At 44.0% G+C, this 275,287-nt stretch overlaps 5 protein-coding genes, 1 long non-coding RNA gene and 1 pseudogene across 10 annotated transcripts in view; 4 read left to right on the top strand and 3 right to left on the bottom strand.

Annotated features, from left to right (window-relative positions):
• Window positions 1-2,212: 2,212 nt before the first annotated feature.
• LOC124002032 lies at window positions 2,213-3,865 on the top strand. Its single transcript, XR_006832903.1, has 2 exons — window positions 2,213-2,439; window positions 2,957-3,865. It is a non-coding gene; the product is annotated as an uncharacterized LOC124002032 (long non-coding RNA).
• Window positions 3,866-13,397: 9,532 nt separating this feature from the next.
• Window positions 13,398-22,839, top strand: LOC124002299. 2 transcript variants are annotated; one of them, XR_006832972.1, is made up of 3 exons: window positions 13,398-13,610; window positions 14,315-14,880; window positions 21,967-22,839. XR_006832972.1 is itself a non-coding variant. In XM_046309683.1 (2 exons), the coding sequence occupies exons 1-2, from the start codon at window positions 13,557-13,559 to the stop codon at window positions 14,594-14,596; spliced, it is 336 nt and encodes a 111-aa protein (XP_046165639.1). In that variant the 5' UTR covers window positions 13,407-13,556; the 3' UTR covers window positions 14,597-15,739. The 2 variants fall into 2 exon arrangements, 1 of the variants encoding a protein (XP_046165639.1); XM_046309683.1 differs by lacking the exon at window positions 21,967-22,839 and having other exon boundaries at window positions 13,407-13,610; window positions 14,315-15,739.
• Window positions 22,840-77,016: 54,177 nt separating this feature from the next.
• LOC124002304 lies at window positions 77,017-88,187 on the top strand (annotated as a pseudogene).
• Window positions 88,188-88,501: 314 nt separating this feature from the next.
• On the bottom strand, window positions 88,502-151,697 carry LOC124001222 (beta/gamma crystallin domain-containing protein 1-like). Of its 4 annotated transcripts, XR_006832753.1 has the most exons (23): window positions 151,155-151,697; window positions 130,025-130,148; window positions 122,522-124,050; window positions 120,409-121,565; window positions 117,501-120,133; window positions 116,637-116,675; window positions 116,217-116,335; window positions 115,481-115,795; window positions 114,058-114,184; window positions 113,891-113,926; window positions 111,553-111,743; window positions 105,876-106,002; window positions 105,558-105,703; window positions 104,501-104,627; window positions 104,276-104,305; window positions 104,037-104,149; window positions 103,748-103,880; window positions 99,664-99,803; window positions 99,281-99,404; window positions 93,775-93,933; window positions 93,330-93,495; window positions 93,044-93,196; window positions 88,502-92,396 (listed from the first exon to the last, which is right to left on the bottom strand). XR_006832753.1 is itself a non-coding variant. In XM_046307851.1 (22 exons), exons 1-22 carry the CDS (start codon window positions 151,499-151,501, stop codon window positions 92,308-92,310), a joined length of 7,971 nt encoding a protein of 2,656 aa, XP_046163807.1. In that variant the 5' UTR covers window positions 151,502-151,697; the 3' UTR covers window positions 88,502-92,307. The 4 variants fall into 4 exon arrangements, 2 of the variants coding, with proteins under 2 accessions (XP_046163807.1, XP_046163808.1); XM_046307851.1 differs by lacking the exon at window positions 93,044-93,196; XM_046307852.1 differs by lacking the exons at window positions 93,044-93,196; window positions 130,025-130,148; window positions 151,155-151,697 and adding an exon at window positions 126,499-126,738.
• A 3,195-nt stretch (window positions 151,698-154,892) lies between these two features.
• LOC124002091 (C-C chemokine receptor type 6-like) lies at window positions 154,893-173,455 on the top strand. Its single transcript, XM_046309358.1, has 4 exons — window positions 154,893-155,121; window positions 171,621-171,963; window positions 172,090-172,500; window positions 172,618-173,455. The coding sequence occupies exons 2-4, from the start codon at window positions 171,631-171,633 to the stop codon at window positions 172,996-172,998; spliced, it is 1,125 nt and encodes a 374-aa protein (XP_046165314.1). The 5' UTR covers window positions 154,893-155,121; window positions 171,621-171,630; the 3' UTR covers window positions 172,999-173,455.
• A 6,457-nt stretch (window positions 173,456-179,912) lies between these two features.
• Window positions 179,913-184,233, bottom strand: zgc:113142 (uncharacterized protein LOC503524 homolog). The gene is made up of 4 exons (XM_046307769.1): window positions 183,876-184,233; window positions 181,719-181,871; window positions 181,459-181,592; window positions 179,913-180,979 (listed from the first exon to the last, which is right to left on the bottom strand). The coding sequence occupies exons 1-4, from the start codon at window positions 184,153-184,155 to the stop codon at window positions 180,614-180,616; spliced, it is 933 nt and encodes a 310-aa protein (XP_046163725.1). The 5' UTR covers window positions 184,156-184,233; the 3' UTR covers window positions 179,913-180,613.
• Window positions 184,234-243,495: 59,262 nt separating this feature from the next.
• The window catches only part of LOC124001192 (peroxidasin-like), a 90,658-nt gene continuing 58,866 nt past the window's right edge, over window positions 243,496-275,287 (bottom strand). Inside the window, 12 exon segments of the mRNA XM_046307801.1 lie at window positions 243,496-245,770; window positions 248,693-248,806; window positions 250,591-250,723; window positions 250,870-250,987; window positions 263,132-263,340; window positions 263,560-263,694; window positions 263,803-264,299; window positions 264,643-265,649; window positions 269,652-269,809; window positions 271,572-271,680; window positions 272,416-272,526; window positions 272,529-272,571. Coding sequence (XP_046163757.1) covers window positions 245,597-245,770; window positions 248,693-248,806; window positions 250,591-250,723; window positions 250,870-250,987; window positions 263,132-263,340; window positions 263,560-263,694; window positions 263,803-264,299; window positions 264,643-265,649; window positions 269,652-269,809; window positions 271,572-271,680; window positions 272,416-272,526; window positions 272,529-272,571 — 2,808 coding nt within the window. The 3' untranslated portion in view covers window positions 243,496-245,596.

Here is a 275,287-nt window from a genome sequence, read left to right on the forward strand (position 1 = left end):
TCCAATCTTACTGAAACATATATCACTTGTTGGCCCATCCCTCTGTACTGGTACAGATCTACTACTCACACCACTCCTCTCAGGATCCGTCCCTCTGTACTGGTACAGATCTAGTACTCACACCACTCCTCTCAGGATCCCTCCCTCTGTACTGGTACAGATCTACTACTCACACCACTCCTCTCAGGATCCCTCCCTCTGTACTGGTACAGATCTATTACTCACACCACTCCTCTCAGAATCCCTCGCTCTGTACTGGTACAGATCTACTACTCACACCACTCCTCTCAGAATCCCTCGCTCTGTACTGGTACAGATCTACTACTCACACCACTCCTCTCAGGATCCCTCCCTCAGTACTGGTACAGATCTACTACTCACACCTCTCCTCTCAGGATCCCTCCCTCTGTATTGGTACAGATCTACTACTCACACCACTCCTCTCAGAATCCCTCCCTCTGTACTGGTACAGATCTACTACTCACACCACTCCTCTCAGGATCCCTCCCTCTGTACTGGTACAGATCTACTACTCACACCACTCCTCTCAGATCCCTCCCCCTTGACCAAATCTTTTTCTACTTTCTTCACTGCCTCAGCATATGACAACTTCTGTACTACTCTATCCCTGGAAACCTCAACCTGCCTCTCTCGCATGGGACATTTCTGATCCCTAGCCCCATGGGCACCCCTACAATTAACACATACCACTACTTTCCCCAATGTTACACATTCCTTTGTCTCATGCCCTTCTGCACTCTTCTCACACCTAGGAACCTCCCTCCTACAGACTGCTGCCACATGCCCCTAAGCTTGACACCTGTAACAACGTAATGTAGTCGGCATAAAAGCTCATACAGGATCATTTATATATCCTAACATCACTGTTGGGCAAAGACTCAACAAAACTCAAAAGAACAGACAATGATTTCTGTTTCTCCACACATGCCACCCTGTCTGCGTCGCACCAAACGACAAGCATCACAAACACCGGGAATCTTCCCCTTCAGTTGGTCAGCTTTCACATTTACCGCTACCCCAGTAATGACTCCTCTCAATGGCACCTTATTTTTGAGAGCAAAACCATTCACATCTCTTGCCCCCTTTCATTTAACACAGAGTGCCTGCTCCCTCTGACCAGCAGTAATACATACAAATGACGACAATACAACTTTGGTTGCCCTCACCAATTCCACAGCCACCAACTCTGTTTTCATTGACCCTGAAACCTCAAATGGATCAGTCAATAGGCAAGGGTCCACTTTTTCCAAAAACTTCACAGACTAATCTTTATCCTGACCCTCCGTGCAAGCCTCGGGCCCCGACAACTTCCTCACACCTACCACCTCCAATACTTCGCCCTCACTCACTTCTCCTCCTGTCCAACTCTCTCTGCTTAAACTTTCTACCATTCTTCTTTAACAAACCATCTTTTTTCCCATCATTTAACTGACCCAAGCTCACCCTCTTCCTCCCTCTCTCTCTCACTCTCTTTTTCCCTCCATTCCTCCTCCATATTCCAAGTATTACTCTCCTTGTGATAAGACTGCACTTCTCCTGACAAACATCTTGTTCTTGCATTGCCAAGGGACGCCATTTAACCGGCTGTCACAATCTCCATACAATCAGCACGAGCCCCTCAGGATGTAGCTCTCAACAGTGCATCGAACATGTAAAGGCCAAATTAGTTGTCATTGTGGTAGATAGTTCATATTTACCGCTAGACCTGTTTTTGTGTAAAACATTTGACATTTATCATCAGGATATAACATAATAGCCAATATTTTCAACATCATCAACTACCTATAGGCCTAGTGTAGAAAATGCCCCCATTATGTTCAGGGAGGACAACAGGTGATAAACTCTGAGGAGAGATCATAATAGTATCAAGCTCTTCAAATTAGAAACTTGTGAATTAATAGGCATATTCACTGACCGTGATATATAGGCCTAAAAAAGACAGTGATTAAAAACACAAAGGTTATTATTTTAATTGCTGACAGTAAATCAAAGACGCTGTAAAGCACGTGTCAACCTCATTTCGCACCTCCCTTGTATTTGATTGTTGAAATAGAGTCGCTACACTAATTAGCAAGGAACTCCCCTCACCTGGTTGTCTATGTCCTAATTGAAAGGCCAGGACCAAGTTTTAGAAACCATGTTTTATGGGAGGCTTGGGGTAAATTGTAGGTTTCCATTGGAGGGGCAAACTAGACAGGTGGTTATGGGGACGAACCCTGTTGACCTGAAGTCACAATCAGTGTGGGTATAAAATCACCTGGATTTACACTCTACTCATTTACCGTGAGTGGGGGAAATAGTCATAGACAGACAGGTTACGCTACTCACCTAATTGAGGCTAAGAAAGAACCTGACAACATGACTAAAATGGTGATCACTTACATTGGCTTCCTTCTCCTTGCCATACAGTTATCACAAGTAAGATTTTTTTTTCTGAAATGATTTGCAATGTTTGGTTTGTGAAATGTACACTTTATTTAATTACACTGACGTTAGGCCTATCCAACATTCTGGAGAGTAGGCTAGGCATTCTGATAGCATAGGCTATTCCATATAGTTTACAAATAGACGCGTTCTCAGTGACACGCTAATGATGACGTGGATAATTGGCCTCGGGTGTTTCCTGTCTGACTAGAATGTTTAATCTAACTTGCCTTTAATAATTTGAGACGAGCGCAATGTCAAACGGTAATGCTTTCAGATACCGAATTCAAGATATAAAGGCAATTTATGGGGAAAACTGCCTCTTTCATAAGGTGATGGCACGTAATTGTACATTCTCAAATAAACATATTGCCTGCCATAGGGTAACTTCACACTTTTTTTTGCGTTTTTAAATTGGTCGGACGAAAGTGAGATTTATATTGGGAAAATGATTTTTTTTTCTATACGTGAAATTTGTTGCCACTGACTCGTCCCTATGCTCATGTTTCAGGTCTTCTCACAAAACATTAGGCGTAGGCCTACAACAAGGTCCCCGGCGATGACTGTGAACACTACCAAAGTTAATGGCGGCGCACGTTCCAATATGACCAAGGTACCCGATGTTGTCACTACCACCAACATCACCATTCCCAAAGGAGCCTGCGTGTCCTTGCAGTCCAGTGCGTTTACCCTGCTCATTCTCATGTTGGCGGGCTCGCTCCTACAGGGCCGCTTATAGGGTTCATCTGCACTAAACACACTGCCGCAAATACAATCGGCGGAACAGAACACCTTTCTACTGATGGGAATTATTTGGATCACACCTCCCTGGCTATTTCAACCCAGTATAGGCAGGCATACACTCCCTGCTTACTGGCCCTATGGTATGGTCCCCTCAATGGTAGCAGGCCATGAGGATGTACTGAACTCTGCTTTTTGACTCTGTTGGTTCCAGTGTCCAGACAGCAGGCTGTCGTTTTGGACTGTTTTGTAACGTCTGAAGCTAAATGTTTGCTGTGCCCGGGGAAATCAACTGCATATGTTGGTTGAGATGCGTTCTGTAACTAATTTAACCTATTTTTGTCTTATCTCTGGCACTTGAGTCCAAGCTCCAACCTGGGTTTGAACCAGTGACCATCTGAACACAACTGCCTCTCACTGTTAACCAGCTAGTCACTTCACACTTGCTATTTCTACTCCTGAAACTGCAATGTATACTTTGTCAAAGGCTTGATGTACTCCTGTGATTTGTAGAATAGCTACATTTTATATGTTCTCGACTTTTGGTTTTAACTGTTAAGCGGTGATGTAATATGCTTAGCTTTATTTTGTATTGCCAGATTTAATAAAGCTAAGACATTTACAATTAATATTCAATGTTGTACAATAAAATTAATAAAACTACCTGTCAATTCTGAAACTTGTTTACTGTCAAATGGAAGTCCATACTTTAGCATGGTGTAGAAATAAGACTTGAGCACTTTTTCCCATCAACTAAAATGACTTTTGGTCTTTGGCTGGCTGTGAGACTCTTGTGGCTGATGGCTCAAGCTTTATTTTCGTGACACTGACTGTAGGTCTACATAAAGGCTGCTACGCAACATGGCCAGAAGTATGTAGACAAACCTTCAAATTGGTGGATTGGCTAGTTCAGCCACCATGCATGCAGTCTAAAAAAATCAACTTGGCAGCAGAATTACCTGTACTGAAGAGCTCAGTGACTTTGAATGTGTCACTGTCCTCGGATACCACCTTGCCGAGAAGTCTTCATTTTCTTTCCTACTATAGCTGCCCTGATTAAGTGTTATGGTGGCGCTGAAATGTCTAAAAGCAACAATGGCTCAGTGTTAGGCCACAGAATGGGCTTTCTACACGGCACACAGCGTGTTGCAATCATCTCAGTTTCACCAGGGTTCCAAAATTGAATTTTTAATTATTCGGGAAATGAGAAGTTGTAGTCTGTATAAAGGCAATTAATAAAGGATGACCCTTAACCTACTGGAGAACCATTTTGGCTTTAAGTATAATTTCTGCATGAGTGAAGCTTTTAGTGAGGTTTAAAGCATTCATATTTAATTTTAGCCCCCAACACACATTCATTATATAAATAGACACATAATTTTGTCTGGCTTAGGATTCCAAATAACTTTTATTGCTCATATGATTAAAAAAGGATTCTGGAGTAGGCAGCACCATTAAACTGTTATAGGACAAGAGTTCATAAATGTGATTCCCCCCATTAATAGACAAGTTGTACTTTATCGAACACCTCTGTTTGCAGAATCATTTCAATTTTTGCAAACTTTCTATTGAAATTGACTATGGTAAGTTCATTAATATTTTTTGAGATTTGAATACCAAGTATGTCTACTTCACCACCCATTTTATTAGTAAATGCTGTTTTAACAAACCAATACATATGTACTCTTCTCATTAGGTTTTCAGAAAAGTGATCAAGATCTTCCATGAGACTGTGCAGGGATCCCGTTTGCGGTCTTAAGAACTTGAGTCATCGGCATACATTGACATTTGTTTTTATCGCCTGGATTTCTAACCCCTTAATGTTCTTGTTGGATCAAATTTGAATGGCTAGCATTTCAATGGCCATAAATATATATAGAGACAACAGACAACCTTGTTTTACTCCTTTTAAAAGCTCAATACTTTCTGAGAAGTAACCATTATATACTATTTTACATCTGGGGTTGCTGTACATTACTTACACCCATTTGTATAAGAGATTCAACAAAATTAAAGTAATCCAGGCATATATATATATCAATTCTAGTCGTACTTTATCAAATGCGTTTTAAAAATCTCCTTTAAAGACCAGGCCTGGTATCTTTGTTTCATAATGTTCAATTGTTTCAAGTAATTGTTGAATATTTCAGTTCAAGTTGGAAGTTTACATACTCTTAGGATGGAGTCATTAAAACTTGTTTTTCAACCACTCCACAAATTTCTTGTTAACAAACTATAGTTTGTTTTGGCAAGTCGGTTAGGACATCTACATTGTGCATGACATAAGTAATTTTTCCAACGATGTTTACAGACAGATTATTTAACTAAATTCACTGTATCACAATTCCATTGGGTCAGAAGTTCACATATAATAAGTTGACTACGCCTTTAAACAGCTTGGAAAATTCCAGAAAATTATGTCATGGCTTTAGATGCTTCTGATAGGCTAATTGACATAATTTGAGTCAATTGGAGGTGTACCTGTGGATGTATTTCATTCATATTTTTGTAGGTGTAATTAAAACATGCCAATAATGCATCTTTGAGTACATAAAAAAAGGTCTGATATACCTATACTCATATACCATCAAGCCCTCGTGTTTTTCCATACTGAAAATATTTTATTGCCTCAAAGTTCCTCTTCTATGAGTTGGCCTTCATACAGGTCTTTCTGTAAAGTTGTTCATTTTACATTATTATTATTATTATTAGGTAAGAAATCCTTAAGTTATCATCATTCTGTCTATATAGAGGAAACTGAAAAGAGAACATGTTTAATATTTTGCTTCCTCTTTCAAAATATGATTTGAATCATGGATGACTATTTGCAACGCATTTCAGCATATTTTTGGAAGCATTTCTATGTTAAATTCAAGAAACATTTTGTGCATTTTTCCACCCTGTTGTAAGTCAGGTCCTCACCAGACATCTCCAGCAACAACGTCGCCTATGGGCACAAAGTCACCGTCCCTGGACCAGACAGGACTGGCAAAAAGTGCTCTTCACTGATGAGCGTTACACCGAGGCCTGTACTCTGGAGTGGGATCGATTTGGAGGTGGAGTGTCTGTCATGGTCTGAGGCGGTGTGTCACAGCATCACCGGACTGAGCTTGTTGTCATTGCAGGCAATCTCAATGCTGTGCGTTAAAGGGAAGATTCTCCTCCCTCATGTGGTACCCTTCCTGCAGGCTCATCCTGACATAACCCTCCAGCATGACAATGCCATGAGCCATACTGCTCGTTCTGTGCGTGATTTCCTGCAAGACAGGAATGTCAGTGTTCTGCCATGGCCAACGAAGAGCCCGGATGTTAATCCCATTGAGCACGTCTGGGACCTGTTGGATCGAGGGTGAGGGCAAGGGCCATTCCCCCCAGAAATGTCTGGGAACTTGCAGGTGCCTTGGTGGAAGAGTGGGGTAACATCTCACAGCAAGAACTGGCAAATCTGGTGCAGTCCATGAGAAGGAGATGCACTGCAGTACTTAATGCAGCTGGTGGCCACACCAGATACTGACTGTTACTTTTGATTTTGACCCCCCCTTTTCTTCCGGGACACATTATTCAATTTCTGTTAGTCATATGTCTGTGGAACTTGTTCAGTTTATGAATTTATCAGGCACTATTGACAAAAGTCAGTTGGAAAAAGTTGTGATGCACTACTTTCTGGAGGACGATCATGCCATGATGACTCTTACTCTGAAAATGAATCAGACGATGAGGAAATCCCTGATTTAGGTAAAAACGTTACATGCCTAAACAAAAGACACAAAGTTAAAGCTTGCTGTTAGCTAGCTAACGTTAGCTGAGGTTAGACGGCTGGCTTGCTAACGTTACTCTTATGAATTGGGATTTAGTTCATTTTTTAGCTAGCTAATGTTAAATGTCTAAACAAAAAGACCCCAGGTGAAAGCTTGCTGTTAGCTAGCTAACGTTAGCGGAGGTTAGATAGCTGGCTTGCTAACGTTACTCTATTGATTGGGATTTTATTTCATTTTTTTATTTAGGTAATGTTAAAATTACATGTCTAAATAAAAGACCCCAAGCTAAGGCTTGCTGGTTACACCAGAAGCATGAGGACTTGCTGTGAGTGGTGAATTTCATCAACAACTATGCAGAGGACAATGCAGTAATATTATGAGGATGCCACCCAGGACACAAACACCTAAAACAGGGAATTTTTACGAGGATTAAATGTCAGAAATTGTGAAAAACTGAGTTTAAATGTATTTGGCTAAGATGTTTACATACACATTAGCCAAATACAATTAAACTCAGTTTTTCACAATTTTTCACAAAATCCCTGTCTTAGGTCAGTTAGGATCACCACTTTATTTTAAGAATGTGAAATGTCAGAATAATAGTAGAGAGAATGAGTTATTTCAGTTTTTAATTCGAGCATCACATTCCCAGTGTTTCAGAAGTTTACATACACTCAATTAGTATTTGGTAGCATTGCCTTTAAATTGTTTAACTTAGGTCAAACGTTTCGGGTAGCCTTCCACAAACTTCCCACAATAAGTTGGGTGAATTTTGGCCCATTCCTCCTGACAGAGCTGGAGTAACTGAGTCAGGTTTGTAGGCCTCCTTCTTTTCAATTCTGCCCACAAATGTTCTATAGGTTTGAGGTCAGGGCTTTGTGATGGCCACTCCAATACCTTGACTTTGTTGTCCTTAAGCCATTTTGCCACAAATTTAGAAGTATGCTTGGGGTCATTATCCATTTGGAAGATCCATTTGCGACCAAGTTTTAACTTCCTGACTGATGTCTTGAGATGTTGCTTCAGTCTATCCACATAATTTTCCTACCTCATGAAGCAATCTATTTTGTGAAGTGCACCAGTCCCTCCTGCAGCAAAACACCTCCACAACATGATGCTGCCACCCCCGTGCTTCACGGTTGGGATGGTGTTCTTCGGCTTGCAAGTCTCCCCTTTTTTACTCCAAACATAACGATGATCATTATGGCCAAACAGTTCTATTTTACCTAAACTTTCAAAGGCCCTTTTCTCAAAAGTGAGTTTACAAGTTTATCAACTTTCAAAGCAGAATTACTTTCCCATTGTTCCTCAAAATGCAGTGTATAACATACAATTTCGTAGGTCCGAGTCTCTGCTTTTATCCAATGTAAAAAAAAAACATTTCAAATTTAGCTTCATAAGACTGATTTGAGCTGGTCATTCACATATGCTTTTTGCCCGTCTCTATAACAAGGGTTCGGCCTATATCCTCACATACCCCCTCAAATCGAACCCTGCTTTTCACCAAAATAAATCTCCACAGAAATGTACAGCCAAAGGATTGCATGGTGACTGATTGTGTCTGTTAATCCGGTGAAGTGGGGAAAAAACGAGGTCAAATCATGACATCAGGTATGAGAAAGATGCCAGAGTTTCTGAGTTGGAATTCCGAGTTGGATGAGCGTTCAAAACAAAAAATGAGACTGTTAACCACCTAACCCTCAAAGTTGCTTGGACAAGAGAGAAAATGCTCCCTCTCACAGCGACGCCATCTTGGCTCCCCCGAAAATGCCTTTATCAAGGTTATTTCCTTAACAGGTGATGTCAGTGGTCAGCATGTGGGAGAAGTCGGGGCTCAGGGATGATAGACGCGTTACCCACTGGTAATTATGAGTTGTAGGGGCATTCAAGTGATTGGGCTAAATTGAATTAGATCTACAAGGATAATTGATTGATCTGCCAGTATTTTTTATTTAGAGATTCTGGTAAACTCTGTTGTTTTTCATGTTTTACCAATTAGTATTGGATTATTCCCCATGGCAGCCAATTGGTAGATTAGAAACTGATTTTTTTTTTCTTAGTTTTCAGTTGGCTTTGGCCGAGACCACACCATTTTTCCTTTGCAGGGAGAAACATTGCTTTTGACCAAATATTTCACGTTTATAATATTCCTGTTGTTATTGTTATATGTAAATACAAGTAATTTGTTTGTAGAGTGTTAACATTATTCACCAGTTCTCTTACCATTTTTTACCATTATGTGATTAGCTTACCAGTTGGTGTATCGGTAGGCCTAATGTTAATTCTCCTGAGAGGAATTATGGTCTGTTGTTTTTCTCTTAATATAAATTGTTATTGTTAATTATTTAAAGTAATAGTAATGTCAGCATCCACGACGGCAGATACAGCGACTGGAGGGCTACATAGTCAACCACGCACGCACTCTAACAACCGCTTCAAGGGGACATGCCCAACGTGGTGAGGGTGAGCCCTCCCCAACAGGTCATCTTTAGGCAATCCACGCCCCCAAAGAAGAAGACCTGGAAGAGGATTCTGATGAAGAGGAAGGGGATCATCACCAACCTCAACAAAGTGAGCTGTTGCAAAATCAGCAAAATGCAGAGAGCGCTGAGTCTGAGAGCTCAGATGAGGATTCTTATCCAGTAGTCATCAACAGGCCACGTAGGGATGAAGAGAGCCGACAGAGTAGCACACAGCTAGTATCAGATAATATTGAGAAACGTGGTCAGACTGATAGAAACTTCACTGTGAAGGAGTGCCAACCAGTCCTCAGGGAGAGCCTGGAGAGGAGGGGGTAAATATGGAAACAGCTGAAGGCTCAGAGACTCAATCATCTCATGACGAAGTGGACACTGATTCATTGGGGTCACCCATGACCTTGCCCCGCCGTTCAGCCTGGCAAAGGAGGCCCAGAGACATTCTAACCTATAACACTTTAAGGCTGCCAAGCTCTTATCAGGATACAAACTAGAGATGCTCAGAGGTGTATATATTTTCTTGTTTACTTTTACTAATCCATGTGCGATAATATTTAGTGGGGGTTGCGTCTTTGCCCATAAAGGTAAGCTGGGCATGTCTATATAGTTATATGGCTGTTAGCCCAGTTTTCCCTGGTGTTCTCAAGACCAGAACATAGATCCTCTGTGTTTGTTTTGAGGCCAGTGAAATATTTGGGCCAACATTTCGTTTTTGCAGGGGGGGGGGTGTTTTAAGGGGCTTAATACAGTTGTATTCCAGCCACTAGGGGGTACACTGGTGAAACCCATGGGTAATAAAGAAATATAGTTTAAGTGAATTGGGGAGAGGAAGAAAAATGAATAAAAAGTGCTGTAAACGGCTGTTACTTGTGTTGACATGATTAAAAGTAGAGTAAACAGTACCTTTCGTGTTCTAGTTTATATTATAAGCTCATAGAAAGGGTAACACTAGCAAAACAGTCCTGTAGCGTAGCATTCACGTCATCTGACCATTCTTCAATTCACTACTGAAGGGACATATGAATGACATAGTATTGTGGTAAATAGTTTATATTTACCAGAAGAGGTCGATATATGAGAGTATTTTTTGTTGTTGCCATTTATCAGGCAAATTATATTTTATTTTGAACATAATAAGTTAGACTACCTATAGGCCTACTATTGTAGAAAATGTCCCCATCACATTCAGGGAGGACAACCGTGATAAACTCTGAGGAGGAGAGACCCTATCCCCTCCTCTCTTCTCCAGACCATTTCCGGAGACCTTCTCCCTTACCTCACCTCGCTCATCAACTCATCCCTGACCGTTGGCTACGTCCCTTCCGTCTTCAAGAGAGCGAGAGTTGCACCCCTTCTGAAAAAACCTACACTCGATCCCTCCGATGTCAACAATTACAGACCAGTATCCCTTCTTTCTTTTCTCTCCAAAACTCTTGAACGTGCTGTCCTTGGCCAGCTCTCCCGCTATCTCTCTCTGAATGACCTTCTTGATCCAAATCAGTCAGGTTTCAAGACTAGTCATTCAACTGAGACTGCTCTCCTCTGTATCACGGAGGCGCTCCGCACTGCTAAAGCTAACTCTCTCTCCTCTGCTCTCATCCTTCTAGATCTATCGGCTGCCTTCGATACTGTGAACCATCAGATCCTCCTCTCCACCCTCTCCGAGTTGGGCATCTCCGGCGCGGCCCACGCTTGGATTGCGTCCTACCTGACAGGTCGCTCCTACCAGGTGGCGTGGCGAGAATCTGTCTCCTCACCACGCGCTCTCACCACTGGTGTCCCCCAGGGCTCTGTTCTTGGCCCTCTCCTATTCTCGCTATACACCAAGTCACTTGGCTCTGTCATAACCTCACATGGTCTCTCTTATCATTGCTATGCAGACGACACACAATTAATCTTCTCCTTTCCCCCTTCTGATGACCAGGTGGCGAATCGCATCTCTGCATGTCTGGCAGACATATCAGTGTGGATGACGGATCACCACCTCAAGCTGAACCTCGGCAAGACGGAGCTGCTCTTCCTCCCGGGAAGGACTGCCCATTCCATGATCTCGCCATCACGGTTGACAACTCCATTGTGTCCTCCTCCCAGAGCGCCAAGAACCTTGGCGTGATCCTGGACAACACCCTGTCGTTCTCAACTAACATCAAGGCGGTGGCCCGTTCCTGTAGGTTCATGCTCTACAACATCCGCAGAGTACGACCCTGCCTCACACAGGAAGCGGCGCAGGTCCTAATCCAGGCACTTGTCATCTCCCGTCTGGATTACTGCAACTCACTGTTGGCTGGGCTCCCTGCCTGTGCCATTAAACCCCTTCAACTCATCCAGAACGCCGCAGCCCGTCTGGTGTTCAACCTTCCCAAGTTCTCTCACGTCACCCCGCTCCTCCGTTCTCTCCACTGGCTTCCAGTTGAAGCTCGCATCCGCTACAAGACCATGGTGCTTGCCTACGGAGCTGTGAGGGGAACGGCACCTCAGTACCTCCAGGCTCTGATCAGGCCCTACACCCAAACAAGGGCACTGCGTTCATCCACCTCTGGCCTGCTCGCCTCCCTACCACTGAGGAAGTACAGCTCCCGCTCAGCCCAGTCAAAACTGTTCGCTGCCCTGGCCCCCCAATGGTGGAACAAACTCCCTCACGACGCCAGGACAGCGGAGTCAATCACCACCTTCCGGAGACACCTGAAACCCCACCTCTTTAAGGAATACCTAGGATAGGTTAAGTAATCCCTCTCACCCCACCCCCCCTAAGTTTTAGATGCACTATTGTTAAGTGACTGTCCCACTGGATGTCATAAGGTGAATGCACCAATTTGTAAGTCGCTCTGGATAAGAGCGTCTGCTAAATGACTTAAATGTAAATGTAAATGTATAATGGTATCAAGCTTTTCAAATGATAAACCTGTTATAATATTCACTGACCGTTAAATAAAAAATGCAGGCCATTTGTGTTACTGATGTCACACCCTAAGATGTAAAGGAAGAGGCCTAATGCGGAATTCATAATCAAGTGTGAATGTGGTAATTACCAGTTGTGAAGTCGTAGTCACCAGTTGGATGCATTCACATGCTTTGAATTCGTTTGGCTAATGGCCAATAAACTGTGTCAACCATAAACTAAAGGTAGGCTGCCGCTATCATAATCGCAAACAAATTATAGTTACATTTATCAAGGTAATTTCCTAAGTACATGGCATCAGAGGTCTGCATGTGGAAGAAATTGGAGCTCAGGGAATTATAGACAAGTTTCCGCTTGTAATTACAAGTTGGAGGGGCGTTCATGTGGATTCCCACTTGGTTATGAATGCAGCATCCGTGGTGTGGTTTATGGGAGGTTTCAAATAAACTCATAAAGTTAAATAGACATCCCATCATTGTCCCATTATGGCATCTGTGAAAGCACAGGCAGCACCATTGAGGCCATCTCCATTTTGAAGTAGTCAATGTTCTTAAACTACTACTTCTGAGTTGGCAAGTAAACATAAAGGGTGCGTGCGTACTGCCACCAGGAGTGTGATGTTTGAACAAAAAGCCAAGGTTGGAGATATACTGCCACCTGCAGTTATGTAATGTTTGCTCATGAAATCAAATCAAATTTCATTGGTCACATACACATATTTAGCAGATGTGGTGTAGTGAAACACTTGTGATCCTAGCTCCAACAGTGCAGTAATATCTAACAATTCACAACAACACACACAAATCTAAAGAATTCACAACAACACACACAAATCAAAAGAATAGAGTTGAGAAATATATAAATATTAGGATGAGCAATGTTGGAATGGCGTGAACTGAAATACATTAATTTATTGGCTGATCCCGCCTGCCGACCTGTATAGAATTAAGTGATCCTTCCATAACCTATAGGATGTCCCTCCCAGTTGACTACTTAAAAATTGTGAAAGTCCTTAATAGCGCTTGGGGGACTAGAGTCCTCTATCTATCTCTATGAATAGGGGGACAGGGAGACTGGATAGGCAGTTGGTTTTGGGGATTCGCACTGTTGACCCGACGTCACAATCGGTGGGGGTTATAAAAATCCCCTGCATTTATACTGCAGTCATTCGCAGTGAGAAAAGCCATAGACAAAGCAGTCACACCGTACATAATTGGAACAGAGACAGCCAACAAAATGACGACCGTTTACATTGGATTCCTTCTCCTTGCCATGCTTTTTTCATCACAGGTAAGAGCGTTTCTTCTAACAAAACTCGTTGCATGTTTGATTTGAAGTTTACTCAGTTTTCATTAGGATAACGTTACCTACCTACCCATTCTGGAAAGTAAAGGCATTTCAACAGGTGCAACATTCAAAATGGCTATTCCGTTTTTTTTTTTACGGTTTCAATCTAAATGTTGTATTTTCTCATTGACAAACTAATGTTGGCGCGGTTAATTGGCCTCCAGATGTTTTCAGTTAGTCATTTAGAATATTTGGCGACCTAGTGCCATAATTTGAGTCAAGAGACATGACACCGTAATGCCTCCTTTCAGATAGTCTTGACGTGAAATGACTTCAGATAGGTTTATGTAATTTGAGAGCGACTATTTTCTCTCCCCTGCGAAATTCAACTGCAGGATATTGTCCGTCACCCTATAGGCCTAGACTAGGGAAACTCATTTCCCAAAAGGTGATGCCACTCAACACCAATAACATGCGTATTAATTTAAATACATTATGTTAAAACATATTGCCATAGGATTGTCTTATGCCACACCCATTTCTGTGTGCCTAAATCTAAACTTTACGCATGTGTTTTTGCTCTTTGAAATGAGTTGGACTGAAGTGATTAGATGTATTGTCCCTATTGTGAAATGTTTGAAACTTTTTATGTTTCTCCCATCTGGCCAATGCCCAGTCAGTGACGTGCCCCTCTGCTCTTGTTTTAGGTCCATGCGCAAAACACTACCACACAGTCCCTTCCTACGAATGTGACCAAAGCTGACTTCACGAGTTCCTCGACGCTCAACGTCAGTACCACGAACGTCAGTACCACGAACGTCAGTACCACGAACGTCAGTACCACGAACGTCAGTACCACGAACGTCAGTACCACGAACGTCAGTACCACGAACGTCTCCATTCCTCAAGGAGCCAGTGTGACCTTGCAGTCCAGTGTATTCACGCTCCTCATCCCTGTGGTGGGCTCGCTCCTACAGGGCTGCTTCTAGAGGGTTCATCTGCACTGAACAAAAACCAAGACTAACATCGGCAGTCTAGATGTGCAAATGTTTTACAAAGAGCACATTCCTTCTTGGAAGGCAGCCATTTGTGCACCTAAGCTGTGGGATTCGGTGGCACGGGCAAAAACACTTTTCTTTGTGCTCGCACCTCCTGGCTGCTTCAAACCGTAGGCCTACACTCTGCTCACTGGACAAGCCCATGGCTTGGCAACAAGCTGTCTCACTACAGAATGGGACATTTGTCCATATGCATTAATTCACAAATGGGTAAGGTTTGGGATAGGGTTAAGTCATTTAAAGTGCCTGGCACTGGGATTGAACACATGACTAATTCATGGTAATAGTGCTCACCGCTGCCCCTTGTGGCCAATTTTGAAGTAATTTCCTGACATTCTGTTTACCTGGAAAGATGTCTGATTTTGCAGTGTTTCTTTAGTGACCTGGCTGTTGCCTCCATGGAGGTAGGCCATGAGGCTCTATTAAACTCTATTCTTTGACTCAATATTGTGTAATTGCAGCCTGTAATTAATGGGGTTTCTGGATATCAGGAGAAGCACATTGGTGCCTGCTTTTCCTGGTAAAACACCCTGAATTTGTCTGTTAAGGTGTTGAGACCGTTTCTTGACATTTGTTTACATGGCAGGTAAGGATAATTAACGTGGCCGGGTAGGTGACTTGGTGTGCCAGGTTAGGAGAATGATGTAAAGGGTTAGTTTTAGATACTGTTGTCCCCAACGTGAACTACATGGCCACGGACCAGTGGTGCGCGTCAATGGGTGTGACTTGATATCAAGAAACGCCCCTACTCCTTTGCTTCACTTGGTCCCACTGTTCCTGATTTCAGACAGCAGAGTTTAACTTGTGTACATTTTGGCTGTGCCTGGGGAAATCAGCAACTGTTTGAGGTGCATTGGAAAATAACAGCCTATATTTGTCTGATCTGTGGCACTTATGTCCTTAACAGTGCTATTCTTAATCCTGCAACTGCAATGGATACTTTGTCAGAGGCTTGATGTAGCCTACACTTGTGATAAACTTATTGAATTTTATATTGTGAACATGTGACTTATGTAAGTCAGTGATGCTTTTAGATCTCTTTGTATGTCAGGTTCAATAAAGCTTTGAAATGTGTTTGTCATGATTAATATTTAATGTCCTTGTACAATAAAATATGACATTTAATATAACTGACTTATTCTGTCAATTCCAAAGCTTGGCATTCATTGGCTTTTCCGTCTGTCTTACAAATCCAATGCAGAAGGTCTTTCTCAAATGACTGGTTAACAATTGTGTGCCTTACAGAGTTTTCTATTGGCTGCTTAGCAAAGGGCAATTTTTGCTAGAACTGTTGGGCAAAATCTGTTAATGGGTCACCACAGAAATCCATGCAGTTTTCAAATGGCACTTATACCAACTTCTGTGGCAAGGCGTAACATTGGGAAGTATTCAGACCCCTTGACTTAAACAAGTTAGACTTATAAAATTAATTAAATATTTTGGATACTCTACACTTGGTTTGACTGTCAACGATGTGAAAATGGGTTTAGACATCTTCTTTGCAACAAATCCCTTGCAATAGTATTTGCAATTGAGCTCTGGTGCATCCTGTTTCTACAACTTGGAGTCCACCTGTGGTATTGATTGCACATTATTTGGAAAAGGCACACCTAAGTTCCCACAGTTCACTGCATGTCAGAGCAAAAACCAAGCCATGAGGTTAAAGGAAATGTCTAGAGCTTTGAGGAAAGGATTGGGTCTAGGCACAGATCTGGGGAAGGTTACCATAACATTCCTGCAGCATTGTAGTCCCACAGTGATCTCCATTAAATGATAATTTGGAACCAAGGCTCTTCCTAGAGCTGGCTGCCCGGCCAAACTGAGAAACCTGGGGGAAGAAGGGCCTTGGTCAGGGAGGTGATCAAGAACTTGACTATCACTCTGACAGCTCCAAGTGTTCCTCTGGAGCTGGGAGATTCTTCCAGAAGGACAACCATCTCTGCAGCACTTCACCAATCAGGCCTTTTATGATTGGGGCCTGACAGAAGCCACTCTTCAGTAGAAGGCACATGACAGCCCTCTTGGAGTTTGCCAAACGGCACCTAAAGACATCCAGACCATGGGAAGCAAGATTCTGTCTGAAACCAAGATTGAATGCAGTGTCACATCTGGAGAAACACTGGCTCCATCCATATAGTGAAGCTTGGTGGTGGCAGCATCAGGCTGTGGGGATGTTTTTCAGCAGCACTGACTGGGAGACTAGTGAGGATCGAGGGAAAGATGAACAGAGCAAAGTACAGAGATCCTTTATGAAAACCTGCTCAGGGCCTCAGACTGGGTCTGAGCGTGCCCCTGGCTATCCGTCAAGTAAAAAATATATATACAAAAAAAAAGAATACAATTGTGCCGTCTGGTTTAATATAAGGCATTTGAAAGGATTTATACTTTTACTCAAGTATGACCATTTAGTACTTTTTCCACCACTGGATGTGGCTGGGGGTTATAGCATTACTTTCACACAACCCATCAATTTAGACAAGTGTGTCTGGGTAAGTGTCATCTAACATTATTAACATATTTTTATCTGGACACTTTCTGTTTACCTGGAAGTGCTCCTTATTGTAGGCTACTACCACTTTTAGTCTTATTATTTACTACACTACTCACTGTTTAGCACATGACCTCACATGTGAACCCTTAACTAGTTTTTTTTAGGGGGGGGGGGCTGGCTTAAGAGGTTGTGAACAATGCTGAATGGGTGTAGACAAAGGAGAGCTCATCAGTAGATACCTAAACTTTCAAAGGCCCTTTTCTCAAAAGTGAGTTTACAAGTTTATCATCTTTCAAAGCAGAATTACTTTCCCATTGTTCCTCAAAATGCAGTGTATAACATACAATTTCGTAGGTTTGAGTCTCTGCTTTTATCCAATGTAAAAAAAATAATAATAATCAAATTTAGCTTCATAAGACTGATTTGAGCTGGTCAGTCATATATGCTTTTTGCCCATCTCTATCAAATCGAACCCTGCTTTTCACCAAAATAAATCTCCACAGAAATGTATAGCCAAAGGATTGCATGGTGACTGATTGTGTCTGTTAATCCGGTGAAATGGGGAAAAAACGAGGTCAAATCATGACATCAGGTATGAGAAAGATGCCAGAGTTTCTGAGTTGGAATTGCGAGTTGGATGAGCGTTCAAAACAAAAAATGAGACTGTTAACCACCTAACCCTCAAAGTTGCTTGGACAATAGAGAAAATGCTCCCTCTCACAGCGACGCCATCTTGGCTCCCCCGAAAATGCCTTTATCAGGGTTATTTCCTTAACAGGTGATGTCAGTGGTCAGCATGTGGGAGAAGTCGGGGCTCAGGGATGATAGACGTGTTACCCACTGGTAATTATGAGTTGTAGGGGCATTCAAGTGATTGGGCTAAATTTAATTAGATCTACAAGGATAATTGATTGAAAGAAAGAAGAAGACCTGGAAGAGGATTCTGATGAAGAGGAAGGGGATCATCACCAACCTCAACAAAGTGAGCTGTTGCAAAATCAGCAAAATGCAGAGAGCGCTGAGTCTGAGAGCTCAGATGAGGATTCTTATCCAGTAGTCATCAACAGGCCACGTAGGGATGAAGAGAGCCGACCGAGTAGCACACAGCTAGTATCAGATAATATTGAGAAACGTGGTCAGACTGATAGAAACTTCACTGTGAAGGAGTGCCAACCAGTCCTCAGGGAGAGCCCGGAGAGGAGGGGGTAAATATGGAAACAGCTGAAGGCTCAGAGACTCAATCATCTCATGACGTAGTGGACACTGATTCATTGGGATCACCCATGACCTTACCCCGCCATTCAGCCTGGCAGAGGAGGCCCAGAGACATTCTAACCTATAACACTTTAAGGCTGCCAAGCTCTTATTAGGATACAAACTAGAGATGCTCAGAGGTGTATATATTTTCTTGATTACCTTTACTAATCCATGTGTGATAATATTTAGTGGGGGTTGCGTCTTTGCCCATAAAGGTAAGCTGGGCATGTCTATATAGTTATATGGCTGTTAGCCCAGTTTTCCCTGGTGTTCTCAAGACCAGAACATAGATCCTCTGTGTTTTTTTTTTGAGGCCAGTGAAATATTTGGGCCAACATTTCGTTTTTGCAGGGGGGTGTTTTAAGGGGCTTAATACAGTTGTATTCCAGCCACTAGGGGGTACTCTGGTGAAACCCATGGGTAAAAAATAAATATAGTTTAAGTGAATTGGGGAGAGGAAGAAAAAATGAACAAAAAGTGCTGTAAACAGCTGTTACTTGTGGTGACATGATTAAAAGTAAAGTAAACAGTACCTTTCGTGTTGTAGTTTATATTAGAAGCTCATAAAAAGGGTAACACTAGCAAAACAGTCCTGTAGCGTAGCATTTACGTCATCTGACCATTCTTCAATTCACTACTGAAGGGACATATGAATGACATAGTATTGTGGTAAATAGTTTATATTTACCAGAAGAGGTCGATATATGAGAGTATTTTTTTGTTGTTGCCATTTATCAGGCAAATTATATTTTATTTTGAATATAATAAGTTAGACTACCTATAGGCCTACTATTGTAGAAAATGTCCCCATCACATTCAGGGAGGACAACCTTGATAAACTCTAAGGAGGAGAGACCATAATGGTATCAGCCCATTTGTGTTACTGATGTCACACCCTAAGATGTAAAGGAAGAGGCCTAATGCGGCATTCATAATCAAGTGTGAATGTGGTAATTACCAGTTGTGAAGTCGTAGACACCAGTTGGATGCATTCACATGCTTTGAATTCATTGGGCTAATGGCCAATAAACTGTGTCAACCATAAACTAAAAGTAGGCTGCCGCTATCATAATCACAAACAATTTATAGTTACATTTATCAAGGTAATTTCCTAAGTACATGGCATCAGAGGTCTGCATGTGGAAGAAATTGGAGCTCAGGGAATTATAGACAAGTTTCCACTTGTAATTACAAGTTGGAGGGGCGTTTATGTGGATTCCCACTTGGTTATGAATGCAGCATCCGTGGTGCGGTTTATGGGAGGTTTCAAATAAACTCATAAAGTTAAATAGACATCCCATCATTGTCCCATTATGGCATCTGTGAAAGCACAGGCAGCACCATTGAGGCCATCTCCATTTTGAAGTAGTCAATGTTCTTAAACTACTACTTCTGAGTTGGCAAGTAAACATAAAGAGTGCGTACTGCCACCAGGAGTGTGATGTTTGAACAAAAAGCCAAGGTTGGAGATATACTGCCACCTGCAGTTATGTAATGTTTGCTCATGAAATCAAATCAAATTTTATTGGTCACACACATATTTAGGCAGATGTTATTGTGGGTGTAGTGAAACACTTGTGTTCCTAGCTCCAACAGTGCAGTAATATCTAACAATTCACAACAACACACACAAATCTAAAGAATTCACAACAACACACACAAATCAAAAGAATAGAGTTGAGAAATATATAAATATTAGGATGAGCAATGTTGGAATGGCGTTAACTGAAATACAGTAGAATATAATAAATACACATGAAATTAGCAAACTAGTATGGAAACATTATTAAAGTGACTAGTGTTCCATTATTAAGTGACCAGTGATTCCATGTCTATAGGGCAGCAGCCTCTAAGGTGCAGGGTTGAGTAACCAGGTGGTAGCCGGTGAGTGATAAGTGTAATTTATTGCCTGATCCCGCCTGCCGACCTATATAGAATTATGTGATCCTTCCATAACCTATATGATGTCCTCCCAGTTGACTACTTAAAAATGGTGAAATTCCTCAATAGCGCTTGGGGGACTAGAGTCCTCTATCTATCTCTATGAATAGGGGGACAGGGAGACTGGATAGGCAGTTGGTTTTGGGGATTCGCACTGTTGACCCGACGTCACAATCGGTGGGGGTTATAAAAATCCCCTGCATTTATACTGCAGTCATTCGCAGTGAGAAAAGCCATAGACAAAGCAGTCACACCGTACATAATTGGAACAGAGACAGCCAACAAAATGACGACCGTTTACATTGGATTCCTTCTCATGCTTTTTTCATCACAGGTAAGAGCGTTTCTTCTAACAAAACTCGTTGCATGTTTGATTTGAAGTTTACTCAGTTTTCATTAGGATAACGTTACCTACCTACCCATTCTGGAAAGTAAAGGCATTTCAACAGGTGCAACATTCAAAATGACTATTCCGTTTTTTTTTTTACGGTTTCAATCTAAATGTTGTATTTTCTCATTGACAAACTAATGTTGGCGCGGTTAATTGGCCTCCAGATGTTTTCAGTTAGTCATTTAGAATATTTGTTCGACCTAGTGCCATAATTTGAGTCAAGAGATATGAGACCGTAATGCCTCCTTTCAGATAGTCTTGACGTGAAATGACTTCAGATAGGTTTATGTAATTTGAGAGCGACTATTTTTCTCTCCTGCGAAATTCAACTGCAGGATATTGTCCATCACCCTATAGGCCTAGACTAGGGAAACTCATTTCCCAAAAGGTGATGCCACTCAACACCAATAACATGCGTATTAATTTAAATACATTATGTTAAAACATATTGCCATAGGATTGTCTTATGCCACACCCATTTCTGTGTGCCTAAATCTAAACTTTACGCATGTGTTTTTGCTCTTTGAAATGAGTTGGATGGAAGTGATTAGATGTATTGTAAAATGTTTCAGGGTTAACTTATGTTTCTCCCATCTGGCCAATGCCCAGTCAGTGACGTGCCCCTCTGCTCTTGTTTTAGGTCCATGCGCAAAACACTACCACACAGTCCCTTCCTACGAATGTGACCAAAGCTGACTTCACGAGTTCCTCTATGCTCAACGTCAGTACCACGAACGTCAGTACCACGAACGTCAGTACCACGAACGTCAGTACCACGAACGTCAGTACCACGAACGTCAGTACCACGAACGTCAGTACCACGAACGTCAGTACCACGAACGTCTCCATTCCTCAAGGAGCCAGTGTGGCCTTGCAGTCCAGTGTATTCACGCTCCTCATCCCTGTGGTGGGCTCGCTCCTACAGGGCTGCTTCTAGAGGGTTCATCTGCACTGAACAAAAGCCAAGACTAACATCGGCAGCCTAAATGTGCAAAAGTTTTACAAAGAGCACATTAATTCTTGGAAAGCAGCCATTTGTGCACCTAAGCTGTGGGATTCGGTGGCACGGGCAAAAACGCTTTTCTTTGTGCTCGCACCTCCTGGCTGCTTCAAACCGTAGGCCTACACTCTGCTCACTGGACAAGCCCATGGCTTGGCAACAAGCTGTCTCACTACAGAATGGGACATTTGTCCATATGCATTAATTCACAAATGGGTAAGGTTTGGGATAGGGTTTGGGATAGGGTTAAGTCATTTAAAGTGCCTGGCACTGGGATTGAACACATGACTAATTCATGGTAATAGTGCTCACTGTTGCCCCTTGTGGCCAATTTTGAAGTAATCTCCTGACATCCTGCTTACCTGGAAAGATGTCTTATTTTGCAGTGGTTCTTTAGTGACCTGGCTGTTGCCTCCATGGAGGCAGGCCACGAGGCTCTATTTAACTCTATTCTTTGATTCAATATTGTGTATTTGCAGCCTGTAATTCATGGGGTTTCTGGATACCAGGAGAAGCACATTGGTGCCTGCTTTTCCTGGTAAAACACCCTGAATTTGTCCGTTATGGTGTTGAGACCGTTTCTTGACATTTGTTTACATGGCAGGTAAGGATAATTAACGTGGCCGGGTAGGTGACTTGGTGTGCCAGGTTAGGAGAATGATGTAAAGGGTTAGTTTTAGATACTGTTGTCCCCAACGTGAACTACATGGCCACGGACCAGTGGTGCGCGTCAATGGGTGTAACTTGATTTCAAGAAACGCCCCTACTCCTTTGCTTCACTTGGTCCCACTGTTCCTGATTTCAGACAGCAGAGTTTAACTTGTGTACATTTTGGCTGTGCCTGGGGAAATCAGCAGCTGTTTGAGGTGCATTGGAAAATAACAGCCTATATTTGTCTGATCTGTGGCACTTATGTCCTTAACAGTGCTATTCTTAATCCTGCAACTGCAATGGATACTTTGTCAGAGGCTTGATGTAGCCTACACTTGTGATAAACTTATTCAATTTTATATTGTGAACATGTGACTTATGTAAAAGTCAGTGATGCTTTTAGATCTCTTTGTATGTCAGGTTCAATAAAGCTTTGAAATGTGTTTGTCATGAGTAATATTTAATGTCCTTGTACAATAAAATATGACATTTAATATAACTGACTTATCCTGTCAATTCCAAAGCTTGGCATTCATTGGCTTTTCCGTCTGTCTTACAAATCCAATGAAGGTCTTTCTCAAATGACTGGTTAACAATTGTGTGCCTTACAGAGTTTTCTATGGGCTGCTTAGCAAAGGGCAATTTTTGCTAGAACTGTTGGGAAAAATCTGTTAATGGGTCGCCACAGAAATCCATGCAGTCTTCAAATGGCACTTATACCAACTTCCGTGGCAAGGCGTAACATTGGGAATTCCTGGAAGAATCTCCATCTCTGCAGCACTTCACCAATCAGGCCTTTTATGATGGGGGTCTGACAGAAGCCACTCTTCAGTAAAAGGCACATGACAGCCCTCTTGGAGTTTTCCAAACGGCACCTAAAGACATCCAGACCATGGGAAACAAGATTCTGTGGTCTGAAACCAAGATTGAATGCAGTGTCACATCTGGAGAAACACTGTCTCCATCCATATAGTGAAGCATGGTGGTGGCAGCGTCAGGCTGTGGGGATGTTTTTCAGCAGCACTGACTGGGAGACTAGTGAGGATCAAGGGAAAGATGAACAGAGCAAAGTACAGAGATCCTTTCTGAAAAACTGCTCAGGCCTCAGACTGGGTCGAAGGTTCACCTTCAACAGTTCAACGACCCTAAGCACACAGCCAAGACCACGCAGGAGTGGCTTCGGGACAAGTCTCAATGTCCTTGAGTGGCCCTGCCTGAGCCCGGACTTGAATCCGACCGAACATCTCTGGAGAGACCTGAAAATAGCTGTGCAGCGACGCTCTCCATCGTACCTGACAGAGCTTGAGAGGATCTTCAGAGAAGAATGGGGGAACTTCCCAAATACAGGTGTGCTAAACTTTAGCGTCATACCCAAGGAGACTTGAGGCTGTAATCACTGCCAAAAGTGTTTCAACAAAGTACAGAGTATAGGGTCTGAATACTTATGAAAATGTCATATAGTTTTTTTTATACATTTGCAAACATTTATAAAAACCTGTTTTTGCTTTGTCATTATCGGGGTATTGTGTGTAGATTGATGAGAAAACACCCACAATTTTTAGAATAAGGCTGTTGTCACGCCTTGGTCATAGTGTTTTGTGTTTCGTTATATATTTGGGTAGGCCAGGGTGTGACATGGGTTTATTTTGTGGTATTTCGTATTGGGGTTTTGTATTTATTGGGATTGCGGCTGAGTAGGGGTGTTGCATAGGCTTTTCAGTCCCTGAGGCGGTTCTCAATCAGAGTCAGGTGATTCTCGTTGTCTCTGATTGGGAACCGTATTTAGGTAGCCGGGGTTTCACTGTGTATTTCGTGGGTGATTGTTCCTGTCTCTGTGTAGTGTTCACCAGATAGGCTGTATTAAGTTTCACGTTCCGTTTGTTGTTTTGTATTTGTATCAGTTATTTCATGTATCGCGATTCATTCATTAAAGACATGAGTAACCACCACGCTGCATTTCGGTCCGACTCTCTTTCGACAAACGAAGAACGCCGTTACAGAATCACCCACCACACACGGACCGAGTGGCGTGGTAACAGGCAGCAGGAGCAGCGAAGGGAGGACGTTATGGACAGCAGAGGTATGGAGTATACTACGTGGGAAGAAATAGACAGGTGGGCGGTCGATCCAGAGAGAGTGCCGGAGCCCGCCTGGGATTCGCTGGAGCAGTGCGAAGAGGGCTATAGGAGAATGGAGTCGAAGAGAAAGACACGGCGGCGCAGAAAGAAACCCGAAAGTCACCCCCAAAAATGTATTGGGGGAGGGCTCAGGGAGAGAGTGGCAGAGTCAGGAGTCAGACCTGAGCCAACTCTCCCTGTTAATTGTGAGGAGCAGTGATCAAAGGACTTCTGGACTTGGGAGGAGATATTAGACGGAAAAGGACCCTGGGCTCAGCCTGGAGAATATCGCCGTCCCAAGGAAGAACTGGAGGCGGAAAAAAGCGGAGAGGCGCTGGTATGAGGAGGCAGCACGGCGACGCGGATGGAAGCCTGAGAGTCAGCCCCAAAAAATTATTGGGGGGGGGGGGGGGGGGCTTACAGGGAGTATGGCTATGCCAGGTAGGAGACCTGCGCAAACTCCCTGTGCTTACCGGGGGGCTAGAGAGACAAGGCAGGCACCGTGTTATGCTATGGAGCGCACTGTGTTTCCAGTGCGGGTGCATAGCCCGGTACGGTTCATACCAGCCCTTCGTATTGGCCGGGCTAGAGTGGGCATCGAGCCAGGTAAGGTTGGGCAGGCTCGGTGCTCAAGAGCTCCAGTGCGCCTGCACGGTCCGGTCTATCCAGAGCCACCTCCACACACCAGTCCTCCGGTAGCAGCTCCCCGCACCAGGCTTCCTGTGCGTGTCCTCGGCCCAGTACCACCAGTGCCAGCACCACACATCAGGCCTACAGTGTGCTTCGCCTCTCCTGTGCTGTCGGAGTCTCCCGCCTGTTCAGCGCTATCAGAGCCTTCCTCCTCTACAGCGCTGCTGGAGTCTCCTGTCTGTTCAGTGCTATCAGAGCCTTTCGCCTCTCCAGCGCTGCTGGAGTCTCCTGTCTGTTCAGCGCTATCAGAGCCTTCCTTCCCTCCTGCGCTGTCGGAGTCTCCCGCCTGTTCAGCGCTATCAGAGCCTTCCTCCTCTACAGCGCTGCCGGAGCCTCCTGCCTGTTCGGAGCAGCCTGAGCTGTCAGTCTGCATGAAGCAGCCAGAGCTGCCAGTCTGCAAGGTGCTGCCAGCCTGCATGGAGCAGTCAGAGCTGTCAGCCTGCATGGAGCAGTCAGAGCTGTCAGTCTGTATGAAGCAGCCAGAGCTGTCAGTCTGCATGAAGCAGCCAGAGAAGTCAGTCTGCATGAAGCAGCCAGAGATGTCAGTCTGCATGAAGCAGCCAGAGCTGTCAGTCTACAAGGAGCTGTCAGTCTGCAAGGAGCTGCCAGTCTGCAACGAGCTGCCAGTCTGCAAGGAGCTGCCAGTCTGCATGGAGCAGCCAGACCTGTCAGTCTGCATAGAGCAGCTAGATCTGCCAGTCAGCAATGATCTTCTAGATCTGCCAGTCAACCAGATTCTTCCAGATCTGCCAGTTAACCAGTCTCTTACAGATCTGCCAGTCAACCAGAATCTTCCAGATCTGCTAGTCAACCAGAATCTTCCAGATCCGCCAGCCAGCCAGGATCTACCGGAGCCTACTACCTGCCTGAGATTGATCTCAGTACTGGGCTTCCTCTCAGTACTGGGCTTCCTCTCAGTGCTGGGCTTTCTCTCAGTACTGGGCTTCCCCTCAGTCCCGGGCTGCCCCTCAGTTCCGGGCTGCCCCTCAGTCCCGAGCTGCCCCTCAGTCACGAGCTGCCCCTCAGTCCCGAGCTGCCCCTCAGTCCCGAGCTGCCCCTCAGTCCCGAGCTGCCCCTCAGTCCCGAGCTGCCCCTCAGTCACGAGCTGCTCCTCAGTTAAGTGGGGTTCTGGGTGAGGACTATTAGGCCATGGTCGGCGGAGAGGGTGGATTATCCCAGGACGCGAAGGGGAGGAACTATGACATTTATGGAGTGGGGTCCACGTCCCGAGCCGGAACCGCCACCATGGACAGACGCCCACCCGGACCCTCCCTATGGTTTTGAGGTGCGTCCGGGAGTCCGCACCTTAGGGGGGTTCTGTCACGCCTTGGTCATAGTGTTTTGTGTTTCGTTATATATTTGGGTAGGCCAGGGTGTGACATGGGTTTATTTTGTGGTATTTCGTATTGGGGTTTTGTAGTTATTGGGATTGCGGCTGAGTAGGGGTGTTGCATAGGCTTGGCTGCCTGAGGCGGTTCTCAATCAGAGTCAGGTGATTCTCGTTGTCTCTGATTGGGAACCGTATTTAGGTAGCTGGGGTTTCACTGTGTATTTCGTGGGTGATTGTTCCTGTCTCTGTGTAGTGTTCACCAGATAGGCTGTATTAGGTTTCACGTTCCGTTTGTTGTTTTGTATTTGTATCAGTTATTTCATGTATCGCGATTCATTCATTAAAGACATGAGTAACCACCACGCTGCATTTTGGTCCGACTCTCTTTCAACAAACGAAGAACGCCGTTACAGCTGTACCGTAAACAAATTTGGAAAAAATCAAGTAGTCTGAATACTCTCCCGAATGAACTGTATCTAAGCCACCCAGTGGTTTGAGTTAAAAACTGGTTTGACTGTCCACCTTATGTCCTTATTTTAGCATTTGCCATTCAAGGGCAGCCATTTTTCAACCATCTCAAACAATGTGACCAATTTAATTTGGTGACCTACTTGGCACCACTTTCATGACTCTTAACATGCTTACTGGCTGTCTGCATTTTGTATAGCAGGTTGTTTATTGTTATGAATCTTGCCTGGAGGCAGAATTGAGCGATTTTCGGCTGCAATGTCAAAATTGGCTACAGCGTAAAAATGTATGCAAACAAAAATGACCTTTTTGGTCTTAATTTAAGATGAGGGTTAGGTTTAAAATCAGATTTTTATGATTGTGTCTGTGCCAGTTATCGACCACTGCAGAGCTGCCTCCAGTGTGAGATTCATGACAAATGCCAACCTGCTTTTGTATATTTGATCTAAATCAAAGAAGTGTGATTCTGTATTTTTCGAATCCTTCCATTATCTTGATTTTGGGGTCTCGCTTTTTGGCTCTTGTCCAAAGGAAGGGTAAACTACATTATAAATCACATGAAAAGATTCATATTGTTTCTTCAGATTTAGAAGCGGAGCCTGAAGTTCTTTCCAATGGTTAATTTAAATGACAAGATTTTGATTGTGGTAATTTAAGATTTGTTTCAATCAAATAGTTGTGTCCCTCCACTCCCTGTAAGCAAAGCATCTTATCAGTCACTTAAACCACCCAACTCTAGGATTATATGCATCAACCAAACATGTTCATGTCCTTAGTTTCCAGTAATCCTGCTTTGGATCACAGTGAAGCTCTGTAAAGGTTGTGTACTGTATTGGTTGGCAACAAGACAAGTGCTGATGGTGCACCAGGGGAATTGTGTTTTGTATGAAGTGTTTGAGGTGGAGTTATTTAATTCAGAGTCAGAACATTCTTGCCGTTCATAGGGATGGGAAATGAAAGGGGGGATACCTAGTCAGTTGTACCACTGACTGCATTCAACTGAAATGTGTCTTCTGCATTTAACCCAACCCCTCTGAATCAGAGAAGTGCGGGGGCTGCCATAATCGACATCCACAACTTTGGTGCCCGGGAGACGGTGGGTTAACTGCCATGCTCAGGGGCAGAATGACACATTGTCAGCTCAGGGATTTGATCCAGGAACCTTTTGGTTACAGGCCCAATGGTATAAACACTAGGCTACCTGCCAGATGTGTGGTAGTGTTGCTCAAGAAACAAAAAGATCACGTGTCAAGATGAAACACTGACAATTCTACATGAGCCTTGCTAACAGGGCCTGGTAAGTAAGGATCATCAAGCATCAGTGTTCCCTCTCCAAATCACTTTCATAGGCAAGTCCTCATTGCTCCCATTTTCTACAGTCTGCGCTTTGCATGCAGTAATTTTCTGAGGAAGGAATTTGCATTGATTTACATCCATTTATCTTCATTTGCATCCCATCTCCTACCTGCATGCAGTAGTGGTGTTTTGGTAAAATCACTGGGGAAGCCAGTGACAACTAAAAGATACCAAAAACCATTTAGTCCAGTCAACATAAGCTAAATATGATGAGGCTGTCCATGGTTCTGATTTTTGTTTGCATGTGTGTGCGTGTTCATGCAAGTAGAAAAACATGTTGACTCACCCTACTTGTAGAGAAACGCCAATGCCATCTTCCCCTCTTTCATGTTGACAAAATGATCTATCTCTTACAGTACACGCTTTTATTTTTTGTTGTCCTGGGCTAACTGGTTAAAATGCTTGCTCGCTAAGCTAACATCCATTCATGGTAAACGTTAGCTAGTTAACATTAGCCTTCTACATCTAGCTACATATTGAACTACCATTCTCTCAGGCCGGGGGCACAACAATGTATGAATTAATAGTTGGATCAGAGTTGCCGTTATAATCATTGGCCAGTACAGATAATTAAGTAAACCCACAAGTCCCAATCCCTATCTCCATCTATGGCTAATTAAAGAAAGGGCCAATTTTAGCTAGCTGGCTGGCCACCGGAGGACAACAACACAACTAGTTGCAAAAATGCACATTTTTCTGTCAATGACATATGCTCTCAATGGGATTCGATAGGAGTGACGCCAAATCCAAACTGGCTTCCCTAAACACTTTTTTTTTGGTGCGCCAGGACCATTCACAGTTGAGCTCGCTCAGTTTAGCTCAATGCTGATTGGAAAATATTTTATACTTTTTTCGTCAAGGGAACCCAGATCCGCTGGCTTCCCTAAACACTTTTTTTTTGGTGCGCCAGGACCATTCACAGTTGAGCTCGCTCAGTTTAGCTCAATGCTGATTGGAAAATATTTTATACTTTTTTCGTCAAGGGAACCCAGATCCGCTGGCTTCCCTTGCTGTCAAAGCTATGGGCGTAAACAATGTCATACTCGTTTGGACCAGACAGCATCAGATAGATGGCTGAGACAGGGGCGCTGTTTCGCTCCCTCGGATGCTTTCTCCTGTGAGATACATTTAGCCTGAAGGAATATTATGAAACACAGAGAGACGAAATATAAATTCTACATACGTATTTTTTTTATTGGTGAATTTTGCGGGGAAGCCTGGCTTCCCTTGGCATCCATGACTGCATGCCACTGCCTGCATGGTGTTTACTGTTGTAGTTAGCATTGAGGCAAAGTAGGCTGTTTCTATAAACATCTATAACAGAACAGCAGGAAAGCTCTCATACCTCTTGGTCTTACATGATGATTATGGCATTAGCATTTTAGAAAGTCAACATGTGAAGTGAAACAAGTGTTAAGCACAGTGATGTTGGAGGCTAGAAAACACAGACGAGATGAACTGGCAGGTGATATGTATAAAGGTCCTGTAAGTTATTATGAGTCTTTAAAATCTAACTTGGTGGTCTCCAAGACAGATAAAACATTGAACTATGAAAATGTATGCACTCACTACTTTAAGTCGCTCTGGATAAGAGCGTCTGCTAAGTGTAAATATGTAACCCTTATCCATGCACGTCACAGACCTGAGTGGTATACTATGAAGCAAGGTACAGTAGATATATTCAGGCTTTTATAAAGCAAGCTAGCTTCAGTTAGCTTCACATTTCCGCTCAGGCTATATCCGTATTACGGAGGTGGATATTGATCGTGCACCCACCGCTTACTCGAGCCTGCTCGAGCTGGGTTCGTAACTGCACGTCATGTTGCACATGGCTATTCTAATGCTGAACACTTCATTGAGACAATGCTGAACCATCATTCCATGGGTGAGTCAGTGCCACATTTTCTTTTGTGCCAAAATCAAAAAGTTATCTTGCAAATTCAGCAGACTATGGTGTGAAATAGGGTGTTAGAAGTGCAGTCTTTCTTTTACTAGGTGTATCATTAATGCCATCTTTAATGCCATCAAATCAATGCTTTATCCAGCCAGGTCACCCGTGATACAAATCATTATTCGACGACCATCCATGTCTGAGGACGCCGGGAGATGATGTAGAAACCGGCCACTAGGGGCATCAGTGAGCACTGGTACCATCAAGTAGGTTTCAGTTTTGCTAGGGCATTGTGGACAGGGATGACAGATGGGCATATTCCTCTGATTCGAAAGGTTGCATGTTCAATTCCAGCAATACAACATTTTGTTTTAAGCATATCCCAAACCTTAACCATTTGGAGTTCATGCCTAACCTTAAGATTTCTGAATTAATGCCTAAACTTAACCTTAAACCCTTCGAAATTTGACATTTGCAACAAATTTTAAATTTGACTTTTGATAAACATGGATGAATGTCTAATTCTGACGTGAGACAGAGCCAGCGGGCTTTATCAATGCAGGAGCACCTTTCCCCCCCACTCCTATAGATCAAATAATTGTATTAGGTCATGCAAAAGTTTTACTCTGGTGAATTTTCAAATGCAAACTGTCATTACTAAATGTGTAATGTGATAGGTGTTTTAACATGACTATTTTAACACAAAAAACATTTGTTTAATACAATATTTCATAAGTAATCTTCCTCAAGTGAAGGGGATGATATCTTTGCGAGAGGAAGATAATCTGAATTAATGTGTCCTCAACTGGCAGCTCAGACACTTGAATCAATGGATCAATTACATTTACATTACATTTATCAATGAAGTTAGCCTGTCCCAGAGTAGGTTAGTTCTGATGGATTCATTGCCATAGAAATGTACCTGGCTTAAAGGTGAGCCACATTCGTGTGACCGGTTATCCCGAGTTGAACTCAGAGTTGACCAAAGTTACCTCAGTAAATCCTCAACCTAATTCATAGTACAGGGCTCAGTTCCACTCACTTGAACATGTGTTACTGTGCCTCAGTGGTGCAACATTATCACTTCTTTACCACTCTGTGGTGTGAAAACAAACAGCAATTGGAGGCTTGAACCAAACGCCTGACAACTTTTAATTATTTGAAAGGCTAGTATGGAGCATTAGAACCAGTGTGAACCAGATTTGCTTTTGTGGGCATGTTGGGGAGGTAAACCATTCTGAAAGGTCAACTGATAGGATCAGGGAGCAAACAACAACCATGATTCCCATGCAATTAAAATGCATGACCCAGTGAAATGCTTTAACATAAAAAGGCATCAATCACTTCCTATAGAATGCTACGTGCCTCTTCATTTTACTGAAGGTATGTCCACATAAGCATAAATCACGCATCATTTTATGGTTGTTATTAGAATCCCCATTCGCCAAAGCCAGTGGTGTCAGCTAGTCTTCCTGGGGTCCCATCACATAAAAAAAATACAGACAAAAAGACTACAATTTACATACATACACAGCTGAAGTCGAAAGTTTACATACACCTTAGCCAAATACATTTAAACTCTGTTTCACAATTCCTGACATTAAATCCTAGTAAACATTCCCTGTTTCAGGTCAGTTAGGATCACCACTTTATTGTAAGAATGTGAAGTGTCTATAATAGTAGAGAATTATTTATTTCAGCTTTTATTTCTTTCATCACATTCCCAGTGGGTCAGAAGTTTACATACACTCAATTAGTAAATCAAATCAAATTTATTTATATAGCCCTTCGTACATCAGCTGATATCTCAAAGTGCTGTACAGAAACCCAGCCTAAAACCCCAAACAGCAAACAATGCAGGTGTAAAAGCACGGTGGCTAGGAAAAACTCCCTAGAAAGGCCAAAACCTAGGAAGAAACCTAGAGAGGAACCGGGCTCTTCTGGCTGTGCCGGGTAGAGATTATAACAGAACATGACCAAGATGTTCAAATGTTCATAAATGACCAGCATGGTCAAATAATAATAAGGCAGAACAGTTGAAACTGGAGCAGCAGCACAGTCAGGTGGACTGGGGACAGCAAGGAGCCATCATGTCAGGTAGTCCTGGGGCACGGTCCTAGGGCTCAGGTCCTCCGAGAGAGAGAAAGAAAGAGAGAATTAGAGAGAGCATATGTAGGGTGGCCAGTCCTCTTCTGGCTGTGCCGGGTGGAGATTATAACAGAACGTGGCCAAGATGTTCAAATGTTCATAAATGACCAGCATGGTTGAATAATAGTAAGGCAGAACAGTTGAAACTGGAGCAGGAGCATGGCCAGGTGGACTGGGGACAGCAAGGAGTCCTCATGTCAGGTAGTCCTGGGACATGGTCCTAGGGCCCAGGCCAGTTGAAACTGGAGCAGCAGCATGGCCAGGTGGACTGGGGACAGCAAGGAGTCATCATGTCAGGTAGTCCTGGGGCATGGTCCTAGGGCTCATGTCCTCCGAGAGAGAAAAAGAAAGAGAGAAGGAGAGAATTAGAGAACGCACACTTAGATTCACACAGGACACCGAATAGGACAGGAGAAGTACTCCAGATAAACAAACTGACCCTAGCCCCCCGACACATAAACTACTGCAGCATAGTATTTGGTAGTGTTGCCTTTAAATTGTTTAACTTGGGTCAAATGTTTCAGGTAGCCTTCCACAACCTTCCCACAATAAGTTGGGTGAATTTACTTGTTTCCTCCAGTATCTTCACAAGGTCCTTTGCTGTTCTGGGATTGATTTGCACTTTTCGCACCAAATTACGTTCATCTCTAGGAGACAGAACGCATCTCCTTCCTGAGCAGTATGGCAGCTGCGTGGTCCCATCGTGTTTATACTGGTGTACTATTGTTTGTACAGATGAACGTGGTAACTTCAGGGATTTGGAAATTGCTCCCAAGGATGAACCAGACTTGTGGAGGTCTACAAATTTTCTTCTGAGGTCTTGGCTGATTTTCCCATGATGTCAAGCAAAGAGGCACTGAGTTTGAAGGTGAGCCTTGAAATACATCCACAGGTACACCTCCAATGGACTCAAATGATGTCAATTAGCCTATTAGAAGCTTCTAAAGCCATGACATCATTTTCTGGAATTATCTAAGCTGTTTAAAGGCACAGTCAACTTAGTGTATGTAAACTTCTGACCCACTGGAATTGTGATACTGTGAATTATAAGTGAAATAATCTGTCTGTAAACAATTGTTGGAAAAATGACTTGTTTGATTGCACAAAGTAGATGTCCTAACCGACTTGCCAAAACTTTAGTTTGTTAACAAGAAATTTGTGGAGTGGTTGAAAAAAACGAGTTTCAATGACTCCAACCCAAGTGTATGCAAACCTCCGACTTTAACTGTGTATGTGTATGTGTATCTATATGTGTATCTGTATATATATGTGTATGTGTATATATATGTGTATATATATATATATGTGTATCTGTATATATATGTGTATGTGTATATATATGTGTATGTGTATATATATGTGTATATATATATATGTGTATCTGTATATATATGTGTATGTGTATATATATGTGTATCTGTATATGTATCTGTATCTGTATATATATATGTATCTATCTGTATCTGTATCTGTATCTATATATATATATGTATCTATCTGTATATATATGTGTATGTGTATATATATGTGTATCTGTATCTGTATCTATATATATATGTATCTATCTGTATCTGTATCTATATATATATATGTATCTATCTGTATCTGTATCTATATCTATATATATCTGTATCTGTATCTGTATCTGTATATATATATGTATCTATCTGTATATATATGTGTATGTGTATATATATATGTATCTATCTGTATATATATGTGTATGTGTATATATATGTGTATCTGTATCTCTATATATATATGTATCTATCTGTATCTGTATCTATATATATGTATCTATCTGTATCTGTATCTATATATATATATGTATCTGTATCTGTATCTATCTCTATATATATGTGTATGTGTATATATATGTGTATCTGTATATGTATCTGTATCTGTATCTGTATCTATATATATATATGTGTATCTGTATCTGTATCTATATATATATGTGTATATATATGTGTATCTGTATCTATATATATATGTGTATCTGTATCTATATATATATGTATCTATCTGTATCTATATATATATGTATCTATCTGTATCTATATATATATGTATCTATCTGTATCTATACATACATACATACACACACACACACACACACACACACACACACACACACACACACACACACACACACACACACACACACACACACACACACACACACACACACACACACACACACACACACACACACACACACACACACACACATAAAGAATATCAATATATGTGTGTGTCAGGGTTTCCACTCATGGTGATTAGAATGCCAGAAATCACATTTAGATTATGGTAATTCATATTAACAGAACATGCAAGTCAAGGATGCAACGATGTGCGGTCCTTCTTACCTAATTCTGATGTGCACTTTGAAGATGCCAACAAGACGAGTAACAAACAGGAAAAATCACTAGCCTATGTTAATCTTCTATCCTCCATAGTAGAAAAGTTGATCTATTCTATTGTAAAAATAAATAAAAGACGTGGCTGAGGGATTGGCATATAGTATTTTAATCAGATTAATGAAATTGTAGCCCCACCCCATATGTTCCAAAACTGGACAAGCTTTTTTCTGCATCGAGAGACAGAACTGCCCAAGGAGTTTTGGTTTCTGATGAAGCGTGTAAGATATGTAATATATTATGAGGATAATCGTTTAACAAACTCTTTGGTTCGGATGTACCAATTTGGGTATGCATGTTTTGAGACGGGAGGACAGAAGTTTTGAAAATAGTTTAATATCTGTGTTCATCAAAGTGAGAGCACTGGGTGGGATCCTTTTTTTAACAAAAGCCAAATTAGTAGTGTTTACATCCCTTTCAAATGAACCTTTATGAACGGCTGTGTTGATCATTTTAAGTAACAGTGTAACGGTTTTCTAGGTGTGGTGAAGGAGAGTCGGACCAAAATGCAGCGTGTAGATTGCGATCCATGTTTAATCAAACAAACGTAACACGAATCAATACAAAACACTACAAAAACAATAAACGTAACGAAAACCGCCTATACTTGTGTCAACTAACACAGAACAAGGACATCAGGACACTAAGGACAATCACCCACAAAACAACCAAAGAATATGGCTGCCTAAATATGGTTCCCAATCAGAGACAACGATAACCATCTGACTCTGATTGAGAACCACTCCAAACAGCCATAGACTCTGCTATATCACCCCACTAGCTACAATCCCACTATATACCAAAACCCCAAGACAAAACACACCACAATACAAAAACCCCATGCCACACCCTGGCCTGACCCAATACATAAAGATGAACACAAAATACTTCGACCAGGGCGCGACAGACCCCCCCCCTAAGGTGCGGACTCCCGAACGCACCTCAAAACAACAGGAAGGGTCCGGGTGGGCGTCTGTCCATGGTGGCGGCTCCGGCGCGGGATGCGGACCCCACTCAGTCAATGTCCCAGTCCCCTCCTCGCGTCCCTGAATAGTCCACCCTCGCCGCCGACCATGGCCTAGTAGTCCTCAACCAGAACCCCACTGGACTGAGGAGCAGATCGGGACTGAAGAATAGCTCGGGACTGAGGGGAGGCGCACTGTAGGCCTGATGAGTGGTGCTGGCACTGGTGGTACTGGGCCGAGGACACGCACAGGAAGCCTGGTGCGGGGAGCTGCCACAGGAGACCGTGAAGGCGTACTGGAGATCTTGAGAGCAGGGGTGGCACAGGACGTACAAGGCTAGGGATGTGCACAGGAGGCCTGGTGCGTGAGGCTGGCACCAACTTCACCAGCCGACTACCACGCACCTCAGGACGAGTATGGAGCGCTGACCCAGGTGCCATCAAATCTCTGACACGTTCCGTTGGGCGAATTCCATGCAAAAAGCACCAACACAGCAACTCCCTCATTTCTCTCTCCTCCAATTTCCCCATTAACTCCTTCACAGTCTCTGCTTCGCTCACCTCCAACACGGGCTCTGGTCTCCTCCTTGGCTCCTCACGATAAACAGGGAGAGTTGGCTCAGGTCTGACTCCTGACTCTGCCACTCTCTCCCTGAGCCCCCCCAAGAAATGTTTGGGGCTGACTCTCAGGCTTCCTTGCCAACCGTGTTCCCTCATATCGCCGGCTCCTCTCTCCGGCTGACTCTGTTCTCCTCGCTGCCTCCACCGGTTCCACCTTTGGGCGGCTACACTCCCCTGGTTTAGCCCAGGGTCCTCGCCCATCGTGGATTTCCTCCCATGTCCAGAAATCCTTATTACGAATCTCCTCTTTGGGCTGCTCCTGCCTGTTGACACGCTGCTTGGTCCGTTTACGGTGGGTGATTCTGTAACGGTTTTCTAGGTGTGGTGAAGGAGAGTTGGACCAAAATGCAGCGTGTAGATTGCGATCCATGTTTAATCAAACAAACGTAACACGAATCAATACAAAACACTACAAAACCGTAACGAAAACCGCCTACACTTGTGTCAACTAACACAGACCAAGGACATCAGGACACTAAGGACAATCACCCACAAAACAACCAAAGAATATGGCTGCCTAAATATGGTTCCCAATCAGAGACAACGATAAACACCTGACTCTGATTGAGAACCAAACAGCTATAGACTCTGCTAGATCACCCCACTAGCTACAATCCCACTATATACCAAAAATATACCAAAACCCCAAGACAAAACACACCACAATACAAAAACCCCATGCCACACCCTGGCCTGACCCAATACATAAAGATAAACACAAAATACTTCGACCAGGGCGTGACAAACCGTGGACCTACATTTTTTAAATACATAGTACCTCATGTATTCCTGTTATCCAATGACCTTTTGAGTTCACAAAGAGACATTTGGGCTCCTAGCAAGCCAGCTTCCTCAGTAGAGAGAAGAGGATATCTCATATCTTTTAAAAAGGATTCATTTTACATTTACTGTACATTTGACATTTTTGTCATTTTTATCCAGAGAGACTTACAGTTAGTGCATTCATCTTAAGATAGCTAGGTGGGGAAACCACATATCACAGGCATAGTAAGTACACATTTCCTCAAAGTAGTTACAATAATTACAATGTTTTTCTTTAATTATTAGGTATTTTATGCATGAATGATGGCTCACAGTTTTTTGTTGGTATTTCATGTTTGAGTTTGCTCACTTTGCCATTGAAATAGTCATTCAAATAATTGGTCATATCGAAAGGTTTTGTGATGAATGAGCCTTGAAAGATGAAGTTGAATTAGCATTTCTGCCCATAATTTCATGTAAAGTACTCCAAAGTGTTTTTCCAACATACAATTATATGATTTATCATAGTTCATAGACACAGTAAATATGAATGATGTCAATGTGAATATTACACATTGGCTTGAAGTTAGAATTCAGGTCTCAGTGAATAATAATATTTGTTTAACCCGGCGCCCAATATAAACTCAGCAAAAAACATCCTTTTACTGTCAACTGTGTTTATTTTCAGCAAACTTAACGTGTAAGTATTTGTATGATCACAACAAGATTCAACAACTGAGACATAAACTGAACAAGTTCCACAGACATGTTGTCATGTTTTGTCTTATATTGTCTTGTCATTTTGCTTTCCCTTCTGTTCGTTTCCCCCTGCTGGTCTTATTAGGTTCGTTCCCTTTTTCTATCCCTCTCTCTCTCCCTCCCTCTCTCTCCTCTCTCTATCGTTCCGTTCCTGCTTCCAGCTGTTCCTCATTCTCCTACTCACTCATTTAGTCTTTCCACACCTGTTCCCTATCTTGTCCTCTGATTAGAGTCCCTATTTCTCCCCTTGTCTTCCGTTTCTGTCCTGTCGGATCCTTGTATATTGTTCGCCGTGCTGTGTCTTTGTTTCGCCCTGTCGTGTCTTGTTTCCCGCAGATGCTGCGTGTGAGCAGGTGTCTGAGTCTGCTACGGTCGGTGCCTTCCCGAGGCAACCTACAGTTTATGGTCGAGTCTCCAGTCTGTCCTCGTCACTACGAGTGGAATTAGTTCTTTATGTTTTGTTTTCTGCTCTGATTTGTCTAGGAGTATTGCCTATTTCCTTTACTGGAATAAAGACTCTGTTTTCGCCAAGTCGCTTTTGGGTCCTCATTCACCTGCATAACAGAAGGATCCGACCAAGAATGGACCCAGCGACTATGGATTCTCTCTACTCTACTCTCGAGTTCCAGGGAGCGATGCTCGGCAGACACGAGCAGGAATTGTCTGCTGCTCGGCATGCCGTTGAGACCCTGGCCGCTCAGGTCTCCGACCTCTCAGGACAGTATCAGAGTCTTCGTCTCGTGCCACCAGCTACTTCCGGGTCTTCCGAGCCTCCGGAACCTAGGGTTAATAACCCACCATGTTATTCTGGGCAGCCCACTGAGTGCCGCTCCTTTCTCACCCAGTGTGATATAGTGTTCTCTCTCCAACCCAACACATACTCAAGAGAGAGAGCTCGGATTGCCTACGTCATATCACTCCTTACTGGTCGGGCTCGGCAGTGGGGCACAGCTATCTGGGAGGCAAGCGCTGAGTGTACTAACAATTATCTGAACTTTAAAGAGGAGATGATAAGGGTTTTTGATCGTTCAGTTTTTGGGAAAGAAGCTTCCTGGTCCCTGTCTTCCCTATGTCAAGGTAATCGATCCATAACGGATTACTCTATAGAGTTTCGCACTCTTGCTGCCTCCAGTAACTGGAACGAGCAGGCGTTGCTCGCTCGTTTTCTGGAGGGACTCCACGCTAAGGTTAAGGATGAGATTCTCTCTCGGGAGGTTCCATCCAGCGTGGATTCTTTGATTGAACTCGCTATTCGCATTGAACGACGGGTAGATCTTCGTCACCGAGCTCATAGAAGAGAGCTCGCGTTAACTGTGTCTCCCTCTCTCCGACACTACCATCTTTCCCCACTGACTCAGGTGTTGAGCCCATGCAGCTGGGGGTATTCGCATTTCGACTAAGGAGAGGGAACGGAGAATCACCAACCGCCTCTGTCTCTATTGCGGTTCCGCTGGTCATTTTGTCATTTCATGTCCAGTTAAAGGCCAGAGCTCATCAGTAAGCGGAGGGCGACTGATAAGCGCTACTAGACGGTCCTCTCCGTCAAGTACCTGTACTACCTTACCGGTCCATCTACGCTGGACCGAATCGGCAGCTTCCTGCAGTGCATTAATAGACTCTGGGGCGGAGGGCTGTTTTATGGACGAAGCCTGGGCTCGGGAACATTACATTCCTCTCAGACAGTTAGGGGAGCCCACGGTCATGTTTGCCTTGGATGGTAGTCCTCTCCCCAGTATATTATGTGAAACACTACCTTTAACCCTCACTGTATCTGGTAACCATAGTGAGACCATTTCTTTTTTGATTTTTTGTTCACCTTTTACACCTGTTGTTTTGGGTCATCCCTGGCTTGTGTGTCATAATCCTTCTTTTGATTGGTCTAGTAATTCTATCCTTTCCTGGAACGTTTCTTGTCATGTGAAGTGTTTAATGTCTGCTATTTCTCCTGTTTGTTCTGCTCCCTCTTCACAGGAGGAACCTGGTGATTTGACAGGAGTGCCGGAGGAATATCATGGTCTGCGCACAGTCTTCAGTCGGTCCAGAACCAACTCCCTTCCTCCTCACCGGTCGTATGATTGTTGTTCTGATCTCCTCAAGAAGCGTTTTGCATCCGCTCCTATCCTTGTTGCACCTGACGTCACTAAACAGTTTATTGTCGAGGTTGACGCGTCGGGGTGGGCGTGGGAGCCATTCTGTCCCAGCGCTCCGATACTGACGATGGGGTCCACCCTTGCGCGTATTTTCTCATCGCCTGTCACCGTCGGAACGTAACTATGATGTGGCTAACCGTGAACTGCTCGCCATCCGTTTAGCCCTAGGCAAATGGCGACAGTGGTTGGAGGGGGCGACCGTTCCTTTTGTCGTTTGGACTGACCAAAGGAACCTTGAGTACATCCGTTCTGCCAAACGACTGAATGCGCGTCATGCTCGTTGGGCGTTGTTTTTCGCTCGTTTCGAGTTCGTTATTTCTTATTGCCCGGGTACTAAGAACACCAAGCCTCATGCTTTATCCCGTCTCTTTAGTTCTTCTGTGGCTTCTACTGTTCCCGAGGGGATCCTTCCTGTTGGGCGTGTTGTCGGGTTGACTGTCTGGGGAATTGAGAGACAGGTTAAGCAAGCACTCACGCACACTGCGTCGCCGCGCGCTTGTCCTAGTAACCTTCTTTTCGTTCCTGTTTCTACTCGTCTGGCTGTTCTTCAGTGGGCTCACTCTGCCAAGTTAGCTGGCCATCCCGGCGTTCGAGGTACTCTTGCTTCTATTCGCCAGCGCTTTTGGTGGCCTACTCAGGAGCGTGACACGCGCCGTTTCGTGGCTGCGTGTTCGGACTGCGCGCAGAATAAGTCTGGTAATTTTTTTCTGCTTCTGCTCCTGGTCTTGCTGGGTCCCAGTCTGTTCCCTGCCACCGCATCTCTCCTGTTCTTGTTCCTGCCCTTGCTGTGTCTCAGTCTGTCCCTAGTTGTTACTCTCCTGGCCTGTTTGGTCCTGTTTGCTCTAAAGCTTTCAGTTCTCTACCTGTGTCTCATTTTTTTTTTTAGAGTAGTACCCTAGTTTCCCTTTTTATCGTTTTCCGTTACGGTCCTGAGGAGAGGAGTTGGGTTCTTTCTCGGGACGTGCTGGACCGTTTGTGATCTATGATTTCCTCCGTTGCCGCCAGTGTTCCTCCTCGAGAGCGCCAGGAGGCGCTCGGTGAGTGGGGGGGTACTGTCATGTTTTGTCTTATATTGTCTTGTCATTTTGCTTTCCCTTCTGTTCGTTTCCCCTGCTGGTCTTATTAGGTTCGTGTTCCCTTTTTCTATCCCTCTCTCTCTCCCTCCCTCTCTCTCCTCTCTCTATCGTTCCGTTCCTGCTTCCAGCTGTTCCTCATTCTCCTACTCACTCATTTAGTCTTTCCACACCTGTTCCCTATCTTGTCCTCTGATTAGAGTCCCTATTTCTCCCCTTGTCTTCCGTTTCTGTCCTGTCGGATCCTTGTATATTGTTCGCCGTGCTGTGTCTTTGTCTCGCCCTGTCGTGTCTTGTTTCCCGCAGATGCCGCGTGTGAGCAGGTGTCTGAGTCTGCTACGGTCGGTGCCTTCCCGAGGCAACCTACAGTTTATGGTCGAGTCTCCAGTCTGTCCTCGTCACTACGAGTGGAATTAGTTCTTTATGTTTTGTTTTCTGCTCTGATTTGTCTAGGAGTATTGCCTATTTCCTTTACTGGAATAAAGACTCTGTTTTCGCCAAGTCGCTTTTGGATCCTCATTCACCTGCATAACACATGTGACTAACAGAAATTGAATAATGTGTCCCTGAACAAATGGGGGGTCAAAATCAAAAGTAATAGTCAGTATCTGGCGTGGCCACCAGCTGCATTAACTACTGCAGTGCATCTCCTCCTCATGGACTGCACCAGATTTGCCAGTTCATGCTGTGAGATGTTACCCCACTCTTCCACCAAGGCACCTGCAAGTTCCCGGACATTTCTGGTTGGAATGGCCCTAACTCTCACCCGCCGATCCAACAGGTTCCAGACATGCTCAATGGGATTGACATCCGGGCTCTTCACTGGCCACGTCAGAACCCTGACATTCCTGTCTTGCAGGAAATTATGCACAGAACGAGCAGTATGGCTGGTGGCATTGTCATGCTGGAGGGTCATGTCAGAATGAGCCTACAGGAAGGGTACCACATGAGGGAGGAGGATGTCTTCCCTGTAACGCACAGCGTTGAGATTGCCTGCAATGACAACAAGCTTAGTCCGATGATGTTGTGATACACCGCCTCAGACCGTGACGGACCCTCCACCTCCAAATCGACCCCGCTCCACAGTACAGGCCTTGCTGTAATGCTCATTCCTTCGACGATAAACGCGAATCCGACCATCACCCCTGGTGAGACAAAACTATGAATTGTCAGTGAAGAGCACTTTTTGCCAGTCCTGTCTGTTCCAGCGACGGTGGGTTTGTGCCCATAGGCGACATTGTTACCGGTGATGTCTAGTGAGGTCCTGCCTTACAACAGGCCTACAAGTCCTCAGTCCAGCCTCTCTCAGCCTATTGCGGACAGTCTGAGCACTGATGGAGGGATTGTGTGTTCCTGGTGTAACTCGGGCAGTTGTTGTTGCCATCCTGTACCTGTCCAGCAGGTGTGAAGTTTGGATATACCAATCATGTGCAGGTGTTGTTACACATGGTCTGCCACTGCGAGGACTTTCAGCTGTCTGTCCTGTCGCCCTGTAGCGCTCTCTTAGGCATCTCACAGTACGGACATTGCAATGTATTGCTCTGGCCACATCTGTAGTCCTCGTGTCTCCTTGCAGCATGCCTAAGGCACATTCACGCAGATGACCAGGGACCCTGGGGATCTTTCTTTTGGTGTTTTTCAAAGTCAATCAAAAGGCCTCTTTAGTGTCCTACGTTTTCATAACTGTGACCTTAATTGCCTACCGTCTGTAAGCTGTTAGTGTCTTAACGACCGTTCCACAGGTGCATGTTCATTAATTGTTTATGGTTCATTGAACAAACATGGAAACAGTGTTTAAACCCTTTACAATGAAGATCTGGGAAGTCATTTGGATTTTTATGAATTATCTTTGAAAGACATGGTCCTGAAAAAGGGACGTTTCTTTTTTTGCTGAGTTTATAAGCCATGTATTAATCAACATGCTAAGGGTCTTGGTAAGGAAACTCTCCAAAAAGAGGCTTCTTTTTTTTCCGTTCTTCAAATCCCCTGTCTGCAAAACTTTGAGAGGAGATGAGGTCTGATCTGGATTTTGTGTCAGTAATCCGTTCTTACCCTCAATCACATTTAGATGCTCAAGTTATGGTCACTGGGAGAGCTCACTGTAAGATGCACAGTCAGCAAGTGGGGCTCACATGTTAGTGTTTTCCTGTTGCTCTTGGTGACATATGATAAACAAAAACACCTCTATAATTTACATAGGCCGGTGTCGTGTCTTTGGCTATGCCTGATTATGTGATATGACATGCTATTCTATACATTCCTTTCTCTGTAATTAATATTACTGGATTGAGATAATCAGTTAAATGTAATTAACTAGAGAGTCGGGCACCACAAAATAATATTTATAGAGCTGTTATCTTCCGAATAAACTCTTAAAGACCTAGTAATATTTTACATCAATAGCAGTCAATATTAATCGTCATCTTAATTCAGTCTCATCTGAAAGTTGTAAATTCTTGGTTATCTGCACGAACCCTGGCTAACAAGTTGAATCAGCAATACAAAATTGGGTCTAATTATTTATTTACTAAATACCAAACTAATTACACAGAATTACACATACACATATTTAAGTCATAACTTGATTACAAATTACGTCATAAAGGAAAACGTTCATAGCAGGTGGAACAGATATGACAGCTGATTACACAAAATAAATGGGGCTGGGGTTGAGTGAAAGAGCGGGAAGACTGAGGAACAAAGGATGAAGCTGTGCTATCGTAAATACAGTATCTTATGCATTCTAAATTACCGCCCATTTGGAAAAGGAAAATGCAATAAATATTTACTCTGAGCTGCGCTTCGGCAGGTTGGTGGTAGATGGAAGGCCGTGTTGCCCAACCTGAGTCCTTTGTCCCTTGAAGAATGTCTCTGCTGGTAAATTGAATAAGTTGTAGTAATGTCGTTGTGTGGTAGACAGGATACTCTGTCTGTTCCTTCCTAACCCTCGTTTGCAGCGGCTGTTGCTAACTCAACGGCTAGGAGGTATCACTTCTGTAGTGAATAAGAGTTCAAAGTTCATACCATTCGCAACCAAAGCTCACACTGATGTTGGCTTCGTTCTGTAGTTATTATCTGAACCATTCTGATATAGGACCGTCATCTTCACATCCTCGGAACAGGAGGTTACATTGTCGTCAAGGGCTTATATAGGAAGGGAGAGGAGGGCGTGTTTGAAAAGTTTTATAGCTCATGTCCCTTCACAGGGGCGGGCCACTGATTGAGCAGAGCTCTATCTTATGAAAACCCAAATCTCACATTTTCGAAGCTAAAATCACATTTCATCCCATCACGAATCATTTAATATTCAAACATTTAAATTGAACAAAAATTCCATGTGAATCCGATAACTCTGATGTGTAGACTTTCCACTGTAGAGTTTATGTCATCTTATCATTGATGAAAATGTCTCAGATGACAACCGAACTGACATCATATTCATTAAGTACCACCACATATGTTCAATTGGTCTGATTACCAGAATATAGTTAATTTCTCTCCACCTTCTGATGTTCCCAGAATCTCTATGTTAACCAAGGGCTTTGCAAATGTAACATCAGTAGGGTAGAGAGAGGAAAAAGGGGGGAAGAGGTATTTATGACTGTCATAAACCTGCCCCCCAGGACAACGTCATGACACCGGTTAATAATTGAATGTGAGGAGACCCGTGTTTCCCCCAGTCACTACTTCCCTGGTTTGCCCCTCTGGACAGAACAAGGTCCCTTTTGGACCTGACCTGTACCCCCAGATACAGAAACAGCTACCCCATTTACAAATAAACACACATAAACACAGACACACAAGCACCATGCATTCTGACCCCCAGTTTTCATCACTGTGGGAACTTCATCCCTCCCTGATTGCATAACAAAAGCCCCATTGTCCCTCCAAGGCTCCCATCTTATGTTTCAGAGGTAAACTCATTCGGGAGACGTGAAGAGAGGGTTTGGCCACTCTTTCACTATAGGCACCACTGCATGACCCCTTCAATCCAGTGTGTGTTCCACTCTCCTTAACCCGCATACCCCCCAACCCCCCACCTGCAACCTATAGAGAAACATAAGTGGTGGTGTGGGGGGTTGTGGTTGGAAGGTGGAGAGTGGGGAAAGAGTAAAGGTTGGGGATTAAAAGCAAGTGAATGGAAGAGAGAGAAAAAGGGGAGGGGAAGGGGAATGGGGGATGGGGGCAGAGGAAGGGTGGAGGGGGTTCGAGAGGTATGTTATCAGAGTGGGTAGAGGGCAGGTGAGGGCATATGGCCTGAGGGACCCTATGTACTCTCACCACTTGACGAGAGATACGAGGATACAGGGTCCTTGAGCCAGAAATCCGCATTCCAGAAATCACCAGCGTCATCAAAAAGCTACAGTACTATATGTTTGTCATGCACATTCTGTGATGATTTTGTCTATGTTGCTACAGTGCCTAGGGCTGTTATAGTGACCCTATTACTGGCACACTGGCGGTCACGAGTCATGACGGCAGTCAAAAGCCTACCTGGCTGGCATGAAAATGAACCACAGGAAAAGCTTAATCTATTCACAATTTAAGTTAATAGATTTAAAAAAATCCCCCCATGCCCCTGTCCCGAGACAGGTTCATGATAATTGTCCAGTCTGAATCAAAACTAATTTCACACATATTAATTAGTATACTGTATATCTATATAAGGTCCCACAGTTGACAGTGCATGTCAGAGCAAAAACCAAGCCATGAGGTCGAAGGAATTGTCCGTAGAGTACTATAGACAGGATTGTATTGAGGCACAGATCTGGGGAAGGGTACCAAAACATTTCTGCAGCATTGTAGGTCCTCAAGAACACAGGGAGGTGACCAAGAATCCAATGATCACTCTAACCTAGCTCCAGAGTTCCTCTGTGGAGATGGGAGAATATTCCAGAAGAACAACCATCTTTGCAGCACACCAACAATCAGGCCTTTATGGTAGAGTGGCCAGATGGATGCCACTCTTTAGTAAAAGGCACATGACAGCCCACTTGGAGTTTGCCAAAAGGCACCTATAGACAACTCAGACCATGAGAAACAAGATTCTGTGGTCTGATGAAACCAAGATTGAACTCTTTGGCCTGAATGCCAAGCATCACATCTGGAGGAAACCTGACACCATCCCTACGGTGAAGCCTGGTGGTGGCAGCATCATCCTGTGGGAATCATTTTCACCTTCAGAGAATGGGTGAAACTCTCCACAGGTGTGCCAAGCTTGTAGTGTCATACTCAAGAAGACTCAATGATGTAATTGCTGCTAAAGGTGCTTCAACAAAGTACTGAGTGAATGGTCTGAAAACTTTTTTACATTTTTAAAATTTGAATTTAAATATCCATTTGCAAAAAAAAGTTACAACTCGTTTTTGCTTTGTTGTTGTGGGGTATTGTGTATAGATTGATGAGTGTAAAACACTATTTAATCCATTTTAGAATAAGGATGTAATGTAACAAAATGTGGAAAAAGTCAAGAGGTCTGAATACTTTTCAAATGCACTTTAGGAGGACCTGTTTGTTTGTTAACCTCTCAACACAGAATAGCCACAGGTGCGCACTTCCTTTTAAATAGTTTGGAGAAAATATCCTTTCTATTTTATTCAGCAATGTTCAATTGTATTCTTCATACTATAATATAATAAAAAAGCAATGTCACGGAATTTTAAGTAAATTTTGTCGTCTAAATGAATTAGTATATCCCACAGCCATATGGAATAGGCATATCACGGCCATTCATTATGATGGTATAATCTAGTAAATGGATTTACTAGACTTTTAAAAAATGTAGATGCTCCAAAGGCCTGCAACAGTGGCTTGTATGCAATGCGTGGAAGCCAGGAGATGCCAAATGTGTTTATTATCAAGGATATCTCCAGAGTGTGGTGTGGTCAGCCCAACGCATCGGGGGCACACTGCCTGCCCTCCAGGACATTTACAGCACTCAGTGTCAAAGGAAGGCCAAGAAGATACTTTAGGACCTCAGCCACGGTCTGTTCACTCTGCTTCCATTTAGCAGACAGACTGTATAGGAGCATCAGAACCAGGACCGAGAGACTGAGAAACAGCTTCTATCACCAGGGCATCAGACTGTTGAACAGCCATCACTAGCCAGCTACCTTTACAGTACTCAGACCTGCACCTTGATACTAATGCTCCATGTACTGAACAGTCGTGGCCAAAAGTTTTGAGAATGACACAATTAAGAATTTCCACTAAGTTAGACTCACTTCTAGACTCACTTCAATTCGCTGACAGCCCCAATGATCCACACCCTCACAGACAATGTGGTGAAGAAGCCACAACAGAGCCTTTGGCTTGAGTTTTGGCTTGTCACCTAAAACCCTCACTAACTTTGACATATACACAATTGAAAGTATCCTGTCGGGCTATATCACCGCCTGGTACAGCAACTGCACCACCTGCAACCGCAAGGCTCTCCAGAGGGTGGTGCGGTCTGACTAAAACATTACCGGGGGCAAGCTACCTGCCCTCCAGGACACCTACAGCACCCTATGTCACAGGAAGGCCAAAAAGATTATCAAGGACATCACTGCCTGTTCACCCCGCTATAGATCAGCTCTGAAAGAGATCTTATGTGAAAAGATCTAATGTGATTGGTCAAAATACCAATTAGTGGAACACATATCAGCATTGAGCTGCCTGTGTAAACACTGAGTTTACAAAACATTAAGGACACCTGTTCTTTCCATGCCATAGACTGACCAGGTGAATCCAGGTGAAAACTATGATCCCTTATTGATGTCACTTGTTAAATCCACTTCAATCAGTGTTGATGAAAAGGAGGAGACAGGTTAAAGGATGTTTAAGCCTTGAGACATACATTGTCTATGTGTGTCATTCAGAGGGTGAATGGGAACGAGGTATTGTAGTAGGTGCCAGGTGCACCGATTTTTGTCAAAAACTGCAAAGCTGCTTGGATTTTCACTCTCAATAGTAGAGTTCATGCCCCGAGATACTCAGTGTATCTGCTTTGGATTGTTATTTCTTGATTTCTTGTTTACATTTTAAAATATTATTTGTGTATTTATATTGTATTTGCAAGACATTCTACTGCACTGTTGGAGTTAGTAAAATAAGCATTTTGCTGCACCTGTTGTAACACCTGCAGATCTGTGTACGTGACCAATAAACATTGATTTGGTTCATACAGTACATTTAGTAGAAAAACAGTGGGCTTGCTTTGTAAGTCATACATATCCCAGCATAAAGGATATTGAATTTCAAGGACCTTCCAAAAATCACAAACCGTATCCTTGGAAAAGGATTACGCTGACGTTATGTCACTATTCAATCAGGCTAAAAGCACTCTAGATCTTTTAAACACATACTTTAGGCATAATGTCAATGAGTTGCTGTGTAACAGTGACTGGTCAGAGTCGATATATCAGCAGTTTTCCCCTGATGTTCTCCTGTTCTTATTCAGTAGCTTCTACGGAGACATCATTATGAAACGTTTTTAAATAATTACTGATTGTTCAGGCAAATAACATGAAGGACAGTGACTTACAACAACAGTCAGGCAAAAGGGAGAGGTCATTTGACTATTAAATGTACATGATATAGGGGTGTGGATATTCCTTTCTCAAGAACAGAACAATACAAAAACAGAATGATACACAGTAGGTCTCTACACTACATGACCAGGAGTATGTGGTCACCTGCTTGTTGAACATCTCATTCCAAAATAATGTGCATTAATATGGAGTTGGTCCCCCCTTTCCTGTCCACTCTTCTGGGATGGCTTTCCACTAGATTGGAACATTGCTGCGGGGAATTGCTTCAATTCATCCACAACAGCATTAGTGAGGTCGGGCCCTGATGTTGAAGTGATTAGGCCTTGCTGACAGTCAGCATTCCAATTCATCCCAAAGGTGTTCGATGGAGTTGAGTTCAGGGCTCTGTGCAGGCCAGTCAAGTTCTTCCACCATTTCTGTATGGACCTCGCTTTGTGCACAGGGGCATTGTAATGCTGAAACAGGAAAGGGCTTACAAAGTTGTAAGCACAGAATCGTCTAGAATGTCATTGTAGTCTGTAGTGTTGAGATTTCACTAGAACTATAAGGGGCTTAGACCGAACCATGAAAAACAGCCCCAGAACATTATTTTTCCTCCACTAAACTTTACAGTTGGCACTGTGCATTGGGGCAGGTAGCGTTCTCCTGGCATCCTCCAAACCCAGATTCATCCATTGGACTGTCAGATGATGAAGCGTGATTCATCACTCCAGAGTCCAATGGCGGTGAGCTTTACACCACTCCAGTCGACGCTTGGCATTGTGCATGATGAACTTAGGCTTGTGTGTGGCTGCTCGGCCATGGCAATCAATTTCATGAAGCTCCAGACAAACAGTTACTGTACTGACATTGCTTCCAGAGTGCTGCTAGTGAGTGCTGCTACCAAGGACAGACGAGTTTACGTGCTTCAGCACTCAGCGGTCCTGTTCTGTGAGCTGATATAGCCGATTCCACTAATTTGAAGGGGTGTCCCCATACTTTGTTAGGAACATGTGGGCTATGTCATGCATGTGAGATTTCCTATTCTTCTTCTTCTTAACACAGTGGTGATTCTATTTAACACTCAGGACACAAAGTGCACCAGGGGTCTAATCAAGTCCACTTTTGATTGGGTTCCCTGCTAGTAATGACAGGGCAATCATCCAATCATCTGTACCCAAGCCAGATTGTCATCGGCAACCTTCTTGTCACCATTGTGATCTAATGACACCAGACATACGCACTAGCCCTTTCTGTAATCCATCTGTCTGATACCATAGTGCTACAGTGGGCCTAATGTAACTCAGCATGAGGGTGGAAGGAGATAGGAGAATGTTATTGGAATATGATATGGAAATGTTACGTGTAGCATGACCATCAGGCACAGTTTTATAAGGGTGTGTATGTGTGGCTTTGTCTTCCAAATCTGTATTGAAACCATTGGAAGGGATGGCACCCAAACTAAGCTTTCGCCACGTCCTGTTCCCAATCTCAGACAGAGACAGAATCCATGTCTACATGGGAAACCAGACCAGCCCTAACCATACGATAGTAATGCAGATACACAGCAAATTCCTCAGGACAGTGGAGAGATCAAATCTCTGTACAGCTATTGGCTGTTTGCAGAAAGATAACCCAGCCTGCACCTTTGCCATTACCCTGTGACATTTTGCAATGTGCTACAGACTATCATGCTGCTGGCCTCCATTGCATTGCAGGGCTGTGACCTGTGGCGGAAGGGAGGAGAACTTACCGCCACTGCCCAGTCCATGGAGGTTTGGAAATGAGATGGTGTTGACGTTTAAGTGGCTGATTGTGGATGGCAGCTCTCGTCACAAACAGTAGGTTTCTCTATCGTTTCATCACCACCACTATAATAGCACACAGTGTTGGTTTGTAGGCTGTATTTACATGGCTTAAAAATACAACTGACTTTATTGGTCTTTGGGGAATGTCAGTTGTTTTCTTTAGAGATAGGCCTGACTGTTTATCTTTTGAGTGAGGATAGGACAACCACATTCAACATCCCATCACCTGGACGGTGCCCAGCGCACGCACGCACACAGTCCCCAGCTCTAACAGGGCTTAGACACACACAGATACATACACACACCCACACACACATGCATACGTGCACGCACACACACAGTCCCCAGCTATAACAGGGCCTAAACACACTTCACAAATTTGGTTATTATCCTCACCTGCTTGTCACTTGAATGAGCAGGAAGAAGACATCCTGAGCATGGGTTATTTTTGCAATGCAAAGTCCCTAACTCTGTCCGTGCAGACAGAAATATGATTTAATAATGGGCTCACATGGTCATTGCTTTTCATCGCTTTCTTGTCTTCTTGCTGTAAAACAGGTGCTGGCATCCACCTCCGAGAACACTGAGATGTTTATCATTTTCCCATGCAATAAGGAATGCTCAACTGTCAAGAATGTTTCCTTGATAATGTATATTTTTGATATAGGGGTTTGTTGTAAATGACTATAACGTTAACAGTCAAGCAACTAGTATGTGTGAGACTGAACAGGATTCGATTGTCTAACATGGGGGGCTGTGAACCATGAGTGTGAGTGGTGGCATGACTGACCACACACACTGTGGGCATCTGTCAATCAAAATACCACATAAGAGAAATGTGAATGCATGTCACATGTCCACCATGTGGATAGGAAGCATTGTAGAGATCATAATGTTTGGAATTCTGTGTTGAGCACATGGACACCCACTCTAGTCTTTGGGCAAGTACACTCAGAGTGGAGACTGCTCAGTCGTAGCAGTTGTTGTAGGAGGCCCCTTGTTTGTTTTTCTCTCTCCCACGATGTGTCTAGCTGGCAGACTTTTCACCAATTGTACGTCCATTCTGCTCTTTTACCTAAAATCCTCCCACCTTTTGGAAATGACAAGACTGATCGTCTACATGACATATGAGAATTCAAGACTTGCTTTTGTTGCAGGCTATAAAGTGAAAGCAGTTTTGTGCCATATACTGTATGTTATAGTATGCAAATCACATGGGCAGATGACTATAACGTTAAATGTAGGTAGTTCATTTGCACATGATCTTGATAAATCAATATAGTGTGGAAACAAGCCATACCACAGTATCTACTGTTACAGGACAAAGATTTTATTAACATGTCCCTCTCTCTCCCGTCCGTCCCTGCGGCAGAGCGCGGGTGACATTTGCATAATGAGTGGCGATGGGGTCAGGACTAAATGGGGAGTGCTGGAAAGAGCACAGTGGGGTGGAGGAAGGGGTACGGAAGAAAGAGGTGAGAGGGGGATACAACACAAATCCACATGTCCAACAGAGAGAATGTCAAAGGTAACAAGAGGAAAGGCAGGACTCTGAGTTATCCACTGTGTCAGTGTATGTATGGTATGTGCCTGTGTGTGTCCTTCAGTGCAAACATACTGCATTCATGTCGCTAGTGAGTTTTCACTACAGCTCTGTAACTGCAATGAAAATTACTGTTCATCTGATATTTAGACTACTACAGTTTGGGTTGTGAATACGGGCCCAGATTATCCTACACCTAATCCTAAACGTAACCTTTACGGGGATTAAATTCGCCCCCCTATACGGGGTTAAAATTAGACAGAATCTCTATATCAGACTCCGTGTTTATGTTGTGCCCTGTTACTCCACCATGCCTCAGGGTATGGTAACCTAGCTGAAGGCAAACAAATATTCTCACAACCGTCTCCTGTGCACTGTTTGGAACTGCACACATGAACAACCCTTCTCAAAGTTACAAAAACACCTTCTGAAACATTTGTTACGCTAATCTTATCAGGTCAAATGAGGTAGACATTAGTATATCAGATTAATATAGCCTGTGAAAGGTTACCTAGCGGAACTGTGTATGGAAGGTTAGGACAAAAAAAATCAGCCCCAGCATTTCTAACACACCGGCCCATTTTGTGTTTTTTTCCAAGGCCCCAACTATTAACCAGAAAATTGTAATTTTGCACAAAAAAACTGTTAAACAGGATAAAGGCTCATTTATTTAATGGCCATTATGACCAGACAAATGTGTAAACATGTCCCTAATGCAACTCATAAAAGGGTTCTCTCTGTACAAATCAAAAACTACTTATGTTTATCTTCAGACATGGGAGCAGGTTTATTTGGAACAACATCTCTTAGCCAAGGCCAACTTCCACATTTCATGGTCACGTTACACCTGAAATATAGCAGTTGTATTACTGTATGTAATGAATGGATTTCCCTCAGCTCAGCTCAGGCTGCCTGTCCAATGTTATAGACTAATGGGATGTGAGATTTTCTCCACCCCGCAAGGTCTGATCAAGCCCCCCATTTTTTATGGGGCAGAGCGAAAAATGTGCAGTATTATAGCTAATCTCATGCTCTTTTACACATTTTGCCAAGAGTCGGAGAGAAATGTTGCCATTTTAGAGCTCAGGGATTCGTGAAAGATGGGACAATCTCAACTTAACATTAATATGAACAAAATTTGAAATATATATTTTGAGAGACCAAAGTATCAGCTATCACACCATAAACAACCTAATTTATGTTTTTTCCTAAATTGCAACTAACTGGATTTATGTCAACTCTGTCAGACACCATAAAAGGCATTTAACAATTATTGACAAACAACTGTTTAAAAGGCTTTGGCTTGTTTAATTTTAACATTAGATTATTGAAATATGTAGCACAAATCTCCAAAATTGTTTTATAGCACTATATAATGCTCCAGGGCTAATTTAGTTAGCATTTTGGCATGTTTTTCTACATTTAGAACACAAAACATTTAAAGCAAACATTATCCCTTAGGTTTAGCATAGCAAATATCTCAATAATTTAAGCATATGGTGCAGAACACTGATTCAATTTTTACTGAATATTTACCCAAAAATATTGACTCAATCAGTGACAGAGTTGATAAGCCCCAGACAGAGTTGACAGATCCTCAAAACAGACATATTTTTGCCTCTAAAAATAACAGTTTAATACAAACATCTGTATATAAAATGCTTTATTTGAAAATCCCCAATAAAAACAACCATTCTATCAACACTGACGGAGTTGACGTTAGACAAAGATCTGACAGTTTCTTTACCTAGTTGACAAAAATGTATTTTTTCTTATTCAAGCCTCTCTCAAAATACCACACTGCCTCTTTAATGAAGACAAACAAGCTTTTTACCCAACTAGCTTTTCAAAGACAGCTTGAAATGTAGCCTACACGTTTTGTGCTAGGAAGCAGTAAATTCCTGTTGCTGACCAATATTTAAAACTGGGCTAATAGCTTGCTAACTAACAAAGAATATCAACAAACGTGCACACGCTATGCTCGCTGAGCTGAACAGCACATTCACTTATAGGTGATTGAAAGACCGGTTCACTGGCTACCTGTCAATAGAATTCTATTCTGATGCACTCTGGCTCTGCCTACAACAAAATCACAGACTCTTGCAAAGTTAGATTTGTTTTGTTGCATTGAAAAGGGGCATATATGTTTATTCGATCACATTAAATGGTGCAATCTAATGGGGCGAACTCAGTGAAGTTTAATCTCGTGTCTCTGCGCGGCCTGGCATTTCTTCTGCGCAACAGTCCTGGAAGAGGTCCACGCCGCATGCGGTTTAGAGGGGAAATTGTTGTGACCATTGTGATTCAAATATTGTTTGTTGAAATCTTGCTTTTACACTTTTTTGGATAGTTTGAAAATCGGGATCTATGCATAGAGTCGACATGGAAATAAATAATATTGAAAGCATTTTAGAAAAGTTCCAAAAACAAATATTTTCACTTATAAAATTCCTCTAAAATGTACATTTTAAGCTCAAATAATGCAACAAAATGAAAAAAAAGAGTAAGTTTCCCCGCCGGACAAGGATTGCCGGACAAGGATCGACCCAACTTTCAAGAATCTATGAGCTATGAGCTAATTTCCTGCTATTTTACACATTTTGCCACGAGGCTGAGGGAACATTTTGCAGTTTTAAAGGTAAAATGTCCTGTAATTCTAAACATTTCCTTCATGGCTTATGATGTGTTCATATGCTTTCTGGGGGGGGGGGGGGGGGGGGGGAAGAGCATTGCGGGAGCTGCATGCTACTCCAGTGCTTACCACTGATGTTCAACGCCCAGGTTCACAATACTTGTCTACTGGATACATGACCTAATCTTTAAGTCATTCATTCAAACTCATACTTGGAACCGCCAGACAAACAGCAAGTAATAAAGTGTCTTTAATGGAAGTCAGTAACTTCAGAACAAATCCAGAAAAGGCCATACATCTTTGAGTATGTCCTTTACATGACCATGATAATGTCACTCATCTGAGTAGCTCTGTATTCATTAGTTTCACCTCATACAACGGAGGTCTGCTCTCGCTTATGGACCTCCGCACCTCGCTCCCCCTGTACAGCATCTCCATGGTAATTGATAGGGGTAAAGCCCACCTTTTGCTCTATCCACTGGGCTACTGTCAGCAGTGTCATGTCCTGGAGGGTGGGGCCTATTAGCTGCAGGCCAATGGGAAGGTATGCTCGATAACGCTGTTGTCACAGAAACAGCAAGGAGTCCTGGAGCAGAAAATAAGAGAGTAGGAGGGGTAAATGTGAGAAAGTCGAGAGGGAGAGGGGTTGGCAGGGTAAGGTTGTTTCAAGGCCAGACTGTGAGGGGGATAAAAGATGGGTTAAACTTTAACTGTCCGCAAAGTTATCAGCTTCCCTGATGGAGATGATTTGTTATCAAAGGGTTGACCGAAATAGGAATTCCAACCCAATTCCTTTGAAAAGGGAGAGTTAAATGATGAACATATTATTTCCTGCCATGTGAAAGAGCTAGAGCTATGTTTGTCAGACCATGAGACATCCCAAAACGTATCTTCTTCCATATGTGTTATTTCACAGTTTTGATGTCTTCACTATTATTCTACATGTAGAAATAGTAAAAATAAAGACCAACATTTTCGGGATGTCTCATGGTCTGACAAACATCGCTCGAGCTCTGTCACTTTTCACCGCAGATGCAGAAGTGAGACATTGGTGGATGTGGTGGATTGAGACAGGCGAATTCGTGAGAAGAGCGGGTTGACCTACTATTATGACCCCTCTATGGAAAGATGAGACTTTTACAAACACTATGGTATACTCCGTTTTGCTCTATGACCCCCCACAAGCATCTGAAGTTGGTATAGCCGATCTGCCAACTTCTATCTGTAGCGTTAGTACAGCTTGAACTACACACTAATATTACCCCTCTGTGGAAAGGTGAGACTCTCACCAACACGTACAGTGACAGTCAAAAGTTTGGTGGAGGGCATACAGAAGATATCCCTATTTGGTCAAATACGAATTCCATGTTATGGCATGAACAGCTCAAATAAGCAAAGAGAAACGACAGTCCATCATTACTTTAAGACATGAAGGTCAGTCAATCTAGAAAATGTCAAGTTTCTTCAAGTACAGTCGCAAAAACCATTAAGCTCTATGATGGAACTGGCGCTCATGAGGACCTACTCAGGAAAGGAAGACCCAGAGTTACCTCTGTTGCAGATGATAAGTTCATTAGAGTTAACTGCATCTCAGATTGCAGGCCAAATAAATGCTTCACAGAGTTCAATGATCAGACACATATCAACATCAACTGTTCAAATGAGACTGCGTGAATCAGGCCTTCATGGTCGAATCGGACACCAATAAGAAGAAGAGACTTGGGCCAAAAAACACCATCAATGGACATTTTACCAATGAAAATCTGTCCTTTGGTATGATGAGTCCAAATTTTAGATTTTTGGTTCCAACCGCTGTGTATTTGTGAGACACAGAGTAGGTGAACAGATGATCTCCGCATGTGTGGTTCCCACCGTGAAGCATGGAGGAGGAGGTGTTATAGTGTGGGGGTGCTTTGCAGGTGACACTGTCAGTGATTTATTTAGAATTCAAGGCACACTTAACCAGCATGGCTACCACAGCATTCTGCAGTGATACGTCATCACATTTGGTTTGCGCTTAGTGGGAATGTCATTTGTTTTTAAACAGCACAATGACCCCAAAACATACCTCCAGGCTGTGTAAGGGCTATTTGACCAAGAAGGAGAGTCATGGAGTGCTGCATCAGATGACCTGGCCTCCACAATTTCCCAACCTCAACCCAATTGAGATGGTTTGTGATGAATTGGACTGCAGAGTGAAGGAAAAGCAGCCAACAAGTGCTCAGCATATATGGGAACTCCTTCAAGACTGTTGGAAAAGCATTCCTCATGAAGCTAGTTGAGAGAATGCCAAGACTGGGCAAAGCTGCCATCAAGGCAAAGGGTGGCTACTTTGAAGAATCTCAAATATAAAATCTTTTTTGATTTGTTTAACACTTTTTGGTTACTCCATATGTGGTATTTCATAGTGTTGATGTCTTTACTATTATTATACAATGTAGAAAATAGTACAAATAAAGAAAAATCCTTGAATGAGTAGGTGTGTCCAAACTTTTGACTGGTGCTGTACATGTTGTATTTTTCTAGGATGCTGTCATGTTTGTCATTTATTGTCATGTCTTGTCCCTGTGCTCCCCATGCTATTCGTTTCCCTCTGCTGGTCCTGTTTGGTTCTTTCCCCTCCTTCTATCCCTCTCTCTCCCCCCTCCCTCTCTCACTCTCTCGCTCTCTCTTCTCTCTGTCGTTCCGTTCCTGCTCCCAGCTGTTCCTATTCCCCTAATCATCATTTAGTCTTCCCACACCTGTTCCCGATCCTTTCCCCTGATTAGAGTCCCTATTTATTCCTTTGTGATCCGTTCCTGTTCCGTCGGTTCCTTGTATTGTATTCACCATGCTGTGATTGCGTTTCGCCCTGTCCTGTCGTGTTTTTGCCGTGATTGTGTATCACCCTGTCCTGTCGTGTTTTGTGCCTTCATCAGACGCTGCGTGTGAGCAGGTGTCTCAGTCGACTACGGCCTGCGCCTACCCGAATCGACCTGCAGTCTGTGGCCGCTTCTCCAGTTGTTTTCCCCTCTACAAATCTAGAGGATTTCTGTTATTCCGTTTTGAACATTAATAAACTCTGTTTCTGTTAAGTCGCGTTTGGGTCCTCTTTCACCTGCATGACAGAAGGAACCGACCAAGGAATGGACCCAGCGACTTCAGACGCTCGTTACACTGCCGTCGAGATCCAAGGAGCCATGCTCGGCAGACACGAGCAGGAATTGTCTGCTGCTCGCCAGGCCGTGGAAAACCTGGCTGCTCAGGTTTCCGACCTCTCTGGACAGTTCCAGAGTCTACGTCTCGTGCCGCCTGTTACTTCCTGGCCTGCCGAGCCTCCAGAACCTAGGGTTAATAACCCACCTTGCTACTCCGGGCAGCCCACTGAGTGCCGCTCCTTTCTCACGCAGTGTGAGATTGTGTTCTCTCTCCAACCCAACACATACTCTAGAGAGAGAGCTCGGGTTGCTTACGTCATTTCACTCCTTACTGTCCGGGCTCGAGAATGGGGCACAGCTATCTGGGAGGCAAGGGCTGTTTGCTCTAACGATTTCCAGAACTTTAAAGAGGAGATGATTCGGGTTTTTGACCGTTCAGTTTTTGGTGGGGAGGCTTCTAGGGCCCTGGCTTCCTTATGCCAAGGTGAACGGTCCATAACGGATTATTCCATTGAGTTTCGCACTCTTGCTGCCTCTAGTGAGTGGAACGAGCCGGCGCTGCTCGCTCGTTTTCTGGAGGGACTCCACGCTGTGGTTAAGGATGAGATTCTCTCCCGGGAGGTTCCTTCAGATGTGGACTCTTTGATTGCTCTCGCCATCCGCATAGAACGACGGGTAGATCTTCGTCACCGGGCTCGTGGAAGAGAGCTCGCATCAACGGTGTTTCCCTGCTCCGCATCGCAACCATCTCCCCCTCTGGCTTTGAGACTGAGCCCATGCAGCTGGGAGGGATTCGCATCTCGAATAAGGAGAGGGAACGGAGGATCACCAACCGCCTGTGCCTCTATTGTGGAGTTGCTGGACATTTTGTTAATTCATGTCCAGTAAAAGCCAGAGCTCATCTGTAAGCGGAGGGCTACAGGTGAGCGCAACTACTCAAGTCTCTCCATCAAAGTCCTGTACTACTTTGTCGGTCCACCTACGCTGGACCGGTTCGGGTGCTACATGTAGTGCCTTGATAGACTCTGGGGCTGAGGGTTGTTTCATGGACGAAGCATGGGTTCGGAAACATGACATTCCTTTCAGAGAGTTAGATAAGCCTACGCCCATGTTCGCCTTAGATGGTAGTCATCTTCCCAGTATCAGATTTGAGACACTACCTTTAACCCTCACAGTATCTGGTAACCACAGTGAGACTATTTCTTTTTGATTTTCCGTTCACCGTTTACACCTGTTGTTTTGGGTCATCCCTGGCTAGTATGTCATAATCCTTCTATTAATTGGTCTAGTAATTCTATCCTATCCTGGAACGTTTCTTGTCATGTGAAGTGTTTAATGTCTGCCATCCCTCCCGTTTCTTCTGTCCCTACTTCTCAGGAGGAACCTGGCGATTTGACAGGAGTGCCGGAGGAATATCATGATCTGCGCACGGTCTTCAGTCGGTCCCGAGCCAACTCCCTTCCTCCTCACCGGTCGTATGATTGTAGTATTGATCTCCTTCCGGGGACCACTCCTCCTCGAGGTAGACTATACTCTCTGTCGGCTCCCGAACGTAAGGCTCTCGAGGATTATTTGTCTGTGTCTCTTGACGCCGGTACCATAGTGCCTTCTTCCTCTCCGGCCGGGGCGGGGTTCTTTTTTGTTAAGAAGAAGGACGGTACTCTGCGCCCCTGCGTGGATTATCGAGGGCTGAATGACATAACGGTTAAGAATCGTTATCCGCTTCCCCTTATGTCATCAGCCTTCGAGATTCTGCAGGGAGCCAGGTGCTTTACTAAGTTGGACCTTCGTAACGCTTACCATCTCGTGCGCATCAGAGAGGGGGACGAGTGGAAAACGGCGTTTAATACTCCGTTAGGGCATTTTGAGTACCGGGTTCTGCCGTTCGGTCTCGCCAATGCGCCAGCTGTTTTTCAGGCATTAGTTAATGATGTTCTGAGAGACATGCTGAACATTTTTGTTTTTGTCTATCTTGACGATATCCTGATTTTTTCTCCGTCACTCGAGATTCATGTTCAGCACGTTCGACGTGTTCTACAGCGCCTTTTAGAGAATTGTCTCTACGTAAAGGCTGAGAAGTGCTCTTTTCATGTCTCCTCCGTTACTTTTCTCGGTTCCGTTATTTCCGCTGAAGGCATTCAGATGGATTCCGCTAAGGTCCAAGCTGTCAGTGATTGGCCCGTTCCAAGGTCACGTGTCGAGTTGCAGCGCTTTTTAGGTTTCGCTAATTTCTATCGGCGTTTCATTCGTAATTTCGGTCAAGTTGCTGCCCCTCTCACAGCTCTTACTTCTGTCAAGACGTGTTTTAAGTGGTCCGGTTCCGCCCAGGAGCTTTTGATCTTCTAAAAGAACGTTTTACGTCCGCTCCTATCCTCGTTACTCCTGACGTCACTAGACAATTCATTGTCGAGGTTGACGCTTCAGAGGTAGGCGTGGGAGCCATTCTATCCCAGCGCTTCCAGTCTGACGATAAGGTTCATCCTTGCGCTTATTTTTCTCATCGCCTGTCGCCATCTGAGCGCAACTATGATGTGGGTAACCGTGAACTGCTCGCCATCCGCTTAGCCCTAGGCGAATGGCGACAGTGGTTGGAGGGGGCGACCGTTCCTTTTGTCGTTTGGACAGACCATAAGAACCTTGAGTACATCCGTTCTGCCAAACGACTTAATGCCCGTCAAGCTCGTTGGGCGTTGTTTTTCGCTCGTTTCGAGTTTGTGATTTCTTACCGTCCGGGTAGCAAGAACACCAAGCCTGATGCCTTATCCCGTCTGTTTAGTTCTTCTGTGGCTTCTACTGATCCCGAGGGGATTCTTCCTTATGGGCGTGTTGTCGGGTTAACAGTCTGGGGAATTGAAAGACAGGTTAAGCAAGCACTCACACACACTGCGTCGCCGCGCGCTTGTCCTAGTAACCTCCTTTTCGTTCCTGTTTCCACTCGTCTGGCTGTTCTTCAGTGGGCTCACTCTGCCAAGTTAGCGGGTCATCCCGGTGTTCGAGGCACTCTTGCGTCTATTCGCCAGCGCTTTTGGTGGCCGACTCAGGAGCGTGACACGCGCCGTTCGTGGCTGCTTGTTCGGACTGCGCGCAGACTAAGTCGGGTAACTCTCCTCCTGCCGGTCGTCTCAGACCGCTCCCCATTCCTTCTCGACCATGGTCTCACATTGCCTTAGACTTCATTACCGGTCTGCCTTTGTCTGCGGGGAAGACTGTAATTCTGACGGTTGTCGATAGGTTCTCTAAGGCGGCACATTTCATTCCCCTCGCTAAACTTCCTTCCGCTAAGGAGACGGCACAAATCATTATTGAGAATGTATTCAGAATTCATGGCCTCCCGTTAGACGCCGTTTCAGACAGAGGCCCGCAATTCACGTCACAGTTTTGGAGGGAGTTCTGTCGTTTGATTGGTGCGTCCGTCAGTCTCTCTTCCGGGTTTCATCCCCAGTCTAACGGTCAAGCAGAGAGGGCCAATCAGACGATTGGTCGCATACTACGCAGCCTTTCTTTCAGAAACCCTGCGTCTTGGGCAGAACAGCTCCCCTGGGCAGAATACGCTCACAATTCGCTTCCTTCGTCTGCTACCGGGTTATCTCCGTTTCAGAGTAGTCTGGGTTACCAGCCTCCTCTGTTCTCATCCCAGCTTGCCGAGTCCAGCGTTCCTCCGCTCAAGCGTTCGTCCAACGTTGTGAGCGCACCTGGAGGAGGGTGAGGTCTGCACTTTGCCGTTACAGGGCACAGACGGTGAGAGCCGCCAATAAACGCAGGATTAAGAGTCCAAGGTATTGTTGCGGCCAGAGAGTGTGGCTTTCCACTCGCAACCTTCCTCTTACGACAGCTTCTCGTAAGTTGACTCCGCGGTTCATTGGTCCGTTCCGTGTCTCCCAGGTCGTCAATCCTGTCGCTGTGCGACTGCTTCTTCCGCGACATCTTCGTCGCGTCCATCCTGTCTTCCATGTCTCCTGTGTTAAGCCCTTTCTTCGCACCCCGTTCGTCTTCCCTCCCCTCCCGTCCTTGTCGAGAGCGCACCTATTTACAAGGTACATAAGATTATGGACATGCGTTCTCGGGGACGGGGTCACCAATACCTAGTGGATTGGGAGGGTTACGGTCCTGAGGAGAGGAGTTGGGTTCCGTCTCGGGACGTGCTGGACCGTTCGCTCATCGATGATTTCCTCCGTTGCCGCCAGGATTCCTCCTCGAGTGCGCCAGGAGGCGCTCGGTGAGTGGGGGTACTGTCATGTTTGTCATTTATTGTCATGTCTTGTCCCTGTGCTCCCCATGCTATTCGTTTCCTCTGCTGGTCCTGTTTGGTTCTTTCCCTCCTTCTATCCCTCTCTCTCCCCTCCCTCTCTCACTCTCTCGCTCTCTCTTCTCTCTGTCGTTCCGTTCCTGCTCCCAGCTGTTCCTATTCCCCTAATCATCATTTAGTCTTCCCACACCTGTTCCCGATCCTTTCCCCTGATTAGAGTCCCTATTTATTCCTTTGTGATCCGTTCCTGTTCCGTCGGTTCCTTGTATTGTATTCACCATGCTGTGATTGCGTTTCGCCCTGTCCTGTCGTGTTTTTGCCGTGATTGTGTATCACCCTGTCCTGTCGTGTTTTGTGCCTTCATCAGACGCTGCGTGTGAGCAGGTGTCTCAGTCGACTACGGCCTGCGCCTACCCGAATCGACCTGCAGTCTGTGGCCGCTTCTCCAGTTGTTTTCCCCTCTACAAATCTAGAGGATTTCTGTTATTCCGTTTTTGAACATTAATAAACTCTGTTTCTGTTAAGTCGCGTTTGGGTCCTCTTTCACCTGCATGACAGATGCACACAGGCCTCACAAGACTTGTCTGAAGGTCCCCTGGTACCAGTTAATTTTTTTTATAGAAGTACACTCTGGACACTGTTTAGTGCCAAAAATAAGTGTTTAAATACATGTTAAAAAAATCCTGATCAGTCTTATATCTCTCAGATATAGGACAGATACTTCAGAACAAACTTACTTTAGATTTTGGTGGACTATCTGTTGTGAATCTGTTATTTCCTTTTACTTTCTGTTCCAGACGTTCTAGACGACCAATTCTTATTGCTTTTAGCCGCACCCTTGTTCTAATCCTCCTATGTTCCTCTGGCGATGTAGAGGAGAATCCAGGCCCTGCAGTGCCTAGCTCCACTCCTATTCCCCAGGCGCTCTCTTTTGACGACTTCTGTAACCGTAATAGCCTTTGTTTTCATGCATGTTAACATTAGAAGCCTCCTCCCTAAGTTTGTTCTATTCACTGCTTTAGCACACTCTGCCAACCCGGATGTTCGAGCTGTGTCTGAATCCTGTCTTAGGAAGTTCAGAAATTTTAATTCCAAACTACAAAATTTTCAGACAAGATAGAACTGCCAAAGGGGGCGGTGTTGCAATCTACTGCAAAGATAGCCTGCAGAGTTCTGTCCTACTATCCAGGTCTGTACCCAAACAATTTGAACTTCTACTTTTAAAAATCCACCTCTCTAAGAACAAGTATCTCACCGTTGCCGCCTGCTATAGACCACCCTCTGCCCCCAGCTGTGCTCTGGACACCATATGTGAACTGATTGCACCCCATCTATCTTCAGAGCTCGTGTGTTATGCAGGTGAATGAGGACCCAAAAGCGACTTGGCGAAAACAGAGTTTTTAATCCAGTAAAGATACTTTACAAAACAAAAGGCATAATACTACTCGTAAAGACGAGAACAGACTGGAGACTTGATCAAGAACTGCAGGTTGCCTCGGGAAGGCACTTGAACCTAGCAGACTCAGACACCTGCTCACCACGCAGCATCTGAGGGAAACACGACACGACAGGGCAATACATAGACACAGCACGGTGAATTATAGACAAGGATCCGACAGGGCAGGAACGGAAAACAAGGAGAGAAATAGGGACTCTAATCAGGGAAAAGGATCGGGAACAGGTGTGGGAAGACTAAATGATTGATTAGGGGAATAGGAACAGCTGGGAGCAGGAACGGAACGATAGAGAGAAGAGAGAGCGAGAGAGTGAGAGAGGGAGGGGGAGAGAGAGGGATAGAAAGAGGGAAAGAACCTAATAAGACCAGCAGAGGGAAACGAATAGAAGGGGAAGCACAGGGACAAGACATGATAATCAATGACAAAACATGACAGTACCCCCACTCACCGAGCGCCTCCTGGCGCACTCGAGGAGGAACCCTGGCGGCAACGGAGGAAATCATCAATAAGCGAACGGTCCAGCACGTCCCGAGACGGAACCCAACTCCTCTCCTCAGGACCGTAACCCTCCCAATCCACTAAGTATTGGTGACCCCGTCCCCGAGAACGCATGTCCATGATCTTACGTACCTTGTAAATAGGTGCGCTCTCGACAAGGACGGGAGGGGGAGGGAAGACGAACGGGGGTGCGAAGAAAGGGCTTGACACAGGAGACATGGAAGACAGGATGGACGCGACGAAGATGTCGCGGAAGAAGCAGTCGCACAGCGACAGGATTGACGACCTGGGAGACACGGAACGGACCAATGAACCGCGGAGTCAACTTACGAGAAGCTGTCGTAAGAGGAAGGTTGCGAGTGGAAAGCCACACTCTCTGGCCGCAACAATACCTTGGACTCTTAATCCTGCGTTTATTGGCGGCTCTCACAGTCTGTGCCCTGTAACGGCAAAGTGCAGACCTCACCCTCCTCCAGGTGCGCTCACAACGTTGGACAAACGCTTGAGCGGAGGGAACGCTGGACTCGGCAAGCTGGGATGAGAACAGAGGAGGCTGGTAACCCAGACTACTCTGAAACGGAGATAACCCGGTAGCAGACGAAGGAAGCGAGTTGTGAGCGTATTCTGCCCAGGGGAGCTGTTCTGCCCAAGACGCAGGGTTTCTGAAAGAAAGGCTGCGTAGTATGCGACCAATCGTCTGATTGGCCCTCTCTGCTTGACCGTTAGACTGGGGATGAAACCCGGAAGAGAGACTGACGGACGCACCAATCAAACGACAGAACTCCCTCCAAAACTGTGACGTGAATTGCGGACCTCTGTCTGAAACGGCGTCTAACGGAGGCCATGAATTCTGAACACATTCTCGATGATGATTTGTGCCGTCTCCTTAGCGGAAGGAAGTTTAGCGAGGGAATGAAATGTGCCGCCTTAGAGAACCTATCGACAACCGTAAGAATCACAGTCTTCCCCGCAGACAAAGGCAGACCGGTAATGAAGTCTAGGGCGATGTGAGACCATGGTCGAGAAGGAATGGGGAGCGGTCTGAGACGACCGGCAGGAGGAGAGTTACCCGACTTAGTCTGCGCGCAGTCCGAACAAGCAGCCACGAAACGGCGCGTGTCACGCTCCTGAGTCGGCCACCAAAAGCGCTGGCGAATAGACGCAAGAGTGCCTCGAACACCGGGATGACCAGCTAACTTGGCAGAGTGAGCCCACTGAAGAACAGCCAGACGAGTGGAAACAGGAACGAAAAGGAGGTTACTAGGACAAGCGCGCGACGCAGTGTGCGTGAGTGCTTGCTTAACCTGTCTTTCAATTCCCCAGACTGTTAACCCGACAACACGCCCATAAGGAAGAATCCCCTCGGGATCAGTAGAAGCCACAGAAGAACTAAACAGACGGGATAAGGCATCAGGCTTGGTGTTTTTGCTACCCGGACGGTAAGAAATCACAAACTCGAAACGAGCGAAAACAACGCCCAACGAGCTTGACGGGCATTAAGTCGTTTGGCAGAACGGATGTACTCAAGGTTCTTATGGTCTGTCCAAACGACAAAAGGAACGGTCGCCCCTCCAACCACTGTCGCCATTCGCCTAGGGCTAAGCGGATGGCGAGCAGTTCACGGTTACCCACATCATAGTTGCGCTCAGATGGCGACAGGCGATGAGAAAAATAAGCGCAAGGATGAACCTTATCGTCAGACTGGAAGCGCTGGGATAGAATGGCTCCCACGCCTACCTCTGAAGGTCAACCTCGACAATGAATTGTCTAGTGACGTCAGGAGTAACGAGGATAGGAGCGGACGTAAAACGTTCTTTTAGAAGATCAAAAGCTCCCTGGGCGGAACCGGACCACTTAAAACACGTCTTGACAGAAGTAAGAGCTGTGAGAGGGGCAGCAACTTGACCGAAATTACGAATGAAACGCCGATAGAAATTAGCGAAACCTAAAAAGCGCTGCAACTCGACACGTGACCTTGGAACGGGCCAATCACTGACAGCTTGGACCTTAGCGGAATCCATCTGAATGCCTTCAGCGGAAATAACGGAACCGAGAAAAGTAACGGAGGAGACATGAAAAGAGCACTTCTCAGCCTTTACGTAGAGACAATTCTCTAAAAGGCGCTGTAGAACACGTCGAACGTGCTGAACATGAATCTCGAGTGACGGAGAAAAAATCAGGATATCGTCAAGATAGACAAAAACAAAAATGTTCAGCATGTCTCTCAGAACATCATTAACTAATGCCTGAAAAACAGCTGGCGCATTGGCGAGACCGAACGGCAGAACCCGGTACTCAAAATGCCCTAACGGAGTGTTAAACGCCGTTTTCCACTCGTCCCCCTCTCTGATGCGCACGAGATGGTAAGCGTTACGAAGGTCCAACTTAGTAAAGCACCTGGCTCCCTGCAGAATCTCGAAGGCTGATGACATAAGGGGAAGCGGATAACGATTCTTAACCGTTATGTCATTCAGCCCTCGATAATCCACGCAGGGGCGCAGAGTACCGTCCTTCTTCTTAACAAAAAAGAACCCCGCCCGGCCGGAGAGGAAGAAGGCACTATGGTACCGGCGTCAAGAGACACAGATAAATAATCCTCGAGAGCCTTACGTTCGGGAGCCGACAGAGAGTATAGTCTACCCCGAGGAGGAGTGGTCCCCGGAAGGAGATCAATACTACAATCATACGACCGGTGAGGAGGAAGGGAGTTGGCTCGGGACCGACTGAAGACCGTGCGCAGATCATGATATTCCTCCGGCACTCCTGTCAAATCGCCAGGTTCCTCCGGAGAAGTGGGGACAGAAGAAATGGGAGGGATGGCAGACATTAAACACTTCACATGACAAGAAACGTTCCAGGATAGGATAGAATTACTAGACCAATTAATAGAAGGATTATGACATACTAGCCAGGGATGACCCAAAACAACAGGTGTAAAAGGTGAACGAAAAATCAAAAAAGAAATAGTCTCACTGTGGTTACCAGATACTGTGAGAGTTAAAGGTAGTGTCTCAAATCTGATACTGGGAAGATGACTACCATCTAAGGCAAACATGGGCGTAGGCTTGTCTAACTGTCTGAAAGGAATGTCATGTTTCCGAGCCCATGCTTCGTCCATGAAACAACCCTCAGCCCCAGAGTCAATCAAGGCACTGCATGTAGCACCCGAACCGGTCCAGCGTAGATGGACCGACATAGTAGTACAGGATCTAGATGAAGAGACCTGAGTAGTAGCGCTCACCAGTAGCCCTCCGCTTACTGATGAGCTCTGGCCTTTACTGGACATGAATTGACAAAATGTCCATCAAATCCGCAATAGAGGCACAGGCGGTTGGTGATCCTCCGTTCCCTCTCCTTGGTCGAGATGCGAATACCTCCCAGCTGCATGGGCTCAGTCTCTGAGCCAGAGGAGGGAGATGGTTGCGATGCGGAGCAGGGAAACACCGTTGACGCGAGCTCTCTTCCACGAGCTTGGTGACGAAGATCTACCCGTCGTTCTATGCGGATGGCGAGAGCAATCAAAGAGTCCACACTGGAAGGAACCTCCCGAGAGAGAATCTCATCTTTGACCACTGCGTGGAGTCCCTCCAGAAAACGAGCGAGCAGCGCCGGCTCGTTCCAGTCACTAGAGGCAGCAAGAGTGCGAAACTCTATAGAGTAATCCGTTATGGATCGATCACCTTGGCATAGGGAAGCCAGGGCCCTAGAAGCCTCCCCACCAAAAACTGAACGGTCAAAAACCCGAATCATCTCCTCTTTAAAGTTCTGGTAATTGTTAGAACAATCAGCCCTTGCCTCCCAGATAGCTGTGCCCCACTCTCGAGCCCGGCCAGTAAGGAGTGAAATGACGTAAGCAACCCGAGCTCTCTCGCTAGAGTATGTGTTGGGTTGGAGAGAGAACACAATATCACACTGGGTGAGAAAGGAGCGGCACTCCGTGGGCTGCCCGGAGTAGCAAGGTGGGTTATTAACCCTAGGTTCCGGAGGCTCGGCAGGCCAGGAAGTAACAGGTGGCACGAGACGAAGACTCTGGAACTGTCCAGAGAGGTCGGAAACCTGAGCGGCCAGGTTCTCCACGGCATGGCGAGCAGCAGACAATTCCTGCTCGTGTCTGCCGAGCATGGCTCCTTGGATCTCGACGGCAGTGTTACGAGCATCTGTAGTCGCTGGGTCTATTCCTTGGTCGGATCCTTCTGTTATGCAGGTGAATGAGGACCCAAAAGCGACTTGGCGAAAACAGAGTTTTTAATCCAGTAAAGATACTTTACAAAACAAAAGGCATAATACTACTCGTAAAGACGAGAACAGACTGGAGACTTGATCAAGAACTGCAGGTTGCCTCGGGAAGGCACTTGAACCTAGCAGACTCAGACACCTGCTCACCACGCAGCATCTGAGGGAAACACGACACGACAGGGCAATACATAGACACAGCACGGTGAATTATAGACAAGGATCCGACAGGGCAGGAACGGAAAACAAGGAGAGAAATAGGGACTCTAATCAGGGAAAAGGATCGGGAACAGGTGTGGGAAGACTAAATGATTGATTAGGGGAATAGGAACAGCTGGGAGCAGGAACGGAACGATAGAGAGAAGAGAGAGCGAGAGAGTGAGAGAGGGAGGGGGAGAGAGAGGGATAGAAAGAGGGAAAGAACCTAATAAGACCAGCAGAGGGAAACGAATAGAAGGGGAAGCACAGGGACAAGACATGATAATCAATGACAAAACATGACATCGTGCTGCTAGGCGACCTAAACTGGAACATGCTTAACACCCCATCCATCCTACAATCTAAACTTGATGCCCTCAATCTCACACAAATTATCAATGAACCTACCAGGTACCTCCCCAAAGCCTTAAACACGGGCACCCTCATAGATATCATCCTAACCAACTTCCCCTCTAAATACACCTCTGCTGTCTTCAACCAAGATCTCAGCGATCACTGCCTCATTGCCTGCATCCGTAATGGGTCAGCGGTCAAACGACCTCCACTCATCACTGTAAAACGCTCCCTGAAACACTTCAGCGAGCAGGCCTTTCTAATCGACCTGGCTGGGGTATCCTGGAAGGATATTAATCTCATCCCGTCAGTAGAGGATGCCTGGATTTTAAAAAAATACCTTCCTAACCATCTTAAATAAACATGCCCCATTCAAGAAATTCAGAACCAGGAACAGATATAGCCCTGGGTTCTCCCCAGACTGACTGCCCTTAACCAACACAAAAACATCCTGCATTAGCATCGAACAGCCCCCGTGATATGCAGCTGTTCAGGGAAGCTAGAAACCATTATACACAGGCAGCTAGAAAAGCCAAGGCTAGCTTTTTCAAGCAGAAATTTGCTTCCTGCAACACGAACTCAAAAAGTTCTGGGACACTGTAAAGTCCATGGAGAATAAGAACACCTCCTCCCAGCTGCCCACTGCACTGAAGATAGGAAACACTGTCACCACTGATAAATCCACCATAATTGAGAATTTCAATAAGCATTTTTCAACGGCTGGCCATGCTTTCCACCTGGCTACTCCTACCCCGGTCAACAGCACTGCACCCCCAACAGCAACTCGCCCAAGCCTTACCCATTTCTCCTTCTCCCAAATCCATTCAGCTGATGTTCTGAAAGAGCTGCAAAATCTGGACCCCTACAAATCAGCCGGGCTAGACAATCTGGACCCTTTCTTTCTAAAATGATCTGCCGAAATGGTTGCCACCCCTATTACTAGCCTGTTCAACCTCTCTTTCGTGTCGTCTGAGATTCCCAAAGATTGGAAAGCAGCTGCGGTCATCCCCCTCTTCAAAGGGGGGGGACACTCTTGACCCAAACTGCTACAGACCTATATCTATCCTACCATGCCTTTCTAAGGTTTTCGAATGCCAAGTCAACAAACAGATTACCGACCATTTCGAATCTCACCATACCTTCTCTGCTATGCAATCTGGTTTCAGACCTGGTCATGGGTGCACCTCAGCCACGCTCAAGGTCCTAAACGATATCTTAACCGCCATCGATAAGAAACATTACTGTGCAGCCGTATTCATTGATCTGGCCAAGGCTTTCGACTCTGTCAATCACCACATCCTCATCGGCAGACTCGACAGCCTTGGTTTCTCAAATGATTGCCTCGCCTGGTTCATCAACTACTTGTCATGTTTGTCATTTATTATCATGTCTTGTCCCTGTGCTCCCCATTCTATTCGTTTCCCTCTGCTGGTCTTATTAGGTTCTTTCCCTCTTTCTATCCCTCTCTCTCCCCCTCCCTCTCTCACTCTCTCGCTCTCTCTTCTCTCTATCGTTCCGTTCCTGCTCCCTGCTGTTCCTATTCCCCTAATCATCATTTAGTCTTCCCACACCTGTTCCCGATCCTTTCCCCTGATTAGAGTCCCTATTTCTTCCTTTGTGTTCCGTTCCTGTCCTGTCGGTTCCTTGTTTAGAATTCACCGTGCTGTGATTGTGTATCGCCCTGTCCTGTCGTGTTTTTGCCTTCATCAGATGCTGCGTGTGAGCAGGTGTCTCTGTCAGCTACGGCCTGCGCCTACCCGAAGCGACCTGCAGTCTGTGGCCGCTTCTCCTGTTATTCCCCTCTACAGACTAGAGGATTTCTGTTATTCCCTGTTTGGACATTTCCTGTTAAGGATTCAGGATTTGTCGTTTTCTGTTTGGACTTGAATAAACTCTGTTTCTGTTAAGTCGCTTTTGGGTCCTCTTTCACCTGCATGACAGAAGGAACCGACCAGTAATGGACCCAGCGACTTCAGACGCTCGTTACACTGCCGTCGAGATCCAAGGAGCCATGCTCGGCAGACACGAGCAGGAATTGTCTGCTGCTCGCCATGCCGTGGAGAACCTGGCCGCTCAGGTTTCCGACCTCTCTGGACAGTTCCAGAGTCTACGTCTCGTGCCACCTGTTACTTCCTGGCCTGCCGAGCCTCCAGAACCTAGGGTTAATAACCCACCTTGCTACTCCGGGCAGCCCACTGAGTGCCGCTCCTTTCTCACGCAGTGTGAGATTGTGTTCTCTCTCCAACCCAACACATACTCTAGAGAGCTCGGGTTGCTTACGTCATTTCACTCCTTACTGGCCGGGCTCGAGAATGGGGCACAGCTATCTGGGAGGCAAGGGCTGATTGCTCTAACAAGTTCCAGAACTTTAAAGAGGAGATGATTCGGGTTTTTGACCGTTCAGTTTTTGGTGGGGAGGCTTCTAGGGCCCTGGCTTCCTTATGCCAAGGTGAACGGTCCATAACGGATTATTCTATTGAGTTTCGCACTCTTGCTGCCTCTAGTGAGTGGAACGAGCCGGCGCTGCTCGCTCGTTTTCTGGAGGGACTCCACGCAGTGGTTAAGGATGAGATTCTCTCCCGGGAGGTTCCTTCAGATGTGGACTCTTTGATTGCTCTCGCCATCCGCATAGAACGACGGGTAGATCTTCGTCACCGGGCTCGTGGAAGAGAGCTCGCATCAACGGTGTTTCCCTGCTCCGCATCGCAACCATCTCCCTCCTCTGGCTTTGAGACTGAGCCCATGCAGCTGGGAGGGATTCGCATCTCGACTAAGGAGAGGGAACGGAGGATCACCAACCGCCTGTGCCTCTATTGCGGAGTTGCTGGACATTTTGTTAATTCATGTCCAGTAAAAGCCAGAGCTCATCTGTAAGCGGAGGGCTACAGGTGAGCGCAACTACTCAAGTCTCTCCATCAAAATCCTGTACTACTTTGTCGGTCCATCTACGCTGGACCGGTTCGGGTGCTACATGTAGTGCCTTGATAGACTCTGGGGCTGAGGGTTGTTTCATGGACGAAGCATGGGTTCGAAACATGACATTCCTTTCAGAGAGTTAGAGAAGCCTACGCCCATGTTCGCCTTAGATGGTAGTCATCTTCCCAGTATCAGATTTGAGACACTACCTTTAACCCTCACAGTATCTGGTAACCACAGTGAGACTATTTCTTTTTTGATTTTCCGTTCACCGTTTACACCTGTTGTTTTGGGTCATCCCTGGCTAGTATGTCATAATCCTTCTATTAATTGGTCTAGTAATTCTATCCTATCCTGGAACGTTTCTTGTCATGTGAAGTGTTTAATGTCTGCCATCCCTCCCGTTTCTTCTGTCCCTACTTCTCAGGAGGAACCTGGCGATTTGACAGGAGTGCCGGAGGAATATCATGATCTGCGCACGGTCTTCAGTCGGCTCCCGAACGTAAGGCTCTCGAGGATTATTTGTCTGTGTCTCTTGACGCCGGTACCATAGTGCCTTCTTCCTCTCCGGCCGGGGCGGGGTTCTTTTTTGTTAAGAAGAAGGACGGTACTCTGCGCCCTGCGTGGATTATCGAGGGCTGAATGACATAACGGTTAAGAATCGTTATCCGCTTCCCCTTATGTCATCAGCCTTCGAGATTCTGCAGGGAGCCAGGTGCTTTACTAAGTTGGACCTTCGTAACGCTTACCATCTCGTGCGCATCAGAGAGGGGGACGAGTGGAAAACGGCGTTTAACACTCCGTTAGGGCATTTTGAGTACCGGGTTCTGCCGTTCGGTCTCGCCAATGCGCCAGCTGTTTTTCAGGCATTAGTTAATGATGTTCTGAGAGACATGCTGAACATCTTTGTTTTTGTCTATCTTGACGATATCCTGATTTTTTCTCCGTCACTCGAGATTCATGTTCAGCACGTTCGACGTGTTCTACAGCGCCTTTTAGAGAATTGTCTCTACGTAAAGGCTGAGAAGTGCTCTTTTCATGTCTCCTCCGTTACTTTTCTCGGTTCCGTTATTTCCGCTGAAGGCATTCAGATGGATTCCGCTAAGGTCCAAGCTGTCAGTGATTGGCCCGTTCAAGGTCACGTGTCGAGTTGCAGCGCTTTTTAGGTTTCGCTAATTTCTATCGGCGTTTCATTCGTAATTTCGGTCAAGTTGCTGCCCCTCTCACAGCTCTTACTTCTGTCAAGACGTGTTTTAAGTGGTCCGGTTCCGCCCAGGGAGCTTTTGATCTTCTAAAAGAACGTTTTACGTCCGCTCCTATCCTCGTTACTCCTGACGTCACTAGACAATTCATTGTCGAGGTTGACGCTTCAGAGGTAGGCGTGGGAGCCATTCTATCCCAGCGCTTCCAGTCTGACGATAAGGTTCATCCTTGCGCTTATTTTTCTCATCGCCTGTCGCCATCTGAGCGCAACTATGATGTGGGTAACCGTGAACTGCTCGCCATCCGCTTAGCCCTAGGCGAATGGCGACAGTGGTTGGAGGGGGCGACCGTTCCTTTTGTCGTTTGGACAGACCATAAGAACCTTGAGTACATCCGTTCTGCCAAACGACTTAATGCCCGTCAAGCTCGTTGGGCGTTGTTTTTCGCTCGTTTCGAGTTTGTGATTTCTTACCGTCCGGGTAGCAAGAACACCAAGCCTGATGCCTTATCCCGTCTGTTTAGTTCTTCTGTGGCTTCTACTGATCCCGAGGGATTCTTCCTTATGGGCGTGTTGTCGGGTTAACAGTCTGGGGAATTGAAAGACAGGTTAAGCAAGCACTCACGCACACTGCGTCGCCGCGCGCTTGTCGTAGTAACCTCCTTTTCGTTCCTGTTTCCACTCGTCTGGCTGTTCTTCAGTGGGCTCACTCTGCCAAGTTAGCTGGTCATCCCGGTGTTCGAGGCACTCTTGCGTCTATTCGCCAGCGCTTTTGGTGGCCGACTCAGGAGCGTGACACGCGCCGTTTCGTGGCTGCTTGTTCGGACTGCGCGCAGACTAAGTCGGGTAACTCTCCTCCTGCCGGTCGTCTCAGACCGCTCCCCATTCCTTCTCGACCATGGTCTCACATCGCCTTAGACTTCATTACCGGTCTGCCTTTGTCTGCGGGAAGACTGTGATTCTTACGGTTGTCGATAGGTTCTCTAAGGCGGCACATTTCATTCCCCTCGCTAAACTTCCTTCCGCTAAGGAGACGGCACAAATCATTATTGAGAATGTATTCAGAATTCATGGCCTCCCGTTAGACGCCGTTTCAGACAGAGGCCCGCAATTCACGTCACAGTTTTGGAGGGAGTTCTGTCGTTTGATTGGTGCGTCCGTCAGTCTCTCTTCCGGGTTTCATCCCCAGTCTAACGGTCAAGCAGAGAGGGCCAATCAGACGATTGGTCGCATACTACGCAGCCTTTCTTTCAGAAACCCTGCGTCTTGGGCAGAACAGCTCCCCTGGGCAGAATACGCTCACAATTCGCTTCCTTCGTCTGCTACCGGGTTATCTCCGTTTCAGAGTAGTCTGGGTTACCAGCCTCCTCTGTTCTCATCCCAGCTTGCCGAGTCCAGCGTTCCCTCCGCTCAAGCGTTTGTCCAACGTTGTGAGCGCACCTGGAGGAGGGTGAGGTCTGCACTTTGCCGTTACAGGGCACAGACGGTGAGAGCCGCCAATAAACGCAGGATTAAGAGTCCAAGGTATTGTTGCGGCCAGAGAGTGTGGCTTTCCACTCGCAACCTTCCTCTTACGACAGCTTCTCGTAAGTTGACTCCGCGGTTCATTGGTCCGTTCCGTGTCTCCCAGGTCGTCAATCCTGTCGCTGTGCGACTGCTTCTTCCGCGACATCTTCGTCGCGTCCATCCTGTCTTCCATGTCTCCTGTGTTAAGCCCTTTCTTCGCACCCCCGTTCGTCTTCCCTCCCCCTCCCGTCCTTGTCGAGAGCGCACCTATTTACAAGGTACATAAGATCATGGACATGCGTTCTCGGGGACGGGGTCACCAATACTTAGTGGATTGGGAGGGTTACGGTCCTGAGGAGAGGAGTTGGGTTCCGTCTCGGGACGTGCTGGACCGTTCACTCATCGATGATTTCCTCCGTTGCCGCCAGGATTCCTCCTCGAGTGCGCCAGGAGGCGCTCGGTGAGTGGGGGGGTACTGTCATGTTTGTCATTTATTATCATGTCTTGTCCCTGTGCTCCCCATTCTATTCGTTTCCCTCTGCTGGTCTTATTAGGTTCTTTCCCTCTTTCTATCCCTCTCTCTCCCCCTCCCTCTCTCACTCTCTCGCTCTCTCTCCTGCTCCCTGCTGTTCCTATTCCCCTAATCATCATTTAGTCTTCCCACACCTGTTCCCGATCCTTTCCCCTGATTAGAGTCCCTATTTCTTCCTTTGTGTTCCGTTCCTGTCCTGTCGGTTCCTTGTTTAGAATTCACCGTGCTGTGATTGTGTATCGCCCTGTCCTGTCGTGTTTTTGCCTTCATCAGATGCTGCGTGTGAGCAGGTGTCTCTGTCAGCTACGGCCTGCGCCTACCCGAAGCGACCTGCAGTCTGTGGCCGCTTCTCCTGTTATTCCCCTCTACAGACTAGAGGATTTCTGTTATTCCCTGTTTGGACATTTCCTGTTAAGGATTCAGGATTTGTCGTTTTCTGTTTGGACTTGAATAAACTCTGTTTCTGTTAAGTCGCTTTTGGGTCCTCTTTCACCTGCATGACACTACTTCTCTGATAGAGTTCAGTGTGTCAAATCGGAGGGTCTGCTGTCCGGACCTCTGGCAATCTCTATGGGGGTGCCACAGGGTTCAATTCTTGGACCGAATCTCTTCTCTGTATACATCAATGAGGTCGCTCTTGCTGCTGGCGAGTCTCTGATCCACCTCTACGCAGACGACACCATTCTGTATACTTCCGGCCCTTCTTTGGACACTGTGTTAACAACCCTCCAGGCAAGCTTCAATGCCACACAACTCTCCTTCCGTGGCCTCCAATTGCTCTTAAATACAAGTAAAACTAAATGCATGCTCTTCAACCGATCGCTACCTGCACCTACCCGCCTGTCCAACATCACTACTCTGTACGGCTCTGACAACTACAAATACTTAGGTGTCTGGTTAGACTGTAAACTCTCCTTCCAGACCCATATCAAACATCTCCAATCCAAAGTTAAATCTAGAATTGGCTTCCTATTTCGCAACAAAGCATCCTTCACTCATGCTGCCAAAACATACAATTGTAAAACCATCCTACCAATCCTCGACTTTGGCGATGTCATTTACAAAATAGCATCCAGTACCCTACTCAACAAATTGGATGCAGTCTATCACAGTGCAATCCGTTTTGTCACCAAAGCCCCATATACTACCCACCATTGCGACCTGTACGCTCTCGTTGGCTGGCCCTCGCTTCATACTCGTCGCCAAACCCACTGGCTCCATGTCATCTACAAGACCCTGCTAGGTAAAGTCCCCCCTTATCTCAGCTCGCTGGTCACCATAGCATCTCCCACCTGTAGTACACGCTCCAGCAGGTATATCTCTCCAGTCACCCCCAAAACCAATTATTTCTTTGGCCGCCTCTCCTTCCAGTTCTCTGCTGCCAATGACTGGAACGAACTACAAAAATCTCTGAAACTGGAAACACTTATCTCCCTCACTAGCTTTAAGCACCAACTGTCAGAGCAGCTCACAGATTACTGCACCTGTACATAGCCCACCTATAATTTAGCCCAAACAACTACTTCTTTCCCAACTGTATTTAATTAATTTATTTATTTTGCTCCTTTGCACCCCATTATTTTTATTTCTACTTTGCACATTCTTCCATTGCAAAACTACCATTCCAGTGTTTTACTTGCTATATTGTATTTACTTTGCCACCATGGCCTTTTTTGCCTTTACCTCCCTTCTCACCTCATTTGCTCACATTGTATATAGACTTGTTTATACTGTATTATTGACTTTATGTTTGTTTTACTCCATGTGTAACTCTGAGTCGTTGTATCTGTCGAACTGCTTTGCTTTATCTTGGCCAGGTCGTAATTGTAAATGAGAACTTGTTCTCAACTTGCCTACCTGGTTAAATAAAGCCCCCGGGCTTTGACAGAGCTTAGACTGTAATGGGATTATACAAGACTGAAGAACAAGTGTATTGACATATTATAGCTAGTTGATGAACATAATCATGCATTTTTGAGACAGTTGTCATGCGGTCAGGGGTCTTGTCTCCTAATCAGGAGAGCACCATGTGTGAAAACATTCCTGCAGGAGGTCAGAAGAAACTGTTCAACACCACCTCCAACAGCCGTATGACAATCATGCCGGCTTGGGAGATCAATAGATAAGGCAGCAATGATGTCTTTTGGTTCACTAAAAACGCTGTGTTATGGACTAAGGAAGTCCATGCTGCAGGTCTTAACCACATTGACGTCAGCATGAGAGGTTGTTGTGATATTCTAGCTTGATAGATTCCTTCTTCTTCTTCTATGAAGTTTAACGGCTGTTGACATCCAATAAATGTTGCATTAACGCCACCAACTAGACTTGAGTACAGTTCCATTTTACTTTGCTTTATAAAAGGTAAATTAATCAACAAATAATTTACCTTCTAACCCTACATTCATTAAAACCCCACCACCTTACTCCACTATTTAAATCTATCTAGTCCTACCTCAGGCCAACAGCCTGAAAGGAGGGGACACCACCACTCAACACAACCTGTAACACAACCTGACGTCAAATCTCTTACACCCAAATACTTTTCTGCAGCTGCCACCACAACCTCTATTTTCTGCAATTTGCATTCCATCCCTGCAGTACAGTTGATAGCCATTGTTATGAACACTAAAAAGCCAATTTTACTGAAGCATATATCATTTATTGGCCTATCTCTCTGTACTGATACATATCTACTACTCACACGAATACTCTCAGGATCCTTCCCCCTTGACCCGTCTTCCTCAACTTTCCTCACTGCCTCAGTATGCGACACCCTTCCCTCTACTCTAACCCTGGTAACCTCAACCTGCCTCTCTCACACTGGACATTTCTGATCCCCAGCCCCATGGGCACCCTTACAATTAACACGTACCGCTTATTTCCCCAATGCTACACATTCCTTTGTCTCGTGCCCTTCTGCACACTTCTCACACCTAGGAACCTCCCTCCTACACACTGCTGCCACACGCCCATAAGATTGACACCTGTAACAACGTAATGTATTCAGCGCATAAGCTCATACGGGATAACTGAAATAACCTAACAACACATTGTCGGCCAGAGACTCAACATCAAAACTCAAAAGAACAGACAATGACTCTTCTGCTTCACCACTCACCCGATTACTTCCCTTGAAGTGACCTTATTTTTATAGGCTAACTCTTCATTTCAAGCCAGTGGTTTTCCTATGACCTTCTCAGAGTTCTTAAAGAAGATAGACTATCAGATCTTTTATAGATAGCTTATATGAAGACAGTTGTGAGGCATCTTCACAATAGCCTTTTTGTGCACCCACCACAGTCTCGTGAAAAGGAAACTGCCCTCATTCAGAGCTGACTGAGCATCTGTTGTTTTGCTATTCACATTTGGTCTGTGTATGAGAGAGAGATCTGAGTGGGCAAAATAGATCACCCCTGGAGACGAGGAGAGCTCTTCTGACACAAAGGGAAAGTTGACTGCTATGGCACATGGTTTGGGTGTTAAATTCAAACTGTGAATGTTAGGCTAAACCTCACACTTAGGCCTAGATGTGTTCTTTGAAGAGGTGGGGGCCTGCTGTTTCTTATGGTTACCTCTCAGTCTAATCAGTGATGATCTTGTGGCCTCTGTTCGTATCTGAATTCACTTGTCTCAACGTCTACTTGAACTGATTGTGTTTTGCCTTATTTCTGTGTTGTTTCTGCCCTCTCAGGTGGGTATGGGGCTGCCAACAAGGCTATGAAGAGAGACCTCCTAAACATCAACCAATTCGGCAGTGAGTTTCCCCTGATCCTGGGCCGTGACGTGTCCGGAGTCATCATTGAGTGTTTTCTGGATGTGGCACCAGACTACTTCAAATAGGTGGATGAGGTAACACACACACAAACAAATTGGCCCCAGGATGCAGTACAATAGGGTGGTACTCTCCGTGGGAAGGGTTGGGGTTGTGTGTGTTTGTTTGTTTGTTTGTTTGTTTGTTTGTTTTTGTGTTACCGCTTTGTTTACTTAATCCAAGTGCAGCTGAAATGTGAAGCACCTCATTGCGTCATTGTTAATGTCAGTGGTTTTCCAATTATGTTTCTCATAGCTTTCAGAGAACATAGACTATCAGATCTTTTACACAATAGCCTATAAGAAGTCAGATGCGAGACATGTTCACAATAGCATGTTCACAATAGCATGTTCACAATAGCATGTTCACAATAGCATGTTCACAATAGCATGTTCACAATAGCCTGCATTCCCCTTTCACCTAGTGAAAAGGATATTCAGCAACCCTTGGAGGACAGTGATAAAAGAGCTTCTTTATGGTTAAAAAGTAAAACCAACGCGTTTTCTACCTTGGCCTTCGGGAATTACAGATGGTGATGAGCATTTTATAAATGTTTGTATAATGTTACATCATCACACCACCTTTGGGCCAACTGGTCAACTCGTCGTCAGTGTGTCAGTGAAACACGATCTCATCATATGGATGTGAAGATATACACAAACAGAGAATTCAAAATGTCACAGTCTTGGTATCTGTGCCATCCATGCAGGGTGTTACCAGTGCTTGGTTGGTTAAGCCAGTGTTTTTTTTCCTTCTCATGTGTGGGCGGCCATTCCCCCTTGGAAACATGGAAGCCTGGCTGAGATTGTGGTGTTGAGTGCAAATGTGGTACTGTTTTGTTTATGATCCCTTTATGTTTTTGTGTTGTAGTTTGTTTTCCAAACCATTGTTTGCTTGTGGGTATTTCTACAATATACATGAACATATGTGTAGTTGAATATTACTACTGCCAGGGATGCTTTCTTTAGCATGTTCAAGAGAGAATGCATTTGGATACATTAGTATAGGCAATATTAGGTGTCTCCTGTGGGCTAAATGCTATTGCTAGGCTGGAAAGGAATTGTGGGATGGTGTCAGATTTGAGAATAAAAGCGACCGGCAGAGTTAGACTCCATGGTGCTGCTCAGTGAGGCATGGTCCTTAATGACAGGCTCATTAAATAGGCTTTCTGTGTGATGAGGAGCCAAATGAGGAGCAAGCAGGACTGCAGACAGACTAGCCAGCTCTGAGTTGGCATCGTTACGCAGGGATTTTAATGGATGATGATGACTCAACATTTTCAGATAGTGACATGTTTGGTCGGAGGTTTGTGAGGCTTCCCCCTTATCCTACCTCACCTTTTGGAGGATGAACCTATATCTTTGACCTACTCTTGAGTCCTGAGTGTGACTGGGTCCGGTGTCCAAAAAGCCCAAATTTCTGAGTCGCACGGAGGCGGCCGCTCCTTACGTGTCTGTCAGAGCCTGGTCTGCCCTGGTCAACACAGGAGGTCTTAACAAGGACAACTGTGCCAAGAAACAGCAAACACACACACGCACATGCACATCTCCTGCCAATTTGAGGTCAACTTGTCTCTTTCCCCCTCTAACCCCTGCTGGTGTCCCTATTCATCCCATATAATCCTCATGTCTTTGATCTTGTTGATTATTCCACTTGGTTATTTCATAAAAAGCCTGTCTGTATGAAACCAGTGGTTTATGAGCATGGGGAGGGAATTGTACTAGATACCTAGAGAGGTTAATGGGATTCTGAGAGATTCTGGCGTTTAAGCCCTTGTTCTACTTACCCAAAGCAATACTACTATACAGTTGTGGCCAAAAGTTTTGAGAATTACACAAATATACATTTTCACAAAGTTTTCTGCTTCATCTGATAACTCTTCATAACATTCTGGAGTATATGCAAATTGCCACCATACAAACAGAGGCAGCAGACGTTGTGAAAATTAATAATTGTGTCATTCTCAAAACTTTTGGCCACTTGTAGACTTCCAGTCATTGCGTTAATGCTAGTTAGCGTTGGCTCGCAAAACGACTCGGTAAGTAGAACACAGAATCTCGCAGCATCCCTTAAAAACCTCCATGGTGGCATTTATCTGAATAGGATGAGGATTGTTCCCCTTGGGCCAGTTAACTGTAATCAAGGATTGGGCACCTCTCTCTCACTGCCACAGTAAACTCTCATTAGTGTGTGGGAAAATAAGTCTCTCCAGTTAATAAAATAAACTCTCCATCTCTCCCTCTCTTTCTCTCTCCTCCACCATCCTAGTTTTGATCTGGTTCTGGATAATGTGGGCGCGGACACAGAGAGCTGGGCTCTGGGCCTTCTGAATCCGTGGTGTGGCACCAAGCACGTAACCCTGGTAATGCCCTTCCTCCGGAACACCGACCTGCTGGACATCGCTGACAGAACGCTCCATACCGGGGTCTCCGTGTTATCCAAAGCACTCAAGGCAACCATGGCAGCATTTCTGTATTTAATATAATGCATCCTTTATTTACACAGATTGCCTACAGAACCATATACAACGCCTACCATGATCATGTACAGCAAAGCACTTACTAGACTTTTGAAATGTCCCCTTATAAGGCAACACCCAATCTCACTCCCCTCGCTTGTCATCCCGCCCTCACATAGTAACACCGACATCCTGTCGGCATTTGTGGTGCACAGACTGCAAAATGTGCAGTGCATTTGAGGTTTTGTGCATCTCCTTGTCATAGTCCCACCCACCACGTCACCACATGATCCATAAGATGTACTGATAGCTGTATGTTTAAGTGGGTCTCATCACGGAGAACCAGAGCAGTGCTGATTACATTTATCACTGCTCAAATACTGTAGCAGGAATAGGTAGGACTTGAACACAACATTTGTTCCTCAACTGCAGTGTATGATATTCCATTTTCTAGCTCTGAGTCTCTACTTTTATCCAATGTAAAGTAAAACATTTCACATTTTACTACATAGGATGGAATCCAGGTCGTAAGTCACAAATGGTACTCCAGTGCCATAAGATAATCACTTTATCAGTAATGTAGTAATTTCTAGTAACGGAAATGGAAATACAAACTTAAGACGAGGGGGATGTGTGTGTGAAGACATGGTTTGTCTTGGGGGAGCCCCATAGAAACATGCTCTGTCCCTGTCCCCCGCTATAGGTGGAATGGCACGGTGGATCTGAACCAAGGGGTTTGTCCCGTAGCAGTGTTGACAGTAGAAAGAGACAGACCTTGGTTAGAATATAGAAGAGGTGGGGGGAGTAAAGTGTAAACACACCGTATCTATTTCAGTCCCATACTGTCGATCACTTTTTGAACACCCACTTGTCTCCCCCTATTTCTCCCCTCTATCCCTCAACCTGTCTCTCTCCACTCACTCATATGATCTCTCATTTTCAAGACAAAGTGCAACCAGACCTGTAAACCATGTGTCTTTTGCGGCATCTCCTCTCCCTAGCTTCTCCTTACCAGTAATGGAGCCCCCTCGGCCCTCTGTGCTGGGCCAACACTGCGATAAATAATCAAAGGTTCTGGATTTTCACCACTCAATGGCCTACATCCTGCTCTTGGTAAAAACATTCCCCCCAGGCTTTAGATAAACATAGCTGGCTCCATCGGTGTGGGAGCGTCGAGCTGATCTGTCAACTAGCCCAGTATTAGTGGGCCTTGGGTAGTTTGGATAGAGAGAAGGCCTCTGTACCCAGAGAGAGAGCATGTTACAACAGGGTACAGTTAACTTATCAACCCCAACCCCTGGCCTAGCATATCCATGGAAACATCCCTCAGTCAGGACTGACAGAGGCAGACTTTACAGATTTGGTTAATCTTTACATTTTTACCTTTAGTTTGGTGATTGGACACTTTGGAGGCATCTTTTGTTTTAATATAAATAACAGTGGTGGAAAAAGTACCCAATTTCCTACTTGAGTAAAAGTAAAGATACTGAAAGTCCTCCAGTAAAATACTACTTGAGTAAAAGTCTACAAGTATTTGGTTTTAAATATACTTAAGTATCACAAGTAAATGTAATTGTCACGACTTGGTCATTGTATGTTGTGTTTTCGTTATATATTTGGTCAGGCCAGGGTGTGACATGGGGTTTTGTTGTTGTAGTTTGTTTTGGGGTTTTTGTATTATTGGGATTGTGAATGATTAGGGGTGTGTCTAGTTAGGCTTGGCTGCCTGAGGCGATTCTCAATCAGAGTCAGGTGATTCTCGTTGTCTCGGATTGGGAACCGTATTTAGGTAGCCTGAGTTTCACTTTGTATTTTGTGGGTGATTGTTCCTGTCTCTGTGTAGTGTTCACCAGATAGGCTGTAATAGGTTTCTCGTTCCGTTTGTTGTTTTTGTGTTGAGTTATTTCATGTATCGGTCCGTTTTCATTCATTAAAGATCATGAGTAACAAACTCGCTGCATTTCGGTCCGACTCTCTTCCTTCAACAGACGAACGCCGTTACAGTAATTGCTAAAATATACTTAAGTATCAAAAGTACAAGTACACCCATTTCAAATTCCTTATATTAAACAAACCAGATGGCACCATTTTCTTGTTATTTGAATGTACAGATAGCCAGTGGTCGTAGGATGACCAGGGATGTTCTCTTGATAAGTGTGTGAATTGGACCATTTTCATGTCCTGCTAAGAATTCAAAATGTAACCAATTATTTTGGGTGTCAGGGAAAATGTATGGAGTAAAAAGTACATTATTTTCTTTAGGAACGTAGTAAAGTAAAAGTTGTCAAAAATAGAAATAGTAAAGTAAAGTACAGACACCCCGGTAAAACTACTTAAGTAGTACTTTAAAGTATTTTTACTTAAGTACTTTACACCACTGACTAATACAGCTACGGTATGTTGACCTTGAGTGACAGGTGTCCAAATGAGGTCCAAAGGAACAGAGGCAATCCTATTCACACACTGTGTGCGTCATAGGTATGTATGTATCATTGATCAGCAGTGGAAGCAGGAGATCAAACTGGAAAAGAATGGATGGTGGATGTATTGTGTGGGTACAGACAGGAAATTACCCATCCTATCAGTTCCAACCTTTGCTTCTTCCCAAACTCTTAGTGTTCATAGTGCACACAGTGTACACAGATGTCTGAAAGTTAGAAAATGACATAACAATAACGAGGCTATATACAGGGGGTACAGGTATCTCCCCCAAGGCATTATGTTGAGTAACGTTCACCTGGAACACGCCCTCCAGGGACACGTTCCACAAACCTTAGCAATCAGCCGTCTACTTTTTCCTTTTGGAATGGAGCTGGGAATCTCATCTTGATGCTGGGAAACAAAATAAATAGGGATTGGCTTCCTGAAAGAGGGATGCTTCACTTTGGCGCTTAGACTTAGGAAGTCCTCTTTGGGTTAGAATGTCACCTCATTAAAAAAATGTACGTGTGTGTCTGTGTGTGTGCATACTTGTTTGTGTCTCTGGTGTCTGTGACTGAAGGTAGGAGGTACAGCCACGGAGACCATTGTGTCTGTGACAGAAAGTAGGAGGTACAGCCACGGAGACCATTGTGTCTGTGACAGAAGGTAGGAGGTACAGCCACAGAGGCCATTGTGTCTGTGACAGAAGGTAGGAGGGACAGCCACGGAGGCCATTGTGTCTGTGACAGAAGGTAGGAGGTACAGCCACGGAGACCATTGTGTCTGTGACAGAAGGTAGGAGGTACAGCCACGGAGGCCATTGTGTCTGCGACAGAAGGTAGGAGGGACAGCCACAGAGGCCATTGTGTCTGTGACAGAGGGTAGGAGGTACAGCCACGGAGACCATTGTGTCTGTGACAGAAGGTAGGAGGTACAGCCACAGAGGCCATTGTGTCTGTGACAGAAGGTAGGAGGTACAGCCACGGAGACCATTGTGTCTGTGACAGAAGGTAGGAGGTACAGCCACGGAGGCCATTGTGTCTGTGACAGAAGGTAGGAGGTACAGCCACGGAGGCCATTGTGTCTGTGACAGAAGGTAGGAGGTACAGCCACGGAGACCATTGTGTCTGTGACAGAAGGTAGGAGGTACAGCCACGGAGGCCATTGTGTCTGTGTGGGTCTTGACTTGTGTGTGCCAACACTGGCTCACAATAGTATAGTGAGTGATCAACTGCAAAAATAAAACCATTGCATTTGTAATGAGATTAATTATTAAACATGTGTACCACATGCAACGAAGGAAAATGTAATCAGATATTCAGACTGAGGTGGCCATCTACATACAAATGCTTCTATATATTATTTCAGTTTATAACTCACTCCTAGTTAGGAGTGAGTTATAAACTGGTAATAAACTCTGATTATGGACAGTTTGAACGAGATATGGTGTACAGTACATCTTAGACACAGATCTTTACTTATGCATCTGTACTTTAGTCTGTGTAAGGGCGGATAACAACACCAACATAAATGTCTTTATTTTATTTGAGTGTAACAAAACACTAGTCTGGCACGTATACTGCATGTGGTTTCCTGTTTAACCTTGTTCCTATGTCTTTTTCGCCTTGTGCACTATCGCTGGGGGAAGTTTGCACCCAATGGACCCACACTTGATGACATCAGCGAGATGGTGGTTAACATGCATCTCTGTTGAACCACCAGCTGTAATCCCTTTTATAACAGCAACCAAGCTGAATAACAAAAGCTTAAAGCTTCCTGACTGAATGGTTAGTGGTACAATATTAAACTATACAACCATCTAAGAAATGATGAATACTTCATTAATAGCAATGGCTAACAGAGCCACAAGCATGAAGATCATCAGACAGTGACGGTTCAAGGTTCTGTTCGACTCGACTTGGAACCTAACTTTTTAATCTGAATCGAACAAAGATACATTTTTAGTGCTTCTCTCCTGTCTAATTTGTTGTGTATTTTATAGACTTGTTTTAGTACTGGTGAATCATGATTCAGGATTTGACGTAAATAGGGAAGTAAATTAAATCAGCTAAATTTGACCCGTTTCTCAATCCCTATGGGTGTTCTGGCTCGGAAAAGGCTTGCTTACTACTTATCCTACTTCACAATCTCTTAAACCTAACTTGTTCGCTTTTTGGCTTTGATTTTACTGTTACTTTAAAGCTGAACAAAGACTGTTTTCTCACTGCCATTTTATCCTGCAACATGAAAGCACATCAAGAGTAGAGGTTCAAACAGAGATAGTAGAAGCACACGAGGTGGACAAGTTGGCCATGATAGTATGAATTGCCAAGTTAGGAATCTAGCCAAGACACAGGGATTAACATCCCTACTCTTGGAGAATGTACCATGGGATGCTCAGTGACCAGCGTCAAGACCAGGTTGTCTATCATCTGAAAGAGAAAACCAATAAATGTGATTTGAACAAATATGTAACATTCATAACTGTATAGAAAACTTAACATGGAATAATTGTAGCGGTTTTCTTCCTGGGAAGGATCGGAGGACCAAAATGCAGCGTGGTTATTTATAAACATCTTTAATGAAAGATGAAAACGTGAACACTATACAAAATCAGAAAACGTGGAAAAACTGAAACAGTCCTAACTGATGCAAAACACAGAGACTGGAACAATCACCCACAAGATACCTAAAGAATATGGCTGCCTAAATATGGTTCCCAATCAGAGACAACGATAAACACCTGCCTCTGATAGAGAACCACTCCAGGCAACCATAGACTTACCTAGAACACTAAACTGAACACAACCCCATAGACTACAAAACCCCTAGACAAAACAAGACACATAAATCACCCATGTCACACCCTGGCCTAACCAAAAATAGAGAATAAAAAGGCTCTCTATGGTCAGGGCATGACACGCGCATACAGTGACACACACACGCACGCACACACACGCACACACACACACATAGAGTCGTGCACACACGCACAGAGACACACAGACACACGCACACAGTCACACACTCACACAGACACACACACAGATTTGCACACAGACACACACACACAGACACACACACACAGAGACATACACATCTGGATGGGTTTTTGCCCAAGGATGGATGTGACACACCATCAATGAGCACCCACTGTATTTGTAAAGCTGGAGACATGATATTATTACAGTTCATATGCTTGGCAAAATATGTCATATTGCGGCATACTGCATCTAGGATGGAATGACATTGGTCAATAGGGGCACATTATTTTGGTCAATAGTGGGATTTTTATGACCCTCTTGTCCAAGTGGAGGAAGTTAATCAGTGAGCTTCAGCCATTTCAATTGTCTGAAGCCACACACACACACCTATTCTGCTCTCTCTGTCAGACAGACAGTGAGGCAGGCTAGGTTTGATTTGGTATGATCAGCCAGTGACGGTCAGACCAGATGAAGAACCGCTGTCTAGGGCTGTGCTGACCAGCCAGGCTGCAATGCTAGTGTAATCCTGGTGCTAGGCCCCTAATCCAGTTCCATTATTCAGGCCCTTTGTCTGTGGCCCTGTCGGGGCTCCCGGGTTCGCTCCCCAGCTTGGAAGCAGAACAGATTCCTGTCTGCCTGGGCATTATGGAAGCGTTCCACCATGACATCATGGCTCCATTTTATTCTGATGAAACAGCAACAGCTAGCCTGGTCACCAGAAACTCTGTTGGTTGCAATACCATACTGTTTGTAAGTTTGCAAATGCAAATGTATATGTTGAGTGGAAGGACATAGGCCTTCCTATGGTTAGAGAAATACTAAGCAGTATACTGTATCAATTATGTAATTTTCTCTTTAGTGATCTCTTTCCTTTCCATGTTTTCTACTCTTTCATATACCCAATACCCGATACCACGTACGATGAGAGCAGCTGTGTACAGGTCAGGTGAGGCTGAACAGGGTGTTGTTGTGTATGGCGTTGGTGTGCATCATAGGTTGTTGTCTGATAAGGATGTCAGAGCATCCTCACCAGTTCAATACAGTTTATTCAATCCACACCGACGTACACATCAGGTCATTCTGTGTAGAAGAGGAACTAGATACCCATAGACTGGTCTAATCATCACCACAGCCATCCTCTCCATCTGATCTATTTCTATGATCTATTATTCATTTATTATTTGGAAGATGGCCGGTATTCATTCAACGGCGTGTTGCAGGGCTGCACACTGCACTACCGCCAATTTTGCATTTACAAGGCAATTTCCCCGACATTTTCACCCTGCGGATGTCAGCTCAAGCATAAATTATCTTTAAATGTCAAGTGCAATGCACTTATTGAGAACAAGCCTTTTATTGAATTCCGACCGTTGCCCCGTCACACAGCTCTAAAGTCAGTTTAAAAAAGATATGTTTTACTCCTTGTGACCTCTCTTCCTGTTCCTGGAGGAGGAGTTTACCATCTCCCAGGTGCCTCAGGCCATGCTGAATGTGGAGAAGGATCACGCTCAGGGAAAGACGTCAAAATCAGCAGCGGAGAGGACTCATCCGACAAACCACTGGATGACTCCACTGGATGACTCCACTGCCGCCTAGCGTTTCCTAAAAACGCAGGGGAACAACACCTACCACTGTCACTCCAAAAAATTATATGGTTTTCCTTAAGCCTACACCGTGAGGCATTTCTGAGTGACAAACGGACTTGTGGGCATAGAGCGTAGCCTGATATGGAAATGCTGGGTGTGGTTCAGTCAGAGAATTTGTGTGACTGCCTTTAGGATTGTCTGTGCTAAGCTTGTGAGTGTGTGTCTGTTTGAGTAGAGCTGTTGTAGTGGAAGTTGACGATAATTCAAGTCCTTGACTTTGGAAGTGTTATTGAGATGCCTCAACAAACAACATAACACAAATCATGAAAAGGAAAAAAACATTTATTTTTTTGTAGATCGTAACAGCATTTTGATGACATTACATTTAAGACAAAGTGGTTAGCATGATATTGTAGCACAGTGTTGAAACGGATCTTTAATCATTTGACATATGAAATACATGCACCTGTTGCAGCTAATGTTCTGTGAATAATGTGTGAAGTAAAGTATAAATCCAGACAAGAAAATTACTTATAAAACATGAAAAAACATATCAGTAACACTTTACTTGATGGTCATAACCATGTCATAATATATCATAACTGACAAAACTTGTCATAACCTGTCATAATATGGTCATAACACAGTCATGGCCCATATAGTGCCACCTATTCTGACATATTGCATTATTTTTTTGTCTGGTTATGACACTTAGTGTCAAAACCCAAATGTATTCAAATGTGTTTTTTCCCTGCCAAGAAATGTCCTTTTGTTTGAAAGTTTGTTTCTTAAGTCCTTTGTTGTTGTTATGAATACTTTACATACATTTTTTTTCATTATATTTGAAATAACTTTTCATAAAGCATTATGACCATCCTATGTCACTTTACTTGGACTAAGAAAATACACTTTATGAAACAGTCCAAATGCATTATGACCATCCTATGTCACTTTACTTGGACTAAGAAAATACACTTTATGAAACAGTCCAAATGCATTATGACCATCCTATGTCACTTTACTTGTACTCTGAAAATGCACTTTATGAAACAGTCCAAATGCATTATGACCATCCTATGTCACTTTACTTGGACTAAGAAAATACACTTTATGAAACAGTCCAAATGCATTATGACCATCCTATGTCACTTTACTTGGACTAAGAAAATACACTTTATGAAACAGTCCAAATGCATTATGACCATCCTATGTCACTTTACTTGTACTCTGAAAATGCACTTTATGAAACAGTCCAAATGCATTATGACCATCCTATGTCACTTTACTTGTACTCTGAAAATGCACTTTATGAAACAGTCCAAATGCATTACACCATCCTATGTCACTTTACTTGGACTAAGAAAATACACTTTATGAAACAGTCCAAATGCATTATGACCATCCTATGTCACTTTACTTGTACTCTGAAAATGCACTTTATGAAACAGTCCAAATGCATTATGACCATCCTATGTCACTTTACTTGGACTAAGAACATACACTTTATGAAACAGTCCAAATGCATTATGACCATCCTATGTCACTTTACTTGGACTAAGAAAATACACTTTATGACACTGTTAAGAAGCATTATTACCATCATAATCATCTAAGCCATATAGTCCTATCACGCACATGCCCTTATCTCAGTCATCAGTCACAAAGAGGGTGTCTTGTCCTGCTCCTAAAATCTGCTCCTGCATTTATCCCAGTCATCAGAAACAGAGCATTGGGGTAGGCGCATGTCTGACATCAATGTGTGTGCAATTACAATGATAATTGTATATGGTCAATTTAAAAATGAATAACAAACATACTGTTGACAAGAAGGCTATGGTGTAATGGAATGTTTTGCCTTGTGTGGTCATTCTTGGGTTATTTGACACTCTTATATACATGTCATAATCTTCCATAAAATACCTACCATGGTAGGTTTTATGTGTTTTGACACTCTTATGTAGGTGTCATAACCAGCCATAAAATACCTACCATGGTAGGTTTTATGTGTTTTGACACTCTTATGTAGGTGTCATAACCAGCCATAAAATACCTACCATGGTAGGTTTTATGTGTTTTGACACTCTTATGTAGGTGTCATAACCAGCCATAAAATACCTACCATGGTAGGTTTTATGTGTTTTGACACTCTTATGTAGGTGTCATAATCTTCCATAAAATACCTACCATGGTAGGTTTTATGTGTTTTGACACTCTTATGTAGGTGTCATAACCAGCCATAAAATACCTACCATGGTAGGTTTTATGTGTTTTGACACTCTTATGTAGGTGTCATAACCAGCCATAAAATACCTACCATGGTAGGTTTTATGTGTTTTGACACTCTTATGTAGGTGTCATAACCAGCCATAAAATACCTACCATGGTAGGTTTTATGTGTTTTGACACTCTTATGTAGGTGTCATAATCTTCCATAAAATACCTACCATGGTAGGTTTTATGTGTTTTGACACTCTTATGTAGGTGTCATAATCTTCCATAAAATACCTACCATGGTAGGTTTTATGTGTTTTGACACTCTTATGTAGGTGTCATAACCAGCCATAAAATACCTACCATGGTAGGTTTTATGTGTTTTGACACTCTTATGTAGGTGTCATAACCAGCCATAAAATACCTACCATGGTAGGTTTTATGTGTTTTGACACTCTTATGTAGGTGTCATAACCAGCCATAAAATACCTAACATGGTAGGTTTTATGTGTTTTGACACTCTTATGTAGGTGTCATAATCTTCCATAAAATACCTACCATGGTAGGTTTTATGTGTTTTGACACTCTTATGTAGGTGTCATAATCTTCCATAAAATACCTACCATGGTAGGTTTTATGTGTTTTGACACTCTTATGTAGGTGTCATAACCAGCCATAAAATACCTACCATGGTAGGTTTTATGTGTTTTGACACTCTTATGTAGGTGTCATAACCAGCCATAAAATACCTACCATGGTAGGTTTTATGTGTTTTGACACTCTTATGTAGGTGTCATAACCAGCCATAAAATACCTACCATGGTAGGTTTTATGTGTTTTGACACTCTTATGTAGGTGTCATAACCAGCAATAAAATAACTACCATGGTATGTTTTATGGGGTCATAATGTGTCATGACGCTGGGTGTCAAGTGTTACCAACATATCTACTCAAAACGTACCTTTGGAGATTTCAAGGAGTGTTCATCTATGACATTAAGAATGTGTGACTTCATAGACTAACCCTTGTGTGAAAACATATACATTTCAGTGATTGACTGGTGAAGCACACTTAACTCATTGTAAATGCTATGAATATAGTAGAGACACACACATATTCCACTACCGTTTTTCTTTGGTATGGTCAATGAAATAATTAATTGTGGAATTTGTAAAGCATCATTCAAGTCCTGACCGTATATTGTAGTGCTCCTTAAATGTACTTTTAAGTTATTTATCAGATGCTCTTATCCAGAGCAATTAGTGTTAAGTGCCTTACTCAAGGGCACCTCAACATTTTTCACCTAGTCGGCTTGGGAATTCGAACCAGCGACTTTTTAGTTACAGGCCCAATGTTCTTAACCGCTAGGCTACCTGCCACCCTTGTTCTATAGATAGTACTGTAGCCACATGTTGTTTGTTTTCTTTCTCGTTGCAGTGACATGAAAATGTGTAGTTTACTAGTTTATAGTTGTGTTTTACAAAGACAACCTAGTATGGATGCGCACAAGCTCAACACATGTTTCAGAATATAATATAATAATAATAATATATGCCATTTAGCAGACGCTTCTATCCAAAGCGACTTACAGTCATGTGTGCAAACATTCTACGTATGGGTGGTCCCGGGGATCGAACCCACTACCCTGGCGTTACAAGCGCCATGCTCTCTACCAACTGAGCTACAGAAGGAATATCTTGAGGCCCACTGCAGACTAGAATCACAGAGTGCTAAGGCCCTTGTAGGAACTGCATAAAGAAACAAGAGTATGGGTCCCACGGTGGAACTGCATCACAGAGCTTTGAGTCCCATGGCCTTCTAATGCAAGAAAGCTCTTAAACCCTTGGCTTAGCTGCACCAGAGAGTTCTGAAGCCCAGGGCAGAGCTGCTGTAGAAGGGCCAGGTCTATTGACACTATATTACAGGATCTCCAAAGACCATCTTTGGTTGTGTTTTCTCTCATCAAATGTGTTGAGAATCACTTGAGTTTTGTCATAACTTTGTCCACCTGTGAGTAGAAGATATTATACAGTTTAGTGTAGGCTACATATTCAATGGCATTGCAACAGATGGGTAATGAAAATAACTAACTAAACACTTCCTAAACTTACCACCAGATAGAGCCAGATAACTGAGGACAGAGCTCCTATACTCTTTGTATGCTGAACGAAAATATAAATTCAACATGTAGTGTTGGTCCCATGTTTCATGAGCTGACATAAAACATCCCATAAAATGTTCCATATGCAGAAAAAGCTTATTTCTCTCAAATTTTGTGCACAAATTTGTTTATATCCCTGTTAGTGAGTATTCTCCTTTGCCAAGATAATTAATCCACCTGACAGGTACGGCATATCAAGAAGCTGATTAAACAGCATGATCATTACACAGGTGCACATTGGTCTGGGGACAATAAAAGGCCACTCTAAAATGTGCAGTTTTCTCACAGATGTCTCAAGTTTTAAGGGAGCATGCAAATGGCACGTTGACTGCAGGATTGTCCACCAGAGCTGTTGCCAGATAATTGAATGTTAATTTCTCTACCATAATCCACCTCCAATGTATTTTTGGCAGTACATACAACCAGCCTCACAACCGCAGACCACGTGTAACCCCCCCCCCCCAGTCCAGGACCTTCACATACGGCTTCTTTACCTGTGGGATCGTGACAGACCAGCCACACGGACTGCTGATGAATGTGAGGAGTATTTCTGTCTGTAATAAAGCCCTTTTGAAGGGGCTCATTCAGATTGGCTGGCTCTCAAGTGGGTGGGCCTATGTCCTCCCAGGCCCACTCATGGCTGCGCCCTGCCCAGTCATGTGAAATCCATAGATTAGGGCCTAATGCATTTATTTCAATTGTTGCATGTTGCATTTATATTTTTGTTCAGTATAGATGCTACTGTAGCTGAGAGAGCAAGAGCAGGAGAGCGGATCTGACCTTTAACCTCAAGCACCAGATCAGGTTTGAGGTGGCATCGGACCAGGCCGTCTGGGGTAATGTTCCACAGCTGGTTGTCTTTCCCTGGCTCCGGAGGAGACACACTCAGCCTGCTGCCCGCCATGACAATGCTCCCCGTGATCTGCAGGCAACAGTCCTCCACCAGCTGTAGAGACAGGGAATAGAGGTTCAGATGTGGGTGGATTCTGTATTGAATACATACTTATAAGCATGATACAGATACAGTTTTGCAACGTTATATGAGAGACAAATGACAATTGTACTGGGATATGCTCAACACATGTGACATGAAACTATATTGAAATAATGAGGAAGCCAGTTCTGTAACACTTGAAGGTGGTGATGATGGGAATGAATAAGGATGTCTGTGGAGTTAATGAGAGGAAAAGATGATCCATTGCAAAATCTTGAGCCCATGCGGTACCTTGCAGCGTAGGACTCCGTCATGGAAGAGCCAGACCTGGTCCACTCCCCCAGTCTCCTCCAGGGCCTGGACCCGCAACAGCTTGATGTCATCCAGAGGCCCTGACAGGGACATCACGTAGCCCGTCTCCCTGCTTCGCAGACGGAAGTACACCTGCTTCTGTAGGGGGCAACAACACAGATAATATGATCTTGTCTTGACTAGGCTAGAAAAGTTATTTTCACCCGATAGTGGTCATTATGAGTTATAGGGCTTGCTGTGGCTCCGTATAATTTCGATTGTGTAATCATTTGCATTGATGACTAAATGAGATTAGTGCAGAAGTTGAGTTGTAGTCAAGAAGTTTGAACATTAGTCATGAAGATTAGGCTATTTTGTATGTGGCCGATATGGGCCGATTCCAACCCGAGTTAAGCGAGCGTAAGTGGAACGCATTTCCCTTTTCATGCACTTTTCACTATATGCGTATTCTATATTTTTGTATTTAAAAAAAACGTTTTACCTCTTATTCTCCCCAATTTCGTGATATCCAAATTAGTTAAAGTCTTGTCCCATTGCTGCAACTCTGCACTTGCTTCTTGACACACTGCTCACTTAACCCGGGAGCCAGTTGCACCAATATGTCAGAGGAAACATTGTACAACTGGCAACTTAAGTCAGCCAGCATGCGCCTGGCCCACCACAGGAGTCGCTAGAGCGTAATGGGACAAAGACATCCCGGCCGGCCAAACCCTCCCTTAAACCGGACGATGTTGGGCCAATTGAGCACAGCCTCATGGATCTCCCAGTCGCGGCCCGCTGCGACTCAGCCTGGTATGGAACCTCGGTCTGTAGTGATGCCCCTAGCACTGTGATGTAGTGCCTTAGACTGCTGCGCCATTCGGGAGGCCCCTATATGTGCATTCTGACCTTGAACTTAAGCATGACAATAGCATGCTATTCGTCCAGGGTGGAGATCAAATAAATGAAGGTGCGGCGGAGCTGTGTCTACAGATGCTGCATATTCCGACCTTGACTGTCACGCCTTGGTCATTGTATTTTGTGTTTTCGTTATATATTTGTTCAGAGCCTTCCTCCTCTACAGCGCTTTCGGAGTCTCCCGCCTGTTCAGCGCTTCTAGAGCCTTCCTGCTCTACAGCGCTGCCGGAGCCTCCTGCATGTTCGGAGCAGCCAGAGCTGTCAGTTTGCATGAAGCAGCCAGAGCTGCCAGTCTGCAAAGAGCTGCCAGTCTGCAAGGAGCTGCCAGTCTGCAAGGAGCTGTCAGTCTGCAAGGAGCTGTCAGCCTGCATGGAGCAGCCAGAGCTGTCAGTCTGCAAGGAGCTGTCAGTCTGCAAGGAGCTGCCAGTCTGTAAGGAGCTGCCAGTCTGCAAGGTGCTGCCAGCCTGCATGGAGCAGCCAGAGCTGTCAGTTTGTATGAAGCAGCCAGAGCTGTCAGTCTGCATGAAGCAGCCAGAGCTGTCAGTTTGTATGAAGCAGCCAGAGCTGTCAGTCTGTATGAAGCAGCCAGAGCTGTCAGTCTGTATGAAGCAGCCAGAGCTGTCAGTCTGCATGAAGCAGCCAGAGATGTCAGTCTGCAAGGAGCTGACAGTCTGCAAGGAGCTGTCAGTCTGCAAGGAGCTGTCAGCCTGCATGGAGCAGCCAGAGCTGCCAGTCTGCACGGAGCAGCCAGAGCTGCCAGTCTGCATAGAGCAGCTAGATCCGCCAGTCAGCCATGATCTTCTAGATCTGCCAGTCAACCAGATTCTTCCAGATCTGCCAGTCAACCAGTCTCTTCCAGATCTGCCAGTCAACCAGTCTCTTCCAGATCTGCCAGTCAACCAGTCTCTTCCAGATCTGCCAGTCAACCAGAATCTTCCAGATCCGCCAGCCAGCCAGGATCTACCGGAGCCCACTACATGCCTGAGCTTCATCTCAGTACTGGGCTTCCTCTCAGTACTGAGCTTCCCCTCAGTACTGGGCTTCCCCTCAGTACCGGGCCTCCCCTCAGTCCCGGGCTGTCCCTCAGTCCCGAGCTACCCCTCAGTCCCGAGCTTCCCCTCAGTCCCGAGCTTCCCCTCAGTCCCGAGCTTCCCCTCAGTCCCGAGCTGCCCCTCAGTCCCGAGCTGCCCCTCAGTCCCGAGCTGCCCCTCAGTCCCGTGCTGCCCCTCAGTTCAGTGGGATTCTGGGTCAGGACTATTAGGCCATGGTCGGCGGCGAGGGTGGATTATCCCAGGACGCGAAGGGGAGGAACTATGACATTAATGGAGTGGGGTCCACGTCCCGAGCCGGAACCGCCACCATGGACAGACGTCCACCCGGACCCTCCCTATGGTTGTGAGGTGCGTCCGGGAGTCCGCACCTTAGGTTGGGGGGGGGTTCTGTCACGCCTTGGTCATTGTATTTTGTGTTTTCGTTATATATTTGTTCAGGCCAGGGTGGGACATGGGTTTATTGTGTTGTCGTATTGGGGTTTTTGTAGGCATTGTGATTCAAATCAAGTCAAATCAAATTTTATTTGTCACATACACATGGTTAGCAGATGTTAATGCGAGTGTAGCGAAATGCTTGTGCTTCTAGTTCCGACAATGCAGTGATAACCAACAAGTAATCTAACTAACAATTCCAAAACTACTGTCTCTATGCAGTCTTATACACAGTGTAAGGGGATAAGAAATATGTACATAAGGATATATGAATGAGTGATGGTACAGAGCAGCATACAGTAGATGGTATCGAGTACAGTATATACATATGAGATGAGTGTGTAGACAAAGTAAACAAAGTGGCATAGTTAAAGTGGCTAGTGATACATGTATTACATAAGGATGCAGTCGATGATGTAGAGTACAGTATATACATATGCATATGAGATGAATAATGTAGGGTAAGTAACATTATATAAGGTAGCATTGTTTAAAGTGGCTAGTGATATATTTACATAATTTCCCATCAATTCCCATTATTAAAGTGGCTGGAGTTGGGTCAGTGTCAATGACAGTGTGTTGGCAGCAGCCACTCAATGTTAGTGGTGGCTGTTTAACAGTCTGACAGGCCTTGAGATAGAAGCTGTTTTTCAGTCTCTCGGTCCCAGCTTTGATGCACCTGTACTGACCTCGCCTTCTGGATGATAGCGGGGTGAACAGGCAGTGGTTCGGGTGGTTGATGTCCTTGATGATCTTTATGGCCTTCCTGTAACATCGGGTGGTGTAGGTGTCCTGGAGGGCAGGTAGTTTGCCCCCGGTGATGCGTTGTGCAGTCCTCACTACCCTCTGGAGAGCCTTACGGTTGAGGGCGGAGCAGTTGCCGTACCAGGCGGTGCCGTATACAGCCCGCCAGGATGCTCTCGATTGTGCATCTGTAGAAGTTTGTGAGTGCTTTTGGTGACAAGCCGAATTTCTTCAGCCTCCTGAGGTTGAAGAGGCACTGCTGCGCCTTCTTCACGACGCTGTCAGTGTGAGTGGACCAATTCAGTTTGTCTGTGATGTGTATGCCGAGGAACTTAAAACTTGCTACCCTCTCCACTACTGTTCCATCGATGTGGATAGGGGGGTGTTCCCTCTGCTGTTTCCTGAAGTCCACAATCATCTCCTAAGTTTTGTTGACTTTGAGTGTGAGGTTATTTTCCTGACACCACACTCCGAGGGCCCTCACCTCCTCCCTGTAGGCCGTCTCGTCGTTGTTGGTAATCAAGCCTACCACTGTTGTGTCGTCCGCAAACTTGATGATTGAGTTGGAGGCGTGCGTGGCCACGCAGTCGTGGGTGAACAGGGAGTACAGGAGAGGGCTCAGAACGCACCCTTGTGGGGCCCCCGTGTTGAGGATCAGCGGGGAGGAGATGTTGTTGCCTACCCTCACCACCTGGGGGCGGCCCGTCAGGAAGTCCAGTACCCAGTTGCACAGGGCGGGGTCGAGACCCAGGGTCTCGAGCTTGATGACGAGCTTGGAGGGTACTATGGTGTTGAATGCCGAGCTGTAGTCGATGAACAGCATTCTCACATAGGTATTCCTATGGATTGTGGTTGATTAGGGGTGTGTCTAGTTTAGGCTTGGATGCCAGAGGCGGTTCTCAATCAGAGTCAGGTGATTCTTGTTGTCTCTGACAGGGAACCGTATTTAGGTAGCCTGGGTTTCACTGTGTATTTCGTGGGTGATTGTTCCTGTCTCTGTGTAGTGTTTACCAGATAGGCTGTAATTAGGTTTCACGTTCCGTTTGTTGTTTTGTATTTGTATAAGTTATTTCATGTATCGCGATTCATTTATTAAAGACATGAGTAACCACCACGCTGCATTTCGGTCCGACTCTCTTTCGACAAACGAAGAACGCCGTTACATTGACTTAATTCCCCAACAAATCTACCAGCTTTATGTGTGAATGAAACCTTGAATAAGTTCAAACGAAGCTACCAGTTCCAAGTTGAAAAAGCATCCATTTTATATTTTCCAATACAAATAACACCATTCTCTATACACTGTAATTTACAACTTGATAAGAGCTATTGATAAGAGCTAGGTATATGATTAATCCGTTTGGATAAGGGAATTGTAAATATAAATTACACCTGTTTTAGATATATTTTACCTTATAATCCCTTGAGACAAATGTGAAACCAGTCAAATCATATGTATTTGTAAAGCCCTTTGTACATCAGCTGATATCTAAAAGTGCTGTACAGAAACCCAGCCTAAAACCCCAAACAGCAAGCAATGCAGGTGTAGAAGCACGGTGGCTAGGAAAAACTCCCTAGAAAGGCCAGAACCTAGGAAGAAACCTGGAGACGAACCAGGCTATGTGGGGTGGCCAGTCCTCTTCTGGCTGTTTGGGGTTTTCGGCTGGGTTTCTGTACAGCACTTTGAGATATCAGCTGATGTACAAAGGGCTATTTAAATAAATTTGATTTGATTTGATGTGATTCTGCATAATGCAATTCCAAACATTGTAATTGTACGGCCTTTTAACTTAAAGGGATGAGCACTCTCTAATGTCGACTTTCTCTCTTTCCTATTTCTATCACGTTAAATATTAGCCACTATCAGTATCGACCGTCAGTAGGCGAAATAACCACACAGATTCAACTCCCAATTTACGGTTAGTTCCCTTCACTTGGTATACATTATCACTACATTTAATTACATTATTTTGATGACCTTCATTTGCTTGCTCTGAAAACGTTGTCACAGCCGTGTGGTTGTTGCTGTCGATCATTAGTGAGAGTTGATAATATAAAAAAGAGGCTAAATAAATCATTATGTAGCGGAGCGCAGAGACCAAGCAGTAACAGTTTGAACTCGGCGTGTTAAATCGAACAATTGGTGCTGAAATGGAGACGAACATGCATATATTTAGATGTATTTATTTAATTTACCCTAATATTCGTTCTCTCAATATATTGTAGTGAGCCTGTTGACAAAATTCTAACTAAAAGATACACCATATTTAAAGGGATGTCTTAAGATGAATGTACTGAAAACTCTACTGAATGAAAACTCCCAGAGAAAATCTGTTGGCCCACATGCCCCGCCTCCAAACCTGCAATAGTGGTCTCAGGGATCCGATTCGCGGCCAGCTGCTGAACTTGAACCAATCACCCAGTTTGCTGGGCGGTAGCAGGATCTGACGGCCACGGTGATGACACCCCTCATACAGCACCCACCTGTAGAGCAGGAATTATCAATCACACACAGTCAGTTGCTCTACTTACACAAACCTCAAACACACCTTAAATGTAAACAATCCACATTCCTACAGCACTCCTCTTTACAATTAGCTAGCAAATCTAGTTGATGGATTAATAGGTGCTTAGACAGTGCTTCATCAACTAACTTCAATAGTTGGTGCAACTCTTGCTTTTAATGTTCTGTTTTGTTTTATTGCCTAATAAAAACTGTCAAATCTATTCAGGTGTGACTTACATTCCTCCGTCGATAACCAGGGAGCGTATGCGTCCGTCCACCCCAGCCAGCTGCAGGTTCACCAACCCTTCCGTCAGCACCACCCTACGGCCTCTACAGCCAACCTTACTGAACAACGTTATGGACGGGAGGGAGAACTCCTGGAAAGATAAGGGGGAAGGGATGCGTGAAGCGTGTGATTATACATCATTATGGTATTGTAGGTACAGGACACATCCAAGATATGCAGTCACTTCACACAGACAGGACATAGGTTTACAAATACGGTACACATTCATGCCATGCCAAATGAGTTGGGTAAATTACCTGTCCCAACTTTTGGATTACCCAAACTCAGTAACCTAATCTGATTACATTCCATTACTTTTAGATTACTTTCCCCTTAATTAAGAGACATTAGAAGAAAGCAAAAATGTGTGTTACCAATTGAATGACATCCATTGCAGGATAAATACATGTTAAAGTTTACATAGCTGGCCATATATGGATGTTAAATTTTACTTTATGGGTTGGTTATCTAGGCTTTTTCCATTGCTTTCTACTACATATAATATAACGATTAAATTATTTATTGACATTAAAAACCTTAAGTCTATCAGAATTCCAGTCATTCCAATAAATGTTATACCCCTTGATCTTCAAGAACAGGACTTGGAAGTATGGAAGTATAGATTAGCCAAATTGTTTTACCTGAGGATGACGCCAAAAACGAAGGACTTATTAGCCAGCCCTACTCTGCTGTTTATGATGTTGTTGTCATGAAGGACTGATTGGGCTTATTGAGTTGAGTTGAAAAATAAATGCTGCGCTCATGGAATGGCGTGCTTTGAGCACTACTGAAAAGTGCTATTTACATGTTAAAAATGAATGCCATATCCTGCATCTGCTATAGACCTATATATAGAGAGAGAGATGAAGTCGGAAGTTTACATACACCTTAGCCAAATACATTTAAACTCCTGACATTTAATCCTAGTACAAATTCCCTGTCTTAGGTCAGTTAGGATCACCACTTTATTTTAAGAACTTGAAATGTCAGAATAATAGTAGAGAGAATTATCATCTCATTCCCAGTTGGTCCGAAGTGTACATACACTCAATTAATATTTGGTAGCATTGCCTTGAAATTGTTTAACTTGGGTCAAACATTTTGGGGAGCCTTCCACAAGCTTCCCACAATATGTTGGGTGAATTCTGGCCCATTCCTCCTGACAGAGCTGGTGTAACTGAGTCAGGTTTGTAGGCATCCTTGCTTGCACACGCTTCTCCAGTTCTGCCCACAAATGTTCTATAGGATTGAGGTCAGGGCTTTGTGATGGGCACTCCAATACATTGACTTTGTTGTCCTTAAGCCATGCTGCCACAACTTTGGAAGTATGCTTGGGGTCATTGTCCATTTGGAAGACCCATTTGCGACCAAGCTTTCACTTCCTGAATGATGTCTTGAGATGTTGCTTCAATATATCCACATAATTTTCCTACCTCATGATGCCATCTATTTCGTGAAGTGCACCAGTCCCCCCTGCAGCAAAGCAGCCCTATAACATGATGCTGCCACCCCCGTGCTCCAGGCTTGGGATGGTGTTCTTGGCTTGAAGCCTCCTCTTTTTCCTCCAAACATAACAATGGCCAAACAGTTCTATTTGGTTTCATCAGACCAGAGGAGATTTCTCCAAAAAGTATGATCTTTGTCCCCATGTGCAGTTGCAAACCGTAGTCTGGCTTTTATATGACGTTTTTGGAACAGTGGCTTCTTCCTTGCTGAGCGGTCTTTCAGGTTATGTCAATATAGGACTCGTTTTACTGTGGATATAGATACTTTTGTACCTGAATCAGAATCAGAATCAGCACAAGGTCCTTTGCTGTTGTCCTGGGATTGATTTGCACTTTTCACACCAAAGTACACACCAAAGGATTAAATGTCAGGAATTGTGAAAAACTGAGTTTAAATGTATTTGGCTGTATACTGTATATATATATATATACTGTATATATATATATATACATACATACATATACATATACATATACATATACATATACATATATATATATATATATATGTATATGTATAAGTCCAATAATGGATGTAGTAACTACAGATTGCCCCTTTAAGTCAATCAAAAGTGTGCAAGTTTGAGCATATGTCCATTCGGCCTATGGATATTTTTTTTTTACCAGCATGAAGTAGATTGGACAATAAAAGCCCCACTTTTATTCCATAGGTTGAAATCACACTATGCAGCTGTTGCAAGAGTGCATTTTTCACTGGCTGTCCACTAGTTTCAAAAACAGTGAATGATATGCAGCTTAAACTTTTTAAACCGCGATCCATTAAACACATTTAGTGTGTCATCATAGTGGTCTCTGACTTGTGGTCAGACTCGCTCAGGTGGAAGAAATGTAAACTTGTGCCTTTTTTCAATGCTGATTTGAATGTCATTGAGAAAACAGAGAACTGTCAAAAATATTTTTTCCGCAAACATTCTTTCTGAATTTAACTTCTCGGTGACAGGGGGCAGTATTGAGTAGCTTGCATGAATAAGGTGCCCAGAGTAAACTGCCTGCAACTCTGTCCCAGATGCTAATATATGCACATTATTAGTAGTACTGGATAGACAACAATCTGAAGGTTCTGAAACTGTTTGAATGATGTCTGTGAGTATAACTGATCTCATATGGCAGGCGAAAACCTGAGACAAATCCAACCAGGAAGTGGAAATCTGAGGTTTGTAGTTTAATTTAAGTGATTGCCTATCCAATATGCTGTGTCTATGGGACCAGATTGCACTTCCCAAGGCTTCCAGCAGATGTCAACAGTCTTTAGAAAGTTGTTTGAGGCTTTGAATAAGAGCTGTTTCAACAAGTGGACTAGGCTGAGGCCAATCAGTTGTTTACTGCGTGGTCATGCGGGCACGCCGTGCCTTCTTTTTCCTCTGTAATGAATACGCTATTGTCCGGTTGGAATATGATTGAAGATTTATTATAAAAAGATCCTAAGGATTGATTGTAAACATCGTTTGACATGTTTCTACAAACTGTAATGGAACTCTTTTGACTTTTCGTCTGGATTTTGTGCTTTTGGAATAGTGAACTAAACGTGCAAACAAAACGTAGGTATTTGGATATAAATATGGACGTAATCGAACAAAACAAACATTTCTTGTGGAAGTGGGAGTCCTGGGAGTGCATTCCGACAAAGATCAGCAACGGTAAGTGAAGATTTATAATGCTATTTCTGACTTTTGTTGACTTCACATCTTGGCGGGTAACTGTATGGCTTGCTTTTGTGGCTGAACGCTGTTCTCAGATAATTGAACAATGTGCTTTTGCCGTAAAGAGTTTTTGAAATCTGACACAGCGGTTGCATTAAGAACATGTTTATCTTTATTTCTATGTAAAACATGTACTGTATCTTTCATCAAAGTTTATGATGAGTATTTCTGTTATTTGATGTGGCTCTCTGCAATTTCTCCGGATGTTTTGGAGGCATTCTGAACATGGCGCCAATGTAAACGGAGGGTTTTGGACATAAGTATGAACTTGATCGAACAAAACATACATGTATTGTGTAACATTGAGTCCTGGGAGTGTCATCTGATGAAGATCGTCAAAGGTTAGTGATGAATTGTATCTATATATCTGCTTTTTGTGACACCTCTCTTTGGTTGGAAAATGGCTGAATGCTTTCTGTGACTAGTTGCATAATGATATGTTCTGCTTTCGCCAAAAAGCCATTTTGAAATCGGACACAGTGGTTGGATTAATGAGATGTGTATCTTTAAAATGGTGTAAAATACTTGTATGTTTGAGGAATTTTAATTATGAGATTTCTGTTGTTTTGAATTTGGTGCCCTGCACTTTCACTGGCTGTTGGCGAGGTGGGACGCTAGCGTCCCGAACGATCCCAGAGAGGTTAAAAGTAATCCTCAAAGTAATCATCTAGTTTTTCAATAGTATCTGTAATCTGATTACAATATTTTGGCTGGAAATGTAAGGGATTATAGTTACTGTTTTTTTGTAAGGGATTACAAAAAAGCCTGTATGTCAACACACATAACTCCAGGATCTCCTCTGTACTCACATGGCTGATGGTCTGTATGGAACGGATGGGAGAGTCAGGACCCAGACAGCCCATGGACTTGGTATTGGGGTAGTCTCCCTCCTCCAGGACATACATGTGCTCTGTGAACTGGGATCCTTCATACGCCACCCAGCTGGAACACAGCACAGAGTCATGCAGTCAACTACAGCTCTCTCCAGTACTCAAGTCCTCTTTGAGTGTAATATACAACTAACATTTCTGTATACTAAATGTCACTCTATAACAAGTAGAATGAACATGCTGTGTTTAAAGTTGATGTTCTGCTCACCTCCCAGCCAGTACTCTACAGGAGCCAGGGAAGAAGTCTTCCTCCAGGGCTACCACACTGTCCTCCAGTACCACCACTCTGCCCTGGAACCAAGGCTTTGAGAACAGCTGGAGCTAAGGTGCATACACAGGAGATAAACATGACCTACAACTACAGTGGATTACATTATAATCACATCCATAGACTATTGACTATGTTAAGATAGTTAATATTATTTGTTTATCACAATCCGAACATACCCTGAACTTGCTTGATCCACCCAGGTTATCCTGAAAGTAATAAAGGAATTATGGGTAAACCAGTTCAAAGCTTCCTCACCAACCTCATAGTTTATCAGAATCATTAAAGTACACTGTAAGTATGATCAAGTATGATGCTACAAAGGTGGTACTGCTGTGATTATTATGGTATCATAGTCTTGCCCTAGTCCACCCATTGACTGTGCTTAAATATGTTATGTTTACCTGGAAGACTGGCTGCAGTGAGGATATCTTGAGGTTCGGTCCTCCCCAGTCTTCTGGGTTTCCGTAGAGGCCTTTCTCTAGAATGTAAAGTTCTCCGGAGAACCCAGGGTTCTCAAAGGCAACCCACCTGTTTAGAACACATTCACAACAGGTAAACTGGTACATTTATAGGACACTCCATAATAACATTTCACAATACAACATGTTGTAAATAGCATCATTCCGTATGTCATAACCTTTAAACAGGAGGTCTGAATATGATTGTTATCATTTTACTGTAGTTTCTAATCCTGTAATATTAGATGTTTATAACTTGAAATCACAAGCTCTAACTCCATTTTATCACTAACCAAACACTGAGCTACGGCATTTTAAAAGGCCATAAAACAATTAGCCAGGTAAACTACACAGGAAACAGTAGAAGGTTATAAAGAGATTATGTGAAGGCTATCCCTATTCAGTGCAGTTCATTTTCAACTATATAAACTTTAGGCGTATGCTCTACATAACCAGTTTGGAAAATTATATTAAAATGAAAGCTGTTCATTCTAACAGAGAGACGTTTGTGATAGCTTATGAACCACTGAGACAACTGACTTAATCTATTAAAGAGATAGCCAATGAACTAATAGCCAATGAACTAATAGCCAATGAACTTCTAAGTGATTAAATTCAGATATGTCTGGAACATGGCCACTCCCTTTCTTTACTGAAATATGTACAAAGCTTATACAGTTTGAATTGTGACTCCGGGACTGGACCTTTACAATCTATTCTCCTCTCTAAGAATATATAACCCCAGAGATTGATCTCATTTTCCCAACTATTGTCTAACCTTCAGTATCACTGTACTAAGCGTGACATTCACACCAGTCTTTCACGTTTGTGCATGTGTGTGTGTTAAATAAAAGCTTGCAATCAGAGGAAAGAGAATAGGAGTGATCCACCTATATTTCTCTAGCACAGCCAGCCAAAGCCCTTGGCTTTTGTGACACACCGAGTTATTTGAATAGATGCAGGAGACTGCTACATAGGACTGTCAGAGAAGTTGACTTACACTCCACCCTGGACATTGATGGACTGTGTCTTCGAGCCGAAGCCTGTGTCCTCCATGTTAATGACAGGCCCTAGCAGGTCCATGTTGACCCCTCTCTCCCCAAAGTCCCTCTCACTGAACAACTTCACATGGGGAGACAGGACATCCTACAACCCAGGGAATGTAAACACAAACACCCAAACGATCTCTATTTACAAAGACCAAACTGACTTTATTTTGACTAGGTACTTTCAATCATCACAAACATTACATATATTCTTTGTAGAAGCAAACAGACTTAAACCATGGCTCTGAATAGATGAGAGTTCCAGTACTTACAGTGCGTACAGGGCGAAGTGACAGGAACTGGTCTCCGTAGCCTCCCCACTCCCTCCAGTCAGGATACTCCCCCTCCTCCAAGAGATACTGGTGACCTTCAAACTCTGGTTCATCATAGCCAACCCAGCTACAGGGACAATTAGGAACACACATGGTGATAGAGTAGATCTGACCCAGCTACAGGGACAATCAGGAACACACAGGGTGATAGAGTAGATCTGACCCAGCTACAGGGACAATCAGGAACACACAGGCTGATAGAGTAGATCTGACCCAGCTACAGGGACAATCAGGAACACACAGGGTGATAGAGTAGATCTGACCCAGCTACAGGGACAATCAGGAACATACAGGGTAATAGAGTAGATCTGACCCAGCTACAGGGACAATCAGGAACACACAGGGTGATAGAGTAGATCTGACCCAGCAACAGGGACAATCAGGAACACACAGGGTGATAGAGTAGATCTGACCCAGCTACAGGGACAATCAGGAACACACAGGGTGATAGAGTAGATCTGACCCAGCTACAGGGACAATCAGGAACACACAGGGTGATAGAGTAGATCTGACCCAGCTACAGGGACAATCAGGAACACACAGGGTGATAGAGTAGATCTGACCCAGCTACAGGGACAATCAGGAACACACAGGGTGATAGAGTAGATCTGACCCAGCTACAGGGACAATCAGGAACACACAGGGTGATAGAGTAGATCTGACCCAGCTACAGGGACAATCAGGAACACACAGGGTGATAGAGTAGATCTGACCCAGCTACAGGGACAATCAGGAACACACAGGGTGATAGAGTAGATCTGACCCAGCTACAGGGACAATCAGGAACACACAGGGTGATAGAGTAGATCTGACCCAGCTACAGGGACAATCAGGAACACACAGGGTGATAGAGTAGATCTGACCCAGCTACAGGGACAATCAGGAACACACAGGGTGATAGAGTAGATCTGACCCAGCTACAGGGACAATCAGGAACACACAGGGTGATAGAGTAGATCTGACCCAGCTACAGGGACAATCAGGAACACACAGGGTGATAGAGTAGATCTGACCCAGCTACAGGGACAATCAGGAACACACAGGGTGATAGAGTAGATCTGACCCAGCTACAGGGACAATCAGGAACACACAGGATGATAGAGTAGATCTGACCCAGCTACAGGGACAATCAGGAACACACAGGGTGATAGAGTAGATCTGACCCAGCTACAGGGACAAACAGGAACACACAGGGTGATAGAGTAGATCTGACCCAGCTACAGGGACAATCAGGAACACACAGGGTGATAGAGTAGATCTGACCCAGCTACAGGGACAATCAGGAACACACAGGGTGATAGAGTAGATCTGACCCAGCTACAGGGACAATCATGAACACACAGGGTGATAGAGTAGATCTGACCCAGCTACAGGGACAATCAGGAACACACAGGGTGATAGAGTAGATCTGACCCAGCTACAGGGACAATCAGGAACACACAGGGTGATAGAGTAGATCTGACCCAGCTACAGGGACAATCAGGAACACACAGGGCGATAGAGTAGATCTGACCCAGCTACAGGGACAATCAGGAACACACAGGGCGATAGAGTAGATCTGACCCAGCTACAGGGACAATCAGGAACACACAGGGCGATAGAGTAGATCTGCCCCAGCTACAGGGACAATCAGGAACACACAGGGCGATAGAGTAGATCTGACCCAGCTACAGGGACAATCAGGAACACACAGGATGATAGAGTAGATCTGACCCAGCTACAGGGACAATCAGGAACACACAGGGTGATAGAGTAGATCTGACCCAGCTACAGGGACAAACAGGAACACACAGGGTGATAGAGTAGATCTGACCCAGCTACAGGGACAATCAGGAACACACAGGGTGATAGAGTAGATCTGACCCAGCTACAGGGACAATCAGGAACACACAGGGTGATAGAGTAGATCTGACCCAGCTACAGGGACAATCATGAACACACAGGGTGATAGAGTAGATCTGACCCAGCTACAGGGACAATCAGGAACACACAGGGTGATAGAGTAGATCTGACCCAGCTACAGGGACAATCAGGAACACACAGGGTGATAGAGTAGATCTGACCCAGCTACAGGGACAATCAGGAACACACAGGGCGATAGAGTAGATCTGACCCAGCTACAGGGACAATCAGGAACACACAGGGCGATAGAGTAGATCTGACCCAGCTACAGGGACAATCAGGAACACACAGGGCGATAGAGTAGATCTGACCCAGCTACAGGGACAATCAGGAACACACAGGGCGATAGAGTAGATCTGCCCCAGCTACAGGGACAATCAGGAACACACAGGGCGATAGAGTAGATCTGACCCAGCTACAGGGACAATCAGGAACACACAGGGTGATAGAGTAGATCTGACCCAGCAACAGGGACAATCAGGAACACACAGGGTGATAGAGTAGATCTGACCCAGCTACAGGGACAATCAGGAACACACAGGGTGATAGAGTAGATCTGACCCAGCTACAGGGACAATCAGGAACACACAGGGTGATAGAGTAGATCTGACCCAGCTACAGGGACAATCAGGAACACACAGGGTGATAGAGTAGATCTGACCCAGCTCCATTTTCAGTGATCAGATTTTCCTGCACTTTTCGATGAAACGCACGTTCTGTTATAGTCACAGCCGTGATTTAACCAGTTTTATAAACGTCTGAGTGTTTTCTATCCACACATACTAATCATATGCATATACTATATTCCTGGCATGAGTAGCAGGGCGCTGAAATGTTGCGCGATTTTTAACAGAATGTTCGAAAAAGTAGGGGGTACTATTAACAAGTTAACCTTTTTGTGATAGGGGGCAAAATTTTCACTTTTGGATGAATAGCGTGCCCAGAGTGAACTGCGTCCTACTCTGTCCCAGATGCTAATATATGCATAGTATTATTGTTATTGGATAGAAAACACTCTGAAGTTTCTAAAACTGTTTGAATGATGTCTGTGAGAATAACAGAACTCGTATGGCAGGTGAAAACCTGAGAAAAATCCAATCAGGAAGTGGGACATCTGAAGTTTGTAGTTTTTCAAAGCTTGGCCTACCAAATTCACATTGAGATATGGATAAAGTTGCACTTCCTACGGCTTCCACTAGATGTCAACCGTCTTTAGAAACTTGAATGAGGATTCTACTATAAAGGAGGGGCTCATGAGACCTCTTTGAGTTAGTGGTCTGGCAGAGTACCTTGGTCTCATGACGCGCGCTCCTTACAGAGTTACCTCTTGTTCCAGTGCATTTCGTCAGACAAAGGAATTCTCAGGTTGGAACAGTATTGATGTTTTATGTTAAAAACATCCTAAAGATTGATTCCATATATCGTTTGACATGTTTCTAAAGGACTGTAACGGAACTTTTCGAGTTTTTGTCTGGACGAAGTGCCTGCGCCTCATGAAGAGGGATTACTGGGCTGAACACGCTAACAACAAGTGGCTATTTGCACAGAAATGATGGACTTTATGGAACAAATCAGTCATTTATTGTCGAACTGGGACTCCTGGGAGTGCCTTTTGATGAAGATCATCAAAGGTTAGTGAATATTTATGGTGTTATTTATAACTTTGTTGACTCCAAAATGACGGATATTCCTCTGGCTGTTTGGGTTCTGAGTGCCGTTCTCAGATTATGCTTTTTCCTTAAAGTTTTTTAAAAATCTGACACAGCGGTTGCATTAACCTCTTGAAGCTATGGGGGCGCTATTTCATTATTGGATAAAAAAAACGTGTCCGTTTTAAGCGCAATATTTTGTCACAAAAAGATGCTCGACTATGCATATAATTGACAGCTTTGGAAAGAAAACACTCTGACGTTTCCAAAACTGCAAAGATATTATCTGTGAGTGCCCCAGAACTGATGCTACAGGCAAAACCAAGATGAAACTTCAAACAGGAAATGAGCAGGATTTTTGACGCTCTGTGTTCAAATGTCTCCTTATATGGCTGTGAATGCGCCAGGAATGAATGAGCCTGCCCTTTCTATAATTTCCCAAAGGTGTCTGCATCATTGTGACGTATTTGTAGGCATATCATTGGAAGATTGGCCATAAGAGACTACATTTACCCGGTGTCCTTTGTTGAAATGGCTGCGTAACCTACAAGCTGGATGCATACATCCATGTGATTCTGGGGAGAGAGGAGACTTCCACGAACTATATATCATGAAGAGATATGTGAAAAACACCTTGAGGATTGATTCTAAACAACGTTTACCAAGTTTCAGTCGATATTATGGAGTTAATTTGGAAAAAAGTTTGATGTTTGATGACTGATTTTTCTTTTTTTTTGGTAGCCAAACATGACGCAGAAAACGGAGCGATTTCTCCTGCACAAATTATCTTTCAGGAAAAACTGAACATTTGCTATCTAACTGAGAGTCTCCTCATTGAAAACATCCAAAGTTCTTCAAAGGTAAATTATTTTATTTGAATGCTTTTCTGGTTTTTGTGAAAATGTTGCCTGCTCAATGCTAACGCTAAATGCTACGCTAGCTATCAATAGCTATCAATACTGTTACACAAATGCTTGTTTTGCTATGGTTGAGAAGCATATTTTTAAAAATCTGAGATGACAGTGTTGTTAACAAAAGGCTAAGCTTGAGAGCTAGCATATTGATTTCATTTCATTTGCGATTTACATGAATAGTTAACGTTGTGTTATGCTAATGAGCTTGCGGATAGATTTACACAATCCTGGATACAGGTTTTTTTAGTAGCGATTTCTCCTAAACAAATAATCTTTCAGGAAAAACTGAACATTTGCTATCTAACTGAGAGTCTCCTCATTGAAAACATCCGAAGTTCTTCAAAGGTAAATGATTTTATTTGAATGCTTTTCTGGTTTTTGTGAAAATGTTGCCTGCTGAATGCTAACGCTAAATGCTATGCTAACTATCAATGCTGTTACACAAATGCTTGTTTTGCTATGGTTGAGAAGCATATTTTTGAAAATCTGAGATGACAGTGTTGTTAACAAAAGGCTAAGCTTGAGAGCTAGCATATTGATTTAATTTCATTGGCGATTTTCATGAATAGTTAACGTTGCGTTATGGTAATGGACTTGAGGCTGTAGTCACGATCCGGGCTGGCTCGACGCAAGAAGTTAAGGAGAAGTCTATCTTTAATTCTGTGAATAACAGTTGTATCTTTTATCAATGTTTATTATGAGTATTATGTTTATTATGAGTATTTCTGCAACATCACCGGATGTTTTGGAATCAAAACATTACTGCACGTAATGCGCCAATGTAAACTGAGATTTTTGGATATAAATATGCACATTATCGAACAAAACATACATGTATTGTGTAACATGATGTCCTATGAGTGTCATCTGATGAAGATCAAAGGTTAGTGATTAATTTTATCTATATTTCTGCTTTTTGCTTTTTTATTTATTATTTCTGCTATACTCCTATCTTTGGCTGGAAAAATAGCTGTGTGTTTTTTTACTTGGCTATGACCTAACATAATTATATGTTGTGCTTCCGCTAGCGGAACCCCTGCCCTAGAAAGGTTAATCTGTGTTATGGCAGGTCAATATGGGCAGAGGAGGGGTCATTTCATTATAATACTATTCCCTGCTGCATGTCAGCTGAGATCAATCACAAGTACTTACAGTCCACGAATGATCTTGATGGATCCCACAGAACACAAAGTCTTCCTTCTGACTGGATTACCTTCTGCCTCCTCCTCCACCACCTCCTCCACACGCCCCTCTTTCTCCTCTCCTCCCTCTCTGAAGTCATACACATCATCGTCAATCTCCACACACTCGCCCTCGAAGCACGGCCTCTCGTACACCAGAGCCTGAAGGAGAGAGAAGGGGTTAAAGATGAGGCTGATGTGCTGAGGTGGGCAAAGTGATCTTGTCCATACCTGTCAACATCCCAGGGATGCATGCTCTTCATACCACAGATTCCACCCCCCTAGGCCCTGTACCTCTGGACAGAACATTTCACAACTGCCCGTCTGACAGTGCAATATTGAGCCCAGAGGGCTAGGTGGTACTTTTCCTAAACCATCAATTAATTGTTTATTTTAATGGTTGAACAAATTTTCAGCAGATATTGAGCCAAACTGCTACATTATTAGCCCCTTGAAACCTATGAAATGCGCTTGCATATTTCTACATTTTAGACCTCATCTGGTCTGCCAGAATGTCCTAAACAAACAGCTCTACTGGCAACCACAGCCCAGCATGCAGAGACAACACACTTTTGTGCTATGTGCCCATAGAGCTGCCGGGGCACACATAGTTTTCTCACTAGTCACTAGTCAATCCACGTGAATCAACAGGCCTGTTGGTCTGTTTCACAATTAACAGATTTTATAAGACAGAGAACATAGGTTGACAGCTGTGCTAATAATAATAATATGTGGTCCCATCATATCACAGCTAGTCTTCAGCCATGTCACCAGAAAAAAGCCAAGCATTTGGATATTATGAGGTTTTGTGGTAAGAGGCGATTGCAGTTGTTAAAAGTTCCCACTGTCATTCACAGACTGTTTAAAAAAAATTATCCTTAAAACTTCTTGTGGCTAGGGGTTCCGCTAGCTGAATCTTTTTTTAAAAATAGAAATATAGAACTTTCATACATTCACAAGTGCAATACACCAAATTAAAGCTTAACTTCTTGTTAATCTACCAATCGTGTCCAATTTCAAAAAGGCTTTACAGCGAAAGCACAACATATGATTATATTAGGTCAGAGGCCTGGTCACAAAAACACATACTGTACATCCATTTTCCAGCTAAAGAGAGGAGTCACAAAAAGCAGAAATAGAGATCAAATGAATCACTAACCTTTGATGATCTTCATCGGATGGCACTCATAGGACTTCATGTTACACAATACATGTATGTTTTGCTCGATATAGTGCATATTTATATCCAAAAATCTCAGTTTACATTGGCGGGTTACGTTCAGTAATGTTTTGCTTCCAAAACATCTGGTGATTTTGCAGAGCCACATCAATTTACAGAAATAGTCATCATAAACTTTAATATAAGATACAAGTGTTATGCACAGAATTAGAGATATACTTCTCCTTAATGCAACCGCTGTGTCAGATTTTAAAAAAAACTTTAAGGAAAAAGCAAACCATGCAATAATCTGAGTACACCGCTCAGACAACAAAACAAGCCATACAGATATCCGTCATGTTGGAGTCAACAGAAGTCAGAAAGAGCGTTATAAATATTCACATACCTTTGATGATCTTCATCAGAATGCACTCCCAGGAATCCCAGTTCCACAATAAATGTTTGATTTGTTCAATAAAGTCCATCATTTACGTCCAAATACCTCCTTTTGTTAGCGCGTTCAGTTCACAAATCCAAACTCACGACGCGCGGGCAAGTCCAGGTGAAAGTTCAGAAGAAAAGTCATATTACAGTTCTTAGAAACATATCAAACGATGTATAGAATCAATCTTTAGGATGTTTTTATGATAAGTCTTCAATAATATTCCAACCGGAGAATTCCTTTGTCTGTAGAAATGCAATGGAACAGAGCTAACTCTCACGTGAGCGTGCATGATCAGCTCATGCCCCTCTGGCAGACCTCTGACTTATTCAGCTACCATACCCCCCTCCTTCACAGTAGAAGCATAGACACTGTATATTCGATAGGCAATGAGTTGAAAAACTACAAACCTCAGATTTCCCACTTCCTGGTTGGACTTTTCTCAGGTTTCCGCCTGCCATATGAGTTCTGTTATAGTCACAGACATCATTCAAACAGTTCTAGAAACTTCAGAGTGTTTTCCATCCAAATGTACTAATAATATGCATATATTAGCAACTGGGCCTGAGTAGCAGGCAGTTTACTCTGGGAACACTTTTCATCCAAACATGAAAATGCTATCCCAAACAGGTTTTAAACATTGATGTAAATATGAATGGTCATAGGAATAGCTATAAAAACAGGATAATTCAAAGAGGGGAAGCATACCTTTACTTCATTAGGATGCTCCACCTTTATCCCACCCTGTAAGAGATGGAAAACCACACAGGCCTTTAGCATCATGGAGATAAAACAGTAGAATACACAGTAGAATACACAGTAAGGGGACAGTGTTTTTTAAAAAGATAATTAAGAATGACATAATGATCCAGTACCATTTTGAGTGTTTTCAGCGATCCGATGAAGGGCTGAGGGAATGCCCAGGCCTCTGGACAGGGGTACTCGCCCGCCTCTAACACCGATAAGAGACCCCCAAACCCTGGGTCACCATACACCAGCCAGCTATGGGATAGCAAACAAGGGCCACACACAAACAAAGATTAAACACTTGTACAAGACACTAAATCACACCCTTGTTCTTCAGCTGTCATGTAAATATTAACTTTAAAACACATCCAAATATGATTTCAGGCCATTAGCACTATGATTCGCCAACACACCTAAGACAGACAGACATGAGCAGATTCACTAAACTACATACAAAATAATCAACATACACCGTTAGCAACGTTTTTTCTATCTAGAACCTAAGAGTTATTCGGCTGTTCCCATTTGATAAACCTTTGAAGAACCCTTTTCGGTTCCAGGTAGAACCCCTTTGGGTTCCATTTAGAACCCTTCCACAGAGGGATCTAAATGGAACTCAAAAATGTTCTACCTGTAACCAAAAAGGGTTCTCCTATGGGGACAGTCGAAGACCCTTTTGGAACCCTTTTTTGGAACCCTTTTTTTCTAAGAGTGTAGCAGCACCAAGGTACTGTCTACAAAAAACAACAACATGTTTGTGACTGAGATAACATCTCCTAACAGCAAATGATGTCATTCCAACAAGCACATGCAGGCCAGCCTGAATTCCAATGAGAAAAGTGAAGAAAGATCAGCCTCCATGGCAAGAGTTGCAAAAAAACCGCATACACACTATAGTGAGTGAAAATGCTCAATTATAGTTTGCACGCCATTTCTTTTTAAAATTTTAAAACGTTTTTTTTAACCTGTTTTTCATGGTATCCAATTGTTTTAGTAGCTACTATCTTGTCTCATCGTTACAACTCCCATACGGGCTCAGGAGAGACGAAGGTTGAAAGTCATGCGTCCTCCGATACACAACCCAACCAAGCCGCACTGCTTCTTAACGCAGCGAGCATCCAACTCGGAAGCCAGCCGCACCAATGTGTCGGAGGAAACACTGTGCACCTGGCAACCTTGGTTAGCGTGCACTGCGCCTGGCCGGCCACAGTAGATGAGCGAAGAGACAAGGATATCCCTACCGGCCAAGCCCTCCCTAACCCAGATGACGCTAGGCCAATTCTGCCTCGCCCCACAGACCTCCCAGTCGCGGCCGGTTGCGACAGAGCCTGGGCACGAACTCAGGGTCTTTGGTGGCACAGCTGGCACTACAGTACAGCACCCTTAACCACTGTGCCACCCGGAGGGCCTGTATCATCCATCTCAACACGCTTTTGAACATTAGCAAGCCTGCTGGGGCAAGTATAGTATATTGAATTGAATTTAATAATGAAGCAAATTCTTTGCTAAGATTTGAACCTACAACCTTGTTAGAATGAAGGTAGAACTTACACTCCAGAGTGGACCTTGATGGAGCCGGTGTTCTGTATGTTCCCATAAGAGCAGATCTCAATAGTGTCGTCGCAGAAGGATGTCATTCTCCCCAGACCATTCACTTCAGTGAACAGGTCAATCCGAGGTAGACTGTAGTCCCTCACTGCCAGGCGGATAGATCCGATGACCATGGGTGAGGTTGGCACAGGCAGACCCATGTGATCCAGTGCCCCTGGTGTCACCTCCTCTGCCCACACGTTGACCAGCTCCATGGGCCCCTCCTCCAGGGCGATGGTCCGCCCCTGGAACCTTGGCTTCTCATACAGCAGCCAGCTACAGGGACAGGATGTGATGACACACTGAGAGACATGTTCCCAACAGTCACAAAATATTGAGTTGCTGTCATGCGTCTTTAACATGAGACATTAATCAATTAATAATGTAATAGAGGATTGTGACAAGTTAAAAATTGAAGATTTGTATGAAATAAAGCATTAATTTATGGAATACAGAGTGAGGGAATGAGGAATGAAGTTTGTCCCCAACAAACGATTGTCATTAGTTACCACAGCCACAAAGTCATAGCCTATTTCTACAATTTACCTTCTTAAAATGTTATTTTAAACCTAACCTTAACCACAGTACTAACCTTCTGCCTAACCTTAAAATTAAGACCAAAAAGCAACAACCAAAAATGTACGATATAGACAATTCTTACTTTGTAACCGGTGACAATCACAACAAATAGTCTTACCATCCCCTGATGACCCTGACTGAGATGACAGGAGACAGCTTCATCATGGAGGCATCCTCTACGTCCCCAAACACCTCGTAGGCCTCTCCTTCAAACTGAGCCTGCTCATGGAGCACTATCTATAACAGGATGTAGAGATTTACAGTAAGTACATCTCATGGTCATTACAACACGTGACACTTGGTGATTGTATCTTTGTCACTTGCAATTTCTGACACAATAGACTGAGTTGAATACTGCAGGCGTTTTATGAAATATCTTTCCAGATAATCACCATAAAATATCAAAAGTATATGAGAATAAATAATATAGAACTCCCCAACACACAACTAGTTGTAAACCTTGCATCATATCGTGTTACTATAAAACACGGTGGACGGTGGATGCAGTATTTTGTTTTGAATGTAAAGTCAATCGTACCTTCCCGGGCCGTTTGTGGAACCCTCTCACTTCTGGAATCTGAAAAGGAAAAGAAAGAACGCTGACTTTCATTTTCCTCTGAGTATCCTGTGTATTTCCTGTACTCACGGCAGAACATACATTTGCCAGCTTAAAAACATCAATAGTTAGCAGCCTACATGCCATGTACTGTACATTAGCGTGTAAGAGCAAACCAACATCGGTCTACACACGCTGGGCAGAAAGTAAAATGGCAGTCATGTAAGCAAAACAACGTGAGAGAAGTAGGCTTATTTGCATGTTTGTGTGCCTGGTCTGAGCATTAAAATGTATGTACAAAATGGAGTGGTTCTGGCGAAGGCATATATAAACGTTTATTGAGGTATGCCTCTTCTTGTCTTTACTTGCAAACAATTCATGACTTGTTTCTCAGAGCCATAACTTGTAAACATCTTATTGTATTTCAACATTCCAAAATACAAAGCTGGACCTGATTTGATTAAGTGACGTGTTGCCATGGAGATACTTTAGATGCCTGTACAAAGTGAACAGGATCTGAAGTATCTGCTCAGCCCATTAAACAATGCCCTGCAGGTCAGAACTCATTTAGTTGTAAAACTGAATCCTCTGTTTCCAGAAGCAAAGCAGTACTGAGAGAATATGAGAGACTCGGGCAGGTAGAGACAACCATAGTTATGTCTCAATCATGCAATTTTAGTCTCTATGGAAAAAAAACAACGTATTTCTCAATCTAGTACAAAGTACCCGTCTATAGAGATTTTAGATGGATAAATAAAATAACATAGATACATACAGTACAGTAATGATGCAAAACCCCAAACTGTCAGTTGGCTTCATGCAGTCTTGTCTGAGACTCTTTCTTACCTTAGGGTTGGCTGCAGGAAGACCATTCAGAGGGGCCTGTGGGATGTGGTTGGTGGCTGGATGAAGTCCTAAGGTAAGTCCCTTTAGTCCAGTACCGTGACCTAAGCCCATTACAGGGCTAGCCATTGTACTCTGTGTAGCACTACTCTGTGAGGATCCTTTGTCTGTCCTGAGATACTGCTCCAGGGGATCTGGCAGCTTTAGCTCAGTGAACAAAGGGAGAGGAGGAGGTGAGGAAGGACTGATTATTGACTCACCAGTTGCAACCACACCCATACTCAGGGCCGGATTCATACTTCTCCAACCCTCCCTTTCTGGCACTGTGCCCTGGGTGGTAGGAGAGGGAGGAGCACCATTAGAGACTGAGGAGGAAGGATCCCCTTTGTTCCTTCTGGAAGTCCTGGGGGAGCTCAATAGGTTGGAGAGTAGGGACATCCTTCCTAGCCGTGACGTGAGCTGACCAGTTTCTTCCCCTTGCTCCTCTTTCTTCTCTACTTCCCTCTTCCCCTCTACTTCAATGTTCACCTCTCCATCTTTCCCATCTGTTTGACACCCTGGTTTTCTCCGGGCTCTAGATGGAGACTGGAGGGCTTTGAAGAGAAGGCTGTCCTCTGCATTAGCCCTTCTTGGCTGCGTCTTCTCCTCCCTGGCCTGTTTCTTTATCAACATGGCCGGGGTTTCTTCATCCTTGGTCCTCTTTTTCAGGCCAAACTGGAAGCCATCAGCGTCAAAAGGGTTCTCGAAGCGGTCCTCCTTGATGGCAGGCAGGGCAAAGGGGGGCGAGGAGGTCTTGGCATGGTCGTGGTGCCTCTTGGGGGGCAGGGGAAAGGGGGTGCCCAGTTCCTTAATGCTCCTGATGAAGTCATCCACGTTGTCAATCTCAGCCAGACTCTCATCCTCGCTGGCTGAACAGTCTAGCCTTCTCTTCGTCTCCCTCTTCTGCTCCTGTTTTGAGCCGCGCTCCACGTTCAGCCAGCTGGACGGAGATTCCTGTTTCAGAGGGAGAGGTTTAGGGGGAGAGGGGAGCTTCAGAGAAGTTGGCAGCTGAAAAGGCAGCTCAGCCTTGGGGTTTGCTTTTGTCGTTTTAGGGGGTTCTTTGAGGAGCAAGACCTTCTCCTGAGCTTTTGTTCTTATAGATTTTGAGTCCTGTTTTGTGTCTAATATCTTAGTCGCTCCTTCGTTGGGTCTTTCTTCTTGTTTTGTCACTTTCTCCTTCTGATCTTTTGTAGTTATGGTCTTTGATTCCTGTTTTGCATCCATCTTAGTAACTGTGCTCTTAGTTGCCGCCTCACCCAGTTTGTCCTCTTTGTTTTCTTTGTGTGGCCCGCTATGTGCATCTGCCAAATTCTGTGTCAGTGAAGGAAGCTCTTTGTTCAGTTGGACCTCACCATTTTTAATTGGTTTCAGAACAATCACAGGCTCTGTTATGATGTCGGAGACCTTCACTGGCTCTCCCCCCTTCTGTACTTCAGTCTCTTTCCCAGACACTATGGATATATCAGAAACTATGCCATTACGAATAGGTACTATATCGGGGGTTTGAGCATTAGCTAGTTTCTTAGATTTTTCCTCTGATCCAAAGATGGGTGACTGTGTTGCCGTATCTTGACTCTCTATTCTTTCAACCACAGTGGAGGCGTTTTTGGGTGAGCTATCCGTTGCTACATCCAGGCCATGTTCCACAGGCTGATTCGTATTGGATATCCCTTCCCCAGCACTAAGTATGAGCTTCTCTGAAGCTGTAGAAGTATTTTCATTGCACTCATTACTTTTCTGATTAGCTTGGTTCTCAGTGTCAGTATGAATGTGGTCAGTCAATTCAGGCTTGGTTGATGTATATATCACTTCCTCATGGGTAGGTGTGCTTGAGGCAGACACAATGAGGCTTGGTTCAGTTGGGCGTTTCTCCAGGACTACACTTGGGCTTACAGGACCCATCTGCTGCAGTGGTGTATTGGTTAAGGCTTCCACATAGTTGTGGTCACTCTCTGTCTTGGATGAGAGACCTGGGTATGATTTGGTTTGTTGTTCCTTTGTAATACAGGTAGTTTTGACTGATATCGATTTTTTTTGTCCATTTTCAGATATTTTATCCATTTTTGTTTCAGGTGTACTACTACTGCTCCTGTCCTCTAGTGATTTCTTTGTTCCAGTGACTGCTGGTTCATCTGTTTGATCATTTACAAACAGTTGCTGGTGTGTTGCTGGTGTGGTTTGTTGATCATCTATTTGAGAGTCATCTGTGACCAGTGACACATGATCTTGTATGGATTTAGATTGTGTTTCAGAGTTCATAGTTTGCTCATATTTCTTGAGGGGTTTGCTGGGTTTGCCTTTAGGGGGAGTTACATGACGGAACATTGCACGCTTGCTAGCCACAGTCACAGAATCACTTGGATCTTTCACTGGACTTTTCAAACTCAGTGGTGAAGCCTTCCCAGAATCATCAGCAGTCATGTCCATGGTGGGAGATGTGATGTTACTCTTCTTCTTAAGTCCAAGGGAGGCGGGTTTCTCTGGCTTGGTTGGTAACAGTGAGGGAGGGGTGGGTGTGTCCCCGTCATCACGGGGGGTGCTCTTATTGGAGGCCTGTTGGGGCAGGTTTGTTTGCAAAGGGCAGGGCAGCTTGCTTCCTGTTGGTGATACAATAGTTAGTCAGACAGTTAGTATAGCAGTTTGTTGGTTAGTTTTCATAATGCATTGCAAAATGAGAGCTATCCCTTTCTCTTAAATATGTGACGTCTACAATTCCTCTTGTCCATCAAAGAAATTAAACCATTGGATAATTTTGAAACATTACCACCACTAAACACATAACTAAAACGTGTTAGCTAGACAGGGGCTATGAATAAGCAGACAGAATCTTATCAATATCCCATGTTCAAAATCCATGACAAGTTTGTCTTACCCTTCTCAGGTTCAGTGGTCATTGTCTCATCTGGGGGCATTTCCTCTGGGCTGGGAAGCTCCTGCTGCTTTGGGCTGGTTGGTGTGGAAGGTCTACTATTGACAGCTGATGCTCTCTCAGTGGTCTTGGTAGTTTTACTCCCTGTGTCGCTGGTTTGGAGTTTGCCATCTTTCATCTTCCTGACCAGAGACAAATAGTTGTCAGGGGCTTTGGGTAACCGGCTCTTTGGTATCATGCTGCTGTTGGTGCTGTCTGGGCGTGTGGGAGCCTGCTTTTTGACATCTTTGGGTTCACTTGTTTTGGCTATGTCAGTGTTGTTGTCCTCAGGGTCTTTTTCCATCCCATTGGATAGGTTTACCTTATCTGAGTTCACAGGTGACATGACTGGTACTTTAGTAGGTGATGCCTCTTCTGGCGTAACAGGCCCTGGAGTTGGTTTCCCCCCTGAACCCACTTCATTCACCTCCTCGGTGATAGGCTTTTTGTCTGTTTTAATCATTAAATGTTTAGGTTTAGGGGTCTTCTGGGGTTTGGAACCAAGCACAGGTAGAGACACAGCCAATGAAACATCAACCACTGAGGTTGTGCCTGGTGATAGTGGAGGTTTTGATATAGCTTCTGTCTGTGACTTTTTGGGAATTTTCGACTTGGGGCTATCGGTGACCTCTGTTTTTCCTGCGGTGGGTTGATCCTTTAACGTAGGTGACATAACCTTTGTTTTCTCACTGCCATCTTTTGGTGTCATTTGTGATGGAGCCCTACTAGAAATCCCTGCCTTTCCACCATCTTTGAGACCCTTTCCCTTAGCCATGCCCAGGACAGCTTTGGACTTGGGTCCAACCGGAGGAGGGGGACACTTTGACCGACTGGCTACATTGCCTACTTTGTCACCTGGTTTAAATGGGGTGACCTGGGTCGTCACCTGACATCTAACCCTTGAATCTCCTGTGTTGGGCTGTGTTTTACGTCCTGGCATAGTTGTGGTTGGAGAGGCCTCATCCAGCTCTGGGGTTGGGGACGTTGGGGAACTGTCAACAGCCATGGTGTCATGGTGTCTTCGATCAGAGTCTGTATCCTTGGTTATCTCCCCAGCAGTGATGATACAGTCATTGTTTGGTTCCTTGAGGTCTACATAAACCTTTTGAGGGCTTGGCGAGCTGTTTAGAGAAGAGAGAAAATGTGTGATTAACTTTGAGGACAGGAGGGTAAAATAATTTAGTGTGCAGAACAAACTTGTCACCACAAACAGGTGTTGTAACTACATTGATAGGGTACTTCATTTATACCAACCATTATAAAACCAAATAAACATGTTATTCGGATAAGGAAAAACAGCCTTTAGCAATATGTGCAAAGTGAACCTGAAATAAATCTTTCTGCACTGAGTAGCTTGACCAACTGCTCTCACTTAAAACTTCCAGCAGTGCAGAACATCTCCTCAGGTATCAGTAGAACAATACATCCATGAAGAGTCTTGGATGAATTCCAAGCATTTTAATCTAAAAAACAGGCTACATCACATTAATATGATACAACAAGAAGCATGCCTTGTGGCAGTACTATGCCTGAAAGATACGTGGATATCAGAATGGTGTGCCTTACTTTTGTCAGACTTGTACTGAGTCTACTCATTAAACCCTTTAGTCAAACAACGTGACTAGTTGCTTCTGCCATTAGTCATCATTCAAGATGGAAATAAAACATGGAGTAAAGCTCCATTTTGATTGAAATAAAACAGTTCATTTGAACAACTGACTTAACAATGTAAGGTAGTGTACTGACTGGGTTGTAAAGTGCACACTGTATTTTGTGACAATGACATAGGAAGATACAGTATGGTTGCATAGTTGATGACCTGTAGTAGTACGATCAGTAATCATGTAGTCCAAGTAAAGTATACATTAAGTAATGTGACATTTTAATGACGCAGGACTTTTTCAGCTGTACTAAGAACTGCTGTTATTGTTCTCCTCTGGTACAAATAGGCACAGCTCAGGTGTTTTTTTTCTTTCTCTCACTAACCTTTCAATCACTCTCTCAATCTCTCTTTCTCACTTTAGGATCAAAGCACTCTTTAAAAAGACCAAAGAAAATGTCAAGTAAAGATACTCACAGTTTCACCTCTGACTTCTGAGGAATCTTTGAAGCCAAGTCTGCCATGTCATTATTTTCTAGCTCTGTTTTTGTCTGCTCGTCCCCGTCAAAACTGTGCTCAGGGCTCACATACACCTTCTTAGGGAAAAGCTTCTCACTGCGGGACAGTTTCACACTCCTGCGCTTTTCCTCTTTGCTCAGGGCCATCTGGTACTCTCGAGGGGTGCTGCTCTCTGAGTCTGTGCCTGGACTGTTCACCTCTGGCTGGGCTTTGTTTGTTGTTTTAGACTCCTTGGAGGCTGGCGCTGTAGATACAGCCAGCTTTGGCTTTGGCTCTCTGCCACTGGCCTCTGCTGCTGATACTGCTGAAGGAGTTAGAGTGGCCAGGACACCTGCAGTATCAGGGTACTCAACAGGGGCCACAGTCATAGGTATGGCCAGGACTGAATGTGAATTTACACTTTTCCTCTTCCCCTTCCTCTCCCCCTCCTCTTCTCCCAGGTGTGTTTCCACCCACAAGGCTTTGTGTAGCTTCACTGGTGAATCCTGCGTCGTCCCCTCCTCTCCCCCATGTAACGTGGTCTGTGTGGGGGGAGCTGTTTCAGGCGAGCTGCTGCTGGTGGATTTCAGAGCCCTCCTCCTGTTTTTCTTCCCCATGGCTGGGCTGTCCTTCCCCTCCTCCCCCTCTGGTTGGGGATCTGAGGAGGACGGGGTGTGTGACTGAGAGCCTACAGTCACTCCCACCAGGTAACTCCCCTTCCCTCCAACAGATGTTTTCAGGGAGGTCTTTTTAGACTCTGTGACCAGAGAGGTGAAGTCAGCCTTAAGGTGAGATTGGGAGAGCTCAAACGACCTGAGGGTGTTTTGGACCACTGGGCTGCCTCCTCCAGACCCCTCTCTGTCTTTCACAGTGGTTTGTTCCAGATGTACCTGCAGCCTCCTGCTCGCCTCTCCCACTACGTCCTCAGTGGGGCTGAGCCCTGGGACTTGGTCTGCTCCGGAGGACGAGTTCGTGGGAGTCAGATTCCAGTAATTCCTGTTGGCCTCTCCGTCTGCCTCTGCCTCTGCCTCGGCCCGGCTCGCCCTGCACACCTGCATCTCCCTCACGCTGCCACGACCGCTGCTGTCGCTGCCTGCAAACAAAAGGTCCCCTCTGTCCACCACCACCAGAGAGGCTAGGCTGGAGGTACCAGGGCTGGAGCTGGTACTGAACACCGATCCCTCCTCCTGGAGCTCTGACAAACTTCCTTGCACTGGCCCAGCTCCGGCTTCCACTACCTCCCCCTCTCTCCGGGTGGTGGTGGGGGTCTTTTGCCAGTCTTCCTGTGGAGGTTGGTGGGGGGAGAGAGGAGAACCAGGGGACTGAGGGGAGATGGGAGAACCAGGGGACTGGGGGAAGACAGGAGAACCAGGGGACTGGGGGGAGCCTGGAGAGCCAGGACCAAGCCAGGATCCATCCTCTGAGTCTGCTGAGAGTGAACCGCTCCGGCTCTTCTTCTTCTTTATGGAAAAAAAACTGCCGATGCGGTTCAACACTCTGTCTGAGCTCTTGGAGGAGACAGAGAAAAAAAACAGAAAGATAAATACCCAGATGGAGAACAGACACACCTGTTGTTTTTGGCACAGCTGTACAAATAACCACAGACGTTAGTTCCCCTCTCGCTTTTTTTTGTCCTTGATATAAAGCTGGGTTCTCCAACCCTATTCCTGGAGAGCCACCGTCCAGTAGGTTTTTGCTCCAACCCTTATCTAGCACACCTGATTGTAATAATTATCTGGTTGAATATCTGAATCAGGTTAGTTACAACTGGGGTTTGAACGAAAACTTACAGGGGGTTAGCGCTCCAGGAACAGGTTTTTAGAGAGCCCTGATATGAGGTGTGCTCAATGATGTAGTACATTTACATAGAATAGATGAATTCTCTGATTAACGCATTAACCTTAAATCCTTAACATCAACTATTACCTCTAAGATTCCGTAAATATTCGATCACAATTTATTTGGATAGTTCTTCTGTAGATGCTATACAGATGGTCATACTATCAACAAATTATCAGATAATCAACTGACTATCTATTGATAAACAACTGCCTGCTAAGGTTACGGTTAAGGCAAGGTTTAGAATAAGGGTAAGGGTTAAGATTCGGGATAGTGTTAGGGTAAGGCTTAAGTTTAGGGTTAGGATAAGGGTTAGTGTTAGGGTTAAATTTGTAGGTAGTAAGTTGAAATGTTACTGATAGTCTATAGTATATAGCATTCTTGTCAAAATCAAACAGGCCAAGCTGAATGGTATAGATCAGTGTTTCCCAACTTTGGTCCTCAAGTACCCCCCAACAGCACACATTTTTGTTGTAGCCCTGGACAAAACCACCTGATTCAACTTGTCAAGTACTTGATGATTAGTTGACAAGTAGTCAAGTAGTAATCAGGTGTGCTTGTCCAGATTTGGGAAACACTGGTGTAGATGTATCTTTGGTAACAGCCAAGTAGGGAGATGATCAGGCTTCTACAGCACCTGGGCAATGACCATAGAGATCCTATTAAAGTAATTTTCTAATGGCTAATTCTATGGTATTGACAACATTAGGCAGACCTCGGGAGACTGAAAAGATTTGTCGTGGGTCCTCAGATCCTCAAAAGGATCTACAGCTGCACCACCGAGAGCATCCTGGTGGATTGCATCACTGCCTGGTGTGGCAACTGCTCGGTCTCCGACCGCAAGGCACTACAAGGGGTAGTGCGACACGGCCCAGTAATCACTGGGGACAAGCTTCCTGCCATCCAGGACGTCTATACCAGGTTTTGTCAGAGGAAGAATCTAAAAATGTTCAAATACTCTAGCCACCCTAGTCATAGACTGTTCTCTCTGCTACCACACGGCAAGCGATAATACTGGAGCGCCAAGTCTAGGTCCAAGAGGCTTCTAAACAGCTTCTACCCTCAAGCCATAAGACTCCTGAACATCTAATCAAATGGCTACCCAGACTATTTGCGTTGACCCCCCCTCCCCTTCTTTTACACTGCTGCTACTCTCTGTTGTTATCATCTATGCATAGCCACTTTAATAACTCTACCTACATGTACATATTACCTCAGCTAACCGGTGCCCTCGGACATTGACTCTGTATCGGTACCCCCTGTATATAGTCTCGCTATTGTTATTTCACTGCTGCTCTTTAATTACTTGTTACTTTTATTTCGTATTCTTATCTGTACTTTTTTAAACTGCATTGTTGGTTAGGGGCTTGTAGTAATCATTTCACTGTAAGGTGAAACACCTGTTGTATTCGGCGCATGTGACAAATAAAATTTCCCACAAGTCAGTATCGACAGGTTTTGAATCCCAATGCCGGACAGGTCGAATGAGAACCAACGAGGAATGTGAGGATCACCAAATAATACTAGTTTTCTATAAGATCTATTGGATTACTTACCATACCTAGAAATAAACACAACAATGTATGTCCATGTCTTATTCAATTTAGACAGTGGGTATCATAAATATTCACCCCCTTGGATTTTTTTCGCATTTTGTTGTTGTTACAAAGTGGGATTGAAATAGATTTAATTGTGATTTTTTTTGTCATTGATCTGCACAAAATACTCTATAATGTCAAAGTGAAAAGAAAGTTCTATCCAGCCATGACGCACACTGCCCATATGCGCATGGAACAAGACTGTCCCAATGTTCTTTTGTTGTCTGTATACTTTGTATTCTGTCATTTAATTTATTTTCATTGATTTAGCCAGGATAGTCTATTTAGCCAGGATAGTCACTGTTCTCCAGGGAGTCCAGGATCCATAGAATCAATACAAACATACACATCACATAAAGGCTGTCTAAACAAAAACATAGTATACACAGTAGCATACATACAAAAGCCCAGCACACTCTGTTTGTCTGTTTCCTACTATAGTACAAGGCTGGAAGAGTATACAGAACATCATAACTAAAGATAATACACACAAACACTTCAAATAAAACCGCTACATACCATTTTAGCGATACTTGCTGGATTTTAGCGTGTAGATTTATTTTCCTTACAGTCCCGGCATAATAACCATATCCTGCACCAATAGCAAATCAGGTGCAAAAAGTGAATGTTTATCAGCTCATAGCTTCCTGCTAAGCTGCTTGGTTGAAGATAACAATATACAATTACTAAGCTGGAATAAAAGTCAACGCCGCCAATTACAATAAGTGAACTGTCTAACTTTACAGACAGACAGAGAGACAGTGTGTGAGCGATATCCATGTGTATCTATATCTGTCTAGCACTGAGTAGACTTGTATCAAACAAACTAAGGTACATTGCTTCAGGGCATAATTCCACTTCTATCACAGGTGCAGCATAAAGGCTATTGTGAAAGAGCTTTCACATAAAAAAAACCCACATTAACTAATTATCCAATGAGAATGTATGGACACGGATGTCTGACTAACATCTCCACCCTTCTTCCCTCAATCAAACTGGGGCAAGTCAGTAGCCCCGGGACATCTTTATCAATATCATAATACAGTGGAAAAGACAGAGACAAGGAAAAAACACAATATGTACATTTGCGAATATTAGCTAATTGTTACATGATTCAGCAGTGTACAGTGTGAATGGTTCGACCAACTCTGACACACGAAAGGATGTACATTTTTGCCCTTTTGTGCCTATAACTGTCAGAAGTTGAGCGATCTGCTGTTGTTGTTTCATATGGACCTGTGCACATCCTTCCTTCAGTAGTACAAACAGACTCTGGATCTCGACAGGACTTTCACCTATTAAAAATCCTGTTGAAACAGAGCTGATTGTTCTTTTGTTTCCAAATGGCCTCAGACCTTTCAGGAAACACATGACAGGTACAGGCACAAACTTAGTGGTTATTGTGTTCAAGTTCATGTTCCAAATTGTATACCTAGCTTAGAAATACTTCATTTTTATGAATAAAATAAAAGATACAGGATCCTATTCTTTCTACTCCAGTAACCAAGTTTCCAGGGAAAACATCATTCTTCTTGAACGGATTAATGTACTCAATTACGTATTTGTGAAAGCCTGGATTGATATCAATAGAACATAGATAGTGAATCCTACCCCATTAATAATAATAATGAATAATAACTATAATATACAGTGCACATGTTGGACAACATGTTGGTCAAGTAGGTGTCAATGGAGAATAACACAGGAAGAAATCCTGTTACTGCAGGATTATTTTGCTGTGACAATATAGGTCAAATTAAGATACTGCATCTGTAGGTGGGCATATAATTTACCCTTCAACCCTAATGATTTGTATACAACTTTAAGGGGCTTCTGATAAATGTGTCTACATTTATCTTAATAACCCAAGGTTATTGAAGAAATTATCAATCACCATATTCTTATCGGCAGACTCAGTAGCCTCGGTTTTTCGGATGACTGCCTTGCCTGGTTCACCAATTACTTTGCAGACAGAATTCAGTGTGTCAAATCGGAGGGCATGCTGTCCGGTCCTCTGGCAGTCTCTATGGGGGTGCCACAGGGTTCAATTCTCGGGCCGACTCTTTTCTCTGTATATATCAATGATGTTGCTCTTGCTGCGGGCGATTCCCTGATCCACCTCTACGCAGACGACACCATTCTATATACTTTCGGCCCGTCATTGGACACTGTGCTATCTAACCTCCAAACGAGCTTCAATGCCATACAACACTCCTTCCGTGGCCTCCAACTGCTCTTAAACGCTAGTAAAACCAAATGCATGCTTTTCAATCGATCGCTGCCTGCACCCGCATGCCCGACTAGCATCACCACCCTGGATGGTTCCGACCTTGAATATAAGTACCTAGGTGTCTGGCTAGACTGCAAACTCTCCTTCCAGACTCATATCAAACATCTCCAATCGAAAATCAAATCAAGAGTCGGCTTTCTATTCCGCAACAAAGCCTCCTTCACTCACGCCGCCAAGCTTACCCTAGTAAAACTGACTATCCTACCGATCCTCGACTTCGGCAATGTCATCTACAAAATTGCTTCCAACACTCTACTCAGCAAACTGGATGCAGTTTATCACAGTGCCATCCGTTTTGTCACTAAAGCACCTTATACCACCCTCCACTGCGACTTGTATGCTCTAGTCGGCAGGCCCTCGCTACATATTCGTCGCCAGACCCACTGGCTCCAGGTCATCTACAAGTCCATGCTAGGTAAAGCTCCGCCTTATCTCAGCTCACTGGTCACGATGGCAACACCCATCCATAGCACGCGCTCCAGCAGGTGTATCTCACTGATCATCCCTAAAGCCAACACCTCATTCGGCCGCCTTTCGTTCCAGTACTCTGCTGCCTGTGACTGGAACGAATTGCAAAAATCGCTGAAGTTGGAGACTTTTATCTCCCTCACCAACTTCAAACATCAGCTATCTGAGCAGCTAACCGATCGCTGCAGCTGTACATAGTCTATTGGTAAATAGCCCACCCATTTTCACCTATCTCATCCCCACACTGTTTTTATTTATTTACTTTTCTGCTCTTTTGCACACCAATATCTCTACCTGTACATGACCATCTGATCATTTATCACTCCAGTGTTAATCTGCAAAATTGTAATTATTCGCCTACCTCCTCATGCCTTTTGCACACATTGTATATAGACTCCCTTTTTTTCTACTGTGTTATTGACTTGTTAATTGTTTACTCCATGTGTAACTCTGTGTTGTCTGTTCACACTGATATGCTTTGTCTTGGCCAGGTCGCAGTTGCAAATGAGAACTTGTTCTCAACTAGCCTACCTGGTTAAATAAAGGTGAAATAAAAATCAAATAAAAATATAGATCGGTATTCAAAACCTAAATGTTGCATAATACAAAGCTATAAACTGACGCAAACTTTTACTGAGGGGTCTCTCTGAAGAATCTGAACTGCTGTACTGTTTATGTACATCTCGCATATCAAAGGGTCTAATTAGCACCTACATCCTCAATAACACTTGATCGTGCAAATGGAGGGTCGAGGAGTGAGGAAGGGACTGGTTTGGGATTTACCTTACTTCTTTTCCACTCAGGGCCCTGCAAAGTGAGTCAATACTGCCCTCCTCTGCACACCTTATATATGACTGCACAGCCAGGCTCAGTGCAAGAAGAAGTGGCAAGCGGTAGTATGGAGTAAATGTCTCCAAGCAAAGGAACAGATTCTGTCACTGAAATTATGTTTAGTAATCGTTTTATGTTTAGTAACCGTTTTGATCAATATCAAGTGTGTTGCATATGAATCTATCCACTCTGAAAGTTCTCTCTTTTGACACTTGCAGAACAGAACTATGGTAAAAATGTATGGTACAGTATGTTTTGCTACGATGTATAGTATAGTCACATTTCATCATTACTCTTAGATGAGTCTGTCCTAAAATACTTTAGATTGGCCTCACAGAGGGTAAAGAGGGTGGGGTTTAAAAGTACAGTAATGCAAATACAGAACAGATATTTCCAGATGACTTCTCCACAACACAACAGAGGACTCCTATTGTAGTCTACTATATAGTGACATACCTTATTTCTGGACTTGTTGGGACTGAGGCTGTTGAAGGCTGACATGTCATAGCTGATCATGGAGGTAGCATCCCTGTCAGTCGTGGTGCTGTATTCTGTTTTCACGCTCCGTTGGTCAAAACTCCTGACGCACAGACAGACAGACAGACAGACAGACAGACAGACAGACAGACAGACAGACAGACAGACAGAGAGAGACAGAGAGACAGAGAGACAGAGAGAGAGAGAGGTACTGTTAGGCTTAGAGCAGGCTGCTGTTCTCACCCAGTAACCACTGATAAGATGCTGAAACTTGGTTTCTATCCCTCGCCCACTCTCGCAGTCTTTCCTTTGATTTAATCTCTTCTATCACGGTTTTAACCATTCAGCATTCAGGATTAGACCCACTTCCGGATTATAACATGTCCTTATCCTCTGGTCCACTTTCTCACACACACATTCACAAACCCCATGGCATGGCTAATTGTGCCACCCACGACCCATTCCACCTATATGTTGTTATCATATTAATGATGTATGGTCAGTCGTCGCCCATGACCACTTGACACACCGAAAGTAATTCAGCTGTAAGTACACATTTCTTAAACATCAACATCTCCAAGAACACAACCACAACGCTTCTGTTTCCTGTTTTAACTGTGACATCTGACACCCTCGTTGTGCTTTACATGACAGACTTGACGATTTATAGCAGAGAGAAATGGTACACTGGTCAGACGACACTCACCAACACAACTTATTCACAATTCACAACAGTGTGTGTGCAGTAGTTAGAATAACATTGTGCTTTCTGGGACACACATGTCAATAGGCTCTGGTCTGTTTTCAGGAGGTCATATCAAATCAAATGTTATTTGTCACAAACACATGGTTAGCAGCTGTTAATGCAAGTGAGGTAATAATAATAATAATAATATATGCCATTTAGCAGACGCTTTTATCCAAAGCGACTTACAGTCATGTGTGCATACATTCTACGTATGGGTGGTCCCGGGGATCGAACCCACTACCCTGGCGTTACAAGCGCCATGCTCTACCAACTGAGCTACAGTAGGACCACAAGTGAAGTGAAATGCTTGTGCTTCTAGTTCCGACAATGCAGTAATAACCAACGAGTAATCTAACCTAACAATTTCACAACAACTACCTTATACACACACAAGTGTAAAGGGATGAAGAATATGTACATAAAGTTATATGAATGAGTGATGGTACAGAACGGCATATGCAAGATGCAGTAGATGGCATCGAGTACAGTATATACATATGAGATGAGTAATGTAGGGTATGTAAACATTATATTAAGTGGCATTGATTAAAGTGGCTAGTGATACATTTTTTACATACATTTTTCCATTATTAAAGTGCCTGGAGTTGAGTCAGTATGTTTGCAGCAGCCACTCAATGTTAGTGGTGGCCGTTAACAGTCTGATGGCCTTGAGATAGAAGCTGTTTTTCAGTCTCTCGGTCCCTGGTTTGATGCACCTGTACTGACCTCACCTTCTGGATGATAGCGGGGTGAACAGGCAGTGGCTCGGGTGGTTGTTGTCCTTAATGATCTTTATGGCCTTCCTGTGACATCGGGTGGTGTAGGTGTCCTGGAGGGCAGGTAGTTTGCCCCCGGTGATGCGTTGTGCAGACCTCACTACCCTCTGGAGAGCCTTACGGTTGTGGGCGGAGCAGTTGCCGTACCAGGCGGTGATACAGCCCGACAAGATGCTCTCGATTGTGCATCTGTAAAAGTTTGTGAGTGCGTTTGGTGTCAAGCCGTATTTCTTCAGCCTCCTGAGGTTGAAGAGGTGCTGCTGCGCCTTCTTCACCACGCTGTCTGTGTGGGTGGACCAATTCAGTTTGTCCGTGATGTGTACGCCGGAGGAACTTAAAACTTACTACCCTCTCCACTACTGTCCCATCGATGTGGATAGGGGAGTGTTCTCTCTGCTGTTTCCTGAAGTCCACGATCATCTCCTATGTTTTGTTGACGTTGAGTGTGAGGTTATTTTCCTGACACCACACTCCGGCCCTCACGTCCTCTCTGTAGGCCGTCTCGTCGTTGTTGGTAATCAAGCCTACCACTGTAGTGTCGTCTGCTAACTTGATGATTGAGTTGGAGGCGTGCATGGCCACGCAGTCGTGGGTGAACAGGGAGTACAGGAGAGGGCTCAGAACGCACCCTTGTGGGGCCCCAGTGTTGAGGATCAGCGGGGTGGAGATGTTGTTACCTACCCTCACCACCTGGATGCAGCCCGTCAGAAAGTCCAGTACCCAGTTGCACAGGGCTGGGTCGAGACCCTTTCAGTTTAATAGTTGCTGTGGGTACAACATCACTGTACTCAAAGGGTTTTAAGTTGACTCTGTGTTGTCAATGGAAGCGGTTAGGCTAGCTCACACCCATTGTGCCTTCCCAATATAGTGAGCTATGAGAATCTCTCTTAGAATTCAGAATGGGAACCAGCATTCCATTGTTGATTCTGTTGATCAGTGGAGGCTGCGGAGTGGAGGACAGCTCAAACACATGAAAACCATGATGGATTTAATGATGGATTTAATACCATTCCAATCCAGCCATTACCACGAGTCCGTCCTCCCCAATTAAGGTGAAACCAACCTCCTGTGCTGTAGATACAGGTGCAACACCATGGATGTGTTCAGAGGGGTGAAATGTTCTGAGACATTTTAGCAATGTTGAAGATAAATGCACTACACTTAAAAAAAACTATCCCCATCAGTCAATAAGATAATTGTCTTACTCTGCTACATGTGGGACGTTTCAACCACCTGATTAAAACGGCAGTCATGTACATTTTTCAACAAAAGAGGTTTGTTTGTTCATCATTGATCAGCATCTTCTGGCTTTGTTATACCATCCTTTCCCACAATAGGGTGTATGCAGAATAAATTTTCATCATGACAAAGTTGTCTGATGAGTCATACAGAACCATAAATCATCAAACTGCTTCTCTACAGAATCTATTGATTCCGTTGGCATATGTTAAGTTACCCTGGCCATGCCTACTTTGCCAACACATTGAAGCCAGTCTCGTCAGTTAATGATTTATTTGTACAGTGACTTTGGGAAAATAACAAACTGTGCAGAATAGATTGCTGTGACGTTTGGTCTATGATCCATGAATTAGGGTTGAACCAGGGATCTTTTTGATGCATGAATGGTTTGATTATGATACATTTTATTCCTAAATTATGCTGAGTTTGCAAGACTTCTACAGACGAATCATCCATAAAGTTTTATTCTCTTGTTTTCTAGTGCTGCCCACTGGTCACAAACTGGTTGAATCAACATTGTTTTCATGTCATTTCATGTTGAATCAATGTGAAAAACTGATTGGAATTGGAAAAAAGTCCATTTTAAGATAATTTTATATTTGAATATAAATCCAATGATATAGTGAAATGTTTTGCTGATTTCAAGTTGAATTCACATTTGTTGACAACTCAACCAAATGTAAATTAAAACTAGACGTTGAACTGACGTCTGTGCCCAGCGGGTGTCTACTTGCAGACAGTGGTATCTGTTCCAACTTCAAGCCCGAAGAGGAAGCACATCTGGCAGAACGTGTTATCTCACATACACAGCTTGATCTGAAAGGATATGAATAAATATGAATGCTAATTGCTTTCTCATTTTTCATAATTAGGACCCTGTGTTTTGGACAATCATGTCTCAGGACCTTTCTCATGTTTCATAATGGATAATGACTATGACATATCCAATGCAACAACTATGCACTGAGTAATTATAAAGACCACAGGAACCATCCACACTCCCATGTGGCGCTGTATACAGATGCAACATATTAACCACGCAGCAAATCAATATGACTTGAGGTCAATGGTCGGAGGTCGAATAAGTAAGATGGAACAAAACACACAAAAGCAAACGTTATGTAATTAAATAAACTTAACCCCCAACCTTGCCCTTTGACCTCAGTAAGACATCAGTCACCAGTTTTGGGTAAACATTTCCTCAGTCTCTCTATCAGTTTGCAGCCTCTGAACAAGTCTGAGGCCTAAATCAACCAGCTCCAAACTGCTTGGAGTCTTTCTCTGTTACTACATTCAATCTGATGCCATCCCTCCCCTACACTCTTAGATAAAAGGGTTTCAAAAGAGTTCATTGGCTGTCCCAATAGGAGAACCCTTTTTGGTTACAGATATAACTATTTTGCGTTCCATGTAGAACACTGTGGAAAGGGTTCTACATGGAACTGAAAAGGGTTATACCTGGAACCCAAAGGGTTCTTCAAAGGGTTCTCCTATGGGGACAGCCAAATGACCTTTTTAAGCCCTGTTTATACGTGGTTCTAACATGCATATTTTGTCCTGATCTTGTCCACATTCGGATTGTGCCTACATTTTTAGACTGGTGTAGACGATTAAAATACTCATTCTAATCTGATTGTAATCAGATCTTCCTGGCCACCTCCGGAGGTAGTCAGGGACTCATTGTATCTGAATATCAATCAAGTATAAACAGATATGGATGGATAAAACATTTAAATAATTATATCGGCCTCAAAATCATCGACAGGTAGCACCATTGACTTATGGCATCAATAATTGTCTTAAAATAAATAAATATTATTTTGAAAGAATATCTGTTAAATAATCTGCATACAGGGAGGCACCAGGAAATCTGGTTACATTGTGGACAGAGTGGATGGATAAGAGACACATTTTATCACCATGTGTAGATGCTACGTCTTCAATGTGGACACAATCAGAATGTGGATAAGATCAGGACAAAGGACGTGTCACGCCTTGAGCATAGAGCTGTTTATTCTCTATGTTGGTTGGGGCGTGATAGTGACTAGGGTGGGTCATCCAGATGATTAGTGATTTGTTGGCCTGGTATGGTTCCCAATCAGAGACAGCTGTTTATCATTGTCTCTGATTGGGGATCATATTTAGGCAGCCATTTCCCCATTGTGCTTTGTGGGATCTTGACTATGGATAGTTGCCTGTGAGCACTGTTATTTAGCTTCACATTTCGGGTTGGTATTTTGTTGTTTTTTGTTCGGTGTTCTTTAAATAAAGGAAAATGTACGCCTACCACGCTGCACCTTGGTCCACTCATTTCAGCGAGCATGACAGGACGCATGTTAGCAACAGGTATCAATTTGGCTTTAGGCTCTAGATAAAACCTTTTTTTTACGAAGAGTGTAGGAGATATTCAGATCTGGCACAATTCAACATAACAGGAAATACAGGCGGGTAATATTAAGTTATTTGAGATTTTCTGAAACCCTAACATTCAAAACTTAAATGTTTTACAATGTTTTTAGACATTTTGGAAGTTCAATGAACTGTTGTGCAACACCATTGGTCACTCCCACTAGTTTCCTGGGTATGTTTAGGAAATATGGCAGCTAGCCTACAGTGAAGGTATAGTATTACAGAAGTAGAACTGCCTCCCACGCAACATAACAGACGCTCTCAAGCAGATCATTTAGACAACACACTGTAATGTTGCAGAATACTCAACAGGGAGTTGACTGATAAAAGCCAGCAGCAGCCGAGCCACAGAGCATTATCCTCCTCAGCAAAACAATGGCTCTGTTGTTTTGCATTAACTGTATCAATACACTTTTACAATGGCAAAGCTCAACACAGCTGTTCAGTCAGCAACACAGGGTACACACACACACACACACACACACACACACACACACACACACACACACACACACACACACACACACACACACACACACACACACACACACACACACACACACACACACACACACACACACACACACACACACACACACACACACACACACACACACACACACACACACACACACACACACACACACACAGGACAGCTTGGCACAGGCTACAGCTTGGCACATATCAATGGTATCAAAACAGTCACATGACTCGCATCACTCATCATATAGAAACACAAACATTTTGAATAAACGTATGCAGGGAACGAACCTGTGGGACTTCATAAAGTCAAACAAGGGATGGAGTGAAGTCAAGGCATGACTCATACATCATTCTACAGGTTATGAGTGGGGCTGGCTGGGTGAGTCACCAGTGGCTGTTGATGAAAGATATATTTGTTCCCGACAGGCCCAATCCAATGCAAACTCCAAAAACAAACTTTAACCGCTCTAGTTTGGACAGCAGCTTACAATAGCTGAATGATGCATATGTTTGAGTTTAATGAATGCATATAGAATATGAACATTAAACACTATATAGCGCTCTGTGCGCACACAGTACAATACACAATTACCAGCAGAACGCTGAAAGACAGAGCTACTGAACCTGAAACAATTACTGGAGGCTATAGACCAGTACAGTAGAGAGTAATAAAGACTCCATTTATCACTTGTTTAATCATCAAAGGACTGAGAAACAAGTGTGATGTGACCACAACAGCCCAATGCAGTGCGTTCTGCTCGGATGACATGCTTTCACAACCAGGCCTGTCGTAACCCTGAATGTGTTGACTTTGGAGCAGGATGAGGAAAGAACACACATTCATCCTGGCACTTATCTCTCTCCCCTGTTCACTGCTCCACATAAAGATAGACATCTTTGGGACATGTATAACGCAACACTTGACATGATGATGTTATTTCCATAATAACAACCTATGCAATGGTATTTCGATTAGTTTAGCATGAATGTGCAAGCTTTCAATTTCTGACAAATGTGCTGTATAGCTATATTGGAATAATTTGTATTTAAAATATCACCAGAAAAAAGTGGGTGGCACAGAAACAAGCACACCATATCTCCAAGTAAGCAAGTAGCCATGTCCGAGCCAGAATGGACACACCAGATGTCTGATTGTTAGTAAAAACAGGGTAAAGGGAATGGTGATAGGAAACCATTTTTTTCTTCAAACAGTCAGTTTGATAATGATGACCAGAACTCCCTTAACAAAGAAAGCTTTATTTCCACTGGACAATGACTGGTGTCAGCTAAAGGTGTAGACATGATACCTACTGTAGGTCTTTGTTGGATTTCACTCGTGAGTTTGTGTGTAGATATACTATGTGATCTTATCTTTGTATACATGTTTGTTCAGGGGGTTAGTTAAGAGGTTCAAAGCAGGGTTATGTTTTCATTGCAGCCCCCTAGAGAGATTGTTTCTCTCTCTCTCTCTCTCTCTCTCTCTCTCTCTCTCTCTCTCTCTCTCTCTCTCTCTCTCTCTCTCTCTCTCTCATCCTGATACTGTCCATGACATGACATTTTGAGCTGTAGAGATTTGCAGATTGATAAGAACTGCATTACCAACAGTCTGAAGGTAATGCAGCAGGTGTCAAAACAAACAAATTCACAAGAGTAGCTTGGTTTCCATCCAATTGGCGACCAATTGATGACTGTACCGAAAAATAAATAAACGAGTTAAATAGGTTAACTCTACTAGAAATGTCACAAAACATTTTGCTTTATATAGCGAATGTGCCCAATCTGACATTGGCACGTGCACTCTAGCCAACATCTCGCAGATAGAGTGCGGGTATTAGCCTACATGATGAAATTTGTCAAACGGCAGCCAAGCATCGATCATCATGTCACCAGAATAAGACATTTAGTATGTATTTCATCGTCTAATAAACCGTTTACTTTCCAGAGTCGTGACAACATGTCATTGCATGACTCCAAGTTTACTTCAATACCATGGTTATTATATCAATATTTACACATAAAGGTATTTCCACTGCCATTTCTCGCATAATACATTTTAACCACACATTCCCACGTTGTCTAGCAAATTTACTAGTTTGGTAGACATTTGGAAAGTTTAGTGACAAATTTGCTCTTTCTTTCAGGCCTGTCATGACATTTTTTATCCAACATGCACTTTACAAGCATAAAAAGGTTGGATGGAAACATGGTTAATGTAGTTTGTTTAGTCAAACTACAATTTATATAGACTCAAACCTCCGCCCTATGTTGTGGCACAGAGTCCCCTGTCTTACAGCTCGAGACATTGGGTAAACAAATCAGTCCATTAAAACAAACTAATCCAGGTGTATGCACACACACACACACAGGACACACACACACACACACACACACACACACACACACACACACACACACACACACACACACACACACACACACACACACACACACACACACACACACACACACACACACACACACACACACACACACACACACACACACACACACACACACACACACACACACACACACACACCTATAATGCCCTCACCCAGAATGCTTTTCATTGGCTTTGGATGTAAAAACAATGCTACTCCTTTCATTTCAAGTCCTCTGTTCCTAGGTCAGATTATTGTCACATGCCACCAGCTAATCTGGCCTTTTAACTAACTACAACTGAATCTGTATCAGTTGTAAAATTGCATATCTATCTAGACTCAGACCAAACCGGCCACATTCTCTTGCCTGATTGATTGTCTGTGCTGTAACCAAGAGGCTTGGTCTTTCAAGCTAGCCACCTCGCGACATTGACTGTAAACAAATCAGTCCATTAAACAGTGATGCTTCACAATGGAAACGATGCATCCATGTGGGGCTGGGGCTCTTCAGCCTCAGAAGACCTTCTTTAATGATCATACCAGTCATAGTCCTCCTCCTCTGACAGACAGCCCATATATACCGTATACAGGGGTATTTTGAAATACAGACGGCATGATTTTAAATACTCACTCACTTATCTTCGCTCGCTCCTTGGAGCACAGTGAACGCCACGCCATCCTATTCTAGGCAAGTTCCCAGGCTGATGTGGTGTTGAGTCCCAGGTTGTGTAGGACAACCTCCAACTGGTGACCAAACCAGACTCTCGTTCTTTATCTTGGGTGTGGCCTGTTGGGGGATGGCTCCTTGAGGACAAGGGCAGGCTCCAGAGGTGGGTTTGATCTGGCCAGGTGACCAAACAGTCGGAGTCGGGAGGTGGTCAGCTTGCAAGATCAAGCTTCTTGGTTACAGAAGAGACAATCAATCCTCTCCTGGATCAAGTGTGAGTAGCCTTTTGAGATAGTTGCATAACTTTATGAGCCAGGTTTGTCTGTCCTCTCTTGAGCTTGTGAGCATTTAGCTAGTGTCTGCTATGGGTAATCACTAGTACTTTGTTGGCATACATTTTTTTTAAATAACTTTTGAATAGAAATAGCGGCCCTTGTGTGCACTGCTGGTAATACCAGTATGAAGGTATGGAAATCTGGATATGGCCCAACCCTGTTTACAAAGACCTAAATGATATTTAAAAAATATGTAATACAACCTTTTACTTCAGGCTATGGTAGGGTAAGACACTTGTACTAAGCTCAAGAATCAAAATGACCATTGAACAGCAAAACCTGTATTGTCTCAAAATACAAGAGTTGGCCTTAAAGAGACACAACAGCACCACCTACTCAATGCCCATTGGTGTCAGTACAAAGCTCTAGGCTACGTCCAGCCCTGTCCGTCCTTTGATTGTGTCAGTAATTATGCGTTGATGCCTAATGCATCACTCTATCACCATGTTAATGAACATTCATTAATTAACGTTTGATTGCTTAATCTGCTTAAAGTCTATATTAGTAGGTCATGGTTTTGTATGTATTGTGATCTTTTTTTCTGCTTTCTGATGTAGTGTTGATGAATTTGTTTTGTTTTCTATTTAGTGTTTGAAATGCACTTTATAAATTAAATAGTGTTATTATTAAATATTGTTATTATTATTAATTTAACCTGTGGATGTAGACAGACATCTGGAAAAAGTGGGGAGAGAAAATAATAAAGACCAATTGAGCAGGGATCAACACTAGTGTCACTCAGACATAGTAGTTACATGGTTACTGACACCTTGCTAAACACCTCGCTCAATGGGTAAATGGCTGTTAAGCTAAGTATTTCCAAGTTTTCTTAATGCATGCATTTTGTTTTTAAATGACCTAATAAAGGACTAGTTAAACAACACATTTCATTCAGGAGAGAAAATTCTACAAGATCTCTCAACCTTGGTTCCAGGTTCATACCATACACATTCCATTTCACTGAAGACAAGATGCTTAAAGTTCTTAGTCCTATAGACTCCAGAACCAGTCAGCCATGGCGGTTAAATTCCAAGCATATCGCTCTGCATCCTCCACTGTCCCACCCCCTTATTCCCACCCCACCTCACTCTGCCCTCTGTCTCACTCCTCCCACCAATCACTCACTCCAACCCCTCCAACCCCCTAAAATCTTTTTATATCCAAATCCGGCTTTAAACTTCTTCACAACAGTATCTCGGACCTGCCTGGTGTGTTCCTTGTTCTTCATGATGCTCTCTGCGCTTTTAACGGACCTCTGAGACTATCACAGTGCAGGTGCATTTATACGGAGACTTGATTACACACAGGTGGATTGGATTTAATATAATAATAATAAATAATTTATTTATCATCATTAGTAATTTAGGTCAACATTGGATCATTCAGAGATCCTCACTGAACTTCTGGAGAGAGTTTGCTGCACTGAAAGTAAAGGGGCTGAATAATTTTGCACGCCCAATTTTTCAGTTTTTGATTTGTTAAAAAGGTTTGAAATATCCAATAAATGTCGTTCCACTTCATGATTGTGTCCCACTTGTTGTTGATTCTTCACAAAAAAATACAGTTTTATATCTTTATGTTTGAAGCCTGAAATGTGGCAAAAGGTCACAAAGTTCAAGGGGGCCGAATACTTTCGCAAGGCACTGTATATATAGAATTGATGTAACGAAACAGGGATCAATGAGCTGACATAGACGGAATGGAGAATCAATGTCTTATCTGATGGTCCTAAAGTAGGCACTATTTGTCAAAGCTTTGCTGGCTAAGTGCATTCCTCTGGAGTGACTCTGCTGATCTAGGGAACAAGGGGCAGGTATGTGAATAAATTTTGTCACATCAGAGGAGATTTACTGCAGATTTCTCTGATAAAGAAAAGCCGTTCAAGCCTGGGGGATATGAATCATGTGATTGGAACTACAGTAGAACCATCTAGAATGTCTTGCAATGGTGATCAATCAACACAGGTTATTGATATGTCTGAAACACCATGTCAGATGATGAACTTCGCCACTGTGTCTGCATGCTGCGTCTCACCACAATATTATCAGTCAAACATTGTGGCAGCTTTCCTTTCGCTCTACAGGAAGTTTCATACAAACACTCTCCCTTGGTCAACTGGGATCAAAGTCAAAGCAGGGAGCTGGAGAGAGACCACTGACAGACTGACTCTGATCTGCAGCAGTTGGCAGTCAGGCTGCTTCTGTTTATTGTTCCCCTGGCAAACTCCATCAACAGACGTGCAAAGAACTGGTTATTACAGATACTATATGTGTCAGCTTCTGTTTGTATGTACACAATCTGTACCTGAACTGCCACATTCCCACAAAACCTATAGACAATAACATCCAATCATTCAAATGTATAATGAATCATAGGATATGAATCATGCAGTAAATGAATCATAGGATATGTGGTGTGTTAGAAATTGCTTCACTTGATCCTCCAACCTACCTGGTCCACATCCTCCTCCCAGGCACACACCACAACGTGGCTCTGACACATCATACTGGAGAACTGTCAGTACATAGGCTAGTAAGAATATAAACACGAGTCCACTCAGCCATACTGCTAGAGACTTGTCTGTAAAGTTCTGATTCATTATCGTGGCGAAACATGCGTGTTGGGGGAGTAGGACTACAGGAGAGAAATAAAACAAAAATATTCTCATTCATGCTCTGCTCTTATGTTACTCCTGTCCAAAACATTAACTGACTACATAGTGTAAAATGTACAATAAAACCACAAAGTGCATATACACGGATGAACACAAGTATACATACAGTACTCATAGGCCTACACTACATTGCACCAGGCCTAAGAACACCCATTAACTGTGTGTAATCCACAATATACCATCGGCTGTCATGCCTTATTACTTATTATAAACAGGGTAGTTTGAGCCCTGAATTCTGATTGGCTGAAAGCTGTGGTATATGAGACAATATACGGTACCATTGGTATGACGCAACACTACTTGTGTACTGTTCTAATTACATTAGTAACTTGTTTATAATAGCAATAAGGCACCTCATGGGTTTGTGGTATATGGCCAATATACCATGGCTCAGGGCTGTATGCAGTACTCAGTGCTGCCTCATGCCTAAGAACAGCCCTTAGCTATGGTATATTGTCTATATACCACAAACCCAGGCCTTATTGCTTAAAAAGGCCATTTCTCAATTCATATACTTTAGCACACAGAAAGAGAGCAAACACATGTCAATCAAAATGAACCCTTTCTGTCACAAAAAAATCTGTAGGCCTAAATTGATCTATCGATTCTATACACTACAGTACAGTGCAGTATGATACGCATAGAAGTAAAATAAAAATACAGTTATTCAAGCTGTAAGGTTGTGAATGTTTGGTCAAACTGTGCAAACTGAAAATGTGGGTTCTATCTAAAACCCAAACATCACTTCCTACTATTACTTCGAATGAAGGAAAATTAGTAAGGCCAAACAAAAAAGGAACTCCGTTTCAGGTATGGTTGGTCTTATAATTCCAAAGGAACTCTGTTTCAGGTATGGTTGGTCTTATAATTCCAAAGGAACTCTGTTTCAGGTATGGTTGGTCTTATAATTCCAAAGGAACTCTGTTTCAGGTATGGTTGGTCTTATAATTCCAAAGGAACTCCGTTTCAGGTATGGTTGGTCTTATAATTCCAAAGGAACTCCGTTTCAGGTATGGTTGGTCTTATAATTCCAAAGGAACTCTGTTTCAGGTATGGTTGGTCTTATAATTCCAAAGGAACTCTGTTTCAGGTATGGTTGGTCTTATAATTCCAAAGGAACTCTGTTTCAGGTATGGTTGGTCTTATAATTCCAAAGGAACTCTGTTTCAGGTATGGTTGGTCTTATAATTCCAAAGGAACTCTGTTTCAGGTATGGTTGGTCTTATAATTCCAAAGGAACTCTGTTTCAGGTATGGTTGGTCTTATAATTCCAAAGGAACTCCGTTTCAGGTATGGTTGGTCTTATAATTCCAAAGGAACTCTGTTTCAGGTATGGTTGGTCTTATAATTCCAAAGGAACTCTGTTTCAGGTATGGTTGGTCTTATAATTCCAAAGGAACTCTGTTTCAGGTATGGTTGGTCTTATAATTCCAAAGGAACTCTGTTTCAGGTATGGTTGGTCTTATAATTCCAATATGGGTCAGCAGGGCAGCAGATATTAGAAAGGGAAGCTGAAAAATGCTAGAAGATTCTAAAAGCCATGGGTTACTAGGTTAGAAATGTTGAAATGGAGATGGATGATCAAGCAAGAATCTGAAGTTTACCAAAGGCATCTACAGTACAAAATAACCTTATGGCACAGTGCAAATGGTATGTGACATGTCTTTTCTCACCCACAACCATAACAACATTGTCTCTGAATTAATTTGATTGAATTTGATTTATTAGGATTCCCATTAGCTGAAGCCAATGGTGACAGCTCGTCTTACTGGGGTCCGACATGTAACTAAAAAGACATTACAGACAAAAAACTTTACAATTGACATTTAAGAACATTAACATGTAGTGTTGGTGTGTGTGCATCTATGGGGTGGCAGGGTAGCCTAGTGGTTAGAGCGTTGAACTAGTAACCGGAAGGTTTCAAGTTCAAACCCCCGAGCTGACAAGGTCTGTCTTTCTGCCCCTGAACAGGCAGTTAACCCACTGTTCCTAGGCTGTCATTGAAAATAAGAAATTTTTCTTAACTGACTTGCCTAGTTAAATAAAGGTAAATCAAATCAGTTACACATACATGTCAGTACATACACACAACAAGTAGGTCACATGTTGGGACTGTGAAAAGACCCCTGGTGACATGTCTGATGGGGTAAGTGTGTGTGTCAGTGCTGTGTGTAACAATTTTGCATTTCCAACACATTAACATTTCTCATAAAAACAAGAAGTGAAGTAATCGGTCAATTTGTCATTCTGCCCATAATTTCCTATAAAATATCAATTTACACCATTTGTTGTATAATTGATCTTGGCTTCATAATACAGTTTCTTCTTATTTTTGCTGAGTTTAGTCACATATTTTCTTAACTTAGAGTAAATCAGCCAGTCAGTTGCTCAGCCAGACTTATTAGCCACTCATTTTGCCCCATCTCTGACAGTTTTTTCAGAAGTTTACATATACCTTAGCCAAAGACATTTAAACTCAGTTTTTCACAAATCCTTACATTTAATCCTAGTAAAAGTTCAGTTAGGATCACCACTTTATTTTAAGAATGTGAAATTTAAGAATAATAGTAGAGAGAATGATTTATTTCAGCTTTTATTTCTTTCATCACATTCCCAGTGGGTCAGAAGTGTACATACACTCAATTAGTATTTGGTTGCACTGCCTTTAAATTGTATAACTTGGGTCAAACGTTTCAGATAACCTTCATCAAGCTTCCCACAATAAGTTGGGTGAATTTTGGCCCATTCCTCCTGACAGAGCTGGTGTAACTGAGTCAGGTTTGTAGGCCTCCTTGTTCGCAAACGCTTTTTCAGTTCTGCCCACAAATGTTCTATGGGATTGAGGTCAGGGCTTTGTGATGGCCACTCCAATACCTTGACTTTGTTGTCCTTAAGCCATTTTGCCACAACTTTGGAAGATTGTTTGGGGTCATTGTCCATTTGGAAGACCCATTTGTGACCAAGCTTTAACTTCCTGACTGATGTCTTGAGATGTTGCTTCAATATATCCACATAATTTTCCTACCTCATGATGCCATTTAGTTTGTGAAGTGCACCAGTCCCTCCTGCAGCAAAGCACCCCTACGACATGATGCTGCCACCCCAGTGCATCACGGTTGGGATGGTGTTCTTCGGCTTGCAAGCCTCCCCCTTTTTCCTCCGAACATAAAGATGGTCATTATGGCCAAACAGTTCTAATTTTGTTTCATCAGACCAGAGGACATTTCTCCAAAAAGTATGATCTTTGTCCCCATGTGCCGTTGCAAACCGTAGTCTGGCTTTTTTATGGCAGTTTTCGAGTAGTGTCTTCTTCCTTGCTGAGTGGCATTTCAAATTATGTTGATATAGGACTCGTACTTCCTCAGGCATCTTCACAAGATCATTTGCTGATGTTCTGGGATTGATTTGCACTTTTTGCACCAAAGTATATTAATCTCTAGGAGACAGAACACATCTCCTTCCTGAGCAGTATGACGGCTGTGTGGTGCCATGGTGTTTATACTTGCGTACTATTGTTTGTACAGATGAACGTGGTACCTTCAGGCATTTGAAATTGCTCCCAAGGATGAACCAGACGTGTGGAGGTCTACAATCTTGGCTGATTTCTTTTGATTTTCCCATGTCAAGCAAAGAGGCACTGAGTTTGAAGGTAGGCTTTGAAATACATCCACAGGTACACCTCTAATTAACTCAAATTATGTCAATTAGCCTATCAGAAGCTTCTAAAGCCATGACATCATTTTCTGGAATTTCCCAAGCTGTTTAACGGCACAGTCAACTTAGTGTATGTAAACTTCTGACCCACTGGAATTGTGATATAGTGAGTTATAAGTGAAATAATCTGTCTGTAAACAATTGTTAGAAAAATGACTTGTGTTATGCACAAAGTAGATGTCCTAACCGTCTTGCCAAAACTATAGTTTGTTAACAAGACATTTGTGGAGTGGTTGAAAAACTAGTTTTGGTGACTCCAACCTGAGTGTATGTAAACTTCCGACTTCAACTGTACATTCAGCAGTCCATTAATTAGTTGGTGTGTGTAAGTGTCTGTGTGTGCTGCGGGGTTGAAGCTATGGACCCTTCCAGGCTTTTGGGAGGGAGGACGGACAATGAGCCTTTCATTGTGGATGTAAGCAATGAACGCATGCATATTTGCAAGGTCAATTACACTGGATAGCACTTTGTGAGTCCCACCATGTACAATCAGTGGTGTAGAGGCTAAACGCAAGTAAAATGCAGTTTGTCCACCTTTTGTATTTTGCGCGACAGTTTACCCACCTTCAGTGGAAAAATGCACTGAAAGTATCGGAAGCAATTGATAACAGAATTTACCAACACTCCTTTTTTTACCACTACATCACACAATAGAATGTATTTGTCTGACAGTGGAACCCAGTTAGGTTGTGGTTGTTGGTTATCATCTAGTGGGGATGTGTTATGGAATATGTTAATGGGAAACATATACACTTGCATAGCCATGAGAAGAGTCTATAGCTTGTTGAAAGTAATGTATTATCTTAACTTTACCTCCACCGTAAGGACAACATAACACTGTCATGGTCATGAGATAACCGCCATGCACAATTAGCAGCTGTCATGACTGTTTATGCCGTATGTCATGTGTAGCTTCAAAATACATTTAAACTACCGAGAAACATTTCCTCAACCTCATTCCTCAGCTTTCCAAACAGTGACAGGGTTAGGCTGTTTAAAATTACAGACTGCACATTTAAATCAACCAAACATTTAAGAACAAAAAACTATAAAATACAGTTTAACATAATTTGCTTTCCATTTTTATTTTCACCTCTTTCACCCCTATCACACCTTGCTGTTACTTCTCTTGCTTTTCCCATTGATATGCTGTTTCTGCTTGCTGGTAAATTCCCCATTTTGTCTCACAGATGGATGGATGCCAGTCATGACCCAAACTTCAGATCAAACTTGTCTGCCTTCAACAGTTAACAAAACCGGCGCAAGTCCGAACTAGACAAGCAGGAACAAGACACCTCACTGGTTTACCTGTACAAACTGCCACAGGGAAGAAGATTCACTCTGCTCTGCGTTTCAAATTAAATGAATACATCAAAACACATTTCAGTCGACATACACCTCTGGTGCGGTAGGACACACACGACCATAAGGAGGATTATTTCGTTTAACTTGAGAAACATATGTCTGGTCTGGTGGTGTTTTGTTACAGTATTTATTTATTGTTTACTTAATAATGTATTTACAAAATAAACTGAACACTTATTTTTTCTTAAAACGGCATTGTTGGTTAAGAGCTTGTAAGTAATCATTTCACTGTAAGGTCTAGACCTGTTATTGTATTCTGCGCATGTGACAAATACAATTTGATTTGATTACCCGGGATTCAGGACTGTAATCTATGTAAATATTTGAGGAGCTCAGTTTATCTTTATAAGTGTACAGAGTGCAGATGGAGAAGTGCATATTACCGAGCCTGGTCCCAGATCTGTTTGTGCTATCTTGCCAACTCCTTGTGACTCATTGTTTGGAATGAAAATGACATATTACCCAGCCATACCAGATAGGCCTATATCTGTTGAAATCCAGTAGCTGATCCCAACTACATTGCTAACACACACACACACACACACACACACACACACACACACACACACACACACACACACACACACACACACACACACACACACACACACACACACACACACACACACACACACACACACACACACACACACACACACACACACACACACACATTATTTGATAAAGAAAGTACACGGTAAAGGAGTGGTCGTGAAATTGACAGTAATTTACAGGCAGCTCAGTGTCAAGTAAAATTATGTATTTCATATTACAGTACACCTACTGTAATATAAATATGGTATCAAAAAAGTACTGTGTAATGACACACAGTACAATACTGTAAAATGTACTGTATTAGGACTATTCTGTCAAAAAGTCAATTCTACCGTAATCGTGATGAATTAATGAATGGATAGATTAAATTAATTGAGGGAAGGGGTTTGTATTTCACAGTATTTTATTGTAATTACAAGGGATTGGCACAAGCAGCTTGGCCGCTAGGTAAAGTGTTTGCATATAACAGCATATTAATGAATATATGGTGTTTTATATCACTTGCACTTCTAGAGTCCTTAACAAAGGCTTCCAAACCGGCAGCGACTACAAGGCAAAACAGACCAAAAGGACATGGCAAAATGCAATCTGTCCCCTATATACTGTATTTCAAATTGATTGGGCACTATAACCACATACTGTACCAGTTAAATTGGTACAGCATTTTCACAGGCCGATTTCTTTTCCATCACTCACAGCTGAAGATATTAACATTTTATATTCATCCAATGACTGCCATGTTTTTGGATGACGTGATGATATTGTCGCTGCTCACGCTGGTTCCTGTGCGCTCTAAATACTAGTGTGCATGTGAAGTTGGGCTGTGTAAAATATAGACAGTCCATGAATCAGTGTATGCGAACGTGAGTAGATTATGTTGAAAACAACGGTCAGACATCTTGGACGCAGTCTCCAGTTCTTTCTACCTCAGTGGTGAAATAACAGTACCATTTGAAAATGAGAAATTCTTTCCCTGCCCACCACATTTTCACACAATGCACCATCATTTACAGTATGCTGCAGTAAAATGTTTCAGGGTATTTTACTGTTGATATCCCCCAAATTACTGTAGAAATGACAGTTTTCCATTACAGTGTAGCCAGTTTTGATATTGCTTAAGATATAAGACAAGACAGTGGGATAAGGATTAGGCCATCAGTTGATGATCTGGGATAACTCCATAGTGATTTAAAAGCTAAGCTATTCTTAACCACATCTCTGATTGCGCATAACTTATTGCTCAATAAAGTAAAATCCCCAATAATTAATTATAGAGGGCTTTTAGGGTAGGTAAATCATACTGTTGAAATCAGTCTATATATTCATTTGTTGTCAGAAGTATAACTCTCCCTGAGATTAGGTGCCTATATCATAGCCTAAATGCTGGTTAACTGTACATTTGAATACCAAGCAGGTGCTGACAGGTATCAACGCAGGTAGGCTGCACGGTAAGACATGAATGGATGGCATGAACAATTGGGGGCAAACTAGGATAGCTAGGCCTATCTATTTTGTGTCTTACCTTTAACCACAAAATCTAGGCTACCTACAGTGCCTTCAGAAACTATTCACACCCCTTGACTTTTTCAACATTTTGCCGTGTTAAAGCCTGAATTTACAATGGATTACATACAAATGTATAAAAAAGGAGAAGCTGAAACGTCTTGAGTCAATAAGTATTCAACCTCTTTGTTATTGAAAGCCTAAATAAGTTCAGGACTAAAAATGTGCTTCACAAGTCACATAATAAGTTGCATGGACTCACTCTATGTGCAATAATAGTGTTTAACATGACTACCTCATCTCGGTACCCCACACATACTGAATCTGTAAGATCCCTCAGCCGAGCTGTGAATTTCAAACACAGATTCAACCACAAAGACCATGGAGGTTTTCCAATGCCTCGCAAAGAAGGGCACCTACTGGTAGATGGGTGAAAAATACAAAAAGCAAACATTGAATATCCCTTTGATCATGGTGAAGTTATTCATTACTCTTTGGGTGGTGTATCAATACAGCCAGTCACTACAAAGATACAGGTGTCCTTCCTAACTTAGTTGCCGGAGAGGAAGGATACCGCTCAGAGATTTCACCATGAGGCCGATGGTGATTTTAAAACAGTTACAGAGATTAATGGCTGTGATAGGAGAAACCAGGATGAATCAACAATATTGTAGTTACTCCACAATACTAACCTAATTGACAGAGTGAAAAGATGGAACCCTGTATAGAATAAAACATATTCCAAAACATACATCCTGTTTGCAACAAGGACCTAAAATAATACTGCCCCAAAAAAAGAGGAAAGCAATTAACTTTTTGTTTTGAATACAAAGTGTTATGTTTGGGGAAAATCCAAATTTACCCCAAAATCCATATTTTCAAGCATAGTGGTGGCTGCATAATGTTATGGGTATGCTTGTAATCATTAAGAACTGGGGAGTTTTTCACAATAAAAAATGTACCTCTATGGGATCTGTGTCCCGTCCATGGGATGGTTGAGCTAACATAGGCTAATGTGATTAGCATGAGGTTGTAAGTAACAATAAAATTTCCCAGGACATATAAATTTCTGATACTGTCAGAAAGCTTAAATTATTGGTAATGTAACTGCACTGTCCAATTTACAGTAGCTATTACAATTAAATAATACCATGCTATTGTTCGAAGAGAGTGCATAGTTTTGAACTTGAAAAGTTATTCATAAATAAATTAGGCACATTTGGGCAGTCTTGATACAAATGGTTGAACAGAAATGCAATGGTTCATTGGATCAGTCTAAAACTAGTGGCCATAATCTAAATTCCGCTTGGGCTGGAATTACACATTATGGCCTTTCTCTTGCATTTCAAAGATGATGGTACAAATTATTGTTTTTCAACTGTTATTTTTTTCTTTGTATTATCTTTTACCAGATCTAATGTGTTATATTCTCATACATTCCTTTCACATTTCCACAAACTTCAAAGTATTTCCTTTACCATTGTATCAAGAATATGCATTTCCTTGCTTCAAGGCCTGAGCTACCGGCAGTTAGATTTGGGTATGTCTTTTTAGGTGAAAATTGAAAAAAGGGGCGGATTGAAAAACACTTAAGGAATGGAGCTATAAGCGCAGGCGAAAATCCTAGAGGAAAACATGGTTCAGTTTGCTTTCCATCAGACACTGGGAGATGACTTTACCTTTCAGAAAGACAATAACTTAAATCACAAGGCCAAATCTACCCTGGGGTTGCTTACCAAGAAGACAGTGAACAATCCTGACTGGCCGAGTTACAGTTTGACTTAAATCTACTTGAAAATCTATGGCAAGACCTGAAAATGGTTTTCTAGCAATGATCAACAACCAATTTAGAGCTTGAAGAATTTAGGAAAAAAATTATGGGCAAATGTTGCACAATTCAGGTGTGGAAAGCACTTAGACACTCACAGCTGTAATCACAGCCAAAGGTGCTTCTACAAAGTACTGACTCAGGGGTGTGAATACTGACGTAGATGAGATATTTCTGTATTTCACTTCCAATACATTTGAAAACATTTCTACAAACAGGTTTTCACTGTCATTATGGGTTATTGTGTGTAAATGGATGAGAAAAATAAATCCATGAAATTCCTTTTGAATTCAGGCTGTACAACAAAATGGTGAATAAGTTGTAAAAATTTCTGAAGGCACTAAATGGTGTATCCCGGTGCACAAATCAAGGTGATAATAGACCTACCCCAGTGAGCACAATTTCGATAAGGTAAGTAAAGGTTTCATTTACATGTTACTGCTGAAGCTGTGGAGCTCGTCAGCACCGTTATAGGACAGTGGGTCGTCTATGCGCCCTTCCTCCTTTGAGCATTTCTTCTTGAGCTGCAAGGACAAGAACCGCTTCTTCTTCTTTTTCTCCTCACTTGCTTGACTCCTATGCAGCGTCCCATCCAGGGGGCTGACGGGACTGACAAGTCCGGGACTCGACGGTAAACTCGGGCCTGGGCTCGCAAACTCTCCATCTCCATATGAAGTTGCATCTTTAAATGTGTGCTTTTCCCCGTTCTTGTTTTCTTTATCCAGTGACTTTGTTTTATGAAACAAATTCTTTATTTTTAATGTTCCAGATCTACTCATGGTTGCCCGAAATGCTGCTTTAAAAAAAAGTCGATAAGAGACTTATTTGGAAAAAAACTATACAACAATCGAAATGTGAAACCAAAAAAATTGATAGAACCAATCCATGCAGACTATTTGTAGACTACAGCGATTGAAAAAGCGCATACCAAGTGCCCAAGCGCGTGTTTCCAAATGCGCAGCGATAAAGATCCTCTTCCCGCCTACCCGTGAAACTCCTAAATGTTTAAACTCCCTCACTGCAGAGTGTCGTCTTCCGGGTATTAACGGAGTTCAAGCACATATAGTAGGTAGTCTTGGTTAATTTTCAGAGCCACCTGCAGCTACAGGTAAAATGTGTTCATATCTGTCACAGTGATATATGACATAAATCACACATTGCTCATGCAGAGCTGTATGCACCTTTCTGCACAGCCTGGCCTCAGAGCAATACGAAATGTACTTTTCATCTTTCTGAGCACCTCCAAGAGTATGATACCTATTATTAGTCTGATAAATTACTTGAAACATAAACAAAAGTAGAGGTTGGACAGGCGGGTGTAATCCACAGCCATTTAGCAATCTTAAGGTTATATGTACGAGTTGCATCCGGGACAACTGTAGCATTTAAGCTAACCCTTCCCCTAACACTTTTTATACATTTAAACAACGGGTGGTTCTAATCTTGGACGCTGATGGGTTAAAACCGTATTCCAGCAGATGTCTATTCAACAAATTACCAATGGGTAAAGATATTGAAATGCCTATTCACTCTGTTCCATCTCACTGCGCAATCCACTGTCTCATCAGCCCAGCCAGCCAATTTCTAAACTCCACTGTAAAAAGCATCTAGAAATGAGCTCCCATTTCTTTTAGACTAACAATTGATTTTCAATAGTGGAGATTTGCATAAAACTTGTGGTCTGTCTCTGACATTTGGAACATTGTTTCAACATTGAAATTCGATCTCATGTCCCATAGTAATGAAAGTGTAGGGGTTGGGATGAGACAGAAAGGCAGGGAGGCAGCTTTTCTCAGCCAGTTGAAATCATGAATCAGCGTAATTTTTATGGACCTATACAAATAAATGTCAATCGAAAACAGGGTAAAACGTTTATTAATGTTAGCGGTTTTTGGCTAGCTCTGAACATCAGTGACCTGACGAGAGTGCGTTTTTACTATGCCAGTTGAAATCGCGCATCATTAGCTCATTCTTATGAATGTATCCAAATAAATGCCACTAGAAAACAGCTTAAACAAATGCAAATGCAGCTACTATAATGCTATTCTGGCTGCACTGTTTGACGTGACTGTAAATTAGCCGTAGTTGGCTAGCAAGGGATAAGAACGCTACCAGCCAGTATGGTAATAGAACATTTAGAACCAACGACTGGGTCACGTCCATAGATACAGAACAAAAGACAGAACAAAAGACATAACGACTGGGTTGCGTCTCCGGCAACTGAATGATAGAACGAACAACCAGCCGGCTTGGGTAGCAACCCTAGATTTGTGTCAGAACTATATTTTGTGGAAAGATGAAATAGTACTTTAAGGATCTGCCCCTTTAAAAAAAAATGTTTTGGCTAATATGACATACCCAAATCTAACTGCTGTAGCTCAGGCACTGAAGCAAGGATATGCATATTATTGGTACCATTTGAAAGGAAAAACTTTGAAGTTTGTGGAAATGTGAAAGGAATGTAGGAGAATATAACACATTAGATCTGGTAAAAGATAATACAAAGAAAAAAAACAACTGTTTTTTTTTGTTTTTTGTACCATCATCTTTGAAATGCAAGAGAAAGGTCATAATGTATTATTCCAGCCAAGGTGCAATTTAGATTTTGGCCACTATTTGGCAGCGGTGTATGTGCAACGTTTTAGACTGATCCAATGAACCATTGCATTTCGGATCATTTTTTTAACCAAGACTGCCCAAATGTGCCTAATTTGTTTATTAAATACTTTCATGTTCAAAATTGTGCACTCTCCTCAAACAATAGCATGATGTTCTTTCACTGTAATAGCTACTGTAAATTGGACCGTGCAGTTCGATTAACAAGAATTTAAGATTTCTGCCAATATCAGATATGTCTAAGTCCTGGGAAATGTTCTTGTTACTTACAACCTAATTCTAATTGCATTAGCCTACGTTAGCTCAACCGTCGCATGGAAGGGACACTGATCCTGAATAAGATTTGATTGAAAATAGGTCAGTCATTATTTGAATATGTTGGTAACCCGTTGTATAAAAGTGATAATTCCCACAAAGCCAATGTTTGGAGGATATATTGGCACGGTTGGCCCAACAGCACCCGTGCCAATATCCTCCAAACACCAGCTTCTTGGGCATTATCACTTAATTAACCCAATTCACTTAACCTGCAACGTAAATTCTCCTAACCGTTGCATTTTAGCTAACCCTTCCTCTAACACTTATTCTAAATTGAACTCAATTCACCTAACCTGCTACTTAAATTCACCTGACCTTTGTCGTTTTAGTTCTCCTAACCTTTGCCATTAGTTCCCCTAATCACCAAAGTAAATTCTCCCCATAATTATCTTTGGTTGTTAGTGCAAGCAACCTGGTCTCAGATAAAGATGTGCAATACTATACATCCTCCACGATGTATGAAAAGTTATCGAATTCAATTTCGAGGCCGGACTCAAACCAGGATCTCTAGTGGCACAGCTAGCACTGCAATCCAGTGCCTTAGACAACTGCACCAATCAGGAGGCCTGGCATTCAATTCTTAATCTATTGTATGACCGAGTAAGACATACGATACTATACGATATAAAAATAAAAAAAATTATATCCAAACTGTGTCAAGTGGGAATTGTGTGCTGTAAAAGCCTAATCACTGGGCAAAACTTGTCTCAATAGTTGTAAAAGCATACATACATTTTAGACATGTTGGCCCTCCCTGCTGGCCATATTGGGGAAGTCCAAGTTTCAAATACATTACAGTAATTCAGTCACATGGAAGTATAAGTAATGCTATTGCCATAGTGCTTATTCCCATCATATCCTTTCAGATGCTGTTCCTAGGGTGTTGGGCTAGGGTCCATGTTCGCATGAATGTCAATTCATCTAATTATAAACATGACCAGTGCTTGTTGTGTGCTCAAACTGTAAAAGTTAGATTTGAATATGAAGCTGGGAATGTCCCAGGGATGCCATACGGTGTACTGTTTCATTTCAGAGGGTGTGTGACATGAAAGCCTTTCTGTGTCTTTGAACACAGGTGGGATTTAGATGTGCAGGAGACAAGACCAAAAGAGGAGAGATGAGATAAGCATTGATCAGATAAGCTATGCAGAAGCTGTTAGCTGTGGGGATTCCACCTCCCAGTAAATACACAACCAACCACACTGAACCTCTGTGTCCACCTCCCCACCACACAAACAAACAGTAACTTCAGTCTGCCAAGAGTCAGGTAGCCTGTTGTTGTAGTTGCTATAACAGGAGTACTCTCAACTCAAGCTCATATTTCTAGGCATCGTAGTTTACAGGATTGACCAGCCTTTGTCTGATTTGATTTGGAGGACTTTATTTTGGAGAAAACCTGGCCAGAAAGTACTTCATCAATTGTTTTGTATCCCAGCAACCTGTTCTCCCAACGACTTTTCTACAGGTATGTACTGATCATTTACTAAATGTATTTGAAATAATCTAGTTCTCAGTTACAACTGAAAATAAAAATGTTCGGCAATGAATGTGGCACATCACAACTCAAGCAGGGTTGAGTCGGTTATTTCCTACATGTAGTCCACTACAGTTACTATGTAGTTAACTGTCCAAAATTGTAATCAGTAACGTCATTTTTTGATTACTTTCCGTTACTTTTGGATCACTTTTCCCTTAAGAGGCATTAGAAGAAGACAAAAAGAATCCATCAAACACATTTGGTGTGTCATCATAGTGGTCTTGGACTTGTGGTCTGATATGATTGAACAAACTTTAAAGGTCTAATGCAGCCATTTTTATCTCAATATCAAATCATTTCCGGTACTTAGGTTAGATGACATCAAAATAGAGCTCTTTGGCCATGCACATCAAACTCCACAAAGAAATGGTTCATTGGCCACAAAATTCTACATTTTACAATGGCCATCTCAGTCTCCAGACTTGAAACCCATTGAAAACCTATGGTTTGAATTGAAGAGGGCAGTCCTGAAGCGCAGATGAAGGGTATCAAGGATCTGAAAGGATTCTGTATGGACCAATGGTCTAAAAATCTGTCCCAGTGCCACTAGAGATTCTGGCTTCAAGTCTAGGCCCTGTCGCAGCTGACCGCAACCAGGAGACCCATGGGGCGATGCACTATTTGCCCAGCGTCTTCCAGGTTAGGGGAGGGTTTGGCCGGCAGGGATGTCCTTGTCCCATTGCACACTAGAAACTCCTGCGGAGGGCCGGGCGCAGTGCACGTTGACACGGTCACCAGGTGTACAATGTTTCCTCTGACACATTGGTGACGCTGGCTTCCGGGTTAAGTGGGCATTGTGTCAAGAAGCAGTGCACCTTGGTTGTGTTGTGTTTTGGAGGACGCACGGCTCTCGACCTTTGCCCCTCTCTCTCCATACGGAGTTTCAGCGATGAGACAATTGGATACCACGAAAAAGGGGTAAAAGTAAAAAAAAATAAAAGAACCGGCCCAATATGTTCTCCAATTCATAAAACATTTTAGTTGAAAGGCTCAGTGCTGTTATTGTTGAAGTATTGAAAGGTATTGAAAACAGGGGTGTCAATTCTGACCCCTACCTTTGTTGTTTTTTAGGGGAAGATCAGCTTTAATAGTGCAGATTGATTGTAGATTCCATCAATGTAATCGTTTGCATCATTTCCAATCCCCCATATATACTTTTTTATTCATCACAATTTTCTTTAGACAATTTCTGTCTTTAATGCCGAGAGACACGTTTCTTACTTTCCTCCTTCCACTTGCCACTTCCATTTTAGCTGTAATGTTGCAATTAGTTTGGTTGTAATTGAGTAGAGCAGAAATTCTCATATATTTTTGTGAGCTGCATGTGTGACATAACTATGACATGTTCAAGAGAATCTCTCCCTCTCTCTGAGCAAACGATTAGTATAAAAAAATAGAATCTACATTTTTTTTGCTTACAATATAGCTCTGTATTTGAATCAGTCATTTTTGCTCTTCTTTATCAAAGGTGTCAATCATTTCAGAACCCACTGTGTACACAGTTGAAGTCTTGGAAGTGTAATGTTGTTCTTCTGCTGTTTGAAGAGAGTCAGACCGAAATGCAGCGTGTAGGTTACTCATGACTTTTAATGAAGATAAAGCGGTACATGAAATAACTGAAAATACAAAAACAACAAACGAGTGAAACTAATTACAGCCTAACTGATGACTAACACAAAGACAGGTACAATCACCCACGAAATACAACGCGCACTCAAGCTACCTAAATACGGTTCCCAATCCGAGACAACGAGAATCAGCTGACTCCAATTAGGAATCGCCTCAGGCAGCCAAGCCTAACTAGACACACCCCTACTAATACACACTCCCAATTAATACAAACCCCAATACGAAATACAACATATAAACCCATGTCACACCCTGGCCTACCCAAACATATAACAAAAACACAAGATACAATGACCAAGGCGTGACAGGAAGTTTACATACACCTTAGCAAAATACATTTAAACTCAGTTTTTCACAATACCTGACATTTAGTAAAACTTCCCTGTCTTAGGTCAGTTAGTATCACCACTTTATTTTAAGAATGAAAGGTAAGAATAATAGTAGCGAGAATGATTTATTTAAGCTTTTATTTATTTAATCACATTCCCAGTGGGTCAGAAGTTTATATACACTCAATGAGTATTTGGCCTTGAAATACATCCACAGGTACACCTCCAATTGACTCAAATTATGTCAATTAGAAGCTTTAGAATCAGAAGCTTCTAAAGTCATGACATCATTTTCTGGAATTTTCCAAGCTGTTTATTAAAGGCACAGTCAACTTAGTGTATGTAAACTTCTGACCAACTGGAATTGTGATACTGTGAATTATAAGTGAAAAATCTGTTTGTAAACAATTGTTGTAAAAATGAATTGTGTCATGCACAAAGTAGATGTCCTAATCGACTTGCCAAAACAATAGTCTGTTAATTAACAAGAAATGTGTGGAGTGGTTGAAAAACGAGATTTAATGACTCCAACCTAAGTAAATGTACACTTCCGACTTCAACTGTGTAATATGGTGTATGTAGTTCAATGTTTTACACTCTTGAAATCTTTTCAGTAATTTTTTAATTATTATCAAACAGAAGTGAAACCATAGTACTATTAGTGTTGACTCCTGATAACAGTCTGTGAGCTTATTCTCAATGTGCTTATCTTTGATTATGCCCAAACAGGCTCCACTAGCACCACTTTGACCCGTTTTAGTCAGATGCCCTGTACAATGTGTCTGATTATCTATTATCAAATCAAATTGATTTATAAAGCCCTTCTTACTTCAGCTCATATATCAAAGTGCTGTACAGAAACCCAGCCTAAAACCCCAAACAGTAAGCAATGCAGGTGTAGAGGCATGGTGGCTAGGAAAAACTCCCTAGAAAGGCCAAAACCTAGAAAGAAACCTGGAGAGGAACCAGGCTGAGGGATGGCCAGTCCTCTTCTGGCTGTGCCGGGTGGAAATTATAACAGAACTTGGCCAAGATGTTCAAATGTTCATAAATGACCAGCATGGTCAAATAATAGTAATTACAGTGAACAGGTCAGAGTTCCATAGCCACAGGCAGAACAGTTGAAACTGGAGCAGCAGCAAGGCCAGGTGGACTGGGGACAACAAGGAGTCATCATGCCAGGAAGTCTTAAGGCATGGTCCTAGGGCTCGGGTCCTCCAAGAGAGAGAAAGAAAGAAAGAGAGGAAGAGAGAATTAGAGAGAGCATACTTAAATTCACACAGGACACCGGATAAGACAGGATAAATACTCCAGATATAACAGACCCTAGCCCCCTGACACAAACTACTGCAGCATAAATACTGGAGGCTGAGACAGGAGGGGTCAGGAGACACTGTGGCCTCATCTGATGATACCCCCAGACAGGGTTAAACAGGCAGGATATTACCCCACCCAGGATATCTTCAACCACCAACTCACCATCTTGAGACAAGGCCGAGTATAGCCCACAAAGATCTCCGCTATGGCACAACCCAAGGGGGGGGAGGCGCCAACCCAGACAGGAAGACCACATCAGTGACTCAACCCACTCAAGTGACGCACCCCTCCTAGGGAAGGCATGGAAGAGCACCAGTAAGCCAGCGACTCAGCCCCTGTAATAGGGTTAGAGGCAGAGAATCCCAGTGGAGAGAGGGGAACCGGCCTGGCAGAGACAGCAAGGGCGATTCGTTGCTCCAGTGCCTTTCCGTTCACCTTCACACTCCTGGGCCAGACTATATTCAATCATAGGAACTACTGAAGAGATGAGTCTTCAATAAAGACTTAAAGGATGAGACTGAGTCTGCGTCTCTCACATGGGTAGGCAGACCATTCCATAAAACTGGAGCTCTATAGGAGAAAGCCCTGCCTCCAGCTGTTTGCTTAGAAATTCTAGGGATAATTAGGAGGCCTGCGTCTTGTGACCATAGCATACGTGTAGGTATATATGGCAGGACCAAATCAGAAAGATAGGTAGGAGCAAGCCCATGTAATGCTTTGTAGGTTAATAAGACTCCAGCTTCAGTAATTTTTGCAATTCGTTCCAGTCATTGGCAGCAGAGAACTTGAAGGAAAGGCGGCCAAAGGAGGTGTTGGCTTCGGGGATGACCAGTGAAATATACCTGCTGGAGCGCGGTAAGCACCATGGTCTTGTAGTCAAACTTTATTTCCAGTGGTGGACAAAGTCGTTCACAGAGAGGTAGGAGGGAAGAAAGAAGAAAGAGTAGCTGGATTAGCAGTGTTCTCTAGGGTGATCCATGTCTCTGTCAGGGCAAACAGTTAAGGGACTGAAGAGCAGCGTCATGACGTTGGCCTGGGGGTATGTTTATGACAGTCATAAATACTTCTCCCCCCTTTTTCCTCTCTCTACCCTACTGATGTGACATTTGAAAATCCTTTGGTTAACATAGAGATTCTGGGAACATCAGAAGGTGTGGCAAAATGAACTATATTCTGGTAATCCGACTAATTGAACATATGCGGTGGTACTTAATGAATATGATGTCAGTTCGGTTGTCATCTGAGACATTCTCATCAATGATAGGATGACATAAACTCTTCAGTGGAAAGTCTGCACATTGAAGTTATCGGATTCACATGGGATTGTTGTTCAATTTAAATTGTTGACTATAAAATTATTGGTGAAAAGATTAAATGTAATTTTAGCTTCCAAATGAGAGATTTGGGTTTTCATAAGGTTAGGGCTCTGCTCAATCAGTGGCCCGCCCCTGTGAAGAGACATGCTTATAAAACTTTTCAAACACACCCTTCTCACTCCACTATATAAAGCTTTGACGAAAATGTAACCTCCTGTTCCGAGGATGTGAGGACGCCAGTCCATATGTTAAAAGTACTAACATGTTATCTGTTCCGAGGATGTGAGGACGACGGTCCAATGTCAGAATGGTTCAGATAATAACTACAGAACGAAGCCAACCTCAGCATGAGCTTTGGTTGCGAAAGGTATGAACTTTGAACTCTTATTCACTACAGAAGTGATACCTCCTAGCCTTTGAGTTAGCAACAGCAGCTGCAAATGTGGGCAAGGAAAGCACAGACAGAGTATCCCGTCTACCACACAACAACGTTACTACAACGTATCCATTTTACCCCCACATTCTTCAAAGGACAAAGGACTCGGTTGGGCAACACGGCCTTCCATCTACCACCAACCTACCGAAGCGCAGCTCAGAGTAAATATTTATTGCATTTTCCTTTTCCAAATGGGCGGTAATTTAGAATGCATAAAATACTGTATTTACGATAGAGACATCGCTTCTCCCTTTGTTCCTCCGTCTTCCCGCTCAAACCCAACCCCCTTTTCTTTTGTGTAACCAGCTGTCATATCTGTTCCGTCCGCTAGGGGCGTTTTCCTTTATGACCTAATTTGTAATCAAGGTAGGATTCATTCTGTGTATATGTAATTCTGTGTGATTAGTTAGGTATTTAGCAAATAAATAATTAAACACAATTTTGCATTGCTGATTCAACTTGTTAGCCAGGGTTCGTGAAGACAACCAAGAATTGACAACTTTCAGATGAGACTGAAATAAGGTGACGATTAATATTGACTGCTATTGATAATAATATTACTAGGTCTTTAAGAGTTTATTCCGAAGATAACAGCTATGTCATGCTGGTGAATGAGGACCCAAAAGCGACTTGGCGAAAACAGAGTATTTAATCCAGAATAAACATTACAAAACAAAAAGCATAATACTACACGTAAAGACGAGAACAGACTGGAGACTTGATCGAGAACTGCAGGTTGCCTCGGGAAGGCACTTGAACCTAGCAGACTCAGACACCTGCTCACCACGCAGCATCTGAGGGAAACACGACACGACAGGGCAAAACATAGACACAGCACGGTGAATATAAATGAGGATCCGACGGGGCAGGTACGGGAAACAAGGAGAGAAATAGGGACTCTAATCAGGGAAAAGGATCGGGAACAGGTGTGGGAAGGCTAAATGATGATTAGGGGAATAGGAACAGCTGGGAGCAGGAACGGAACGATAGAGAGAAGAGAGAGCGAGAGAGTGAGAGAGGGAGGGGGAGAGAGAGGGATAGAAAGAGGGAAAGAACCTAATAAGACCAGCAGAGGGAAACGAATAGAATGGGAAGCACAGGGACAAGACATGATAATAAATGACAAAACATGACAGTACCCCCCCACTCACCGAGCGCCTCCTGGCGCACTCGAGGAGGAATCCTGGCGGCAACGGAGGAAATCATCAATGAGTGAACGGTCCAGCACGTCCCGAGACGGAACCCAACTCCTCTCCTCAGGACCGTAGCCCTCCCAATCCACTAAGTATTGGTGACCCCGTCCCCGAGAACGCATGTCCATGATCTTATGTACCTTGTAAATAGGTGCGCTCTCGACAAGGACGGGAGGGGGGAGGGAAGACGAACGGGGGTGCGAAGAAAGGGCTTAACACAGGAGACATGGAAGACAGGATGGACGCGACGAAGATGTCGCGGAAGAAGCAGTCGCACAGCGACAGGATTGACGACCTGGGAGACACGGAACGGACCAATGAACCGCGGAGTCAACTTACGAGAAGCTGTCGTAAGAGGAAGGTTGCGAGTGGAAAGCCACACTCTCTGGCCGCAACAATACCTAGGACTCTTAATCCTGCGTTTATTGGCGGCTCTCACAGTCTGTGCCCTGTAGCGGCAAAGTGCAGACCTCACCCTCCTCCAGGTGCGCTCACAACGTTGGACAAACGCTTGAGCGGAGGGAACGCTGGACTCGGCAAGCTGGGAAGAGAATAGAGGAGGCTGGTAACCCAGACTACTCTGAAACGGAGATAACCCGGTAGCAGACGAAGGAAGCGAGTTGTGAGCGTATTCTGCCCAGGGGAGCTGTTCTGCCCAAGACGCAGGGTTTCTGAAAGAAAGGCTGCGTAGTATGCGACCAATCGTCTGATTGGCCCTCTCTGCTTGACCGTTAGACTGGGGATGAAACCCGGAAGAGAGACTGACGGACGCACCAATCAAACGACAGAACTCCCTCCAAAACTGTGACGTGAATTGCGGGCCTCTGTCTGAAACGGCGTCTAACGGGAGGCCATGAATTCTGAACACATTCTCGATAATGATTTGTGCCGTCTCCTTAGCGGAAGGAAGTTTAGCGAGGGAATGAAATGTGCCGCCTTAGAGAACCTATCGACAACCGTAAGAATCACAGTCTTCCCCGCAGACAAAGGCAGACCGGTAATGAAGTCTAGGGCGATGTGAGACCATGGTCGAGAAGGAATGGGGAGCGGTCTGAGACGACCGGCAGGAGGAGAGTTACCCGACTTAGTCTGCGCGCAGTCCGAACAAGCAGCCACGAAACGGCGCGTGTCACGCTCCTGAGTTGGCCACCAAAATCGCTGGCGAATAGACGCAAGAGTGCCTCGAACACCGGGATGACCAGCTAACTTGGCAGAGTGAGCCCACTGAAGAACAGCCAGACGAGTGGAAACAGGAACGAAAAGGAGGTTACTAGGACAAGCGCGCGGCGACGCAGTGTGCGTGAGTGCTTGCTTAACCTGTCTTTCAATTCCCCAGACTGTCAACCCGACAACACGCCCATAAGGAAGAATCCCCTCGGGATCAGTAGAAGCCACAGAAGAACTAAACAGACGGGATAAGGCATCAGGCTTGGTGTTCTTGCTACCCGGACGGTAAGAAATCACAAACTCGAAACGAGCGAAAAACAACGCCCAACGAGCTTGACGGGCATTAAGTCGTTTGGCAGAACGGATGTACTCAAGGTTCTTATGGTCTGTCCAAACGACAAAAGGAACGGTCGCCCCCTCCAACCACTGTCGCCATTCGCCTAGGGCTAAGCGGATGGCGAGCAGTTCACGGTTACCCACATCATAGTTGCGCTCAGATGGCGACAGGCGATGAGAAAAATAAGCGCAAGGATGAACCTTATCGTCAGACTGGAAGCGCTGGGATAGAATGGCTCCCACGCCTACCTCTGAAGCGTCAACCTCGACAATGAATTGTCTAGTGACGTCAGGAGTAACGAGGATAGGAGCGGACGTAAAACGTTCTTTTAGAAGATCAAAAGCTCCCTGGGCGGAACCGGACCACTCAAAACACGTCTTGACAGAAGTAAGAGCTGTGAGAGGGGCAGCAACTTGACCGAAATTACGAATGAAACGCCGATAGAAATTAGCGAAACCTAAAAGCGCTGCAACTCGACACGTGACCTTGGAACGGGCCAATCACTGACAGCTTGGACCTTAGCGGAATCCATCTGAATGCCTTCAGCGGAAATAACGGAACCGAGAAAAGTAACGGAGGAGACATGAAAAGAGCACTTCTCAGCCTTTACGTAGAGACAATTCTCTAAAAGGCGCTGTAGAACACGTCGAACGTGCTGAACATGAATCTCGAGTGACGGTGAAAAAATCAGGATATCGTCAAGATAGACAAAAACAAAGATGTTCAGCATGTCTCTCAGAACATCATTAACTAATGCCTGAAAAACAGCTGGCGCATTGGCGAGACCAAACGGCAGAACCCGGTACTCAAAATGCCCTAACGGAGTGTTAAACGCCGTTTTCCACTCGTCCCCCTCTCTGATGCGCACGAGATGGTAAGCGTTACGAAGGTCCAACTTAGTAAAGCACCTGGCTCCCTGCAGAATCTCGAAGGCTGATGACATAAGGGGAAGCGGATAACGATTCTTAACCGTTATGTCATTCAGCCCTCGATAATCCACGCAGGGGCGCAGAGTACCGTCCTTCTTCTTAACAAAAAAGAACCCCGCCCAGGCCGGAGAGGAAGAAGGCACTATGGTACCGGCGTCAAGAGACACAGATAAATAATCCTCGAGAGCCTTACGTTCGGGAGCCGACAGAGAGTATAGTCTACCCCGAGGAGGAGTGGTCCCCGGAAGGAGATCAATACTACAATCATACGACCGGTGAGGAGGAAGGGAGTTGGCTCGGGACCGACTGAAGACCGTGCGCAGATCATGATATTCCTCCGGCACTCCTGTCAACTCGCCAGGTTCCTCCTGAGAAGTGGGGACAGAAGAAATGGGAGGGATGGCAGACATTAAGCACTTCACATGACAAGATACGTTCCAGGATAGGATAGAATTACAAGACCAATTAATAGAAGGATTATGACATACTAGCCAGGGATGACCCAAAACAACAGGTGTGAAAGGTGAACGAAAAATCAAAAAAGAAATAGTCTCACTGTGGTTACCAGATACTGTGAGAGTTAAAGGTAGTGTCTCAAATCTGATACTGGGAAGATGACTACCATCTAAGGCAAACATGGGCGTAGGCTTGTCTAACTGTCTGAAAGGAATGTTATGTTTCCGAACCCATGCTTCGTCCATGAAACAACCCTCAGCCCCAGAGTCAATCAAGGCACTGCATGTAGCACCCGAACCGGTCCAGCGTAGATGGACCGACATAATAGTACAAGATCTAGATGAAGAGACCTGAGTAGTAGCGCTCACCAGTAGCCCTCCGCTTACTGATGGGCTCTGGCCTCTTACTGGACATGAATTAACAAAATGTCCATCAAATCCGCAATAGAGGCACAGGCGGTTGGTGATCCTCCGTTCCCTCTCCTTAGTCGAGATGCGAATCCCTCCCAGCTGCATGGGCTCAGTCTCAGAGCCAGAGGAGGGAGATGGTTGCGATGCGGAGCAGGGAAACACCGTTGATGCGAGCTCTCTTCCACGAGCCTGGTGACGAAGATCTACCCGTCGTTCTATGCGGATGGCGAGAGCAATCAAAGAGTCCACACTGGAAGGAACCTCCCGAGAGAGAATCTCATCTTTGACCACTGTGTGGAGTCCCTCCAGAAAACGAGCGAGCAGCGCCGGCTCGTTCCAGTCACTAGAGGCAGCAAGAGTACGAAACTCTATAGAGTAATCCGTTATGGATCGATCACCTTGGCATAGGGAAGCCAGGACCCTAGAAGCCTCCCCACCAAAAACTGAACGGTCAAAAACCCGAATCATCTCCACTTTAAAGTTCTGGTAATTGTTAGAACAATCAGCCCTTGCCTCCCAGATAGCTGTGCCCCACTCTCGGGCCCGGCCAGTAAGGAGTGAAATGACGTAAGCAACCCGAGCTCTCTCTCTAGAGTATGTGTTGGGTTGGAGAGAGAACACAATCTCACACTGGGTGAGAAAGGAGCGGCACTCAGTGGGCTGCCCGGAGTAGCAAGGTGGGTTATTAACCCTAGGTTCTGGAGGCTCGGCAGGCCAGGAAGTAACAGGTGGCACGAGACGAAGACTCTGGAACTGTCCAGAGAGGTCGGAAACCTGAGCGGCCAGGCTCTCCACGGCATGGCGAGCAGCAGACAATTCCTGCTCGTGTCTGCCGAGCATGGCTCCTTGGATCTCGACGGCAGTGTTACGAGCGTCTGTAGTCGCTGGGTCCATTCCTCGGTCGGATCCTTCTGTCATGCTGGTGAATGAGGACCCAAAAGCGACTTGGCGAAAACAGAGTATTTAATCCAGAATAAACATTACAAAACAAAAAGCATAATACTACACGTAAAGACGAGAACAGACTGGAGACTTGATCGAGAACTGCAGGTTGCCTCGGGAAGGCACTTGAACCTAGCAGACTCAGACACCTGCTCACCACGCAGCATCTGAGGGAAACACGACACGACAGGGCAAAACATAGACACAGCACGGTGAATATAAATGAGGATCCGACGGGGCAGGTACGGGAAACAAGGAGAGAAATAGGGACTCTAATCAGGGAAAAGGATCGGGAACAGGTGTGGGAAGGCTAAATGATGATTAGGGGAATAGGAACAGCTGGGAGCAGGAACGGAACGATAGAGAGAAGAGAGAGCGAGAGAGTGAGAGAGGGAGGGGGAGAGAGAGGGATAGAAAGAGGGAAAGAACCTAATAAGACCAGCAGAGGGAAACGAATAGAATGGGAAGCACAGGGACAAGACATGATAATAAATGACAAAACATGACAAGCTATATAAATATTATTTTGTGGTGCCCCGACTTTCTAGTTAATTATATTTGCATGATTAGCTCAATCAGGTAATATTAATAACAAATAAAGGAATTTATAGAATAGCATGTCATATCACTTAATCCGGCATAGCCAAAGACACGACAGTAGCATAGGCTGAGATGAACTCGGCGTTCTTGACCACAGATCGGCAGTTCCAAATGCTGCCTGAGACTGGGAATTCCACTTGGCTTGTGCGCGCAGGGTCCACTAAATGAGAAGGCTTGCAGACAAGGTGTGGGGAGTGTCTGTAAAGCCTACAGGGAGAGGTGCGAAGGTATAGAAAACACATACATAGTTGACAAAGCTACAAAAGAGCAAAATTTGATCATCTGTAAATAACTAGGCAAATACTCAAGTCAGAGAGTGGTGTGGAGCCTTCCTCTCTTTCCTTCCTCGAACTCCTCAGAATAACTCAAACCGTCTTTGTTTCGGCTACGGTCTTAGTTTTAAGACAAAACCGCCACTGACATGACCGACACTTACAGATGCTGCTGAGAAACTAGGGGAGACTGAAGAACTAACTCTAATTGCTAATAGCCTAGCACAGGTGGAGAGCACACTTCCCAGTACTAATTGCTAATTTGTCCCCACCCCCACAATCCTGGTTGATGTGTCAATAACTATCGGCAAATTATGCACAGTCAGCAGTTCACACTGCCAGTAGGCCACTGGGAAGACAGGCAGCAGTTAAAGTAGATGGCCCTAGCTAACAAAAAGAGAGTACTAGACCACAAAAGATAAAGAGACAAAAAATATGACAATGCCCCCGTGCACAATACGTAGTCCATACAGAAATTGTTTGTTGAGAGTAGTGTGGAAGAACTTGACTGGCATGCACAGAGCCCTAACCTAAGTCGCTCTGGATAAGAGCGTCTGCTAAATGACTTAAATGTAAATGTAAATGTAACCTCAACCCCATCGAGCACCTTTTCGATAAATTGGAATGCCGACTGCAATTCAGGCCTAATCACCCAACATCAGTGCCCAACCTCACAAATGTTCTTATGGCTGAATGGAAGCAAGTCCCCGCAGCAATGTTCCCACATCTAGTGGAAAGCCTTCCAAAAAGAGTGGAGTCTGTTATAGCAGCAAAGGGGGGACCAACTCCATATTAATGTCCATGATTTTGGAGATGTTCGACGAGCATGTGTCCACATACATCATTCCATATAAGGCATCCAGACCTTATGAAATTTGCACAGTATACCCTTGTAATAAATCAAATCTAGTGACACATAACTTTACATTTCTGCCATCCATTTTGACATTGTGGGAGGATAACCAACATTCCAATTAATGGCAATGCATTTCATACCCGCTATAAATGCTAGGTTACACTGTTTCTTCTGATAACAGTCTAAAGTATAAACATTTCCAAACAAAAACAGGGAGGAGGGAGAATCTGTAGACATAAGATAAAATAACACACTCTTTGCCAGAATTCGCTCAGCATTCACCAGAGCATAACATATGCAATAACATTGAAATATATCCCCTTTTGTGTTTTATACCTCCAGTAGAGGAATTACATATCTGAGTGCATGGTGTTCAGTTTCACTGGCATATAGTACATTCTATGGATGGTCTTAAACGGCAGTAATTTATGTTTGAGATGATATGAACATGACAGGTTATTCAAACATATCTGTATCCATTCATCATCATCAGTAGTGTCTCCCAGCTCTTCCTCACATTTTGTTTGTGTCATCGGTAAAAGCCTCTGTCAACCCTTGATACAGTTTGGAAATCAACTTCAGAGGTTTGTCACACTGTTTTAAAATAGTTTCAATCTTTGAAGCTCCTGGCTTGTCCAGTGTTTGCTGCGCAGAGAGAATAAAGTGTTGCATCTACAAAAGTTAACCTCCAAGCCATCACAGACGGGTCTTCCCTGACCCTGCTGAGACCCCTGTCACCATCTGATCCTGGTGTACATGTATACATTATATTATCCAAGAATAGAATCAATGGTTGAATAATTGAAAAGACCATTATTCCCAGATCCCAGACTGTAACCTACCTATCAACTCAAGATGGAACTTTCTATCCATTCACTGATTGTTATAAATATACTTCAAAATTCACCTCCGCTCCGAAGACTGGTCTTCCCTGGCTGTCACACCTGTCACCATTTGATCCTGCTAAGACATGATGTGTATAGTGTTGTGTACTGAATGTTCCACCATGACAGTGAAGGCTGTAGAGCTGTTTATACCATGTGAGTGTGGAAAGTAGGGAATTAGCTACGTACATAACGTTACATTGACTGTGATTGGGGCTGTGATCACTGACTGTGAATTGGGCAAGAATAATATCTAACGTTAGCCAACTTTTGGCCATTAGCCAACATTTGGCGTTATCCAACTGGCGAAAACGAGCCAAGTTCATTTACTTCTGTTGAAACCGGACAAAACAAAGTGGTGTCCCTGCGGTCCTAAATCCACTCGGCTGAAACCGCCAAACAGCCTGACTGCTCTGGTACTAAAGCACACTGATGCCGCTTTTTGTATCACAATGCAATGATAAACTGTGGGGTGGGGGTCCAAATGCAATTTTAGGATGTGTGTGTGTGTGTGTGTGTGTGTGTGTGTGTGTGTGTGTGTGTGTGTGTGTGTGTGTGTGTGTGTGTGTGTGTGTGTGTGTGTGTGTGTGTGTGTGTGTGTGTGTGTGTGTGTGTGTGTGTGTGTGTGTGTGTGTGTGTGTGTGTGTGTGTGGCCCCTGGCCACAACAAAGCGGAATTCAGAAAATATACACTACCGGTCAAAAGTTTTAGAACACCTAGGGGTTTTTCTTTATTTTTACAATTTTCTACAATGTAGAATAATAGTGAAAACATCGAAACTATGAAATAACACATATGGAATCATGTAGTAACCAAAAAAGTGTTAAACATTTGATATATAACAAGGTAGGGGGGTATACAGACAATAGCCAATACAGACAATTTGGTGAAAGCCCATTTCATGGCAAGAAAAGCTCAAATAAGCAAAGAGAAACGACAGTCCATCATTACTTTAAGACACAAATTGTCAGGATTTGGCCAGGGTTATTCTGGTTTATGGTCACTAGATGCCCCCATTGTGCTTTTTGACCTTTTGTTTTCCCTTGATCCCCATTATTATTTGCACCTGTGCCTCGTTTCCCCTGATTGTATTTAAACCCTTAGTTTTCCTCAGTTATTTGCTCTGTGTTTGTATGTTAGCACCCAGCCCTAGTATTCTGTGTACTCTTGTTGATCCCGGTGGACTCTCTTGTGGAATTCTGTTTTTTGTTCTTGTTTATTTATTTTTGAGTATCTTTTGAGGCTTTTTATGCTATACCTACCACCTTGTGGATTTACCTTTTTGTCTTGGAGGATAGACCTTATGATTGCCCCATCGAACTGTTTCCGGGCACTTGCCCCCCCAGGGGTCGGATCTTTTCCCTATCTCCACTCGTAAGGGCTCTGTGTTTCTGTCAGGACCCGGTACGAACCCGGGTCTCTTGAGTGAGAAACAGTCACTTAACCAACTGAGCCACGAATAGTCGGCAGAACCCAGAAGATGAGGCAGACACAACAGTACTTGAGACAGTGTATTTAATGAAGTAAAAAAGTGAAGTCCTTCAGGAAAACATGTAACTCCACAACCTCAAAAGGAATTCCACGAGAACAAAGGTAATCCTCCAAGACAAAAAGGTAAATCCACAAGGTGGTAGGTATAGCATAAAAAGCCTCAAAAGATACTCAAAAATAAATAAACAAGAACAAAAAACAGAATTCCACAAGAGAGTCCACCGAGATCAACAAGAGTACACAGAATACTAGGGCTGGGTGCTAACATACAAACACAGAGCAAATAACTGAGGAAAACTAAGGGTTTAAATACAATCAGGGGAAACGAGGCACAGGTGCAAATAATAATGGGGATCAAGGGAAAACAAAAGGTCAAAAAGCACAATGGGGGCATCTAGTGACCAAAAACCGGAACAACCCTGGCCAAATCCTGACACAAATGTCAGTCAATGCGGAAAATTTCAAGAACTTTGAAAGTTTCAAGTGCAGTCGCAAAAACCATCAAGCGCTATCATGAAACTGGCTCTCATGAGGACCGCCACATGAATGGAAGACCCAGAGTTACCTCTGCTGCACAGGATAAGTTCATTAGAGTTACCAGCCTTAGAAATTGCAGCCCAAATAAATGCTTCACAGAGTTCAAGTAACAGATACATCAACATCAACTGTTCAGAGGAGACTGTGTGAATCAGGCCTTTATGGTCGAATTGCTGCAAAGAAACCATTACTAAAGGACACCAATAAGAAGAAGACTTGCTTGGGCCAATAAACATGACCAATGGACATTAGACCGGTGGAAATCTGTCCTTTGGTCTGGAGTCCAAATGGGAAATACACATGATCTCCACATGTCTATTTCCTCCTTTAAAGCATGGAGGAGGAGGTGTTATGGCGTGGGGGTGCTTTGCTGGTTACAGTGTCTGTGATTTATTTAGAATTCAAGGCACACTTAACCAGCATGGCTACCACAGCATTCTGCAGCAATACACCATCCCATCTGGTTTGGGCTTAGTGGGACTATCATTTGTTTTTAAACAGGACAATGACTCAACACACCTCCAGGCTGTGTAAGGGCAATTTTACCAAGAAGGAGAGTGATGGAGTGCTGCATCAGATGACCTGGCCTCCACAATCCTCCACAAACGCAACCAAATTGAGATAGTTTGTGATGAGTCGAACCGCAGATTGAAGGAAAAGCAGCCAACAAGTTCTCAGCATTTGTGGGAACTCCTTCAAGACTGTTGGAAAAAGCGTTCCAGGGGAGGCTGGTTGAGAGAATGCCAAGAGTGTGAAAAGCTGTCATCGACGCAAAGGGTAGCTATTTGAAGAATCTCAAATATAAAATATATTTTGATTTGATGAACACTTCTTTGGTTATTATATGATTCCATATGTGTTATTTCATAGTTGTGATATCTTCACTATTATTCTACAATGTAGAAAATAGTAAAGTAAAGAAAAACCCTTGAATGAGTAGGTGTTCTAAAACTTTTGACCTGTATTGTATATATTGCAAATTCTAAATATAATGTACAAATTGGATGATGGACATGTACAAAATGGATGATGGACATCCACAAATGAATAAATACCATCCGAAATGTAACATACCATACTAAATGGAGGGAGACAGATTTACATTTACTATGTTACATATATCCCAGAGTCCAAGTTGCAGCGCTCTACAGTATGTGTAAAAACAAGAAATGTCACATTGTAGCTACAGGCTAGTTCACAAATACTGCGATGTTTATCGTTTCTTTTTTGTCATGGACTTGATTGTACAACATTAAAGAGTAATTGAATGACTAAATCATTATAGAAGACTACTATTTTCTACAGCAAAATATGTCTTCTCCACAGGTGATAAAACATGAATGAGACGTTCACAGATGCATATGATTATGACATCACAGAAAACGACACTAAAGATTATCCAGATGATAACGAATATATATGTAACCTGAATCCCAACCGTGATATGGAGATAGTCATACAGACCTACTTCCATTCCTTCATCTGTGCATTCGGTTTCTGTGGCAATGCATTGGTGATAGTCACATATGCCTTCTACAAGAAAGCCAAGACCATGACGGACGTGTACCTTCTGAACGTGGCGGTGGCAGACCTGCTCTTCATCGTGGCCCTACCTCTCATAATTTACAATGAGCAGCATGACTGGAGCATGGGCTCAGTGGCCTGCAAGGTATGGAGTTCTCACAGTTCCTAATGAAGTTCCCAATACAGGTTCTAAAGTTCAACATTTGTTCCTTTCCGCATTGCATGGACAATAATGTTTTTCTTCATTTTCTTCATTATTTGAATTTATAAGGCTTTGAGAGGAGCCTACAGCATCAACCTGTACAGTGGCATGCTCCTGCTGGCCTGCATCAGTGGAGACCGTTACATCTCCATCGTCCAGGCCAGGCGCTCCTTTGGCCTCCGGTCCAAGAACCTGATCTATAGCCGCCTAATCTGTACAGCCATCTGGGCTCTGGCCATAGCCCTGTCCGTCCCCACAGTCATCTACAATGAGCGGGTTGAGGAGACCATCTTGCTGGAAGGGACTATAACCGTGTGTCAGGAGCAGTTCCAAAGTAACAGGACCGCCCGGCTGATGAAGGTGCTGGTGCCTAGCCTGCAGGTGGCCATGGGGTTCTTCCTGCCCCTCCTGGCCATGGTCCTCTGCTATGCCAGCATCCTATGGACCCTACTGAGGGCCCAAAGCACCCAGAGACACAAGGTTTAAGTATACACCAAAATTCCAGTCATAGAATTGGAATGTTTAATTATAAGAATATATTTGTGTCCAAGTAAATGTCTCTTATTGGGTCAATTAAGTTTCCCATTTTTCCTTCAGGCGGTTCGTGTGATCCTAGCCGTGGTGTTGGTCTTCATCGTGTGCCACCTGCCCTACAATGTGGTGCTACTCTACCACACGGTGGCGCTGTTTCAGCAGAGGGAGTGTGAGGTAGAGAAGATTATCCTTACCACCCTCACCATCACCAGGAGCCTGGCCTACCTCCACTGCTGCCTCAACCCCATCCTGTATGCCTTCATCGGGGTCAAGTTCAGGAGCCACTTCAGGAAGATCCTGGAGGACCTGTGGTGCATGGGCAGGAAGTACATCTACCCATCTGGACGCTCCTCACGCATGACCTCTGACCTCTATATCCCAGCACACAAGTCCACTGACGGATCCAACAAATCCAACAAGAATGTCTCGTCGTTTACCATGTGAACATGGGAGTAGGTAGAGATTGCCTCCAATTACTATCGGTGATGATAGCATGGTTAGTCAGGAAATCAAGTAGTGATTTATATTCTGTGTACAGTGTGAGTATTTGTTTGCTACTGTATCTACATAATTTACCTATAGTATTTGCTGTATTAATCCAATTGAATGCTCATCGCTACTCTAATTACAGATAAAAGCCAGGCATTTTACCAGAGAATTTTAGAACATGGACACTGTCTCGTTGGCCTAACGTTATATCCTATTTTGACTTTGGTTGAGGTCATGTTGTTCTTCACGTTACCATCTCTGGTAGATACATACTACAGTCTATCAAATAAAATATGTTAATTTCTCACATGAACAGGATACAGAAGGTGTGGTGAAAGGGCTACTTGCATAGTGGAGTCTTTTGTTTAGACATGTAGCTAGCTAGTTAGCTAGCTAAACAATGAAGCATAATCCCAACTCAAAACATTACTACCCTGCATGACACACACACACACACACACACACACACACACACACACACACACACACACACACACACACACACACACACACACACACACACACACACACACACACACACACACACACACACACACACACACACACACACACACACACACACACACACACACACACACACACACACACACACACACACACACAATGACATATGCACTATACACACACATGGATTTAGTAATGTAGATATGTGATAGTGGTGGAGTAGGGGCCTGAGGGCACACAGTGTGTTGTGAAATCTGTGAAGGTATTGTAATGTTTTTAAAATTGTATAAACTGCTTTAATTTTGCAGGACCCCAGGAAGAATAGCTGCTGCTTTGGCAGAATTAGAAATGTATAATAACTGAAAATGTAGTTAGCTAGAATATCTTACCTTTATAAATGAATGGATGCTTCTCCCTCTCTGTCACGGATGCTATGGTTGCAGATGTATAAAACACTTGTCTCTGGATTATATCAGCCTTCTGTGTGGTTTCTTTTCAACACGCTCTGCATAGTTGCAATCCAATGCCAGAATTTTCTTCATCTCCTTAGCTATCATACACTAATTCCACCAGCATTCCACTGATTTCAAAACTCGGTCCTCCAGAAAGTGGAGAGCAACACTTTTGCAGTTCTACTACGTGAAATCTTTCACAAAAGTTGCATTAGAAAGGATTGCCTACACATACTGACCAGCTCATGTTATAGACAGAAGCATGCCACATGGCAGACCAATCTGAACTCATCTCTCGGCATGTCCATCCCATCTATTATCTCAGCCAATCATGGCTAGTGGGAAGGTTCCTGGCTTTTTCTGTGGATAAACCAACTTGGCTCATAATTTAACAATTGTATTTGTATTTACAGATGGCATACAAGTTCATTTTTAGGGACATGAAAGATCACATTCCAGAAGGCATTTCTGCCAAAAAACGGATTTTGATTTTAAAAAAAGTTTACGTTCAACTGCTTCTCTTGTGAAGTAGTGACGTGCAACATGCACCTAGTTTTCTGAAAGTAGTCACATTTTTCGGACCAGAGATGTACAGTACTTGATGTCAAACTCATACGGTGCCAGCTTGGAAACCCGTCTCTGCACACAAGCTTTAACCTTAGTTTTTGTCAGGATGTACATTACTAGTCAAAAGTTTGGCCACATCTACTCATTCAAGGGTTTTTCTTTATTTGTACTATTTTCTACATTCATTAATAATAGTGAAGACATCAAAACTATGAAATAACACATATGGAATCATGTAGTAACCAAAAAAGTGTTAAACAAATCCAAATATATTTTACATTTAAGATTCTTCAAAGTAGCCACCCTTATGACAGCTTTTCACATTCTTGGCATTCTCTCAACCAGCTTCATGAGGTAGTCACCTGGAATGCATTTCAATTAACAGGTATGCCTTGTTAAAAGTTCATTTGTGGAATTTCTTTCCTTTTTAATGCGTTTGAGCCAATCAGTTGTGTTGTAACAAGGTAGGGGTGGTATACAGAAGATAGCCATATTTGGCAAAAGTACATTTTATGGCAAGAATAGCTCAAATAAGCAAAGAGAAATGACATTCCATCATTACTTTAAGACAAAGGTCAGTCAATGTGGAACGTTTAAAGAACTTACGTTTCTTCAAGTGCAGTCACAAAAAACATCAAGCGTTATGATGAAACTGGCTATCATGAGTGACTTGCTTGTGAAGGCTAAAGTACAGCATCTAGACCATCGCTGGGCCAACAAGATCTTGTCCAGCAAGGCTTGCTTTAGCTGGAGGACGACCTGCTTACACTCTGTTGTCCAGGCAGCTGCCGTCAACTTCTTGACAGGTGAGCGTCTCTTGCAGTGTGGAGCCTTGTGCCCAGTTGTCATCTAAAAGAGAAGCTTTGCGATGGTCAAGCATCCTTCAATTAACTGTTGGTAATACACCACCATCCAGGGGAACAACCTTAGTTTATTCTGAGAGGGGATGTCAGTTCAGTCTTCCATCAGGTCAACTTCCGTCACGCCTGCAATGGCATTCCCTTTTTTCAGGATCTGTAGCTACACCATTTGCACTGACGACAAGAATGTGTTCTTAATAACAGACTTGCCTAGTTAAATAAAGGTTAAATAAAATTTAAAAAATGATATGCCCCAACAACATCAAAAGTGACACCTTTTCAGGTTGAGCTTGAAGTTGTGGGCCTTAAGACGTTCAAAGACCATTTCCAGTCCCTGCAGAACCCAGGTCTTCAGTGGACGCATAGACCAAGACATCATCAATGTAACACAGCAGGCTAAGAAAGTTCTGATCTCCGAAGATGTTTAGCATCATCCTCATGAATGTTACAGACTGTTACATAACCCCTATGGAATATGGTTGTACTCATAAAATCCAAACGGTGATGTAAAGGCTGTGAATCTCTGGTCATCCAATGTGCATCTCCACATTGTAGTAGCCAGGGTTAAGGTCCATTTTCGAAAAAAAAAGCATTTCCACCTAAAGCAGCCAGCGCGCCAGCCTGGTGAGGAAGTGGTGAGCGTCTTTGATGGTGCGACATGCAGAAATCAGTAGCGCTACTATAGATGACATAGAAAAGGAGAGAAATTACAATAAATGGCCTCATGTATTATTTCTTTAATGAAATTGCTATGGGTTTTTACAAGAATGACATTCTTTTGCATATTTTGTATTGTGAAATGTTGAATTAATCTAGCAAAGAATTACTAAAACATGTAACTGATGCAACCTAACACAATACAAATACTGCATTTCAGGTCTCGAAAAGAAATGTATTTGCCTAGGACAGATATAATCTCGCACGGAAAATGCAAATAAGCTCTCACTAACATTTCCATGGGATGATTTGAATATACCAATCTTTTCCTTCAAAAGTAACTTGGTGCCAGAGGGAGCCTTTCCAACAAAAATACCAGACAGAAGCAGGGTGTGATCTTATTGGGTGAAAGGAAGGATTACATCCCTAATAAATCCCTAATTGACCCCTGTGCCATTCATATCATTACAGCCTTAGCATACAGTATACTGTTTTTATCATAACAATTACAGTACTCCGATCTCTTCCCCATGTCTAATATCACTACAAAGATACATTCAGACCTTCCTCTGTATTCTATTAACATCCTGTTTGTGATTCAACCACCACGGTTATTTATGAGCTTTTCAGGGAAAGGGCACATTTCAACAACATAGGTTTTGGTTTGTGAAAAATTATAGGATGGAAAGTAAAGACTGCAGTAAAGACTGCAGAAACACATGCAAATGTTTGTGTTGAGTATAGTTAAAAGGCACTAGCCCGGTTTATACTTGGTTCTGACATGCTCTCTTTGTCCTGATCTTGTCCACATTGTAATTGTGCCCACATTTTTAGACGGGTGTATACATTGAAATACACATCTTCCTGACCACCTCCAGAGGTAGTCAAACTCGCATTGTATCTGTATATCTTACAAGTGTAGTCTGCTCTGGACAGTGAAACCATTTAAATCATCATTATTCCGCCCTCTAAAACACTTGACAGGTGACACCATTGACTTATAGCATCAATATGTGTCTTAAAATAAATATATATTATTTTGAAAGAATATCTGTCAAACAATTTGCATACAGGGAGGAAGCAGGATATCTGGTCACAATGTGAACACAGTGGACGAATAAGAGACACATTTTAGTACCATGTGTAGACGCAATGGCTACAATGCGGGCCCAATCAGAATACGGATGCATGTTAGCACCAGGTACAAACAAGGCTTTAGATGCAGTGGAAGAAAAGGTTAAAAAAGTGGCATCCATAAAACAGTTGTACAACATTAGTGGTAGAGTTGGAGTGAATGAACAATAACGAAGTGACTGCTGGTAGGACAATGTCCACTGTATTTGTGTCACAGACACCCCCTGTAATGGCCCTAAACCTCTACTAAACCCTAATGATGATACACTAACTTTTTCCAACCATGTAGACAGTACCCATTGGAAAAAATGCTGGAAATATTCCTTGTGAATATGGTATTTTGGACTAATACAGATTCTCATGCCATCTGCCTTTAAATAAAGCCTTCAAGAGGAAGCAGTGGGGAGAAAGTACAATGAGATAGTCAGTGATATAATATAGCCTATCGTATGCAGTGTTGATTTTATCACACTGCATACAGTATGCACTAGAAACTATAGCTTCAACAATAGCAGTAACATAGAAGACGTTCTATACTGCAGTACAACGGTCTCTAAGATGACAGAAAACGCTCTCAGGGCATGGTGACAGAGTTCATCTCATATTTTCCTATGAGGACAATATCTGTAGATATGAAACAGTCATGGAGCCGAGCTGTGAGCAGCACTTGATTATCATCAACTGCTTAGGCCTTTCTCTAACCATCAAGTTAAAGAGATTTTCAGGTACTTTTGTTTATTTTTTTAGTCAGTAGTTCTGAAAGTAGCGTTCACGAGCCAAAAGTGGTCGCCGAAAATTGCTACTACGTCACAAACACTACATGGCCAAAAGTATGTGGACACATGCTCATCGAACAACTCATACCAAAATCATGGGCATTAATATGAAGGTGGTCCACTCTTCTGGGAAGGTTTTCCACTAGATGTTGGGACATTGCTGAAGGGACTTGCTTCCATTCAGCCACAAGGGCATTAGTGAGGTTGGGCACTGATGTTGGTTGATTAGGCCTGGCTCGCAGTTGGTGTTCCAATTCATTCCAAAGGTGAGGTCAGAGCTCTGTGCAGGCCAGTCAAGTTCTTCCACACTGATCTCAACAAACTATTTCTGTATGAACCTCGATATGTGCACGGGAAAGGGCCTTCCCCAAACTGTTGCCGCAAAGTTGGCTGCACAGAATCGACTAGAATGGCATTGTATTCTGTAGCGTTAAGACTTCTCTTCACTGGAACTAAGGTGCCTAGCCCAAACCATGAAAAACATCCACAAACCATTACTCCTCCTCCACCAAACTTTACAGTTGGCACTATGCATTGGGGCATGTAGCATTCTCCTGGCATCCTCCAAACATAGATTAGTCCATCGGACTGCCAGATGGTGAAGCGTGATTCATCACTCCAGGGAACACGTTTCCATTGCTACAGAGTCCAATGGGGGCAAGTTTTACACCACTCCAGCCACCGCTTGGCATTGCACATGGTGATCTTAGGCTTGTGTGCGGCTGCTCGGCCATGGAAACCTATTTCACGAAGCTCCTGACAAACAGTTATTGTGCTGACGTTGCTTCCAGAGGCAGTTTGGAACTCGGTAGTGAGTGTTGCAGATGATTTGGAAACGTCAGTCCTCGCCGGTCTCGTTCTGTGAGCTTGTGTGGCCTACCACTTCGCGGCTGAGCTGTTGATGCTACTAAACGTCTCAACTTCACAATAACAGCACTTACAGTTGACCGGGTCAGCTCTAGCAGGGAAGACATTTTACAAACTGATTTGTTGGAAAGGTGGCTGAAATAGCCACTAAGTCTATGCCCTGTCAGTCATTTGTCAGCAGTAGGGATTATTCAATTAAGTATTTGTTGTCATTTAACAATCGACTTGTTTTCATGCAAATTTCTTCACTTGAGAAATACTGCACCAAACATCTTAGTTATTAATAACAGATTTCTTGAGTTCGGCAAGGCGCCAGCCCAACCGCATAAGGAAGGATTTAGGGCCCCTTTGAGCAAAGGGACATTTTTCAAACAACCCCAACACTCCATTTGCAAGAATTAGCATAGAGATAAAGGGCCTTCCCCATAAACTGCAGTTTCCTGCACCAAGAGAAAGGTAGTTAACACCAATAGAGGGGAAACTGTTACTATGCACATCAATTTGAAAGCCTATGGATTCTGTAGTGATAATGTACTTAGAATTGAGGTTGTATTCTTGACAAGTTTATTGCATAAAGCATTGTGTTGTGTTTAAAGTATTATTGTAAAACCACTGAGAAAAACAAACTGGTATAAAGAACGTTGCATTCCACTTCTTGAATAAAACAACCACATACACAATATCTACAAAAGTATGTGGACGACACTTTAAAATAGTGGATTCAGCTATTTCAGCCACACCCATTGCTGACAGGTGTTTAAAATTGAGCACACAGACATGATGTGGCTGAATGGAAGCAATTCCCCGCAGCAATGTTCCAACATCTAGTGGAAAACCTTTCCAGAAGAGTGGAGGCTGTTATAGCAGCAAAGGGGGGGGACCAACTCCATATTAATGCCCATGATTTTGGAATGAGATGTTTGAAGAGCAGGTGTCCCCATACTTTTGGTCATGTAGTGTAGGTTCTGTATACTGTCGTGGAAATTTAGTACTGAGAGAGATTTGGTAATTTCTTCAAACAATCATCTTTATTTAATATTGATTAAGTATTGCAATAATTAGGCTGGTCGACCCTCCACCCTTGTGTTGGACCGAGTAACCTAACCTTTACACAAATGCAGAGTACTATATGTAGCTGACACTAACAATGCTCTGTCATGGTTGGTTCAACCCCCCTCATGCAAACCAAGGAGCATCAAACCACTCTGGGTTCATCCTGCCGTTATCTGCACGTGGGTTGTTGTCTTTAGCCCGCCCTGGCTTAGATTATTTAGAGACAATGAGGAATTGTTCTAAACTCCTCCTGGCTATCTCCATCTCGGTTAGACCCACCACATCTTGTCTATGTAAGGCAGTCTAACTAAATTGTCAGCTCAAGCCATCTCTGGTGACCATACGCCCAGATTATCTGCAGGAAACTAGAGGGGAGACCATAAAAACACAGACACTAACAGGACCGAAATATCCTCCTATTTGTTATGTATCAATTCCTAACTATTAATATAAAACAAATCAGGTAAATATGTAATTTTGTGGTTATGAGTGAGGCAAGCAGCTGCAAGACACAGTAACATGCCATTGAATCCTCTTAGTAACATCCCGAACATCTTCTATTCTTCCCGAATGTATTGTTGGTGGGAAGGAATGCATACATTTTCCATAGAATTTGGGACACGTGCAAGTTTGCAACACAGAATAAGTGAGAAGCGCAATGTCAAAATATTGTACATTACAACATAACACAAAGCCATACACTTTCTCTACTGTCACTCCAGCATAATAGCGATATTCTCTATTTGGAATAAAGCATTGCTTTTCTTTTGTTGTACATGGGACTGAGGTAGAAAACTGCATCAGTGGCGCATGTCGGCAGATAGGGAAAGGCATAGAAGAACAACATATCCAGCATAGAGACCAACAGATATCTGCGTTTAGGTCTGTCTGCTGTGAGGGCTTCCACCATAGCGTCTACGACCAGGCTGCTGTCCTGGTTGCCAGTCATACATGTAGACATGTGGTAGTTATTAGCCAGGTCCACATACTGTCTGTTGAAGATCTGTTGACGCGCCTCGTCCAGTTTCTCCCAGATTTCTGTCCCTGTTCTCCGCCTCAGGATGCTGGTAGCAGGGCCAAAGTTACCCGGCTGGATGATGCTCACCTGAGATCATCACCACAATGTTAAAGGGGCACTCTGAAGTTCAAACAATAAGCAGTCACACCGCCAGTGTCTTGGTGAAGACCTGGGGGATGGGGCTGGAGAAATGTAACCTTTCTCAAATTCATAAACAGAGCTATGGACAGAGCTGTATCAAAGTTATAGATTTAATTGTGTTTTGAAGCTATAGTGTTTGTTTACAATTACATTGTTAACCAACAAAGAAGTGAAACAAGCTTATATTTTGGATTCTGATGGGGTACCACAGTTGAACTACGCTCATGAGGCATGTATATGTTATATTCTTCAAGAATAAATGGTTATACTGTATATCATTAACTTAAATGTCCATAAATGGATATAGCAATCACAGATTGACATTTTAAGGGGAATGTGTTGATTACAATCAATGTAAATAAATCTACAGAGTATTAAAAAGACAAACACACACAGTAATTATGATTACCAAGAGTTGTCTTTACCTTTACTCCAAAACACTCCATCTCTACCCGTAGGCAGTCTGCAAACGCCTCCAGTCCTCTCTTTGACATACTGTAGGCCCCCATGGTCAGACAGTTGAAGAAGGCAAAGATGCTTGAGACGTACACCATCCGTCCTACAGAAATCAATGAACATTACACATTTTAGAACACTGTGGAGTAAAATGAACATTGAATGTGATAAATCAAGTACTGTGATCACCATTATGAAATGGTGATGGTAAAATAATGATGAAACTTACCTTTTGAGGCACGAACCAATGGGAGGAAAGCTATGGAGGTCCTGATGCTGCCAAATAAATTGACCTCAGCCATATTGCGATAATCATCAATGGTGTTCCACTCTGTCTCTGACCAGTCTAAGATGCCAGCATTGTTCACAACTGCCCAAAGCCCTTCAAAAACAAAACAAATCAACTTACATTAACAATGTGTGTAAAACCTGTTAAATCAGTTTTGTCATAAGTGTCTCACAATACAGCCTGGTGTCAGAGCCATATGAAGCATACTATACATATTTCTGAGCACCTCCAAGATGATTGAAACTGTATATACAGTTTTTGGGGTGGCAGGTAGCCTAGTGGTTAGAGCGTTGGGTGAGTCACCGAAAGGTTGCTAGATCGAATCCCCGAGCTGACAGGGTAAAAATCTGCCGTTCTACCCCTGAAGAAGGCAGTTAAACCACTGTACCTAGGCCGTCACTGTAAGTAAGAATGTGCTTAATTAACTGACAAGCCTAGTTAAATAAAATATATACTAATGGTTCAGTTACTTTAAACCCGACCAAATCCACATAGAGCTGTCATTCTTATTGAAAGCATGTCTAAGAACCGGTAGATATGCTCTGTGTGCATTCTCTATTTCTATGCTTTCTATGTTTTTGCATCTTTTACTTTCAGTTTTCCACACCAGCTTAAAACAGCTGAAAGTACAATATTTGGTTATGGAAAAGCTATTTCGCAGTGGTTTAGAACTACTATTTTAGCAACCAGGAAATGGCTAAGTGATTTCTGCATAGTATATCTTAAACATATCTGGAGCAGGCTGTAAAATGGTTTTTATACACCCGCGGAGCGGAGATGAGCGCACGATTCACAGTGACTAGGCCTTCATCAAGGAGCCTTGTGCTGGAAAGTTTTTGTAGGCCATTAGCATACATTTACTGATTGATTCATCTTAATCTATTAACCTACATGGCTATATAGCAACAGTATCATATTTAGAGTCAGCAAACTAGCTAAGTGTTTTGATTTTCCACTACCTCAGGAGGTGAAATAATATTGCCTATAGGTGTCTGAAATTCACTGAAGAGCACCCCAAAAAATTTATATTTTTTTACAGGTTTCACATCACAATTTCAATCATGCACTCCCTGGATAGGTTTGATGAAATCGCTACTCTTTGAATCATATATAGGCTACCATCTCTGTTGTCTTACTTGGCACTGGAAAAACATATTCTAGAGCCCTGCAAAGTAACTGTCCATCAAAATAGTTAAATTTTTCACATTACTTTTTGTCCACATTACTTTTTGTCCATATTATCGTCAGGCTCTATCTAACACCTCCCACAAAAATGATTTATCGCTGATTCATCATCAAAAAAATAGGTCAACATATCGGGATATGGATTTTTGTCCGTGTCACCCAGCTCTACCCTAACCTTAATTCCTGCATTCCAAAGGTTGCGAGTTTGAGTGACAGTATAAGTCCTCTAATTCATATGATATTGTATGACCGCTATTCAATTCATAATGTTACCTAAAGAAATGTAATATAACATGCTAAATCGAGGTATGCACAAAATCCTACAAATTGCCTTGAGCCCAGGTTGCACATTTTATGATTTAGTTGACAACAGGTGCTTTTGAGAAGGAAAAGGTTCACTCTTCGTGTTAATGACAGTCAATGCATCATTAATAAAGCCCTGGGGGAAAAGGGACTTGTGAAGAGCAGGAACATTAACCTCTGAATAGACTTAGTCATGGGTCAGCAACAGGTGTCCCACAAGCCAAAAGCAGCCCCCAATGAATTTCTTTTAAGTAAAAACATTTTTTTTAAAGAGGCTAAAATCAACAGGAATTTATGACATCTGTTCCAAAGTACTCCCACAAATAAAAAGATGATGTATGACATGATTCTTTAAAAAAATCAATCTTATTGGGTTTAGTCGTGCTCAATTTGCAGTGTACAGTTGGGCTATGTTCCGCCCCTGACTATCCACTCCGACAAAAATTGGCCCATGGCTGAATATACTGTAGTTGCCTACCCCTGCTTAGTCTTAAGAGTTTCTTTTGAGAAGGAAATTGGATCATATAAATACATTTGATTTGATCATTTTTTTTTGTTTTAACAGTCCGTAATTGTTATGTTAAGTAACCTACTTGTAACAAAGCTCACCTTTCTCTGGCAGGTTCGATTGGACCACAGTCCTTGCCTGTGTCACATCTTCATCTTTAGTGACGTCTAGCTTGAGAATGTTCATATTGCTGGAGCTCTCTCTGTGCAGAGTTTGGGCACCGTCTCCGTTGGGAAACAGACAACCGGCGAAGACCACAAACCCCTGAGCGTCCAGCCTGCGGGCCAGTTGATGACCGAATCCGGTGTCACAGCCCGTTATCAGCACCGCACGGCCTGCTCCTATCACCTCTTGGTTCCTGCCGCGGCATGACAAGAGCATGAGGGCTAGGAGAAAGATCGCACAAACGGATGAGACAACGATTCCTCCAAAGGGGAAGGAAGTGAGCGCAGCGGCATCCATTCCAACGATGTTTAAAAGTTATCCAATAATGCTTCCCATCATTGCAAAATTGTCAGCAAACGCATCCATTCTCAACCAGGGGTGTAGGCTATTTATTCCTGAAAGACAACAAAGAAGTTTTTTGTGCAGACTGTTGGGATGTTCTCTATGCTTTAGGACAGGGTTGTCAAACAAACAAACATGCTTGTGTTTGTAGCTCCAACAGTGCAGTAATAACTGGCAATAAAAAACAATATACACACAATCCCCAAAAATTCAGAAATATCAGAACAAGCAATGTCAGATTATTTATATATATATACATATTATAAATAAGTTCTGTATAGACAGTATATGAATAGAAAAGGTGCACAGCAGTAGTCATACAGGATGAGCTATGACTACATATGAAGTGGGTAAAACAGTATGGAAACATTAATAAAGTGACCAGTGTTCAATGACTACATAAGGCAACAATCGCTAAGGTGAACAGGCCTTGGTTCGGAGTAGAGTTCGGGATCCATGGTTTGGCCCACTGAAGTCTGGCCTCTGGCCATCCAGGCCAGATCACTGCCTCTGATTGGCCAGTGGAGGTCACAGGAAATGTCCAGGAGACAGTTTAGACCTTTTTGACCCTTTTTTTATTAATTTATTTTTATTTCACCTTTATTTAACCATGTAGGCCAGTTGAGAACAAGTTCTCATTTACAACTGCGACCTGGCAAAGATAAAGCAAAGCAGTGTACAAAAACAACACAGAGTTACACATAAACAAAACGTACAGTCAATTACACAATAGAAAAATCTATCTACAATGTGTGCAAATGTAGAAGATTAGGGAGGTAGGCATAAATAGGCCACAGAGGCGAAATAATTACAATTTAGCATTAACACTGGAGTGATTGATGTGCAGAAGATGATGTGCAAGTAGAGATGGGATGCAAAAGAGCAAGAAGATAAATCATATGGGGATGAGGTAGTTGGGTGGCCTAATTACAGGGCTATTTACAGATTGGCTGTGTACAGGTACAGTGATCGATAAGCTGCTCTGACAGCTGATGCTTAAAGTTAGTGAGGGAGATATAAGTCTCCAGCTGCAGTGATTTTTGCAATTCGTTCCGGTCATTGGCATCAGATAACTAGAAGTAAAGGAAGTGTTGGCTTTGGGGATGATCAGTGAAATATACCTGCTGGAGCGAGTATAAAAGGTGGGTGCTGCAATGGTGACCTGTGAGCTGAGATAAAGCAGGGCTTTACCTAGCAAAGACATATAGCTGACCTGGATACAGTGGGTTCGGCGACGAATATGTAGCGAGGGCCAGCCAACGAGAGCATACAGGTCGCAGTGTTGGGTAGTATATGGGGCTTTGGTGACAAAACGGATGGCACTGTGATAGACTACATCCAGTTTGCTGAGTAGAGTTTTGGAGGCTATTTTGTAAATGACATCGGTGAAGTCAAGGATCAGTAGGATAGTCAGTTTTACGAGGGTACATTTGGCAGCATGAGTGAAGGAGGCTTTGTTGCGAAATAGGAAGCCGATTCTAGATGTAATTTTTGATTGGAGATGCTTAATGTGAGTCTGGAAGGAGAATTTACAGTCTAACCAGACACCTAGGTATTTGTAGTTGTCCACATATTCTAAGTCAGAACCGTCCAGAGTAGTGATGCTAGTCGGGCGGGTGGGTGCGGGCAACAATCAGTTGAAGAGAGTGCATTTAGTTTTACTAGCATTTAAGAGCAATTGGAGGCCACAGAAGGAGTGTTTTATAGCATTAAAGGTTGTTTGGAGGTTTGTTAACAATGTCCAAAGAAGGGCCAGATGTATACAGAATGGTATAGTCTGCGTAGAGGTGGATCAGAGAATCACCAGCAGCAAGTGCGATATCATTGATATATACAGAGAAAAGATTCGGCCCAAGAATTGAACTCTGTGGCACCCCCATAGATACTGCCAGAGGTCCAGACAGCAGGCCCTCTGATTTGACACACTGAACTCTATCTGAGAATTAGTCGGTGAACCTATTGAGTCTGCCGATAAGAATGCAGTGATTGACAGAGTCGAAAGCCTTGGCCAGGTCGATGAAGACGGCTGCATAGTACTGTCTTTTATTGATGGCGGTTATGATATCATTTTGGACCTTGAGCGTGGCTGAGGTGCTCCCATGACCAGTTCGGAAACCAGATTACATAGTGGAGAAGGATGGTGGGATTTGAAATGGTCGGTGATCTGTTTGTTAACTTGGCTTTCGAAGATTTTATAAAGGCAGGGCAGGATGGATATACAGTGGGGCAAAAAAGTATTTAGTCAGCCGCCAATTGTGCAAGTTCTCCCACTTAAAAAGATGAGAGAGGCCTGTAATTTTCATCATAGGTACACTTCAACTATGACAGACAAAATGAGAAAAAAAATCTAGACAATCACATTGTAGGATTTTTTATGGATTTATTTGCAAATTATGGTGGAAAATAAGTATTTGGTCAATAACAAAAGCTTATCTCAATATTTTTTTATATACCCTTTGTTTGCAATGACAGAGGTAAAATGTTTTCTGTAAGTCTTCACAAGGTTTTCACACACCGTTGCTGGTATTTTGGCCCATTCCTCCATGCAGATCTCCTCTAGAGCAGTGATGTTTTGGGGCTGTTGCTGGGCATCACGGACTTTCAACTCCCTCCAAAGATTTTCTATGGGGTTGAGATCTGGAGACTGGCAAGGCCACTCCAGGACCTTGAAATGCTTCTTACGAAGCCACTCCTTCGTTGCCCGGGTGGTGTGTTTGGGATCATTGTCATGCTGAAAGACCCTGCCACGTTTCATCTTCAATGCCCTTGCTGATGGAAGGAGGTTTTCACTCAAAATCTCACGATACATGGCCCCGTTCATTCTTTCCTTTACACAGATCAGTCGCCCTAATCCCTTTGCAGAAAAACAGCCCCAAAGCATGATGTTTCCACCCCCATGCTTCACAGTAGGTATGGTGTTCTTTGGATGCAACTCAGCATTCTTTGTCCTCCAAACACGACGAGTTGAGTTTTTACTAAAAAGCTATATTTTGGTTTCATCTGACCATACGACATTCTCCCAATCTTCTTCTGGATCATCCAAATGCTCTCAAGCAAACTTCAGATGGGCCTGGACATGTACTGGCTTAAGCAGGGGGACATGTCTGGCACTGCAGGATTTGAGTCCCTGGCGGCGTAGTGTGTTACTGATGGTAGGCTGATAACAATTTCAAACAGGTGCCATTAATACAGGTAACGAGCGGAGGACGGAGGAGCCTCTTAAAGAAGATGTTACAGGTCTGTGAGAGCCAGAAATCTTGCTTGTTTGTAGGTGACCAAATACTTATTTTCCACCATAATATGCAAATAAATTCATAAAAATCCTACAATGTGATATTCTGGATTTTTCCCCCTCTTTTTGTCTGTCATAGTTGAAGTGTACCTATGATGACAATTACAGGCCACTCTCATCTTTTTAAGTGGGAGTACATGCACAATTCGTGGCTGACTAAATACTTTTTTGCCCCACTGTAGGTCTATAACAGTTTGGGTCTAGAGTGTCTCCTTTGTGCTGGTGATATATGGCCAATATACCATCTCTAAGGTCAGTTTCCAGACACGCCTTGTTGTGTCGTGCCTAACAGCCCTTAGCCGTGGTATATTAGCCATATAACACACCCCTTGGGCCTTGTTGCTTAAATATAATATGACAGTGTGCCAAGACTATAGATGTTATTGTTCAAAAGAGTGTCATCATCATGCGGTCTACTTTTTCCTGAAAAAATTCACACAATGAATAGGCACTTCAGATAAATACTTAGAAAACAAACAGCATCTTACGCATGGTGGATCAACAAAGTGGTTATCTTCTGGACTCTTAGAATGCCTGTTCTAGCAGTAATCGCCAGTGACCAACCAGTTAGACATACTTGGAAAGAGCACATAACAAACAAGTGAAAGGTCTTTTCTTATGGTGGGGTATAATTTACCAATGTAAGTTTATAGGAGACTGTCAAATCTGGTGTCAAATGAAAGCGAACTGTCTATATTTTAGAAATTAAGGCATGTATACACATTTGACTAATATTTTCTATTCAAAATAGTAGGAATAAGCAAATACTTTGATTTCTGTTCAAACAGATAGGAAAAGGGCATTGGAAAACATCTACCAGAAAATGTATTAAAGTATTAGATATACATCAAAACACAATAATGTTGAAGTAAAGACCCCTGCCAACTAATATCAACATATATTTAGTTTTGGAGAAATTATCTGCCTTGTGCAAGAATAAGAAACATTTCCCTGTGCCTTGGATGTTCTAAACTCTCGGGAGGGAGGATAATGAAAGTTCACAGAAGTAAAGTTTTTTTTACTTCTATCTATGTGGTGTATGAATCATTAAGTGATTAAACATGAAATTCTGTTCCCAAATTGGTAGCGGAACTTCGCAAATATGTGTGACAGAATTACTGCAATTGAAATGGCATCAATGGGTAATCATAGTAGTCACTAACCACAGTTGGGTCACTTGCTACAGTCCTCCCTTCCACTGATATACGCTTATATTCAACTCATAACGGTTGTCTTTCTCTTTCTGTCGTCTGGTTGTCAAAGCAAGTGTGAAAACAGTCTGGAAAACCACTCCATCTCTCTCTTCTTTCCATTTAATGTTGCCTCTCCCGGGCTCTTACTGACACCTACTCATGGGCCCAATCTCTTTCCATTTAATGTTGCCTCTCCCGGCTCTTACTGACACCTACCCATGGGCCCAATCTCTTTCCATTTAATGTTGCCTCTCCCGGCTCTTACTGACACCTACCCATGGGCCCAATCTCTTTCCATTTAATGTTGCCTCTCCCGGCTCTTACTGACACCTACCCATGGGCCCAATCTCTTTCCATTTAATGTTGCCTCTCCCGGGTCCTACTGACACCTACCCATGGGCCCAATCTCTTTCCATTTACTGTAACCAGCATCCTCACCCACAGAACACTGACCAACACTGGACATCCATGGATGTTGAAAAGTAGTTGATTTGGTAAGTCCAAATTTGGGGTTTTTGTTATGGTCCAGAGAAGCTTTAATTTCAACGTTCAGAGATGCTGATTTGGCCCAATCATAGATGTCTATGTTTCACAAGTTTGGACATCAAAGTACAGCATAGCACAGAACAGTAGAGTTCAGTAGAGTACATTACATTATAGTGTCCTCAATTATAGTGTTCTCTACTGTGTTCTGTACAGAACTATACTTTACTAAACATAGTTTATTTTTTACTTTACTGTGCTCTCAACACTTGTGAAACATAGACGTCTATGATTGGTTCAGATTTGTTCCGGTCCAACCAATTTTGGTCTTGTTTGGGGACAGAGCTCATTAAAATAATAGCCAGTGTGTATCCATAATTATGCATGTCTGTGTAGTACAGATCAGGGACCCATGATGAAATTCCACTTCCTGTAAATCCCCTTTCTGTAGTTCAATAACCAAATAGATTTCAATGTGTCATGTCATAGCTGACACCCCATTCTTTCTGCAGACATCTTTGAATCTTAATTCGGGGGAGATATTTAAAAACAGAGGTCACAAACTGAGGATGATTTTACCAAACGTTGCATCTCCACATAGTATACATTTTTGAAATGAAAAATCTGACTCTCAGCGCAATTCCGTTAACATTGAATTGCCCATTAACTCTGTTGGGTTTAGGGAGCTCTTGATATTATGGCAATATTATGGTTGTCGAGTTGCTATGTTCCCAAAAGACAAACTGAAAATGCTGTGTCACTGATCTTGTCATGTTTTGTCATTTATTATCTTGTCTTGTCCCTGTGCTTCCCATTCTATTCGTTTCCCTCTGCTGGTCTTATTAGGTTCTTTCCCTCTTTCTATCCCTCTCTCTCCCCCTCCCTCTCTCACTCTCTCGCTCTCTCTTCTCTCTATCGTTCCGTTCCTGCTCCCAGCTGTTCCTATTCCCCTAATCAATCATTTAGTCTTCCCACACCTGTTCCCGATCCTTTCCCCTGATTAGAGTCCCTATTTCTTCCTTTGTGTTCCGTTCCTGTCCTGTCGGTTCCTTGTCTAGAATTCACCGTGCTGTGTTTGTGTATCGCCCTGTCGTGTCGTGTTTTCCTCAGATGCTGCGTGGTGAGCAGGTGTCTGAGTCTGTCTGGTTCAAGTGCCTTCCCGAGGCAACCTGCTGTTCACCTGCTGTTCAAGATCGAGTCTCCAGTTTGTCCTCGTCATTTCGAGTGAAAGTTGTGTTTTTTGTTTGTATTTACTTTACTGGATTAAAGACTCTGTTTTCGCCAAGTCGCTTTTGGGTCCTCTTTCACCTGCATGACAGAAGGAACCGACCAAGGAATGGACCCAGCGACTTCAGACGCTCGTTACACTGCCGTCGAGATCCAAGGAGCCATGCTCGGCAGACACGAGCAGGAATTGTCTGCTGCTCGCCATGCCGTGGAGAACCTGGCCGCTCAGGTTTCCGACCTCTCTGGACAGTTCCAGAGTCTACGTCTCGTGCCACCTGTTACTTCCTGGCCTGCCGAGCCTCCAGAACCTAGGGTTAAGAACCCACCTTGCTACTCCGGGCAGCCCACTGAGTGCCGCTCCTTTCTCACGCAGTGTGAGATTGTGTTCTCTCTCCAACCCAACACATACTCTAGAGAGAGAGCTCGGGTTGCTTACGTCATTTCACTCCTTACTGGCCGGGCTCGAGAATGGGGCACAGCTATCTGGGAGGCAAGGGCTGATTGCTCTAACAAGTTCCAGAACTTTAAAGAGGAGATGATTCGGGTTTTTGACCGTTCAGTTTTTGGTAGGGAGGCTTCTAGGGCCCTGGCTTCCTTATGCCAAGGTGAACGGTCCATAACGGATTATTCTATTGAGTTTCGCACTCTTGCTGCCTCTAGTGAGTGGAACGAGCCGGCGCTGCTCGCTCGTTTTCTGGAGGGACTCCACGCAGTGGTTAAGGATGAGATTCTCTCCCGGGAGGTTCCTTCAGATGTGGACTCTTTGATTGCTCTCGCCATCCGCATAGAACGACGGGTAGATCTTCGTCACCGGGCTCGTGGAAGAGAGCTCGCATCAACGGTGTTTCCCTGCTCCGCATCGCAACCATCTCCCTCCTCTGGCTCAGAGTCTGAGCCCATGCAGCTGGGAGGGATTCGCATCTCGACTAAGGAGAGGGAACGGAGGATCACCAACCGCCTGTGCCTCTATTGCGGAGTTGCTGGACATTTTGTTAATTCATGTCCAGTAAAAGCCAGAGCTCATCTGTAAGCGGAGGGCTACAGGTGAGCGCAACTACTCAAGTCTCTCCATCAAGATCCTGTACTACTTTGTCGGTCCATCTACGCTGGACCGGTTCGGGTGCTACATGTAGTGCCTTGATAGACTCTGGGGCTGAGGGTTGTTTCATGGACGAAGCATGGGTTCGGAAACATGACATTCCTTTCAGAGAGTTAGAGAAGCCTACGCCCATGTTCGCCTTAGATGGTAGTCATCTTCCCAGTATCAGATTTGAGACACTACCTTTAACCCTCACAGTATCTGGTAACCACAGTGAGACTATTTCTTTTTTGATTTTTCGTTCACCGTTTACACCTGTTGTTTTGGGTCATCCCTGGCTAGTATGTCATAATCCTTCTATTAATTGGTCTAGTAATTCTATCCTATCCTGGAACGTTTCTTGTCATGTGAAGTGTTTAATGTCTGCCATCCCTCCCGTTTCTTCTGTCCCTACTTCTCAGGAGGAACCTGGCGATTTGACAGGAGTGCCGGAGGAATATCATGATCTGCGCACGGTCTTCAGTCGGTCCCGAGCCAACTCCCTTCCTCCTCACCGGTCGTATGATTGTAGTATTGATCTCCTTCCGGGGACCACTCCTCCTCGGGGTAGACTATACTCTCTGTCGGCTCCCGAACGTAAGGCTCTCGAGGATTATTTGTCTGTGTCTCTTGACGCCGGTACCATAGTGCCTTCTTCCTCTCCGGCCGGGGCGGGGTTCTTTTTGTTAAGAAGAAGGACGGTACTCTGCGCCCCTGCGTGGATTATCGAGGGCTGAATGACATAACGGTTAAGAATCGTTATCCGCTTCCCCTTATGTCATCAGCCTTCGAGATTCTGCAGGGAGCCAGGTGCTTTACTAAGTTGGACCTTCGTAACGCTTACCATCTCGTGCGCATCAGAGAGGGGGACGAGTGGAAAACGGCGTTTAACACTCCGTTAGGGCATTTTGAGTACCGGGTTCTGCCGTTTGGTCTCGCCAATGCGCCAGCTGTTTTTCAGGCATTAGTTAATGATGTTCTGAGAGACATGCTGAACATCTTTGTTTTTGTCTATCTTGACGATATCCTGATTTTTTCTCCGTCACTCGAGATTCATGTTCAGCACGTTCGACGTGTTCTACAGCGCCTTTTAGAGAATTGTCTCTACGTAAAGTCTGAGAAGTGCTCTTTTCATGTCTCCTCCGTTACTTTTCTCGGTTCCGTTATTTCCGCTGAAGGCATTCAGATGGATTCCGCTAAGGTCCAAGCTGTCAGTGATTGGCCCGTTCCAAGGTCACGTGTCGAGTTGCAGCGCTTTTTAGGTTTCGCTAATTTCTATCGGCGTTTCATTCGTAATTTCGGTCAAGTTGCTGCCCCTCTCACAGCTCTTACTTCTGTCAAGACGTGTTTTAAGTGGTCCGGTTCCGCCCAGGGAGCTTTTGATCTTCTAAAAGAACGTTTTACGTCCGCTCCTATCCTCGTTACTCCTGACGTCACTAGACAATTCATTGTCGAGGTTGACGCTTCAGAGGTAGGCGTGGGAGCCATTCTATCCCAGCGCTTCCAGTCTGACGATAAGGTTCATCCTTGCGCTTATTTTCTCATCGCCTGTCGCCATCTGAGCGCAACTATGATGTGGGTAACCGTGAACTGCTCGCCATCCGCTTAGCCCTAGGCGAATGGCGACAGTGGTTGGAGGGGGCGACCGTTCCTTTTGTCGTTTGGACAGACCATAAGAACCTTGAGTACATCCGTTCTGCCAAACGACTTAATGCCCGTCAAGCTCGTTGGGCGTTGTTTTTCGCTCGTTTCGAGTTTGTGATTTCTTACCGTCCGGGTAGCAAGAACACCAAGCCTGATGCCTTATCCCGTCTGTTTAGTTCTTCTGTGGCTTCTACTGATCCCGAGGGGATTCTTCCTTATGGGCGTGTTGTCGGGTTAACAGTCTGGGGAATTGAAAGACAGGTTAAGCAAGCACTCACGCACACTGCGTCGCCGCGCTTGTCCTAGTAACCTCCTTTTCGTTCCTGTTTCCACTCGTCTGGCTGTTCTTCAGTGGGCTCACTCTGCCAAGTTAGCTGGTCATCCCGGTGTTCGAGGCACTCTTGCGTCTATTCGCCAGCGCTTTTGGTGGCCGACTCAGGAGCGTGACACGCGCCGTTTCGTGGCTGCTTGTTCGGACTGCGCGCAGACTAAGTCGGGTAACTCTCCTCCTGCCGGTCGTCTCAGACCGCTCCCCATTCCTTCTCGACCATGGTCTCACATCGCCCTAGACTTCATTACCGGTCTGCCTTTGTCTGCGGGGAAGACTGTGATTCTTACGGTTGTCGATAGGTTCTCTAAGGCGGCACATTTCATTCCCCTCGCTAAACTTCCTTCCGCTAAGGAGACGGCACAAATCATTATCGAGAATGTATTCAGAATTCATGGCCTCCCGTTAGACGCCGTTTCAGACAGAGGCCCGCAATTCACGTCACAGTTTTGGAGGGAGTTCTGTCGTTTGATTGGTGCGTCCGTCAGTCTCTCTTCCGGGTTTCATCCCCAGTCTAACGGGCAAGCAGAGAGGGCCAATCAGACGATTGGTCGCATACTACGCAGCCTTTCTTTCAGAAACCCTGCGTCTTGGGCAGAACAGCTCCCTGGGCAGAATACGCTCACAATTCGCTTCCTTCGTCTGCTACCGGGTTATCTCCGTTTCAGAGTAGTCTGGGTTACCAGCCTCCTCTGTTCTCATCCCAGCTTGCCGAGTCCAGCGTTCCCTCCGCTCAAGCGTTTGTCCAACGTTGTGAGCGCACCTGGAGGAGGGTGAGGTCTGCACTTTGCCGTTACAGGGCACAGACTGTGAGAGCCGCCAATAAACGCAGGATTAAGAGTCCAAGGTATTGTTGCGGCCAGAGAGTGTGGCTTTCCACTCGCAACCTTCCTCTTACGACAGCTTCTCGTAAGTTGACTCCGCGGTTCATTGGTCCGTTCCGTGTCTCCCAGGTCGTCAATCCTGTCGCTGTGCGACTGCTTCTTCCGCGACATCTTCGTCGCGTCCATCCTGTCTTCCATGTCTCCTGTGTTAAGCCCTTTCTTCGCACCCCCGTTCGTCTTCCCTCCCCCTCCCGTCCTTGTCGAGAGCGCACCTATTTACAAGGTACATAAGATCATGGACATGCGTTCTCGGGGACGGGGTCACCAATACTTAGTGGATTGGGAGGGTTACGGTCCTGAGGAGAGGAGTTGGGTTCCGTCTCGGGACGTGCTGGACCGTTCACTCATTGATGATTTCCTCCGTTGCCGCCAGGATTCCTCCTCGAGTGCGCCAGGAGGCGCTCGGTGAGTGGGGGGTACTGTCATGTTTTGTCATTTATTATCTTGTCTTGTCCCTGTGCTTCCCATTCTATTCGTTTCCCTCTGCTGGTCTTATTAGGTTCTTTCCCTCTTTCTATCCCTCTCTCTCCCCCTCCCTCTCTCACTCTCTCGCTCTCTCTTCTCTCTATCGTTCCGTTCCTGCTCCCAGCTGTTCCTATTCCCCTAATCAATCATTTAGTCTTCCCACACCTGTTCCCGATCCTTTCCCCTGATTAGAGTCCCTATTTCTTCCTTTGTGTTCCGTTCCTGTCCTGTCGGTTCCTTGTCTAGAATTCACCGTGCTGTGTTTGTGTATCGCCCTGTCGTGTCGTGTTTTCCTCAGATGCTGCGTGGTGAGCAGGTGTCTGAGTCTGTCTGGTTCAAGTGCCTTCCCGAGGCAACCTGCTGTTCACCTGCTGTTCAAGATCGAGTCTCCAGTTTGTCCTCGTCATTTCGAGTGAAAGTTGTGTTTTTTGTTTGTATTTACTTTACTGGATTAAAGACTCTGTTTTCGCCAAGTCGCTTTTGGGTCCTCTTTCACCTGCATGACAGATCTACACACAATACCCCATAATGTCAAAGTGGAATTATGTTTTTTTTAAATACTCATTAATTAAAAATGAAAAGCTGAAATGTTTTAAGTCAATAAGTATTCAACCATTTTGTTATGGCCTAAACAATACATGTGCCTTTCAAATCACATAATAAGTTGCATAGACTCACTGTGTGCAATAATAGTGTGTAACATGATTTTGAAATTACTACCCCATCTCTATACCCCACACATACAATTATCTGTAAGCTAAATTGAGCAGTGAATTTCAAGCACAAAGAGCAGGGAGGTTTTCCTATGGTTCACAATGAAGGGCACATATTGGCAAATGGGTAAAAAAGCAGACATTTAATATCCCTTTGAGCATGGTGGAGTTATTAACTTTATACTTTGGCTGGTGTATCAATACACCAAGTCACTACATAGATACAGGCGCCCTTCCAAAAGTGGAAGGAAACAACTCAGGGACTTCAACATGAGCCAAATGTGATTTTAAAACAGTTAGAGTTTAAATGGCTGTGATAGAAGACATCCTCCGGTGTCTTCTATCAACAACAATGTAATTACTCTACAACACTAACATAAATGCCAGAGTGAAAAGAAGGTAGCCTGTACAGAATATTAATACTCCAAAACATGCATCTTGTTTGCAATAATGCAGAGTATTACTGGAAAAAAATTGTCAAAGAATTTAACTTTTTGTCCTGAATACAAAGCATTTTGTTTGGGGCAAATCCAACACAAGACATCATTAAGCACCACTCTTGATATTTTCAAGCATGGTAGAGGTTGCATCATATTTTTTTATTTTAATTTTATCTTTATTTAACCAGGCAAGTCAGTTAAGAACACATTCTTATTTTCAATGACGGCCTGGGAAGAGTGGGTTAACTGCCTGTTCAGGGGCAGAACGACAGATTTGTACCTTGTCAGCTTGGGGGATCGAACTCGCAACCTTCCGGTTACTAGTCCAATGCTCTAACCACTAGGCTACCCTGCCGCCCCTGTTATGGGTATGCTTGTCATCAGCAAGGCCTAGGAAGTTTTGTAGGATAAAGAGCAAAATCCTAGAGGACAACCTGGTTCAGTCTGCATTCCAAAAGACACTGGGAGACAAATTCACCTTTCAACAGGAAAATAACCTAAAACGCAAGACCATAAATACACTGGAGTTGCTTACAAAGACGACATTGAATGTTCCTAAGTGGCCTAGTTACAGTTGACTTAAATTTGCTTGAAAATATATGGCAAGCCTTGAAAATGGCTGTCTAGCAATGATCAACAACCAGGGCTTGAAGAATAATGGCAAAACTTGTACAATCCAGGTGTGCAAAGCTCTTAAGAGACTTACCCAGAATGACTCACATCTGTAATCACTGCCAAAGGTGACTAACATGTATTGACTCAGGAGTTGAATACTTCTCTAATCAAGATATATAGTGGCTTGCGAAAGTATTCACCCCCCCTTGGCATTTTTCATAGTTTGTTACCTTACAACCTGGACTTAAATTAGATTTCTTTGGGAGGTTGTACCATTTGATTTACACAACATGCATCTTCGAAGATGCAAAACATTTTTATTGTGAAACAGACAACAAATAAGACAAAAGAATCTGAAAACTTGAGCGTGCATAACTATTCACCCCCTAAAAGTCAATACCTTGTAGAGCCACCTTTTGCAGCAATTATAACTGCAAGTCTCTTGGGGTATGTCTCTATAAGCTTGGCACATCTAGCCACTGGAATTGTTGCCCGTTCTTCAAGGCAAAACTGCTCCAGCTCCTTCAAGTTGAATAGATTCCACTGGTGTATAGCAGTCTAAGTCATACCACAGATTCTCAATTGGATTGAGGTCTGGGCTTCGATTAGGCCATTCCAAAACATTTAAAGGTTGCCCTTTAAACCACTCAAGTGTTGCTTTAGCAGTATGCTTAGGGTCATTGTCCTGCTGGAAGGTAAATCTCTGTCCCAGTCTCACATCTCTGGAAGACTGAAACAGGTTTCCCTCGAGAATTTCCTTGTATTTTAGAGCAATCCATCATTCCTTCAATTCTGACCAGTGTCCCAGTCCCTGCCAATGAAAAACATCCCCACAGAATGATGCTGTCACCACCATGCTCTCGGGGTGATGAGAGGTGTTGGGTTTGCGCCAGACATAGCATTTTCAGTGATGGCTAAAAAACTAAATTTTAGTCTCATCTGACCACATGCTTTTTGGTGAAAACCAAATGTGTTTGCTTATTTTTTTCTTTAAGCAATGGCTTTTTTTCTGGCTACTTTTCCCATAAAGCCCAGCACTCTAGAGTGTACGGCTTAAAGTGGTCCTATGGACATACACAATCTTTGCTGTGGAGCTTTGCAGCTATTTCAGGGTTATCTTTGGTCTCTTTGTTGCCTCTCTGATTAATGCCCACCATGCCCAGTCTGTGGCCCTCTCTTGGCAGGTTTGTTGTGGTGCCATATTTTTAAATTTCTTAATAATGGATTTAATGATGCTCTGTGGGATGTTCAACATTTCGGATATTTTTTATAACCCAATACCGATCTGTACTTCTCCAATTCTTAGTCCCTTACCCGTTTAGAGAGCTCCTTGGTCTTCGTGGTGCTGCTTGCTTGGTGGTGCCCCTTGCTTAGTGGTGTTGCAGACCCCCCCCCCCCACACACACACTGGTTTGGCAGTGAGTGGGAGGCATAACTCACTTTCATGGGTTACTCAAGTGAAACTAATTGAGACTGCATGTAAAATGGAGGCTATAACCCATCTTTCTTAAAGAGAAGCCTTTCTTTCTGACATGTCAACTGTAGCCTGTGCTAACTGATTATAGTCAAACAATCAACAAGTCTATCACATGCTAGGGAGCCCAATACTCCTACAGTAAGAATCGCACAATGAATAGGCACTTCAGATAAATACTTGGAAAACAAATTGTATCTTGCGCATGGTGGATCAACAAATCTTCTGGACTCAGAGACACTGTTCTAGCAGTAATCGCCTGTGAAAAAACAGTTAGCAATACTTGGAAGGGGCACATAACAAGCCAGCGAATGGTAAAAGATACCCCACCATAACAAATGACCTACAGTTGAAGTCGGAAGTTTACATACACATAGGTTGGAATCATTAAAACTCGTTATTCAACCACTCCACAAATTTCTTGTTAACAATCTATAGTTTTGGCAAGTCAGTTAGGACATCTACTTTGTGCATGACACAAGTCATTTTTCCAACAATTGTTTACAGACAGATTATTTCACTTATAATTCACTGTATCACAATTTCAGGGGATCATAAGTTTACATACACTAAGTTGACTGTGCCTTTAAACAGCTTGGAAAATTCCAGAAAATTAGGTCATGGCTTTAGAAGCTTCTGATAGACTAATTGACATCATTTGAGTCAATTGGAGGTGTACCTGTGGATGTATTTCAAGGCCTACCTTCAAATTCAGTGCCTCTTTTCTTGACATCATGGGAAAATCTAAAGAAATCATGCAAGACCTCAGAATTTTTGTTGTAGACCTCCACAAGTCTGGTTCATCCCTGGGAGCAATTTACAAATGTCTAAAGGTACCACGTTCATCTGTACAAACAATAGTACACAAGTATAAACACCATGAGACCACGCAGCCGTCATACCGCTCAGGAAGAAGATGCGTTCTGTGTCCCAGAGATTAACGTACTTTGGTGCGGAAAGTGCAAATCATTCCCAGAACAACAGGAAAGGACCTTGTGAATATGCTGGAAGAAACAGGTACAAAAGTATCTATATCCACAGTAAAACGAGTCCTATATCGACGTAACCTGAAAGGCCGCTCAGCAAGGAAGAAGCCACTGATCCAAAACTGCCATAAAAAGTCAGACTATGGTTTGCAACTGCACTTGGGGACAAAGATCACATGTTTTTGGAGACATGTCCTCTGGTCTGATGACACAAAAATAGAACTGTTTGGCCATAATGACCATCGTTATGTTTGGAGGAAAAAGGGGGCTGCAGGAGGGACTGGTGCACTTCACAAAATATATGGCATCATAAGACAGGAAAATGATGTGGAGATATTGAAGCAACATCTCAAGACATCAGTCTGGAAGTTAAAGCTTGGTCACAAACGGGTCTTCCAAATGGACAATGACACCAAGCACACTTCCAAAGTTGTGGCAAAATGGCTTAAGGACAACAAAGTCAAGGTATTGGAGTGGCCATCACAAAACCCTGACCTCAATCCTATAGAAAATGTGTGGGCAGAACTGGAAAAGCGTGTGCGAACAAGGAGGCCTACAAACCTGATTCAGTTACACCAGCTCTGTCAGGAGGAATGGGCCATAATTCACCCAACTTATTGTGGAAAGCTTGTGGAAGGCTACCCGAAACGTTTGACCCAAGTTAAATGCAATGCTACCAAATACTAATTGAGTGTATGTACACGTCTGACCCACTGGGAATGTGATTAAATTAATAAAAGCTGCAATAAATCATTCTCTCTGCTATTATTCTGACATTTCACATTCTTAAAATAAAGTGGTGATCCTAACTGACCTTAGACAGGGAACTTTTTACTAGGATTAAATGTCAGGAATTGGGAAAAACTGAGTTTAAATGTTTTTGGCTAAGGTGTATGTAAACTTCCGACTTCAACTGTACGTTTATGATGCTGGCCTTTTCCATGTACAAGGAACCATGAACGCCAAGGATGTTTTTGTCAAATGTCTAACTGAAATGACACAAATGCAGTTTTACTCCTTTGGCATTGCATGAATCTACCAGGTATAAAGGAAGAATATAAAAGTATATATTTTGGGAAAACTAGGTATTTTCTATGTTTGAGAGACAGCTTCTACCCCCAAGCCATAAGACTGCTGAACAGCTAATCCAATGGCTACTCGGGCTATTTGCATTGATCTCCCCCCTTTTTTAAAACGCTGCTGCTACTCACTGTTTATTATCTACGCATAGTCAATTTACCCCTACCTACGTACATGTACATATTTCTTAATTACCTCAACTAAAAAAAATAATTTTATGTCCATTAAAATAACATCAAATTGATCGTAAATACAGTGTAGACATTGTTAATGTTGTAAATGACTATTGTAGCTGGAAACAACTGATTTTTCATGGAAAATCTACATAATCTTCTGTAGCTCAGTTGGTAGAGCATGGCGCTTGTAACGCCAGGGTAGTGGGTTCGATTCCCGGGACCACCCATACGTAGAATGTATGCACACATGACTGTAAGTCGCTTTGGATAAAAGCGTCTGCTAAATGGCATATATTATTATTATATATTATAAGCGTACAGAGGCCCATAATCAGCAACCATCACTCCTGTGTTCCAATGGCACGTTGTGTTAGCTAATCCAAGTTTATAATTTTAAAAGGCTAATTGATCGTTAGAAAACCCTTTTGCAAACATGTAAGCACAGCTGAAAACTGTTGTCTTGATTAAAGAAGCAATAAAACTGGCCACAATAACATTTCAAAAGGCAAATAAGTAGGACACTTTTTGTCATGATTGTGATGTCACCAGATTGACTTTAGATTCAGTAGAACTTTAGCCAACTAAATATGAGGGGACCACTATATTTTAGCTAGCTAACATTAGCATTGCTAGCTATTTTTGAAAAACAAATATTTCAGCTCATAAAACATGGGACCAACACTTTACATTATACATTATATTTTCTTCAGTATAATATGATGGGTGCTTATATTTGTCCTATTTCACATAAGTGTGTATTAATAGACACGTGTGAATTGGAAATGTATTTTTTTGCGTTGCTTTTTCTAGTTGCCATTTAAAGTGCCGTCATGATGTTATTCGTTCAACCTCATTTAACAAGCAAACGTAGTTATTGTATTATAGCAATGTCTTCATTTCTGGAAAAGGGACATATCAACTTGTGTTCAGAGCCAAAAGGAAACATTCTGTAATGAATGTCAGTTATGTATTTGATTCCAGTTGTTTGTATTAGAACAAAAAAAACATTTCCTGCCCATATTCTCATGCAATTTGATTAGACATGACAATGCACTAGGCCTGCATCACCAAGGTGCACCCAGAGCCACCTCTTCCTCTTCACTGCGCGTAGGTCCCGCTGCTGCTAAGGGACCCTGACTCAGTCGAGGTCTCAACTTAGCCTACTGTTGAGTAAGAAAAGTAGAAAATAAGGTGCAATTTTGAAATGTGGTAATGCAATTTTCCACTTGTTATGTTAGTCACTGACATTCACTCAATTATCCCATGTCAGCTAAAAAAATAAAATGTTGATTGCTAGCTAAGATCGTCTAGAGCGCTATCTAAAGCTTATAGTAGCCTAATCCTCAACAAATTACCGACTGTAGTAGTCTTAGGTAGTCTCCGTATACACTATTCCCTCCGTACAGAACCACAGCACCAATATGCCCTTCTGGAGGCAATCAGTCATTATACCCTAATATAGGCCTATTTGCCTACTAGCCAAATAAAGTGCAGAGCATGCATGATGTGTGCAACTCGTCATTCCAAAATATTTGAACATTTTATTCGTCCTTCATATAGTCAAATGTAATTTTTTGAGCTGCAATAGGAACTAAATAAAAGACAATAGAACAGTCTTATTCATGTGTTTGTTAAGATCCATGTGTATTCAAATGATCTAAATTAACCTATGTTCTTTAGCATGTCACTTTAATAATCCAATGTTTAATGTTTTATTTAAATAGAAAAGTCAGTTAAGAACAAATTCGTATTTACAATGATGGCCTACCAACAGGCAAAAGGCCTCCTGCGGGGACGGGGGCTGGGATTAAAAATAAAAAGTAAATAAATATAGGCCAAAACGCACATCGCGACAAGAGAGACAACACAACACTACATAAAGAGAGACCTAGTACAACAACATAGCAAGGCAGCAACACATGACAACACAGCATGGTAGCAACACAACATGGTAGCAGGACAAAACATGATACAAACATTATTGGGAACAGACAACAGCACAAAAGGCAAGGTAGAGACAATAATACATCACACAAAGCAGCCACAACTTTCAGTAAGAGAGTCCATGATTGAGTCTTTGAAATAAAACTGTCCAGTTTGAGTGTTTGTTGCAGTTCGTTCCAGTAGCTAGCTGCAGCGAACTGAAATGAGGAGCGGCCCAGGGATGTGTGTGCCTTGGGGACCTTTAACAGAATGTGACTGGCAGAACGGGTGTTGTATGTGGAGGATGAGCGCCGCAGTAGATATCGCACATAGTGGGGAGCGAGGCCTAAGAGTGTTTTTATAAATAAGCATCAACCAGTGAGTCTTGTGACTGGTATACAGAGATGACCAGTTTACAGAGGAGTATAGAGAGCGGTGATGTGTCCTACAAGGAGCACTGGTATCAAATCTAATCGTCAAATGGTAAAGAACATCTAGCCGCTCGAGAGCACCCTTACCTGCCGATCAATAAATTATGTCTCCGTAATCTAGCATGGGAAGGATGTTCATCTGAATCAGGGTTAGTCTGGCAGCTGGGTTGAAAGAGGAGCGATTAGGATAGAAGAAACCAAGTCTAGATTTTGACTGCAGCTTTGATATGTGCTGAGAGAAGGACAGTGTACCATCTAGCCATACTCCCAAGTACTTGTATGAGGTGATTACCTCAAGCTCTAAACCCTCAGAGCTAGTAATCACACCTGTGGGGAGAGGGAAATTCTTCTTACCAAACAACATGACCTTTGTTTTGGAGGTGTTCAGAACATGGTTAAGGATAGAGAAAACTTGTTGGACAATAAGAAAGCTTTGATGTAGAGCATGTAACACAAATTCGAGGAGGAGCCAGCTGAGTACAAGACTGTATCATCTACACATAAATGGATGAGAGAGCTTCCTACTGCCTGAGCTATGTTGTTGATGTAAATTGAGAAGAGCGTGGGGCCTAGGATCGAGCCTTGGGGTACTCCCTTGGTGACAGACAGTGGCTGAGACAGCGGATGTTCTGACTTTAAACACTGCACTCTTTGAGAGAGGTAGTTAGCAAACCAGGCCAAAGACCCCTCAGAGACACCAATACTCCTTAGTCGGCCCACAAGAATGGAATGGTCTACCGTATCAAAATCTTTGACCAAGTCAACAAAAATAGCAGCACAACATTTCTTAGAATCAAGGGCAATGGTGACATCATTGAAGGCCTTTGAAGTTGCAGTGACACATCCATAACCTGAGCAGAAACCAGATTGCATACCCGAGAGAATACTATAGACGTCAGTTGATTATTGACACGTTTTTCCAACACTGAGGCCTATAACAGTTAGTATCAGCCTGATCTGCCCCTTTAAATAAAGGGCGAACCGTGGCTGCCTTCCAAGCAATGGGAACCTCCCCAGAATTTAGAGAAAGGTTAAAAAGGTTGGAGATAGGCTTGGCGATGATAGGGGCAGCAAACCTAAAGAAGTAAGGGTCTAAACCATCTGACCCAGATTTTTTGGGGGGTCAAGTTTAAGGAGCTCCTTTAGCCCCTTGGACTCAGTGACTGCCTGCAGGGAGCTTCTGCATAGTCACATTAGAAGGGGTGGAAGATGAGGAAATGTTGGGATGGGCAAGGAGGCATGGCTGAGTCAAATAGGATTCCTGACAATGAAGTGCTGATTAAAGAGCTCAGCCATGTGCTTCTTGTCAGTAACAACCACATCATCAACATTAAGGGACATGGGCAGCTGTGAAGTGGAGGGCTTGTTCTCCAGGTCGTTAACCATTTTCCAGAACTTCTTGGAGTTAGACCCACAGAGAGACAACTGCTCCTTAAAGTAACTAACTTTGGCTTTCCAGATAGCCTGAGTGCACTTATTTCTCATTTGCCTGAATGAGAGCTAGTCAGCTTGAGTATTCGTGTACCGAGCCTTTCACCAAATGCAATTCTAGAGGTTGGGTAACTGCAAGATCAAGGTTGAACAAGGGGGCGTGTTAACAAAACCACTGAAATTACGAAAAAAGAAAGGTCCAACCGTCTTCGACAGAGGGGATAAAGCTGATTCTAAACCATTTTACAGAGGCCAGTTCAAGAAGGAAGGCTTGCTCATTAAAGTTTTTGTCTATGACAAATCAGGACAGGTCGTTTCACTGAGCAGTCATTACGAACACAGGCTGTAAAACAGTGATCACTAAGGTCATTACAGAAAACACCAGATTAATACCTATCAGGATTATTTGTGAGGATAATGTAGAGGGGAGTAGCCTTTTCTGGGTGTTTGGAGTCATACCTTGTGGGACTGGTAATAATCTGAGAAAGGTTTAGGGAGTCCCATTGCTTTAGGACTTGGTCAGTTTAAGCATGTCCCAGTTTGGTCACCAAGCAGGACAAATTCATACTTAGTGCAAGGTGCCAGGAGAGAGTTTAGGCCAGGTAGGGTACAGACCAGTGAGGACGATAGCACCCAGAAACAGTCAACAAAAGAGGCATTTGAACGTTTAATGCTTAAAACCAGTAAATCAAATTGTTTTGGGACAGACTTGGTGGAGACAACCGATCACTGAAGGTGATCCTTAGTAAAGATTGTCACTCCCCCACCTTTGGAAGATCTGTCTTGTCAAAAAAGGTTATAACCAGAAAGGTTAACATCACTATTCAAAACGCACTACCTTAACCATGTCTCAGGAATGACCAGCACATCGTGATTGGAGCTGTGAACCCACACTTTCATTTGATCCATTTTAGGTAATAAGCTTCCAGTGTTAATGTGATGGGCCAGGGTGTACATGCACTTTTCCAGATATCATCAACAGTAGGTGGGCCAGGGTGTACATGCACTTTTCCAGATATCATCAACAGTAATACAATCAAGGCACGGCATAAAACAAGGAGAGCTCCGAAGTGTTGATTTATGACATCTGAATGTGCATCAGATGGCAACAAGATCATATTGAACAGCAATTTCATCAGGTAACATGAATACAAAGCCGGCGAGAGGTGGTTAAAATAGGATGGGAGGCCAAAAGTCTGTAACCAATAGAGAGTCAGAGTCCCGAGTGTGGGAACAAACAATCTGTCCCACAGTTGGGTAAATAATATTTTCTGTCAACAAAGCATGCAGGAGTCATGAGTCAAATAGCAAAATGCACAAGAAAAAAAAATATATATATAAGAACTTGGGGCTAGCCATTGTAAATTCAATGTCACTCACCCCAACAATGGGTGTGTGGTCGAGGCGAGCAAAAGCTTGGGAGGGGGGTAGGGGGAGCCAGGCCAGGGCAGACGCTGAACAGGTCGGCAGGTGGAATCCAAGCAGAAGTGCAGCAGGCAACGGGAGTAGGTGTCATGTTTTGTCTTAGATTGTCTTGTCATTTTGCTTTTCCTTCTGTTCGTTTTCCGCCTGCTGGTCTTTTTAGGTTCGTTCCCCTTTTTCTCTCTCCCTTCCTCTCTCTCTTCTCTCTATCGTTCCGTTCCTGCTCCCAGCTGTTCCTATTCCCCTAATCAATCATTTAGTCTTCCCACACCTGTTCCCTATCTTTTCCCCTGATTAGAGTCCCTATTTCTCCCCTTGTTTTCCGTTTCTGCCCTGTCGGATCCTTGTCTATTGTTCACCGTGCTGTGTCTGTGTATCGCCCTGTCGTGTCGTGTTTCCCTCAGATGCTGCGTGGTGAGCAGGTGTCTGAGTCTGCTACGTTCAAGTGCCTTCCCAAGGCAACCTGCAGTTCATGATCGAGTCTCCAGTCTGTTCTCGTCATTACGAGTGGAATTATGCTTTATGATTGTAGATTTACTTTACTGGATTAAAGACTCTGTTTTCGCCAAGTCGCTTTTGGGTCCTCATTCACCTGCATAACAGAAGGATCCGACCCAAAGAATGGACCCAGCGACTACAGACGCTCGTAACACTGCCGTCGAGATCCAAGGAGCCATGCTCGGCAGACACGAGCAGGAATTGTCTGCTGCTCGCCATGCCGTGGAGAACCTGGCCGCTCAGGTTTCCGACCTCTCCGGACAGTTCCAGAGTCTTCGTCTCGTGCCACCTGTTACTTCCTGGCCTGCCGAGCCTCCGGAACCTAGGGTTAATAACCCACCTTGCTACTCCGGGCAGCCCACGGAGTGCCGCTCCTTTCTCACCCAGTGTGATATTGTGTTCTCTCTCCAACCCAACACATACTCTAGAGAGAGAGCTCGGGTTGCTTACGTCATTTCACTCCTTACTGGCCGGGCTCGAGAGTGGGGCACAGCTATCTGGGAGGCAAGGGCTGATTGTTCAAACAATTACCAGAACTTTAAAGAGGAGATGATTCGGGTTTTTGACCGTTCAGTTTTTGGTAGGGAGGCTTCTAGGGCCCTGGCTTCCCTATGCCAAGGTGATCGATCCATAACGGATTACTCTATAGAGTTTCGCACTCTTGCTGCCTCTAGTGACTGGAACGAGCCGGCGCTGCTCGCTCGTTTTCTGGAGGGACTCCACGCAGTGGTCAAAGATGAGATTCTCTCCCGGGAGGTTCCTTCCAGTGTGGACTCTTTGATTGCTCTCGCCATCCGCATAGAACGACGGGTAGATCTTCGTCACCAAGCTCGTGGAAGAGAGCTCGCGTCAACGGTGTTTCCCTGCTCCGCATCGCAACCATCTCCCTCCTCTGGCTCAGAGACTGAGCCCATGCAGCTGGGAGGTATTCGCATCTCGACTAAGGAGAGGGAACGGAGGATCACCAACCGCCTGTGCCTCTATTGCGGATTTGATGGACATTTTGTCAATTCATGTCCAGTAAAAGGCCAGAGCTCATCAGTAAGCGGAGGGCTACTGGTGAGCGCTACTACTCAGGTCTCTCCATCTAGATCCTGTACTACTATGTCGGTCCATCTACGCTGGACCGGTTCGGGTGCTACATGCAGTGCCTTGATAGACTCTGGGGCTGAGGGTTGTTTCATGGACGAAGCATGGGCTCGGAAACATGACATTCCTTTCAGACAGTTAGACAAGCCTACGCCCATGTTCGCCTTAGGTGGTAGTCATCTTCCCAGTATCAGATTTGAGACACTACCTTTAACCCTCACAGTATCTGGTAAACACAGTGACACTATTTCTTTTTTGATTTTTCGTTCACCTTTTACACCTGTTGTTTTGGGTCATCCCTGGCTAGTATGTCATAATCATTCTATTAATTGGTCTAGTAGTTCTATCCTATCCTGGAACGTTTCTTGTCATGTGAAGTGTTTAATGTCTGCCATCCCTCCCATTTCTTCTGTCCCCACTTCTCAGGAGGAACCTGGCGATTTGACAGGAGTGCCGGAGGAATATCATGATCTGCGCACGGTCTTCAGTCGGCTCCCTCCCTTCCTCCTCACCGATGATTGTAAGATCTCCTTCCGCTCTCGAGGATTATTTGTCTGTGTCTCTTGACGCCGGTACCATAGTGCCTTCTTCCTCTCCGGCCGGGGCGGGGTTCTTTTTTGTTAAGAAAAAGGACGGTACTCTGCGCCCCTGCGTGGATTATCGAGGGCTGAATGACATAACGGTTAAGAATCGTTATCCGCTTCCCCTTATGTCATCAGCCTTCGAGATTCTGCAGGGAGCCAGGTGCTTTACTAAGTTGGACCTTCGTAACGCTTACCATCTCGTGCGCATCAGAGAGGGGGACGAGTGGAAAACGGCGTTTAACACTCCGTTAGGGCATTTTGAGTACCGGGTTCTGCCGTTTGGTCTCGCCAATGCGCCAGCTGTTTTTCAGGCATTAGTTAATGATGTTCTGAGAGACATGCTGAACATCTTTGTTTTTGTCTATCTTGACGATATCCTGATTTTTTCACCGTCACTCGAGATTCATGTTCAGCACGTTCGACGTGTTCTACAGCGCCTTTTAGAGAATTGTCTCTACGTGAAGGCTGAGAAGTGCTCTTTTCATGTCTCCTCCGTTACTTTTCTCGGTTCCGTTATTTCCGCTGAAGGCATTCAGATGGATTCCGCTAAGGTCCAAGCTGTCAGTGATTGGCCCGTTCCAAGGTCACGTGTTGAGTTGCAGCGCTTTCTAGGTTTCGCTAATTTCTATCGGCGTTTCATTCGTAATTTCGGTCAAGTTGCTGCCCCTCTCACAGCTCTTACTTCTGTCAAGACGTGTTTTAAGTGGTCCGGTTCCGCCCAGGGAGCTTTTGATCTTCTAAAAGAACGTTTTACGTCCGCTCCTATCCTCGTTACTCCTGACGTCACTAGACAATTCATTGTCGAGGTTGACGCTTCAGAGGTAGGCGTGGGAGCCATTCTATCCCAGCGCTTCCAGTCTGACGATAAGGTTCATCCTTGCGCTTATTTTTCTCATCGCCTGTCGCCATCTGAACGCAACTATGATGGGGGTAACCGCGAACTGCCCGCCATCCGCTTAGCCCTAGGCGAATGGCGACAGTGGTTGGAGGGGGCGACCGTTCCTTTTGTCGTTTGGACAGACCATAAGAACCTTGAGTACATCCGTTCTGCCAAACGACTTAATGCCCGTCAAGCTCGTTGGGCGTTGTTTTTCGCTCGTTTCGAGTTTGTGATTTCTTACCGTCCGGGTAGCAAAAACACCAAGCCTGATGCCTTATCCCGTCTGTTTAGTTCTTCTGTGGCTTCTACTGATCCCGAGGGGATTCTTCCTTATGGGCGTGTTGTCGGGTTGACAGTCTGGGGAATTGAAAGACAGGTTAAGCAAGCACTCACGCACACTGCGTCGCCGCGCGCTGTCCTAGTAACCTCCTTTTCGTTCCTGTTTCCACTCGTCTGGCTGTTCTTCAGTGGGCTCACTCTGCCAAGTTAGCTGGTCATCCCGGTGTTCGAGGCACTCTTGCGTCTATTCGCCAGCGCTTTTGGTGGCCGACTCAGGAGCGTGACACGCGCCGTTTCGTGGCTGCTTGTTCGGACTGCGCGCAGACTAAGTCAGGTAACTCTCCTCCTGCCGGTCGTCTCAGACCGCTCCCCATTCCTTCTCGACCATGGTCTCACATCGCCCTAGACTTCATTACCGGTCTGCCTTTGTCTGCGGGGAAGACTGTGATTCTTACGGTTGTCGATAGGTTCTCTAAGGCGGCACATTTCATTCCCCTCGCTAAACTTCCTTCCGCTAAGGAGACGGCACAAATCATCATCGAGAATGTGTTCAGAATTCATGGCCTCCCGTTAGACGCCGTTTCAGACAGAGGCCCGCAATTCACGTCACAGTTTTGGAGGGAGTTCTGTCGTTTGATTGGTGCGTCCGTCAGTCTCTCTTCCGGGTTTCATCCCCAGTCTAACGGTCAAGCAGAGAGGGCCAATCAGACGATTGGTCGCATACTACGCAGCCTTTCTTTCAGAAACCCTGCGTCTTGGGCAGAACAGCTCCCCTGGGCAGAATACGCTCACAACTCGCTTCCTTCGTCTGCTACCGGGTTATCTCCGTTTCAGAGTAGTCTGGGTTACCAGCCTCCTCTGTTCTCATCCCAGCTTGCCGAGTCCAGCGTTCCCTCCGCTCAAGCGTTTGTCCAACGTTGTGAGCGCACCTGGAGGAGGGTGAGGTCTGCACTTTGCCGTTACAGGGCACAGACTGTGAGAGCCGCCAATAAACGTAGGATTAAGAGTCCAAGGTATTGTTGCGGCCAGAAAGTGTGGCTTTCCACTCGCAACCTTCCTCTTACGACAGCTTCTCGTAAGTTGACTCCGCGGTTCATTGGTCCGTTCCGTGTCTCCCAGGTCGTCAATCCTGTCGCTGTGCGACTGCTTCTTCCGCGACATCTTCGTCGCGTCCATCCTGTCTTCCATGTCTCCTGTGTCAAGCCCTTTCTTCGCACCCCCGTTCGTCTTCCCTCCCCCCTCCCGTCCTTGTCGAGAGCGCACCTATTTACAAGGTACGTAGGATCATGGACATGCGTTCTCGGGGACGGGGTCACCAATACTTAGTGGATTGGGAGGGTTACGGTCCTGAGGAGAGGAGTTGGGTTCCGTCTCGGGACGTGCTGGACCGTTCACTTATTGATGATTTCCTCCGTTGCCGCCAGGATTCCTCCTCGAGTGCGCCAGGAGGCGCTCGGTGAGTGGGGGGGTACTGTCATGTTTTGTCTTAGATTGTCTTGTCATTTTGCTTTTCCTTCTGTTCGTTTTCCCCCTGCTGGTCTTTTTAGGTTTGTTCCCCTTTTTCTCTCTCCCTTCCTCTCTCTCTTCTCTCTATCGTTCCGTTCCTGCTCCCAGCTGTTCCTATTCCCCTAATCAATCATTTAGTCTTCCCACACCTGTTCCCGATCCTTTCCCCTGATTAGAGTCCCTATTTCTTCCTTTGTGTTCCGTTCCTGTCCTGTCGGATCCTTGTATGTATTGGTCACCGTGCTGTGTTTGTGTATCGCCCAGTCGTGTCGTGTTTCCCTCAGATGCTGCGTGGTGAGCAGGTGTCTGAGTCTGCTAGGTTCAAGTGCCTTCCCGAGGCTACCTGCTGTTCAAGATCGAGTCTCCAGTCGGTTCTCGTCATTACGAGTGGAAGTTGTGTTTTTTGATTGTATTTTACTTTACTGGATTAAAGACTCTGTTTTCGCCAAGTCGCTTTTGGGTCCTCATTCACCTGCATAACAGAAGGATCCGACCAAGAATGGACCCAGCGACTATGGATTCTCTCTACTCTACTCTCGAGTTCCAGGGAGCGATGCTCGGCAGACACGAGCAGGAATTGTCTGCTGCTCGGCATGCCGTTGAGACCCTGGCCGCTCAGGTCTCCGACCTCTCAAGACAGTATCAGAGTCTTCGTCTCGTGTCACCAGCTACTTCCGGTTCTTCCGAGCCTCCGGAACCTAGGGTTAATAACCCACCTTGTTATTCTGGGCAGCCCACTGAGTGCCGCTCCTTTCTCACCCAGTGTGATATCGTGTTCTCTCTCCAACCCAACACATACTCAAGAGAGAGAGCTCGGATTGCCTACGTCATATCACTCCTTACTGGTCGGGCTCGGCAGTGGGGCACAGCTATCTGGGAGGCAAGCGCTGAGTGTACTAACAATTATCTGAACTTTAAAGAGGAGATGATAAGGGTTTTTGATCGCTCAGTTTTTGGGAAAGAAGCTTCCTGGTCCCTGTCTTCCCTATGTCAAGGTAATCGATCCATAACGGATTACTCAATAGAGTTTCGCACTCTTGCTGCCTCCAGTAACTGGAACGAGCAGGCGTTGCTCGCTCGTTTTCTGGAGGGACTCCACGCTAAGGTTAAGGATGAGATTCTCTCTCGGGAGGTTCCATCCAGCGTGGATTCTTTGATTGAACTCGCTATTCGCATTGAACGACGGGTAGATCTTCGTCACCGAGCTCATAGAAGAGAGCTCGCGTTAACTGTGTCTCCCCTCTCTCCGACACTACCGTCTTTCCCCACTGACTCAGGTGTTGAGCCCATGCAGCTGGGGGGACCCAAAAGCGACTTGGCGAAAACAGAGTCTTTAATCCAGTAAAGTAAAATACAATCAAAAAACACAACTTCCACTCGTAATGACGAGAACCGACTGGAGACTCGATCTTGAACAGCAGGTAGCCTCGGGAAGGCACTTGAACCTAGCAGACTCAGACACCTGCTCACCACGCAGCATCTGAGGGAAACACGACACGACTGGGCGATACACAAACACAGCACGGTGACCAATACATACAAGGATCCGACAGGACAGGAACGGAACACAAAGGAAGAAATAGGGACTCTAATCAGGGGAAAGGATCGGGAACAGGTGTGGGAAGACTAAATGATTGATTAGGGGAATAGGAACAGCTGGGAGCAGGAACGGAACGATAGAGAGAAGAGAGAGCGAGAGAGTGAGAGAGGGAGGGGGAGAGAGAGGGATAGAAAGAGGGAACGAACCTAATAAGACCAGCAGGGGGAAACGAACAGAAGGGAAAGCATAATGACAAGACAATATATGACAAAACATGACAGTACCCCCCCACTCACCGAGCGCCTCCTGGCGCTCTCGAGGAGGAACACTGGCGGCAACGGAGGAAATCATAGATCAAACGGTCCAGCACGTCCCGAGAAAGAACCCAACTCCTCTCCTCAGGACCGTAACGAAAAAAACGATAAAAAGGGAAACTAGGGTACTACTCTAAAAAAAAAATGAGACACGGGTAGAGAACTGAAAACTTTAGAGCAAACAGGACCAAACAGGCCAGGAGAGTAACAACTAGGGACAGACTGAGACACAGCAAGGGCAGGAACAAGAACAGGAGAGATGCGATGGCAGGGAACAGACTGAGACCCAGCAAGACCAGGAGCAGAAGCAGAAAAATACGCACAAGGGTGGACCCCATCGTCAGTATCGGAGCGCTGGGACAGAATGGCTCCCACGCCCACCCCCGACGCGTCAACCTCAACAATAAACTGTTTAGTGACGTCAGGTGCAACAAGGATAGGAGCGGAAGCAAAACGCTTCTTAAAGAGATCAGAACAACAATCATACGACCGGTGAGGAGGAAGGGAGTTGGTTCTGGACCGACTGAAGACCGTGCGCAGACCATGATATTCCTCCGGCACTCCTGTCAAATCACCAGGTTCCTCCTGAGAAGAGGGGACAGAACAAACAGGAGAAATAGCAGACATTAAACACTTCACATGACAAGAAACGCTCCAGGAAAGGACAGAACCACTAGACCAATCAAAAGAAGGATTATGACACACTAGCCAGGGATGACCCAAAACAACAGGTGTAAAAGGTGAACAAAAAATCAAAAAAGAAATGGTCTCACTATGGTTACCAGATACAGTGAGGGTTAAAGGTAGTGTTTCATATAATATACTGGGGAGAGGACTACCATCCAAGGCAAACATGACCGTGGGCTCCCTAACTGTCTGAGAGGAATGTCATGTTCCCGCGCCCAGGCTTCGTCCATAAAACAGCCCTCTGCCCCAGAGTCTATTAATGCACTGCAGGATGCTGCCGATCCGGTCCAGCGTAGATGGACCGGTAAAGTAGTACATGTACTTGACGGAGAGGACCGTCTAGTAGCGCTTATCAGTCGCCCTCCGCTTACTGATGAGCTCTGGCCTTTAACTGGACATGACATGACAAAATGACCAGCGGAACCGCAATAGAGACAGAGGCGGTTGGTGATTCTCCGTTCCCTCTCCTTAGCCGAGATGCGAATACCCCCAGCTGCATGGGCTCAACACCTGAGTCAGTGGGGAAAGACGGTAGTGTCGGAGAGAGGGGAGACACAGTTAACGCGAGCTCTCTTCTATGAGCTCGGTGACGAAGATCTACCCGTCGTTCAATGCGAATAGCGAGTTCAATCAAAGAATCCACGCTGGATGGAACCTCCCGAGAGAGAATCTCATCCTTAACCTTAGCGTGGAGTCCCTCCAGAAAACGAGCGAGCAACGCCTGCTCGTTCCAGTTACTGGAGGCAGCAAGAGTGCGAAACTCTATTGAGTAATCCGTTATGGATCGATTACCTTGACATAGGGAAGACAGGGACCAGGAAGCTTCTTTCCCAAAAACTGAGCGATCAAAAACCCTTATCATCTCCTCTTTAAAGTTCAGATAATTGTTAGTACACTCAGCGCTTGCCTCCCAGATAGCTGTGCCCCACTGCCGAGCCCGACCAGTAAGGAGTGATATGACGTAGGCAATCCGAGCTCTCTCTCTTGAGTATGTGTTGGGTTGGAGAGAGAACACGATATCACACTGGGTGAGAAAGGAGCGGCACTCAGTGGGCTGCCCAGAATAACAAGGTGGGTTATTAACCCTAGGTTCCGGAGGCTCGGAAGAACCGGAAGTAGCTGGTGACACGAGACGAAGACTCTGATACTGTCTTGAGAGGTCGGAGACCTGAGCGGCCAGGGTCTCAACGGCATGCCGAGCAGCAGACAATTCCTGCTCGTGTCTGCCGAGCATCGCTCCCTGGAACTCGAGAGTAGAGTAGAGAGAATCCATAGTCGCTGGGTCCATTCTTGGTCGGATCCTTCTGTTATGCAGGTGAATGAGGACCCAAAAGCGACTTGGCGAAAACAGAGTCTTTAATCCAGTAAAGTAAAATACAATCAAAAAACACAACTTCCACTCGTAATGACGAGAACCGACTGGAGACTCGATCTTGAACAGCAGGTAGCCTCGGGAAGGCACTTGAACCTAGCAGACTCAGACACCTGCTCACCACGCTGCATCTGAGGGAAACACGACACGACTGGGCGATACACAAACACAGCACGGTGACCAATACATACAAGGATCCGACAGGACAGGAACGGAACACAAAGGAAGAAATAGGGACTCTAATCAGGGGAAAGGATCGGGAACAGGTGTGGGAAGACTAAATGATTGATTAGGGGAATAGGAACAGCTGGGAGCAGGAACGGAACGATAGAGAGAAGAGAGAGCGAGAGAGTGAGAGAGGGAGGGGGAGAGAGAGGGATAGAAAGAGGGAACGAACCTAATAAGACCAGCAGGGGGAAACGAACAGAAGGGAAAGCATAATGACAAGACAATATATGACAAAACATGACATTTGTCTAGAGCACCTTCCATATAGCTTGGAAAAAGGAAACCTTGTTAGCAGTAATCTCTCCAGTTCATTTTTGTCATCTGGAGTGAAGGCCATGCTGTGGAGGGTAGCAATCTGCATATGTCCCAGCCGAAAAATAGAAGTAGGCCTTCAACTTGTAGGCATTGCAATTTAGGCCATCATTTTATGTACTGGTGTCTTGCGGATACATTTTAGAACTCCATTTGTGTTTTATAACCATGTTTATTATAGGGCTCCCTTTAAAAAGAGGCCCTAGCTCACAGGCCTCTAAATACATGTTTAACTAAATAGTTGAAGAAGCACGTGCAGTGGCTGATCGGGAAAACAGATCTGCCAATAAGAACAGGCTATATATAGACAATTTGCTCAGGACAGGTTATAGCCAAGACTTAATCCATATTTTGTTTTGTTTCGTTTATTGATATGGATATTGCCTTTGGATGATGGGGTTGTGCATCATTGTAAGCCTGCTACACACACTATGTAATCCATTTATTAAACATAAGAATGAGTGTGAGTTTGTGTCACAATCCAGCTCCTGGGAAGTGACAAAGAGCTCTTATAGGACCAGGGCACAAATAATAATATAATAATAATCAATAGTTTGCTCTTTATTTAGCCATCTTACATATAAAACCTTATTTGTTCATCAAAAATTGTGAATAACTCACCACAGGTTGATGAGAATGGTGTGCTTGAAAGGATGCACATAACTGTGCAATGTTGGGTTGTATTGGAGAGGGTCTCAGTCTTAAATCATTTTCCACACACAGTCTGTGCCTGCATTTAGTTTTCATGCTTGTGAGGGCAGAGAATCCACTCTCACATAGGTACGTGGTTGCAAAGAGCATCAGTGTCTTAACAGCGCGATTTGCCAAGGCAGGATACTCTGAACGCAGCCCAATCCAGAAATTTGGCGCTGGCTTCTGATTAAATTCCATTTTCATAGAAACGTTTGTTGCAATTTCGATGAGGCTCTCTTGTTCAGCTATCGGTAAGTGGACTGGAGGCAGGGCATGAAAGCGATAACGAATCCAGTTGTTTGTGTCATCCGTTTCGGGAAAGTACCTGTGTAATTGAGCACCCAACTCAGTCAGGTGCTTCACTATATCACATTTGACATTGTCCGTAAACTTGAGTTAATTTGCACACAATTTTTTTTATAATGATAGAAAGAACTGTGTTGTCCTTAATGCAGATAGAGAGGTGCTCCAACTTCTTAATCATAGCCTCAATTTGACCCGCACATTGAATATAGTTGCAAGAGAGTCCCTGTAATCGTAGATTAAGATCATTCAGGAGAGAAAAAACATCCCCCAGATAAGCCAGTCATGTGAGAAACTCGTCATCATGCAAGCGGTCAGACAAGTGAAAATTATGGTCAGCAATGTAAACGTTAAGCTTGTCTCTCAATTGAAAACACTGTGTCAATACTTTGCCCCTTGATAACAAGTGCACCTCTGTATGTTGTAAAAGCGTTACATGGTCGCTGCCCATATCATTGCATAGTGCAGCAAATACATGAGAGTTCAGGGGCCTTGCTTTAACTTGTTGAATCTAGGGGTCATTTTTTTTAACATGACCCCTATGTTTAACATAAACGGGCTACTTATCAGGACCAGAAAATAGAATATGCATATAATTAACAGCTGAGGATAGAAAACACTCTAAAGTTTCCAAAACTCTAAAGATATTGTCTGTGAGTATAACAGAACTGATATGGCAGGCAAAAGAATGAGAAAAATCCAACCAGGAACGCAGCGGTTTCTAAATAAGAGTCCCTTCCTATGTTTCCCTATTGAGCAGTGAATGGGATATCAACGAGATTCCTTTTTCTATGGCTTCCTTAATGTGTCTAGTATCACAAGACATAGTTTCAGGCTTTTATTTTGAAAAATGAGCCTGAGCGACAACATTGCGTCAGTGTCCACCTGATGGCTCTTTGTGTATTTCTCGCTCAAAAGACAGAGGTAGCCATTTTTCCACCTGCTCTTACTGAAAAAAGCTCTGTCCCGGTTGATATACACTGCTCAAAAAAATAAAGGGAACACTAAAATAACACATCATAGATCTGAATGAATTAAATATTCTTATTAAATACTTTTTTCTTTACATAGTTGAATGTGCTGACAACAAAATCACACAAAAATGATCAATGGAATCAAATTGATCAATCCATGGAGGTCTGGATTTGGAGTCACACTCAACATTAAAGTGGAAAACCACACTACAGGCTGATCCAACTTTGATGTAATGTCTTTAAAACAAGTCAAAATGAGGCTCAGTAGTGTGTGTGGCCTCCATGTGCCTGTATGACCTCCCTACAACGCCTGGGCATGCTCCTGATGAGGTGGCGGATGGTCTCCTGAGGGATCTCCTCCCAGACCTGGACTAAAGCAACTATTGGACAGTCTGTGGTGCAACATGACGTTGGTGGATGGAGCGAGACATGATGTCCCAGATGTGCTCAATTGGATTCAGGTCTGGGGAACGGGCGGGCCAGTCCATAGCAACAATGCCTTCCTCTTGCAGGAACTGCTGACACACTCCAGCCACATGAGGTCTAGCATTGTCTTGCATTAGGAGGAACCCAGGGCCAACCGCACCAGCATATGGTCTCACAAGGCGTCTGAGAATCTCATCTCGGTACCTAAGGGCAGTCAGGCTACCTCTGGCGAGCACATGGAGGGCTGTCCAGCCCCCCAAAGAAATGCCACCCCACACCATGACTGACCCACCGCCAAACCGGTCATGCTGGAGGATGTTGCAGGCAGCAGAATGTTCTCCATGGCGTCTCCAGACTCCGTCACGTCTGTCACATGTGCTCAGTGTGAACCTGCTTTCATCTGTGAAAAGCACAGGGCGCCAGTGGCGAATTTGCCAATCTTGGTACAACTTGGCACAACCCCCACCTGTGGACGTCAGGCCCTCATAACACCCTCATGGAGTCTGTTTCTGACCGTTTGAGCAGACACATTCACATTTGTGGCCTGCTGGAGGTCATTTTGCAGGGCTCTGGCAGTGCTCCTCCTGCTCCTCCTTGCACAAAGGAGGAGGTAGCGGTCCTGCTGCTGGGTTGTTGCCCTCCTACGGCCTTCTCCACCTCTCCTGATGTACTGTTCTGTCTCCTGGTAGCGCCCCCATGCTCTGGACCCTACGCTAACAGACACAGCAAACCTTCTTGCCACAGCTCGCATTGATGTGCCAACCTGGATGAGCTGCACTACCTGAGCCACTTGTGTGGGTTGTAGACTTCGTCTCATGCTACCACTAGAGTGAAAGCACCGCCAGCATTCAAAAGTGACCAAAAACGTCAGCCAGGCAGCATAGGAACTGAGAAGTGGTCTGTGGTGACCACCTGCAGAACCACTCGTTTATTGGGGGTGTCTTGCTAATTGCCTATCATTTCCACCTGTTGTCTATTCCATTTGCACAACATGCGTTGTGAAACAGTGTTTGATGAAGAAATTGTCTGTATAGTTGTTTTTTGCCTTTTCCCCCAGCATTGTCCCAGTCATATCCACGGCAGCAGGAAGAATGAAGTCCTCCACAGTAGTATGGTGCTTGCCTGTCCTAGCCACTCGGTAGCTCACCTTATAAGATGCTTCTAGTCCCTTCTTATTATTGGTATCTGTTGCTTTCATACATGTCTTACTACTCAAAAGTTGTCTTAATTCTCGATCAAAAATGTCCTTTGGCTTATTTTTCAAATTAGCATGTTTTGTTTCTAAACGTCTGCGCAAGAGTGCAGGTTTCATAGAGTTGTGAGATTGTACTTTTGCACATATACTCACTGTGGCTGTGAACCCCAAATCAATGTAGTTTTTATCATATTTACGCCTTTTCGATGGTCCAACGTCCCTGTCTGTTGTTTGGTGCTTTCCCGGGTTAGGTGACAGTTGGTCTTCGGCTGCACCAGATTCACAACTGTCAGTGTACACGCTGGCTGGGCTAACAACAAATGTAGAATTACTGATGCTAGCATTGTATGTGCTCGTGGAAGCAGAACAACTTGTGTCGTCGACAGGTGCAGGTGAACTACTGCTGATAGTAGCAGGCCCTACTTTTTTTAACCATTCATCAATTTTCGAGCAAACGGAATGAGCAACAGCTACCGTTGGCTACATACGGACCATTAGTGGAAGTCCCACCAGAGAGTAACCGTTAATGTGATTGAATGTTAGTTATTTGACTAGGCTACCTGTATTTGACATTGTGTTGTTATTTTGCAGAACACAAGATGGTTTCATTTTATTTTTGGCATAGAAATGAAGCTACTCAGGCGAGAAAAAAACTTCCCCTTTATGGTATAGCCCTGTTGGACTGTTTGAAAATGTGAAGACATTTTTGTATTTTTTTTTAAATGCACATTTTGTATTATTATTATACATTTATTTTTAAATGTGAATCACATTTTTATTTGGCATACCCCCGATGGCATTGCGCGTACCCCAGTTTGAGAATAACTGCACTTATACTACAGTCAAAATGCCTAATATGAGGCCTACAGTCCGTGCTCCCTCCCAAATACTGGAAAAAGTGTTACATATTAGGTTACACGATCACCACAATAGCCTCACGCGGCTATACAAATAAATGATGCAATTATATGGCCATTAAATAACACACAAAAGTATGGCATATTTAGATAGCAGAATAGGCCTAGGCGAAGTGCTCCCGAGTGCAACAGCGGTCTAAGTCACTGGAACTCAGTGCAAGAGGTGTCACTACAGTCCCTGGTTTGAATCCAGGCTGAATCACATCCGGTTGTGATTGGGAGTCCCATAGTTAAAGGTAAAAATTTTAATAAAATAAAACGTTTATTTTGTAGCTCAGGTGGTTGTTCTAGACAAGTCACTTCTGTGTCTATCATTCTCACACAAGTCATTTGCTGAAGGCCCAAGCCTCTACTACTTCATCTACTCAATTCCTTATCCCATTCTGCTGTTCCCACATGCTTCAAGAGGGTCACCATTGTTCCTGTTCCCAAGAAAGCTAAGGTAACTGAGCTAAACGACTACCGCCCCGTAGCACTCACATCCGTCATCATGAAGTGCTTTGAGAGATTAGTCAAGGACCATATCACCTCCACCCTACCTGACACCCTAGACCCACTCCAATTTGCTTACCGCCCAAATAGGTCCACAGACGATGCAATCTCAACCACACTGCACACTGCCCTAACCCATCTGGACAAGAGGAATACCTATGTGAGAATGCTGTTCAGACTACAGCTCAGCATTTAACACCATAGTATCCTCCAAACTCGTCATCAAGCTCGAGACCCTGGGTCTCGACTCCGCCCTGTGCAACTGGGTACTGGACTTCCTGATGGGCCGCCCCCAGGTGGTGAGGGTAGGTAACAACATCTCCACCCCGCTGATCCTCAACACTGGGGCCCCACAAGGGTGCGTTCTGAGCCCTCTCCCGTACTCCCTGTTCACCCACGACTGCGTGGCCACGCACGCCTCCAGTGTTGAGGATCAGCGGGGTGGAGATGTTGTTACCTACCCTCACCACCTGGGGGCGGCCCATCAGGAAGTCCAGTACCCAGTTGCACAGGGCGGAGTCGAGACCCAGGGTCTCGAGCTTGATGACGAGTTTGGAGGATACTATGGTGTTAAATGCTGAGCTGTAGTCTGAACAGCATTCTCACATAGGTATTCCTCTTGTCCAGATGGGTTAGGGCAGTGTTTGCGGACGACACAACAGTGGTAGGCTTGATTACCAACAACGACGAGATGGCCTACAGGGAGGACGTGAGGGCCCTCGGAGTGTGGTGTCAGGAAAATAACCTCACACTCAACATCAACAAAACTAGGGAGATGATTGTGGACTTCAGGAAACAGCAGAGGGAACACCCCCCCTATCCACATCGATGGGACAGTAGTGGAGATGGTAGTAAGTTTTAAGTTCCTCCGCGTACACATCACAGACAAACTGAATTGGTCCACTCACACAGACAGCATCGTGAAGAAGGCGCAGCTGCGCCTCTTCAACCTCAGGAGGCTGGAGAAATTTGGCTTGTCACCAAAAGCACTCACAAACTTCTACAGATGCACAATCGAGAGCATCCTGTTCAGCTGTATCACCGCCTGGTATGGCAACTGCTCCGCCCACAACCGTAAGGCTCTCCAGAGGGTAGTGAGGTCTGCACAACGCATCACCGGGGGCAAACTACCTGCCCTCCAGGACACCTACACCACCCAATGTCACACGAAGGCCATAAAGATCATCAAGGACTACAACCACCCGAGCCAGTGCCTGTTCACCCCGCTATCATCCAGAAGGCGAGGTCAGTACAGGTGCATCAAAGCAGGGACCGAGAGACTGAAAAACAGCTTCTATCTCAAGGCCATCAGACTGTTAAACAGCCACCACTAACATTGAGTGGCTGCTGCCAACACACTGACTCAACACCAGCCACTTTAATAATGGGAATTGATGTAAAATATATCACTAGCCACTTTAAACAATGCTACTTAATATAATGTTTACATACCCTACATTATTAATCTCATATGTATACCTATATACTGTACTCTATATCATCTACTGCATCTTTATGTAATACATGTATCACCAGCCACTTTAAACTATGCCACTTTGTTTACATACTCATCTCATATGTATATACTGTACTCGATACCATCTACTGCATCTTGCCCATGCCGCTCTGTACCATCACTCATTCATATATCTTTATGTACATATTCTTAATCCCTTTACACTTGTGTGTATAAAGTAGGAGTTTTGGAATTGTTATTTAGATTACTCGTTGGTTATTACTGCATTGTCGGAACTAGAAGCACAAGCATTTCGCTACACTCACATTAACATCTGCTAACCATGTGTATGTGACAAATACATTTGATTTGATTTGATTTGGGTATAACGTCGTTATTAAATGCAGTTCTAAAACGAGCTCTAGAATTGTATTTTGGAAATGAAACCGGAAGCTGCAAAGCAACTCTAATGTCTGGGCTAGAGTTGCTTGATGGACTAGCTAACTTTGACTAGCTATGTTTGGTTCAAGTACTTTGCAGATGCAACATTGCTGATGTAACGGATGTGAAACGCTAGCTTAATTAGCAGTGGTGCGCGCTAAATAGCATTTCAATCAGTGACGTCACTTGCTCTGAGACCTTGAAGTAGTGGTTGCCCTTGCTCTGCAAGGGCCGTGGCTTTTGTGGAGCGATGGGTAACGATGCTTCATGGGTGACTGTTGTTGATGTGTGCAGAGGGTCCCTGGTTCGCGCCCGGGTATGGGCGAGGGGACAGTCTAAAGTTATACTGTTACACTGACAAAAGTTTGTATGCATTAAAAAGATCTGTAGCCGACCTAAAGTAAGAATTGAACATGTAAATGTTCATTCATAGTCGTAACAGATCTATTTTAAACTTTATATTTCATGTTTCATGTTTGGCTTTTCATAAGATCCTAACAATTTACGTATGGATTTTCTTATGATCCTAACGATATGTACGTTCAACCTTTTGAAAGGTATTTGGCTCCATAATAACACTACTGTCAGGGGGAATTCTCAACATTACCTACCTACTTACCTTTGACTGGTAGCCTAAAGCATTGTATAATTTGTAACATGCTTACATATGTAAAGTTACTCACCAGCTGGTCGATGTCACGTCGACTACTTTGAGATGTTCTATCTCGAAGAAGGCGATGCGCATACAAATGATAGGTGCATGCCGCCACCTCCTGTATTGGCTGTGTATCAGGCTCCTAAAAAGGTTCTAACAATGAATTTAGACTTGTACTTTGGGAAACCGGGCTCTGGTCAGATGTGAATTGTTTTTCCATGCTATGCACAAATAGCCTGTGGGGATTGGGTGCAGGACCACTCGAATGATCTACCCCAAAGGGCTGTGAAATGGTGATGACACCACTGTCAGGGGGAATTCTCAACATTGCCTACTTTGACTGGTCGATAAAGTAATTTGTAACATACTAATATGTATAAAGTTACTCACCAGCTGGTCGGCGTCACGTCGACTTCTTGGCGATGTTCCTGTGACACACGCAGTGGCGACCCGTCATTCAGGGCAGGTGAGAGCCCCACAATTTTAGCAAAAACATTATAAATAAATACGAATGAAAAATGGTGGGAGTGAATTGCCTGTTTTGCATGTTATTTTGGCATTAATACATGTTACATATCAGTTTGCAATCAATGTAACATATGTATATTTATCATTGGCTGTGTTTTAAATCTTAAAAGACACCCTATCCCACTCTTCTGATGACGTACAGCTGGTGAGTAACTTTATACAATTATTTTTGTTGCTAAAATTTACGTCTGACGAGTATACACTTCGTCACGTTCATCCAGCAATGATTGTGTTTTCAGCCACTGGTAGCTGGTGGGTACTTTGTATGCGCTACAGCCAAGTATGATTGCATGTCTACTTATATTCACTATATAATTATTAATATATGCCTAGTATGATAGCTAGCAAATTAATTAGCTAACTAATGTTAGCCTGCCTAACTACTTCTGAAGAAGGAAAATGTTTTATTTCTACAATTTCCAAAAGCTTACCAAACAAAACCATTATTATTTTTATGAGGCGTGTTTGTGCATTAGTAGCACAATTTCTAACTTATTTACATTAGTTTTTACTTACACTTGTATGTTGACTCCATATTGACTTTTAGTTTTTAAGTTTTAGCTGACTTTTCTTAGCGGATGTACAATCATCATAAATTTAATTATGGAGCGTTTCAGGCCCTGAAGTGAACATAATTCTACACTCGCAAACTCCATTTAAAAGGAGGGCTGAGGGGCTTATGTTGCAAATCTCCCTTTTGCTTGGCAAGTCATTTGGACCGACGACAAATATGGCAGCGAGGATTCAACCAAGGACTAAAAGGGTTTAGGGCCGAGGGCTGTCGGTCAGCTAATTAATTTGCTAGCTATCATACAGTAGGCGTATATTAATAACTATATAGTTCATATAAGTAGACATGCAATCATAATTGACCTTAGCGTATATAAAGCACTCACAAGCTACCGGTGGCTGAAAACACAATCTTCGCAGGATGAACAACTGACACATTTTTGGGCAAAGGGTAAACTCAGATGTCAAGATAAGTCATCAGAAGTGTCACCTTAATTTGAGGGCATTTCCTTTGCTGCAGGATTTTTTTTGGGCAGAGGCTGTGTCTGTTTAGTGTTTGGAATGCAGCTATAGATTTACATTGGCCACAGATAAAATGACGTCAAATCGCGTTATATGTACAGTAGCTTTGATTAGACTGATCATGTCAATATCATACTTTGAAAATCTTTGCTAGCAAAAAAATAATAATAATAATAAAATATGCCATTTAGCAGACACTTTTATCCAAAGCGACTTAAAGTCATGTGTGCATACATTCTATGTATGGGTGGTCCCGGGGATCGAACCCACTACCCTGGTGTTACAAGCGCCATGCTCTACCAACTGAGCTACAGAAGGACCACAGGACTAGCAGTCATCATCATGAATCAAGTCAACAATCTACTGACGAATCCCTTTTCATTCCTTGTCATATCAAGAGAAATAATGAAGACACAAAACTTATAAGTGCTCATCGGCCATTGAATATAAACATTACACAACACGTTGGAAATCGCTAATTCAACAATGAGTGGTTTGGAAGGAAGTAAGCACAGCACAACAAGGTGAGTCCAAAAATGTATTGTATGTTGCTGCATAAATGATGCAATATGCCAGGGAGATATGTATACGGTTTCTAAGAAAGTAATACTAAATGCATGTTGTGTAGTAAGCTGTTTGTGGCCCATGTGCCTCACACTAATAATTTGGTCCCTTTTCCCCTCTTAATTTCGCCTACTGTTCTGATTTGGTGGTGCACGTGCACATGAAGCCTATAGCCTGTTTTAGAGAAATGTAATCATCAAATATTGTAAGAGCTTTCAATGTCTGCTTATATGCCCCCGTTATGCATCCTACAGTTCTGACTTGGTGTACAGGGACAACACTGTAAGAAGGGCCCATGTTCTGAATTCTGTCACTGTACATTTCAAAAGTGCTGAACAAATAGTTATATTGACAACGTCCGTCCTAGCTCGATCATTAATGCCTTAATCGAAATTACGGATTGCCTCTTAACCGCTCGTCGTTCCCTTATGCCATAGTTTGTACATCTCAATTGTCATTAGAAACGACAATTCATGTCAGCCATAACAGCTATGATTTTTTAAAGGCAGTAAATGAGGCTGAATGAACTGTTTCGCTGCCAGACAAGGCTCGGCTGATAGCCAAGTGTAGCAGTGGTAAGGTTTTGGGACTGCTGTTGGGACTCTTCTGTTGGGAGAGCTTTATGTAGGCCCTAACAGTTTGTGGGCACCATTTGTCACCATTATAGTGAAATGAATGTATTGTTTAGTGTTGTATTGTGCATCATACATGCATCATTTTTTTGTTTGTTTTTTGTTTGCTCCACTAAGATTACATTCTAAAATCGCCACAGGACCCGCGTACCTAGCGTGCACCCGTGATGTACCAACGATATCACTGGGACAAAGGCTCTCACGGGATAACTGACACATCCTAATTTGACTTTATCTGGTAAAGACTCTGCATCAACTACCAGTAGGCTACCAGGATCGCATTCCTGAGAAACAAAACAGAATAAAAAAACATTTGAAACTGAGGAAGAAGGCTATGCATATGTCCAATTCCAAATCGACCCTGTGTTACCTCTGCAGAGATTACTTCAAAAAAGGGAGGCAGAAAGGATGCACTTTTAAAGAATGACCAGTGGTGCCCTAGGCTGGGGTTGTGTATCTGCACTAAAGACCAGTTCCTGAATGCTCCACTGGATGTCCCCAGACAGCAAAATATCTAAAATAATAAATGAGCATATTTACCCAGCAATGGGAATACATAACAATACATAATATACTATCAGTAGCAGGGTAGTATTCCATTCATCCAGTATAGTATCTTGCTTTCCTGCCTGTCAGTTTAGTCACATATCCATATTCCATGGTTAAATAAGTATAATCTTGACATAGCCTATTCTGCAAAAGGGAGATTGACACAGGAATACAACCCCTGTAAAGCCAAATGAGCTTGTAATGATCAGAGTGTGGTAGCAGTGAACAATCTCAGGCAGCAACATACCTCACAACCATTCCCACAGAACAATCCACCTGTAGCCCATTAGTTAGACAGGCCCAGTTAAGAGGACCCGCCCACTCCAGGGACAAGGTCTCAGCTCAGATCCAGCAGAGTTCCTCCAGGTGCTGCCCAGTAGGACTGATCCTCTGCCTGCTAGGAGCGGATATATCCCAGGACTCAGCCCCCCGAACCAGAGTGGCAAAACAGGTGCAGCAGCACAGTGGTGAAGAAAAAGAGCGCGAGAAAGACAGAGTGAGCTATCTGGAAAAAGGGACCTCTCTCTCTCTCTCTGGTACCCCTTTGCATGGCAGGTCGTATCCAGGTCAAGTCCATATCCCCCTCCCGGTGATCAGAGATACAACATCTGTTTTGGGTTGCCCTTATCAGCAGCGGAGATCCTTGACCACAATAAAAGGAAGTGCAGCCCACGGCAGAGGGCTACCTAGTCAACTGGCTGTGACTCAGTTGTCTTTCATACTGATTGTAGCCTTTGTGCAAAGAACGACACATACTGATGTAGGATGGGTGTGTACATATATGCAAAGTGTGTGTGTGTGTGTGTGTGTGTGTGTGTGTGTGTGTGTGTGTGTGTGTGTGTGTGTGTGTGTGTGTGTGTGTGTGTGTGTGTGTGTGTGTGTGTGTGTGTGTGTGTGTGTGTGTGTGTGTGTGTGTGTGTGTGTGTGAGTTTTTGAAACTTGTGTCTGATCCACTGAGCAGGGGTAGGGGGGGTCCCCCAGACCAATCCTGAAGAGAAAACATTGTTTTTTAAAATTCCAAGCGAACATGACATTTACACAAGCTGCCCGCTTGTTTTGTGGAAAGGGGATGTTGTGGAACCGGGGCGATGCACACTTCCCGGGTTCCCATCCTTTAGAGGCGTTTGTCTGGCAGTAGTGTGTGTGTGTTTATAAGTGCTGTATGGGAGAAATGTGCTGGACACGACATGGTGCTCCTTCCTGTCTCCATGAGCTATGGTATGCCTGAGGGATTGTCTAGTCACCATGTTCCCGCGTAGATGGGAGGTAGAGGGATATGTGTGTGTCTGTCTGTGTCTGTGTGTGTATGGCTAGCTGGCTGGCAGTCAGATGTTTCCACAGATAGATGGGCTATGCATACAAAATGACGCTGCCAGGCGTCCTTCTAAACCTTTTTACTTTTCAGCACGGAATAAATCTCTGCTCCCCTGGACGATCAGCGGGACACAGGTTGACATTTATTTTAATGAATCTTGCCCTGGAGGCAGAACAGAGCAATTTCCGCCAGTTTGCTTTTGGTATTAATTTAAGGTTAGGGTTAGCAGTGTAGTTAAGGTTAGGGTTAGGTTTACAATCAGATTTTATATTGTAGTGTCTGTGCCAGCTAGTGACCACTCTGCAGAGTTGCCTCCAGGGTAAGATTCATGACAATAAATGTCAGGATTTGGCCAGGGTTGTTCCGGTTTTTGGTCACTAGATGCCCCCATTGTGCCTTTTGACCTTTTGTTTTCCCTTGATCCCCATTATTATTTGCACCTGTGCCTCGTTTCCCCTGATTGTATTTAAACCCTTTGTTTTCCTCTGTTCTTTGCTCTGTGTTTGTATGTTAGCACCCAGCCCTAGTACTCTGAGAACTCTTGTTGATCCCGGTGGACTCTCTTGTGGAATTCTGTTTTTTTGTTCTTGTTTGTTTGTTTTTTGAGTATCTTTTGAGGCTTTTTGTGCTTTACCTTCCACCTTGTGGATTTACCTTTTTGTCTTGGATGATTACCTTTGTTCTTGTAGGATTTCTTTTGAGGTTGTGGAGTTACATGTTTTCCTGAAGAACTTCACTTTTTACTTCATTAAATACACCGTCTCAAGTACTGCTGTGTCTGCCTCATCTTCTGAGTTCTGCCAACTATTCGTGGCTCAGTTGGTTAAGTGACTGTTTCTCACTCCGGAGACCCGGGTTCGTAACCGGGTCCTGACAATAAAGGCCAACCTCTCGAAGGGACAGTCAACTACTGGCAGCTCAAGTGAACACACCGAAGCACTGGATGTTCCAGGACCACGTTAAGGACCACCAGATGTTAAGGGAGGTGTGTGTGTGAGTGTGTGTTTGTTGGGAAGTTATTTCTGTCAATATACACAAATACAACCACTTGGTATATTAAAACAAGTAACCCTGACTTGATCCTGTTTCAAATGTGGAAATCAGTCATGCTTAACTGATGTTCTGATGCTCAGAGAGGTGTGCGTTTGGGCTGAGCTGAATTAGAGTGTTTCATGTATACAGATGTAGGATCTAAATTTGAGTTTTCTACAGCAGGAAAATAATCCTGAAGCAACAGGAATTGTGAATTATTTTGTGGATTATAATACATTGAAAATGTTGAAGCGTTGATAGATTGTTTTGTAAGGGAAAATCAAGTCTGAAATTTCAAAGTAGAAATTACAAACTTCTGAACCCTTAAAAAACGTTTTTATAGATTTCTCTGCTAACGTAAAGAAATTCACAATATAAAGATGAATACAACTAGCAGATAGTAATAATAATGCAAAGAGGAAATAAATATATACAGCTGTAGTCAGAAGTTTAGATACACCTTAGCCAAATAAATTTAAACTCAGTTTTTCACAATTCCTGACATTTAATCCTAGTAAAACATTCCCTGTCTTAGGTCAGTTAGGATCACCACTTTATTTTAAGAATGAGAAATGTCAGAATAATAGTAGAGAGAATGATTTATTTCAGCTTTTATTCTTTCATCACATTCCCAGTGGGTCAGAAGTTTACATACACTCAATTACTATTAGGTAACATTGCCGTTAAACTCGTTTTTTCAACCACTACACCAATTTCTTGTTAACAAACTATAGTTTTGGCAAGTCGGTTAGGACATCTGCTTTGTGCATGACACAAGTATTTTTTCCAACAATTGTTTACAGACACTAAGTTGACTGTGCCTTTACACAGTTTGGAAAATTCCAGAAAATGATGTCATGGCTTTAGAAGCTTCTGACAGGTTAATTGACATAATTTGAGTCAAATGGAGGTGTACCTGTGGATGTATTTCAAGACCCAAAATAAATGAGCCAACACTTCAGAAAAAAATTGTAGACCTCCACAAGTCTGGTTCATCCTTGGGAGCAATTTCCAAATGCCTGATGGTATCACGTTCATCTGTACAAACAATAGTATGCAAGTATAAACACCATGGGACCACACAGTCGTCATACTGCTCGGGAAGGAGACGCTTTCTGTCTCCTAGAGATTAATGTACTTTGGTGCAAAAAGTGCAAATCAATCCCGGAACAGCAGCAAAGGACCTTGTGAAGATGCTGGAGGAAACAGGTACAAAGTATCTATATCCACAGTAAATCGAGTCCTATATCGACATAATTTGAAAGGCCGCTCAGCAAGGAAGAAGCCACTGCTCCAAAACTGCCATAAAAATCCAGACATTACCACTACAGTTTGAAACTACACATGGGGATAAAGATAAAGATCGTACTTTTTGGAGAAATGTCATCTGGTCTGATGAAACAAAAAGAGAACTGTTTGGCCATAATGACCATCGTTATGTATGGAGGAAAAAAGGGGAGGCTTGCAAGCCGAAGAACACCATCCCAACCGTGAAGCACAGGGGTGGCAGCATCATGTTGTGGGGGTACTTTGCTGCAGGAGGGACTGGTGCACTTCACAAAATAGATGGCGCCATGAGGCAAGACAATTATGTGGATATATTGAAGCAACATCTCAAGACATCAGTCATCAGAAGTTAAAGCCTGGTCGCAAATGGATCTTCCAAATGTACAATGACCCCAAGCATACCCCCAAAAATGGAATGGGCCAAAATTCACCCAACTTCTTGTGGGAAGCTTGTAGGCTACCCAAAACGTTTGACCCAAGTTAAACAATTTAAAGGCAATGCTATCAAATACTAATTTAGTGTATGTAAACTTCTGACCCACTTGGAATGTGATGAAAGAAATAAAAGCTTCTCTCTACTATTATTCTGACATTTCACATCTTTAAAATAAAGTGGACAGGGAGTTTTGACTAATATTAAATGTCAGGAATTGCGAAAAACTGAGTTTAAATGTATTTGGCAAAGATGTATGTAAACTTCTGACTTCAACTGTATATATATTTTTCCTCTCTCTCTTTCTCTATCTATCTACACAGTACATCTGGAAAGTATTCAGTCCTCTTCCCTTATTCCACATTTTGTTACTTTACAGCCTTATTCTGAAATGTATTTATTTTTCTTCTCATCAATCAACACAAAATACCCCATAATTGTCATACAGGTGAATGAGGACCCAAAAGCGACTTGGCGAAAACAGAGTCTTTAATCCAGTAAAGTAATTCTACTTTACTTTTCTGAAAGAAAGGCTGCGTAGTATGCGACCAATCGTCTGATTGGCCCTCTCTGCTTGACCGTTAGACTGGGGATGAAACCCGGAAGAGCGACTGACGGAAAAGCAAAATGACAAGACAATCAAGACAAAACATGACGACAGAACTCCCTCCAAAACTGTGACGTGACGTCCCGCGGGCCTCTGTCCCAATCCACTAAGAAACGATCCTACGCGTCTAACGGGAGGCCATGAATTCTGAACACATTCTCGATGATGATTTGTGCCGTCTCCTTAGCGGAAGGAAGTTTGGAAAGCCACACTCTCTGGGCAATGAAATGTGCCTCTCACAGTCCCCTGTAGAGAACCTCACCCTCCTCCAGGTATCGACAAGGGAACCGTAAGAATCACAGTCTTCCCCGACAGACAAAGGCAGACCTGCGTAATGAAGTCTAGGCCCTCTCTGCGATGTGAGACCATGGTCGACAGAACTCCCTCCAAAACTGGAATGGGGCCTCTGTCTGAGCGGTCTGGGAGGCCATGAATTCTGAACACATTCTCGACCGTCTCCTTAGCGGAAGGAGGAGGGAATGTGTACCCTTAGAGAACCTTACAACCGTAAGAATCTCTTCCCCGCAGACAAAGCGACAGTCCGATGTGAGACAAGCAGCCCGGCAGGAGGAGAGTTACCCGACTTAGTCTGCGCGGCGCGTGTCACGCTCCTGAGTCGGCCACCAAAAGCGCTGGAGAATAGACGCAAGAGTGCCTCGAACACCGGGATGACCAGCTAACTTGGCAGAGTGAGCCCACTGAAGAACAGCCAGACGAGTGGAAACAGGAACGAAAAGGAGGTTACTAGGACAAGCGCGCGCGACGCAGTGTGCGTGAGTGCTTGCTTAACCTGTCTTTCAATTCCCCAGACTGTCAACCCGACAACACGCCCATAAGGAAGAATCCCCTCGGGATCAGTAGAAGCCACAGAAGAACTAAACAGACGGGATAAGGCATCAGGCTTGGTGTTTTTGCTACCCGGACGGTAAGAAATCACAAACTCGAAACGAGCGAAAAACAACGCCCAACGAGCTTGACGGGCATTAAGTCGTTTGGCAGAACGGATGTACTCAAGGTTCTTATGGTCTGTCCAAACGACAAAAGGAACGGTCGCCCCCTCCAACCACTGTCGCCATTCGCCTAGGGCTAAGCGGATGGCGAGCAGTTCGCGGTTACCCACATCATAGTTGCGTTCAGATGGCGACAGGCGATGAGAAAAATAAGCGCAAGGATGAACCTTATCGTCAGACTGGAAGCGCTGGGATAGAATGGCTCCCACGCCTACCTCTGAAGCGTCAACCTCGACAATGAATTGTCTAGTGACGTCAGGAGTAACGAGGATAGGAGCGGACGTAAAACGTTCTTTTAGAAGATCAAAAGCTCCCTGGGCGGAACCGGACCACTTAAAACACGTCTTGACAGAAGTAAGAGCTGTGAGAGGGGCAGCAACTTGACCGAAATTACGAATGAAACGCCGATAGAAATTAGCGAAACCTAAAAAGCGCTGCAACTCGACACGTGACCTTGGAACGGGCCAATCACTGACAGCTTGGACCTTAGCGGAATCCATCTGAATGCCTTCAGCGGAAATAACGGAACCGAGAAAAGTAACGGAGGAGACATGAAAAGAGCACTTCTCAGCCTTCACGTAGAGACAATTCTCTAAAAGGCGCTGTAGAACACGTCGAACGTGCTGAACATGAATCTCGAGTGACGGTGAAAAAATCAGGATATCGTCAAGATAGACAAAAACAAAGATGTTCAGCATGTCTCTCAGAACATCATTAACTAATGCCTGAAAAACAGCTGGCGCATTGGCGAGACCAAACGGCAGAACCCGGTACTCAAAATGCCCTAACGGAGTGTTAAACGCCGTTTTCCACTCGTCCCCCTCTCTGATGCGCACGAGATGGTAAGCGTTACGAAGGTCCAACTTAGTAAAGCACCTGGCTCCCTGCAGAATCTCGAAGGCTGATGACATAAGGGGAAGCGGATAACGATTCTTAACCGTTATGTCATTCAGCCCTCGATAATCCCACGCAGGGGCGCAGAGTACCGTCCTTTTTCTTAACAAAAAAAAACCCCCGCCCCGGCCGGAGAGGAAGAAGGCACTATGGTACCGGCGTCAAGAGACACAGATAAATAATCCTCGAGAGCCTTACGTTCGGGAGCCGACAGAGAGTATAGTCTACCCCGAGGAGGAGTGGTCCCCGGAAGGAGATCAATACTACAATCATACGACCGGTGAGGAGGAAGGGATGAGCTCTGGCCTTTTACTGGACATGAATTGACAAAATGTCCATCAAATCCGCAATAGAGGCACAGGCGGTTGGTGATCCTCCGTTCCCTCTCCTTAGTCGAGATGCGAATACCTCCCAGCTGCATGGGCTCAGTCTCTGAGCCAGAGGAGGGAGATGGTTGCGATGCGGAGCAGGGAAACACCGTTGACGCGAGCTCTCTTCCACGAGCTTGGTGACGAAGATCTACCCGTCGTTCTATGCGGATGGCGAGAGCAATCAAAGAGTCCACACTGGAAGGAACCTCCCGAGAGAGAATCTCATCTTTGACCACTGCGTGGAGTCCCTCCAGAAAACGAGCGAGCAGCGCCGGCTCGTTCCAGTCACTAGAGGCAGCAAGAGTGCGAAACTCTATAGAATAATCCGTTATGGATCGATCACCTTGGCATAGGGAAGCCAGGGCCCTAGAAGCCTCCCTACCAAAAACTGAACGGTCAAAAACCCGAATCATCTCCTCTTTAAAGTTCTGGTAATTGTTTGAACAATCAGCCCTTGCCTCCCAGATAGCTGTGCCCCACTCTCGAGCCCGGCCAGTAAGGAGTGAAATGACGTAAGCAACCCGAGCTCTCTCGCTAGAGTATGTGTTGGGTTGGAGAGAGAAGACAATATCACACTGAGTGAGAAAGGAGCGGCACTCCGTGGGCTGCCCGGAGTAGCAAGGTGGGTTATTAACCCTAGGTTCCGGAGGCTCGGCAGGACAGGAAGTAACAGGTGGCACGAGACGAAGACTCTGGAACTGTCCAGAGAGGTCGGAAACCTGAGCGGCCAGGTTCTCCACGGCATGGCGAGCAGCAGACAATTCCTGCTCGTGTCTGCCGAGCATGGCTCCTTGGATCTCGACGGCAGTGTTACGAACGTCTGTAGTCGCTGGGTCCATTCTTTGGTCGGATCCTTCTGTCATAAAGGTGAATGAGGACCCAAAAGCGACTTGGCGAAAACAGAGTCTTTAATCCAGTAAAGTAATTCTACAAACATAAGACATAATTCCACTCGTAATGACGAGAACAGACTGGAGACTCGATCAAGAACTGCAGGTTGCCTCAGGAAGGCACTTGAACCTAGCAGACTCAGACACCTGCTCTCCACGCAGCATCTGAGGGAAACACGACACGACAGTGCGATACACAGACACAGCACGGTGAACAATAGACAAGGATCCGACAGGGCAGGAACGGAAAACAAGGAGAGAAATAGGGACTCTAATCAGGGAAAAGAATAGGGAACAGGTGTGGGAAGACTAAATGATTGATTAGGGGAATAGGAACAGCTGGGAGCAGGAACGGTACGATAGAGAGAAGAGAGAGAGGAAGGGAGAGAGAAAAAGGGGAACGAACCTAAAAAGACCAGCAGGGGGAAAATGAACAGAGGGAAAAGCAAAATGACAAGACAATCTAAGACAAAACATGACAATAATGACAAAGCGAAAAACAGGTTTGTAGAATTTTTTGCAAATGTATTCAATATTTATAACAGAAATACCTTATTTACATAAGTATTCAGGCTCTTTGCTATGAGACTTGAAATTGAGCTCAGGTGCATCGTGTTCCATTGATTATCCTTCAGATGTTTCTGCAACTTGATTGGAGTCCACCTGTGGTAAATTCAATTGACTGGACATGATTTGTAAATTCACAAAACTGTCTATAAAGTCCCACAGTTGACAGTCCATGTCAGAGCAAAAACCAAGCCACGAGGTCGAAGGAACTGTCCGTACAGCTCCGAGACAGGATTGTGTCGAGGCACAGATCTGGGGAAGGGTACCAAAACATTTCTGCAGCATTGAAGCTCCCCAAGAATACAGTGGCCTCCATCGTTCTTAAATGGAAGAAGTTTAGAACCACCAAGACTCTTCCTGGAGGCCAAACTGAGAAATCGAGGGAGAAGAGCCTTGGTCAGGGAGGTGACCAACAACCTGATGGTCACTCTGACAGAGCTCCTGAGTTCCTCTGTGGAGATTGGAGAACCTTCCAGAAGGACAACCATCTCTGCAGCACTCCACCAATCAGACGGAAGCCACTCCTCAGTAAAAGGGTCATGACAGCCCGCTTTGAGCACACACACACACACACACACACACGCACACGCACACACACAATAACATACGCACTATACATACACATGGATTTAGTACTGTAGATATGTGGTAGTGGTGGACTAAGGTTCTGAGGGCACACAGTGTGTTGTGAAATCTGTGAATGTATTGTAAAGTTTTAAAATTGTATAAACTGCCTTAATTTTGTTGGACCCCAGGAAGAGTAGCTGCTGCTTTGGCATGTGGATCCATAATAAATACCTATACCTAAAGCATTCTCAGATCATGACAAACAAGATTCTCTGGTTTGATGAAACCAAGATTGAAATCTTTGGCCTGAATGCCAAGCGTCACACCTGGAGGAAACCTGGCACCAATCCTAAGGTGAAGCATGGAGGAGGCAGCATCATGCTGTGGGGATATTTTTCAGCGGCAGTGACTGGGAGACTAATCGAGATCGATGGAACGGAGCAAAGTCCAAAGAGATCCTTGATGAAAATCTACTCCAGAGCGCTCAGTCCTGACTGGGGTGAATGTTCACCTTCCAACAGAACAACGACCCTAAGCACACAGCCAAGACAACGCAGGAGCGACAGCCAGAGCCCGGACTTGAACCCAATCGAACATCTCTGAACAGACCTCAAAATAGCTCTGCAGCAACGCTCCCCATCCAACCTGACAGAGCTTGAGAGGATCTGCAGAGAAGAATGGGAGAAAGTCCTCAAATACAGGTGTGTCAAGCTTGTAGTGTCATACCCAAGGAAACTCGAGGCTGTAATCGCTGCCAAAGGCACTTCAACAATGTTCTAAGTAAAGGGTCTGAATACTTATGTAAGGGTTTTGAATACTTCCCGAATGCACTGTATATGTACAGTACCAGTCAAAAGTTTGGACTCACCTACTCATTTCAGGGTTCCAATAATAGTGAAGACATCAAAACTATGAAATACCACATATGGAATCATGTAGTAACCAAAAAAGTGTGAATCAAATCAAAATAGATTTGACATTCTTCAAAGTGGTCACCCTTTGCCTTGATGACAGCTTTGGACACTATTGGTACTATCGGATGTTCTCTCGATACATGTGTCACCCTTAGGACCACCTTCCTGTCCTGCTAAGCATTCAAAATGTAACACATACTTTTGTGTGTCAGGCAAAATGTATGGTATAACAAGTACATTATTTTCTTTAGGAATGTAGTGAAGTAAAAGTAAAAGTTGTCAAAAATGTAAATAGTAAAGTACAAATACCCCAAATAACTAATAATAACTATAGTAATTTAAAGTATTTTTACTTAAGTACTTTACATCTGTAGCACTTAACTCATTAATTAGGAATGAGGGCAAAGACCAACGGCCTGAAAAACCTGGAGCAGTGTGTAATTGAAATACGGTGAGTGTGTGTGTGTGTTACCTTTTCCAGGCACCATTGGCCAACCATAAATCAGCCCGACTGACCCTCGGAGTGATGTCATCTCCCGAAGAAGTGTTTTTCTAGTCTGCAGAATCCATCCCTGGGAGCAATCTTAAAATGGGATGCACGCACACACACACACACCGGCTAATCTCTGGCCTGATCTTCGCCCTTTGTTATCATATCAGTATGAGAGCAAACTGAGAAAGCCAACAGGAGAGTTGCCATAGAAAACAAGTGGGAGAGGATCAGATACAATATTTATTGACTCTTGTGATATTGTGAGTTTGACAGCCAGGGGTTGGTGACACAAGATCCAGTTTCATTACTGGTCTACTGGCGCACACCAACAGAAAGAATAGACTGTGTAATACATTTTATTTTGAGTGTTTGATACCTGACAACCCGACAGACAACACTATCCTCCTGACAGGGGATCTGGCTTGGCCTGTGAAGGGAAATGTGTTTACATATCAACTGAATTCCCACTGTAAAAGCATCACACAGGTTTGAGACAACTGAGACATTTCCAAACCACTTTGGCACTCTCATCCTTTCTCCAATTCTCACACCTCAAAACACAACATTTCCCACAAACAGTCTATTCTCCTTTATCAACCCAGTATCTCACATTCCTCCAGATTGTGGATGAGAAGTTGTACTGCAGTCGGACCTGTCCCGTCTGCTGCTGCAGAAGGGATTGGTCTCTCTGTTTTTTTATTGGTTCTCTCCCTCTCCCTCTCCGGCTGGGCCTATTAGGGAAATTTCAGGCCTAGGAGAGGAAAGCTTATTAGGAGCTCTGCCTGGCAGGCAGGCAGGAGATTATTACTGGCACAGTCTGAGCCCTGTTGGAGGAATGCAGGGCAAGTCAGTCACAGTCACTCCTCAGACAAGATTAGCTTTGTTTTTAACGACAACAATTACTTCATGTACCCATCCCTCCCCCTCTCCCTCCTCCCACCACCACCACTAGCCCCCCCTACCCCCTCCCCCTCCTCCCTCCTCCCACCACCACTAGCCCCACCCCTGCCCCAGCTCAATCGCTCAGTGGAAGATTGTATCTAATGTCAGAACACTCCCCGTCCTCGAAAACTGACCTGTTTTTGCAGTTAGGTTAACAGGATATATTCTGTTTAGGCAATTAGGATTAATAGACTACGGAAAGAAAGTTGGCATTTGCATAGGGCTGAAAATCCTGAGGGAGGAAGGGGGAATGGGTTAGATGTAGCACTCTCTGGGTTCAAGTTTCGGCCGTAAATCTAATTACTGTAACCGACATTGGGAGTGACAAAAAATCTGGAAATGTAATCAAGGCCTGAACTGGAAAAAGGAATGTATGTTGCCATATAATGCTAACAAGAGCTCCTCTCCCCCGAGTCTCGTCTAGTCCGCTTTCTGTGCCAAATCAGATCTAATGACATTCTCCCTCAGAACATTAAACCAACATAGTTACTGTACATACAGTACACACTAAAAATGGGTTTTGTGCCATTTTGGAAAAAAGTAACAGGCTACAGCTTGATAACAACCAATCAAAGGCCCTGGTGCTTTGAAGCTAACAGCAGGATCCAGAGTTCTTCTCCCTTTCATCACCTGGCATAGAGAATGAGACTGACGTTCCTGGGGAGAGAGGGAGGGTGGGAAGAAAACTCCCACCTTGGTCAGGCAATACAGAAACTCAGTCTTCCAAATTAAATTCCAGGTCCTGATTAAGAAAGTAGAGTCGAGGCTGTGGAGAGCCAGAGTTGTGCAGCTGCAGGCTGTGTAGGGTATGGGAGATGTCCTGTGTTTGTCTGTAGGTCTGTCTGTCTGCTTCACACCATCTGGCTATGTCTGGGGAAAGGCCTGGAACACCTACAGCACTTCCTCGCTTACATAACCTCACCCTGTCCCAAAGTCAACATTGGGGCTTAGCTCAGCGCTAAGTGGCCAGGAGAGAGGCTTCAGTGCGTGCAGGGTCTAGGACTATGGGAGATACCGGAAAGAGTAAACTATGAAGTGATATGGGAGAGAGACCACATGCTGGGGATTCCCTCCCCCCAACATGCCCTCTAGGGGGCCTCCTATCTGAGGACCCAGTGGTATTATTATTATTATTATTATATTATTATTATATTATATTATTATTATTATATTATATTATTATTGGTATCCATTCATGCAAAGGGAAGCCAGGCTCCCCCATCCCCCAAAATAATAAATAATTATCTTTCGTCTTGCTTTCATAATTTTCCTTCAATTCACAAGAGGTTGAATGTATCTCACTGTAGAAAGAATCTGAGTGAGCAAAACAAGGCCCCTCTGTCTCTGTATATGTAGTCCATCTGCCTGATGCTGTCTGTGTCACGCCTTGGCATTTCTATGTTTTGTGTTTCTATGATTTTCTATCTTTATGTTTTGGACGGGAATGGTTCTCAATCACGGGCAGCTGTCTGTCGTTGTCTCTGATTGGGAACCATACTTAGGTACCCTTTTTCCCACCTGTGTTTGTGGGAAGGTGACTGTCTTTATGGCACTTAGCCTTAAGCTTCACGGTTTTGTTTTGTAGTGTGTATTGTTTTGTTCGGCGTCTTTTCTTAATTAAAGAACACGTAGGCTCAACAGGCTGCACCTTGGTCCGCTCCTTTCATCTGCCGTGACACAACTTCCCACCACCAAAGGACCAAACAGTGTGGCCAAGAGAGAAAGCCCCCCAAATATTATTGGGGAGGGGGCACACGGGGCAGACGGCGGAGCCGAGGATGGAACCAGAGCTAGTCGAGGTGAATGAAGGGAGTGAAGGGAAAGAGTGAAGGAGTTAATGGGGAGATTGGAGGAGAGAGCTAAGAGAGAGCTGCTGTGTTGGTGCATGAGGCACGACATTCGCCCTACGGAGCGTGTCCTCGAGTTGATGTCACCTGAGTCAGCTCTCCATACTCGTCCTGAGGTGTGTGCTAGCCGTCTGGTGAAGACTGTGCCAGCCCCACACATCAGGCCTCCTGTGCACCTCCCCAGCCCTACACGTCTTGTGCCAGCTTGGCGCTCCAGACCTCCAGTGCGCCTCCACAGCCCGGTGAGTCCTGCGCCAACTCTAGGCACGATTTCCCCAGTTTGCCAAGAGAACCCAGTGCGACCTGTTCCAGCTCCCTGCACGTGCAGGGCTAAAGTAGGCATGCAGCTAAGAGGAGCGGTACAAGTGCCAAGCACCAGAGCTCCAATGCTCCCCCACAGCCCGGTTCGACCTGTGCCTGCGCTCTGGAGGTGCCGGGCTAGAGTGGGCATTCAGCCTGGAAGAGTGGTGCCAAGGCTAGGCACCAGATATTCAGTGCTCCCGCACAGCCCGGTCTATCCTGTGCCTCCTCCATGAACCAGGCCTCCAGTAGGGCTCCCCAGCCTGGTGAGTCCCGTGCCTGCACCCAGTCCGGAGCCTCCAGTGTTGTCCTCCAGTCCGGAGCCTCCAGGGGTGCCTTCCAGTCTGGAAGCCTACAACGAGGGTGCCCAGTCTGGGGCCCACAACGAGGGTGCCCAGTCCGGGGCCCGCTACGAGGGTGCCCAGTCCGGGGCCCGCTACGAGGGTGCCCAGTCCGGGGCCCGCTACGAGGGTGCCCAGTCTGAGGTCCGCTACGAGGGTACCCAGTCCGGGGTCGGCGGCAAGGGTCCCCACTCTAGAGGCGCCACCTAAGTGGGCCAAGCCAGAGGTAGAGCGGGGTCTACGTCCCTCACCAGAGCCGCCACCGCGGAGAAAAGCCCACCCAGACCCCCCTATAGGTTCAGGTTTTGCGGCCGGAGTCCGCACCTTTGGGGGGGTACTGTCACGCCCTGACCTTGGAGATCCCGTTTATGTCTCTATTTTTGTTTGGTCAGGGCGTGAGTTGTGTTGTTCATTTCTTTGTTTTGTGTTTCTAAGATTTTCTATCTCTATGTTTAGGCCGGGTATGGTTCTCAATCAGGGACAGCTGTCTGTCGTTATCTCTGATTGGGAACCATACACAGGGAACCAAAAAGGTACCCTTTTCCCACCTGTGTTTGTGGGAAGGTGACTTTCTTTATGGCACTTAGCCTTAAGCTTCACGGTTTTATTTTGTAGTGTGTATTGTTTTGTTCGGTGTCTTTTCTTAATTAAAGAACATGTACGCTCACCACACTGTACCTTGGTCCGCTCCTTTCATTAGCCGTGACAGTCTGGTCAAAAGAGTATGAATTTGTTGCCACCTGTAGCATTGAATGCAAGCGAAGCCAGTGAGCATTTGGCCTCCCTTGATAAACAAATTACATAAAATAATAGCGAATCTGCGTTGAGCTAAACTGAGTGAACTCAACTGTGAACGGTCCTGGCGCACCAAAATTTTGTGTCATTGAAAGCCAGTTTGGATTTGGCTTCACCTCAATCACATCAAAAGCCAAATGTAATTGACAGAAAAAAACGGAATTGTTTATTCTCATTGCGTTGTCGTCCTCGGGTGGCTAGCTAACTAGCTAAAATGGTCCCTTTCCTAAATTAGCCTTGGATGGAGATTGGGATTTGGTCTTGTGGTTTTACTTAATTCTCCGTACAGGCGAATGATTATAATGGCAATTCTGACCATTCAAACAATAAATCCATACATTGTGCCCCTTACCTGAGAGGATGGAAGTTCAACATGTAGCTAGATGTAGTAGGCTAATGTTAACTAGCTGGCTCATTGTTGCCCATGAAAGGAAGTTAGGCTAGCGAGCAAACATTTTAGCCAGGTAGCCTAGGACAACAAAAACTAAACGCGTGTACAGTACGACAGTGTCATAGACTGTTTCGGCAACATGAAAGAGAGGAGGATGGCATTGGTGTAGTGTGAGTCCACTTGCATGAACGCATGCACACACACAAACAGAAAACGTTGCCATTATCAGCCACATCATATTTATCTTAGGTTGATTGGATTAAATTGTTTTTCGTATCTTTTAGTTGTCACTGTATTAGAGTAAGCATAGGTGATTTTATGATGTTGAAACTTTCACAATCAATTTTGCTGAAATGATGCTGGAATTAGTGGAGGTTTTCGTTGTGACTTGCGGTAACTCTCCATGGTTCTAAATCAATAGTTGTTTAGTAGTCCAAAAATGTTGGAAACATTAACTTGCTTGACCATGCTGTAGGTCATGTAACTTTTTGTTACATGCAATATGTTTTGTGTTGTGGACAAAACCGGAAAATATACTTTGAACTTCAGCGTCTCTGGTTTTGTGATGAAACACAGGTGTGGTTGAATGTATTCTGCCACTGTGTCTTCTTATTGTCTCTGCCTTAGGCCTATACATCACAGTGGCAAAGGCATATGGACTGACAGGTTATAGAGAAAACAACGCAATTATCACAACACATTTTTTTCCTGGCTTCTCCACTGATTTTACCCACGCACCACTACTGGTGGGACTTCTGAGGATGGCTATGGAGTGGTTGGTCCCATGTTGTCATGGCGATAATGGCTTTTCCTGCCTGGGAAGAGGAGGCCTTTTATCTGGCCCGCCACTGGAAACCTCAAGTCCACCTCCAGTTTCATTCCCTCCATATCTCTGACTTTGAGAGGAGCTTCCACCGGAGGGAGGACAAGGATCAGGACCTCCTCTGAGAAGATACCAATAATAGACAGAAGGAATAAAGAATGGAGAGAGAGATATAGATGGATGATCGGAGAAGGAGAGAGAGATATAGATGGATGATCGGAGAAGGAGAGAGAGATATAGATGGATGATCGGAGAAGGAGAGAGAGAGAGAAATTCAGAGACAGACAGAAAAAGAGACCACCTGGTTCAGACAGGCCTCAGAGAAAAGACAGGAGTGGACATCAATGCAGACTGCTTTGTGTCAAGACGAGCTTATGGTTCAGCATCATAGATAACTTTCCATTCACTCATTACTTTCTCATTATAAAGTAATTGTAGTCCCAATGTAGGACTATTTGTTCCAGTGTTTCAGGATCAAATGGGGTTAGGTGTTGAAGGTAATCCAGTGACAGACTGTTGAAGACATAATCCGGACACAATGTTTGGGATAGCTTTGTAAAAGCCCAACTAAATCATTGCATCAGACATCCTACTTCAAAATAAATGTACTTTTTCAGAGAACACTGGTTGAAAAGATCATAACAACATTCAAGAGCACCGATGGGAAGATGATGATCTATGGACAATGTTACTAATGTTTGATGATCAATGGAGGAGAAGTCATTCAGTAAACAACAGCTGCCTCCTGTTTGGTTAAAGGAGCTTTCTGATGCTTGTTGGTCTGTTTACAACACTCATGGTACGTTATGAAAACAGAACATCTGTGCACCAGACAAATGCAGAGAGAACAATTGACAAACTATGATGAGGATGTGATGAAATCTATAATTACATCAGGTTTCAAAAGGGATTGTTAGCTCCGACAAAGGAACATCTCTAGAACTTATACTATTACAGGTTATAACTAGGGTCTGGAGTTTTTCCTGGTCAGGTCACATGATGAGGAACAACTATTGGCCCTCCAGATGAGGTAACCAAAGACATTGGTGGTTCCCAAACCATAACAATTCTAGAGACTAATTAACTAGAGAGAAATAAAAACACAGCCATTCTCTAACCAGTAATATAGTTATATTTAACCCCACAGTGCCACAACACAGACACTGACAGACAGACAGACAGACAGACAGACAGACAGACAGACAGACAGACAGACAGACAGACAGACAGACAGACAGACAGACAGACAGACAGACAGACAGACAGACAGACAGACAGACAGACAGACAGACAGACAGACAGACAGACAGACAGACAGACAGACAGACAGACAGACAGACAGACAGACAGATCTCCCGTAGTTACACAGGGGATAGGGTTTCCACTACAACAGGTATTCATCAAACATGACTCTTGTGTTCTTCATTCACGTCTAAAAGCCTAATTACAACTGACTAGGAATGGCTACATAGTACAGTACAGGATGGATGGCATTGGGCAAAGACTGGATCAGGCCTTAAGACATGCAACTCTATCATCAATCTTCTTTACACGAGGCAGTATTGTACATGTTTACCCATAATGCCACTGTTTGGGAACGTATCTACAGAGAGTATCAGCACCCACCAGGGAAATAACAGAAACAAACATGGTGATTGTATTTCAAATGTGGCCTATTTTTTATTATTGTTGAGAGGCATACATTACAGTGCAAACAATTCTTTGGCAACCTTACAATACAATTGTCAGATAGGTATCCACTTTGACCACTCACTTTGGGACAGTGTAGGTAAAGCATGTTCAGTCTTGCAGAGCAGTGCATTCTGGTGACAGTGGGGGGTTTGGGGAACAAAGGGGAGACCAGTAACATGAGGGTTAGAATGAAAATGTAAAAAACGACGAAAGGTACTCATTACAACATGGCTGAAGATGACATGACAACCAGCGATGCAGAGGAAGTGAGGTCACAGTGCAATGGGAGCCAAACCTGGGGTTGCATGCATATACAGACGCAGACACACACATGCAGACACACACACACACACACACACACACACACACACACACACACACACACACACACACACACACACACACACACACACACACACACACACACACACACACACACACACACACACACACACACACACACACACACACACACACACACACACACACAGAAGCAGGAGTAAAAGCCAAGGTACTGCAGAGGAAAGTAGAGGGAGGAGAAAAGAAGGGTCTACAATCCATAATGCAGCATGTATTCCATGTGGTATGATACCAATTGCTATTGAGCTCCACCACAACTACATGATTGCCTTGACATTCTTGGAGAAACCCCAAACCCCAACAGCATACTGTACATACTTGTATCTGATTAATGGGCCTGTGTGTGTGTGTGTGTGTGTGTGTGTGTGTGTGGGTGTGTGTGTGTTTGTGTGTGTGCGTGTGTGTGTCCGTCAATGGGAAACACTCTGTTGGCTGATTTGTAACAGTAGGGAGCCTCCAGAAAATAAAGCAGCACCAGATATTTGATTGACACCATCTCCCATTCCACCCTCCCCACCCATCTGGCCTGCATTAGAGAGGAATGGGGTTCAGAGAGGTAGACGTCTACGCTTCACACACCCGGCCAAATGATGTCACCTCACCTCCATATCCATCGTCTCCTAGGAACCTAAGAGATGAGAGCCAGGCAAGGTTTCTCACCTGCATTAAAACTACAGAGACCTGGTGATTGGTCACACACACACAACTCTCCAGCACACAGAGGAGAATAGTTACATCATATGGGCTGAGTGCTTGGGAAGGAGGAAAGGAATGCATGTGAGTGAGTGTCCTTCAGTAAACTGGAGCTGAGAAGCTGTGGGTTCGGTTATGAGAGCACGAGATAGTTAGGGAGGTATGGCTGCAGTCCTTTAATGTCTATGTGTGAGTATGGGCTAATGCTGGAGAGAGGGGTAGACGGGACACTAGGGGTAGGACAGAGTACTGCTGTGGTAGGTTAGCAGTAGACACTGAAAACGTTGAAAAAATATATTATGCCTTCTAGTAAAGAGTGGTTGAGCCAAATAGGAACATCTCCCCTTCCAACCCAACCCCAAGCCCCAACTCCAACCAACACCCCTCAAGTTTGTAAAAGTTTGACATTGCCTTGAGGAGAGGAGATAACATATCTAAATACCAGATGTTTTTTAGTTCACCAACAGTTGCCATTGAAGACAGATGTGATAAGGTAAAAATCAGTAGACATATTTGAATTGTAAAAGGTTTTGGTAGGGCTTCACATTATCTTCATATGTTAGCAGGTGATACAAAAGGGAAAATACATATTCATAATATGATATAAAGCACCATAAACATTTTGAAAAGCAGAAGTAATTTAGTACATAAAATGTCTCAAATGTGATTTTTTTTAAAGAACAAAAGGCACATAATGAGTGTATATTTGTTGCTTTGCATATTGTAAAAAATAATAATAATAATACTTTGAAGGGTTGTATTTAGTGACTAAATCGTTAAGACAAAGGGGAAAATTAGCACCAGTTTTTTCGGCATCTCTAACCTGAGAAAGCGTTTTGAGACAACATGGCCGACCCATGGTCGATCTAATGGCTGCAGTGCCATTTCCACCTCTTTTCACGACAAATTTGTTTCAGCCACTTTGTGGGGCCTTCAAATGCAGTGGTGAGGTAACACTTCAGATCAGAGACCTCTATCTGAGGCCCTGTATGGGAGGCCCCTGAGTGAGGAAGGGGGGTTTTCCATCTGTCCATCCATCCAAATATTCATCCATCCATTCATCCTTCCAGAAGGAAGCAGATCCATAGTGATTGCTCTCCTGTTGCCAGTGGATTTGAAACCAAGCCTCAGGCAGTTCGTTGGCCATGGGGACATGACAATCAAAATAACAAAATAATACAAATTATGATTTTTCTAAAAACGATTTAAAAAACGAGGCAATTGGGTGCAGGTGGCTGTTAGGTAAGCGCACCGTCAGGGTCTCTCCTTCTGTGTGTGTATGTGTGTGTGTCAGACACTAGGGCACGGGGACCCTGAGGGTTATACGTGATGAGGGCTACCCAGCGCCTGACCCCCTGTCTGGGTCTGGCTGTTACTGGCTGCTCCCTCTCCTTGGTTGAGACACACGGGGCAGCACAATCCTTTCAGCTTCACAGGCTCCTGGCACTCCACCGGCGGAGGACACGACTCCATGAAGCACGTCACCTGGGCATCCTGGAGGGTGGGAGGGAGTGGGGAGGAAAGAGAGGGAGGGAAAGAAAGAAAGACAGAAAGAGAGAGGGGGGGGGGTCGTCAGGTTTGGCATGAGAAACCTTACTCTCTGCCAGCAGTTGGAAAATTGAGAGTGGAGATTCATGAAGATAAAGAGGTGAAAAGAATCAGTCAAGCTGAAAAGTGACACACTGTACATGGGTCTGCGTTGCCAGGGGGTTGGTACTGCGTTGCCAGGAGGTTGGTACTGCGTTGCCAGGAGGTTGGTACTGCGTTGCCAGGAGGTTGGTACTGCGGTGCCAGCAGGTTGGTAATGCGGTGCCAGGGGGTTGGTACTGCTGTGCAGGAGGTTAGTACTGCAGTGCCAGGAAATTAATACTGCGGTGACAGGATGTTAGTACTACGGTGCCAGCAGGTTGGTACTGTGTCGCCAGCATGTTGGTAATGCGATGCCAGGGAGTTAGTACTGTCAACTAGTACAAGGGTGTAATGCTGGCCATGGCGCCAGAACAGGGAAGAATGGGACAGGACAGATGGATCCTGGCACTGGCATGGTGCTGAGTGGAGTAGTGATGGCATGCCAATGGCTCTGTTAATCTGATCATCTCGCCTGCCTCCAGGCAGTGTGGAAAGGTGTGGAAAGAGCCCGCTAATGGCAAACAGGCCTGATAAGCTGGGTGTGAATGTGAGAAGTGAATATACTGTACACTTTGCACTGTGTGTGTGTTGAGGAGACGGTGGTGAATAGACTGTGGTTGTGCAAGTCTGTGTGTGGTCTGTACATGTGTGTGTGATCTGTATGGACATGTACATCAAGTTAGTAGAGGCACAAGCTTCATGTAGTCATTGTGTGCTAGGAATATGGGACCAAATCCTTAACTTTTGACTACTTTAATACACATACAGTTGAAGTCGGAAGTTTACATACACCTTAGCCAAATACATTTAAAGTCAGTTTTTCACAATTCCTGACATTTAATCCTAGTAAAACTTTATTTTATGAATGTGAAATGTCAGAATAATAGTAGAGAGAGATTTTTTTCAGCTTTTATTCTTTCATCACAATCCCAGTGGGTCAGAAGTTTACATACACTCAATTAGTATTTGGTAGCATTGCCTTTAAATTGTTTAACTTGGGTCAAACGTTTCAGGTAGCCTTCCACAAGATTTCCACAATAAGTTGGGTGAATTTTGGCCCATTCCTCATGACAGAGCTGGTGTAACTGAGTCAGGTTTGTAGGCCTCCTTGCTTGCACACGCTTTTTCAGTTCAGCCCACACATTTTGTATAGGGTTGAGGTCAGGGCTTTGTGATGGCCATTCCAATACCTTAACTTTGTTGTCCTTAAGCCATTTTACAACTTTGGAAGTATGCTTGGGGTCATTGTCCATTTGGAAGACCCATTTGCGACCATGCTTTAACTTCCTGACTGATGTCTTGAGATGTTGCTTCAATATATCCACATAATTTTCCTACCTAATGATGCCATCTATTTTGTGAAGTGCATCAGTCCCTCCTGCAGCAAAGCACCCCCACAACATGATGCTGCCACCCCAAAGCCTCCCCCTTTTCCCTCCAAACATAACAATGGTCATTATGGCCAAACAGTTCTAATTTTTGTTTCATCAGGTCAGAGGACATTTCTCCAAAAAGAAGATCTTTGTCCCCATGTGCAGTTGCAAACCGTAGTCTGGCTTTTTTATGGTGGTTTTGGAGCAGTGGCTTCTTCCTTGCTGAGCGGCCTTTCAGGTTATGTCGATATAGGACTCGTTTTACTGTGGATATAGATACTTTTGTACCTGTTTCTTCCAGCATCTTCAAAAGATCCTTTGCTGTTGTTCTGGGATTGATTTGCACTTTTCGCACCAAAGTATGTTCATCTCTGGGAGACAGAATCCGTCTCCTTCCTGAGCGGTATGACGGCTGCGTGGTCCCATGGTGTTTATACTTGTGTACTATTGTTTGTACAGATGAACGTGACACCATCAGGCATTTGGAAATTGCTCCCAAGGATAAACCAGACTTGTGTAGGTCTACAATTTTGTTTCTGAGTACTTGGCTGATTTCTTATGATTTTCAGTCAAGCAAAGAGTTTGAAGTTAGGCCTTGAAATACATCCACAGGTACACTTCTAATTAACTCAAATTATGTCAATTAGCCTATCAGAAGCTTCTAAAGCCATGACATCCTTTTCTGGAATTTTTCCAAGCTGTTTAAAGGCACAGTCAACTTAGTGTTTGTAAACTTTTGACCCACTGGAATTGTGAAATAATCTGTCTGTAAACAATTGTGGGGAAAATGACTTATGTCATGCACAAAGTAGATGTCCTAACCAACTTGCCAAAACTATAGTTTGTTAACAAGAAATTTGTGGAGTGGTTGAAAAACTAGTTTTAATGACTCCAACCTAAGTGTATGTAAACTTCCGACTTCAACTGTACATGTATAAGTGAATTTGTCCAAATACTTATCACACTTTCAAATGGTGGGACAAGATATATGAAGTGATTTCATTTCTAAATGGTTAAACAGATACTGTATTAAAAAACCCTTTCTGCACTTTCGCTTCATATGAAACATTTTGGATCTCAAATCTAAAATGCTGGAGTATAGAGCCAAATTAAAAGTTACAGCTTCACTATCCAAATAAATACGTAGGGGAGTGTATGCATGTGTGTGGAGCGGGGGGGTACATACTCTGCACTCGCATGTGTGTGGAGCGGGGGTACATACTCTGCACTCGCATGTGTGTGGAGCGGGGGTACATACTCTGCACTCGCATGTGTGTGGAGCGGGGGGTACATACTCTGCACTCGCATGTGTGTGGAGCGGGGGGGGTACATACTCTGCACTCGCATGTGTGTGGAGCGGGGGGTACATACTCTGCACTCGCATGTGTGTGGAGCGGGGGGGGGGAGTACATACTCTGCACTCGCATGTGGAGCACGGATCCTTATTCCACCTTTCTCCGTCCGATCGCTCACGACCCTCCGCATCAGTGCAGTCTGTCTTACTCAGACGAGCTTCAAGTCTTTTAATCTGCAGACAGACAGGAGGGGTTAATGGAGGCTAAGGAAAGGAGGTAGCACCCCCTCTGCTAACTAAAGCCCAGAGCAACACACAAAACTAAAGCCCAGAGCAACCCCCCCAGCCCGTACACACACACACCCACACCCACAGCCCAACGTCTTTCCTGTAATGCGAGTCACGTGAACAAGCTAGACCCGGAGCAGTTTTATTTAACCATCCACTTACAATAAATACCCCCCCTTCAAAGACCCAGGCAGCACACAGAGGGGCCAAGGGCAGGGAACAGGGCCCAGTCTATTTAAATCATCTGTACCACTTAAAACTTAAAGTGGAACTGACAGTGTTTTAGCAACATGAAATCTTATAAAAATCTGTTCATATAAACCCCCAGGAAAAAATATGACGCCATTTTCTGATGCTTAGATATGGTCATTTTCACACTTTCATAGAATATTTGGGAATGACATACAGTAACGCATTTGTGAAAATTCTATAGCAATACATACGTATATAGTGGGAAAGCGACAGTGTGTGTGTTTGGACAATGAATAGACACTGCAGTAAATAAAACGCATCGTCTCGACCAAACCTACAGCGTCGTTGTGTAAAATGGTACGCAGCATCATCTGGATATGTGTGCAACAAAAGTTCAACATTCACCTTCTGCTATCATTTCTGTCAAACCGCCTACGCATACGATTTGATGCATACGTTTGATACACCCAATGTATGCACCACACAGAACCCACAACAACTGCCCCTGTAACGCAATGCTGCAAGGCAAATGCAGAGTTCCATTGGAAATGAATGGACTTCTGGTGTTCCACAGCGCAACGACGCTCTAGGTGTGATCAAGGCATAATAAAAATGTGTACGTTTGTGTACAACTCTACACAGACCGGTGCGCCTTAGCCAATAAGAGCTGATATGCAAATAAGTAATTTGCCACACGGGTCGGCCATCATTCACTTTGAACTGGACTGTGTGTTTACAGACAGTAGCAACAGCGTGACTTTAGACCAATAGAACACATTTGCCAAAAGTCACAAAATACACCTGAATGGATTTCTGCGAATACGTAAATACCACGTGAGTCCACTTACATCTAGGAACTTTACAGTCCTATTGATCCAGCAACCATGAACAGGTGTCTTTCCCTCCTGAGTGGGTAGAGGAAGCGAACAATGTACCAGGCCAGCTGTAATTTATAACCTGAAAGCAGGAACTACCAAGAAACGTATTGGTGAATTATTTTAATCATGCATCGAACTGCATCCCTCTATTCGGCCAACAATGGAATTTGGAGTAAAAAATGAAGCATTTTTAAAATCTCTTATAAAGTATATTTTTTTGCATTAACTGAGTATATATTATTTTACTGATATTTTGATTATCTGTTTGTTTCATATCTGCCAAAGTAGTTAAAACGCTGTAAGTTCCACTTTATTCAAAACCATGTTAGCCTGTTTGCCTACAGCACAGTTAGCTCTCCTTTATCCCACCCCAGTGTGCTACATGCTAAAAATCCTATACCATCAGGCAGCATATCCTGTTCAATCTGGGCACATACAATACCGGCTAATAGTGTCTGGATTCTACAATGTTCTGCATAGGTTTTAAGTGTAAGAGGCTGAGCTGAATATGCCTGGGCTTGCAGTGTAGAGGAAGGATGTAATGAAGCACTCAAATCACTATATCAATGTGTGATGAGCAGACGGAATGGGACTGGGGTAACACTTCTTAATGAACAAACCCAGCAGATCTAGCCTTATGTGGTATATGACTGTTCTCACCTGCTTCCGTAAACCTGTGATAGTCTTCTGCATGTCCACCACAAAGTCTTGGAAGTCATTCAGCGAGGGCTCAATGCTTTGTTGCCAGGTGAGAGAGACATTCACAAGATTTTCAGGAGTGCCTTCACCTGGGCTGAAATATAAGAAAACACATCCCAAAATACAATCTTATGTTTTATAGCATAACTTTGTGAGTTATAATACTTGTAGTCACCACAGTCGTTAGCTATGACGCAGAATGGTTATCACATTCAAGGAACTTAATGTAGCCGGAGGTACCTGCTGTTCCTCTGTATGCTGTTGGCGGCAGGCTTCTCCTCTGCAGAGCTCTGGTCCACTGACCTGCGCCCTCTGAAGTGGTAGGACAGGGCATTGAACTGACCCTTGGTTCTGCAGTCTGGGGGTACAACAAATCACAACTTAAACAATGGGGCAAATCAGGAAACTCAGATTACATAAAGATGAATGAATTAAAGCTCTGGGCCCATGCCCTGTGCAGTCTTATCTGTGACGTGACCAGTGATGCTGGTGAGTACTGCTGGAGCTCTGCTGACAGTCTCTCACTCACACCTTAGTACAGTGTGGTGGTAGGTGGGGATCTGCCCTGAACATACACCACTTCATCTTCAGGTCCCCTTTCAACACACTTCAAAGAGTTTATCTAAGAGCAGGGCTACCAAGACGCCAGCCTCCCACACACCCACACACCATATAGACGGTTTCCCTGGCAACGTCATGAAAATGATGAACATGCATTGCAAGGGTAGAAGGCCCTGTGTTGTGATTCTGAATGGTCAGATAGCTAGCCACAATGACCAGATGCTGCCATGTGGGGTATCGTAGGTGGTTTGTTTCAGCTCGTTCTATCTTGTTTTTGATACCTTGTCTTGTTTTGAGGTGTTTTGACTTATAACACATCTATGATAAATTGGCAAACATGTACCAGCTAGCTAACAACTACAGCAATGTATTTGAGAGACAACAAGTGCTTACTGTGAAAATGCATTTATGTTTTCAATACATTTGGAGACAAAATATTATTTACATGTTGTCAATAATCCTTTTCTAAGCCAACACCATCTACTTTGCCCCCAAGATGCTCACACCCTCCTTATAATAGAGGAGCAATAAACCCCCTGACAGAAACCAGTTACACAGAGAGACCCTGTAATTGAGGTCCTGTAATTATGTGGGCTGTAACATACACTGTGGGAGATTCTCAGGTTGGGGTGATGATAAACAAGAGCTATAAAACACATATAACATGAAAAAAAACCTCAGCTATAAAATACTTATTCATCAAAAACAAAACTCTCCCTCACTCACATGCATGAAGAGAAAGACACACACACTCGCGCACACACACACTGTCTACAGTTTGTCTTGTCACACACACACACACACACACACACACACACACACACACACACACACACACACACACACACACACACACACACACACACACACACACACACACACACACACACACACACACACACACACACACACACAGAGAGAAACCAGAGCATAATTCTATCCGCTTCTCCTCTGATCCTCTCCATGTCTGACCCTCTTCTACTCTGACCCTTTCCAAGTCTGACCCTCTCCACATCTGACCCTCTACACCTGTGACCCTCCATATGTCTGACCCTCTCTATGTCTGACCCTCTCCAAGTCTGAATCTCTCCACCTCTGCCCCCCCTACTCTGACCCTCTCCACCTCTGACCTCTTCTACTCTGACCCTCTTCTGACCCTCTCCACATCTGACCCTCTCCACCTCTGACTCGCTTCTCCACTGACCCTCTTCTCTTGTGACCCTCTCCAAGTCTGAATCTCTCCACCTCTGCCCCCCCTTCTCTGACCCTCTCCACCTCTGACCCTCTTCTACTCTGACCCTCTCCACGTCTGCCCCTCTTCTCCTCTGACCCTCTTCTTCTCTGACCCTTTCCACATCTGACCCTCTTCTCCTCTGACCCTCTACACGTCTGACCCTCTTATCTGACCCTCTCCATGTCCGACCCTCTTCTCCTCTGACCCTCTCCACGTCTGACCCTCTTCTCCTCTGACCCACTCCATGTCTGACCCTCTTCTCTGACCCTCTCCACCTCTGACCTCTTCTACTCTCACCCTCTCCATGTATGACCCTCTTCTCCTCTGACCCTCTCCATGTCTGACCCTCTTCTCCTCTGACTCTCTCCCCATCTGACCCTCTCCACTGACAGGATATTCACTTTTTTATTAGCTTTTCCCATGTTCATTTGTGAAGGTTGAGTGAACTCAGGGTCAGAGCCTAAGAGAAAAAAGGAAAACAATCATCTAAGGATAAGAGACCACAGACGTAAATGTAATCCCAAAATCATTATGTTCTCAAGGGACACTATCTGAGCTCATAGCAAGGCCTAGTGAAACTAGTTGGCCGTTGTCCACGGCTGATTTTGAATAAAACATACTTCACTTATATTTCACTATATTTAATTTTACTTGATGAATAACCAAATTACCAATATTAATGTCACAAGCATGAGGCAACAGTTGAGGGTGGAGGGAGAGTGGGGTGAAAGTAGGGTGAGTACACCCCCCACCTGAATACAAACTCGTTTAACTTAAAAGTCCCTGAATGCCTACTCAGTGTACATCATGACATCATCTAAAACATTCAAAGGATCCAATGGAACAGTGCATTGTGATTAGTGTGTCTCACAGTAGGGAGTAAATAGCTTAATATGTGTAATAGCTGCTCACAGAAGCCCTGTATTCTCACCCAGCCACCCAGAATAAGTGGCTCAGAGTCATCCACTCAGGGGTTTGTTGGAGGGAAAATTCAGCTGCTCTCCAAAAACCAAAACCTCTCCTGCACCCCCAGATACCAATTCCAACTTTCCAACAATTTCCAATAGCATATCTACTAGCCTATGATTTGGCTGAAGAGAAGTGTCCCAAGTAATTCAATAAATTGGTGAATTGGTTGCGCTGCTTGCACATGTGACGACATGCTAACCAAATAATATATTTTAGTAGATGGGGCGAGACAAACCCCCACTGAAAGCCCTCATACTCATACCTACTGTCATCGCAGTCATGTACTGCTGGGTTAGTCAATGGAACCCTGGGATGGAATGTACAACATCAGTGCTAACTCTCAATATAATATGTAACTCTTACAATCACATGGTAATGTCTTAAAAAGCCTGGTCATGAACCAGGAGTCTGGGGTCAGAGGGTAGTACCAGGAGTCTGGGGTCAGAGGGTAGTACCAGGAGCCTGGGGTCAGAGGGTAGTACCAGGAGGCTGTGGTCAGAGGGTAGTACCAGGAGTCTGGGGTCAGAGGCTAGTACCAAGAGGCTGGGGTCAGAGGGTAGTACCAGGAGGCTGTGGTCAGAGGGTAGTACCAGGAGCCTGGGGACAGAGGGTAGTACCAGGAGCCTGGGGTCAGAGGGTAGTACCAGGAGGCTGTGGTCAGAGGGTAGTACCAGGAGCCTGGGGTCAGAGGGTAGTACCAGGAGGCTGTGGTCAGAGGGTAGTACCAGGAGCCTGGGGTCAGAGGGTAGTACCAGGAGCCTGGGGTCAGAGGGTATTACCAGGAGGCTGGGGTCAGAAGGTAGTACCAGGAGCCTGGGGTCATAGGGTAGTACCAGGAGCCTGGGGTCAGAGGGTAGTACCAGGAGTCTGAAGTCAGAGGGTAGTACTAGGAGTCTGGGCTCAGAGGGTAGCACCAGGAGGCTTGGTTCAGAGGCTAGTATCAGGAGACTGGGGTCAGAGGGTAGTACCAGGAAGCTGGGGTCAGAGGGTATTACCAAGAGGCTGGGGTCAGAGGCTAGTACCAAGAGGCTGGGGTCAGAGGCTAGTATCAGGAGGCTGGGGTCAGAGGGTAGTAACAGGAAGCTGGGGTCAGAGGGTAGTGCCAAGAGGCTGGGTCAGAGGGTCGTACCAGGAGGCTGGGGTCAGAAGGTAGTAGGGAACAGTAGAGCAGGTAGCTGATTACATATATCTCTCAAGACAAACACACTACCAAAATCTGAAAAATAACCCATGGCATTTATTGTAATGTTGATCAAAGGTTCATTCTTGACCCACTAATCAATTCCAATTATACCCACACTCTAACCTATACAGCCACAACTGGGGATCCAATCTAGCTAGTCAATGGCCCTTTTCACTGTGATGAGACAACGCCTGAAGACATTTGTATTATTTAATCTCTGTCCTATCTTATCTGGGTTTGTTGTTTTCACATGCAGGCAAATGACAGCAGTCATACAGATAGCAGTGTGAGACAAATGCACAAAGCTTTTGTAAATGCAGTCTCAAACACTGTGGGGCACTGACCAATTATTACCCAAAGCCTAGTCAGGTGTCTCGTAATCAAATGTAGAGCCTCTCTTGTCCTGTTTCTTCCCACATCACATTCCACAGAAATAAGCATCCAAATATTAACCCTGCGTAACCATCTATAACCCTGTGTACCAACAGTACCAACAGTCTGGGTATCTTAAAAAATATATTTGAAGCAGTAAATCCTCAAATTATTCCATTCTGATGAAGAAGAAGAGGAAGTTGACTCAAGAGTATTGGACCATATATACACTCCACAACATGTAAACAGCATCAACACAACAAATCCCAGAGACTCCCCATTCCCACAGATCACTACTTTTCACAACTTGCAGACTTGTTTACGTGTTGCTGTGAGTTTTGTTGCCAACCTTACTTTGCTACCTGACAACTTTTTAAATCAAATCAAATCAAATCAAATCAAATTTATTTATATAGCCCTTCGTACATCAGCTGATATCTCAAAGTGCTGTACAGAAACCCAGCCTAAAACCCCAAACAGCAAACAAAAAACTTAAAACTTAAATTTAAAAACTTTTTAATTACTGTTAATGTTTTTATATTTTTTCCCCTCACTCAACTTTTTTTCATTCAACTTTTTCACTTTGGACGCTTTATCTGGACATGGTTCGTCAGGACCTCCAACAGCCGAAGCTAAGTAGTAACATTAACATGATGCCTTCTAATTGCAGCTTCAGACACAATCGTTAGGCAAGGGTAATTTCAGTGTAGGAAAGGATGAAACAGCGTCTGTGCCACCAGTAAGTACATATAGTAACGTTAGTATAAATCCCCTCGCACGGTCCCCGCAGCCGGACAACTTTCTCACGGTTTCTGGAGGGAAATGCTGTAGGAATGCTCAACCGGTGTCGCTCAGCCGACAGAAACTTTCAACCGGTTTTCCCCATTAAGCAGCGAGTCGGAGTCTGAGGCCGAGCCTTCTCTTGTCTCTACTCCTCCCGTTACAGGGTCTGAGACGCCGAAGCTCCCCACCATTAGCTCTGACAAATTGAAAACCATAGTCATTGGCGACTCCATTACCCGCAGTATTAGACTTAAAACTAATAATCCAGCGGTCATACACTGTTTACCAGGGGGCAGGGCTACCGACATTAAGGCTAATCTGAAGATGGTGCTGGCTAAAGCTAAAACTGGCGAGTGTAGAGTATAGAGATATTGTTATCCACGTCGGCTCCAACGATGTTAGGATGAAACAGTCAGAGGTCACCAAGCGCAACATAGCTTCAGCGTGTAAATCAGCTAGAAAGATGTGTCGGCATCAAGTAATTGTCTCTGGCCCCCTCCCAGTTAGGGGGAGTGATGAGCTCTACAGCAGTCTCACAACTCAATCGCTGGTTGAAAACTGTTTTCTGCCCCTCCCAAAAGATAGAATTTGTAGATAATTGGCCCTCTTTCTGGGACTCACCCACAAACAGGACCAAGCATGGCCTGCTGAGGAGTGACGGACTCCATCCTAGCTGGAGGGGTGCTCACATCTTATCTACCAACATAGACAGGCTCTAACTCCTCTAGCTCCACAATGAAATAGGGTGCAGGCCAGGCAGCAGGCTGTCAGCCAGACTGCCAGCTTAGTGGAGTCTGCCACTAGCACAGTCAGTGTAGTCAGCTCAGCTATCCCCATTGAGACCGTGTCTGTGCCCCGACCTAGGTTGGGCAGAACTAAACATGGCGGTGTTCGCCTTAGCAATCTCACTAGGATAAAGACCTCCTCCATTCCTGCCATTATTGAAAGAGATCGTGATACCTCACATCTCAAAATAGGGCTACTTAATGTTAGATCCCTTACTTCAAAGGCAGTTATAGTCAATGAACTAATCACTGATCATAATCTTGATGTGTTGGCCTGACTGAAACATGGCTTAAGCCTGATGAATTTAATAATATAAATAATAATAATATGCCATGTGTATCCAAATGCATACATTCTACGTATGGGTGGTCCCGGGAATCGAACTACCCTGGCGTTACAAGCGCCATGCTCTACCAACTGAGCTACAGAAGGACCACAAATTTACTGTGTTAAATGAGGCCTCACCTCCTGGTTACACTAGTGACCATATCCCCCGTGCATCCCGCAAAGGCGGAGGTGTTGCTAACATTTACGATAGCAAATTTCTATTTACAAAAAAAAAGACGTTCTCGTCTTTTGAGCTTCTAGTCATGAAATCTACTACTGAAAGAGCTGCTTCCTGTGCTTGGCCCTCCTATGTTGAACACAATAAATGGCTCTCTATCCACCGGATGTGTACCAAACTCACTAAAAGTGGCAGTAATAAAGCCTCTCTTGAAAAAGCCAAACCTTGACACAGAAAATATAAAAAACTATCGGCTTATATCGAATCTTCCATTCCTCTCAAACATTTTTGAAAAAGCTGTTGCACAGCAACTCACTGCCTTCCTGAAGACAAAAAATGTATATGAAATGCTTCAGTCTGGTTTTAGACCCCATCATAGCACTGAGACTGCACTTGTGAAGGTGGTAAGTGACCTTTTAATGGCATCAGACCGAGGCTGTGCATCTGTCCCCGTGTTCCTAGACCTTAGTGCTGCTTTTAATACCCTCGATCACCAAATTCTTTTGGAGACATTGGAAACCCAAATTGGTCTACACGGACAAGTTCTGGCCTGGTTTAGATCTTATCTGTCGTAAAGATGTCAGTTTGTCTCTGTGAATGGTTTGTCCTCTGACAAATCAACTGTACATTTCGGTGTTCCTCAAGGTTCCGTTTTAGGACCACTATTGTTTTCACTATATATTTTACCTCTTGGGGGTGTCATTCGAAAACATAATGTTAACTTTCACTGCTATGTGGATGACACACAGCTGTACATTTCAATGAAACATGGTGAAGCCCCAGAATTGCCCTCACTAGAAGCCTGTGTTTCAGACATAAGGAAGTGGATGGCAGGGTAGGCTGGTGGTTAGAGCGTTGGACTAGTAACTGTAATGTTGCAAGTTCAAACCCTGAGCTGAAAAGGTACAAATCTGTCATTCTGCCCCTGAACAGGCAGTTAACCCACTGTTCCTAAGCTGTCATTGAAAAAATAATTTGTTCTGACTTTCTTGGATATAGGGGGAGCTATTTTAATTTTAGGATGAAAAACGTTCCTGTTTTAAACCAGATATTTTGTCACAAAAACATGCTCGACTATGCATATAATTAACAGCTTTGGAAAGAAAACACTCTGACGTTTCCAAAACTGCAAAGATATTGTCTGTGAGTGCCACAGAACTGATGTTACAGGCAAAACCCAGATAAAAATCCAATCAGGAAGTGCCACATTTTTTGGAACCGCCTCATGCCAATGACTCCTTATATGGCTGTGAAGGAGCTAGGAGTCAGCTTACGTTTTCCACGTTTTCCCCAAGGTGTCTGCAGCATTGTGACGTCTTTTTAGGCATTTCCATAGGAGAATGGCTGTAAGAGACCATATGGGGCGAGTGGACGCATGGTGTCTCCGGGAGAAAACCTTGCGTAAAATACTGAGGTAGCCATTTTTCCAATCGTTTCTTATGAGAAACCAACTGCCTCCACGGATATATTATCGAATACATATGTTAAAAACACCTTGGGGATGGATCCTATACAACGTTTGCTGTGTCTCTGTCGATATTATGGAGCAAATTGTGAAAAAAGTTTGGCGTTATAGTTTAATCTGTTGATCCTACCCCCTACTTTTTCGAATATTCTGTTAAAAATCGCGCAACATTTCAGCGCCCTGCTACTCATGCCAGGTATATAGTATATGCATATGATTAGTATGTGTGGATAGAAAACACTCAGACGTTTCTAAAACTGGTTAAATCACGGCTGTGACTATGACAGAACGTGCGTTTCATCGAAAAGCGCAGGAAAATCTGATATAAATAAATATATCAATGAGCCACTTGAATGTATTGTTGAATGGAAGCCACATTACCTGGAGCCGAGATTGCAATTCCTACAGTTTCCACACAATGTCACCAGTCTTGTCAATTGCCTAACCTTTGTTTCTTGGTCAAACGAAGAAGAGACAGCCCATTTCTTCTGGTCTCCGACCGGATATTTTGGTTGAGATTTATCCGGACATTATTTCAAGACGTAGAGCTATAGAATATACATCGCCTCGTGATCAATTTGATAGATTATTAACGTTTACTAATACCTAAAGTTGCATTACAAAAGTATTTCGAAGTCTTTTGTGAAAGTTTATCGTCGACTTTTTTAATTTAAAAAAATGACGTTGCGTTATAAAACGCTGTTTTTTTACTTGATCACACAGTCTTCATAGATCGATATCTAGGCTATATATGGACCGATTTAATCGAAAAAAAGACCCAATAGTGATGTTTATGGGACATCTAGGAGTGCCAACAAAGAAGATTGTCAAAGGTAATGAAGTTTTATATTTTATTTCTGCATTTTGTGTTGCGCCGACTATGCTAATTATTTTGTTTAGGTCCCCTGCAGGTCTTTTGGGGTGTTGCATGCTATCAGATAATAGCTTCTCATGCTTTCGCCGAAAAGCATTTAAAAAATCTGACTTGTTGGTTTGGATTCACAACGAGTGTAGCTTTAATTCAGTACCCTGCATGTGTGTTTTAATGAACGTTTGAGTTTTAACGAGTGCTATTAGCATTTAGCGTAGTGCATTTGCATTTCCAGATGTCTAGATGGGACGCCTGCGTGTCGGGTCGACCTAAGAGGTTAACCTGTTACTCATGCCCCCTACTTTTTCGAACATTCTGTTAAAAATCGTGCAACATTTCAGCGCCCTGCTGCTCATGCCAGGAATATAGTATATGCATATGATTAGTATGTGTGGATAGAAAACACTCAGACGTTTATGAAACTGGTTAAATCACTGCTGTGACTATAACAGAACGTGCGTTTCATCGAAAAGTGCAGGAAAATCTGATCACTGAAAATGGAAATAAATATCCATGCGCCACGTCCAGGAATTGTTAAAGGTGAACCGAATTAAATGAGGCCGAGGTTGCAGTACCTACAGCTTCCACACGATGTCTAGAGTCCTGTCATTTGCTTCGGCTTTGATTCTTGGTCAAACCGAATCAAGGGAACCGATTCCCTCCGGTCTCCGACCGGATGTTTTGGTTGAGATTTCTCCTGACATTTTTTCCAGACGGACACCTATAGAATTTACATCGCCTCCTGTTGAATTGTATCGCTTATTAACGTGTACTAATACCTAAAGTTGCATTACAAAAGTATTTCGAAGTGTTTTGTGAAAGTTTATCGTCGAACTTTTTTAATTTAAAAAAAAATGATGTTACGTTATGAAACGCTATTTTCTTTTTTTATCACACAGTCTTCATAGATCGATATCTAGGCTATATATGGACCGATTTAATCGAAAAAAAGACCCAATAGTGATTATGGGACATCTAGGAGTGCCAACAAAGAAGATGGTCAAAGGTAATGAATGTTTTATATTTTATTGTGCGGTTTGTGTAGCGCCGACTATGCTAATTATTTTGTTTACGTCCCCTGCGGGTCTTTTGGGGTGTTACATGCTATCAGATAATAGCTTCTCATGCTTTCGCCGAAAAGCATTTAAAAAATCTGACTTGTTGCCTGGATTCACAACGAGTGCAGCTTTAATTCAATACCCTGCATGTGTATTTTAATGAACGTTTGAGTTTTAACTAGTACTATTAGCATTTAGCGTAGCGCATTTGCATTTCCAGATCTCTAGATGGGACGCCTGCGTGCCAGGTAGGAGCAAGAGGTTAAGTATTTTCGGTCGATTTCTCAGCCAAGCGGGATGAAACAAACGTGACGTTTTTCACCTACAAAAATATTCTTTTTGGAAAAAAGGAACATTTGCTATCTAACTGGGAGTCTCCTGAGTGAAAGCTTCTGAAGTTCTTCAAAGGTAAATGATTTAATTTGGTTGATTTTCTTATTTTTGTGAAAATGTTGCCTGCTGCCAGCACAGCCTAGCATAGCATTATGCCATGCTAAACTTACACAAATGCTTGTCTAGCGTTGGCTGTAACGCATATTTTGAAAATCTGAGATGACAGTGTTGTTAACAAAAGGCGAAGCTTGTGTTTCAATATATTTATTTCATTTCATTTGCGATTTTCATGAATAGGAAACGTTGCGTTATGGTAATGCACTTGAGGCTATGATTACGCTCCCGGATACGGGACTGCTCGTCGCTAGAGGTTAACTGACTTGCCTAAATAAATAAAGGTTTAAAAAAAAGAAAACGTTCTACTTTTAAACTCGGACAAAACAGATATGCCTGTTCTAGGTCCCAAGAAACAAAGAGTCATCTCAAATAAAACTGTGAAGACCTCGGAGTTACTCTGGACCCTCTGGACCCTCTCTTTTGGCGAACATATCAAGACTGTTTCAAGGACAGCTTTTTTCCATCCAACTTCTTAAGGATAGGGGGCAGCATTTCCACTTTTGGATAAATAGCGTGCACAATTTCAACTTCCTGCTAATCATGCCAGGAATATATTATATGCATATGATTAGTAGGCGTGGATAGTTTCTAAAACTGGTTCAATCATGTCTGTGACTATAACAGAACTTATGTAGCAGGCAAAACCCTGAGGAAAAACTGTTCATATTCTTTCCTTCTTTTTTTTCCTCTGACCGTTCCCTTGTCTTTGCCAAGATAAATTTGATAGTGCCCATTTTACAGTTCCTACGACTTCCACAGGATGTCTCCAGTCTTTGGAATTGGGTTGGAGTTAATCATTGGTGCAACGAAGAAGAGGCACATCCTGGAACAATGCTACACTGTTGATAGTTACGCAAGAGGGAAAATGGTGCATGTTTTGTTTACTTGCAAACAGCTGGAGGCAGGGCTTTCTCCTATAGAGTTCCATTTTTATGGAATGGTCTGCCTACCCATGTGAGAGACGCAGACTCGGTCTCAACCTTTAAGTCTTTACTGAAGACTCATCTCTTCAGTGGGTCATATGATTGAGTGTAGTCTGGCCCAGGAGTGTGAAGGTGAACGGAAAGGCTCTGGAGCAATGATCCGCCCTTGCTGTCTCTTACTGGCCGGTTCCCCTCTTTCCACTGGGATTCTCTGCCTCTAACCCTATTACAGGGGCTGAGTCACTGGCTTACTGGTGATTTTCATGCCGTCCCTAGGAGGGGTGCGTCACTTGAGTGGGTTGAGTCACTGATGTGATCTTCCTGTCTGGGTTGGCGACCCCCCTTGGGTTGTGCCGTGGTGGAGATCTTTGTGGGCTATACTCGGCCTTGTCTCAGGATGGTAAGTTGGTGGTTGAAGATATCCCTCTAGTGGTGTGGGGGCTGTGCTTTGGCAAAGTGGGTGGGGTTATATCCTTCCTGTTTGGCCCTGTCCGGGGATATCATCGGATGGGGCCACAGTGTCTCCTGACCCCTCCTGTCTCAGCCTCCAGTATTTATGCTGCAGTAGTTTATGTGTCGGGGGCTAGGATCAGTTTGTTATATCTGGAGTACTTCTCCTGCCTTATTCGGTGTCCTGTGTGAATTTAAGTATTCACTCTCTAATTCTCTCTTTCTCTCTTTCTTTCTCTCTCTCAGAGGACCTGAGCTCTAGGACCATGCCTCAGGACTACCTGGCATGAAGACTCCTTGCTGTCCCCAGTCCACCTGGCCATGCTGCTGCTCCAGTTTCAACTGTTCTGCCTGTCCCAGACCTGCTGTTTTCAAATCTCTAGAGACTGCAGGAGTGGTAGAGATACTCTTAATGATCGGCTATGAAAAGCCAACTGACATTTACTCCTGAAGTGCAGACTTGCTGCACCCTCGACAACGACTGTGATTATTATTATTTGACCATGCTGGTCATTTATGAACATTTGAAAATCTTGGCCATGTTCTGTTATAATCTCCACCCGGCACAGCCAGAAGAGGACTGGCCACCCCTCATAGCCTGGTTCCTCTCTAGGTTTCTTCCTAGTTTCATGCCTTTCTAGGGAGTTTTTCCTAGCCACCGTGCTTCTACACCTGCATTGCTTGCTGTTTGGGGTTTTAGGTTGGGTTTCTATACAGCACTTTGAGATATCAGCTGATGTACGAAGGGCTATATAAATAAATTTGATTTGATTTCACCAAAGACATAGAAAGACAATACACTATGTCTGTGACAAAAAGTAGTGCACTATTTAAGGAATAGGGAGTAATTTAAGACAGAATGAATGTGTGTTTTATATTCTATGTTACCTACCTTCGCAGCAGTCCTGCCACATGCGCAGGTCAATGTTGGGGACGTCGTCACAGCTGCCATATCCGTGGGGCAGCTGTGCCACGCTGAACACGTCTTGCTGGATACGAGTGATGTTGTCACCGTTGTCACACAGCACCCTCGTCAGAGATGCCTGCTTCAGCTGGGTCAGCTGGGCCGGGTTGAATACACCTGGGTTCTCATACCAGAACCTGGAAGCACAACCCAGGAGGAGAGGATGGAGGGTTACATGTAAACCCACACCATATAGACAAAACCTACACTCTCTCTCTCTCTCTCTCTCTCTCTCTCTCTCTCTCTCTCTCTCTCTCTCTCTCTCTCTCTCATCCTTCTCATCTTTCTAAAAAATGTGTTGATGATGAGCATAATTAATTTGACAAGAATTGGTAGCTGAGGGGATGTGAGCTCACCGGTCCCCATCTCTAAGGCGTTTGAACTGGGCAGCCAGCAGACACATGAGGGTGGGTCCCAGCCGGCTCCCAGGAACCAGGTCCTCAGCCATCAGAGCAGGGAACAGGTCGATGTTCAGGGGAGTGCCGTATAGCCTGGAGAGATAGGAATAGACAGACAGTCACAGCACTGTAACTCAACCCCAATGGAGCCACAGTTCAAGTGTGTCTGCAAATGATTGATAGCTAAAACCTGGTTTGCACCTCTGCAGCTTCTCCCTGACTTGGGGGTTCTGGATCTCGTTCCTCAGGTCGTCAAAGCTCTGTGCCGAGGTCAGGTTACAGAAGGTCCGGTAGTCGTTGTAGGGCGGTATCCCATGATCCCTTCCTCTCTGGATGTTCATGGCGGCCAGGTCCAGCGCCACGGAGTGGGCCATGGAGAACAGCCTCTCCGTCAGCTCCGTGTTCAAGAGCTGGGTCGACACGCGCATCTTCCCCGCCACGCCGAACAGGCCACGCAGTAGGGGGTCGATGCCCCCCTCATTAACGATGCGGAAGGGGGAGAAGAAGGCACGGTGCAGGGAGATGTGGCCCTGGGGGATGGGCTGGAAGTGCTCATCCAGCCGGTACAGGATGGGGTTGATGAGGGTGTGTCCGAAGCGGAAGGCAGCCGTGGCGAAGGCGTTGAGGATGCCGGCGTTGATGTTGGGGTTGTAGCCGTGGTAGTCGCCAATCAGCTTCCTCCCCACGTCACCCATGATCTGAGGGAGGGGGTGACCATCATCATCATCATCATCATCACCAATAATAATCATTTACAGAGACAGCACCTTTCATCAATCTGAAGACCTTTCACAGGAACATTGGTTAGATCTATATAGTAGAGTAGTCCTTACCTTGGTTAGAGTACGAGAGAGTACTAGATCTATATAGTAGAGTAGTCCTTACCTTGGTTAGAGTATGAGAGAGTACTAGATCTATATAGTAGAGTAGTCCTTACCTTGGTTAGAGTATGAGAGAGTACTCGATCTATATAGTAGAGTAGTCCTTACCTTGGTTAGAGTATGAGAGAGTACTAGATATATATAGTAGAGTAGTCCTTACCTTGGGAAGCCAGTGGTTGTAGGTGATGTGCTGCATCTGTGCGCCAACTATCTTCCTCGCCTCATGGTAGATGGTGTCTCCGTCCCAGTGTGGGTTGAGTCTGAGCAGCTCTGTAGCTATGCGGTTGTGTTCCCTGAACCACACGGTGTGCATGGCTGTCAGACCCAGCTGCTCGTTGGCCCTGTGGTCTCCAGCCAGGAAGCAGGGAATGGGGCTCTCGTTCTCATCCCTCATACACTCTGTAGGGGGCCCCGTGGCGAAGGGTAGCAGGGGCTTCCCAGAGCGCTGGACGATGCCCTGCCTCAGCAGTCCCCTCTGACTGGCCAGGTCGCGGACCTCCTCTGACTCGTGCCGTGAGCTGCCGTACACGTTGGACGCGTCGATGTACGATGTCAGCTGGTTGATCTGTTCCCGTGGAAACACGCTGTTCATGAGGAGTGATGTCATGCCGCTGCCGCACACGGGACTGGAACGCACAAAGAACATGCAGCGTGCCCCGCTGCGCGCCTGCCGAGGGTCCCCCGGGGGGAACTGGATGGGGAAGCAGGGAGGGTCATTGGTGCACACGTTGGTACACAGCTGGCCATCTGAGAAACGTGATTGGCTGAGGGCGGCAACTGTGGAATCTAGATCATGGTCCAGGAACTGTCCCCACTGCATGAGCATGTGGGTGTAGTGGTCATCTGGGGTGATGGTCTCCGTGCCGATCATGGTGGTGGAAACGAGGCGGGGCAGAGGCAGGGCGTGGCCGTTGTGATGGCGGCTGCTGGCGCCATGCGGCAGGTTGAAGCCGTTGTCGTAGACTGACTTGAGGAGGCGCTGGAAGGCGGTGAGGGAGGCGCCCCACATGGGGTGCTGCAGGTTGTTGCAGGTGCCGTCGTGGCTGCGGTACTTCTGGTGGAAGCAGATGTCAGAACAGTTGTTGATGCGGCGGTGGGCCGTGCAGCCTGACAGGTTGGCGATCACTTCCAGGAAGTGAGGGGACACCAGGTCATTGTAGCGGAATGCTGGGGACGAATGGAGGGACAAGAGGTGTACTTTATGGTGTACTGTATAAGGCCACATACAGAGGAAACAAGCACAGGGCTGTGTACTACACCACTATATCAATATAGTTCCACCTAACAGAGGAGCATGTAGGCTGCTAATGTTTGCCCTAGGAATGTAAACCTGCATCTTGAGGGCCAAGAGTGTTCCTCTGACATGCACTAACTCCCTGGGAAACTAGACAGCTCCTGTGTTACAGCTCAGTGTGTGTGTTTGTATGATGTGTGAGGTGCTTTGTGTAACTCAACTCAATGGGGAAAAGTGAGACTTCTAGTCAGAATTCAGCTGGCTGATGAAACATCACCAACCCTCCCATCTCCCCCCGAATCCCACCCTTCCACCTCCACCCTCTGGTCATTCACAGAATTGATCCAGCCATACACAACCTTCGGGGTAGCAGTGTGTGGGTGGAGAGGGTGTCCCAGGTCACATAGACATAAACCAAACAGGCTACATTATTTTTGCTGACATGCAAAAGTTAGGGCCCGGTGTAACAATGAACACTTGACTGTTGTCATAACCAGTGAAAACACTGAGCCTTTCCTCTCTCTCTCTCTCTAGCTCGCTATCTCTTTCTCAATTCAATTCAATTCAAGGGCTTTATTGGCATGGGAAACATGTGTTAACATTGCCAAAGCAAGTGAGGTAGATAATATATAAAGTGAAATAAACAATAAAAATTAACAGTAAATATTACACATACAGAAGTTTCAAAACAATAAAGACATTACACATGTCATATTATATATATATATACAGTGTTTTAACAATGTACAAATGGTTAAAGGACACAAGATAAAATAAATACGCATAAATATGGGTTGTATTTACAATGGTATGTGTTCTTCACTGTTTGCCCTTTTCTCGTGGCAACAGGTCACAAATCTTGCTGCTGTGATGGCACACTGTGGAATTTCACCCAGTAGATATGGGAGTTTATCAAAATTGGATTTGTTTTCAAATTCTGTGTGGATCTGTGTAATCTGAGGGAAATATGTTTCTCTAATATGGTCATACATTGTGCAGGAGGTTAGGAAGTGCAGCTCAGTTTCTACCTCATTTTGTGGGCAGTGAGCACATAGCCTGTCTTCTCTTGAGAGCCATGTCTGCCTACTGCGGCCTTTCTCAATAGCAAGGCTATGCTCACTGAGTCTGTACATAGTCAAAGCTTTCCTTAATTTTGGGTCAGTCACAGTGGTCAGGTATTCTGCTGCTGTGTACTCTCTGTGTAGGGCCAAATAGCATTCTAGTTTGCTCTGTTTTTTTGTTAATTCTTTCCAATGTGTCAAGTAATTATCTTTTTGTTTTCTCATGATTTGGTTGGGTCTAATTGTGCTGCTGTCCTGGGGCTCTGTAGGGTGTGTTTGTGTTTGTGAACAGAGCCCCAGGACCAGCTTGCTTAGGGGACTCTTCTCCAGGTTCATCTCTCTGTAGGTGATGGCTTTGTTATGGAAGGTTTGGGGATCGCTTCCTTTTAGGTGGTTATAGAATTTAACGGCTCTTTTCTGGATTTTGATAATTAGTGGGTATCAGCCTAATTCTGCTCTGCATGCATTATTTGGTGTTCTACATTGTACACGGAGGATATTTTTGCAGAATTCTGCGTGCAGAGTCTCAATTTGGTGTTTGTCCCATTTGGTGTTTGTCCCACCAAGTCTTGGTTGGTGAGCGGACCCCAGAACTCACAACCATAAAGGGCAATGGGCTCTATGACTGATTCAAGTATTTTTAGCCAAATCCTAATTGGTATGTTGAAATTTATGTTCCTTTTGATGGCATAGAATGCCCTTCTTGCCTTGTCTCTCAGATCGTTCACAGCTTTGTGGAAGTTACCTGTGGCGCTGATGTTTAAGCCAAGGTATGTATGTATGTATGTTTAGGCCAAGGTATGTATGTTTTTTGTGTGGTCTATGGCAACAGTGTCTAGATGGAATTTGTATTTGTGGTCCTGGTGACTGGACCTTTTTTGGAACACCATTATTTTGGTCTTACTGAGATTTACTGTCAGGGCCCAGGTCTGACAGAATCTGTGCATAAGATCTAGGTGCTGCTGTAGGCCCTCCTTGGTTGGTGACAGAAGCACCAGATCATCAGCAAACAGCAGACATTTGACTTTGGATTCTAGTAGGGTGAGGCCGGGTGCTGCAGACTTTTCTAGTGCCCGCGCCAATTCGTTGATATATATGTTGAAGAGGGTGGGGCTTAAGCTGCATCCCTGTCTCACCCCACGACCCTGTGTGAAGAAATGTGTGTGTTTTTTGCCAATTTTAACCGCACACTTGTTGTTTGTGTACATGGATTTTATAATGTCATATGTTTTACCCCCAACATCACTTTCCATCAGTTTGTATAGCAGACCCTCATGCCAAATTGAGTCGAAGGCTTTTTTGAAATCAACAAAGCATGAGAAGACTTTGCCTTTGTTTTGGTTTGTTTGGTTGTCAACTGGGGTGTGCAGGGTGAATACATGGTCTGTTGTACGGTAATTTGGTAAAAAGCCAATTTGACATTTGCTCAGTACATTGTTTTCATTGAGGAAATGTACGAGTTTGCTGTTAATGATAATGCAGAGGATTTTCCCAAGGTTACTGTTGACACATATTCCACGGTAGTTATTGGGGTCAAATTTATCTCCACTTTTGTGGATTGGGGTGATCAGTCCTTGGTTCCAAATATTGGGGAAGATGCCAGAGCTAAGGATGATGTTAAAGAGTTTTAGTATAGCTAATTGGAATTTGTTGTCTGTATATTTGATAATTTCATTGAGGATACCATCAACACCACATGCCTTTTTGGGTTGGAGGGTTTTTATTTTGTCCTGTAACTCATTCAATGTAATTGGAGAATCCAGTGGGTTCTGGTCTTTAATAGTTGATTCTAAGACCTGTATTTGATCATGTATATATTTTTGCTCTTTATTCTTTGTTATAGAGCCAAAAAGATTGGAGAAGTGGTTTACCCATACATCTCCATTTTGGATAGATAATTATTCGTGTTGTTGTTTGTTTAGTGTTTTCCAATTTTCCCAGAAGTGGTTAGAGTCTATGGATTCTTCAATTACATACAGCTCTCTCTCTAGCTCGCTATATATTCTCTCTCTCTCTCTAGCTCGCTATATATCTCTCTCTCTAGCTCGCTATATATCTCTCTCTCTCTCTCTAGCTCGCTATATATCTCTCTCTCTCTCTCTCTAGCTCGCTATATATCTCTCTCTCTCTCTCTCTAGCTCGCTATATATCTGTCTCTCTCTCTCTAGCTCGCTATATATCTCTCTCTCTCTCTCTCTCTAGCTCGCTATATATCTCTCTCTCTAGCTCGCTATATCTCTCTCTCTCTCTCTCTAGCTCGCTATATCTCTCTCTCTCTCTCTCTCTAGCTCGCTATATCTCTCTCTCTCTAGCTCGCTATATCTCTCTCTCTCTCTCTCTAGCTCGCTATATCTCTCTCTCTCTAGCTCGCTATATCTCTCTCTCTCTAGCTCGCTATATCTCTCTCTCTCTCTCTCGCTCTCTCTCTCTCTCTCTCTCTCTCTCTCTCTCTCTCTCTCTCTCTCTCTCTCTCTCTCTCTCTCTCTCTCTCTCTCTCTCTCCCTCCCCCCCTTCCTCATAAATCCTAAATATGGGGGGACCAGTCCCCTTGTTTCGGTCATTGGACACATTGCTTTCACCCGTGATAACAGACCATATTAGGCATGACGTATCGGTAGTAAAACCCTTTATGAGCATCCAGTCAAATGGGTCAGAATGAGAAGAACATGTCATACAGATGTCATAAACATCTACAGCCAGAGATGTTTACAAAATCCAACTGAAGAAACCCATTGAATGTTTGTGGATTGGGGCGTTGGCATGTCCTCCTCACTTCCATATGTTCACATTACATAGAAAGTCTGCTAACTCATAACTCAATCAACGCCTTATATGTCCTCTTTATACCACAGTATTGGCTTTCTGCTGTCTCACCTGTGCCGTTGGTGTCGACCATGAGGCCCTGGTTGACGTGGTTCTGGATGAGGAGCAGGGTTTGTTCGAAGATCTCCCCCGCCCTGGCCTGCCCCACTGTGTAGGGGTCCCTGGGGTAACGAAATAGGGCCAGCAACTCTCCAGGGGTACGAGGGTTACTACAGAGAGAGAGATGGAGGGGAAGGGAGGGGGTAGAGAGAGAGACCGAAGAGGGGTGCTTAGAGAGAGAAATGTGATCATGTTTAGATTTCTAATGTTTTCTTGGCAGTTACAACAACTCTAATGTGTCTGCCAGTATTGAATGATGAAACATCCCTCCTGACCCAAATGACATGAGCAGGCAGTAAAACTTCAACATGCACATTCTCCTAACCAACTTCACTTCCTTATATGGGCATCACATCCTTTGACGCCATCCCAACAACTACACTGTTATTTATGAATTGCTTTGAAAATTTCATTTATAAACCATGGCACACACAGACACACACACACACACAAACACACACACGCACGCATACAGTATGTACTATTACAAAGAAATACAGTATGTAGTATTACAAGAAATACAGTATGCATTATTACAAAGAAATACAGTATGTAGAATTACAAGAAATACAGTATGCATTATTACAAATAAATAAAGAAATATGTAGTATTACAAAGTAATACAGTAGGTGTCACGTTCTGACCTTTATTTCCTTTGTTTTGTCATTATTTAGTATGGTCAGGGTGTGAGTTGGGGTGGGCAGTCTATGATTGATTTTCTATGATTTGGGGATTTCTATGTTTCGGCCTAGTATGGTTCTCAATCAGAGGCAGGTGTCATTAGTTGTTTCTGATTGGAAATCATACTTAGGTAGCCTGGGTTGCACTGTTTGTTTGGGGGTGATTGTCTATGTTGATTGCTTGTTTCAGTGCAGTTCGCATTAGCGTCACGGTTGTTATTTCGTTTATTGTTTTTGTATAGGGTTTCAGTGTTCAGTTTTTTCTTTATTAAAATGAATGATGAACACATACCACGGCTCATTTTGGTCCTCCGATCCATCTCGCCTCTCCTCTTCAGATGAAGAGGAGGACGACCGTGACAGTAGGCATTATTACAAAGAAATACAGTATGTAGTATTACAAAGAAATCATACAGTATGTAGTATTACAAACAAATACAGTATGTAGTATTACAAACAAATACAGTATGTAGTATTACAAACAAATACATAAAAATGTAGTATTACAAAGAAATACAGTATGTAGTATTACAAACAAATAAATAAAAATGAAATACAGTAATGTAGTATTACAAAGAAATACAGAATGTAGTATTACAAAGAAATACAGAATGTAGTATTACAAATAAATTCAGTATGTAGTATTACAAAGAAATACAGAATGTAGTATTACAAAGAAATACAGAATGTAGTATTACAAATAAATAAGTAGTATTACAAAGAATATATAGTATTTAGAGGATCCAAATTAAGAATGTTTGATATGCTAGTCATATATAGTGATGATGACACATGGGGAGAATTGCAATCCAAGTCCTCAGGCTGTGAGAAGACCTTTACTGGATGCGCCAGTTACAGAGCACAAACACACAAGCCTGTGAAGCCACTGAGCTCTGGAGGCCCAGAGGCAAGTTCACTATCTGGGCATGTCATTAGAACAGAGCTAGAAATCCCTAGCTGGCTGGCTGGCTGCCTGGGTGTGTGTGTGTGTGTGTTTGCATACATGTGTTTGCATGCGTGTGTGTGCATGCGCGCGTGCATATAGAAACATGCTCCTGTTAACCACATCATCAGTTCAAAGAGCTTACACACAAAACATGACTCAAGATAAGAGTTCAGAAATGATAATGCAACAAAGCTTAGATTCATAAGCCTGATTCCAACCCGCTGACTAAAAGGGCATTTGACTTACCCATCAAACAGATGCCTCCTGGTGGATTCGATGGCACTGTCCACGTTGCGGATGGCCTCTTGAATAGACGACGTCACAAAGGTGTCCCCTTGTCTACTTACTGGAGGCACTGCAAACAGATAGGCACAAATCAACTAACACTGATAATAAAACAATAGAATAATTTGCCATAAACTGAAATTAGATGTTTCAACTGCATATGTCATCTGTTGTGCCGTGTTCAAGACAGCATGAGGTAGCATTATAACCTAGATCAGGGTTAGGCAACTAGATTCATGACTACATTGAGACACGATCATGTCTATTTTTGTATTCATGAGAATACTTGGGAACAGATTTCTTAAATTAAACAATTTTTCCTGGTGATTGTACAATTCATTTTGTTGGAGGGAACAGAACGCAGATTGGAGGGAACAGAACACATTTCTGGCAGGCTGCGTAGTGAAGTTCTACAGTGTGCCATGTAAAAAATTGAGTGTCTGATGTGTAGGCTGCAGACCCGTCCAACAACAATCCAACATGGTCACAGTTTGCTGTCGGCACGCTAGCTAGCATCGGCTACGAGACAGCGTGCAGGCAGGCCAAGGAAAATAAGCAACACTGGTGCTAAATTATGTTACATAAATTATGTAACACCAAATTATGGTGTTACAATAGCTGTGTTACAGCGGTCACAAAGCCTTGGTCCGGTGAGGAGTGGGGTGTGTGCAGGCTTTGGTTCTATCCCAGCAAAAACACATTTGATTCAGATGTGTTAGAGCAGGGCTGGAACAAAAGCTTGCAATGTCTGTAGTTCTCCACTATTAGGGTTAGCCTAGATTAGCATACTCTAGCTGTGTCTTACCTAGGACGGTGAGCACCATGCTAGCGGACTGGTAGCCAATAGGGTTGCGGGCGACACACTCGTAGCGTCCACCGTCGGCTAGACCCACGTCCTTAACCTCCAGGAAGCCCCAGGGAGGATGTGGAACTTCCCACTTTCCGTCACCTGGACACCGTCCTGCAGAGTTGCCGGGGGAGACAAGGGTTGAAAGGTCAGGAGGTGTGGACTAGTGTGGGGTAATGAGTGGGGCACTGCCTTGAGTTACACAGTCAAAGCCGTAGGGTCTGACAGGCCTGCTTAAACCCTACATCCCAACCCGAGCACTCCATTCTGCCACCTCTGGTCTCTTGGAACTACAACCCCTATGGGAGGGAAGCTCCCACTCAGCCCAGTCCAAGCTGTCCTGGCACCACAATGGAGGAACCAGCTACCCCCTGAAGCTAGGACAGCAGAATCCCTGCCCATCTTCTGAAAACATCTGAAACCCTACTTCTTCAAATAGTATCTTACATAATCCCACAGCACATATTAATCTATATATACAAAAATATGTGGACACCCCTTCAAATGAGTGGATTTGGTTATTTCAGCCACACCCATTGTTGACAGGTGTATAAATCAAGCACACAGCCATGCATTCTACATAGACACACAATGGCAGTAGAATGGCCGTGCTGAAGAGCTCAGTGACTTTAATTGTGGCACCGTCATAGGATGCCACCTTTCCAACAAGTCAGTTCGTAAAATTTCTGCCCTGCTAGAGCTGCCCCGGTTAACTGTAAGTGCTGTTATTGTGAAGTGGAAATGTCTAGTGGCAACAACGGCTCAGCAGCGAAGTGGTAGGCCACATAAGCTCACAGAACGGGACCGCCGCGTGCTGAAACGCGTAGCGCGTAAAAGTTGTCTGTCCTCGGTTACAACACTCACTAGTTCCAAACTGACTCTGGAAGCAAAGTCCGTTGGGAGCTTCATGAAATGGGTTTCCATGGCCGAGCAGCCGCACACAAGCCTGAGATCACCATGCGCAATGCCAATGATCAGCTGGAGTGGGGTAAAGCTCACCGCCATTGGACTCTGGAGCAGTGGAAACACGTTCCCTAGAGTGATGAATCTCGCTTCACTATCTGGCAGTCCAATGGACTAATCTAGGTTTGGAGGATGCCAGGAGAACGCTACCTGTTTGGTGGAGGAGGTATAATGGTTTGGGCTAGGCACCTTAGTTCCAGTGAAGGGAAGTCTTAAAGCTACAGACACTAATGACATTCTAGACGACTCTTTTTTCCAACTTTGTGGCAGCCGTTTGGGGAAGACCCTTTCCTGTTTCAGCATGACAATAACCCTGACCTCAACCCTATTGAACAGATTTTGGATGAATTGGAACGCAGACTGCAAGCCATACCTAATCACCCAGCATCAGTGCCCAACATCACAAATGTTCTTGTGGCTGAATGGAAGCAAGTCCCCGCAGCAATGTTCCAACATCTAGTGGAAAGCCTTCCCAGAAGAGTGGAGGCTGTTATAGCAGCAAAGGGGGGGACCAACTCCATATTAATGCCCATGATTTTGGAATAAGATGTTAGACGAGCAGATGTCCACATACTTTTGGTAATATAGTATATATAATACCTTTCGCGAACTAACACTAGCACTTTTTTATTTATTTATTTCACCTTTATTTAGGTAGGTAAGTTGAGAACAAGTTCTCATTTACAATTGCGACCTGGCAAGCTGCTGATAGCTACTTTACTGAGGAAAAATGTACTTACTATGACTGTGATATGTGGTTGTCCCACCTAGCTATTTTAAGATTAATTCACTAACTGTAAGCTAAATTACCAAAATGTAAAAAATGCCTGACCAGTTTGGGTTATATGGAGACTATAAAATCAGCTTGGGTTACATGATATACGAGGCTGTACAAAACAACTTGTTTCATATATATATAGGCCTACTAACAGCCATCACCTGATCTGAACAGGCCTTGACTTTCTTTCCCCATCCCTCCTTTCCCCATCCCTCCTTTCTCTATCCCTCCTTTCCCCAACACTCCTTTCCCCATCCCTCCTTTCCCCAACCCTCCTTTCCCCATCCCTCCTTTCTCCATCCCTCCTTTCTCCATCCCTCCTTTCCCATCCCTCCTTTCTCCATCCCTCCTTTCCCCAACCCTCCTTTCCCCATCCCTCCTTTCTCCATCCCTCTTTTCCCCATCCCTCATTTCCCCATCCCTCCTTTCCCCATCCCTCCTTTCCCCATCCCTCCTTTCTCCATCCCTCCTTGCTCCATCCCTCCTTTCCCCATCCCTCCTTGCTCCATCCCTCCTTTCCCCATCCCTCCTTGCTCCATCCCTCCTTTCTCCATCCCTCCTTTCCCCATCCATCCTTTCCCCATCCCTCCTTGCTCCATCCTCCATCCCTCCTTTCTCCATCCTTCCTTGCTCCATCCCTCCTTGCTCCATCCCTCCTTTCTCCATCCCTCCTTTCCCCATCCCTCCTTGCTCCATCCCTCCTTTCCCCATCCCTCCTTGCTCCATCCCTCCTTTCCCCATCCCTCCTTCCATCCCTCCTTTCTCCATCCCTCCTCTCCCCATCCCTCCTTGCTCCATCCCTCCTTTCTCCATCCCTCCTTTCTCCATCCCTCCTTTACCCATCCCTCCTTTCTCCATCCCTCCTTTCCCCATCCCTCCTTTCCCCATCCCTCCTTTCTCCATCCATCCTTTCTCCATCCCTCCTTTCCCCATCCCTCCTTTCCCCAACCCTCCTTTCTCCATCCCTCCTTTCCCCAACCCTCCTTTCTCCATCCCTCCTTTCCCCAACCCCTGTCCTCAGCGAGAGCCTGGCTATACTAGCCTTGTTGCCTTGGAGGCTGTGACAACGGAAACCAGTAGTTGGTGACC

The sequence above is a fragment of the Oncorhynchus gorbuscha genome, linkage group LG17 (assembly GCF_021184085.1).
Source record: "Oncorhynchus gorbuscha isolate QuinsamMale2020 ecotype Even-year linkage group LG17, OgorEven_v1.0, whole genome shotgun sequence".
Taxonomy (NCBI): Eukaryota; Metazoa; Chordata; class Actinopteri; order Salmoniformes; family Salmonidae; genus Oncorhynchus; species Oncorhynchus gorbuscha.

Coding starts and splice junctions, on each gene's coding strand:
- LOC124002091 (XM_046309358.1), top strand. CDS start 171,631: ATGAATGAGACGTTCACAGATGCATATGATTATGACATCACAGAAAAC. Junction 171,964..172,089: donor TGGGCTCAGTGGCCTGCAAG/GTATGGAGTTCT, acceptor TGAATTTATAAG/GCTTTGAGAGGAGCCTACAG. Junction 172,501..172,617: donor AAAGCACCCAGAGACACAAG/GTTTAAGTATAC, acceptor TTTTTCCTTCAG/GCGGTTCGTGTGATCCTAGC.
- LOC124002299 (XM_046309683.1), top strand. CDS start 13,557: ATGACGACCGTTTACATTGGATTCCTTCTCCTTGCCATGCTTTTTTCA. Junction 13,611..14,314: donor CCATGCTTTTTTCATCACAG/GTAAGAGCGTTT, acceptor CTCTTGTTTTAG/GTCCATGCGCAAAACACTAC.
- zgc:113142 (XM_046307769.1), bottom strand. CDS start 184,155: ATGCTCTTGTCATGCCGCGGCAGGAACCAAGAGGTGATAGGAGCAGGC. Junction 181,872..183,875: donor ATCGAACCTGCCAGAGAAAG/GTGAGCTTTGTT, acceptor TTGTTTTTGAAG/GGCTTTGGGCAGTTGTGAAC. Junction 180,980..181,458: donor TGGAGTGTTTTGGAGTAAAG/GTAAAGACAACT, acceptor TGATGATCTCAG/GTGAGCATCATCCAGCCGGG.
- LOC124001222 (XM_046307851.1), bottom strand. CDS start 151,501: ATGAGTAGATCTGGAACATTAAAAATAAAGAATTTGTTTCATAAAACA. Junction 104,306..104,500: donor CACTGCAGCCAGTCTTCCAG/GTAAACATAACA, acceptor TATTACTTTCAG/GATAACCTGGGTGGATCAAG. Junction 92,397..93,329: donor TCTGGTGCTTGAGGTTAAAG/GTCAGATCCGCT, acceptor TTCTACTCACAG/GTGGACAAAGTTATGACAAA.